Below are 231,379 nucleotides of genomic sequence, written 5' to 3' on the forward strand. Positions count from 1 at the left end.
ACGCTGTATAAAAAGCACAAATAATTATAAACTATCTATCTTGGTAATTTATATTACTTAGAATTTATATATTTTTCGGTCGTGTCAATAACTGAAATCCGCACGACAAAAGGATGAATATTCAGGGTTACAAAAGTCCAGGCCTCATGACCATAAAGCAATAAAATTCTCAGACAGTTTCTGTTCAAATCTCAGCTAATAGGGAGAACTATTTTCAGAAAAAAGTGACATTGTTATATCCACTTCCTCTTTAGTTATTTTCTGTCGTTTGTTTGTTTTCCGTCCGGTCGAGAATTTTTCACTTATATTGAGACGGCACCAGCTGCAGCTGAAGTACCACAAATTTAAACCTATGCTTAGAGCCCAGGGCTATAGCAGTGAGGATTCTTTAGCGTGCCAACGCCTGTCTCGACACGGGACCTCCTCGGCTGAGATTCGGCTTGGCTGAATATTGGGACTGACGCCTTCACCGAATCTCGGAGTAGTCCTTCATAATTTATGTCTGGAAATTTACTTTCAGCTTCGACCAGTTCTAGCAATTAATGTGCACTTAGGTGACACTGATGTTCGCTTCAAATAAGTTACTTGATTATTAAACCAAATCTGTATCACTATTAATGCTGCATTACTTATCATCAAAGTATGTAAATTCTATAAAATAAACTATTACTAAATTTTCCGTTCAAATGATGACTTCCATGGCACAATATTTTATCTCCCGAAATCGAAGAGTTCCAATAGTTTGTTTTTTTAAATTAGCAATATATAAGACGGTATGTAGAAATACAATGTATCAGTAACTAGATAATACAAACTATAGGAACTCTTCAAATTCAGGAGATAAAATATTGTGCCATGAAAGTCATCATTTGAACGGAATATTTAGTGACTCTTTTCATTTTAGGATTTTCATACCTAGACGATAAGCAATGCAAAATTAATAGTGACAGAGAGTTAGTTTAGCAGTCAAGTAACTTATTTGAAGCGAACATCAGTCAAATTTCCTACATCATATACATTATCATTGCATCCATATGGAAATGCAGCACCTAGAGTCCTGATACAGTAATCTTTTTGTTGTCTGACGAAAAGGGGTATTTAATGTTGGATTGTTTGTATGATGGAATTTTTCTCTCTCTAAAATTCTTACCCTCATTGACAAGATGGTGTGGTCTGGAGAATTAAGATGGTTACCACCATTATTTATTTGAAATCTGTGTCCCGATATTCTTTTATCAAGTGAGCCCTTAGATTCTCCCACATAAATTAAGCCACATAGGTTACACTGAATAGCATAGACAACGTTAAAAGATTTACAAGTCAAATTATCAAAATTTTGGTACAGAATCTACGTCCGGTGAGATTACTACTAAATGAATTTCTAGTGATCAGTATATCACAAGTTTTACAAGTTTTTACAGAACATTTTGAGATCGAGCACGTGAGATCTGAAAAGGAATCATCGAAAATATCTCTCAAAGGAACATGACAATCTTTAATTTGGGTATATGAATTTCCCTTTGATGCCTCTGTCACCTATTGCATGTATTATTATGAGGTCACAATCTAATCAAAGACAAATCTTCTCTAGCCTTCACAAGGAATAAAATTCTGACAACATTGTAATTGAAGTCATATTATTGGCCCCAGACAAGACATATTCGACCAATAACAATAGTCCGACAAAGAATCAAGGACGAATCAAACAGCTTCCGTTGGGATTTTCAGAGAGAACTCCTTCGGTCGTGTGAAAGCAAGCAAGTTTATTTAATACTAATTTGGGTGCAAAAAAATTAAACAGACAATTCTGAACAATAAGATTATGTTTCAACTATATTTTATTCACTATTTATGAAAATAACGATAAATATCTGACAACATTGAAATTGATGCTTTGTGGGGAGAACAATAGCAATGTCATATATAGTATTACACTCACGCAAGCATGTTACAACCAAGTATAATTGTATCGAATTAAGATCTGTTGAAATGGTAAACATTCATAGAAAACATGTTCAATGATATGTCAAAATACGAGTTTACACAATTGAAGAAAATAAGATGATGTACACGATACATGTAGAATGAAATTCATTATGATTCGTGATATACAAGGCCTCCTTGACTACTAATTTCTACATTGGCAGTGTTGTTCATATCTCACAATCCTACCCATAGGAGTTGTTAATGCCTCACAATTCTACCCATAGGAGTTGTTAATGCCTCACAATTCTACTCATAGGAGTTGTTAATGTCTCACAATTCTACCCATAGGAGTTGTTAATGCCTCACAATTCTACCCATACGAGTTGTTAATGCCTCACAATCCTACCCATAGAAGTTGTTAATGCCTCACAATTCTACCCATAGGAGTTGTTAATGCCTCACAATTCTACCCATAGGAGTTGTAAATATCTCACAATCCTATCCATAGGAGTTGTAAATATCTCACAATTCTACTCATAGGAGTTGTTAATGTCTCACAATTCTACCCATAGGAATTGTTAATGTTTCACAATTCTACCCATAGGAGTTGTTAATATCTCACAATTCTACCTATAGGAATTGTTAATACCTCACGATCCTACCTATAGGAGTTGTTAATGCCTCACAATTCTACCCATAGGAGTTGTTAATGCCTCACAATTCTACCCATAGGAGTTGTTAATGTTTCACAATTCTACCTGTAGGAGTTGTTAATACCTCACAATTCTACCTATAGGAGTTGTTAATGCCTCACAATTCTACCCATAGGAGTTGTTAATGCCTCACAATTCTACCCATAGGAGTTGTTAATGTTTCACAATTCTACGTATAGGAGTTGTTAATGCCTCACAATTCTACCCATAGGAGTTGTAAATATCTCACAATCCTACTCATAGAAGTTGTTAATACCTCATGATCCTACCTATAGGAGTTGTTAATGCCTCACAATTCTACCCATAGGAGTTGTAAATATCTCACAATCCTATCCATAGGAGTTGTAAATATCTCACAATTCTACTCATAGGAGTTGTTAATGTCTCACAATTCTACCCATAGAAGTTGTTAATGCCTCACAATCCTATCCATAGGAGTTGTAAATATCTCACAACTCTACCCATAGGAATTGTTAATGTCTCACAATTCTACCCATAGGAGTTGTTAATGCCTCACAATCCTATCCATAGGAGTTGTAAATATCTCACAATTCTACCCATAGGAGTTGTTAATGTTTCACAATTCTACCCATAGGAGTTGTTAATATCTCACAATTCTACCCATAGGAGTTGTTAATATCTCACAATTCTACCTATAGGAGTTGTTAATGCCTCACAATTCTACCCATAGAAGTTGTTAATATCTCACAATTCTACCCATAGGAGTTGTTAATGCCTCACAATTCTACCTGTAGGAGTTGTTAATACCTCACAATTCTACCTATAGGAGTTGTTAATGCCTCACAATTCTACCCATAGGAGTTGTTAATGCCTCACAATTCTACCCATAGGAGTTGTTAATGTTTCACAATTCTACCTATAGGAGTTGTTAATACCTCATGATCCTACCTATAGGAGTTGTTAATGCCTCACAATTCTACCCATAGGAGTTGTTAATGCCTCACAATTCTACCCATAGGAGTTGTTAATGTTTCATAATTCTACCTATAGGAGTTGTTAATGCCTCACAATTCTACCCATAGGAGTTGTAAATGTTTCATAATTCTACCTATAGGAGTTGTTAATATCTCACAATTCTACCCATAGGAGTTGTTAATGTTTCATAATTCTACCTATAGGAGTTGTTAATGTCTCACAATTCTACCCATAGGAGTTGTTAATGTTTCACAATTCTACCTATAGGAGTTGTTAATGCCTCACAATTCTACCCATAGAAGTTGTTAATATCTCACAATTCTACCCATAGGAGTTGTTAATGCCTCACAATTCTACCCATAGGAGTTGTTAATGCCTCACGATCCTACCTATAGGAGTTGTTAATGCCTCACAATTCTACTCATAGAAGTTGTTAATGCCTCACAATTCTACCCATAGGAGTTGTTAATGCCTCACAATTCTACCTATAGGAGTTGTTAATGCCTCACAATTCTACTCATAGGAGTTGTTAATGTTTCATAATTCTACCTATAGGAGTTGTTAATATCTCACAATTCTACCCATAGGAGTTGTTAATGTTTCATAATTCTACCTATAGGAGTTGTTAATGTTTCACAATTCTACCTATAGGAGTTGTTAATGCCTCACAATTCTACCCATAGAAGTTGTTAATATCTCACAATTCTACCCATAGGAGTTGTTAATGCCTCACAATTCTACCCATAGGAGTTGTTAATGCCTCACGATCCTACCTATAGGAATTGTTAATGCCTCACGATCCTACCTATAGGAGTTGTTAATACCTCACAATTCTACCTATAGGAGTTGTTAATACCTCATAATCTTGCCCAGAGGTGTTGATGATACAACTATACAAACAATGGACAACGTTACTTGGGAAAGATTTCTACAGCACTGTCAGGGGTGTGATTTCTACAACATTATCAGGGGTGTGATTTCTACAGCACTATCAGGGGTGTGATTTCTACAGCACTATCAGGGGTGTGATTTCTACAGCACTATCAGGGGTGTAATTTCTACAGCACTATCAGGGGTGTGATTCTACAGCACTATCAGGGGTGTGAATTTTCCTCTTTTTAAAGGAAATCCTCTGAACGGCTCAATTTTTAAAAAGATGAAACACTATTGGTTTGATCTAATGTGACAGAAAATTGTATTTTTTCAGGTACATGTACAGCGAGGTGTTTACCTCCCTTTTTGACCAATTTTCGTCTGATTTCTGAGGAATTCAGTCACATTCCTGACTATGAACAATCTACAGCTTGTAATTATTACCATGATCGTGACATGCTCTGGTGTACTATATAGTAAGCTATGGAATGTGTTTAACTTTATTTCAGTAGCTCAACAGTTCAAAGTGGGACAACATGCACACGTGTTAACTTTTGTAGGTTCATCTCCGAGATATTTCTGTATATTTTCTGTAGCTCAAATCACTAATGTGATCCTTCAAATGAAAACACACGCGTTGTCAAAAATATAGCTATGATATCATATCTAGCTCTAACCAGTACTTGGAAGTTTTCAGGCACGTGACACAAATTATATCCTAAATACTGATCATGTAAGGTTCTCGATTACTGCAATTACGAAATTCGTATAATATTCAACCAAGAAAATACAACCATATTGTTTACCTTCGATGCACACTTTCAGGGAAAACGATGTCGGACAATGCTTTTGCAAATGTATTTTTTCTATAGATTATGAAGGCCTGACAAGATATTTATCAAATGACGTTGTAATGTCACTCAGGAGATCTATTGCGATCTATCTTTATCCATTGTCGTACGTCGTGCATATACCTTTCACATTCTCAATTTCTTCAGAACTACTAGACCAATTTCAACCAAACTTGTCCCAATGCATCATTGGGAAAAGGGGATTCATGTTTGGTCAAATTAAGGGTAATTCCCCCTTCCAGACTTTATAGATGAAAGCCCCTTCATAAAATCGTCAGATTTGACACGGTAAATGATAAGGCAACAAGGCGAACTCCAGAATTCACTTTATATGCACTATGTTTAGAAAAGTAAATATAGCATGTCTACAAAATGGAGCCACGTTTATATAGCTATCAATTTTTGCACTTTCCACTAAACGCTTAATGGTTTCTGGCATGCTTTCGTAAAGTCTTATCCAAAAGATTCTCGACTCTCACTTTTAAATGCCGAACATCAGGCGAATGAGCAATCACTACCATTTAATAGGTCTTAAGTGCGACACATGTACACGTAAGACGTAATGAAATATATCTATAAAACGAATCCTATAAAACTGATCTTTATAGTATAAAGAATGAAAATTCAGTGTCATGTAATAAGATATATCTGTACAACTTGTCCTATCAAAATCATTATAAGAGTATAAAGTATGAGGATACAGCGACACATATGCAGATATCTCTGCGATTTATTATGAGATTGACCACTGTTCGTTATCCTCACCTCTCTGCGATTTATTATGAGATTGACCACTGTTCGTTATCTTCACCTTTCTGCAATTTATTATGATATTGATCAGTGTTCGTTATCTTCACCTTTCTGCAATTTATTATGTGATTGATCACTGTTCGTTATCTTCACCTTTCTGCGATTTATTATGATATTGATCAGTGTTCGTTATCTTCACCTTTCTGCAATTTATTTTGTGATTGATCACTGTTCGTTATCTTCACCTTTCTGCGATTTATTATGAGATTGATCACTGTTCGTTACCTTCACCTTTCATTGTATGGATGAAGGATTATCTCTACATCTTCACAATTTAGTATCCAGAGGAGATGCTATTCATTAGACAGCATATTAGAGTTTTCCACTTTGGTAATGATGCATCGGCTTTATATTTGGACATTTAATCGAGCATAGAGATTAACGACAAACTAACAACTCAAACTGTATGACAAACAGGGTTATCAGCTTCTCTATTTTTAAATTCCAATATTTTAATAGCAATATTCTATTACCATGATTATCATCTGCACATGGTGCTTTTCTCTCTCAAATGATTCGCGAAAGCATGTTCTGCTTACGATACATTTTTAAATCGAGGTAAGTTACTGACAAATACGTTGATTTTTCAGGGGGTTCCAATAGTGTTTTTAAGTCAATATTTCGCAAATTCTATGGTTGTTATAATGATCTAATTTGCAGATACAATAGAATGCTGTCTGACGTGTTTCATATTAATTGTTAGACCATCCTTTACATACTTATTTTGACAACGAAGTACTCTGTTTACATGATCAAGGCATAGGGCTCCGAAAATGTGTCAGATAATGTATCGCCTAATTTTTCATAATATTGGAAATAGCGCACCCTTTTCAATGTTCAAAATGTATCAAAACGCTATATTTTCGGAATGTGTCAAATAATGGGTCAAATAGCGTACCCTTTCAATGTTTATGGATTGCATTAATTGTCTTTATCGGATATTTTAGTAGTACCTGTCGATGAACCTTTTTGTCTTAGAGATGAACATGACATGATGAGTTCTTTGTACATTTTCCCTACTCTAGTGTTGCAGACATAGCTAATGAACAAGAAGAAACCTTGCAAACCATTCAAGACTGCCACTACGTAAGACAGGAAAGACAACTCCAAAAATGAATCTAATATCTGAAAAGCCCACGTCAGTCCTGTAAGGGTAGATAACTTGATATATACCACAAAGTGTACCTGTCCGTGGTTGACGCTATCCACTTTGGGAGTGAACTTGATCTTAAAAGCGGTAATAGCAAAGAATATAGAATTAGCAATGCATATAAATGACAATGGTACAATAAAGGTTACTAAGTACGCCAATTTGTTGTCAACCAAGATCTGTGTTTTACCATACCCACACTGATGTCCGGAAGTGATTATTAGGAAAACAACAATGTTACCCAAAACTATCAGAAGAGGCAAACCAAAAGAGTACAGTGCGTATCCCAAAGTGGTTTTCCATCTTCCCAGCTTAGAGGAAGATTTTGATCTTTCCGTAAATACGCGAAACATGTGGTACGAACAAATATTGAGCCAAAAGAAAACAGACAGTAAAAGATAATGGGTCATGGCCGACAGAAAGACTCTTAATGCGAAATGCGTCTCAAAGAAATATTTTCTCGTTAACATAAATAACTGCAAACAAAATAATGTTGCTGTCAAGCACATGCTGTTGATTCCAGGAATGGTTCGCAGACTTTCAAAAGCGGAGTAAGTCAGGAATGTAATGAAAAGACAGATCACAGAGACCACAGTGCAGGAACCAGTGAGAATCGACAAGGGACTTGAGATATCCGACAATAGTGAGTTCTCAACAGATCGTAGAACAATGTTTTCAACACATATCTGATAACTTCCATTGTCCGAGACGAGAAACTCTTGAAAAGACAGTGTCTTGTTAGATGCCAGTATTTTTATCCTTAAGGGGCTCTCAACAAAATATTCTTCAGACTTAAGAGTAATTAACTGACAAATCAATAATTGATTTATCAATACCGGTCTGTATAAGGCATACTCTGTTTGCCCTGACTCCTCAACAATCTTACAGATACTGTGCACAATGTTTGGATCTATGGCAAGGAATTCTGTGTCATGATTAAGACGTGTTCGTACCACAGCTTTGGTGTCACTGAGAAATATTCGAGTGTCGGACTCGACAAACTGCAGAAGTTTCCTTTCTACACTCATTCGGTCAGGTAATATGGGCATTATAAAGAATATAACATTGCTTGTAATTGTAAGCTTACTGGATAATGCGTTACATGAATTTTCAGAAACGAAAATGTGTCTTTCAAAAAAGATACCGATCGTGTGAAGTCCTGTTGCATTCACAATGCTTGTCTCTACCCATAGTTTAATAGCTTCCAGCACCTTGCCAACCAGCCTCTGTTCCCTTAATGTGACAATGATTTGAATGTTGATTGTAAATCTCAGGTTTCCTGTACTATGTATGACTGGAACACAGGAGGAGCCGCTGAAAATTTTTCCAGGAAAGCACTCACGTTCTCTACAAGATGTCTGAAATTCAAATTAAAACACATACATAAACTATTTTGATAAATTGTAGATACATCAATTATTTCATTTATTTGCGTTCCTTCAAGAATTCTCCACTCATATTGAGATTTCAGCAGCTGTAGATAACTGCCACAGTTTAGACCTATCTTTGATGTTCAGAGCCTTACTAGTGAATTTTCTTTAACCTGTCAGCGCCCACCGCGACATGGGACCTCCGTTTTCAGGTTTTATCCGAAAGACCTACAATTCTCAGTCTTAAATGTCAAGCGTTTGGTAAATGGGAAACAACTATTTGTCTTAGGTTTGAAGCGACCAAAATACAAGCAGAACTCAAATCTAAGACCTCCCTGTCCCATTGCGAACGCTTTAACCACTGACCTATCACGACCAGTCTGATAACAAGTAAAGTGATGGTGTGTAAATGTTCATCATTTATGCGTCCTTTCTGTTAGAAAGTAAACTGATAATGTATAAATGTTTCTATATTCCATTATCACCTGCATATAGTGTCTTTATCTCCCAAATGATTCGATATGCAAGAGCTTGTTCTGCTTATGGCCAGTTTTTAAATCAAAGCAGTCTACTGACAAACAAGTTGATGGTGCAGGGGTTCCAACAGTCTTGTTTAAAGTCAGCATTTCGCAAATCTTATGGTCGTTATAACGATCTAGTTTGCCAATACAACCTATCATTGGGTCAAATACTGTCTGACGTGTTTCACGCCGATTGTTAGGTTGTTCTTAACACACTGATTTTGACTACGGATAACTTCGTATACCTGATCAAGATATAGGGCTCACGGCGGGTGTGACCGGTCGACAGGGGATGCTTACTCCTCACGGCGGGTGTGACCGGTCGACAGGGAATGTTTACTCCTCCTAGGCACCTGATCCCACCTCTGGTATATCCAGGGGTGCGTGTTTGCCCGACACTCTATTTTGTATTGCTTATAGGAGTTATGAGATTGATCACCGTTCGTTATCTTCACCTTTCATGTTCATCATCCATGCGTATTTTCTACATTTAATATCACTATCGTAGTATACAATCAACACTAAATATGTTAATTGATGTGCTATTTATCTGATAAATGGTGAAAACCAACCTGATAAAGTATTTCCTGTTGTGAACATATATACTGGGATTGTTGTATGTAATCAAACGACGACAGCGTGAACATTGACCTGTAAGTATTCATTATCACGTGATCTTTATCTTCCATGTATCTCTGTATCGCTTTGAATTCGTTACCGTATTCCAAGTTGCAACTTTGCACACCATTACAAACTTCACAAGCTATGTTCTTGTAATTGGAACACACGTGTGTATCTGGTAGGTTCTTGCAAGCCTGATATAAACGAAAGTTCATTTTCAGTGAAATGCTGGGACAGGCGGATATCAGCGCCTGACTATTCGATATGTTGTAGGGATTACACAACTTACAAAACTTATTTTTATACGATATCCCTTGGACTTTGTCGATGACGGTAGGAAATCGGAAGTCTTCGGTGTTTTCACATGCTTTAGATACATCTGTATCAGAGAAAACCCATGTTCCAGTTTGGTTGCATTCTTTAATGTCTACTTCTTTTTTGTCACAGATAGTAGTGTCATCATGGGGACGGAGTGTGTGAGTACAGTTAACATCTAGCGAATATTGTAAAATCATCTCCGGTACAGTCAAGGGTCCGATCGATATTGGGAATGGACAAGCAATTACTACCTTCCAGGGTTTTGTTTGATGGACTATTATCCGATCCAGATTTAAATCTTCATATGACGATGTTATCATGTTTCCTAACATACAATAAACATTTCTGAATGAGGCAAAACTTCCTTGAGTACTTATCGTAACTGGAACTTGGAACGTGACGTCATCTGTTCTTGTAGTGGTGCAAAGACTATGGATCGTTTCGTCTGTCTGGGGACAATCATTCAGAACATAATACCCGCCGTCTTCCACTTCGGACGGTGGAAAAGCTGTATTGATACAGGAAAAGGGTTGCCGGAAGGCTAGATCATCACAACAAGTTTTGGTACAGCCAGGGTGACAGGAGCAATCCTTTAGGAATAGACCTAGTTTTGCAGAATCAAAGTGATTTGAGTTGCATGTCTTTCCTGCAAAAGCGGATACACTTTTTCCGATCAGATTAGTTAGATTAACGCTAGAACTGTGAAACTGACGATGTTTCCATATCGCCCTTTGTCCTTCTTGTCGTGCTTGATCGATTCTGCTTGAAATATGATTCTGCATGTAGGTATACATCACAGTGTACAAAAATGGCGTTGGAATGTTTTCGTTGAACGTTGACGAGAATGTTTGTAGCGTTCCGAAGATGAGGCCATGTTTAAACTGATGACATGTTCGACAATATATATTTTTATATGGATATGTGAGTAACGTTTCGGGCTGGCTAACACAAGCTGCAGTCATTTCATCGTTAAACGAGTTTGCACAAGACAACTGTTTAATCCTCGGAGATACAACTGGGGGGTTACATATTGCACAAAATATGTTTTTGAAATTATCGTATGTGGAATAATAATCGCTGAGACAAGCCAGTTCTACATCTTGGTCGTAGTTTTTCCAAGTACCAGACACATTACATTTCATGACGACATTTTTGTCGACTGCACACCTGGATGCATATAGTGTGGAGAATATCATAGAACAACCCGACGATTGCCCACTAGACAAGATTTCTTCATGAGTTGATAGATAGTTAAAGTCCGTTTGATTCATGCAGAAAAATTCCAAGTCCCAATCTTCTGTTTGATGAACCCCATTGCACTTAGCACAGTTCTTGTTGAGATAGGATTTCTTTGTGATAGGGTCCAATACCGGCGGATGTAGCATCTTGTCGATATTGTCCATGTCTCGAGTACAGCCAGCGACCACTTCCATGTCTGATTCCGATGGACACGTGTCTATGACGTAAAAAAACGAGTGAATGTTCATATGAGGCTTTTGAATTGAAAGGTTTCGACAGTGCACGTCTTCATTTTCAAAGAAAGCCTCATAGCAGCATGGTGGTGATTTGAAGACGCATTCGGGATCGCAAGAGCAGTCGAGGTTTGACAGAATGGGTGGTAATGCCATTAGGTCATTTGATGGATAACATAATTCTTTGGTCCCACGAATTGAGGAATACATCAAGTTCAACTTAGTTGTATTAAGACTGTGTTTTCGTATGCCTAAACTTTGTGACACTGTGTATAACATACATTGCAGAACGAAGTAAAATTGTTGATATTGTAACCGTTTTCTATCCATGGTAAAGAGTAGATCCTTGTTCACTGTTGAAAATGATATAAAAATTATCAATGCATAACATTGAACAGAATCAACGATTCCTGATTTACTATAACAGCGGACTGCACAACAGTAGCCTTTTGTTTGTTTGTAGCTTACTTTCAAATCTGAAACAAAACGAGCAGAAGAAAGCGCTACAAATGCCCAATACTACCGATTATTGTAGAATCATTTAAATTCGTGGGGGGCAATTTTCGTGGATTGCTGAATTTTTACGGGTTCGTGGGGACGTAATTTCGTGGATTTATTTATTTGTAAGAAAGATAACTCAAGCAAAGAATAGTTGTCTTTATTCGTTGACGTTGTAAATTCGTGTGTGAGGGGTATCCACGAATTCCACGAAAATTGCGCCACTACGAATTCTAATGATTCCACAGTAATACTACTTATCTAACAGCAGACGTGAGGACATTCAGAAGAATAGTAATGTTAGAGCGTCCTTTTAACATCAACCAAAATTAATGGTTTGAAAACAGCACTGAACAAAAGATATCAATGATACCAATTTTTTTTCAAAAGTAACCGAGTCTGATTAATTCTCATCAACATTTAAATATATCAGACACACGACCCTCAAAGTTCAACATCAATCTACAATTTGCTTTATTTCGTTAAAGGTGCCCAGTTCTGTTACTGTATTAATGCTTATTTCTAAAAATGTTGCCCGCTGATTTTGAAGTCTAACAATGATCGCTAAGTTTGAAGTCTAGCAATGTTTATTAAATTTGAAGGCTACCAATGTTAACTGATCTTGAATGCTAGTGCTGCTTCCTGATTTTGAAGTCTAGCAATGATTGCTGGTTTTGAAGGCTAGCAATGCTTTCTGATTTTGAAGGCTAGAAATATTTATTTTAATTTTGAAGGCTAGAACTTATTGCTGATTTGAAGGCTAACAATGTTTGTTGATTTTTAAGGATACCGTACATGTAGCAATGTTTGCTGATTTTGAAGGGTTTGAATATTTACTGATTTTGAAGGCTAGCACTGCTTGCTGATTTAAATGCTAGCAAGGCGTTTGCTGATTTGAATACTAGAATTATAAGTTACCTGATTCTACTTTTATGCCCGAGGAAATGCTAGCAATGCCAGAGGAACTAGAATTGAATACTACCGAAAATCAGCTAATCTACAAATGAATGCTACCGGAAGTATGTTGAATTGATCACCGCTGGTCTTTTGTGCTGTCAAAATAAGATTAGATTTACCATTGTTTTGTCAAACTTTAAAAACACGATTTTGCAAATACAAATGTATCTGACAAAATTCACATATATTCTAATCTGTGAAAGGTGAAGATCCCATCAGTAATCACTCTCATAACTCCTATAAGCCATACAAAATAGAGAGTTGCGCAAACACAAACTCTGGATAGACCAGAGGTGGGATCAGGTGCCTAGGAGGAGTAAACATCCCATGTCGACCGGTCACACGCACAGTGAGCCCTATATCTTGATAAGGTAAAGGAAATTATCCGTACTCAAAACCAGTGTGTCAAGAACGGTTGAACAATCGATATGAAACACATCAGACAGTATTTGACCCAATGGTAAGTTGTATTGACAAACTAGATCGTTATAACGATCATAGAATTTGCGAAATGCTGGCTTTAAACGAGACTGTTGAAACCCCTGCAACATTTGATATTCCTTGAATGCTAGGAAATTACGATCTTAAAACTGTTGAATGTTCATCAACGTTTATCGGAGCCATGTACGTCACGCGCAACGTAAGTTTCAGTATCAAGAATAATGTGACGTCATTATGAAAATTATATTCATTCAAAGCGGCATTAGCTGTCAATTGTTCTATAATATATATTTCAGTAATAACACTATTTCAAACTTTTTGACCTCAACATGAATATTTAATTTTGGGTATTAAATACTTATTGTCTTGCAAGACATCATTTTCTTCACACTAAAAGCGGTTATATCACATAGTTTTATTATGTTTAATTTCTCCTTTATATACAAAATAAATGTTTTCATTAGTCATTGATATACATTCCTATGCCATTGAGAGATCTTGAGAAGAAAAATGGTTTTCATCACTTTCACAGCTAATGAATCGACGTTTTAATTTGTTATACGATATAACCTGTTTGGGGTAGTGTTACGAGTAAAATCAAATTACCAACAACAAAATCAAGAAACATTGCCTAAGTACTTCGTTACTAGCTTGAAAATACGGATGTATATTTAATTGCTGTTATAAAATTTAGAAATTCCTTTCAAAATTAAGGATTATCTCCCTCACACATAACTCTTATCCTTAGACGAATTTGACTCCACTTTTTTTGGCACACTGTTTTTGCCTATAATAGCTCTAAAACTTCATTGTTATTTCGGATTTCAAACATTTCGGTTGAGCATCACTGAAGAGACATTATTTGTCGAAATGCGCATCTGGTGCATCAAAATTGGTACCGTATAAGTTTTACATCCGTATTTTCAAGCTAGTAACGAAGTACTTAGCTACTGGGCTGTAGATACCCTCGGGGACTAACAGTCCACCAGCAGAAGCCTCGACCCAGGGTTTTTTTCCGCGGGGTTATAAGTTTGGCTTATTTTAGCTGTTAGATAGCTTTCCTCCAAATATACACCCAATTGTGACTTCAGTATTTGAAAGAGAGACAACTCTTCCCTGTCCGCCTAAATTTATTCCGCTGAAATTATTAGCATACCGTTGAGCCAGCAAATCGCCAAATTTTAGACCCGTGTAATAAACCGCTATACAGTATAATATATTAGTAAATATTGACTTTTACAATATAATTCTATCATTGATAGAGATTTAATTTTCAAATATACGTACATGCATTATATTATTCGTATTATATTATTCGTCGCGTAACTGTTTCGTCATGTTGCGAATATAGTATTTACTTTATCGAGTAACAGAAGCGTACATTTTAGAACGTGACAAACGTAAGGGTACCACCTGGGGTCTCTCAGCCTATCAAGGATGGGGTCACTTTTCACTAGAATTATTAGATGTGAGATGATTGAATGTAGCTAAACTTATCAACACCTAGGGCTCTCAAGGTGGGGTCACTTTTCACTAGAATTATTAGATGTGATATGATCGAATGTAGCTAAACTTATCAACACCTGGGACCTCTCAGCCTATCAAGGATGGGGGTCACTTTTCACTAGAACTATTAGATGTGAGATGATCGAATGTAGCTAAACTTATCAACACCTAGGGCTCTCAAGGTGGGGTCACTTTTCAGATATATATGTATTTATGTACAATTATTATATATGAAGTGATTGAATGAAATTAATTTAGGAAAGATAAAAAACAATGCAAATGAAGTAACAGAATCCTCACAAAAGGTTCACGTCGGCGTTTAGGGGCAATTGTACTCACCAGAAAATTCCTAATTTTATTTTCTATATACCAGCTATTGGATGGATTAATTAGAGTGACCGTAACGAGCTACACTGGATCTTAAACTTCACAAAAACTCTTGCAAAGAAAGATACATTGCTTGATCGAGTAAATGTTCTATTAAGCCCCTATCTTTGCTCCTCAAGAAAATATTAATAGCTGTGAAGAAAAAACTTCCAACACACTGTGCCACAACATATGCCAGAAGTGGTGTAAATTAAATGCGGGTTCTAAAAATTCTAAAGAACTTTTAGTAAATTTGAAATCGCAAACCTTTTCTCAAATCAAAAACATCAAAATGTTTGACTTTTCAACACTTGAAGCGACCATTTCACTCGATAAATTAAAGACTAGACTTTTTAATATCATAGACAGTTGCTTCTTCAACAAAAAAGGTAAAAGGAAATATTCGTATTAAATGATTGATTATCCAAAATATTACTTTGATAAACACCACCCTGATTCCACGCAGAAGTACTCTGAAGTTGAAATAAAAAAAGATGCTGGGGTTCCTCATTGACAACATCCTCGTGGTCTTTGGTGATCAGATCTTCCAACAGTCTGTTAGAATTCCCATGGATACGAATTGTGCTCCTTTGTTAGCTGATCTATTTCATATTCTTATAAAGCAAAGTTTAATTCAAAGCTTCTACATGAGAAGAAAAATATCTTGCTGAAGCCTTCAACTCGACATTTAAATATATTGATGACGTTTTGTTTATTACCAATAATCATTTTTATTCACAAAAGACACCACAGACTCCTCAACACATCTTCTTCGTACTTCGAGCTTGTTCTGCGTATGATCTGTTTTCAAATCAAGGTAGGCTACTGACAAACAAGTTGATGGTACAGGAGTTTCAACAGTTTTGTTTAAAGTCAGCATTTCGCAAATTCTATGGTCGTTATAATGATCTAGTTTGCCAACACAACATATAATTGGGTCAAATGCTGTCTGACGTGTTTCATACTGATTGTTAGGCTGTTCTTCGCGCACTGATTTTGACTATATGGATCACTCCGTTTGCCTGGTCAAGATATAGGGCTCACGGTGGATTTGACCAGTCAGCAGCGGATGCTTACTCCTCCTAGGCAACTGATCCCACCTCTGGTATATCCAGGGGTCCATCTTTGCCCAACTCTCTCTTCTTTTTTTTTTTTTTTTTTTTTTTTGGTATTCCTTATAGGAGTTATGAGATTGATCATTGTTCGTTATCTTCATCTCTCATGGACATTATGTGGGTGAATACTTAATGTTTGAAGATTCCACAAAACGAGTATGGAGGGAGATAGGAGACCGCTTGGACTATCATTTTCAGCCTGTGGTCTGGGGTTTGATATGGCACCATCTACCATGGTATACCGAGGGAGGTATAATCTTTTTACCTCTATAATTACTAAATCCTATGAAACCCCGAGCAAGCGCGGGAAATCACAAATGATATTGCATAGAGGAAGGACTTTTTAAATGTGTGTTTGATTTGTTGTGCACATGAATTGAATGAACGATATCTTCTTTTAAAAGAACAATTTTTGAATAATTGCGTGCATTAGTTATGTTATATTTATTGATACATATACAATAATTAAAACTTGATTATTAAGAAGTCATTTGGAACTCCAAATTACATGTACATGCATTCGATAAACAACGAATATACTTCATATCATATTGTCTTAAGTTGTCATTCAAAAAATAGAAATCTGGCTTATATCCGCCAAAGCGTGTCCTGCCACTTCACTTTCATTTTATCTATTTCAGGATAGTTGATCAAAAACGAAAGTGGGGTTTTACGATATTTACCAATCAATTAAGATTCTATTATGAAAGGTGAATATAACGAATATTTATCAATCTCATAACTTCTATAAGCAATACAAAATAAAGAGTTGGGCAAACACGGGCACCTGGATATACCAGAGGTGGGATCAGGTGCCTAGGAGGAGTAAACATACCCTGTCTACCGGTCACGACCGGTGTATTGTTCTCTTTCTTTTGGTGAGTTCTGTCTTATTCAATATTCTATCTATATCTACATGTATATATTAATTTTGCAAATAAACTCCGAAACGCTAGCTCCAGAGTTACTGCTTGCACCTTTAAAATTGTTTTATATGTGAGGTGAAGTCCATTAGCTATAATTTGCCTATCATTTGGGTCAGATGCTGTCTGACGTGTTTCATACCGATTGTTAGACCGTTCTTGGAACACTGATTTTGACTACGGATAACTCCGTTTACCTGATCAAGATATAGGGGTCACGGTGGGTTTGACCGGTCGACAGGAGATGCTTACTCCTCCTAGGCACCTGATCCCACATCTATTGTGTCCAGGGGTCCGTTTTCGCCCAACTATTTATTTTGTATTGATATGAGAGTGATCACTGTTCGTTATCTTCACCTTTCATGTAATGACAAAGCCTTTTTCAGTTTCGTGAGCTTTGGTCATGATAACAACTCAAAGTTGATAAATATAAGCGATAAGCGCCGCTTGCACTGCATGAAAGCTAAAACAATGTATTCGAGCGAAGAAAAAAATCGTAGTCTGCACTAGGATTTTTTTCTTTTGCAAACAAAATTCCCATACCTCCCTACGATAATGGCTACCCCACTCATGTTCTCGCGAGAACTCTGCCGAAAATATATATGTAAACCCAATCCACTCCTCTGATTACACGCACACGTTTTATGAAGTTGATGTTAAAAACGTGATGGGAGTTCCTCATTGACAATATTTACGTAATCTTTGGTGATCAGGTCTTTCAACAAATCTGTTGGAATTCCCATCGGTATGAATTCGTTGGAATTGTTCTCCTTTAAAACTGGTCTGTTTTTTTCTATTCTTATGAGGCAGAATTTATTCAAAAGCAGACGAGAAAAAAATTCTTGCTGTGACCTTCAACTCCACTTTACGTTTTGTCTATCAGCAATACCTGTGTTCATTCATACAGGGCCGTAAATTACATGGAGGCGGAGGAGGCAGCTGCCTCCTCCAACTTTTGAGCCAAAAAAAATTTAAATTTAAAGTTCATTAGAATTTATGTTGTTTCCAATAACTAAGAACATGATACCTCCCTTAAAAAGCATTCCAAATCTTTCTTTTAGAATGAGTTAGTCAAGTAACATCTTAGAAGGCCCTAGAATCAAGGATTTTGCACGAAACGTGTTCAGTGTGCACAAAATGTGCAGACCCCCGCCTAATTTCCTGCCTCCTCCAAATTGAAGGTTAATTTACGGCCCTGTTCATGTGTCGATTCGATATATCCCTGATATATAGATTTCAACATTTCGCAAATTATAATGATCTAATTTGCGAATCACTGGGTCAAATGTTGTCTGACGTGTTTCATATCGATTGTTGGGCCGTTCTTGGCACACTGATTTTGACTACGTATTACTCTATTTTTCTGATAAAGATATAGGGCTCACGGTGGATTTGACCAGTCAGCAGGGGATGCTTACTCCTCCTAGGCACCTCATAAAACCTATAGTATGTCTTGGGGTCCGTGTTTGTCCTTTTCTTATATTTTTCTTATATTCTTTGTAGGATTCATCACTCTTCGCTATCTTCACTTTTTCATTGAATATCGAGATTAACGGCGAACAAACAAACTCAATTTTATAACAAACGGAATGTCCTCAGTTTCTCCATCGTCAACTTCCCATATTTATGTAGCAAAATTCCATTTTCACCTTCATATGATGTTTACGTCTCTCAGCTGATTCGATACCCAAGGACATATCTTTTACACGATGAATTTTTAGATCGAGGCGGGGTACTGACATACGGATTACCCAGTTTACCTGACCAAGGTAAGTCAACAGGGATGTTTACTTCTCCTAGGCACCTTAATCCTCTTTTGATGTTTTCAGGGGTTCGTATTTGATTTCTCTCTTTCTATATAGTATTTATTTCACTGATCACTGTTCTTTTTTCACTTTTTCATCTTCCTCAATCCATGTCTAGTTTTAGCAAATGAAAAGGGGTAGAAAATATAAATAACCGTGTTCGAACTTGGCCCCAATGCACTTTCAGTCAAGCAATGCTATGACGTTATCAACACTGAGGGCTCGAATAATATCAGACTTCCCAATACTCCAAAGTGGTTCTTGATACGTAATTAAGACAACTCTAATTGAAAAATATGATATGGGTTTTTTTTAAATTGGTGCCATTGATAAAATTTTGTATAATTGAAATTTTTTTTTTAAAATGCTGATTTTGTGCGAAGATTGGTCTTCTTCTGCCGCTAACGAATAGAACATCTTGCTATCGAGAAACAAATACACACGTAAACTGAAGACGAACAAAGTTTTATTGTGTTTAACGACCCTCTCGAGAATTTTTCACTCATATGGAAACGTCACCAAGACCGGAGAAGGGCTTCAAAGTTAGGCCTTTGCTCGGCACTCACGGCCATTGAGCAGTAAGGGTCTTTAGTGTGTCTTTAGTGTGTCACGCCTACTGTGACACGGGACATTCGTTTTAACTTAGGGATCTCCGAGGACCCGTTACATTCACACCTGATGCTGAGCGTTTGGCGATGGAACTGCCACTGACTGTTTTAACGACTTACGTCTGTCGCGGCCGGGATTCGAACCCCGACCGTCCGTATGCGGGGCGAATGTTCTACCGCGGCGGTACAATAAGAATATTATATAATAAAATTTAGATATGGAGTATGTAACATACCTGACATTTTCATGACAACCAACAAGTTTGGTGGAACTTACATGAACGTAAAGTGTCGCAGCAATTCTAAAAGTGGGAGGGGGGTTTCTGATAATTAAAAAAGCGTTTGGAATACATGTGACGGCAACTTTGATTATACGCTACCGCGAAGACATTTATTCCCGACTTTCTGTGAACCTTAAGATTATTACTATTCCGAACAAATATTACATAACGTTTATATCTGAATTTGAAGTATTCTTCTTCTGATGGTTTTATACTTTCTTTTCTTTTTTTAAAAGGCAGAAAATTCCTGGCTGATTATTTCATACATACGTGTACATTGTTTTAGCATCAAAAAAGTATTCAATTGAGGACAATACACAAATAGCTTTCACTACATTATTGTGCGACGCGCGTCGATTGCTTTCAGTGACGACGTTTTGTCTCTGATTTTAAAGAAAACCGCATGTCCCAATTTCATTTTATCGTAATATAAAAACTACCAAGAATTATGACACGAATAAGGGCCCATCAAAACGAAAATTTCCTCTAATTTTACAGGCTTTATTTACTTTCCCCTATTTCCATATATGAATATAAGTAAAACGCCGATCTGTTTAAACATTGAGAAATAAAATCGTAAGAAAACGTACATGTGCAAAAATTTGCTATTTTCTTATAAATTTGCCAGGCATTAAAAATAATTTTTACATGTACTGAAAGCAGGGAATACATGCTTTTCAAAAATATAAAAGATAGTGCATTCATACGGAAAAAAAAATTTAAAAATCGTATCGAGGGGGAAACATGGCCTTGCGACAAAGCGTTGCGTCATATTTAGACGAAGCCATCTTTCACTTCAAATGCTTTTATTAATTTAATAGATTTATTTACTTAACTGATTTTTACATTGTTAAAAAATAGAGAAAATTTCTAAAAATATGATATATAGATCATATATCTTATAACTATAGTTTCAAAGATTGACCGGTACGGTAGAGAAGGGGTTAAATGTACACTCATTGTTAATCCAAAATAGAAAGAAGAAAATATGAAGAATAAATTACAGCTTGAACGCGTCATTTTTTTTTTTTTTAAATATGATCTGTAAAACATATTAGATGACGTTTTGAAAACGTATGCCAAGTCAGAGTCATTAAAACGTTTCATAAAAATTCTTACCTTTTATTCTTTTTTCAGTTCACCCTCTGGATGGAATCCCTGGACTTGTGTATTCGCTATAAAGAAATTCTTTGATTTTATTTTTATACAAGCGTATTTATATAGCTTTACAACACGTGCCCGCGAAAACAATTTATATAAACTCATTAAAAATGGCTGTTATTCTAAACTTTTCATTACCGAAATCATATTAAAAGTTCACACTTGTGTTGTGTGATATCAAAAGAAGCTCCAAAATTTTACGCTATTTTTCAAAGAGAACAAAATGAATTACACGCCTTTCACTAGTCAAATCGGTTTGAAACATAGCATGGTGTGGGGTTCTAATGTTGCTGTAATCTTATCCATCTCATAAAATTCATCACAAAATCAACGACTAAAGCAAAATCGTACAAGTAGGTGATATATCTTACTTATTTGTTGTTAAAAATATGATGCTATACGAATCTCCAACCCAATTCATTATTTTTGCAAAAACTAAACCTGTCTGATATTTAGATGAGAGAAAAGACAGTCTGCAAGTTCAGAATGTGACTATATCATATTATTGAATGATATTGTTTGACAGAGAGCAATTACTATAGAAAAACAAATTCGATGAAAGCTGTGAAAGGATATCACTACAATCTCTAATTGCATTTTGTAGCCGTTGTCTCGGATTACACACGCGTGCATGGGGTCAGTTCAGAAAACTAGTAGCCACCCTTAGCATGAAGAAACAAAGTGTACAGGGAGGAGGAAAGTAGAGACCGGTGTTATATAGTAGCCCCCCCCCCCACCCACCGGACACCTGGCTATATCGCAGGATCGATTTACCGCACGGGAAGTTGGCTACACATTGAGATTTCCTCTCTATTAAATAGCTAACTCATTATTCACCATATACATGTAAATACGTAGCAAAAATAATTTCTCGATGAGACAAGCTAAATAACTTTATCCATATACATTGTATTTCTTTATCCCCCCCCCCCTTGAGGGAAAGAACTATTTATGACCTTTAGATCTCAGAATGACTAAGCGTCTAATTATAATTACTAGTATATAGAGCATGTCATTACCTTACTTTTCATTGTAAAAGCTTAAGACTATAATGTTTTTCATATAATGCATGGATCGGTAACAAGGACGTTGGACCTTTTCATCTCAAGATTGTTTATGCTTCAGATCATTAGCGGTCTTTCTATTAATTTCTCTCTGAGGTTTTGTAATGGAATTTAATACTTAATATGTAATATGATAATTATATTATATATTAGGTATCAAATTTCATTATAAAACCTCAAAGAGAAATAAAGATATATGATGGAATTTTCAACAATGTATTTTTTTTTTTTTTACCTTGGCCTTCAACTTATTAAAGGACATAGACATGATTTTTGATCGATTGAAATTGACAGGGTTTTTTTCTTATAAAAATAAGATCTTTATCATAGATAAGTGGATTAAGATATTTGTACACAGGATATCGTTTGTATTTACATGTACACTAAATCTGGCTCTCAAAATCGTGTTTGTCAACAGCACGTCATGGCTAGGAAACCACGAGCGGAATTGAGAACACCTGTTTTCTAAAAGTGAAGCCAAATGCACTCAACATTTCGATATCTGAACGTTAATGATAAATCAATGTAGGGAGCAAAAAAAAAAAAAAAAAAAAAAAAGAGTCCAGGGATTTTTCGGGCATACTATAAAACCTGGCCTGGCCCCATTGGCCTGGCCTCAATGTTGGCCTCGCCCCAATTTTGGCCTCTAATTTGGTTCCAACCCAAATTTTGGCCTGGTCGCAAATGTTGGTCTGGCCTCAAATTTGGCAGCTCTAAAAAATGTTTTGGCCTCAACCCAAACTAATTTTCTTTTATTCAAAATTTTAATTGATGTCGATTTATTATTGGTTTTAGTTTTTCAAAGTCATATATGATTTGTTTCTGTTGTTTTTTGAGTGTGCACTTTAAAATAATCATGAACTACCATCAATCTAATTAATTTCATTGACTATCTATTGATCAGTTTATTGATAAAATCATTTTCTCCCTAACTTATGTGCCAATACACACCAAACTAGTGTACACTACTAATGAAATGATTAGTGAAGTGATTCTTTCTGACTTATGATTTATTTCATTGATTTATTATTGGTTTTGATTTTTCCAAATTGTTGAAATAAATAATAAATTTCCGTTGTTTTGTAAATATGCACATTGAAAGCACTCATTTTACCGATGTTCCACTTCACTTATTGATAATCACCGTGTACAATGCCACATGCGGGGACCGTGATCGGTGTAGCGCGGGGATGTGATTTCGAAGCGAAGAAAGTAGGTCAATAAGTATTCAAAGACTGATTGTGTTTAATCAAAATAAATCTAGATAGCCAAAAGTATTGCACGGAAGACAGTGGTTATTGGCAAGCTAGCACTAGCAACTGGGGAGTTTAGAACTCTTTGAAAATACCCAAACACTTCGACAATATACAAGTAGGGTAGGCGCCGGGTATATTTTTCGGTGTATTTAATGAGAAATCTCCATTCCTACTGCATAAACTCCAAAGTTTTTTTGACCAGAAACATTACCTTTGAATGGGACTCAATATTCGACTGAAAAAACCAACACAAAAGCATGATATGCCGAGTATTTGACTGAAAACCCTGTGTGGCGTAGGGGGGTGAAAATCTTGTGGCGTAGGGGGACTGAGACTCGCAAAGTTTCTTACCAAAATTCTCATCTTGAACACAGTGAATATATAAATATCAAATTCAAACTTGTTCAAAGTTACTCTGATATTCGTACGATAAACCGATAATGATGTGTGTGACTTTCTATGCCATTACATTTTCATTAAAAACATTTTCTAAAATACCACAATACCAGATGATTAAGACAGTTTCATATTTTAATGAAATTGACATGAACTATTGATAATTTCAGATAATGCAATGATCAGAAAGAAAAACAATCTTTGGTTAAATAAACACAGACACCTGAGGTATGGATACTACTTAGCCCCCCCCCCCCCCCCCCCCCATTTTTTGCACCATAATATCTTTTAAATGTGTGGATTCCCTGTTTAATTCTGTCAAAGTTATGATACAATTACATGTAATACCAAGAATTTCACGAATATCCAGAAATAAAGCAAGATGAAAGCATATGATATAAATGTTTTCAGGCACGTAGGATTTTTTCCCCCCAAAAAAGTGGGGAGGGGGGGGGGGGGGGGGGAGACGTCCACTTCACAAGCGTCTGAAAATTCTTGAAAAGCAAAAACGAAACAAATATAACAAAACCCAGTTTAAATCCTAAATCGCGGGGGATGGAGGGCAAGAGATTGATCGGTTCCTTAAATTTTATAATTCAAATATTATTTTATTAATGGAGGTATTTTATAGATCAAACTTTGTTCGTAAAATTAACTAACTATGCATGTACAGTAAAAAACACTCCCTTCTATTGCTACGTGTTTGATAATTATTTTTGTGTACATTTGAGTAAGTTGATTTACACTAACATTGATTTTCAAAAGATCGAATTACACATGAGTAAACATATTTCAACAAAAATATTGCATTAGAGAAGCGTGTTCGATAAAATTAACATGTTGCGGTCATTGACTCCTGATGTACATGTATATTTTTGTCCACAGTGTGAAATGACTACAAGATAATACTTGCATGCTTTGTTTCTACATGTAATTTCTGAAAAGTAATAATGAAAACTTGATATTTTAATGACATCCTTACCCTGGTATATTTTTTTAGGACTGCGAAAAATCACACAAGGGACACATAAATATAATCAATGACTAAAAGTATTGTACAGCGTCAGCAATATCATTTCAAATTGTCAGTAATTACACTATTCCTTAACTGGCACTTATTTACATGTACAATCAGAAATAGTAAATCCTTATAATGCTGCAATGAATTGAGGACCGCAACCAAACTCAGCCAGAGTTTGTTTGAACATGGACCGCAAGCATTCTCTCGCCAAAGGGTGCGTTACGCAAGATTCTCTTACATCTCTGTCAACACTTGCAATCACGTGACAATACAATCAAATGATATACACAGCCATTCTCATTTCCTTTCCTTTTAAAAGTTCTGGCAACATGTGATACATCAGGCTCTTTCATAGCGCACTGGCACTTTGATAAGTACATTTTTACCATTAAGCTGTTTGTCTCTTATTTTACAAGTGTTATGGAATGTTTTACAGCCTTCCTTACTTTTGATTCCATGTTTACAGTGATCTCTACCACGTGAATGACCTACATTCATACGCATATTACGAAGTAGTTCCAAATTTAGTATCAGAAAACCGTGATTTTAAACATTTTACAGTAAGCACCCATCAAATTGCACCAAAAGCATTTCATAATATGACTAAATATATAGTCCAAAACATAAATGTTGAATTATTAGAAACTTTTACAAGATTTCTGTAAAAAGCCGTTGACAGAGGTCTAGTGCTCGTACAATCTAATTAGAATTAGATGTTAGATCCGCTCACATATTCCATACACAAATAGAGGGTCACGTCAGAGGTCAAATTTGCAACAGCCAATCAAATTTCCGCCTTCATATCGCAATTCCATATATTGTTTACGTAAGGAAGAGAAAAAATGGCGGCACCCACGATCGTGACTTATTTATCGCGTGTTTTGTTTAAATTTTAAACTATGGCGACATCGGGGGATCTTTTCATGTATACTTCAACAAAGATGACGTGTAGCGAGTATGTTAGCGGATCTAACATCTAATTTTAATTAGATTGGTGCTCGTAGCGCACGAACCTTTGAGTGGAGAATAGGACCGCAACGTGTTATGCGCCACCTGTATTCAGGGGGAAATATCTCGCGCTGCACTGTGAAAAATGCCTTAAGTTTGATTTTGACGCATATAATATTTCTCGCACAAATCGTATATATGTGCTGTTTGGTTGGGATTCCATCATTTCCTCTACATGCAATCAGTTTTACTCTGCAAAACACACATAAGTTTAAACATATAGATAACAGTCAATCATACACTGTGATTTTACTTGGGTTCCCTTTGAACAAAATGATTTGAGAATTTTCCATATAATTTTGAATAAAGACAATATTTGCTGTGCTGAAGATGTGTATTTTAGTGAGAAACTTTGCTTACGTTAAAAGGATTCTCGGCCCCCTTACGCCACAAGATTTTCACCCCCCTACGCCACACAGGGTTTTCAGTCAAATACTCGGCATATCATGATTTTGTGTTGGTTTTTTCAGTCGAATATTGAGTCCCATTCAAAGGTAATGTTTCTGGTCAAAAAAACTTTGGAGTTTATGCAGTAGGAGTGGAGAGTTCTCATTAAATACACCGAAAAATATACCCGGCGCCTACCCTACTTGTATATTGTCGAAGTGTTTGGGTATTTTCAAAGAGTTCTAAACTCCCCAGTTGCTAGTGCTAGCTTGCCAATAACCACTGTCTTCCGTGCAATACTTTTGGCCATCTAGATTTATTTTGATTAAACACAATCAGTCTTTGAATACTTATTGACCTACTTTCTTCGCTTCGAAATCACATCCCCGCGCTACACCGATCACGGTCCCCGCATGTGGCATTGTACACGGTGATAATGAATTAAAACAAATTCACACTAGCTTAATGATGAATCATCACACTTCACAAAATGCAATGTAGTGCACTGCCTTCACTCTCATCGGAGCTTAATAGCGCTCAGTGCCGCAGTAATAAGGGTTCTTTAACGTGCCTACGCCTTCCTCTGCGCCTTCCTCGACATGGGACCTCCGTTTTCTAAGGTCATATTTGAAAAGACTCGTGATTTTCACTTCTAAATGCTGAGAGTTTGGAGAAGGAGCAATCAGTACCTATATTTAAGTCTTAGGTTTGGCCGCCATGGTGCGAGCAGGATTCAAACTCACGACCTCCCAGTTACAAAGGGAACGCAACCACTGAGCTACTGCGACCGGTGTTACCAGCTAACAGGGAATGCTTACTCCTCCTAGATACCCGATCCCACCTCTGGCACGGGCAGATCCAGGAATTGCGATTAGGGGAGGGAGGGGGAAGCTTTTTGAGGCAGGGGGTCTGGAGGCCGCTTTGATACCCTCGGTGGATCCAGGGCGAAGCCCTGGTGGGGAACCAGAGGGCGAAGCCGCCGGAAGCTCCTGGATTTTACAGATTTTATAGGGCTAGAAATATGTTTCATATGCAGTATTTTTTTTATTTATTTTTTTTTTTACTATTTTCTGTCATGTTTTGATAAGGTTAAATGACGCAAATTTTAAGGGTTTTTGGAAAACATTTTAAGTTCTCCTATTAAAGTAATTCAATAAATAAAAGATTTTGTCATTTATTTATCCGAGAGTGGAAAAATTATTGGTTCTTCTAACGTTTACATTCTTCTAAACAAGAGACTACGATTTACCTTAAAACACCCCCCCCCCCCCCGTTTTAAATACATCACTGGCTGGTGTGTCCAGGGATCTGTGTTTGCCCTACTCTTAATATTGTATTCTTCATAGGAGTTATGAGATTTGACGTTTTCGTTGTAAATAGATCTAAATATTGAGTTGAAGGCCGCAAGATGTTTTTTCTTGTTATGTAGAAGTTTGAATAACTTCAGCCCCATAAGAATACAAAAAAAATGTCAGCTAATAATGGAGCACAAGTTATGTTCATTCGAATTCCAAGATTGTTGGAATGCCTGATCACCAAAGCCTACGCAAGTACATGTATTGTCAATGAGGAACTCCACGATCAACTTCAGACTATCTGTGCTTATAATCAGCGTGGTGCATGTTTAACAAAGTTTTTTGATTATTGATCACAAGATATGGATATTTTCGTATTCCATTTCTATTTTTAAAAATCAGCTGTCTATGGCGTTTAAATTCATTGTCCTGTTAAGTGCTGTGTACTTCTTTGTACTTTTCTCTGAGATTTTTTTGGTACTTTTCTCTTGGTACTTCTACTTTTTCTAGATACATTTTCTTTGGCTAATTTTTGTACTTTTCTCTGGGAAATTTTTCGTACTTTTCTTTAAACACTTTCGGTACCTTTACTGGGTACTTTTTTGTACTTTTCTCTGGGTATTTTTTGTACTTTTCTTTGGGTAATTTCTTAACTTTTCTCTGGATACTTTTTGTAATTTTCTCTGGGCATTTTTTGTACTTTTCTCAGGATACTTTTTTGTACTTTTCTCTGGATACCTTTTGTACTTCTCTCTGGATACCTTTTGTACTTTTCTCTGGGTAATTTTTCGTACTTTTCTCTGGGCATTTTTTGTACTTTTCTCGGGATACTTTTTTGTGCTTTTCTCTGGGTATCTTTTGTACTTTTGTCTGGATGCTTTCCTCTGGATACTTTTTCCTACTTTTCTCTGGATATTTTGTATTTTTCTCTGGATATTTTTGTATTTTTCTCTGGATACTTTTTTGTACTTTTCTCTGAATACTTTTTTGTATTTTTCTCTGAGTATTTTTTGTACTTTCTTCTGGGTATTTTATGTACTTTCCTCTGGGTATTTTTTGTACTTTCCTCCGAGTATTTTTGTACTTTCCTCTGGGTAATTTTTGTACTTTTCTCCCGGGTAAATATTCGTACTTTTCTTTAAACACTTTCTGTACCTTTACAGGATATTTTTTTGTTCTTTTCTCTGGATACTGTTTTTGTACTTTTCTCTGGATACTTTTTGTACTTTCTCTGAATACTTTTTCGTACTTTTCTCTGGGTAGTGTTTTATCTTTAGTAGTTAACACATATTTTGTACTTCACAGTTTAGTAACTTTTACTTTTCCTATAAGTACTATTTTTGTCCTTTTCTGTTTGATTTCGTCTTCACAAGCCATGTGTCCGATTCCCTTACTCTGATCTCAGAGATGAGAGTAAGCGAATCGGACACTTGACTTGCGAAGATGGTTTGATTTTGGAACAGACACCTTTTCTGTACTTCCCAAATCATACTTTTTATGCAATATGCACCACCGGGTTAGAATAGATCCTCAGTATCCCCTTGCTTGTCGTAAGAGGCGACTAAATGGGGCAGTCATTCAAATGAGACCGCAAAAACCGAGGTCCCGTGTCACAGCAGGTATGGCACGATAAAGATCCCTCCCTACTTAATGGCCCTAAGCACCGAGCATAGGCCTAAATTTTGCAGTCCTTCAGTGGTCTCCATATGAGTGAAATATTCTCAAGAGGGACGTTAAACAATATTCAACCAACCAACCAAATAAAAAAAATGTCAAAAGTACAAAAGTGTACTTTCGGTATCTTATTTTGTGACTGAGGACTAAGTTGTCTTACAGCACAAAAAAGTATACTTTTTCTTCTTAATTTGAAAAATTTAAATGCATCATTTCAAATTGAGTAAAAAATAGTTTTTATGTTTTTTGTAGATTTTTTCTACTTTTCTACTTTATTTATTTGGTATGGGGTACGTAAACAAGTTTGCAATCCATATTGAGATTGGAAACTAATTATGAAGTTTTACCATTAAAACTCTTCACTTCATAGGGACTTCCACTCAGACGTCCCAGGTTTCCTCAATCCATCTACATCATTCTGTGGAATATCTCTTCTCTTGGTGAAATTCAGGAGAACTGACTGGTGATGATGTGTGTATTTCAGACAGACAGACTGAATGTACAGTCCATACACACCCACCCACCATACCAGTTCACTGCAGGTATGTCCCGAATCCTCATAAAAAACTTTTCTGTGTACAATCTTACCAATCAAGCATTTTACCTCCTTATGAGAATAAATAAAAAAACAAAATACACAGATTTATTTCCGCAGTTTATTAATGCTGCAGTAACAAAAATTTTATAAAATGGAATGTACAAAAAGCATTATCTCAACTGGTGATGGATGACAAAAATATGCAGATGATTAAAGCAATATTAGCTGTCACTATGGTGTCGAAAACTTTTATTGTAAACTTGTGATTTACTATTTCAATGACAGGAAAAAAATTAAGGTTTATAAACTTTTATTATTAATATTTGTGTTAAAAAAATCTACCCAGAGGCTCTGAATAAAGCAATTTTACATTATTGTCTTCCCGTACAAATATTGATTTCTATATAATGCTATTTATTCAAGAGAACCAGAATCTTTATTTTTATAAAATCTTAAACTTAGTTTTCATTATGGTTACAGTTACATACAAAACTATTATAATAACACAATTTTACCCCCCCCCCCCCCCCCCCCCCCCCCCCGCCAAAAAAATTCAAATTTAGTGCTAATATTGCTTTAAATGCTTCTCATAAAAAGATATGAATTTAATTTCTCTACAGAAACACAGCCCAGCTTACCGACTGTCATTGTCAGTGATGATTTTGAATATGATTTGCAACACGATATTGACAATTGATTGAGCCATCTTGATAAATGACCTACAAAAACAGGAAAAGAAAATCTCTTTGTATAATTTTTTTTCCCCCATTCAATTATTTACACAAGTATCAAAGTAGAATAATGAAAATACTCAGATCAACATTTATTCTCTCCACGACAAATTACAGCATGTTACAAAATAACAAACATCCACATAGTCACTGAAAATAATGCTGTGTGTATATATAATATACAGATCAGAAAATATTGAGGTCAGACTAACTTTCAAAAGAAAAATAAATGCACATTTTAGATCATTTGATCTGACTTATTAAAAGAAAAAAGATTTTAAATGGAAACTTATAAAGGATTAAGAATATTCAATTTCTTTGCTTTAAGCAAAATATTATGTTTTCGAAAGCTTTAATCAAGAAGAAACACTTGCATATCAAATCAAAGCAGACAAACGGCTAGAGTTAATCTTTCTCAACACTCATAATAACAAATATCCAAATCAAACTCTGTTATACATAGAGAGGCAAAACATGATAGATTTAACAATCTAATGAGTGACAAAATTATCACAGCGAGACCTTAAACAGATATCCTTGTCCTAGAAAATGTTCTTGTCTCTCGTTGGAAGTTTGGTTTATGGGGTGTTGCATTGATTAACGGTTTGTCTACAAACTCTACAGTACATTTATCAGGACTTTCACATGGAGCACGCTCAAGTTCAAACAGGATGACGTAATTAATGACTGGAGAAGGCGAGAGGAATGGCTTGGGGACGAAGAGACGGACCTGTGGTCCAACATAGGGCCAGTATCGACCAACATTATTCATGGATGATGACATGATTAAATGTTGACCCTGAAATCAAAATAAAAAGTGTACATTAATTTTGTGTACAATGGCAGAGACAAGGCATTCAAATAGATAAGAACAAGAGGCCCACGGGCCATAAAGTTCACCTGACTATCACACCATGTAAAACATAAATCAGAAATGTTGTGTGCAGATCAGGTGCACTTAAATGAAAAGTTTTGCAGTTGAATGCAAGTATTGAGTTAAATAGAAATGTTTCATTTATTTAATTGCAAAAGCTGTTGCATCTAATCACAAACTTGTGTGTCAAGTATTCACCAAAATTAGTCATATATATTTTTTGCATTTGGATTTATTTGCAAACTTTTGCATGTTTTGCAGAATATTCATTGCACTTAATAAAGGGACTGGTTCACGTTTTTCGAAAAAAATGTTTTTAATTTTTGATGTTAAAAATTAAAAATATAGCTCATTTAATGTTGACAACCAAAATTTGGACCGTCTGAATGGAAGGATAAGAGCAATATTTTAGCTTTGATTGTGTGTTATGTGAACAAAGACTCGAGTCTTTTTATGTAAACAAACAAACCAGTGAAACGTTAATTTTGTGATTTATGGCATTTTCATTTTGTACATTCACAAATTTTAACTTTTAAATGACACATTTTATCTAAAGTATACTTCAGATGTGATATACAATGTATAAAATAAACTTGGATCAATATCCATTTATTTTGAAAACCTCGTAAACAATAACACACCTCAATCTTTGTTTTCAAAACAAATAATAAACTCTCTATAATGAGCTTCTGTCACGATGAATAACTTTTTTTTTTTTTGTGAAACCTTCTAAAGCATATTAGACTGTAGATTTTAATCATTTAAAGTGAAAAACAAAATTTGGAGAATATCGTGAATCAGTCCCTTTAGAGTTTGAATATAACAAATTTATTATAATGATTGTAAAAAATTAAGATTTTCTGTTTGTTTTTCAAATTCTGTATTTCTTTGTAGAGTTTATCTGTAATTATTCATTATGTATTTATGATTTAATATCAATACTTTGCATCCATTTGCAATAGAAAAATATCTCACTAAAAAATTTCATATTGATGTAAATGTAATTTCAATATGATTTTTTTAAATGATTGATTGTATATTATTTAACATCCCACTCGAGAATCTTTCATTCATATGGAGACGTCACCACTGCCGGTGAAGGGCTGCAAAATTTAGGCCAGTGCTCGACGCTTATGGCCATTGAGCAGAGAGAGATCTTTATCGTGCCACACCTGCTGTGTTATGGGGTAATTATAATCGGCCTCGTACAGTGAGTTATAATCGCCCTTGTACAGTGAGTTATAATCGCCCTTGTACAGTGAGTTATAATCGCCCTCATACAGTGAGATATAATCGCCCTCACACAGTGAGTTATAATTGCCCTTATACAGTGAGTTATAATCGCCCTAACAAATTGAATTTTAATTGCCCTCGTATAGTGAGTTATAATCGCCCTCATACAGTGAGATATAATCGCCCTCACACAGCGAGTTATAATTGCTCTTGTAAAGTGAGTTATAATCGCCCTAATACATTGAATTTAATCGCCCTCGTACAGTGAGTTATAATCGCCCTCGTACAGTGAGTTATAATCACCCCCATACAATGAGTTATAATCGCCCTCGTACAGTGAGTTATAATTGCCGTCGTACAGTGAAAAAAATCCTCACCTTGCCCCAGTTACTCATGTCCAGGTATGTGTCTGTGGGGGTCGTGGGAACATGAAGTTTGCCGACATAGAACGATGGCGTGGTCAGGTTTCCATTAGTGAAGGGTTTATCCCTAAAATTAAAATGGAAAATTCAAACCAAACTTTAACAAGCTATAACCATGTCATAAATGGGATTTTTTTTGCAGCGATCTAATGTTACTATTTTTGTAAAAATTATCAAAACAAAACAAATCTAAATGACCAATATACATTATTCAACATATTTCTCTAATGAAATATGGTGATTGGGTACAAACATGAAAACAAAATATAACGTCAAATATAACCACAAAGTCACAAAATTTGCGGTTCACAAACGGTGATCTCCGAATCCTTCTGATCTAATCTCAAGTAGAAATTGGAGAATCCTGATGTCGGACGACCTGATCCCATCAATTTATCCATAGATCCCAGACATATTTGAACATCCTACTGCTTAAATGATCTGTCTGGATGATCCCATCCCATCTGTTTTCTTATAGATCCCAGACTTGAATATCCCATAGTCTGATTGAGCTGATCCCACTGATTTACCTGTAGATCCCAGGCTTATCTATACATCAACACAGCCTGACTGAACTGATGCTATATTTCACAAACAGATCCCAGACTTTTACATCCCACAATCTGATTTCATCATTTGCCTACAGATCCCAGACAGATGTGTATACCCCATAGACTGGTCAATCTAATCCCGTAATTTACCTATAGATCCTGTAATTTACCTATAAATCTTGTAATTTACCCATAAATCCCATATTTACTATAGATCCTGTTATTTCCTATAGGTCCCGTGGGGACCTGGGTTAGAATAGGTCCTCAGTACCCCCTTGCTTATCGTAAGAGGCAACTAAATGGGGCAGTCCTTCGGATGAGACTGCAAAAACTGAGGTCCCGTGTCACAGCAGGTATGGCATGATAAAGATCCCTCCCTGCTCAATGGCCATAAGCGCCGAGCATAGGCCTGAATTTTGCAGCCCTTCACCGGCAGTGGTAATGTCTCCATATTCTCGAGAGGGACGTTAAACAATATTCAATCAATCATATTTCCTATAGATCCCGTCATTTACCTATGATAGATCCCATGATTTACCTATAGATCCTGTCATTTACCTATGATAGATCTCATCATTTACCTATCAATCCCTTAATTTACCTATAGATCCCATGATTTACCTATAGATCCCATGATTTACCTATAGATCCTGTAATTAACCTACAGATCCCGTAATTTACTTATAGATCCCATGATTTACTTATAAATCCTGTAATCTATAGATCCCATGATTTACTATAGATCCCATGATTTACCTATAGATCCCATGATTTACCTATAGATCCTGTAATTTACCTACAAATCCCGTAATTTACTTATAGATCCCATAATTTACCTATAAATCCTGTAATTTACCTATAGATCCCAAGATTTACCTATTGACCCTGTAATTTACCTATAGATCCCATAATTTACCTATAGATCCCATGTTTTACTAATAGATCCCATGATTTACCTATAGATCCTGTAATTTACCTACAAATCCCATAATTTACTTATAGATCCCATAATTTACTATAAATCCTGTAATTTACCTATAGATCCCATGATTTACCTATTGATCCTGTAATTTACCTATAGATCCCTGACAGACTCGTTGGTTTGAAGTTCTCCACAGTCAGTGGATAAATCTGCCACCCAGTTAACATGGAGCCGCCAAATGTCACATTTTTTATCAAACCCTGAAATAAATTTAATAAATTTCACATTTTTTATCAAACCCTGAAATAATTTAATAAATGTCACATTTTTTATCAGATCCTGAAATGATTTTAATAATTTCACTTTTTTTTTTTATCAAACTCTGAAATGAATTTAATAAATGTTACATTTTTTATCAGACCCTGAAATTAATTTAATAAATTACACATTTTTTATCAAACTCTGAAATGAATTTCATAAAAGTTATATTTTTTATCAGACCCTGAAATGAATTTAATAAATTTCACAATTTTTATCAAACCCTGAAATTAATTTAATAAATGTCACATCTTTTATCAGACCCTGTAATGAATTTAACAAGAGGCCCAGGGGCCTTATAGGTCACCTGAGTATCATGTAACAACCTTCCAATGTTTGAATTAGGTTTGTGTTTAAATATAAGAATTTTACTTTTGGATGGAAGAAACATTGAATAGCTATGTGGTCAGCCCCGCCTTTGCACCAGAACCCCTGACCCAGGGGCCATAAATTTCAGTTTTGAAAGAAGCATCCTTGATCATCATTATCATACTATTAGTTTGTCTACTTAATACCCAGCAGCAGAGGAGAAGACTTTCAAAGAAATAAAATGCATTTTCACTATATGATCAATAGGGCCCCACCCTAATACCAGAACCCCTGACCCAGGGGCCATAAATTTCACAATTTTGAAAGAGGCATCCTTGCTCATCATAATCATGCTATTGGTTTGTCTACTTAATACCCAAGGACAGAGAAGAAGATTTTCAAAGAAATAATGCATTTTCACTATATGACTTATAGAGCCCCACCCTAGCACCAGAACCCCTGATCCAGGGGCCATGAATTTCACAATTTTTAACAAGAGGTACTGTGAGCAATGCTCACTAAGAATACCCCCCGCTTACCCCAATCTCCCAAAGGGTGTTGGTAATAGGTATAAACTACCTCTTTTCTGAGTGTTGCTACTTCGATGTCCAGTGCGCATGACCTTTGACCTTTTGACCCCAAAGTCGATAGGTAACATCTTCATCCCATGGGTAGTCCATATGTATGATATGGTGACTGTAGGTGGAAAGGATAACGCTTTAGAGCCCGGAAACCATATTGCTACTTCAATGTCCAGTGCGCTTGACCTTTGACCTTTTGACCCCAAAATCAATAGGGAACATCTTCATCCCATGGGTAGTCCATATGTATGATATGGTGACTGTAGGTGGAAAGGATAACGCTTTAGAGCCCGGAAACCATATTGCTACTTCGATGTCCAGTGCGCATGACCTTTGACCTTTTGACCCCAAAATCGATAGGGAACATCTTCATCCCATGGGTAGTCCATATGTATGATATGGTGACTGTAGGTGGAAAGGATAACGCTTTAGAGCCCGGAAACCATATTGCTTCTTCGATGTCCAGTGCGCTTGACCTTTGACCTTTTGACCCCAAAATCGATAGGGAACATCTTCATCCCATGGGTAGTCCATATGTATGATATGGTGACGGTAGGTGGAAAGGATAATGCTTTAGAGTCCGGAAACCATTGCGTCTACAGACGGACGGACGGACGGACAACCCGATTCCAGTATACCCCCCCCCCACAACTTGTTGCGGGGGGTATAATTATGCCCACAGTTTGGCTTCTTGATGTCCAGGAGTAAAGAAGAAGATTTTTTAAAATTACACTCATTTTGATGGTTTTTGCCCCACCCCTCAGGCCCCAGGGGGGCAGGGACCACCAATTTCACAATTTTTGTTCCCCTTCACCCACAGATGCTATATGCCAAAATTGGTTGAAATTGGTTCAGGGGTTTCAGAGAAGAAGCTGAAAATGTTCAAATGTTAACGCACGACGAACGACGACGGACAAAAACAGCTAGCAATAGGTCACCTGAATGAATTCAGGTGACCTAATAAATGTCACATCTTTTATCAGACCCTGCAATGAATTTAAATTTCAAGTTAAGTTTAGCTTTTGTCACTGTATGCATCATACCTAAATATATCTACATTTCTAATGTGTTGCCATTGATACCATGTTAGCCTTATGATATGAACAATATGAATCTTGATAAATATAGTCAAACCTCAATATCTCAAACTCAATGGAACCCCAAAATAATTCCGAGATATCGAGAGTAAAATACTTAAATAAGAATAAGTGGTTGGGACTTCGGAATCACTTTGACATATACATGGTATTCGAGATATCAGTGTTCCAGATACTGAAGTTCAACTGTAGCTGTATGTACGTCTATTTCAGTGGCTGGGAATTCAGACGGAAATGAAAGTAGAATGTAAATATGAAAAATAAATTTCATTTTTTAAATAGAAATAAACAAGATGTGTTTGTGAAACACTGGCGCCTTCATATGGCTTACGCGCTTCATGAAGTATGCTGGTGTAAAGTGCGGCAGTTCCAATATGAAATTCATTTCTTAATCACCGACACTTGAAACACGATAATTTTTTTAAATTTCTTTTTATCAATGGATACTTTCATGCCAATTTTAGTTGAAATTGGTCTACTTGTTCTGGAGAAGACGGTAAAAAGTGAAGAAAAAACCACTCTAACAGCCTTTGGCTGTGTTTAATTTGCTTTACATATTATTCAGAAATGATTTTAGCCTGCCAAATATTATATAGTTGAAGTAAACTGAGACAGAGTTTGGTGGAATTCCCTAGATTTAGCCTTAATAAAAGAAAACCAAAATTCTGCAGACCTTCGTGTTGTTGTTAATTTCAGATCCGAATCCAATATGACCCATGTTCTCCACGAGGATGTCTATTGTCTCATTCACTTTCAGCGTAAGATTCATTGTCATCTGTCCATTGCGATCAAACACACCTTGAGGGACCTGTAAAGACACGGGGAGTCCATCAGGGAAAATTTACAAAACGTATAAAAGTGTTAGTATTGTGAAAGTATGAAAATACATTATGTAATGGCAGCATTGTGCATATCCTTCATAAAACAAATAAACTATACATATATTTCTTATATCCATCCTTTGTCATTCCACTTTTTGGTATAAGTAATCACTCCCTAAGTTGTTTCAAGGAATAATATTTTTTTTTTTTTTTTTTTTTTTTTTTTTTACATAAAAACACATTTCAACTTGAGGACACACACAGCATTTCTGACATTTTCTTGTGATGTTTAAGGACACACACAGCATTTCTGACATTTTCTCTAAAATTATTTAATTATTTTTTCATTTCCTCAGTATGAAGAGTTCTTGCAGGATTTTCTAAAATAATTGTGAATAAATCTGATCAATTGTTTAATTGCCTTTGTTAGTAAATTCTGCTGCTTTAAGGGTAATTCTGACCCATAACATTATCATGAGGTAGGACCATTAGACATACAAACTGACCTGGTTTATCATGAGGTAAGCCCGATCCCTGACACCGGACAGGTCAAGAGTTTTAGGTTCGGACGGTGTATCCCCCAAAAGAGTATGTCTGTACAGCACAAAGCCTTGATACTGAAACAAAAATAGTCACATAAAACCACATTCGGGTATTATCTCCATAATTCAATTCAGCATTGTTTTCTAATTCCTATGTTTGAATACGGGACTTTCTAGATACGGATCCACTCTGACTTTTATTGCGCGTTGAACATATTTGTAGGGCATGTCACTTCTGGATTACAATAACAACAAAGTAAACATGGAATATTTCAAGTGCTATCAATTTCCTGCATTTAAATGCTATCTTTGAAAGAAAGAATCACTACAACCATTTTATAGGAAAATAAAATTGATTAAATTATGCGAGTCGGCACGGGAAATAAATCTAGGGAATATCTTGAGGATATCGGTAAAACTTCACGCCTTGCATCCAATGGTACGCGTCTAAATGCGCCTTTTCCCTTCCATTAAATTTACACCCAGGTACTAAGCACCAATAATGACTTGGATCGTCGTCGTGAGACTGCGCATAGCTCTTTACAGACCGTCTGTTAGCGGAACACCATATGTATCGATATCAACTTTGCCCTACAATTGGTTATTATCACGTGACCGTGGTGTATAAACGTCAAATATAATCGGTCGTTCCGGCATATCCCGAAAGTTCCGTATTGAAATGTCATTTTAACAATGAATATTTACTCTCACCACTTTCATCATCATAGTGTTAAAGGCACATGATGTCGCAGTGTTCAACTTTGTTATCATGCATCATACCGTTACCCGAGACCGAGCCTGGATTTCTCAAGAAAAACGTAAGTCGAAACTTTGACTTCAGTCGGAGATTTTACTCAAATTTGGACAGCTCAAATAACAGAAATATCAAACTTAAGTTTGAGATTTTTTTGAGAAATCCAAGCCGGGACCCCATTTCACAAAAGCATTGTAAATTTTACATTGTTCATAATTGGGACTAGGTAGTACACATATGAATTTCGACATTTCTCAAAAAGGTCACAATTTACATTGCACCATACGTCACAACATATAAATCTCTGTCACCTCTGAAGTGGCATTTTATGTCTGTGCATAGTGTTGTAAAGATGGCAGCTATTATGCATGTTAACGAGGAAGTAAGGACACATTTGAGAACGCAGTGGGTTATTATGAATAGATAGGAAGAATCCCTTTGATGCTTGATATACTGAATCCCATTACTGTCAGGACAGAAGATCTATAATGGATTTAGCTGTAGCTGAGTGACTGGAGACACTATGGGAATATCCAGACCCTCGGTGTGTATTTCTGATCATCCTTACTGTGTTAGAAAGTATTTCTCATCAAAACTCATCTAGATATGCTTTTATATCATATAATGCCATTTTTGTTATCTTATAAAAAAAAAAAATCTAAACAAAATGTATAATATTAATGTATTTACACATGGTAATATACCATTTGTGCTACATATTTTTTTGTAGCGAAAAGGACCACCATCCCCCCCCCCCCCCCCACTCACACACATTTTGATGCTTGTAAGGCACTCCAGGCCATAGTAGCAAGAATTGTTTATGGTACCAGTGCCAAACATGACAAAAGACTTCTATGTTTTGAGATTATATCCAAAAGACTTGTGACTTTCACTTCTAGCTAGTATTGGGCGCTTGGTGAAGGCAAAGGTATTACCTATGTTAAACGTCTTAGGTTTGAAGTTGTGCCAGAGTTAAGAATCAAACCCCGGAACTCTCCATTATAAACAACCACTAGGCTGCCATGACTGGTCAAAGTTTTCAATATAAAACAATACAAATAAATATTTTTCAGTGACTATCGTAAACATTTTCAGACTTAAAAAATTTGAATCCTGATAAATCCCCTCAACACACACCTGACTAATGGCCTCCATGCTGAGTGGGTACTCCGATTTGATTGGTCCATTTGGACAGAGAGTTGTTAAAGCATCCTGAATAGTAGCCATCTGTAAAATCATCAGAGATTTCAAATCAAGTCCCTCCTATACATCAATACAGAACGAAGTAGGCAGGAGAGAGAGAGAGAGAGAGAGAGAGAGAGAGAGAGAGAGAGAGAGAGAGAGATGGAGAGAGAGAGAGAGAGAGTTAGGATTGTACATACAAAGCTCAAGTCCACTTTTCCATAAGCTGTTTTGGTAGTGTTAGGAGGGATTGCCATGTCTGGGAGCTGCTTATACTGAAAAAAAATCAAAAAAATCTGAAAGGCATGCAAAATGGCAACACATGTAGACACAGGTACCATATCAGACAAAATCTTCCTGGCCGAAATTTGTCAAAAGCAACGGCCTTTACTCAGGGCAATATAACATTGTTTACAGTTCAACGCTTTTTGTCAAATTGTCATTTAATTCCGATTCTTGGTCTTCCAAATAGATTTTGATGGCTAATTCACACAATTTTATGATAAATGGAACAGGCCAGGTACCTGCTAGGAAATTTATTTCACTGTACATCAGAAAATGTGCCTAACAACTGATGTAAACAAAGCGTACAACCTGAACCAGAAAATATCTTGTAAGTTCCTGGAATGAGGTTATTCTGTGATTGGAAGGCATCAATATCAGATTTACAATTTACACTGACTATAGAAATGACCTGTGTGTTTGGTAGGTATTCATCAGTTATGTCCCCTGCCTCTAACATTAACACTGACTTTAAAAATGACCTGTGTGTTTGTTAGGTTTGTATGAGTTATGTCCCCTGATTATGAAATTTACACTAACCTTAGAAATGACTTGTCTGATTGCTAAGTATTTATCCGTTATGTCCCCTGATTCCGACATCGGTGCGTCATAATCGTAACTGGTCGGCACGGCCTGGAACGGTTTGTAATTTGCTCCTGAAAAGTACCAAACATTCAAATTCTCTAAATGTCAAAATCAAACAAAGAAACTGTTAATTTTTGCAAATATTTTTCCTAAACTTTGGTTATTGATTAATCATTTATTTCCCTTATATACTACAGTCATGAAAATTTCAACAGTCTAGAAGATTTTCATTTTTGCAATGATGTGAGTTACAAGTATATATTAAAGGCCATGTTAGGAGGGAAGAGATAGGAAGAGGGGGGAGGTGTCAAAATTCAGACTCCACCAATGGAAATAAATGTACAATGCAATCATGCATGGGTGATTTATTTTGTTTCATTCTAGGTATCTGGATGTACATATCATATTCTAGATATCAATGATATACATGTTTATGTGAAGATGTAATTTTAAAAAATCAAACGTGTTTAAAAATAAGCAATTGAAAGCAACTGTAATTAGAATTTTTGATAGAAATTGGTTTGAATCAAGCTTTAAGTTCTCCACTCCTGAGAGTGATTTTACAAGAGAGGAATAGTGTATATGACACAGCAAGCTTATAATGGGACACAGAATCATTTATAACACATAAATATGCTCAATTTGTACACCTGACTGAGATTTACTGTGTGATGAAGAACTTGCATCATAATCAGCACCTACAAATTGGACAGACACTGAATACTCCCTCAAAATTGTATTCACATAATATCACTATAAATAGATAAAGACACTGAACACTCCCTCAAAATTGTATTCAAATAATATCATTATATAATTGTACAGACACTAAACACTCCCTCAAAATTGTATTCACATAATATCACTATATATAGATAAAGACACTGAACACTATATATAGATAAAGACACTGAATACTCCCTCAGATAAAGACACTGAATATTCCCTCAGATAAAGACACTGAATACTCCCTCAAAATTGTATTCACATAATATCACTATATATAGATAAAGACACTGAACAGTCCAGATAAAGACACTGAATACTCCCTCAAAATTGTATTCACATAATATCATTATATAATTGGAAATACACTGAACACTCCCTCAAAATTGTATTCACATAACATCACTATATATAGATAAAGACACTGAATACTCCCTCAAAATTGTATTCACATAATATCACTATATATAGATAAAGACACTGAACACTCCCTCAAAATTGTATTCAAATAATATCATTATATAATTGTACAGACACTAAACACTCCCTCAAAATTGTATTCACATAATATCACTATATATAGATAAAGACACTGAACACTATATATAGATAAAGACACTGAATACTCCCTCAGATAAAGACACTGAATATTCCCTCAGATAAAGACACTGAATACTCCCTCAAAATTGTATTCACATAATATCACTATATATAGATAAAGACACTGAACACTATATATAGATAAAGACACTGAATACTCCCTCAGATAAAGACACTGAATATTCCCTCAGATAAAGACACTGAATACTCCCTCAAAATTGTATTCACATAATATCACTATATATAGATAAAGACACTGAACAGTCCAGATAAAGACACTGAATACTCCCTCAAAATTGTATTCACATAATATCATTATATAATTGGAAATACACTGAACACTCCCTCAAAATTGTATTCACATAACATCACTATATATAGATAAAGACACTGAATACTCCCTCAAAATTGTATTCACATAATATCACTATATATAGATAACAAGTATCAAAGAGCACTGAACAGTTTTAAAGCATATTCACATCACATCACAGATATGTAACAAGTTTCACCGAAAGAACATGGTCCAATCGTGCCTATATTTACCCCTAAATAGAGCTCAAAGATTGGATGGATAAGATTATTTTTAGCATCATTAATATGAAAGTACAATGACTAAAATGTCAGCGTTCAATGACCACCCTGTTACAATGCATGCATTTTCTGTGTATGATGTCATAGTTCTGTGTTTAAAAAAAAAATGCAAGAAAATGATCAATTTTAGCTTAAAGTTTGCTTTAGAAAAGGAAGAGGACAATCATTGAACAAAATGCATACTGATCTATGATATAAGTTGTAATACAATGCTTAAATTAAAAATATCATTTTCTTTGACGATTGCACTGCATATTTTCTAAAAATTGTGATTTCATAAATCAATTTGTAAATCAGATTTTGCTGATTTTATCTCTTTGACATTTAAACTTTCGAAACTTCATTACGACATTCTACCACCACCTTTGTATTTTTGACCAAAAATACCTACCCCCTTATGGCCTGTGAGAGCATAAGAAAATAGAACTGTTTCCAAGATAGGAACCCAGTCCTAACCCATCAATTAACGTGTTGATCATTCCAGTATGACCTTGCATTTTGACCTACTGACCCTAAAATCCATCAGGACTGTCTGAACTCAAGTGTATGGCTTCATTACATGTAAAAAAATCACAAATCTTAAGCCTGAACTCACATTTTTCTACAGACAAAAAGACGGACAAACTGAACATTATGAAAGCAGTATATATTCCTTGCTGGGAAATAGAACAAGAAATCCTAAATTTAAGTGGCCTCTACAATTAAAAAACTAAAGAATTTTTAAAATTAAATGTGTGTTTTTGTCTTGTGGTGTTTATACATTTACCATTCCAAAATCCAAAGTTTGTTCCTCCTTCAAACATGTACCTGTGAAAAGGAAAAAAAGTAACTTCATATCTATTCATAGAGTCTCTCATGGCTGTAGGTAATCTTTGGCCATAACATGACTGAACATAACTTGTCCTACTCTCCTCACAAGTTTCAAGTCTTACGTCCATCATCTGACTTCTAGATAAAACTGCCATTTGAAACTCATACTTAGTATGGCTGCCAAACCAATGCATGGAATACATGTAAATATTAACCAAGATAATTTCTAAGAAATAAATTTTCCAACACTTGTTTTCGATCAAAATCAGTGATATGTTACATTGTCTTTGTTGTGTCAGAATCACATAACAAAGAGACTTACATACAAATTTGGCCTTGATGAATATGACCTTGACATTAGCAGTTGCATAGCATTGACTTAGACCTTTCTGTTTACAAAGTATGAGGCTCTATCTAAAGAGAGGATAATCACATGGGCTCACATGTCTGCAGCTTTAAAAGGCTAAGGAAACCTCAAAATCACCAAAATAATATTCCTAAATTTTAGTCCTCCTTTATACAAAATCATACAGGAAATATCAATCAAAATCGCAAAATTTATTGATCTACCATTAGCTCATAGATTTGCAATAATCTTATACCCCCCCCCCCCCCCCTCCACAATGATATATAGTTCTTAAACCCCTGCCCCCACTCACATGTTGACGTTGGCGCCGTAGTCCAGCAACTTGTCCAGGGCCCTGGAGAAGACGTCCAGATTGAGAGTCGAGTGTGGGTACCCCCAGTGGTCAAGCCAGCCAGGATAAAACTCGGAGTTTACCTAAAAACAAATTTTACCATCATGAAGTTTAGTGTAAAGACAGGACTAAACATTTCTAACAAAATCCAAAACAATCCAAATTGTATGGATAAAACTAAAAGGTTTGCAGCCCAACAAAACCAGAAACGGATATGATGTATTTTGGCTCTTCATCTATGAAAAATCTATATATATATGAATTTCCTGTGTATCACTATCTTGTGAGTTTGTAGGAATGCTCTACTTACCAAAGGTCCAAAGGGCTCATAGTCTCTCTGTGGCTGGAAAGACTTTTGAGGATTGACTGTGAAACAAAAACAAACACATTGTCACCATAGTTACAGTGCAGTATAACATGCTTATAACGAACGTGTATATAATGAATTCATGCTTTATATTACAGTGATATTTATTCCCCTATCAGACAAAAAGAGGCAACATTTTATTGGATATAAAGAAGTTGGGTTATAATGAACTTCTTGACCAGCACTGGGGTGTTACTACATGTATAACCTTGTTTTACTGTACAGCCAAGAGGCATCTTATATTCATGAAATAATTCAGCCATAATACATATCTATAACAAACTTGATAAAGAAACATTAAAGTTGATATGGATCTAAATAAATTCTATAAAGACGGTTATAACTAATAAATAAAACAACAGATCATAGAAATTGCTGTAAGCTTCAAAATTATTTTCCCTTTCAAATTTTACTCTCAATAAGTTTAGATTTTTTGTTCTTATTGCCAGTATACGAAAATCTACATGCTTACACATTCTACATTGTTGAAGTATGCGAACACATCGATTCAGAAGAATGTTTTTATTTAAATACTGTATACTGAGAAATTCCCCCATTTTATTTTTGATCATTTCATCCTTATGCTGAGTAGGCAATTACAAACTGGCAAAATTTGATGGTGGGGGAAATGGTTTTGGTTAAAATCAAAATGGGACGTCATCATTTTCAATGCATCTGGCAAGACAAATATCCAGTTTACAGTATTTTACTATAACAGTGGCAGTATCACAATTTCTATCTTGAAAAAGAAAGAAAATATTCAGCTAATCAAAACTCGCAGCACCATGGATCAGTAGAGTTACTGTTGGAAAACACAAACTGTAGCAAACATTTACAATGCAGGCTGTCTAAAGCTTACGCATACCAGTGGTCCCAAAATCAACAGTGGCATATGCCCCTTCAACTGCCCCACATTTCAAGAACCCGTCAGCACCACCATCAGTGGTGTATAGCACCGCTCGAGGCCCCAGGTGTGCCCGAGCCTTGTCTCTCAGGTGTGCCATGTATTGATGGTCACAAGCAAAGTAGCTGCCATACTCATTCTCAATCTGTAAGTACACAAAGGTCATTCTTAACCTGTAAGTACACAAAGGTCATTCTCAATCTGTAAGTACACAAAGGTCATTCTTAATCTGTAAGTACACAAAGGTCATTCTTAATCTGTAAGTACACAAAGGTCATTCTTAATCTGTAAGTACAAAAAGGTCATTCTCAATCTGTAAGTACAAAGGTCATTCTTAATCTGTAAGTACACAAAGGTTATTCTCAATCATATGTAAGTATACCAAGGTCATTCTCAATCTGTAAGTCCACAAAGGTCATCCTAAACCTGTTAGTATACCAAGGTCATTATCAATCTGTTAGTAGAGCAAGATATTTTTAATCTGTAAGTACATCAAGGTCATTCCTAATCTGTAAGCACACCAAGGTCACCATTCTTCCACTTAGTTCTAGGCCAACAAATTTAAAGTGTGACTTCCTAATTTACAAGGTTAACTAAGATTAATTTTAAACCAACACATCCCATAAAACATCCCATGAAATTCACTATTGATGGGAAAGGTGCTAGACGATAAACATAGCTACATAGGAAGTATATAAGCATATCAGTCAGTATAACAGCAAAACAATTACACAGGAAAACAGTGAGAAAATGACGTTTTGTGTCAATCAATATTAAGGCTAAATGATTGCACTTGTACACAGTAACGTCTCGTATTGGTCATTATAACGGCAAACTATTACAGTTGTACAGTCAGAAAATGACGTTTTCATTGGTCATTATAACGGCAAAATATTACACTTGTACAGTCAGAAAATGACGTTTTCATTGGTCATTATATCGGCAGAATATTACACTTGTACACAGTCAGAAAATGACATTTTCATTGATCATTATATTGGCAAAATATTACACTTGTACACAGTCAGAAAATGATGTTTTCATTGGTCATTATATTGGCAAAATATTGCACTTGTACACAGTAATAAAGTTGTTTTTCCACAAACCTCAGTTACCAATGAAAACTTACAGACCACGACCTTCACAACACAGTCATGTCAGTATATAAACATTCAACAACTCTTGTTTACAGAGATTTGTTCCGCTACATAGCATGGTTTGGGGTCACACTTGTTCTGTTACATAGAATGGTTTGGGATCACACTTGTTCCCAGGACTATGGTACATGACAATGGGCACAAGGAAAGATGTTCAGTGCTTTCTACATTCCTTAAACTTTGCTTGCACGGGGGTGGGGTCTAGCAACACCTGAGAGGCCTACAACTTTATCTAATTTGATGTTTTATCGTTTGTATGTCACATCGTAAACTCTACTGACCATGAATGCTGAGGTTTTATCTACAGATGTTTGCAGATGTCAGCAACACACCGTAGTGCAGATATTGCTATTTACAGAGTGAGAGAAGAATCGTTCATTATAAGCACATTTTCAATGTGCATAGACAGCTCAACAGTGCTACATCAAAACTGGCTAAAAAATTATCAGACTCTTTAGAAAACAAAGCATCACAAAAAATCCTCACAGAAAATTGTGACACGAAAATCTGTTGTAGCATAGGCCCCAGGAGTAGGACCGCATTCAAAGTTGGATTGCAAGTCACCATCAGTGGTGTAAATGACTGCCCTGGGCCCCAGGATCTGCCTGGCCTTGAGAAATAGGTGGGCCATGTAGTCATGGTCACAAGCATAGTAACTACCATACTCGTTCTCAATCTACAATGTTACCATGGTATCCAAAATAATGAATGCGTAACAGAGTTTCTCAATGGCAAAAGTAAAAGGGCAAATAATGATCGTGTAGGAGATATTGAACAGAAGGGACTCATATTTCAATGTCAATTTAACTTGATATGCTTTGATTTTGATTACCTCTGAAGGAAATACAAGCATACCAAAACAATGTTTATTCAACAATATCTCAAACAATTTGTAAGGCATGGGGTGTAATTTAGGGTTGATCAGGTTAGCAGAAACACAGCAATTTTAGGCTTCATTATTTCATTAGGAAAAACTGAAAACACACCTATACAAAACTCCATGATTTATGACAATGCCACTTCAAGGAGCACACAATGTTCAAGAAATGCTATAAAACAACTTTATTCACAAACTGACTAGGAACCTGTCTATCAACAACTTATGAAAAATATGGGCTGCGATCACGATCCTAGCGGCTAGCCTTGGGGCTAGATATGGTGGCTGATTTGTGTCATTTTACAATTTGTCGTCTTTTCGATATTTTGAGGTGAAAAGTAGCTAATATTATCAATTAGTCATCTTTTTGTTATTTCTGGACGAAAAGTCACTAAATATTATTTTGTTGTTTTTTCTCCTCGAAATAACAAAACGGCAATAAAATGTAAAATGGCACATATGAGCCACCACACCAAGCTCCTAGACTATCTGCTACCATCTTGAACGTAGCCCTGTTTGCATTGAGTTCCCAAGAGAAGCACACACCTAATACATAGACAACACTTTTTACATATCTGGGTACAGACAACAAATATTTGCAAGAAAGGGGCAATTGTAAACCTTCAGACTATTTCTTTGATGCAATCAAAAGTTGGTTTAGAGAATTCTGAATCTATATAGTCACCTGAACCATCAGCACCGGCCCCCCGTTCTCATACAGAAGTGGTGTGAGCATAGGAAGCAACTTATCCATCCAGATGTCCACGTATTTTATGTACGCTGAAAAAGAACAAATTCAAGTGACTGTCAAACTTCAAGATTTTCTGGGAATTATGAAAACTCAGTAATGATTCTTAAGGTGGATAATTACACAAAAATTATATTTAATGGCTCGTTAAAACACCTCGTATGAAGTATGATTTCACCATTGAAAGAGGGATACAAGCTCTCAATTATTTTAAGAAAAGTATGCTGGCATGAAGTGTTGCAGTTCATACCTTAATGTATTTTCAAAAATGAAATCTATTTCTTATATTTACATTCTACTTTCATTTCTGTCAGAATTCCCAATCATTAGAATAGACATACATGTACATTGCAATATATTAGTACACACATCGTTTACAACTGCAACACATTCTGACCAAGTATGTAAATATAAGGAAATAAACATATTTCAATGAAATGATAAATCAGTTTGATTGTGTAAATATAAGGAAATAAACATGAAATAATAAATCAATTTTGATTGTGTAAATGAAAGAGAGGACTCCATGGTCTTACTAGGGTCCATTGTTCTCAACACCATCTTTGGATTTTCTTTTAGCAACCAGGCTGGAAAACCCCCCTGCAAGAAACAAGTATACATACAAATGTTTGAAACTGATCCCCGGGCTAGAAATATTAGTTTTGAATTCTAATTTTACACTCATCATTTTCAGCAACATTAAGACCTCTGTATTTGGATTCATTACACAAAAATGTTTTTTAAAACACATTTATTCATATTGTAGACATTTATTCATATTGTAGACATTTATTCATATGGTAACAGCAGAAATTTCTTTCTGTGTCTTAATTTGCACTATACAAAAATATCTTACAAAATCCCATTCCCCACAAATGTACGGCCCAGCACGGATCAGGACCAGCAATCCAACCTCCTGTGCCAATTTGATAAACTGCACAAAATCCCGTTGTCCTTCAAAATCATACTGGCCCTTCTCAGGTTCATGGTAGTTCCAAGGAATGTAGCTGTCAATATATAAAACATACAACAGATAAAAAGGATCCAGATTACCTAGAAACTAAATCCAAGCATCCAGATTACCTAGAAACTAAATCCAAGCATCCAGAGTACCTAGAAACTAAATCCAAGCATCCAGAGTACCCAGAAACTAAATCCAAGCATCCAGAGTACCTAGAAACTAAATCCAAGCATCCAGAGTACCCAGAAACTAAATCCAAACATCCAGAATACACAGAAACTAAATCCAAGCATCCAGAATACCCAGAAACTACATCCAGATTACCCAGAAACTAAATCCAAGCATCCAGAGTACCCAGAAACTAAATCTAAGCATCCAGAGTAACCAGAAACTAAATCCAAGCATCCAGAATATACCCAGAAACTAAATCCAAACATCCAGAATACACAGAAACTAAATCCAAGCATCCAGAGTACCCAGAAACTACATCCAGATTACCCAGAAAATCCAAGCATCCAGAGTACCCAGAAACTAAATCCAAGCATCCAGAGTAACCAGAAACTAAATCCAAGCATCCAGAATATACACAGAAACTAAATCCAAGCATCCAGAGTAACCAGAAACTAAATCCAAGCATCCAGAATATACACAGAAACTAAATCCAAACATCCAGAATACCCAGAAACTAAATCCAAGTACCCAGAATATACAAAGAAACTAAATCCAAAGTCCAAATATCCAGAGTACCCAGAAACTAAATCCAAACATCCAGAGTACCCCAAAACTAAATCCATAATCCAGAGAACACAGAAACTAATCCAAGCATCCACAATACACAGAAACTAAATCCAAACATCCAGAGTACCCCAAAACTAAATCCATAATCCAGAGAACACAGAAATTAATCCAAGCATCCACAATACACAGAAACTAAATCCAAGCATCCGGCATACTATGAATGACAGGGGTCGACACTAACATTAGTCTGTTAGTCTCAGACTAATAAATTTTAATTCGGACTAATAAAATCTGTGCCTAGTCAGTCCAATCGGACTAATAAAAATTTCTGCTGAACAACTTGTATAAATTATCGATGTACGATTGTCAACAATTCACTGGAAAACCCAAATGTATTTTTAGTTATCTAGCATGGCCGGTAGTCACATAATTCCTATTCAAGTCAACGCTTACTTGGAGTAATTGGTTTTAGAAAAGCAAAACGTTTCAGTGATCATGATTAGTTTGACACACGCCGCAATGGAGAAACAGAAGAGGCTGTCAGACTTTTTCAAAGCAGATACCAAAAGGTAGACACAAGTATTGAGAAGAAAGAATGTGATCAGGATGAAAACAATAACTACAGTTCTGAGGAGGAAGTTTTAACACCATTTTATACTTCAGCCAAAAAAGTGGTTGACTAAATGCTACGAGTGTCACTGTGGGATTTATCAAAAACAATTTTGATGATCTGAAATATAAAATTCTAGTCTGATTATTTAAAACATCTGAAGATAAGTCTAATCTCTCAGTTTGAATTATTGTTCCTTTAATTAGTTAAAAAATGTTAAACCTTATGAATTGAGTTTGTAGTGTTTATCAAAAGCTTCATCTATAATAATATGTGTTCTGCATTTAAAAGAAAAGTATTACTATTATAAGTACACTGTACATTGTATTAATAATAAATTATAAATTGTTTTTGTTTTTAAATTACACATTTATTTCCCTATTTATGACGGACTAATAAAATTTCCTGCGGACTAGTAAAAGTAATCAGGCACTAGTCTGGCTGGACCAATGCCTAAAAAAGTTAGTGCCGAACCCTGAATGATAACTTAAATCCAAACATCACAAATTATTGCAAGAACGTTGAATTAAATATCTAAAATGATGAACTATTTCCAAGTATCCAGATTACCCAGAAACTTAATCCATTAATATAAGCATCCAGATTACCCAGAAACTTAATCCATTAATAAGCATCCAGAGTACCCAAAAACTAAATCCATTAATAAGCATCCAGATTACCCAGAAACTTAATCCAAGCACCCATAGTAACTTGTCCAGAAAAATCTAAATAATGAACTCCAAGCATCAAGAATACACAAAATAAACTAAATTCAAGCATTCAGAATGTCTAGAAAAAACTAATTCCTGATTATGAACAGGCATTATTTTCTTTTTGTATTTCCTTATACTCTAAAAAAAAATAAAAAAAAATATATATATATATATATATATATATATATATATATATATATATATATATATATACAGAATCAAAGATTCAATGATGAAAACAAATTATCACTAAGACTCTTGAATCGATAATCTCTTTGCATGAGTGAGAGTCTGGTATGATTCCTAGTCTATTTCTGTAATTTCAAGTCGAGGCTTAGTGAAAATTCACAAAGTGAATCATTAACTTGCAATATTTCTACTAGAAACAACATATATTCAACAGTCAATCCAAATGAAATCTACACTGGTAACGAAAAAATCCCATGACAAAAAGTTCATCTTTTGAATGGTGTAGATTTATTTCAGTGGGTCAGGTGAAAGCAAACAAATCAAATGTCTAATTATGGCCAAAGGTATTGTGATCATTTGACCCTTACAACTGAATGGTGTCCAGCCCTGCTGCATACATCTTTTCTAATCTATCCCGCCAGTATTCCTTTGGGACTCTCATGTAATGGATGCTCCCCGACACATAACGGAAACGCTTGCCATCTTTAACAAATGTGTTTCCTAAGTAGTCAATCTCAAAGGTTTTGTTTTGAGCCTGTAATGATAGGATGGTATGATTTATTCCAAATTTGGGTCCGGCATAACATTAAATATAACATAAATGACAAAATACAATACAGGACCAAGTTCTAGTACACAAATATAATGTTCCTATAAACAGTGGACAAACATGTATACTCATCAGGAATATAGTCAGTGGCGTGTATTATGTGCCATGGTGGTGCACTTAGTTTTCATTAAAGCTGCAAGGGGTACCTGAAATAACCAATAACGTGGGTCATGTTGTTTGGGTCGGGTTCGGTTCCATTTTTCTCTATTTCAGTTCGGTTCCGGTTTTTATGATAGAATCATTATTTGAAATCAGTTTAAACAAAATGGCGTCAAAATCCTCAAATGTGGCTGTATTTTGATCAATTGTTAAATGATGGCATTGTGGACAAAACAATGACAGTATGTAAGATATGTCAGATACATTCAAAATACGCCATAGGATCAACATCGCCAATGACAAAACATTGAAAGTATGGGAAGGAAACAAGTAGAAGTGACAGTGCTGTTACTACTACCATGGATGTCGAGTCTAAACCACAGTCCACGTTCCCAAGTAATTATTGTAACAAAATACAATAAAGGTTATTGATTTTAACTGTATATTGGATTTTTAAAATAGCTATATACACATGAACCAAAAATCCTGAACCCAAATGTAAAAATTTTGAACCGACCCAACCCGAAAATATTAGGAACCCTAAGTTTTCATTCATAGGAAAAGTCAACAAGATGGAGTTACTGTAAGGCATGTGAAAATTGGCAGGGGCTGGTAAAAAATTGTAGGTCTACATGCCTGAGTCTGAAACTGAAGGGAAAAAAATGTTCTGAAGACTGAATCTGATGTAGAAGATAACAAGAGACGTTGCACTACACCTATATGATAATTAATTCATGTGAAACACCCACTTCTACCCAAAGCAGTATACAGGTAACTCTCGAATTATCGCCACTCAATTCATCGCCATTTTCGTTATAACGCCGCATTTTTCTAGGAACATTTTTCCTGTTACTTAAAACTCTCCTTAAAACGCCAAATTCGCTATCGCCATTTGCCACAGTGTTTTCATTACAAAAGTTTATTTCAACGCGTTAATTATCTCGATAAACCGCCATGGGTGCACGTGGTCAGTGAAGCAGTAAATTGGTCATTATCAATCTCCGGCATACACCTGGACAGAAGGATCCCGGTTATTGTTGTATTGAATAAACAAGAAAAATACTCAAGATGAACTGTAGTCAAGTTGTTTATACATCAAAGAAACACATTTCAATTTAGCTATGGCTTCGCCACGAAAGAGGGTCCTGTTAAATTTCGATGAGAAAAAGCAAATCATTACGTACCAAGGACATCATCAAAAATGTACCCATCAGGATATTGCAAATCATGTTTCTGTTTTATGGGAAAAGGCTATATAAAAAGAAGGACAGTGGGCGACATCTTAGCAGCAAAGGATCGCTCACTTACATAAGTATTGTAAATAGAGGAAAGATAACTCTTACATATAAAAGAACGGTAACTCTATTTCTTCAAGATGGCAGTAATTCAATTCATCGCCAAATTCGTTATAATGCCATAATTTCATAAGAACAAAAGGTGGCGGTTTATCGAGAGTTGACTGTATATACAACTACATACACAGTCCATTTAACAAAATGAAGAATACATAAACACTTGACAAGAGAAGGCGCACAATGCTTTCGCGATTTCGCTGGGGAAGTTTCTAGTATACCGGTCCCCAATAGTACGCGACTGTACATGAGCATTATTCCCCTTGTCGTTTCTAAGCAGACTCTAAACACACCGCCATTTGTATTTTCGCCTCAGAAGCTGATCGAGACATATGACACTCGACAATGTTTCGTGAAATAAAATTGACTAGAAAGGCCAGCGGCAATTGAGCGTAATTAAGCGGGGACTTGGGGGCAGTAGCCCCCAATAAGTCAAGATGATCATGTGAGACTATTAATATATAGATTTTATAGAAATTAAGCAAGGATGTTGGGGGCAGCCCCAATTTCGGATGTATCCTTGGGCAGAATATTTTTTGTAAAATAGGAAGAATCAATATCCTTTCTCAATCCCAGAAGAAATTCAATTTGCTTTCATCAACACCAGTGACGATAATATTCAGGAGAATTATGCAAGATAACGCACAAGTCACAATATTCATAAACAACGGGTTCCATCGATTTTGGAAAATAAAATGTACGTCTTTTTGCATTTTGTTTTCATTTTGAATTTAAAAAACTGTGTTTAAAAACCAGGTTTGTTTTTTTTAATTTAAAATAATTTAAAAAACTGTGTTTAAAATCCAGTTTTCTATACTTCATTTTACACAAGGAATTTAATTTTGGGCTTAATTTTACGATTATAAATGCCTTCGTGTATATATATACTAAAACGCCTTCGACGGCACTTATTTTAGTGCCATATTTTGGGAACCGGTAATCTAGAAGTGTTCCTTTCGCTTTAATAGTTTACTTAGCGATATGATTGCGTTTGGGGTGAATTATCATTTATGCCCTGCATACTTTTGCGTAAATATTTAAAATGCTAGTTTAATCAAATAAGCAATTAATTGCAACATATTTACCTGTGTTAACTGAGAAATATACAATATATATAGAAAATATACAGTCAGGAAAATCCACTTCCACTTAACAGCAGCCATTTCCAGATCATGTGATGACGCCCATCATGTGACTAGGGTACTGGACAAGTTGTACCATAACAAAGTTGATCTGTAACCTAGTCGGCCAATCGCGGAGTCTTTACATGTTTTATGTTCTGTTATTATTCTTTCAATCATAAAAAAATATATATATATCATTAATTCTTCTGGTCCAAGAAGAAGGTTGTTTTAAAATTTCTTTGAATTTCTGCAAGACATGCTGGATATAGAAATTCAAAGTGTGACATTTGCATGCAGTGTATGGTAATGTAGAGATATTGGTTAATCCGGATTATTTTGAACAAATCAAAAGTTGTCACAGCTTACTAGTCCCTCTCCTACTAATATACTAAAGTGTCGTGCAAATTAGTTTGTATATGGAATTTGAATTAATAAATAGTAGGCCTACAGTGTGATAATACATATATTAAGTAGGGCCATATAAGTTGGAAAATTAAAATTTTCCCATTTCTATTGTGTAAGTTTTCATTTATATTGCATATTTCCCATGTGTATTGTATAATTTCCATGTTTTGTGTTGTAATTGTGGATTAAAATATGAGTGAATTCAAGAGATGAAACATCACATCATTTACAAAATGTGAAAAATTCAAAAGATGAAACAATAATATGATTTGCAAGAAATGGTAATCAAAATGATTTGCAGAATTTGATTAATTCAGTTGTTATGCCGTTTTATTCAAACTGATTTTGACTACGGATTACTTCGTTTACCTGAGAGAAAAAACAACAATCCTGATATAGGGCCCACAGAGGGTGTGACCGGTCGACTGGGGATGTTTACTCTTCCTAGACACCTGATCCCACCTCTGATATATTCAGGGGTTCATGCTTACATAAGAGGAATTCACATATTGGTGTGTTTTTACTTCTAACGTCATCGCTTAAATACTGATAGCAATATATCGGCCGTGTCGGTGATACACAGTGGAATTAGGGCTGTTTATCGTAGCCAAGCTATTATATATTTATAATTGAATTAGCGCGCTCGCTTAATTTACAACCGAGTCCGGGCACAGGCACTAGAAGTATGGATATTACTACCCCCTTCTTTTTAAAATATTTTTTTGGTGGCAATTTCTCTGAAATGTGTGAATTCCCGGTTTATCTCATCCCTCTTTCGATTCATGTAATCGTTTCACGCTTTTTGTAAGCTATAGAGATTTGCCATCCACCGGTATATAATAAAATACACGGTAGAAGGGTGTTGTATATAGTTTTGATATACACAGAACATGTCTCAGGGGTGTCTGCAGAGTTTCTGTGGTCATAGTGATTGAATAATGGATGTATTCCTAATGGTAGCTGACACACAGTCTACACCCACCTCCTCTTTCTCTCTCTTACTCTCAGTCATTGACTCAATGAACAATTTCTTTTATAAATATAGTGGTATCATGAATTGATAATATAAATTATCTCAATAAGTTGTAAAATGTGGAAATTAATGTGCGAATTATTGGTTGATTTCTGATTGTGTAATTTATAATACATGTATATAGAGGGGGGGGGGGATACAATTATATATATTAAAATTGCATTGTTCAGGGGTCTTTTTTTGAAATTTTGAATTATGAGAAAATGGCAGTTGTCAATGCTATCAAAGCTTCCTCAAGATCTAAAGAATGCCTGCAATTATAGGCTGCTATTGTTATCAAAACATCTCTCTGTGGTCTCTCCAGACCACAGTCTCTGCAGATGTCACTCCACCTGAAATCTACTGTTAAAAGTTTGACACACATTTGACCACATGATTTGTGGCAGTTTCCAAAAGGCTGGTGACGTCTCCGCATGAATGTCGAATAAATAAAACAACATGCATATACATAACAGAAATTTTCAATGATAAATTAATGATATCCGCGCATTCAACCCTGGTCACATGACCTTCGTATCCTTGACAATGGACAGTCTATAGGGAACTTGTACTGCCTCACGTGTAAGTTAGTCATGTGGTCACACAAAGGAAAACGGGCTGTTCGTTATCGGTCGACAGTTTTTCTTCATTCTCAAAATAGGTCGTTCTGTTTAAAATATTTGAAAGAATTAAAATGCAATTGGCTTAAACTTGAATTACCTTCCCTAAATTTTTGCTTCCCGGTTTGCTCCTATACTGTAAATTTTGAAAACGAACAGTAATCAATCTCATAAATTCTATAAGCAATACAAAATAGAGAGTTGGGCAAACACGGACCCCTGGACACACCAGAGGTGGGATCAGGTGCCTAGGAGGAGTAAGTATCCCCTGTCGACCGATCACACCCGCCGTGGGCCTATATCTTGATCAGGTAAAAGGAGTTATCCGTAGTCAAAATCAGTGTGCCAAGAACGATCTAACAATCGGTATGAAACACGTCAGACATTCTTTGACCCAATGATAGGTTGTATTGGCAAAATGCTGACTTTAAACGAGACTGTTGAAACCCTTGCACCATCAATTTATTTGTCAGTAGCTTGCCTCGATTTAAAAACTGACCATACACAGAACAAGCTCTTGGGTATTGGATCAGTTGAGATATATAAACACCATATGCAGGTGATAATGGAATATTGTTACATAAATATGGAAAGTTGACGACTGAGAAGCTAACTCATCCCGTTTGTCATAAAGGCGAGTTGTTAGATTGTCGTTAATATCTACTTTCAATAAAATATCTAAGTATGAAGCAGAAGTGGACGACTCTGTGGTGTCTTGTATTTCCAGTTCACTGCATGGGATATATCGAATCGACATATGCATGATAATGATTATTGTTAATATCGTCGTCGATATATCTAAATGTCGAATTGAAGGCCACAGCAAGAGTTGTTTTCTTCTCACGTAGAAGTTTTTGAATAAATCTGCTTCATAGGAATATAAAAACAGGTCAGCTAACAAAGGAGCATAATTCGTGCTCATGGGAATTCAAACAGACTGTTGGAAGACCTGATCACCAAAGACTACGAAAATATTGTCAATGGGGAACGCCAGCATATTTTTTATTTCAACTTCAGAGTACTTGTGCGTGGAATCAGAGTGGTGTTTAACATAGTATTTTTTTTTTTGGATGACTGATCATTAGATATGAGTATTTCCGTTTTCCATTTTTGGTGAAGAAGCAACTGTCTATGATGTCAAAAAGTCAAGTCTTTAATTTATCGTGAGGAATGGTCGTGTAAATTGCTGAACAGTCGGACGTTTTGATGTTGTTGATTTGAGAAAAGTTTTGCGATTTCAAATTTACTAAAAGTTCTTTATAAGTTTTTAGAATCCACTTTTGATTCACACCACTTGACATCATTTAAAAGTTGATAATATCATTCATCTTTTTTATGATATCAAAGAGGAATAAGATAATTTGGGGTGAAAATGTTTGTTGTTGATCTTTGAAGATTATTTCAAGAGTTTTTCTATGGGTCTTGGATTGAACTAACTCGAGTCTTCACTAATCATGTATACAATGCATATGATTGATTATAATTTCACTCACGGAGACGTCACGCCCGTTTTGGGTTCAAACTTCGTGATACCATATATATCAATACATATACATTTATGGTATCAGAGAGTTCGGGCCTTAAACGGGCTTAGCCCCCGTGACGTCATCATTGCCGGCGAAGGGCCGCAGAATTTAGGCCCTTCATCGGCGCTTATGACCTTTGAGCAGGGAGGGACCTACCATGACACAGGACCCCGGTTTTTGCGGTCGCGTCCGAAGGACCACCCATTTGGTGGCCTTTAATGACAAGCAAGGGGTACTAAGGACCTATACTAACCCGGGTCCACAAGGGAATAGAATGTATATGAAAACTTATCATATACAATGTACATGAACACTTTTATAGGGGTTGGATGATCTAGTACAATAGGTCTTGAGAAGTTTAACACATTAGAAGTGAACGAAAGTCGCCAGACAACAAACTTAGATCAAGAGCTTCATCTGACTGCAAATTTAAATTTTTTTTTCACACATTCACACGGACAGACATTCATACTAAACAAAGGCTAGAAGTAAAGAAAGTAGAAAAAATTGACAATGTACTCTGGCTGAGTTCATAAATATCATACTATAATAATTAACAATCAGATATATATGATGTAATACCAAGGTTGTTATTGAAAAAAATACTACTTTAAACACACTATTGATTTTACCTCACCTCTTACGAAGAAAAAGGAAAATTATAACAAATGTATATAATACTAAAAGGAAGCATTTTAGGATATTTTTGTTTTAACATAGTTTACATCATACTTGAGCTAATGTTTCAAATAATTTCCATTTCTTTTCAAACTGATCTGCACAATTATATTTACTTGCAATTTGTTTTTCCACTCTGTATACATTAGTCCAAGTGGCTTTAAATTTACTCAATGACGATCTCCTGTACATTTGGTTAAGTATATATATAATGTTTCAAATGGTAATTTACAAAGTTTACCATTTTAATTTTCAAACATCCAAGGATAAAAGTTTTATTATCAGTTATACTATTGAATGAAAAGGTTTCTGTAAACCATCATTGCACATTTCTTAAAAAAATACTGACTTTTTCACAATCATACATAATCAGGCCCGTACCCAGACTTTTTCAATGGGGGGTGCATACATTTACGGCGAGCGGTTTGGGGGCCGCTTAAGGGTCCAGGGCGAAGCCCGGTGGGGGGTCCTGGGGGGGCGAAGCCCCCCAGAAGCAGAAGCGAAATGGAGAAAAATAAGGGTAAAAATGCTCTATCCTGGATGCAATTTTTGCTTTTTATTTACTTATTTAATACTCATAAATATGAAAAGGGAAACATACTAAAATTGGTCATATGTAAGGAAATGCTGGTCAATAATGTGTTCTTGTCTAATGAAAGTTATTTATTAATTATATGAAGTTGGACTTTCAGTTTTGCTTTTATTTGCTTAATATCCCCTAGCAGGTACCAAGGATCACTTCTTCTTTAAATTCATTCACAGAGCCAAGATACAAAATATGAAGTAAAACATGTATACATGTTAACATTTTTATTCCCAGAATGTCTGCAAAACATACCACTGATCAAGACTCAATTCGTTTAAAAAAGAAACCGAAACCGGATACGATGTTAACCGTATTTCTTTACGCATAGGCAATATGTATTGAATTTATTTCGTGATATTCCTTACTGTGAAAGTAAAAGCTAGGGATTTTAGAAAATATTTGACTTTAATAGTGCTTGATGATTTACACAGCCGACTTTAATAGTGCTTAATGGTTTTCACAGGGGGGTTTTCTTTGCTAGAATTCAATATTTTGTAAATTTTTCTATTATTGGTTTTATTATCTAGTAAAGGTAAAATGTGTAAGGGAATAGTTGGTTCTTGTTCTTTAATCAGGTGATCAATATTAAAATCTTTCATCATTTTCTTTACTGCTTGTGTTACTCCAAAAAATTAGTTTTAATATCAAATATTGTTTTGAATTGAGCACATTTATATCCCCTTTCTCATCCAGTAACGAATTTATTAAGTAAATATTGTTTTTACTCCATTCCTTCAAAGACATTAGTTTTTAATCTACTTTAAAGTTTTTCATTGTACCAGAGAACAGTTTTACCAATTTTTCTGGTGTCAATTCATTTTCAAAATAATTCTCCATTTTTTTCCCAAAGAAGCCAAAATTTGTTTTTTGATTTTTCAATATTCTTTAATGCAAATGTTGGGCCATATCTAACGACTTGACTAATATTGGTATCTTCGCCTATGACAAATTGCCATTTTGCTGAAGTCGCAGCAATTTTTTAACCCAAGATATATTTTCGTACTTGCAATAAAATTTTCTATATTTATCATGTTTAAACCACCCTTTTCATATTCCTGGGCAACTATAGACTTTTTTCCTTTATGAACAGGGCTTTTCCACAGGAATTCAAAAAATAGACAGTTTAACTGGTCAATAGTATCTTTTGATGGACTGCAAATTTGACGATGATTGCATAATCCCTCACACTTAACTACTTCTGACTGTCCGCTAAGAAGTGCAGACGTAAGTGTCCGTTCAGGGGAACTAAGTGCAGACGTAAGTGTCCGCTCAGAAGAAGTGCAGACGTAACTGTCTGCTCAGAAGAAGTGCAGACGTAACTGTCTGCTCAGGAGAGCTCAGAAGTGCAGACGTAACTGTCTGCTCAGGAGAGCTCAGAAGTGCAGACGAAACTGTCTGCTCAGGAGAGCTCAGAGAAGTGTAGACGTAACTGTCTGCTCAGGAAAAGTGCAGATGTTGTCCGTTTTGGTTGCACTACAATATGAAAAGCTCTGTTCGTCCATTATAAAACACAGAACAAGAGCTAACTCATGACGAAGCCAAACTGTGCATTAGAGCCGACAGTGCCACAATTAACAGTAAACACATATACAAGTTTGTATCATTCTCACATCAATGTAAATTATCTGATGATTCTGATTAAATCCAGGCATTACTTATTAACACACACATCAAAGTCTGCTGGTCTTCAAAGACCACAAAAGACAAATCTATAAGTAAACTTCTCAACATTTTATTTTCATTTTCTTTCAGCACAACACATTTTTTTCTTGAGTAATAATCAACCCCCCTCCCCTTTATGTTTGTGACTCTCTATTTTCTTGCATAAGATACATATTTCTTAATACATGTATAAAATGAGATGAGAGTTAAACAGATTACTTTATACATGTATAAAATGACACAATGGTTGAACGATTCTCTCACACAATGAAATATCAGACACGTTACAACACTGTCCCCACTTCTCTAGTCTCGTCACTCCTGGCATGTACAGAGACAAATTTACAATTGTCATTCCAACACCAATCCACAAACACATAATGAGAATTAAATTTTTTTGGGAGGGAGGGGGTTAAACCAGTTGACGTTCATAACTTAAAAGACAATTAGATTAGAGGTCACTTTGAGAAATGAATGAAGACAATAGCATGTAGTCACACGTGACCGTCCATTGTATGTGACCCTGCAGTTTACACACGACCTTCTATTGTATGTGACCCTGCAGTTTACACACAACCTTCCATTGTATGTGACCCTGCAGTTTTTGGAGTACACCATTTTTCATTCTAATCACAATCATTCACAACAGTGATTTGTGAATTTTTTTAATTTACAAAGGTTTGCATAGTTTTATATATGTGCCTCCTACTCATTTCATGCAATACTACTTTGAACTTTTTCAGTAATATTCCCTCCATCCCAATCCATCATATCAGACAAACGTTCACTGCCCCACGAATACCCAAGTCTGTCAATGTATCCATTGTTTACATAGCTGCTCATCTAATAAAGGGGTTTTCTTTCTTTTCTTTTTTCCTTGTAGGGTACGAAGTTCAGCAACAGGTTGCAAATTGCCAAAATAAAATTTAGTAAACTTTCGCCCTTTTTACATACCCTGTTGTGGGTATTCATTCATTTACAGAATCTATTGACAAAACATGATCCCTTACATTCCTCAAATTTTACACCCACCAAATATAAACAGCACTCTGCTATGCATTAGTGGTTTTTACACCACAATACTTTGTATTACAAAACTACAATCATGTTTGATATAACACAAGAAATAGTTCACTTTCATTATGACTGTTGAAGTGTAGAACAACCAAAGTAATTATGTACAGAGTCGGGAGAAACGCACATGCACACACACAAACACATTCCGAAAACATACTGAGATCATATCTTATTTGATAAAAGTTGAACAATGGAATCAAAATTAGATATAACATTGAAATGCAATTCAAAATCAGTGTACTGAAAATTTTAAATTAAATCAAATTCAAATTTATCTAAAAGAGCACACATAGAATTTTATGTAGAATTTGAATATGAAAAGCATGTTTTTATCAAACTCAGCAGGTCATATCAGTCAATTGAGCCATTATATGAACCATCTACTTGTTCTACTATAGTAAATTATATCACAGCACTTGTCACATGTGAACATCACATCAGGCTCATCTCATCTAATCAAACAGTGGTTTACAAATGCATCATCCAATCAGAACTGTCTTAACAAGATCTGTTTGACAGTCTTGTTCCATTACAAAAATTAGCAATGAAAAAACTTTCACATCTTCACACATCCATCTCTCATCATGAAAATAGTGAAATGTCTATCTCCGTGAAACAAATTGAACAAAATTAATGAACCAGAACAAAATTAATGAACCAGAACAAAATTAAATAACAAATACATATCCCACAAAACTAAGAAATAAACATCATTGCCATTTATTTTTTTTTCAAAAAAGAAATTATCTTCTATACAACAAATTCAACATGAAACAAACATATTTCTCCTAAAACATCTTCTCTTATAGTAACAGAGGTAGACTGATTCAGGTAGAAAAACTTGAAACAAACCCTCAATGCCCAATGTATCTGCAGACACTTAACTACAGATTTACATACCAAATAATTGAGGAGAGGGACATATCTTTATTTCAATCTTCCATAAACTTCTGACATGTCAGACATTTTTGAAAAGCCAAATGGCGACTCGTGATTTAAAAAGAAAAAAAAATTGTCTGAAAAACTTTTTTTTTTTTTTTTTCATCTTTTCTCCTAAGTTGTCAATATCAATTCATGAATATAGCAATGTTTAAATGAGTATATATTTAATGATTTTTATACAAAGAGTTGCCATGACACCTGCTAATAAAATCACAGATAATTCTCTCCATCATTGTTAATCCTTCTGTCACAGAAGCCTTAGTAACGAAGGCCAAATTCAATTGGTTACAAATTGACTCTCCAGATCCACATAATTCCCCCTAAAATTAATATGCTACGCCTGATCACTTTCTCTGATGTTTAAACTTCAAAAGGGTATGTCACCGTGATGTTTCAATCTTCTTCAGGCATGGATCAAGCATTTCATTGAAGGTCCGATGGTCTCTAAATATAGGGCATGGATCCAGCTCTCGTCTGGTAACATTCCATAAATCCATTCCTTTTCTGAGGTTCTCGTTCTAATCAGGACTTAGCGCTGACATAATCACCTGCAAAATCATAACGTGTATTCATAAATATCTAATGGCAAATATTCAAATGAACATTTGAGTTGTCTCCCTTCTCAATTGATGGGTCACACAAACTGAGCAAAGCAGAATACAGAAATCGTTTGACGAAAATTTGAATATTCCTAAACACCAGAGACACCTGAAAAGGTGGACAAACAGTTGCATGCTTCAACATTTTTCTTGAAATGACATGATCGAAGCAAGACAAATGCTTTTTTGACTTCATGATTCGAGACATTGCAATAGCTTTCAGCCTGTTGTGGTGACATTAAACAATCGAAAGAAAATACCCCCTCCACACCTATAATCAATGTTTCTCAATATAAATTATGTCCTTGTTAGCAGACATGTTTTTTTTCTTCTTGCTTTGTTGTATATGTAGTCTGCAGGTTGCACAAAATTACATTAGATCCCTTAGTTTTTATACTCTACACTTCTACTGAATACGAAATGTGATGTCACAAGACATGCGATTATATATTTTTTTTGCAAAATATGTACCAAATAGAAACAAAATGTGGAGCCCAGAAAAATAACAGAAAACAGTATTGATTTTGATTCACCAAAATCATTTTCATTGTAAATACTCCAATGTCTGATCAAATTGTTGTACACACACACACACACGCACGCTTACCAAATGGCTTCAGCACGAGGAAATTCAGAATATCTGACAAGGACACCACTCCGTACATCTTCTGACCTTCATCCACCACAATCAACCGATGAACCTGAAGAGAATGTTGTAAGTATACATAGGGTCAAAACTTGAGCAATGAGAGTCCATTACCACCTTGTCTGCCATGTGTTAATGGCAAAATTGTAGCATCTCAATGATCATGAAAATTATCTTGAATCAAATCAATTAGATGCCCCATTGATAATCCATTAGACCCCTATTGATAATCCATTGGAACCCTATTAATAATCCATTGGAACCCTATTGATAATTCATTAGACCCCTATTGAAAACCCCTATTGATAATCCATTGGAACCCTATTGATAATTCACTGGAGTTTATGTGGTTTGTATTTATTATTATTATATTTACCTCTGCTTTGACAATCTTCTCGATCACCACTTCTAGAGTGTCATCTTTTGTACATGTAACGACTCCTTCAAACCAGCTCTCCTGGAATAGCAATAACAAAGGTAAGAAATTATGAAAAACATTGAAATTGATCACCATTAAATTTTTGTGCAAAACTACATGTGAAGGGCTAATAGGCCTTTATTCTCCGAGAAACAGCATGTTCGTGACCTCACAAAACGTCTATACTTGGTACATTGCACCAATATATACCCTTTATAACATCAGAAATTTAAAGCATTGAATTTGAATGCAGTATCAATTTACTGGATTCATGATTTTATGTAAATCGGTGCCTTAAAAAAAAAAGCATTTCCTATAAACTTCTTAAAGGGACTGATTCACGATTTTCCTCCAAATTTTATTTTTCATTTTAAATAATCGAAAATCTACAGTCTTAATAAGTTTAGAAGGTTTCACAAAAAAATTAAGTTATACAGTATGACAGAAGCTCATTATAGAGACTTTATTTTTTGTTTTGAAAACAAAGATTGAGGTGTGTTATTGTTTACGGGGTTTTCAAAATAAATGGATATTGGTCCAAGTTCATCATATATATCACATCAAGTATACTTTAGGTCAAATGTGTTATTTAAAAGTTAAAATTTGTGATTGTACAAAATGAAGAGGCTTTAAATTACACAAAATCAACGGTTCACTGGTTTGTTTGTTTACATAAAAAGACTTGAGTCTTTGTTTACATAACACAAAATCAAAGCTAAAATATTGCTCTTATCCTTGCATTGAGACGGTGTAAATTTTGGTTGTCAACATTAAATGAGCTATATTTTTAATTTTTGACATCAAAAATGAAAAACATTTCTTTCGAAAAACGTGAACCAGTCCCTTTTAAAAGATATAACCAGAGTATGACCAAATGTTTTTCAAAACATGATCCACATTCTGTTTTGAAGGTAATTGTCCAGAGGCAAAATCAAACAACATTTTCACATCATTGTTATCATTACTTTCCATGTTAAATCACTAAACAATGTCAAATAACACAAGCCGGTTTTTTTTTTTCAAGAGGGGTGGGGATAGGTGGAGGGTCGCAACCCAATACTTTTTCCACCTAAAACTCTCAGAACCCCAAATGACGTTTTTATGGTAATTTTTTCATTGTTTAGTAATGAGATCACACCTGTGTCTTGTGCTGCAGGGCCTGTTCCATAGTAATGTCAAGGTCATTGTACGTCTTCTCGGCGGCTAAGTTCTGAAAAACAAAAGAGGTGTGAATCACCACTTTACACACAGCAGGAACAGCATACCTTTACATAGCAAGTTCTGTTGTGTATTGTGCCATTTCTTACTGTGGCATCCATTTTCACAATTTAAAAAAAACAACCAAACAAACAAAAATCCTCGTGGAAAGTGAAAAATGTGACAAACTAAAGACTGCACATTCTGTGATGCACTGAGTGGACGTAATATTCCTTTTCTGCAGAGGAAAGGATACTTTTAATATCTGTATATACTTTATGATTGCACGGAGAAGAACCCGGTCTCATTCATGAAGTAAATTCCAAAGCACACAAAAGAACATTGAATATCCTCTACATAGCTTCAAAACTGTTCTTCTGAGGCATTGACTTCAGATTTTACATGCATCTATAAATATACATGCTAATCATAAGACCATGGGTATCATAAGTAGAGCTTCACACAAAGAACAAGGAAACATTAGGCTACCTTAACAATGTCCGTTTCCTCAGATCTCAAGTTTAAATTTTTTATCCTCCATTAAAAACTAACACAAAATTTGAATACCCTTGCACATCTGTTGAATTGCCGACTTTTGTGGAAGTCAAATATTCATTTTTTGAACATGCCCACAAATTAATATTCTCCAGCAAATACCATGGAAGACAACTCTCCGACAACCCCTAAATTTTTCTCATTGATCTATCAGAAATCAACTAAATTAACAAAAAGATTCTCCATTGCTGTAAATTACATTTTGTTTTCTCATAAATTCACAAGCTGACTTCATTAATAAACCTGATGAGAAAAGATCGCAAAAAATAAAGTCAAGTAAAAACGAACTGGACTACTAGTCAAGTAAAAACGAACTGGACTACTTACAATGACATCAAACTTGGCGTAAATATTAATGACCTTGCCCTCGTCATCACAGATTGGCAAGGCAGAGATATGATGCTCCACAAACAAGTTTAGGGCTTTGATGATAGGAGTCTTGGGAGTTGCCTACAAAAACATGAAAACTGCTAAAAAAGAACCATTTTAGAAAAATGAAAGTGATACTAAATATTCCTCGATGAAAGTTCAGCATTTCCCTTAGCTAAATTCAATAGCTTTACAACACACATTGATGATAAAGTTCTGAGGTTTTTAAATCCATGGCATAGTCAGAAGTTTTCATTATTTTCAAGCTATAAAAATCAAACCTAGTTTTAGTTGCATAGTCAATCAAGATCCACCCTCCTAACATAATCCTAACTTTTGATTATCAATGACAGGCCTTACCTTTACCAAGTTCTTGAAAGTTCCAATGGATAATTCCTCCAGGGTTTGTCTCATAAAGCTTGGCTTTGGTAACTCATTGATCTGGTAGGAAGACCGAATACAAATGTCATTTAATGAAATCACATCTTGTGTCGCATATAAAGCACCATATTGATTTACATGGATTAATTTCAAATTACTGAAATATTAGAAATAAGGACGGCATCCTCCCATGATTACTTACATAGATATATAGGAACCTGAGAATGCGTTTGTGTGTGAGGACATAAAGAGCGTTGCCAGTCGACCGGTCTACAACAGGAAGCCTGTGCACCTTACAGGAAATGAGCGTCTTAATGGCTTGGTACAGATTGGCGTCGGGCTCGATGCACACGAACGGCCGCTGTTTATCTTTGAGTTCCTCTCTCCAGGTCTGGATGCGGTGATTTTCCAACTCCTCCATTTTAATTAGCGGTGATTTGTAGTATTTATGTAGGATATTTATAAAGTCTGTAATGGTCAACATCCCCACATAATCTTGCTTGACACTATCCCATAATGGAGCCGCTCGCACACCATTGTACACTAATGCAAAGAAGGCTTTCTTCACCTACAAATAGTAAAAAAACAAAGATCTAGTAACATTAGAGTGCCAAGTCTTCAACTCAAAATACAAGAAACCTCATTTTCATAAAATGCAGCTGTTTGTGTAAATCATGCCAGATTTCAGTGATATCTCCCCTCCCTCCTAACAAATCCAAATTCTACGCTGCCCTAAACAATAAAATATCTAACCAATAAAGCTGCATTAATCTGTCGACTAAATGGGTTCCATAATGATTTTGTTTTGAGGAATTAATCGCAAATCTGAAAGAATTAGCCTGCCACAACCCAATGGAGAGTCTCCTAGCAACAGTTCATATACAAAGAAAATAAGGCATGGATGAAACATAGCACACAATACATGATGGTGATGCTAATTTACTAAATCTATACCACAACTAAACAGGACAATCTACCCCATTAAAATCTTTGTCGGATGGAATAGCAATTAAACAAGCTATCAATTCACAAACTAATTGGACAATGCAATTGAGAAAAATGGTCGAAAAACTGACATATCTATATTCAATATCTGCAGCGAGTGACATAAACAATTATAAGCTAGCTCTTAGATTCCATTTTTATCATCTAGCTGTGTCAATGTAAAGACTTGGCTCTGATCCAAGGACACAGCGAAAACAGCACAGCCATGTTCTATCATTTGAATATCTCATGAATAACTATCTTAAACTGAATGAAATTTGATTGGAATACATCAACTGCGAAAACAAATTTCATACATCATGCTATGAGGAAGAATAACTTAGAACAGCCTAGTAAAATAACTTTCAGAATGTATGTCAATATGTTCGATTTTGTAAAAAAAAAAAATGTTTTCACATCTTGTAATTCAGAAGCCCATACACACAGATAAAAAGTGAGATTCAATTGGTTCAAAATATCCCCTAATATTCTTTTGGACTGTTCAATTCACTACAAGTCTTAATGTATAACATATTGTTCACTATGAACAGGTAAAGAACGTTATTTATATCTGTATAACACAGCGAATTATGAATTTTGATAAGTACATTAACAGCACTTTTAACACCTGTACGATCATTCAGTTCTTAACCAACAGCCATTACTTAATTTCAGTGCAAAAGGCATTCTAATTAGCATCTTGACATTACTGACGACGCAGCATTTCAAATAGAGAAATCATTGTGAACAAAACATGTGTAATGCACTCCATATCACATCGCTGTCTGGGCAAAAGGGCTCATTTCCATGAATTAAAACTAAATTTGAATACTGTGGTTTAATTAACTTTTATATAACACTCCCATTCAAATCATAATCTACATAACTCATACACACCTTAACTGCAAGATGAGCTTTTTGTACATGTAGGTAATAAAAAAGACAGAAAGGTAATCTAAAAACCATTCCTCAAACAGGATTTGTGACCTTGACCTTCATTTCCCCTTAAACTGTCCATTAACTAGACTTAATGCTCTTGCATGGCTCATCCAAAGAGGAGCACAGTCAAAATACAGCACACCTGAATACCACATTTATACAAGATATCTGTTGATTATAAAGTCCATGTTTTAAAAATATGACCTACTACTGTTTTTCTTCATTTCAAATTCATAGCCTGAACAAATTTTTAAAAATAATTTCAACAAGTGACTTTACCCTGAGGACAACATCTGACCATAAGCAACATTTGTGCCAGGTATGAGTTTCTCATCTCAGCATTACATACTCCCCAACAAAGTAATGGACAGCAAGAGATGTGACGATTTCTATATATTCCCCAAACTTTGTTATATGAAATTTGACCATGTAAAGTTTCAATGATAAAAGCTCATCAAATGATTGAAATACTGTAAAGGAACAGGCGACCTCATACACTGTATCAGAAGAGCTATCCCCCAACACTGCTAGGAACGGGCGACCTCATACACTGTATCAGAAGAGCTATCCCCCAACACTGCTAGGAACGGGCGACCTCATACACTGTATCAGAAGAGCTATCCCCTAACACTGCTAGGAACGGGCGACCTCATACACTATCAGAAGAGCTATCCCCCAAACACTGCTAGGAACGGGCGACCTCATACACTGTATCAGAAGAGCTACCCCCTAACACTGCTAGACACTTGGCCTATAAATCGAATTCTAGGATACTGTAACTGTGCTCCTGGTGCTCCATGCTGTCTTTCTGTATAATCACTCCGACATTCATGGTCGGCAATCCTTGTATTTTTTATCTACTTTACATGACAGTGTAATGTTAATTTCATCCAATCCAGCTCTCCATCATTACAACTATGTACAGAGTAAACATACTGATCATAAATACCATTTTGCATTCATTATTCAAACAGAACTCTTTTGTTTTGAGATTCAATGTCGGAGCACTGAGTCCTCTTAAACTGTTGCCCACCAAGATCATGAAATGCCTGTATCTACACATCTTCATGCCTAAGCATACTTACATTTAACTGGGTGTCAAATATAACTAATTTGGCACTGGTTGGAATTAAGTCGTAACATTTATGCGCTCTCATAAATTTTGCAAATGCTTGGTCAATGTTCTCATCTACAAAAACAAAAATACACCACATAATGGTCAAAATATGTTAAGATTGCAAATTCCTTCATGAACAAGAAAACAAACAAAAATAAATTGATTTACATTGCCAAAATATAACAATAAATTAGAATGACAATACTTTGTAACATTCAATATTGCAAACGGTCCATGGGCTACATTGCTCACCTTGTCCCTGCTGTTATTCAGCTGTTGTGACTTTTCAAATATTATTCCCATGCAAATTTTGATTCCATATTGTGTCACAACACCACCATAATGCAAAGCAATCATGTGAGGTCTTGTCATAAGGAATCTATACACAAAATATGAAAGCCCTGCCTTCATACATTCAGAAGATAATGCCTAAGTTCACTTTTCTAAAGAGTAGGTCAAAATCCTAGGTCATGGTAAGGTCACAAGGTCAAAAACTTTGCTACCAAAAGAAAGGTCTTGTTACAAGGAATGCATACATGAAATATGTATTACTCAACATTCAAAAGTTATAAACAAGACTGAAGGTCACAAGGTCAAACATCAGGTCATCATATGCAATTTCTTGCAAAAGGAATATGAAAGCCTTACCTTATATAGTTCAGGAAATATTGCCTGGGTTAGGTTAGTTTTCTTAAAAGTATGTCAAACTAAAAGTTAGGTCACAAGGTCAAAAACTTCTGTACCAAAAGAAAGGTCTTGTCACAAAGAATGGAATGCACATATGAAATATGAAAGTCCTTAGGCCATTCAAAAGTTATGAGCAAGGTTAAAGTTTCCCACAGACAGACAGGACAAAAACAATATCCCCCACCCTTAATCATGAGGCATGAAAAAAAATTGAATCCACACAACTTAGGACTGTTTGCATTTTGAACAAACTTAAAATTTGCACTACCTGACATTGAAGTTTTATATGTGAAAATCTTTTTTTTGTGAAAATTCTTCTCAAGAATAACTGGACCATGATTGGTCATGTATATGTGCAAACATCTTCAGGTAGTGCAAATTTTAAGTTTGTTCAAAATGCAAACAGTTGTGTGGATTCAAGTTTTATTTAACTTTAATTATTTAAGGCCATATTAATTCTTCCCTGTATGTATATTATGGTTACCATTTTTGTCTCTTGTTGAACTTTTTAAAAAAAGAATAACCTCGACCGGTGCCAACAGTTTGTTCACACATCAGAATGTGTCAGCATAAATTGTGCATCAAGTCAACACCCATCAGAATCTACCACACAAAAGATCCCCCACACTGTGTCACCACTTTTAGCATTTTTTGGCCATCATTCTACTAGTAATAATCCGGTATCTATCTTCCTGCAGTAAATGCAGTGTGTGTTTCGCAGATTGCAATAATTTATCACACTACAGCTCTGTCTTAAGGAGAGGACACAATCAAATTTTATGGAGGCAAAATGAGAAATTGTTAGACATCACAAGACACATTACAGTGTATAAATGAAGACAAATCCTCGAATCCTTTTAGACTAAAACTTGTGATAAATTGAACCGATACACACGTCTATGAACCATGCTCTTTCAACTGAAGTAAACAAAAACTGATAAAAATTTATAGAGAATTTCTCCCGCACTGTTTGATGCTTTCCATTATATCACTTATTATACAAAAAACATTTCCTGAGGGCAAGGTCAAGTCTTATGGTGGCAAATTTTACTTTGACCTTGTCCATCACCTTGACCTGAATAAAACTCTTGACCCCTATTTCACCGCAAATGATGTCTTAACCTACCATGACCTTTATTCAGTTATTGATTAACAAATAGGTTAAAAAAGAATGTTCCTACTCCTAGCTCTACCAGGAATAACATCTGAATGGCTTAAGCAGTAATTAATTCTCACACTCACCTAAATCTTCTATCTCCATGTTCGACATCTCAGGAAGATCTCCCTCCAAATTGAACTGAAAGAAAAAAGAACTACACATCATGAGGATGTTCTGTGAAAAAATGGAAATGAAATTTGACACTGTGCAGCCTCCTGTAGAAGACAGGTGATCTTCCTCCAGTGTATTTAACAGACAACGGGTAAAAATAACACTGGTGTGTTACTTCTCAAAGCTTTCTAGATACAACAGAAATTCTACATGTAAACATTTGTAAATATTAACATTATCTGTCTTCTGCATTTTCTACATTTGTTCCTTGTTCTGTTATTATGTGACACAACACAGAAATGTCTGTAGTCACCACACAACACACAAATATCTGTAGTCACATGTCACCACACAACACAGAAATGTCTATAGTCACATGTCACCACACAACACACAAATGTCTGTAGTCACATGTCACCACACAACACAGAAATGTCTGTAGTCACCACACAACACAGAAATGTCTGTAGTCACCACACAACACAGAAATGTCTGTAGTCACCACACAACACAGAAATGTCTGTAGTCACATGTCACCACACAACACAGAAATGTCTGTAGTCACCACACAACACAGAAATGTCTGTAGTCACCACACAACATAGAAATGTCTGTAGTCACCACACAACACACAAATGTCTGTAGTCACCACACAACATAGAAATGTCTGTAGTCACCACACAACACACAAATGTCTGTAGTAACATGTCACCACACAACACAGAAATGTCTGTAGTCACCACACAACACAAATATCTGTAGTATCACGTCGTCACACAACACAGAAATGTCTGTAGCAACACGTCGCCATTTGATTTTTGTATTAGTGCAGGACTTACCCGTACAGGAGGGTCTGAGGATTTGTAGATGATGGCGTGTGTGTGATCATTGTTAAGAAAGGAGGGACCCTTCATGTTGGGCGGGGCTGATTTGGGTTCATTGGGATTGGATGTCTTCTTTGGAGATACTGAAAAATAAACAGCACAGCTCAACATACATGTATTCACCACAATAAAGCGTACAGTTCAACATACATGAATTCACCACATGAATGTATGACTTGTGATACTGTACATATGTACCAAATGAATACGACTTGATACTGTACATATTTACATGAATGCATGACTCATGGTATTGAACATATATACCACATGAATGCATGACTCACGATATTGAACATATATACCACATGAATTAATGCATGACTCGCGGTATTGAACATATAATCACATGAATCACAGTACAGATCTAAGTTTACTGTAGGACACTTGACAGTATGTGTTTAGGTACATGCTACATATATTTTAACAAGTACTTATTGAATTAGAAATACACATCACAAGTAATGAATTTATGAAAGTCTACAAGATATCAAGAGAAAGAGAGAAAACTTTCTCCATTAAATGTCAACACAAAGATCCTATCACAATCAGACCCATTACACATATGTTCAATATTCATAAATCAAACAATCTACCAATACAGCTCATTAATTTTATGACAAGATATAAATCTTCACACCACTGGGATCAATATATCATACAAGTGAATTATTTTAGGGTCGCTTTGACTTATATAGTTAAGTTTTTTAGTAGTTGGTACTGAGTCTCTTTTAGTACATTAATATGCCGTACATGCAACCCTTCACATCGGATCAAGTTAGTTACACAAATTCAGATTGATTTTCACCTTAGGCTATTAGTTTTTTTCCTTTATTTGACATTAGAAAATTTCCAAGTCATAAAAAGCTTCTTTAATTAAATATTGATTTTCTTGATAGCATTTGAAAAGTTTGAAACAACTAAGCAAATCATGAAAGACTTGCTTGCCAACTGTCAGTATGGGTCAACCCCCCTCCAGCTCTGTTTTAAATTCCTTTACACTTAAGATTGCTTGATAAACGACTCTTTCTATTCCTATTTCCTAGATATATAAAATTCAATATTTCCTTCTCAACATCATCTACTCTCACTCTAAAATAACAATGATCATAAATTAGTATATAATAAAAAAACAAACAAACAAAAAAACAAAAACCAAAACACGGACCACATTGACAGATCTATACTAATTGATCTACTGGAGCACCAACCACAACAGGTATATTTTGTTATAAATTGCTTACTAGCAAACATGTACCCAACAGTCTTCAGGCCACTCGGTTAAAAACCTTTAAAAGAAACATTATCTTACAAGCTCACAGCACTTTATTAAATAAAAGGTTTGTGATTTTACTTCTCAATATCACTGGACTACTAGAACAAAAAACCAAAACCAAAACTTGAATCCTTGCATGACCTTTTCAGAAATGACTTATTTGAGGGTCATTCTGCATCCTCTAGTCAAACGTAGCTGTATGGATGGTAGTGACCCCATTGGGAGGTAAGGGTGACCCCATTGGGAGGTAAGGATGGCCCCATTGGGAAGTAAGGGTGATCCCATTGGGGATAAGGGTGACCCCATTGAGAGGTAAGGGTGACCCCATTGGGAGGTAAGGATGACCCCATTGAGAGGTAAGGGTGAACCCACTGGGAGGTAAGGATGACCCCATTGGGAGGTAAGGATGGCCCCATTGGGAAGCAAGGGTGATCCCATTGGGGATAAGGGTGACCCCATTGAGAGGTAAGGGTGACCCCATTGGGAGGCAAGGATGACCCCATTGAGAGGTAAGGGTGACCCCATTGAGAGGTAAGGGTGACCCCATTGAGAGGTAAGGGTGACCCCATTGAGAGGTAAGGGTGACCCCATTGGGAAGTGGATAGGTGTTCGCTAGTTTGAATAATTATCTTTTCATTTAAATCCAAGTTCATGAAGATGTCATGCTACCCAGCATGTGTATTATTTATCTATAGCAGTATGGTGATTTCCCTCCAGCTGTGATGAATACTATAATGGGATTAGGATAAATACATAGTCTTGTAACAGCTGTTACTTGTACACTCAGCCCATCTTGAAAAATATGTGTTTCCCTTGCTTGATTCTATTATGACATTTGGGTGTTAGATATGTACAAGGCAAAATCTAGAGATTACTGAATATTTACATTCCATTGTTCCCCAAATGTACAAGGCAAAATCTAGAGATTACTGAATATTTACATTCAATTGTTCCCCAAATGTACAAGGCAAAATCTAGAGATTACTGAATATTTACATTCAATTGTTCCCCAAATGGTTATGTTGGCATGCTACCTTTTAATGGGAAAGCGTCACCTCCCTGGTGGACTCATTTTACCCTACTTAACACACTACTCATATTCTGTTCTAGTATTTTAAAAGTCAAGGACAGGGCAAAGCCCTTCAAACGGTGCTCTCTCTCTCTTTCTCTCTCTCTCAAAAAGCTGGCTGTTCAATGTGCAGGGCTGTTTTTTAAACTACTGACACTATTATCGACTTCCACTATATATATAATACAGTGATGCAGTTACTAATCTAACATCTCATCTTGCCAGTATGCAATTTCTCTTTTTTTACTACTTTTGTCAATTTGCAAGCATGAAAGGAGATAATTTTAATACATTAATGATTACATCTTTCCTTCTTCCAGAACTCCATCTTGTTGGGCTTGATGAATTGATCTCCTCCTCTCAGATTAAAATGTGTTGTTATTAATCAGATTTCTTCATGTTAACTTGGACTAGGCCCAGCAATCACATCAACATATTATGTGGTGATGCCTCCCAAGAGAGCATCCAGGAAAACTACACGATACCCACAAATACTGATCCAAACTACACAATATCCACAAATACTGATCCAAACTACACGATATCCACAAATACTGATCCACAAACTACATGATATCCACAAATACTGATCCAAACTACATGATACCCACAAATACTGATCCAAACTACACGATATCCACAAATACTGATCCACAAACTACACGATATCCACAAATACTGATCCAAACTACACAATATCCACAAATACTGATCCAAACTACACGATATCCACAAATTACACGATATCCACAAATACTGATCCAAACTACACGATATCCACAAATACTGATCCAAACTACACAATATCCACAAATACTGATCCAAACTACATGATATCCACAAATACTGATTCACAAACTGCGCAATATCCACAAATACTGATCCAAACTACACGATAACCTATACCAATCCACAAACTAGGAATAGCCCACATCGTAAATCAACCTAGCTCTTTAGAAAAAATACAAGTGACCATTCAGTAAAGAATGAGACTGTGCAAGTATACGACCCAAAATAAAAATTTTCCCCATTTCTCATGATATAAAGTCAAGAGGTCAATCATTGTGGGATATCCACAACACTGAGCTGTTCTACATATCCAGCATCCGTTACCAGATATAACCGGATATAACCACCATACACCTGTTCCTACTCCATCACAACACAACATCCAGCCTCAGAGAAGCACACAGACCACAGGTTATAAAGCATCCAGCCTCAGAGAAGCACACAGACCAAAGGTTATAAAGCATCCAGCCTCAGAGAAGCACACAGACCACAGGTTATAAAACATCCAGCCTCAGAGAAGCACACAGACCACAGGTTATAAAGCATCCAGCCTCAGAGAAGCACACAGACCACAGGTTATAAAGCATCCAGCCTCAAAGAAGCACACAGACCACAGGTTATAAAGCATCCAGCCTCAGAGAAGCACACAGACCACAGGTTATAAAGGACACTTCATGACCTACTTTCTGACAACATACCCTTTTATTACGCAATATTGACCTACATTCCGTCCTGCGCTGCTCTACATGTGGAGGTTCATCAGTGACCAACACTAACCATATAATGGAGGTTTAACCATCTTATTTCAGTGCTTGTTCTTGGTTATGATTTTAAACCGGTTTTATTGCTCTTAGTTTGCTGAGGACACCGGGGATGACTGGGTTGTGAATTATTAAAGACTTATTGATCATCCACACCAGTAATTTAATAGTCCCTCACCTCTGGAATCAGTTCAGGCATTGATCTGTAGGTGGGTAGTCTGACAAGCCTCTAACCTCCCATTTTGAAATTTTCACATATACAGATGTACATATTTACATTCATACACTAACGAATATCATTTGAAAACAGTATTGGATTTTTATGGAACATCTTTTTTTTAAATTCACAAAACAAATAGATCTACTGAGTGAGTTAGCAATTGTTATGAACATTCATGGTGGACTGACATTTGTTCGAGTTTGTCCGATGAGACAGGTAAATTTTCTATTATGTCATTTTGGAAAACTTACTTATCGAATCTTAAACACACTCTGGACATTCCTCTGTAGACATCAGATGTACGCGGTTAGTGTTGCAATATTGTCCATTGCATATTACCGGTAAGTTAAATCCCATTATTTTATTTGAATAACATTAACAAAATGTTTTATTATATCTGGAAAACTGGTAAATTTTTCTGCTGACAGGTTGAAATTAAACCCTATTAGTCCGCCTGGACTGGTGACATAAAAATTTAGTTTCACGCCCTGTACTTAAGTTTAATCTTCTATATAAATTAAGAAAGCTAAATCTTATGATGACTTGTTTTCTGTTGAATCATAGAGTGAAGTGTTCACTGAAAACTTCAGTCTGTATAAACTAGCATTTCTACATCACCATTTTAAAAAAATACATATAATGGCCACGTTTCAAAACAATAAAACTGTTTGTGAAATATGAAAGCCCAGTAGCACTAACCATTCAAAAGTTACGGCCAATATAAGTGGGGTTTTTTTAAAAATAAAAGTAGGCCCAACTCCAAGGTCAAAACTTTACGATGTATGAAATAAATAATTATACATATACAAACATGTACATGTAATAAAGCCTAAAGATGTGGCCTGGCCAAATGTATAAAATAATAATAAAATTCAATCAATGAATTTTGCTTCCCTTGAACATTTAAATTTAGTAATACGCAAATGCCAAATTTAAAATTCAACCTGAGAAGATTTTCCAGGTACAGAGGTTACCTGTGGAGAGGAAAACCTCCTCTATATCGTGCTTCACATCGACTTTTTATGTCTGACCTTTGACTTTTTTAATTGGATGCTTACTAGTGACACAGCATTAAATTGTAATTAATACAGTTTATCTGGTTTCTTAGTGTGACATTGGTATGCATCAACAACCTTAAAGACTATGTTGCAACAATACAACATTTTTTATCATCATATGGTCTGTAACTTTGATGAAATTCTAAATGGTGTTGCCTTCCTCTACATGAAAATACACACTTCAAAATAAATTCCCAGACTCACACAAAGATATTGCATCATCTGACAAAAATAGCAACTGCATGGTCTATATTCATAGTGATGCCAACAAAGCTCTCCCTACACTATTCAACCTCTGGTCAATATATATATATGTTATATGTATTGATCCCATCGTAAATCTCCAGGACTAATGATATATATATATGTTATATGTATTGATCCCGTCGTAAATCTCCAGGACTAATGATGCACTCCACAATACAGTTAGGAGACTCATAAATCAATGATAGGACCTGCAAGATTCAATCCTTCCATAATTATACTGCACATGTCATCTGGCTAGAAGTACAATTACAATTCACCAGATCTTAACCTTTATGTAATGACCTTTAATAAAGTTCACCTCTGCATTTTCTGTCCCAGCTGTTGAAATGTGCCATCACAAACCCTGGTACCCCATACAAAAAATTCTTCTAGTGTCAACTGACATGCAATGTTTTTACCCCTAAATTCCAATTCAAGACTTTAACCATAATTCCGACAAAGCAGCAAAATCACTTCTACATTGTTTATTTTCAGTTTGTCAAATTCTTAAAAGTTGCAAATCGATTATTTTAATGAATTTATTTCTAAATTCTATCCAAGAATATTAAAACATTTAAAGAAGCATCAATGCTTAACACAGTCATTATCTATTTCCAACACCATGCACTTTTATTTCATACAGGGAAACTGTTGTCAAATGTTCCTAACAAATCACGAACAAGCTTTCAGAAGTCACATGCCATTAAAAGATTCACGATCTCAATTTATCACCGACGTGTCCCTTAATCGTTATCAGGGTTAAAACTTTTTTCTTTTCTGTTTTTCCTCTCTCTCTTTCAGCCTTTTACTTCAAGGTTGTTAAGATAACGCTGTTGATCTGACCAAATTTGGGTGATAACAATGTAAAATGGGTCATGAAAATAAGCCAACATCTTTGACAAAAGTGGTTTATAATTTTGTTGAAAATGATTAATATTGCAATCTTGGTCATTAATTTTAATAAAACTAAATTGCGCAAGATTTTCTGACCATGCACTTTCAAATCATTTACATTATCACAAGATATGATGTTAACACTCGATAACAGTTACTAAGTCTTGCACAAGTGAAATAAAGTGTTCCAGTGAACCGGATCTTATCTCCCTAGCACCTACTCACTCAAACACTCACTGGTGACCTAAATTAAAAGTAAACACTGTTGTAATCATCAAATATTCTCCTTCAAACATATTTTTTTAAAACAGCCATTTAAAGCAATCAATTACTCAGGTTTAAACCCCCTCCTTCCCTCTCTCTCTTATGGATTAAATGAAGTATACTGCGGCTTGAAATATCCAAATTTAGCCCCATTAGGAATGAAATGCTAAGGAGACTAATATTGACATGCCCATTGTAATTGAATGTCTTGTCATATGTACCTTTATAGCTGCCCTCGTACTTTTAAATTGCCATACCTCGGTGACAATAAACTTGTCCGACTAAGCTGATTCAAAAAGACTTTTACTTTAGTTTCTGATAATTGTCCCTCTTCTTCAGAGGTCATACTCACTTATCTTGAGCCGCAGACTTAATTTCCTTTTCTTACTCATGTCGGGTTTTGCTTCTTGAGACAACGTGATTGCAGTTTACAGTGCCACACAATTCAAAACAACAACAAACTTTTCAGTCTGTCTCACGCCTCGATGAGCACCAGAGTCCAATCGCGTGCCTATAAAAAGTTCTGTGTATCAAATTGATAAAGGAGCCTGTTGGCTTGGAATCCCAAGGTTCACAGCCTGCAGCCAGAAAAGCCTTGCAGATAAAAATCATAAATCCAAAAAGTTCTGCTCAAGACACGTTCTTTCCTGGTGTGTTGAACTGGGAATCAGCTCCAACATTAAATGCAAACACTGTCAATGGCTGCAAATTGCTGTCAATTAACTAAATCAAGATTTTCCAATCCTGCACACAGGCACATGGCTTCTCCATGAAAAACTGTAAACATTAAACTCGGGCTGACCTTCACCTCTCTGTTTATTAGGTTATCCAATCAATGGCAAGATATTGTGTCACATGATCCACAAAAATAATGTCAATACACACCTCCCTGTTCAAGCATTTTTATTAGATATTTCCAGCTAGGATTCAACAGCAACAGGGGTTATCTCAAAAGCAGCTTCCCTTACTGATCAGCTGTTACATACAGTATTCAGATAATGTGATTCTCTAGCCATACCCAAAAATCTATTGTACAGGATAAGAATTTTAAGTGTATGATTAAGCATGTCCGCGAGATGTCTATACCTCTGTAAGAGTGCACTTTAGTGAACAAAGAGGGCAGGCACTTGTAAATCAGCAAAAACTAGTCGCGTGCAGTTAAAACGAATAGAAGCCAGCCTAAAATAACTTCAATAATTGCTATCCACTTCATAAAACAAAACCAAGTACCTATAGTTCATGTAAAACCATTATTAACTTGAGATAGATATGTTTCTAGTCTTAGATAGATATAATGTTTCTAGTCTTAGATAGATATAATGGTAAGAATCTGGTCATTAAAATTGCCATGTTTAATAATAAAGTCACATTCGCTTTCCTTTGAATAGTGTGATGCTGTTTAATGAAAACGGAACTCTGAATGACACATTGCAGATTACATCCACAATAAATCTTCTAAAAGTCCTCCATATTAAATGACTGCTGACTTAAATGTGATATAGCTCTGTTCTACACATACATTATCAAGCATATTCAACAATTCCCATGATTATCTCCCCTTGCCAGTTGATACATCTTGAGAGATCGAGATAAAAGAACATCCAGTACTGATGTATTAAATAATCCATTAACATGCATAGAATCATACACATCAACATGTAACCAGTTCCCTCTGCAAAATGAATATCATATCAAATTTCCTCCTTTCATCCATGCAAATTCATGCAGTGACACTAAAATTCCAGCATAACCTTTCTGATACATAAAGCACATTCTATGAGAGTTCACTGTCAAAAAGTCTCGAGGTAATTCACTGGTCTGCATGGCTACCCTAGGGCAAGAGACAGTCAAACGGACAACATAACCATGATACAAGGTCACACAGTAAAAAATCATTGCATGAAATGTAAGGTCTTGCCATAATTAAACCTTTTATTAGCAGTTCAAAAGTTATTGACTAGTTTCACTTTTCTTTTAAGTAGGTCAAAATCAAAGACACCAAAAGATGGGTCTGCATCCATGAAATATGAAAGATGTATCACTCACCATTCAAAACTTATGAGCAAGGTTCAAATTTCAGACAAGCAGGACAAAACCATATGTCAGTTTTAACTTTTCTGGGCCAGTGATTCTTGAGAAGGTTTTCAAATGACCCCACCCTATTTTTACTTTCTCTTGATGATCTCCCCTTTGGAGGGAGCATGGCCCTTCACTTGCACAAACTTTGATTGAAATTGGCTCGGTGGTTCTTGGGAGGATTTTTAAAAGATATGCCTCATAAAATTTAACTGAAATCAGACCTGTAGTTCTGAAGAAGTCGAAAATGTTAAATGTTTACGAACGGAGATTTCAGCTCGTGAGCAAAAAAGAAGAAAAGTAACATGAAAGTCTACACCGATTTCCCTTCAAATATCCTGTCTTTTCATTGGCTGTAGTCTATTTTAATAGCCATTGATCGTTGAAAAGCTATATATATATATATATATACTGTATATATGTGGTGCTGGCCTGTAGGCCAAAATTAACTTGTATCCAGCAAGCTTCCTGTCAACAACATGACTGTAGAAAAGTTTTGCACTATCTGTACCTGTGCACCACCTGTATAGAAGTACAGGTGTTTCACTTCACCAGTGATACAAGTAGACAATGAATTATATGCCTTCTGGCAACAGATTCTAAAAAAAAAAAAAAGAAGCTTTTGTCAGCATTCATGCCAGTGTCAGTTGAATAATTCTTAAAAGCAGATATTGCAAGTTTCTATTTATATGCGCTCCCTGAGCTTGAAGTCATTCACACAAAAGTTCAGGAAATTCCACTATAATTAATGCATTGTTTGATATCAAAAACAGAAAAAATATTATGCAACGTGCATAATTATGGAGTCTGAATGTTGAGCAGTAACATTATTTCAAATTATTAAGAGATGTAATGATTTTACAAACTTTGTTGCCATTTAGCTAGTAATCATTGCTGGCAAATACATTACAGGTTCAAACATAGTTCACTGAAAGTTCTCGCATCTCTAAAATCAGATCCTGACCCCTTTTCTCAAATTACTAGGGTATCATAATCCACAAAGCAGTAAAATCATAAGTAATCACCGATTTTCAGACTCTTGTAAAACCTTTTTAAAACCCATTCCAATTTTCAGACCCTTGAAAATTTCCATGGACCAAGAAGAGTCTCCTATAATAAAGTCACCATCAACACTGTATTTAATACCAACTCCAAACTTTCCAAATGTCATAATTAACACTGCATTACTGGCAAGGATACACATATGTAGGTGAGACGTCCTCAAGACTGGTGAGACAAACACTTAGTGTTCTTATGCTATTAAACAGGCATTCAAAGCATTACATGAATCATCATTACATGTGTATAAAATTGAGAAGAATTTCAAACTACCCTATTGCAATAAGAATGCAATGAATAAAAAATCCACACAACTAAATAGTAAATACTATAAAACCTTATATTTGAACATAACAAAAGGTCTACAATTTATTCATACTTTCACATTATGTATTGAGAACAAAGTTTCATAAGCCTGACAGAGTTGTCTGTCCTTGACACAACACTATGCCATCAGGCCATACAGAGTTACCTATCTTGAACGATTCAACATCACAAAAACGAACTAAAGACAAAAACATCAATTACTGTGACCTTTTGCCCTTACCTCCCATCTTAAGCCTCTGGTGCATTCGAACCATTAATTTGGAATACATTTCTTTACTGCTAGCTACTTCCTCAAAGAGTCGCTAAATCACGACAAAGCCACGCTTCACCAAGTATTCTCACCATGAACAACACTTCCTCGGGGTCATTACTTCGTCCCTAATATCATCACAGGAATATAAATAAACTACTACACAAACTTTTTCAGTGGTCTGTCACAGAATAAAGAATTCTTCCTTCAGTGTGTGTACTTTCACTTTTCTTTATCTCTTCACAAGGAACTATTTTTGCCCTTGCTTTGGATAGAAGGACACCATTAAGATCTTCAGAAATAGACTCCTCGACTCGACAAAGGTGTAGTGTCAGTTCATAAATAAACGACTGTACCGTAAAAACAAGAGGTCAGAACAATTAATCAGAGGACCGATTTGATCACCATAATTCAGTCACATGATCTACAGGGCTAGCTCTCCGACTGTTTGGAATCAAAACTACATCACCTGATAATTTTACTTGTTAATAACCTAAATTAACTTTAAAAGGTCACTTAGCAATATGAAATATTTCCAGAACATGGGGAAAGTTCTCAGGTAGAGCGATTAAAACATTGAATCAGGACTCTAAATGGATTTGTATTAAAGTGAAGGAAATGGTGGTGATGTTTTGTTTTCTGTGTTTGAGCTGCTGCATCTAATCGGACTTCTCCTATTGATTTTATGACTGGAATGTATGCTGTTCACAAGTCATTTGGACAAATCTGTATTCAGCAATTCTTATTGCACGCGAAACAATTCTCACTTTTATGTATGAGTGTTTGTATATAAATATATATATTATATAATAAAAATATCACAAAAGACGGAGTATACTCCACTAGTTTCCTAATTACTTCAGGAGTATATTCCTAAGGAAATGAAGAAACTAGTCATGTTTACTCAATCGGCTTTGTGATATGTTTGGTATACTACTACTTGTACAGGGCTCGAAATCAACACATGCCTGTGACTGGTTAAAAGTGTGGCGGACTGACTGACATTTGTTTTAGTCAGTCTGATGGGACTGGTTAATTTTCTAAAGCATCATTTTGGAAAATATACTTAATATGAAATTTTATACACACATCTGGCATGCTTCGATCTGTAGATATCAGACGAATCTGATTCGTAAATATAAATCCCACATTTAAGTGTTACAATATTGTCTGACTGAGGCATATTTATTTTAATTTCATTTTAATAACATTAATGAAATATGTTTAATATTTCTGGAAAACTGTTGGATTGGTAAAATTTTCTGCAGACTGGTTGAAATTATACCCCATCAGTCCAACTGGACTGGTGACATAAAGTTAGCTTCAAGCCCTGCCTGTACAGACGTTTACTTAGTTCTGTATTGATTTATGTATATGCAAGTATATATATAATATACAGCGATTTTTTCCCTTATATAACTGGTACCGACAAACAGTACCATTCCCAATGCCAAAAACTGTTGATTTTCCCCAAATTTGAGACTAAAAATTCCCAATTCACTTGCCGAAAAATAAACCACTGACATCGTAATTTACTTAGTCTGAAACGTTGTATGAGTTAACTAAAATGTTCACTTCCAGTATTAAATCGAAAGTGTAGAGCTATGGCAATTCTAAAACGAGCCTACGATAATTCCTTATGTCTCACAACAGCAAATATTACTGTATAAAAAGTTTGTAAAGTGATGAATACTTCTTGTTTTGTTTTTTCTTTTTTGTTTTGGTTGAAATCATTTGCCGATATGTTGGTAGAAAATTCCCAATTTGTTCGATTTTGACGCTATTTTTACCAATTGAATGGGTACCGGTACCAGTACCAATGGGTAGAAAAAAATCGCTGAATATATATCTATATACACATACATACACACATATTTATATGATCTATACAATGTCCTGAAGACTGTAAAATATATGAACACATTCACATATATACTATAGATACATTTTAAAATTGGAAATAAGCAATAATATTTTTGCTTTAATGAGTTATCCTAGGTAGACTGTAATATAAGTACATAATGCAGCTGTGATAATATATTGTATGTGATGACAATACTGTGATAAAGTGACTGTGATAACATCTGGTATGCCAAGTTTTAAACAATCAACATGTGTATTTATTTATATTTCGATGTTTTATACAAAAATGATTGTTCTGCCTGAAAAAACTACTACTACATCCTTTGCATGTAACTGCACCACACAAACATTATCCCAGAGCTATAAGGACATAAACAGTACAAAATTTCAGTCAGCCCGCACGTTCGGGACTTACCAAGTCAAAAGTGGACATACAATTACTTTGCTATGGCCCGCCTACCTAGAATCCTATTCAGTTTTAATTTCAATTCAATTTAATTTGGATATGATTATTATTATCTTAGTCATTAGCTTTTAGTGATCAGTCAAATCCATTAATTCATTAAGAGTGGTGAATATCATATTTAGCCTTGATCACACAAGTCATTTGACTTACTTTGCAGCACTCTAGTGGGGATTGAGGAGACAATTGATTTCTGATGTCTGTAGATGAAAGTCTAATTGTTCAAGATCATGCAGCCAAATTTAGGCCCAAAAGATGTGAATGAGTTTAACTCAGATTATGATTAAGATTTTTCAAATTTGGTTCATTATCCAGAAATTGAAAATGAACAATGAATAAAATTGGAATATTCGTACTTTATTTAAAATCTAGATTAACTATTACAATACATGTATCAATTCTGCACATTTTTAACAGGGCTGGCATTGAGAAGTCAGCCCGCTCCAGGACAGTTTGATTCTTTTATGAGGTTTGCACACTATTGTTTCTTGTTGTATTTGGGGGGTGGGGAGTGAGTTTAGGTGTGACTGGTTGAGTGGGTTATACTCCGGCTCATCTTGTACCCTTATGATTTTAATAAGGTCAATTTAGAAACTTCATCACAAGCATATGCATTGAAATCTTGAAATATCTGCCTAAAAAAATCAATGTATCAACAAGAATGTAGCCCTGCCTTTAAAATGGTAACATTTTCTTTAAAAACAATGAAAAATGGCATGATTGTCACACCAATATAATGGTGACTCACAGCATAATCAATGCAACCCTGTTTTCGCAGTCTTAGGAACAGTTTATTTATAGGTTACTTCTTTAATAGTTGTGAGAGCAGTTCATAATACACAGATTATTTCAGGAACAGTTCAATGATAGGCTACTTTTTGACTACTCCTTATAAGTCTTTATTTGTAGGCTATTTCTTAACACAGTCTTTGAGAACAGTTCATCTGTACACTCTTAAATTTATAGGGATATCCTGGAAACAACTTATTTATAGGTCATTGTTTGACCTTGACCTTCAGCCTTAAACAACTGTTCTGTAAAATAGTGAGTAAATCTCATCATAATTCAGGAGACCAAGATGTTGGACAATTTTTTATTTTATTTTTTTTTTACTCATTTAATATTGACAACAAAAATATTGACCTTCTGAATGCAAGAATAAAAGCTATATTCTAGACTTAAATCTGTGCTATGTAAACAAAGACTCGAGTCTTTTTATGTATACAAACAAACTGGTGAAATATTGAATTTGTAATATATAGCATCTTAATTCTGCAAAGTCACAAAATTTAACTTGAAGACGACACATTTTACACAAAGAATGCTTAAAATGTGAAAGATATAATAAACTTAGATCAATATCTATTTCTTTTGTAAATTTCGTAAACAATAACATACCGCAATCTCTGTTTACAAACAAATAATGAATTTTCTAAAATGAGCTTCTGTGATAATGTATAACCTTAATTTTTATGTAAAACCTTTTAAACATGTTAGACAGTAGATTTGGATCATAAAAAGTGAAAAATAAAATGTTGAGGAAAATCATGAATCAGTCCCTTTAAGCAGTAACCACACTTGTCCTATGTAGTACATTTTAACAATCATCATGCAGCATCTCAGTCACAAAAGTGTTTTGTAGAGTTGGTTATAGACTATATGATTATGTACCTGGGAGACAAATTTCCTGCGAAAGAGGGTTGATAAAAAAGAGGTCACAAGTTCTCATCTTTCATACTCACATTTATTAACATTCCACAATGTATGGGGAATTAAAAGAAAAAAAATCTCATCAAATTTAGTTAGGAATCATGTTTTCACAATATAATGCATACAGTTTCCAGTTTACTTTATTCACTCACTCCATATTATGGCACATGAGGTACAATATATACAATATTTACAAATAGAATATATTATATGCAAGATACACATGAAAAAAGCAGGGAGTTGTTTTAGATACATAAAATGAGTTAAGGAGGACAGAATTGGTCATATATTTTAGATATAAAACTACACAATTTGATAAGTACATTAGGGTCTGAAAATTTGAAAAAGTTAGGTTTGTGACAATATTTTTTACACAGATACATACAAAAACACATACTATCAGCATTTCACAATGATGTTTTCAGTGTGCGAAATTAACCATGGACCGATAGACAATGTCTATAGAAAATTGAGTCGGTCTATAACAATCAAAATAGCTATAGACCGACTTGTCTATAGGAATTCGAGTAAATAACTGGTTCTCTGCTGCTTATTTAACATATATGAGAAGCGAGACCAGTTTATATGTAGTACGCTGATGTTTCTGTTCACCCCTTAGCTGTAATAAAATGTTCCACAATGTAATTACAAATCATTCGAATCAGATTATTCCATTTTTAACAGGGGTGGGGGTGCGTGTCAATTTGATATTTACTTCAATGTACGCCATTTTCCTGCAAATTCGGAATGTCCTTTTTGAATGGTTTTAAAAAAATGCACTTGAATCAAATGGAAAGCGGTCAGTACAAGTTGCAGCAGGGCTAAAGTTGCAGAAAATCATGAGAAAACAAAACGTAGTAGAAGTGACTTAGATAAAGAATCAGACAGTGAAACTGAGCTCGAACAAAATGAAAAAAAAACAACAAAACCCGAAATTTTAATTGAAAAGCTTGACTATGAAAAAATTGCCAAAACGAATTTGTGTCAATTATTTATTTTTTGCTAACAATGAATATTGCATGTTAAATTTCGGTCTAGGAATTTGTTGTGGTCTATAGGAAATAAAATGACTATGGACTGAAAGTCTATAGGACTTTAAAGTTAGTTTCGCACACTGTGTTTTATTTCCATCACTCATTCAATGCAAGCAGATTTTCTCACATTTTGAGAAATGGCCGTCAACTTAATCCATCAATGTTGATTAAAAAATTAAAGCTAATTACTAAGAATAGTGATATTTTTACTATTCCACAATACTCCATCAAATTTTAGTTGTGCCTTAAAAAAAAAAAAAAAAAGAAGCCTTGTAGTGAAAATTCAAACATCTGCTAAAGCTTTCAATGAATCTATTTTTTGTTGTTGCATGATTAAGACAGATCATGGCTGGAAAATCACATTCCTCTCAATTTTTTTTATATAAATTTAGCAAAAATAGCTTTAATGAAATAAAAATTAAAGCAGTTTTATATGTAATATTTTGGGAAAATTACACTTTACTTGAGGAATATAAAACATCTTTTTATTAATGGCCGACTTCCTTTTGAAACTTGAATGAAAATTTTAAATACAAATATCAGCAATACATACATATATATATTTCTTTAAAATTTAATTGCTTAGCTGGGTAGGTCAGTAGGTTTACATGTCGACTGCTGATCTGTAGGTCATGGGTTCCAGTCTAGCAAGGGTTCAAATTCCTTTTTACTAAAACTGCACTATTTCACTAACAGAGGTAAACTTTACACTTTTCAATTTCAAAATATTATGCCTATTGCACATATCCTACACTTTTCATCAGATTTTTCTGGTCACTTGTGCATTGTTTAAAATACATATAGATATAATTGCATCATCTCTTGTATGAGCTCATCATACGCCTATAGTAAGCCTACATCAACATAAATATTGAAAAATGTATACAAGTTCTGCATAACTTGACAGTGCGACGGTAAATGATAGACTGAATAGGCAGAATCCATTTCACCCGGGAAAACTGTGTATTGCCTTGCATCATTACATAACGCATGTTTCGGTTGGGTGACTACAAGGACAAGATGTCAGTCACGTTCAGTTGAACATGCCTATCAATCATGAAAAACTAACAACGAGAAACATCTTGTTTTCAGACATCGCATGAAGAAATAAATCTCCGAAAGACCGTAATGTTTACAGACCTTCATTCACAGATCGATAGCCATTAACCAATATGGTGGCCCAATATAAAATACCTGACGACACGGGATAAACACCGCTCCCCGAGGATTGGCGCCGACTCGTTTTGGCTTCCATCCCCTCTCTCCTCCTAAAAGCCGAATTCTCCGCGCCCAGATTGCTTTTTGTTCTGACTTTACAACAAAATGACCAAAAATTTAGTCTATCATCTCCTTTTGCTGCTACTGGCCTACTAGTCCACTCTGCAGAATCGCAAAGCTCCACTGAAACTACACTTCCTATACCCAGAATGCATCAGCATCCGCTGATGGTTTAGAAGATTATATTTAGACTAAGGGGTTTCCCTACTTTCACTTTCAATGAATAAAATAAAACTTACTGAAAGGACTATTTGGTGGACTCATGCTTCTCTGAAAAGAAAATAGAATTATGAGTAACACCATCAAGGCTGTATTGTTCAACCAACAAAGGGCAATTTTTATTTACATCAACAGGGGTGTGCAATTAAAAAAATATATACTAGCAGTCTGAGACATGCGCATGTATCAATTTAACTCCTATGGCATGAATTTTACGGTCGAGGTCCCACCTATAAATTGGTTGGATAAATTGATGTTGATTTAAGTTTATCATGTTTATATCACTTCTATCATAAATTGGAATCGAACATAACAAGATTTGCAATTTGATCAACAAATATTACCATATATTACCAAAAATATAAGCAAAACGTAAACATGTCTAAAATTTTGCCGAGTTTGGGTCATGAGTCATCTTTTGAAACTTCGATCATATTTATTGCACTTAGAAGTGAAACATCTTCTAAAAATATTCAGGGCCGTAAATTAACCTTCAATTTGGAGGAGGCAGGAAATTAGGCGGGGGTCTGGGGGCCGCCCAGGCCCCTAGACGCTGAGCACATTTTGTGCACACTGAACACGTTTCGTGCAAAATCCTTGATTCTAGGGCCTTCTAAGATGTTACTTGACTAACTCATTCTAAAAGAAAGATTTGGAATGCTTTTTAAGGGAGGTATCATGTTCTTAGTTATTGGAAACAACATAAATTCTAATGAACTTTAAATTTTAATTTTTTTTGGCTCAAAAGTTGGAGGAGGCAGCTGCCTCCTCCGCCTCCATGTAATTTACGGCCCTGATATTGTATCCTGAATGTTTCAGTGATAGGATTTGAAACTTGATATCTTTCATTCATTGATCAATCTCATAAATCCTAATATTGAGAATACAAATTGAGGGCAGAGCATTTAGACAGACCCTCGGCAACCAATACGGCACTGAACTGATTGTTGTTATTAATGCACAATGCATATACGTTAAAATGGATTGAAGATCTTGATTTGGCAATAAAAGTAATTTGTATGTAAAGTTGGTGACATCATATTGACATTTTTTACTTTCATTTTAGATTTACTAGCTTGATGGGCTAACACAGCAATGATTTATGCTCATCCGACTTCTAAAATCGGTAGCCCTGGGCATCAAGCAATGGTAATTGCACATCCTTGATCAAGCAACTGTAGCATATAGAAAATAAACAAAAGTGTGCTATTAACTTTACAATTACCTGTTGGGTCAGTTTCCATTTTGGAGGTCTTGCCCGAGAGTCAGAATTTGATCTTGTCCTAAATCTGTCCATGAATTCAGCCTGTGCCGGAGAATGACGGTTTCTATTATTATCACCCAATTGTCCCCCTAACAACTGACCCATTGGGGACACGTGGTCTTGTCCTTTGTGGTTAGCTATCCCTGGGGGTAAGCCCCCACCAGGGGGACTAAACTGTTCCATTTTACCTGGTGATATAGAGTCTCGTAAATGACTCTCATCCATAGATTGGTCCATTTTGGCACTATGTCGTTTTCCAGGCTTTTTCACACCAGAGAGGTCCGATTTTGATCTTGGTCTGAATGTTTCAGCAAAGAAACTTTTCACTTTGGCTGATGTGGATGGTGACTGTTTCATGGTATCATCCCCTGATTGTTTGCGTGACTTTTTGTTGAACAGCCCCCTGAAGCCGGTAGACCCTGCCCGGGGACGGTACTCTCCATCAGGGAGATCATTGCAGTTGGTGGCATCATTTACACCTTGTTCCAGAAGAGGCATGGCAAAATTTCCCAAATCCTGCGAAAAGAAAAAAATACTGTATTTATCTCACACTATTTCACTTGTCCTTTAGTACTTCAACAATAGAGGTGTTTTCCTTGTAGTTGTGGAAATTTTAAAGATGTTCTATCAGGTGCTAAATGATTGCGTTATATAAATACTGAATATAGACATACTCCACCTTGTCTTAAGAATGTACATAATATAGCATGAACTTGTCTTAAAAATGTACATAATATAGTATGAACTTGTCTTAAGAATGTACATAATATAGTATGAACTTGTCTTATGAATGTACATGTACATAATATAGTATGAACTTGACACCCAAACTCAACACTGTATGAATAAGAACATTGTAATATTTTATTACAATTATCTTATAGAAGAAAAAGGCCAAGATATATAATTCCCATAAAAGTTCATTTAAACAATAAAATCTGTATTCCAGTGAAAAACTTGAAAAAATGGATGAAAACTTTCAAAAGGATTCATAAACTAGCTAGACTCTCTTTGTTTCTCATTGTGAGGTGTCATGTGCATAAGTGTGTCAGTCATTGACCATCCGGACATTGACAGCTAGTAAATCCCTTTCAATTTCGACATCCAACATGTGACTTAACCAATCGATATCTCTACATCAATGATACCTGTATTGGAATCAATTCTTTATAAGAATTTTTTCCTCAACACATAATATATGTCAATACTCTTTTTAAAAAAACTTCAATCATGATTTATAATCCTACAGCGTTAAATAATACCTGCAGTCTTAAAATCTTCATCCCAAATGAATATATAGTAATGTTTTAATATGAAGTAAAATTAAATCAATGCTTTTAAAAATGACTTTGTACTTTACAGATGCAGTTATCTACTGCACAATAAAATATTCATTACATTTTTGGGCACAGGTTGGCATGCCAGTTTTGACTACATGTAATTGAGGACAAATTTTTTCTGACTCAGTGTTGCTGTTGCCATATGGCAAAAAATTTCTGGGTCAACCAGTATATCAGTATGTATATATATATCATAAATCTAAAACAAGTTTACAATATCATAATAAATCTTATTTACTTCCAATCTGAAATGTTGAATGATTAAACCAAAGCGATTATTCTTCAGCCTTGTATTGAAATTTCAAAAACGAATACAGTAGTATAATTTTTGAACAGGAATAGGGAAGTGAAAATAATAGTTGATGAATAGACAGTTTGTCCTTAAAATGTTGAATTGACTGTGAGAAGACAAATGAATCGTGGTTACAATGTCATCTTTAAGAATATGCTAATTAAAAAAGTCTATTAAATGTCAGGCATAACCAAATAAAACACGAGGCGAATTTAAGCTTGTAGTCCCCAATGTAACAATACTTGTCTTTGAAAATGAAATAAACAATTTTCTTGTTGAAATTGCTCTTAGAAATTAACATATTTTATCACAATATAAAGGGTTTTTCTTCAACAGAAGCAGATGAACTAAGTGTTGCACTTCATATTCTGGTAAAGTACAATTTGCTAATTAGTGCTTTTAATCAGCAAGTGTATTTTCTGAGAGATCTTGAGAACTATTTTTTAGAAAATTAATTTGCATGTAATACTTTTATATCAGATACAAATTTGAAAATTTAGAGAACCTAGCTGGGTCATTCTGGAGCTTATAAAGCTGCAAACAAAGGAAAGTCATTAAAGCACGTAACTTTCGACATTCTGAAAATAATATTCCCATTTCATCACAAAATTGTCATCAATAGATTATATCAAAAGAAATCTAAATTTGGCTTAACTAGATGCATAATGTCGTTAATAAGAAAATCTTACTTTCCTCTCCGCACTAGACCCAGGTTGTCTGCGACCTTTATAATTCACTTTGGACTTTTTGTCCGTTTTTTCTGTCTTAGACTGACATTCTACACACTTTGTCAATAGCTGCCTTAACAACATGGTGGAAAGAAAAAAAAAAGGTCCTCAAATCCTTCCGTTGATCATATCAAATACGGTGACCAAACACACTCGAGGAAAAAAAGTTATCACTTTCTATTATATAGAAATGGTAATAAATGACCCAAAGTTTGTTGAGCACGAGGTCAACTTGCCAAGCATTGATTGGTTGATAAGCAGGTGAGGTCAACTGAGGTAACAAACCTGGAATGTTGCATCACAAAGCATGATTATCCTGGGCTGTCTAGATTTGTGTATTGATTACTGAGTAAATTGGAATAAATCCAAATGTTTTGTAGCATCTCTTGAGTAGGTCAATTACCTGAGATATAGTGGTCAACAACCTACTACATCAACAGTTTGTCAATCTTTCAGACAGCACTTCAAGAAAGCCTTCATGTGATGACTATGCCTTGGTTTACTTTAGTTTCAACACAGAATTTTAATATTAAATTTTTAATATATATATTTGCTTCATCAACAGTTTGTCAATCTCTGCACTTCAAGAAAGCCTTTGTGTAATGTATAATTACCTTGGTTTACTCATTTCATCAAAGAATTCTTCATATAAATTTCTAATTTCAACAGTTTTTGAAATTTGATTCTTAAAAGTTGAGACAGATAATTTATCAGTCCAACAAAATGAAATGTTCTGTATACTTTCAACAGGTCTGAAGAAATTTTTGTTGGACAAAATCTTGGATCAGAAAATTTCACATTTGCTTCAATTTTCCATTATCAAGTTTGCTTATATTGCTTCCGTGCTTAAATCTTTTCAACAAAATGTTGATTTTCAAAAATATGAAAATAAATAAAGATCGATACGCAAATAAAGAAATTAGAATCTAAAAGTTCACTATGTTCATCACAGAACAAATTGCAGGAAACAAAAAATCTACATTTGATTTTCAAAGAAATTCATAGGGGTACAATGTTTTTCTTATAGATCAAATCTGTCCACATATCATGAAAATAATGGAACTTTCAGTCCAAATGGTGTAATAAAAGAATACCTGTATTTTACAGGTCATTGTCCACAGTCAGGTCACCACCTCTGACTATGCTTTATTTCAAGTCAGTCGACATTATCTCTGACATTGCCTTTTCCAACATTCTGACATTATAGAGGATTTGTGTGTCTCACTGGTAGAAAACACAGCACTTTCTGTGCCTTGCTGACATTCCTCTAGGAAGCTGGCAACTAATCGAGGGAGAATGCACTGCCGAAATAATGGTTCTACAGACCACAATGTTTACACGTGTGTCAAAAGAAATTTGCGTATTTCTATTGCTCTCTGCAATATTTAATTACCAACAGATTTACAAACTGACAGTAGTTTGCATGTTGGTTAAAAATCTGCAATTTCAAAAGTTTGAGGTCCAATTTCTTATGGACATTATTACCGGTAGATTAAAGCAGCATTGGGGAAAGACTTCCTTCAACATCTGAACATGACCAGGTTCATACAACCTAATGTCAACATAGTAAATAGAACACCATGACAAATACACTTATTCAAAGAACCTCTTTAGACAACAAACGCATCGAAGAACCTGTCCGTATTAAATATTATATTACCTTCACATGTACCGTGTTGGGGCAGACATTTTGCCGGTGATTTTCCATTTCCTCCTTCCATGCTTTCTCAACACGAGACTTCAAACATTGGACGTACAGACTGGACATAACTGACAAATCCTACTAATGGTGAACGGTGTTGTCACTAAAGCTCAACCATTTTCAAGGAAATAATAATCTGCACACGAAGCTGAAGGCTTCAAAACTCCCACTACCTTCACATTAAAACATTAATTACTCCTGAACCTGATCTCTTTTCTACAGGTTAACTTAATATTACCGACTTATGCCAAGGTGAAAAAAGAGAGTTGTTTTGAATTATACGATACACCAGTATACTTGGAAACCTCAGGTCTTTTAGTTTTCAGCCAATTTCACAATTGCCCTAATCCACCTGAGTAATATCTATCCTTCAGACCTCACGATAACACTTTATAGACATGTTGTAAACACACCACAGCAACAATCCTATCGTTCACACTGTTTTCATTTTTGTGATAAGTCAAAGTTTTGTTTCTAATCTAATTCTTCATTATTCAAGGTCAGTGCTCTCGGGTTAAGATGACTCAGTCAATGTATTAGGGGTCAATATACCATAAAAAAAAACTTCTCTTCACTGGTAAACTCCTTAGAATTCTCTAGTGGACTCCTTTACAGGATGTTGGGGCTCTTTATTCCGGTTCATCAAAGTCACTTATATACAGATGCAATACGCTATTGATGGTTATTCTGTGTCGATTCCCATCACGCAAACCTTTGAATTCCCTCCTAAAAATAGCTCTTTCGTAATTTTACTTAGACATAAATAACTACTCCAGAACTCTGTCATCCAAGAACAAATAAAAGTCTTCCACAATGGAAACTTACCAACGGGTGAATGATTTTACAAAATTCTTAGAATAGGGCCATACTCGTCTATATTTAACACCAGTGCGATTGCCTCTTTCTGTTATAAGTTTACATCCGTTCTAGCATCTCCTATTTGGCCATCTGGATGTCTTCTGTGAGAATCATTAAAATTCTCTTTCTACTAATGAAACAATAATCAAACTCTTTTGGTGGTAATTCACAGTGTGAAGGAGGGGAAAAGGGGGAGGGATTCCAAGGTCTGTCTAAAGTCCAACAATATCTACACATGATACTAATCATTTATTGCATTAAATTCTCATTGGTTTGGTAGATCATTAGTTTGTCATCGATTCAGTAGATCATCAACTCCTCCTCAGTTTAGCAGAAAATCAACTCCTCCTTGGTTTAGCAGAAAATCAACTCCTCCTCGGTTTAGCAGAAAATCAACTCCTGAGTCGGTTCAGTAGATTATTAACTCCTCCTCAATTCAGTAGAAAATCAACTCCTCCTCGGTTCAGTAGATTTTTAATTCCTCGGTTCAGTAAAAAATCAACTCCTCGGTTCAGTAGAAAATTAACTTCTCGGTTCAATAGATCATCAACTCCTCCTCGGTTAAGTAGAAAATCATCTCCTCCTCAGTTCAGTAGAAAATCAACTCTTCGGTTCAGTAGAAAATCAACTCCTCGGTTCAGTAAATCATCCAATCTTCCTAGGTTCAGTAAATCATAAGTTCCTCATCAGCTCAGTCAGTATATTATGTTGTATAAATTCCTAAATTCTCTACAGACCATTTATATGATATCTCTAATGTCTCGAAAAGAAACCAAACTGCATTTAGATGAGTGAAGTGTATTGATTTCTTTAGGAACTGGTCATGTCTGTCAATCCACAGGTCATAAGTAACAATGAAAGCTTAGTGTTCCCACTGTGTGCACAGTGCGGCTGTGTTGCAGACTTATCATTGCTGGTTGACTCCCAGAATTCCAAACTCCCAGGTTCCTAGTATCGTTTTTCACCTCAATTTTCTTTCCAGGAACACACACAATAGAATTTCCTGAAATATTTATTGTTTTTCTTTGTTGGTGGTTTGTTGAATTTTCAAACAATTTCTCTCTCCTGCATGTATCTGCACATTCCATGTGAGTTGTGCCTGAGTGCAAACACCAGATCAGGATCTTATCCTGTCGCTTTGAAGAACATATGTTCTTCATATAATAACTCCCAATCTTCACCAAGCACCTGCCTTACAGATCACTGCCGATTAACAGCAAAATCTTAAGTGCAGGCAGGCAATGCCTTTATATATACAATGTATCATATTCAGCTGATCTAACAATCAATTAACACACTTAATGTTATATTACCAACCAATTAAAACTTCCTCAAGTATGAATAATCAAACTTTCCCCCAGATGAAAATGTACTACAAGAGTTGTCTTTCTTTCATTGTGTATAAAACATCGTGTTGTGGAAGTTACCGAGGAACAATTATTTATTTCGATAAATGGATATCAATTGCATGTAATTAACCAATATAAAAAAAAATAAAAATATGTTCCTTTCATGGTGTATAATAAATTAAATCATTAATGTAAATATTTAATTACTTATAACATTTGGGATATTTAATAGTCAACACAGAGAAAACCCTGTTTATGTAGCAAGATCTGGTAATTCTGAAGGGTAAGGAGTTGGTACCCACTGAACAAGTGCAAAATACATATATAATTATATGTGCAAAGAGAAAGCGATGAGACTTATAAATTCTGGTGCTTAAAAGAAACCCAATCAAGTGTCAAAACAGTGAGAGATGTTAAAACTCTGAGTGAGTCAGTGAGATGTTACATCTGGTGAACTCAAACTCTGAGTCAGTGAGATATTACATCTGGTGAACTCAAACTCTGAGAGAGTCAGTGAGATATTACATCTGGAGAACTCGGGTATGTTCTCACCTTGCAGCCACTAGTGTTTGTCGCAAAAATTCCCTTCTTAGAATCACTGGCAGACAACTGAAATGTTCCACAGAGCAAAATGTTTTGACATGAAGCAGAATACAGTAAGTCATGTGTACATCATGTAGTGAATCTTACTGATCACAAACAGTATCTAGAACAGTCAGTTAGCATCCGATTCTCAGTCCCCAAACACACACACTGGAGGGGAGTCGGGGTCTATCTTTGATATCGAGTATTGAGATAAATAACTTGCAGTCCTTTCCAATAAAAAAGACAATCACAAAACCTCCCTCACCTGTGTGAACAGCCTGATTTAATGTCTGGCCTGCAGAACTAACTGACCATTAGTTCGATATAAGCAGGTGGATTATGGAGTTACTTTAAACAGGACAGCCAAAAAAAGTGACCTTCACTGACCACTATAAATCATATTCCACAAGTTTGTCCAAAGGCTGTGTCCCTAGATCCAATAGCTAGATCAAACACAAGTTGACCCTCTCTCCTACCACAGAGCTGGCTGTACAAATTGTGGTGTCTCGACCCTTACCACAGGAATAAAATGTACATATTTATACTGCTGTTATTATAGGTCACTGTAGTCAGCCCTGAATGAGTGAAGTCCTGAAAGTCTACTGAGCAATAGACACATACATGTCTTAGGTCAGCTGTCCACAGAATGGACACATAAACACACTCTATATCCAGTGAAATCATCCCCCCAAGGCATTGAATGACCCATTGTAATTCTCTCAATCTGGAAATGACAATATTGTGTGTGCTGCCATTAGGGAAGTTGATACAGGGGTTCCTAACTAGTTTAATTGAATGCCCTACAGTCTTCTTGTTAATGGTAAAGGAACAATGAACTGATGGATTAATATACTAGTGTGTCAGTCCTTGTGGTTTTGGCAATGGATCAGACACTCCATTACGAACTTGTTTTCCATTAATAGTACAATGTCAGTTTCTGAGAGTCTTATTATATAAAAGAATAAGCACGAAACTTGATGAGGAAGAAATTCATACCCTTATGAATCTAAAATAAATCATTCATTTCTCCCTTGTGTATGGAATACTAGGGTTCTTAGTATCCTGGAATCTAAAATAAATCATTCAATTTCTCCCTTGTGTATGGGATACTAGGGTTCTTGGTATCCTGGAATCTAAAATAAATCATTCAATTTCTCCCTTGTGTATGGAATACTAGGGTTCTTAGTATCCTGGAATCTAAAATAAATCATTCAATTTCTCCCTTGTGTATGGGATACTAGGGTTCTTAGTATCCTGATGGTCTATATGTAAATTAAGATTATATAGCAAGGGGTAATTAACATTGTAATAATATTCCCCTCAATATTATATACAACCTAAGTCACTTTTATCCTAACATATTAACATTTTCAACTGTAATTTTACTGTGATAATTAACCCTTTGAAGCTCCAATGTGTTAATTTTCCCATAATTGTATATTTCGCAGTACATCATGCAAGATGAGAGGTCAGAGGGCGGGAACTAACATTAACATGGATTTAATTTAAGGAATCACCGCTGTTTACAGTTTGTGTGGTATATGTTAAGGGGTGACTGAACTATGAAAATGTGATAATTTATGCACAATTGAGCCATTATGCAAATTTATTTATCACATTTTCCATTGTAGTTAATCAGCCCATCCACCCTGAACAAATTAGACAGTGATTCCTGCTTATAAACAGATTTATCACATGTAATTTAACCTAATTAGGTTATATGTCAAACTGACCTTGTCAAATGTTAATGCTTTTGTCAATATGAACGAAATACAATAGCTCTTAAGAGTCCGGATTCAATTATCACCAAGTGTGAATTTTGACCAGGTGACTATAATGTCCCTGTGCTATATAATCTCCTGAAGTGCTACATTTCCATTGAATAAGAATTCCTGTTACAGTGTCTTGCTGATGTGTTATGTAGTGTGAAAGTTACCCCCCATAGAATCATCTACTGTAAATAAATGGAGCATTTAATATTTCGTGATGAGACAGAAAATTCAATATTCCGAGGCTGAATATCTATTTTTAGGACTCCTTCCATGCACTTGCTTGCAAGATAGAATATTTTTAGATATCAATACCAAATCATACTCTCACTGCACTCTTGACAATGTAAAATAACTATTATGCCCCACTTGGAAAGAAAATCAAAACCCCAATACAAAACTAGAGCTTTGGATGAGATCATAAAAACCGAGGTCCCGTGTCACAGCAGGTGTGGCATGATAAAGATCCCTCCCTACTCAATGGCCATAATCGCCGAGCATAGGCCTAAATTTTGCAGCCCTTCACCGGCAGTGGTGACGTCTCCATATGAGTGAAAGATTCTCGAGAGGGACGTTAAACAATATTTAATCAATCAATCAATACAAAACTAAAGAACTCTCCATGTCTGTTCAGTGTCTTTGTGACTGTATATAGCCTATCTGTATATCAAGGAAAGTAATGCAACTAAATATGACACTAGAAATGTAATGCATTTTTAAAACATTGGTTAATTGAACAATTAATTTACTGAAAATTTATCAAATTAAAACATGAATATTTCTCATGTCCATATTCAATACATTTCTCTTTCTGTCTGCTACCTTACATTCCTGCAGCTTTACCTATAGCACCAAATTCTGTACTTTTTAATAGTTTGGCCATTTTCTTCCTTTTAACAAGTTGTTTGTTGGATATTCATGCAATTCAAGTACAAGTTATTTTGACAGTTTATACAAGCAAAGTTATCGTCATGCATTCTATTCTTTTAACACTAATACTTTAGTGCTTTCATTTTGATTCTGATGGTAATTTTTCTCAACAACAAAAATATTTACATAAAATATTTAATTAATCTACAAGCTCATCAGATTTCTTGAATTTTAATTTTCAGTGACCTGACCTTTAAATTTACTAGCCTTGGTCTTTGGACCACTGCGTTTTTGGTGAAGATCGATCCACTGTTTTACAGTAAATATAATTTACTTTAAGGCCAATGACTGACACTCCCTCCTATCCCTATATGGTCAATGACTGACACTCCCTCCTATCCCTATATGGTCAATGACAAATTATCATGTTGACTTTCACACACTGTGTTACAACAAAGCTTGCAAATATGCTATGAGCTAACTAGCACAGAGTCAGTGTTCCTCAGCTTGCTATTCCTTAAACTTTTCTCTGATGCGTGTGATGGATATATATGGGTTTTACTTTTCAATCTGCATATGAGGCATATACATGTACTAATTCGAACGTTGTGAACCATTTAACAAAATGATACTCGACACTCACACAAATCAAAGAGAAAATGTTACCTTGGCTATGTCTTGTATGAAATAGAATAACTGAAATAGATAGTCCCTGTCACAAAGGATAAGCTTTAGAGATGAAAAAAAAAAAATTCCTAAATCCTGCTTTTTCAGTTTGTATCAATTATCTGGAGAAAAAAACCTTTCCCAAATGCTGTTTTTTCAGGTTGTATCAATTATCTGGGGAAAAGACCTCACTTAAAAAATCCTGCTTTTTCAGGTTGTATCAATTATCAGAGAGAAAAAACCTTTCCCAAATGCTGCTTTTTCAGGTTGTATCAATTATCCAAAGTGATAATCCAGAACAACAGAACAGAATCCAGGAACAGATCCAAAACAGAATGGAATCCACAGTGTGGATCCAGAATCCAGGGAACAGGAGTCCGCATTCTGCCACATTTAATGACCCGTGACTAATTGAGGCCACTAACATCCATACTGTCTTCCTTATTTAACACACACCTCACTGTTTTCCCTTGTAATTATCTCATTTTGACAGGTGTTGAAACTTACCTGAAAGGAAGAAAAAAAACAAAAGTCAGATGAAATATTAACTTTTATGATAAACAGTCTTTAAATTATGCATTACATTGTACAAGGATCTTGACCTGTGAATATACTCATGTGACCTCTAATCCTGCACAAACTTAAATTCAGACCTTGCTCTTGCCTCATCTGTGACAAATTAAAATACCACAAAATTTGGCATTAAACAATTTTGTGTCTATAGTAATCTTCAGTACCCCCTTGCTTGTCGTAAGAGGCAACTAAATGGGGTGGTCCAAATTGGATAAGACCGCAAAAACCGAGGTCCTGTGTCACAGCAGGTGTGGCACAATAAAGATCCCTCCCTGCTCAATGGCCATAAGCGCCGAGCATAGGCCTAAATTTTGTAGCCCTTCTAGCTTCATCGGCAGTGGTGACATCTTCATTGAGTGAAATATTCTCGAGAGGAATGTTAAACAATGTTATCAATCAATCAATATTAGCTCACTTGAGATATAAAGCTAGTTGAGCTTTTTCATCATCTGTTGTCTGTCTAAAAACTTATCCTTCTCCAGAACCAAATGGGGCTTATAAATTTCACTATAAAGCATTATTAGGTAACTGGGATTCAAAATTGTTCAAATGAAGAATTACACCCCTTTCAAAGAATTGATTGATTGTATCTTGTTTAATGTCTCTCTCGAGAATTTTTCACTCATATGGACACGTCACCAAGACCGATGAAGGGCTTAAAATTTAAGCATATGCTTGGTGCTTACGGCTATTGAGCAGTGAGGATTCTTTAGTGTGCAAAGGAGAGATCAAATTAAGAAATAAGTGAAAAATATGGTTTCAATTGATTAAAAAATCTTCTCAAGAATTTCCTGGATCAGATTAAAGACAAAACTAATATGAGAAAGCTTCCTTAGAAAATGGAAGGGGGGGGGGGGGGGGGGTGGGTGTTAAGGATGGTCGGCTACAATAGGGGATCAATTTAGTCTTAATAAAAATGGGGATGTGTGTGAATATATATATATATATTAAAAAAAAAAAGAAAGGTTAAAATTTTCATCTCAAGAACAAAAGGATCTTTGATATGTCATACCTACATATGCAAGAATCGATCTTCAAGTACCAGTATGCAAGTTTGCTGAAATCATGGCCGGGGGGTTTTGGGGGGTGGGGGGTGTTGGGGTGTTGAGGGGTGGTGTTTGTGAGTAGGGACACAATAGGGGAAGAAAGTTCTAGATTAGACATGTACATTTTTTACTTCTCCAGAACCACTGAGCCAAGTTCATCAAAAATTGCCATAAATCATCAGGGACATTAAATTTGTGTGTTGATCGATACTGTTACACAGAATGTTGTGATTGTGTATTACATCACAAGTCCTAAGGGACGTAATTTAAGTGTTCATACAGTAACAAAGATTCTTGTATGGTATATTGCATTACAAGTCCTAAGGGAGGTAATTTGTGTGTTGGTACTGGCCGGTACACAGAATGTTGTCACAGAATCAATTAGAATATAATGTATAGCTTATCAATCTACAAAAGGAGAAATTCAATAAAAAAAATTCTCTCTTCATTTCCAGCAAACCTGGAGGATATGTGAGCTGTGAACAGTAAGATAAACATCACAGCCAATTAACCAACAAAACCATCAGATCTACACAGAAATCATCACAGTATCAGTAGAATATCCTATCAAACAAATGAGAAAACAAAGATTTGAAGGAAATGAAGTGTGTTGCTAATGCTTTGATCAGGACAGGGTAATGCCAGTGTGCTGGGAGCTCTGAGAGTTTCCTGAAACTCTTTATCTTCATCAGTTGGATGGGGTTTGGTTATATTGCCATAACATAAGTTAACTTAAACCATGCACAACATAGAATTTTCTTGGTATTATTAAGACTGATTATATGCAGTTTAAACAATATTCTACATTTACATAATAAACATCAGAATAGATGCAGTAAGTTTTACACACAGTAGTCTGCAATTGTTTCAAAACTTAGTGTGCACCAGCTCAGTGCATCTCTAAGTTTAGTGATGGACACCCTAAGTTCATGGGGCCAGTAACATACAATTCTCTTGTTAAAACATTCTTCAATCACCCTTTCATATTACAATATCTACTTAATTATTTGTTCCTGCCTCATTCATTTAATTGTCCCTTCTCTTTTCTTTCTACTAAGATTAAGGCGTCCAGATAGTGAACATGTCATGTGATTTGTGTTAAATTTCTTTACGTCAACCTCTTAGATCTGTTCCTGTAATACCATGTGGTGATAACATGTCGCTACACATAGCAAAGATCTGATTTTAATCAGATAGAAAACAAAGTCAATCATTGTGTATCAACTCGAAAATAACACCTACCATATACACAGCTCTACAAAAAGTATTTCTTCACATGCATGAATATAAGAACTGCTTAAATCCCACCACACATACCACAGTCCTCCTAATTTCACTTCTCACCCTCGGATCATTTGGAAGACACTACTTCCTTGTTCGTGGGGGAACTTGTGAAGTAAATTATGAGTTGCGTGTACATTCACCAATAGAGTATTCTGCTTAAATATTTCATATTCTGCATTTTATAGTCAAATGTTAACGTGACATTGACTGTGTTCATTCAAGTGTGTCCAACGTTTGAAGTCAACTGAGTAACAATCCACTAGAGAGGAGCACAGTTTGAATTTCCCATTGACCTAGCTATAATAGCATACTGCAAAACTGGGGTCCAGTTGAAAGGGCAACTCAGAATTCCTTAATGAATATTATCATATATAAAATGGAGGATTGATTGCTGGTGAATTTGGAGGAAGTGGGTGATTTAGTCCTCAAGAACCAGTCAGGGTCATGTAGATAGCTAGACCACTAAAAAAGATTGCACATGCAACCTCATCAGCTCAAAATGTCCCTTAGTTGACAGGACCCCTCCAATTATTACCACAAATAAACACCAGCCTGTGATACATGCCCTTCTGATTTGATATGAGGAGATGTCCCTGAGCTTAAATTACTTAAATTAGGTTTAATGACAATAAATTATTTACATTTCCAATGTTTTAGCCTTTGATATCTTTAAAAATCATAATGATAGCCATTTCCTCATCTGAGTGTGAAGAATGCATGTTAAATCTTGATAAATATATAATACACATTCTATTTTAATGGCTGGTAATTCTGGAAGAAATGAAAGTAGAATGTAAAATATGAAATATGAATTTAATTTTTCAAAATACATGAGGGTATGAACTGCTATGCTTGACCTGCCGACATATTTCTTGTGAGTATCAGCTGGAAGGTTGCAGTTCATACCCTCAATGTATTTTCAATTTTCCAGAATACAATTATACAATTGTAGATCTGTCAAATCCAATCACCAGAGGCAGGACAAGCCATCTGATCATGGACTGAAGATTCACGACTTTGGAAGACCCACTGTATCATACTAGACAGGAGAGATCAAGAAAAATCCATCAAAGCAGGGCTATATTTCAGCATGTATTCATACTCTTTATAAACAGGTGCAGAGGATTATAAGTTTGTGAATGACAGCATGTGTCTGACAATTTAGGTGGGTCAGAGAAATAGCCAGTGAGGTGAAGTAATGGGGAAGAACTCGGAAGGGTGTGTGTGTGTGTGTGTGTGTGTGTGTGTGTGTGTGTGTGTGTCTGTCAACTGAATTTTAGATCAATTGGGTAAAAATATTAGGATGAAATCTTCAAAGTCAGTGAATACTAATTCAATATAATAATTAAGTGTACAACCCTACATTAATTAATACAGCAGGGTGCATGATTTTATAGTGCGCCTTAAAGCTTGATTGTTGAAATTGTGAATGTTTTTAGAAGAATTTTGGACTGCCAAATAATTAAAAATCCCCCCCTTCCTCTATTGTGTGCAATATTTCATTAAGGCTGACTAGGTTAGATTCTGTATCTAAATAAACAACTTATAACATAACTTGCACTCAATGGCTGACATTAGCAGCTGTGTGATGATGACTGATGTAACCCACTCCCAGTATCTTTCTCCTGTCTCATCCTTTCTCTCTATCTTAATTCCCATCTGTTTCCCCTTTATTTCTCTCTTTTCCCCATTTAATTCTCTATCTTTCTCTCTCTCTTCCCCTCCTATTCATCTTCCCCTCTCTTTTCCCACCCATTTTGCTCCCTTCCTATTTCTCTCTCTGATCTCTCTTTCCCCTCCTATTTCTCTCTCCCTATCTCTCTTTCCCCTCCTATTTCTCTCTCTAATCTCTCTTTCCCTCCTATTTCTCTCTCCCTATCTCTCTTTCCCCTCCTATTTCTCTCTCTAATCTCTCTTTCCCTCCTATTTCTCTCTTTCCCTTCCTATTTGTCTCTCTCTATCTCTCTTTCCCCTCCTATTTGTCTCTCTCTAATCTCTCTTCCCCCTCCTATTTCTCTCTCCTTATCTCTCTTTCCCCTCCTATTTCTCTCTCTAATCTCTCTTTCCCCTCCTATTTCTCTCTCTAATCTCTCTTTCCCTCCTATTTCTCTCTCCCTATCTCTCTTTCCCCTCCTATTTCTCTCTCTAATCTCTCTTTCCCTCCTATTTCTCTCTTTCCCTTCCTATTTGTCTCTCTCTATCTCTCTTTCCCCTCCTATTTCTCTCTCTAATCTCTCTTCCCCCTCCTATTTCTCTCTCTAATCTCTCTTCCCCCTCCTATTTCTCTCTTCTTATCTCTCTTTCCCCTCCTATTTCTCTCTCCCTATCTCTCTTTCCCAGCTCCTATTCCTCTCTCCTCTCAAATCCCTCTGACTCTCATCCATTTTAATAATGGTTGCTATAAACTGCTTTTGCCATAAACTTAGACTATTATGCAATGATGTACATAATTTCACTATTTTTTATTACTTCAAGACACAATGGAATAATGATTTTTAATTAACTTGCACCAGTTTTTGGTAATTGCTGTCAAAAGTCATTGTTGTAGTAATTAAGTTTGACAACGATATCAGTCTGTCATCTGTCAAATCGTAATTACTAAAATTTTAAGCTTTCTTCATTTTCAGAAATAGATAATCAAAGGTACTGATTGAAATTGTTTTCTTTCATTTTAAAGACAATTTCACATTAAGACCTATTCTACCCTTAACAGGACCTCATACAGGTATATCTATCATACAGGTATCTCTATAAGTAACGATTATAAACCCAGATATGTTATGCCAGCATACTTGGTGTAAGACCTAGTATATACTATGTCAGTGTAATTTACATCTATTTCTAATCTTTTGTTGGTTTTATTGAGCTTCATTTTTATTGCACGTGGCAAATTTAACTTCATATTGGGCTGCATGCATGTACTGTGACAGATGCAGGACTCCACTGAGTAAACAGATGCCTACTGTTTAAATTACAGTCAAGCACCTGGATTTTATAGAATCATTGATTTAGGTAAAGGATTTGAGTAAAGGACAAAGGTCAGTTGTAAGACTACTTTTAATTCCCCTATAATTTATGACTGTAAAAGTTTCTGAATAAATTGTAGAATTTCCCCTTTGCCTAGTGCCTACTTTGGGTTCCGAAGAAGAAACAAATATACTAAGGTATTCTCTTTATTACTTGTTAATCAAGGTTTGAAACTAATAAAAAAAAGATGAGATAAAAAAAAACCTCCTGAACATTTGTATAGAGTTTAGCAATAGCAAAATTCAACAATTACATCAAAGCCTGACCCCCCCTAATCCTCTCAAACAGCCACAAAAACCACCACCTGTAAAACTTCCATGTCAAGAGACATGTTTCTCCACAATTAATGACCCCTTTATAGATCTTATTGACAGTATCATATTCCAACAACACCACAGGTAGCTTCTAAAAATATGGCCTATCTAATACTACAACTTCATACATAGTTTCTATTCAGTGGTAACCCAGATCTTCACCCTATTAGACAATATAATGACACCTGGCTGTACAATATATCAAACTTACCTTGAAAAAATATTTTGAAATGTACAATTAAGATCCCTGAAAACTCACAGATGTACCACTGGTTTCACTACACACAGACAAAGACTGATATTTAAACTCTCCTTACTAATTCATTCCTGTACTCTCCACACTGGCGGCACATGTGGAAATGCTGCACTGACAAAGTGCCCTGATAATAAACGACCTTCACCTTCCCCCAAAACTACAGGGCAATTGATCAATAACTGTTTGGGGACTGTTTACACTTGTTAATGTCCATCTGGGGCTCCTAAAGGGGAATTAGTGCTTCTTAATACTCTGAAGACTGACCAGATTGAGAGGCTTCAGTATTGATTGACATTGTTTAAAGTGTACATCATGTAGAACACAAAATCTTAGAAAAGCATTTCACAATGTATGTTTAAAATCTTAATAATAATGAAAAATCCCCAAAATACCAGCAACAAATCATAGTTTAACTGAATTTGGCTGAAACAATGATCAAGATCAATTTACTATACATTTTCAAGGCACTTTATATCTATAAATATTTAAACATTTGCAACTCTAATGTGCAGCATCAATTTACACCAATGTTCACCAGATTTTAATATCAAAACAATGCTCTGTATAGGATGTTTGTAGTGAGAATATGCATCATCTATCTACACCCTGAACATTTGAATACAACTTGTGGATAAAATACCTTAATTTCTTACAAGAAAGGAGTGCATGACAAAATCAGAAGCAGGGTTCAGTGTGTGTGTGTGGAGAGAGAGAGAGATCAAAACATGTGTGAAGGGGGGGGGGGGGGGGGGGGCAGGACAAAAAGACAATCATTTTCCCCTGTATTTTCTACAATTATGCCAGCACAAAATAAATCACTGAGCTAGGAAAAAGAATGAGCAGAATTTAAGAGCATAATGCATTATAGTCCCTATAATTAGTATGTCATTCATTCCCTATAATCTATGTCATTGAAGTACCTATAATCTATGTTATTTAAGTTCCTATAATCTATGTCATTTAAGTACCTATAATCTATGTCATTTAGGTCCCTTAATGATCTATGTCATTTAAGTACCTATAATCTATGTCATTTAAGTTCCTATAATCTATGTCATTTAAGTACCTATAATCTATGTCATTTAGGTCCCTTAATGATCTATGTCATTTAAGTTCCTATAATCTATGTCATTTAAGTTCCTATAATCTATGTCATTTAAGTACCTATAATCTATGTCATTTAAGTTCCTATAATCAATGTCATTTAAGTACCTATAATCTATGTCAGTTAAGTTCCTATAATCTATGTCATTTAAGTACCTATAATCTATGTCATTTAAGTACCTATAATCTATGTCATTTAAGTACCTATAATCTATGTCATTTAAGTTCCTATAATCTATGTCATTTAAGTACCTATAATCTATGTCATTTAGGTCCCTTAATGATCTATGTCATTTAAGTACCTATAATCTATGTCATTTAAGTTCCTATAATCTGTGTCATTTAAGTACCTATAATCTGTGTCAATTTTAGGTCCCTTAATGATCTATGTCATTTAAGTTCCTATAATCTATGTCATTTAAGTTCCTATAATCTATGTCATTTAAGTACCTATAATCTATGTCATTTAAGTACCTATAATCTATGTCATTTAGGTCCCTTAATGATCTATGTCATTTAAGTTCCTATAATCTATGTCATTTAAGTTCCTATAATCTATGTCATTTAAGTACCTATAATCTATGTCATTTAAGTACCTATAATCTATGTCATTTAAGTACCTATAATCTATGTCATTTAAGTACCTATAATCTATGTCATTTAAGTTCCTATAATATATGTCATTTAAGTACCTATAATCTATGTCATTTAGGTCCCTTAATGATCTATGTCATTTAAGTACCTATAATCTATGTCATTTAAGTACCTATAATCTATGTCATTTAAGTACCTATAATCTATGTCATTTAAGTACCTATAATCTATGTCATTTAAGTTCCTATAATCTATGTCATTTAAGTACCTATAATCTATGTCATTTAAGTTCCTATGATCTATGATATTCAGTACCTACAATTTACTACTGTTTATATATTAGATACATGGTACAATATGTGACATTAGTATCCTATAATCTATGACATAAGTATATTGTACAATTTACATGACATAATTATTGTACAATTTATATGACATAATTATTATATACAATGGCATTAATATCGATTAACAATATATCTATGACATAAGTACTGTACAATCTATTTATGATATAAATATTGTATAATCTTTGACATTATCATTGGACAATAGAACATTTAGAATTGGACATAAATCTTAGGATGTATGAAATTTGTATTGTACAATATCTCACAACAGTTAAAAATGGGGTCATTATTTTTACAATTCTGGATACTTTGACACTTAAAAAAATATAGAGATGCTGTGTGGCTTATATACTGCAATGCTTAATATATTTGTATACGATCGTGTGAATAAACTGTCACCATCAATCTGAAACTGCATGTCATTAAGAAGAGGAAAACTCATCAGCAGGTAAGTTTCAAACGGCAGAGGGCACCTGATTAATGCAAAGGCAGTACATGGAGTTTAAAGTCTATCTGTAATTCAACTTGTCTAGAATGATTTAGTGAATACATCCTGTAGTTTTTTAGACTCTTGACAGCTGATAAAATCTACCTCAGCCTCTGTATTACTAAGTACTAGCTAGTATCACTGGGGTTTCGATATCCTAAAGTACAGAATTAAAGGCCTTGGTATCAATATCAATTACAGACATTCAAAACAAGGCTTCACCAACATACATACACTACATGGGTTTGGGCTTTGTCAGATTGGTTAGAACCATGTCAAATGCATAACTGCTGACAAAGGCAATAAATCCTTCAAATTACCCAGCATGCATTTCACACACTATCTTCTGCTTGTCCTACAGTCATCATTTTATTGGAGGTATTTAAAGAATGACCTTTTCTTGTCCTTTATAAGACCTATTGTCTCACTATAAACTAGCTTCTCCCTGTTGCAGAAGAAATAATGACTCTCCTCAGAAAAACAAGCAGCTATTGACCTATACACAGTAATAATAGCCAACATACTAGAATACATTACATAATTAGAGAAGAAAGTCCTACCCCTCATTAGTAGGAGATTTGATGACATAATGGATAATTAGCAGCAGGAAAGCTACAAGATGTTGGACTGTCCCTGTCTGATATGGTTTTCATTTTGACTGACATGTTTTGACTGCTTTAAATTAAATGTCATACATATACAATATCATGCATGACTGTATTTTATTTGGTATATTGTTTCATTTCAACTTTTTTCCCTACATTCGTTTTATTTTAGCTGTCACTCATTTCATTTTTTTGTTTTTACCCACTCTTTCATTTTGATTGTCCCCCTCCCCTAATGTTTCAATATGAATGTGTTGTATTTTGCAGTGTTTGGTAATTTTTACCGCTTCGATTGTTTTGATTTTTTTTAATATAGGGCTTCAATCAATTAGATTGTTTTTTGGGGGTATTAATTCAATAATTTGACAGTTTTTAAATTTTTTTAATACTAGCTGCCTCCATCGTTTAGAGTGTTTGGTGTTTTTTTTACAGATAATTACAGTTATAGTTTTTTTTACTGCTTTAAATCGTTTTTATTGTGTTTTTTTTTTTTTTACAGTGCTTCAATCTTTTTGAAATTTTTTATACTGCTTCCATTGTTTTGATTTTTTTCACTGCTTCAATCGTTTTGATTGTTCTTTTAATGATTTGATTGTTTTAACTTTATATTTACTGCTTTCATCGTTTTCATTGCCTTATTTTAACTTAAGCTGCTAGCTTTGATCATTTTGACTCAGGATTATGTGACTAACTGCAGTATTACTGGTATTTTTTCTTCTCGCTATCATTCAAACCTCTAATTGTGTATAGGCCACATTCACTTTACTGCATGAGATAATTATTGCTCAGAAATGACTCTAATTACTAGGGGTGTGTATTGCTCAAGATTTTCCGATACGATACGATACAATATAATCTGATGCGATATCCGATATATTGGATTTACAATGTAGTTAAGCATTTTTTGAAGTAAAATATCAAAATAAAAAAAGATGAAGTGGTTTAATATCTTTTATTTCATAACAAAACAAACAATGACAATTAAAGTCTGAGGAAACTCCAATGTCACAAAGTAAAATCGGGGATTAAAGTATGAGAAATCTCCGATGTGTCACAATGTAAAAGCGATGATTAAAGTCTAAGAAATCTCCGATGTGTCACAATGTAAAAGCGGGGATTAAAGTCTGAGCAATCTCCGATGTGTCACAATGTAAAAGCGGGTATTAATGAAAGTCTGAGGAATCTCCAATGTCACAATGTAAAAGCGGGTATTAAAGTCTGAGGAATCGTGTTCCTGTTAGAAGCCATTTTTAAATTATGAACTTCGATCCCGACTATTAAAAGGGCTGTTTTAAACCTGACATTATATCGTATCGTATCGTCGAAACACCATATCGTATATCGCTGGACAGACGTATACCGGTACATTTCGATATATCGATATATTGATTCACCCCTACTAATTACTGGTCAATAAAACTGAAGTCCTTTAGAGATTTCTGTTCTCATTCAATCTTATATGACATGCAATCACTGATGAGCTCAATTCTGAATTTAAGGTAGTCATCCCTTGCAGATAAAACTTCTTCAAAAATGATTTAAATACACCAAAATTCTAAAGAGGGGTGTTAAATAATCTAAAATTCTGCCATTGCAACACACAAGCATATATATATCTATATTCCGTGCATAGGGATCTGGGTTAGAATAGGTCCTCAGTACCCATTGCTTGTTGTAAGAGGTGACTAAAAATGGGACAGTCCTTCGAATTTTATTGAGACCGCAAAAACCGCAAGATCCTGTGTCACAGCAGGTGTGGTACAATAAAGATCCCTCCCTGTTCAAATGCTGTAAGCACCGAACATAGGACTAAATTTTGCAACCCTTCACCAGCTGTGGCGATGACTCCATATGAGTGAAAAATTCTCAAGCGGGACATTATAAACAATATACAATCAATCAATCTATTTATACATACCGTATCAAGCACCGATGTAATATCTATAGACAAAAAATAAACCCCAATTTTTTTTACCTGATATTTGATTAGCCATTGTGACCCTTAAAAATGAACCTCAAAAACTTTCAGGAAGCTAGCTGTTAAAGAACCATTGGGCGAGGCAATCCCTCAATTTCAAGTCGTGCATGATCATATAGTCTTTTGTACACATCTACCAGCATCATTATTGCTAATCAATCAGACATAGAGGGCAAGACAGCTGCCAAACTCACAATCAAATATTTAACAGAACACTGTAAACTGAGGAAATGTTAAAAGTATTGCACCTGAAGCCAAGATTTACAGAGAGAATACTTACGATCGATGAACAATTTCTACATTATTTTCTCTTCAAAATTGATAATTGATATGATGTTATGCAACCTTTCTTGATAAAAACATTATTAATTGCCTGTGTTTTTTTTTTTTTAGGATAGCAATGGAAGACGGTTGTGATACTAATTTTATAGACAGCCTTAGGCAGGAGGTGGGAGTGGGTGGTGCATCAATTCCTGTATTAATTTAAAAGGAAGGCCGGCAGATTTCTCTGTGATGTAATTCAGTATAGGTCAATTGATACACGAAATCACTTCTCATAAACACAACTATACTGCCAGGTATGACATCCTGAGGGGTTTACAAACAATTTAAACAGATAAACAACAGTGGATGTTCTCACTCAACAATACAAGGTCGATCACATTTACAAAATTAACAATTTAGTAAATATACCACGAAATGTCAAGGCCAATTTTATTCCATTATAACCACAGTAACATGTCGATTCTAACACTGCATGTCTTTCATTTATTTGGACCAGATATAATGGGTCTGTCAAAGAGTTAAAACTTTAATTATTTGTCAGGTGTCAATGTGAAGATGAATGGTAGAGTGTAAGAGAGAAAGAAAGTTTTTGAAGTGCAGGTGCAAGGCGCTGGCCGCCTATGCCTTGTTCCCAGGGGTGTCGTATGAGTTCGTTAGAGAGGAGAGCGAATGTTTATGGTTTGTAAGTTAATTGGTTCGAATGATTTCTGTTTATTTTGAGTGATTGGAGTTTGGGATATGAAAGAGAAAGTTAATGAATTTATGTCTTTGGTGACTGTGAGATTTAAGGAAGAGGTACCTCGTGAGAAAGGAGTCTGAGCCTGACTGTGAACAAGAGAGGACGTCTTTATATTGTGTCAATGTACATGTTGTAAATTTGTAAATAAACTTGTAAATAGTTATGATGCGTTATATAACGTCACGAGAGGCGTCCCTGTGACAGGTCAATGTGAATTTGGTATGGTTTACTCTGCCCAGGTTGGATTGATTCACTCTGAATTCTGACTTAGGTTCACAATGAATTCTGACTTAGGTTAACTTTGAATCTGACTGAATGGTTCACTATGAATTCTTACTGGTTAAATTAACTCTGAATTCCAACTGGTTCACTCTGCAAAGTGACTTAGTTCATTCTGATTGGTTCACAATGATTTCTGACTGGTTCACTCTGATTACTGTGAATTATGATGATTGCAGTTTGTTCTGATTTCAGTTGTTCACTCAATATTTGAACTGAGGTTCACTCTGTATTGAACTGGTTTGATACTTAATCGTGTCCTGTCTTGTTCATCATGTATTCCTGTCACAGACAGACTGGTCATGGCCTCTCCTTTGTGGAGGTAAATTAATTATAGAACAGCCCTGTGCAGGCTCCATAACTTGATAAGAACTTTATAAACATGTTTACACCACAATGTCCAGTAGATTTGTTGTCTTGCCTGGCAATTGGTCAATACTAGCCAGTGCCATCAGATCAGTCGGGAATACATGATAGGACAATGATTCTGACCAGCAGTATCATTTGGTGTTAATAAATAATTCCAAACCTGCCAATAATTCCTCACGAACTGAGTAGTAAATAAGGTTCCTCAGACACATGAAGCTTTACACTATCACTTACAAGCTTTCTGTATAATCATCCATTTTAAAGAATTGTCACCTTAATGAATGACCTTGACCTTTAGCAGTCGCACAACATTAACCTTGACATTTATTTATATTATTCATCAAGGATCAGAGGCAGTTATGTAAAATAAACTGAAGTTGCAGACAGAGAAAGAGAAAGATGAATAAGAGCTGAAATGAAAAACTAAAAATTGATATTCAAATATTCGAGAATACTATATGCTATTCATATTCGAATATTCGTTAATGTCACCTATAAAACATTTTTGAATAAAATTGTTACTTCCCATTCTATATCATTGGAGTTTTGTTACTAATATCGACATGTGTGAGTCCATCAATATCGATTTAGTTATATTACTTTAATTAACATTAAACTATTAATTGTTTTCAGTAGAAATATACATGTACTTATTTCATGCAAGCTTAAATGACTGGGAAATGTAAGATAAATAGATCATGCAACATTTACATACAGAAGATTTATTGATTTCATCCCCTTGTCATTCCAAGATGCATGACTCCATGCAAGCATTGTCATTTAATCTGGTCCTATTTTAGTAATGACAAAAAATTTAAGGCAATAATCAGGTCAGGATCATTTCTGTAAATGTTTCGTTACGTAAAAAGACCACCACCACCAAAAAAAATAAAATAATAAAAATAAATAAATAAATAAAATGATAATCATAAATTGTATCGGAATAAATTTTTAAAAATAATTTTCCCCTTTCATAATCCAGCATTTATATTCTGGATTCCTTGCAATTTATAATTACAATTATTATAGATTTATTTATTGGTATTATTAGTATTAATAACATAATTTCCCTTTTTTCATTTTTCACACCCAACAAAGAAAATTTTGATCATATCAACATTCAGTGTACTAGTATGTGAAATACCATGAGATGATCAGATTTGATGAGCCTATATGATACAAGGGAAGTGTGCATACTACCAAATGGACACGGATATGATAGCTCTCACACTTCCACAGCCAACTTCTCATTATGACATGATGTTGAACAGTTCTTATCAGGTATATTGGACACATACGAATGCTAAATTTCCATTGGAATATTTGCAATTTACTATTCATTAGTGAATCAGCTCTACAGACAAAAAAACAGACAAAGACATGCAAAATGACAGACAGACAGACGAAAAGACAGATGTGGACCAATTGACAGTTTATTGATCCAGCATAAAGTCTTGTCTGTACAGTTCACAGTCCTTCAGATACATTACCGAGAACACATAAGAAACAGATCTTAAATAATATTGCCCTCAACAATCTTTGACCTTGGGGGCTTAAAGGATTCCGGTTAACTGTCCAATTTCTTCAGATTGCATGTTTTCTGTATGAATCCAAATAATAACAAAAATAAGTACTACAACTACCGTTTCATTAAAAACGCAGTGCTCAAGTTATACCATTATTTATTTATTTAATATTTCACTGGCAATTAACATTCACACTTTTTTAGTGTCATAATTAAGTGTACAGAAGATCATTCCTCATTATTCATCTTCTACTTTCAAACTCTTAACTAATACACTAGAACCCCGGGGTCATTAACAAATAGGTCCACTTAAGGTTTGATAAATGGGACTACCTCAATTTTGTGGTTTTTTTCATAATAATAATCCAACAATATATCTTAATTGTTGTTTTTGTATTCTGTCAGTCAAAACAATTTGTCTAGAAAATTAAAAAAGATAATACTGTATATATATACACTTTCTACAGCCTTAAAATTAGCATAAAACAGAGCAATTTGGCTTAAATAGAGATTCTCAGAGACTCCCTGTGCCGGGCCCCAGTGGAAGATATCATAACATATTTGGAATGGATCATATTAAGGGGAAGTTGGTTGTTAAAATTAGTAAGTCCAGAGTCCTATATTCTTTCTAAATTCATAAATCCTTAAATATGCAACAAGCATAGTCATGGTGCTCTGAGGGAGTTTCATGAAAGCATGCATTTTCCTGATTTTCATACTCTTCAAACTTTAGGTTCTGCTCGATAGGCATGCACATGAGTCTAGGCATCAAAAGAAAGAAAAAACTCAATAGAAGGTGATGAAACAAAATGTGAAAGCAACTACTAACAGAAGTCGATCTTTAAAGCAATATATACTTCTTGTCATTATGAGTGACCCCTGCCACTGGGACTTTATAGGCACTTAACAGGACCGATCCCAATGCTCATTATGTAGAATATTTAAAACACATATACTTTTTCTTGATGCAGAGTGTATATATATATATATATATATATTGATACAAAGGTTCATATCCTTTACATGATATTGTTTTTCCTACCCCCCCCCCCCCCCCCCCCAACTCCCCATCAGAGAAACATTCTTCAAACTCTCTGACCTTCGAACGGATAGATAACCAAGTCATAATTGGCCTGATTCTCAAATTCGCCAACATGTGGACACAAAAATTATTATGTACATGTAACATAATTATATTTATCATTCTAAATGTCATATATGTAAAAGGTAAACTTTAGCATTATAGCTGCATCTTCATGGCAAAAATCAAAACATGTCAAAATGATACAAAGTATTCAGAAAATATTAATTTGTGCTCAATTTCTGATTCTACTCAACCATATTATGCATTATTAATGGCCATGTTTGTGAAAATATAGAATCATATTGGTCAAAAATGAGAAGTGGACATAACTGAGAAATGAAACAGCGAATCATATCACCATTAGTGTATATTCTAAGAATTGATTATTCTCAAATTTTACATTAACCCAAGCTTTTAGACATTTGCAACTTCTGTACTTAAAAACATGATAATTTCAATAAGGTTTAGAAATGCAACGCTTCGTGCCAGCTACTTATTCATGAAGAGCATTAGCTGTCAATGTGACGCATTGCAGTTCATACCCTCATGTATTTTTAAAACTGAACTTTATTTCATATATATATTTACGTTCATACTTTCAATTCTGTTGGAAGTACTGGCCATTAGAATATATGCACTGTATTTATCAAGTGAATTAAGTAGTTTGATCTGTATTCATACTATAGCTGCAGAACTGCAGCTCTCTGAAAAAATATACGAATTAATAATTCCAATGTTATTTAATACTTCAATTGTTTTGATTGGACAAAAATAAAGCTAAATAAGAATTTACACACCAATAAATCCAAAAACGCTATATGTACATGTATATACATACGCGCCTGGATTCTGCAGGATTCTGCTGTTCGGCATTATTTTTAATACAGGATTATGCTGTTCAAATTAACTTTTAATACAGGATTCTCATGCTGTTCGGATTAACTTTTAATACAGGATTCTTCTGTTCTCTGCTGTTCGGATTTACTTTTAATACAGGATTCTGCTGTTCGGATTTATTTTTCAGGATTCTGCTGTTCAGATTTATTTTTAATACAGGATTCTGCTGTTCAGATTTATTTTACAGGATTCTGCTCTTCGGATTAACTTTTTATACAGGATTCTGCAGTTCGGATTTATTTTTAATACAGGATTCTGCTCACTCAGTTTGGATTAACTTTTAATATGGGATTCTGCTGTTCTCTGCTGTTGGGATTAACTTTTAATATGGGATTCTGCTGTTGGGATTAACTTTTAATATGGGATTCTGCTGTTCTCTGCTGTTCGGATTTATTTTTAATACAGGATTCTGCTGTTGGGATAAACTTTTAATACATCAGGATTCTGCTGTTCGGAATTGGGATCCTCTCCGGTAATTACATCCAGACACATCAGATCATTCGGTTATCTCATGAACAATGGCATCATACAAAATCAGAGTATCTCTAAATAACCAGTAAGGGCTTAATCAACAGATTGGAGGAGTTTAACCTTAAGAAACTTACACAATACAACAAAGCCTCAAAAAATTGATTTCGTCTGTAAAGTTTCAAATGAATTCTGGCCTTGAACTACAGCAAAGTTCAATGCACTATAAATATATATATATATATATATGGATTAAACGAGTTTAAATCAAACCCTTCAATGTTTGCATTGTTTATTGCATAGACAAGAGGAATGTGGCTGATTCTTTTGGAGTATAGTTTTAGGAGAAGTAATGACTGATCATATTACCAGTAAATAAACAATTATTATCGCATCATTTCCTACATAACAGTCACATTGAAGGCCATCAAGTTTTTGTCCGTTCAGCATATCTGTTTTCTGTATGAAAAACATTTTCAGAGGAAGGGGTGGCGATTTTTGATGTTTATGAATACCACAATATCCTCAACTGATTGAGAAATGATCCCTAGATGACTTAGATCTCCTAGTTTCATCTCCCACAATAAATATTTACTCTGTTTGGATTGGAGGCTACTTATAGCTTCTGTTGCCTGTGGTAAATTTTTTCTTTGTTGAATCTTTTCAGATATATACAATATTCAGGTCAGCTTTTCCAGGAAGTTTAAACATGTAACTCTTCCATGTTACAAGAACCTCTAACAAATTCTTTACAATCAAATGCATGTCTTGAAATGTTTGCATGCGTGATGACATTATCCTTGACATGATGATAATTAAATGACAGTTATATAATGGACAGCCATGAGTTCATGCAGCTCAGTATTGAACAACAATTTCGTACTGAACAATCCAGACCATTAGGACTGTGATGCCTACAGACTGGACCGGTCTTCTTATGAAAGTCGACTAGTATCAAGCTGTATTTTAAATCTTTGTTTGAACAGGCTTGTAAAGTTTTCAGAAGTCGTTACTGTCAATTTGATTGAGGTCATTCCCCCTCACTAAGTCGACCTTTCTTACTATCCTAATGGTCAGTGGACTTCTTAAAACTGGACACAACCTTTGGTAATCTCTACCTGGGTTCATGTTTGTACAGCCTTTGTGAATACATGTTACGCCTCAGCATACATCAGCTTTTCTATACTGTGTACAATCTACCTAAACTTGAGACTATTACTAAGCATCTGTAAAATTGAATATATCACAACTTAACAATGACAATGAATTTAGTATTTTAAAAAAAAAAAATCATAAACTCCTGGCTTTGCAGTGAGATATGTAATTTGATTGTGTGTTTTTATGGCTGTTAGTTTATAGGCATATTGTGTGTTCGATGTATCATGTTAATTGTTAGCATATAGATAAGTTTGATCCCTAAAGATTCTGTTTCCCCAAAGCAAGTTATCATATTCCTGAAAAAATTCCTTTCTGCACGCAATGTTTTCACTTTTTAAACCTCAAGAGATCTCTCAAAAAGCCTCATTCCATCCTTGAGTTACTAAAGATAGTCAAAATCGTATTAAAAAGAGGGCAATTTATTAAAGTAGCAATATTATATATTGCTGCTATGATTTATAGCAGTGCCAGGTTAAGCTTGGAAACTAAGTCAATTGGACATTTAATACAGCCTCTGACAAAATAAAGAAATAAAAGCTAAAATTGGTAGCATGCTGAGACAGTAAATTGGGTGGTAAACCAACTGTTATTAGTGTTTGTCAGTATGCAGATTGATCCATGGGCTCAACATAATCTCTCTTCCAGCAGTGGGTTTTGTGTAAGTCAACAGCAACATTGCAAGACATATGCAAAGTTAACAGCAGCTTGTATTCCACAAGTCCAAAATCAAGGTATGTGCCAAATTAACTGTGAACAGAGAGTGCATGGTCCACACTGTGTCCAAAATCAAGACATGTCAAGTTAACTGCGAACAGAGAGTGGTCCACACTGAGTCCAATATCAAGGCCTGCATGATCATGAACTTGCCTTATGAAATGTATATACACTTCTGCCCTATTGAAACAGGGTGTTATATGTTTGACATCTAATTAGTTTCATGTAACACCAATCACTGTAATATTGGTTTCAGACACCAGAGTATATACCATGCAGTTTCATTTGATACCAACCAGTTACATGTAGGTGTTGAAATTGATTCATGGGCATCTAATTTATCATGGTAGAATTATTCCCTTAAAACTGCAGAATTTACTGAAAGTCCTTAAAATCTAACTCTACTGTTATAGACCACAACCTACACTGCAAGGAATCTTAGAAGGACCTCATTTTATGCATCATGTCATTAATTAAAGAAAGGATAATTGAAAACCTTGATTAATTTGTAATAAATCTGCACAATAAATGAATACAGAAAGTCAAATTTTTACTCACCTTAGCCATCATATTTCAACAATCCTCCAAAAAAGTTTGATAGATATTTTTCACTCACTGAATAAAATATAACTTTACTTAATCACCTAGCTGCAGCCAAGTTATCATGTTGAAACAATTTGCCAGGAGAAGTTTAATAATAAATTTTCTATCTGTAGACCATCCCCTCTACATTACCAATAAAATTGTCAAAAGTTCTCAGTGATCAATACAGAGTCTCCTGCTCCACAGTACACTATCAGCTGACAATCAAACAAACACAAGTGCAACTGATAGAATTTTGTATTGTCCAAGAGCCAATGGCATGAACAGAATGCAATGACTGCTGTCTTCTGTCGTTGCCTTCTGTCATTGTCTCCAGGGGGTTATGCAAATCTGACTTAGAACACATAAGTAAAAGTTCAATAATTTCCATTCCTTGGTTGATAATAAAAATAACGTTTTTGGCGACAGCTATTTGGTTTATCATTGACTCAGAAGAAACAAATTGTAGATAATGATGTTGCAGAAATTCGACCAAAAAATCAGGTGATCATATCTCTATAAATCCTGACAGTGTGCATCGTTACGACCAGTATGATATACATTAAAGTAAGGCAATAAAAATTATAGCACTTTGATAGTAGTCATTATAAATAAAAGGCTGTGAGGTCTTATGCTTACAATCTCAAATTTCAGCCACGGCCCTCAGGGACCACCAATATCTGAATATTTAGTCCAAGTCCACCATGCTCTCATTATGTATGAAACTTCTGGATCCACCCAGAGACTAGCATAGAATAACCATTACCCCATGGTTGTCAGATTTAATTTAAAATTCTGTGGGGATCCAGGTTAGAATAGGTCCTCAATACCCCCTGTTTGTTGTAAGAGGCAACTAAATAGGGCGGACCTTTGGATGAGAAAACAAAAGCCGAGGCCCCGTGTCACAGCAGGTGTGGCACAATAAAGATCTCTTAGACCTGCTCAAAGGCTGAAAGTGCCGAGCATAGGCCTGAATTTTGCAGCCCTTCACTGGCAAAGGTGACATCTCCATATGAGTGAAAAATTCTCGAGAGGGACGTTAAACAATATACAATAATTTGAAGGACTTATATATACTACATACAGACATGATAAACTTCCAGCTATGTAGACTGCATGACCACAGCATTTTCAGACACTTCTGTTTGGACAATGTTTCTGATATTGGACAGTGTTTCTGGATGTTTCCGTTAGGACGTTTCTGTTTGCCTGATTTTGCCCAGACTATCTATATTAGTGTTATAAGAGCTCTGATGAATTAATCCAGGCTCAGTCACCAGAAAAACAGATGTCGGTTAAAAAATAAATTTTGTATTTCATTCACCGCTGGCTTGTGAAAATAACACTCACTATGATGCTATGCATTATTGAGTTTTATAATATGACTTTATATTAGAATGAAATCTTATAGCATGATTTTTACTGACTTATGAATATTGATATCCTCTGGATTAGATCAGTCTGACTACATTGGTCTATATTTCCACTTTATGGCTATTATAAGAGTGTCTGCTCCCACTAAGCCTGCTAATTTAAGTGTAAAATGTTTCCCCCTCCAACACAGAGATACAGAATTCTATATAGGAGGGCGAAAAAAGTAAAATAAAATTCTATTTATGAAGACATATTTAAAAATCTTGCATAATTTAGTGTCACTCACATTGATGTCTGATAATAACTTTGATAGCAGTGTGTTTTCAAAAGACCCACAACCCATAGGGATTCGGGTACCCCATGTCAGCAGGTATGGCACAATAAAGATCCCTCCCTGCTCTGAAAGGCCGAAAGTGCCGAGCATAGGCCTAAATTTTGCAGTCCTTCACTGCCAATGGTGACATCTCCATATGAGTGAAAAATTCTTGAGGATATCAATATTCAGTAAAAATCATGCTATAAGATTTCATTCTAATAAGCCATATTATAAAACTCAATAATGCATAGCATCATAGTGAGTGTTATTTTCACAAGCCAGCAGTGAATGAAATACAAAATTTATTTTTTAACCGACATCTGTTTTTCTGGTGACTGAGCCTGGATTAATCATCAGAGCTCTTATAACACTAATATAGATAGTCTGGGCAAAATCAGGCAAACAGAAACATCTAGAAACATTGTCCTAACAGAAACATCCAGAAACACTGTCCAACATCAGAAACATGTTAAACAATATAAATCAATCAATCAAATCAAAATACCCACTCCCCCCAAAATGAAAAATGATATTCTGGCTTTGAGTTCTATCACAAACACTTCAAAAAGCATCAAAATATTCATCTATCATGGCATCCATGTAAATCCAAGACTGACTGCATGCTCTTATGATATATAGGCTAAATTTTGATTGACCCAATATAAAAAATTGTAACCAATTTAATTTTGCGAGTTTATAAGAACCCAGCTTCATGATCTCAATTTAGTGAGGCAATAAAAACATCTGTTTCATTGAAAAAAGCCTGTTTTACTGAGAGAAGTATCTTAATTGCACCTCGTTTGGTCTTCTATCAATACTGTACAAATTTTTTAATATTTTTTGTGCGATAACTGTTGAGAACACTCATTTTAACCTAGTTTCTGTACATTCTTGTGACACCTAGCTAACAGAAACTAAATTGATATTTATAGCCAAAATAAATCAAAACATTGACCTAAAACAAACAACAGCTTAAACCACTACTGGAGAGCAAATCAAGAACATCCTTTGCTCTGCAACAGTTTTTTGTATTAATTACTATAAATGAAAACTAATTCATTCTATCTAATTTCTTTGTCTATTTTTGCCTCTTAATTTTGTGCATAATTTGTTGCAGAAAGTTGTTCATTTGTTGAACAATAACATGCCGCAGTCTCTTTAATCATTATTTCTGCAACATTCAATAATGAAACATAACCATTGTCATCCTAGTAGTGAAGCAAGCATTATATATTGTCCCCTAGCTTCATCAAATATTCCCCATTTTTGGTTATAGAACATTAAGAAATGTTTTAATACCTTGTGGTATTGTTACAATTAATGTCTCCAAATAATTAAATCAGACAAAATCAATACAGGGAGGATAGCAGAGTAGTCACTCAAATAGGGCAATATGGTGCTTACACATACTGTATTATACTCAAATAGGGCAATATGGTGCTTACACATACTGTATATACTCAAATAGGGCAATACGGTGCTTACACATACTGTATATTAACTCGCCTATAAGTCGGTTTGTCTATAAGTCAGTTGTGTATTTCTTAGGTTATTCTGGATGGGTTTGCCAATTTCCCAATTATAATTCGGTACTTTTTGCCAGATTTGCCAAAATTGACAATTTTTAATCAATGCTCTACTATTATTATCTCTGTTTCAAATAATATTTTGAGAAATCATATAAATGCTGATATTTAATTGTTTTTTTTTCTCTCTCTCTCTCAACAAATTTATTTCATGCCAATCCTCTAATGTATTTTACAAGTGTGTTCAAATAATATCTTTGGGATATGCATCCATAATTTACCCTTTTATTCTCAACAAACCTAACAGCAACCATTTCATTTATTTTGTCCTTGTTTTTGTTTAAGAGCTATATCCTTTTGTCTTATACATTTAGAAAATCCGATCTTGATTTTTTTTTTAACCTTACATGTTCTTCGTAACTCTCCCAAGTACGATAAAAATATATGTTTTATAATTTTATTTAATAAATACCAAGCCATTATCTAAATAAAAGCATACAATACCAATATACACATTGTGACTTTCTAGTCCCTATAATGCGAGTGTTGGAATGGGAAAGGAATCTGTTGTCACTGTCAGCACAATTTTACTGGAGGAGATCGAGCCAATGCTCTGTTGTTTTCACGCTACACTTGATCTATTATTGGCGATTATCATGATTAATTGTCATTCATTGACCCTAACAATTATTCTCTTAATTACCTATATTCTTTACCTGGCACTGTGTTTATAGTGACACGCGCCCTGAGAAAACCGTGTCCATGGAATTCAATTTCATAAACAATCAAATTGTAATGGCGAGTCCAGAATTATATAATAAAACAATATCTAATCTTTTTATCAAAAATATTTTAGATGGTACAAATTCATTTCAATATTAAATCAGGATTGCAATTCAATTTTACCCAAACGATAGATTTACAGTAAGTCAAGTTAGTGAGAGATTTAGTTATGTAAATAATTTAGAAAATAAATAAATCACACTTAAGATAAAATAAAATTATTAAAATAATTATGTAAATACTTGCACTTTATGCATAATCTCAGAACACATAAAATAATGTCAAGACTTTTGTCAACATGCAATTATCGTGATCGATAATCGTCGGAGTTGTTAAAAAAATACTATTCATTACGTCCAGAAAAATACCAATCTTCTCCTGGGCTCGCCTATAAGTCAGACAGAGTTTTGGACCAAAATTTAACTCCCCCAAAATCCGACTCATAGGCGAGTTTAAAAGGTAAAGGGTAATATGGTGCTTCACACATCAAGGACATTATATATAGAGCTTTACACATATAGGGCTATTGATGCAGTGCTTTAAATTCATACATATAGGGCATTAATGTGGTGTATATCACTTAAGTCAAAGGATAACATTTATAACAATGCTTTATACACGTTTAGTATTCCCATGAGAATCTTCTTCAACTGCAACTTCTAAACATAAAATTCAGAAGTTGTAGAGGGTAACACTTTCATGATTTAAAGGAGGCTGATGCATTGTGACTTTTTAAAAGTAATCTTGGCTGTAATATATTTCAATTTCCAATCATTAATGCTAATAATAACACACAGCAAGTTTTAAAGATTATTTCATAACTTTTTAAACTGCCATAATATGGAAGCCGGTTGATGCCAAGTGAGAAAAATATTTTATCTGACAGCCACCAGACAATATTATGTACATGGAGACCACCCTAAATTTATTTGGCAGCCACCAGATAATTTTATGCAAGACCACCTGAAATTTATTTGGCAACCACCACAAAGTTATCTGGCAGCTATCTTTTTCACCTGGCTCCAACTGGCTTCCATACTTACATATAATATACACATTTGATCTGCAAAAAAAAACACCCTTTACCAGGGCTTTAAAAATTTCACAGGATTACTAATGGTCTATTCTTATAACATAATATATCCTTTATTGTTTTGTTTAGGATATTGAAAAGGCATATTTGGCATCCAGGAGAAATTACAGTTCAATAATAAAATTATTCTACTGACTGTCATTGCCTCTTACAGGATTGATTTACAAATTAATTAAATGGCAGTCAACTTCTGATTAGTGAATGATTAAATTGATGTGTAAATCATACCAGGCATGTAGAATTGAAGGAGATGGGAAGGGGGAGATGGCCTGCAGGCCCCACCCGACCACTTTTCCTCAATGCAAAAAAAGATATATTAGGTGACGCCCCCCCCCCCCTCTCTATTTTCTATAGTGGTATTGAATGAGAACATCAGCTCAAGCTCAATAACTATGAATTGAACCCATGTAGTGACGGAGGAGCTTACTACCAGACATGACTAATCGATCAGATCAGTAATCGATCAGTAATCGATCACTAATCGATAGTAATCGAACACTTGTCGATTGATTACATATACTAATCGATCAAACTCATAATGGTTACTAATATAGTTAATATATTTCTGTCCAGGAGCAATAACTCCTGCAATCTTAACTCCTGCAATCTTCCTAAAGAGAGACAAAAATACCTAAGGGAGGTCACTCCTATAGCTTTATATTCAACAGGACACAAAAATAAGTGCAAGCTGTCTGGAACAACATCAAGATTGAGTCAAATGCAGGAACTTTCATTATGTGTGCTATTAAGGCAGTGGTATCTGATTTCCAGTCTTTTACAAAGTCCTCCGAGTGTAACTAATAACACTGTATAGATCATAAACAAAATATTAAATATTCAGTGATTCAGTTCGGCATGCGCCCGGCGTAAATTACGCATTGAATTTGCTCAGGACGTATATGGTTTCAATAAATGCGTATCCCAATGGACGCATTAGATTGTGAAATAAATGTATAGTGTTTTCATTTTTGCCAGGAATTAGTGCAAAATCTGAGCTCCATGATGTACAAGACACCTGAGTACAAGACACCCGAGATATTCCAATGACAAAAATTGTCAGTTGTAATTTAATTGATCGACACCCACTGCATTAATCACTGAAACACAATAATATATGACATAATGTTGAGTAGAAAAAACTTGTCCTTAACTGTTGTTACAATAGCAACGAAAAATAATATAATTTTTTACATTATCAGGTAGAGTTAAGCATTTTTACAAAGTGACCCATGATAGCCATTTTAAAAATGAATCATTGCCGCTAAATGGAGCTTGATTTACACTGAGTTAGCACAACTTATCTATAATTAGGCAAATGCTAAATGGTTTACAACTATGCTTATTTCTGAATGTGCTGGAATAAACTTATAACACTCCATTAATTTAAAATATATATACTGATTACATTAGTGCAATAATGTGACTGCTTCGTGAGTCGTTCAATTCTGTATCAAATGACTTAGAGTTGGCAGACACTTCAAATAAAAGAACAGTTCTAATATTTCACCTTGAAGTTAAAAATTTAAAACTTCAAGAGAACTATATCCAATTACACAACTGTATATAGCAAGATTAAACAAGACCTACACAGATAACGTTATCTTGATCAGAGAACTCTGATAACACTGGAATTCTGGGAGCAAACAACAGTGTACGATATTTATTGTGTTCCCAGTCTGTCCTAACTCTGTGTTAAGGACACAATCGATCTCGGACATCCACAGAGCAGTTACAAATCTATATATAGCTTTTCCTTTTCTTTTATAATTATAGCTATTATTTTTGGATATTTCATCGATAATTCAAATTGGCTAGTTTAAAGTACAAGAATTGCATCACATCAAATATTTCTGAACAATGGATATGCTAAATACGAACAAATTAATAAGCTCCTATACAAAAATGATCTTCCAATTGATGGGCTTGAAGCTGTTGGTTACTAAACTAGGCTACTATAAATCAGCTTTTATTGGTACATCGTCCATGTTAAAACTGTTTCCAGTAACAACCTACAGTTAACATAAGATAAACTAGGCTACTATAAATCAGCTTTTATTGGTACATTGTCCATGTTAAAACTGTTTCCAGTAACAACCTACAGTTAACATAAGATACACTTTATGGATGATTTTCTCTCAGTCTGATGAATATTCATGAGAAAATGGTTCTAAATGTGAATTATCTGAATAATATTTTGATCTTGAAGGTGAATAACAGTTAGATTAAAGTTATTAACCTATAGATCCATCAAGTTTACCAAAAATAAAGCAGATATGTGTACTGTGTATGTCACTGGTGGTAAGTCATGTGACTGGTGGTAAATCATGTGACTGGTGGTGAGTCATGTCACTGGTAATGTGACTGGTGATAATTAAGTCATGTGACTGGTGGTGAGTCATGTGACTGGTAATGTGACTGTTGGAAAGTCATGTGACTGTTGGTAAGTCATGTCACTCATGGTGTTGTATTGTGACTGGTGGTAAGTATTGTGACTGGTTAAGACCCCTGGCTAGACCTACTCTATATCTTTTATCCACAGTCCTTCCCATGACATAGGTATTACCAACAAACAAGATAACACCTTCAGTATAGGAGATACGGTAATCACATATAATCTACCTCATATACATGTACAGCTGCCTAACCTGACAAATATCTACATTAACCAATGAAACAAAATTCCTGATGGTGATAAACCCGACACACTGATAGAGACGTTAAAAAGATGATAATTTAAAGTAGTAAAAGTAGATTTCTTTCTTTTCACCAGCTCAGTTGGCTTGATGACAAAGGAATATTTATGATATGATAGGAGGATTTAAGACTAATGTAAAAGTAGAGTTATATGTACAATAACCTGTTTAAAGCTGTGAAGTGACAGGGATTGAGGACAGATGTTTTAGAATTTCCAGCATCCAATAAATAAGTGCCCCACAAACCAGCATAAATGACCCTCAGAGGAAAAAACTGCTTTTGCGGATAATTTAGAGCCACAAACAAACTCTTCAGAAAGGTTAAAAGCTTGACAGCAAGTACCTTGGGAATTACAGTGGAGCCTCGTTAATCCGGACACTTTGGTTCCCAGCAAAATCGTCCGGATAAATGAAGCGTCCGGATAATTGAATCGTACATTTTTATCTTTACATAAGTAACCAATATATGCCTACTTTATTGATGCATAGTGAATTAAACACATTCTATCATTGGATTTGACAATTTGCATTAGTAAATAAATTATGATGATGTTAATATTTACATGTATTTCAAAGCACTAAAATTTAATGTACGTGTTCAGCGTATTTGCCTGTGCTTACATTGTACGTATATATGAACCCTACAAATAAATATACAAAACTGTGTACCGTATGCACTAAAACAAATAATGAAGCACTGTATGTAACTATAAGTAAATTAATCATTAGTAACTAACATAATCATTTACACTTCAAACATTTCATCATACTTTTACTTCTTAAAGAGGCCTGTAATTTCCATCTGTCACGATTCTCGGGTTCGGTGGTCTGTTAAAACAATCTTCATCGTCCAAAGTTGATATAAAAATTTTGTGATTATCATGTCAGTTGACAACATTCTTTAACCAATATTCAATCTGCCAGAGTTTATATTTCTTGTTCTATAATTATCCAAGACAATATCGGGAGAACAAAAATCATTTAAGCTCGTAATATCAAGACCTACTACTGGCTTTGATCTAGCCACGCGCATCTATTATTTTCATTATGCGATAATAACGGAACAAAACTCGGGTGAAACTAACATTACGGGTACATACAAAATTTAATTGTCATTTTCCTTAAAATGGTAATTTTCTCACTTCTACCCAGAGTTTAAAGATTCGAAAGCAATAAAGCGCTACAACATCTAAACAAGAATCAATCGTACACAGGTACATTCTACATGCGTGACATTCTAAACGTTAAAAACTTATACTACATGTGTATGAACATACATGTATATTTCACGCCAATCAACAGTATAAAATCCAGAATCTAGAAGTATAATCTACACTCTTTAGATTTGAATAAGCCGATATCAATTTACGAATCAGTACAACTGATATGTGTAGCAGTTAAAAAATTATCAGTACGGCATGATGTTTAATTTATTAATACGATTAGGGTATTGATCAAGACTATAAATTAATATGCTACAGATTTATTTACAAAATTCAACACTACACGCAATAAAGATCTTATGTACGAAAATTGGCAATACAATGTCTCGATCGGCACGTGCTATCTAACGGACTTATCATCACACACCATCTAATTGGAGGGAGGTGATGACAGGGTACAGGTAATCGCTTTAATTAGACAGTTTGGCTTGTTTTCTTTATAATTTACGCCTTGCTAAAATTGTCCGACACAGACCTTCCCTAAACAAAATTACCATTCGGATTAACGGTACAATTTTCAATGCATTATAACGTTTTGTAGTAAAAAGTGACCGTCCGGATCCGGAACGCGAATTTCAGGATTAATGATGCAAAATAACATATAAAAATTCCGTTCCCTAGAAAAATCGTCCGGAAGGTGAAGCGTCCGGATTAATGGCGTTCCGGATTACCGAGGCTCCACTGTATATAGATTTTTGTAGAATGTCTTAACTTCCCTTAAAATTTCATTTTGTTTTGTTATTTCTATTTGCATTTCATTATCAGTTTTAATTACCTTAGGTATTATCTTATGATTTAGAAAATAATTTGTTGGGTTTTTTGCCTTCATTGATCCATTTAGAACAAACCAGCATAAATGACCTTCATAGGAAAAAACTGCTTTTTGCAGATAATTTTGAGCCATGGTACAGACAAACTCTTCAGAAAGGTTAAAAGCTTAACAGCAAGAAAAACTAGGTCATGAGGCAGAATCTGATGAAATTTCATGGGTTTCTTTTTTATTCCAGTTCCAGAATAATGTTGGACAATGTCCATCTTTTGTCAGTGAATGTGAAATCCTGTATCCTCCAGTGCTAAAAGTGCCTTTATCACACAAAACAGGGTACATGGATGAGAAGAAGATGGGTGTGTATCAACTGAAGAAATCTAATAAATCTCAATTGAGCAGATACTTAATGACACATCACTGAAAGGCATCCCATTCCACTGGTATTGGTGTAGTCGAATTTCTGCAAGAACTCATTTACAGCATATGCCGTGCCTCAAGAGAACCTTATACTGACAAATTGTAGGGCTTGAAGAGCTGCCAGGATCGGGACCTATTAGGGCTGTCAACAGGCTTCATTACTTGTGAAGGACATGACTCCTACATGCAATATGGCTGAGAAGTTTAAACTACTGGAGAGTTCCTCCTGATGACAGATAACGTCTTCACATGATGATGTTTTCGTTGTTTTTCTCTTCATTGATTGAGGTAAAATTGTTCTTTCTGAACACATGAGGAAATTTTATCTCTGGTTTGGGGTTTACGAGTTTTAAGGGTATATTCTAATTTCATGCACTGCATGTACAGTAATCATGTTTCATATTCAATGTCTCCGACCACAATGTAGATCACAAAAACCTTAATGGAATTATTTTGAAAGATTTGACTGAATGTAATGTAAATGATTCACAGAAAAGTTTTAATTCATATTAAATTCCACCAATATTTCAGATATAGTAAGAGCCACACAAAACTTTGTAATTTTGTGATTTAAGTCAAATCACAAGAAATTCCTTAGTGCAAAGAGTTCATAAATATAACTCTTATTTTAGTATATTAATAGATTATTTTGCTAGAATTAATCTACTTCTGTACAACATTCCGATTGGTTTAAATATCCTGCAGTATACTTTTAACGTCATATTATTAATCAATCCTCATTTTATATGTACTTTTTCATACGTATACATGTACTACACATATTGCTAGTGTCAGGATAAAGTCACTAGTCTGTCACACAAATACTGACACACATACAGAATACGATCTTCTCTGACAGAAGAGCTACTGGTAGTCAGACACACATACAGAATACGATCTTCTCTGACAGAAGAGCTACTGATAGTCTGATACATACAGAACACGATCTTCTCTGACAGAAGAGCTACTGGTAGTTGGACACACATACAGAACACGATCTTCTCTGACAGAAGAGCTACTGGTAGTCGGACACATATACAGAATACGATCTTCTCTGACAGAAGAGTTACTGGTAGTCTGATACATACAGAATACGATCTTCTCTGACAGAAGAGCTACTGGTAGTCTGATACATACAGAATACGATCTTCTCTGACAGAAGAGTTACTGGTAGTCTGATACATACAGAATACGATCTTCTCTGACAGAAGAGCTACTGGTAGTCTGATACATACAGAATACGATCTTCTCTGACAGAAGAGCTACTGGTAGTCGGACACACATACAGAATATCTTCTCTTATTGAAGTCATGCAGTCAGTCCAACACACACATACAGATCGACATCCCTGACAGAACAGGATCTGAGTTCTGAATGAGAGAAAGTTTGCTGGCTTTGCATTGAACATGCACCTATTTAATAAATCACCCTATCAATTTTAGCTGATAGATCAGGAATAAAAATTCTTACCACTGTCATTGCTCTGAATGCATTCTGAATTATTTTCAATGTCAAATACCATCTAGGAACTTACCTACAAAAAAAAAACAAGTCATATTAATCAATATTGCTCATTTAACTAATTATACATTTGTCAGCATGTCACATATATGATGATACCAGCTTTGAAGGACATCATTTCATGGCATATTTCTGACATTTTCTCTAAGTAAATGTCATTTTTTCATCTCCTTCATATGAAAAGTTCTTGTATGGTTTCAAAATAGATTTCAATTTTATATTGTAGTACATTGCATATTGGTCTGCATATCTGATTGGTTAGATCACTAAACTAGTATTGTAAGGATCCGGGTGTTATTGTTAAATTCTAGACCCTCATTTGCTACATATATATACAAACTTCTGCCTAGGAGCTGATTTTACATATTACTTGGAGCTATCAAAATTATACACCAACTCTAAATCAGACATAGTAATATACCCTAGGATTTTTTTGTAGAAATGAGATAGAATGCAAGTGAATTGTACATGAAATGTCACGTCGAGATATGATATATTATTGAGAAACATTGCGTATGTCCTTAAAGGGCATCATGAGAAATTATATATTATTGAGAAACATTGCATATGTCATTAAAGGGCATCTGTGATTATTATACAATTATCAAATGTCCTTCACATAGATCAAATGACCTTCACATTTTTATCAAATGATTTTCACATATTCATAAAATATCGGAGTCCTTCGGATCTCTGTTTCAATGTTTGAGGGATCGACTGATGGACGCATGTAGACTTACAGATGATAAACATGCTGATCCCCGAGTGTCACAGGAGAGCTTCAAAACCAAAACAATCAACCTTAGTTACTATTATAGTATACTATTAAGCAAACTTAGTACAACAAGCAATATACTGATAATAATTGCCATGAGGTCCAAGCTAAGGCCATATAACACATGTGTACTTATTTGAAATCTGATGTTGTAATCATGACTAACCCTTGTTGGCAATCTTAATTCATATACATGTACTCATTTGTGCTCTTATGTTCCACCAACGGTATTAAAGGTGCTTAACTATCAATTATACTAAGTAAAAGGTCCACATACAGAATCTGCAGACCAAGAATCTAACTTATAGCATCCTCGTAATGTCAAGGTTTTGTGATTTCGCACCTCCTTGTGTGGAGATACATACCATCACTAACATAGACCTTCCGTGAGGACGAACTTCTGATGAAACCTATACACACCCAGTAAAGAGACAGTCACACAGAATTCTAGAACAAGGAAGTTTCATTTCTTAGGAGAATATTGAGCAGCTTTAACTCCTAACTTTAATATACATGTAATGGTGCAAAGGGCAACTAATATCATATTATGACCCGATCTAAACCCTCAATTTGCTCAAATCAATCAAAATAATTAATGTAATAAAACGTCTCTAATAAAATAATTAAACACAGTATAAAGAGCTATGATAAAACATGACTTGGTGTTGCCTTACCTTGGAGAGAGCTTAAATGTTCAAGCCTAATATGACCGAGAATATTTAATGGACCATTGGACCTCAAAAAAGGAATCTTTTATACACCAATCAAAATAAAAAAAATTCTAAATATAAAAACATGAACCTAGCTATAGAGTTTCTCCTAAAGATCTAATTCATGGTATTTTGCACACATAACAATCACCTTAGAGAATTTGTCCAAAAAAAGTCAATGGAAAAACGAGCATGTCTGCATGTTATTCAAGAGAATGTTCATTATAAAATATTCATAGAATATATGTCATAAAATATACACAGAGAGGGAGAAAACAATGTGATCTAAACAAAGGATCTAAGCTGCAAAATGTAGAATTGAATGGAGCTTGATTATTATTGTCTTATTGTAGTGACTCGATCCACTGATGAAAACTGATTCCACTTATCAAATTCCAACCAGGCCAATATGATGAAATGTCTCCAAGCTGATCAATATGATGAATATGACAGAACAGTTCTCTGTATACCCTCATAAGTTAAGTATATACAATATGTAAATCATCATAATTATATGAAAATTGCACAAAACAAGCAAACAAATTATGTCATGATATTATTTAAATATAATCATGAAAGAAAAGTGAAACAATGCTTACAGGGTTTCAAACTACGGGGGCTTTCTCACATCGATATCTATACTATCCAGCCAAATCACTGTTTTTGTCAGGTAGCGTGTTCTGTTTTCAATTTTTGAAGTAATCTCTCGATACTACTGTTGCCTTACCATTGAGGGAATTAAACAACATGACCTAAATAATAAATCTGCTCCCCCCCCCCCCCCCCCCCCCCATTCATTGATGTCATCAATTTAACAGTGTCTCGATCATGTCCTTGCACGTTACCACCATTTAAAAATATAGTCAAAATTAACAAAACATTGAGATATGTAATTCTTTATATTCAATTTTCCCAGTGCAACACTTTTTAAACAGAAATATGTTTTGAAAAGCCAAACATACGAGCATTGAGTTAGTGAAAGCAATAGCGTGCCTGCAGTTGGGGGATGGCAGATCGAATCAGAGGACAATTGGTAAAAGAAAAGACGGCAGATTGCCAGACAGAAGGTTCTGTCCACTACACATTGGCCTTCAGACCTCAGCCTAGGAGGAAGAATGAGACCTGGAGTAAGAATTGGTGACCACTGACCAGTACATAACATTACTCCAACACAGAAATCTAGTCAAATGTCCAGCATGCAAGGATATATAGATTTCAAGATTTAGTACGACTTAATTGTCATGCTATTATGATATCATCTTTTAATGTTCACTTATACATGATAAAACTTGATTGAGTATCTCATCGTATGTAACAGTTAACATGTAGACACAAACTGACAATAATAGGGCCCCGCCCCGTCTACAGCGGGGTGCCCTATCGTGAACCTGTGTAAGTGCCCCTCTGTAAATGCTTAATTTCTGTACTGGTTACCCGGGGCCCTGTACTAAAGTGATGATGTGAAAAATTTATACCTATTCTTATATCAATGGATTGAGTGATATGAAGTTTTTGACTTAGCTATTTTTAAAAGAATTGCATGGACCTTCAATTTAGCAAATTTCAGGGATTTAACAGTTTTCCAGACTTTTTTGGGCTATATCCCTGCAACTATTAAACTGAAAATTTATACATAAACTTTTATTAATGGGTATACGGATCACATTTGAACTTTGCTGACCTTTTCTGAAAGAGTTATGGACCTTGAACCTAGCAAATATGCCACCCTTTTAATTTAAATTAATGCCACCAAAGATTATATATATCTAGTTCATTCTAGTAATTGTTTTGTATATATTCACAATGTTTAATAGAACAAAAAAATTATCAATTTCTATTTACAGATATCAATACGGTATATCTTCTTTCTTTTTTTTTTTTCTTTTTTTTTTTTTTATACAGATATCAATACAGTATATCTTCTTTTTTTTCTTTTACAGATGTGTTTGTTCTCATTACTGGTGATTAATTACAGGTGCCCCTGTACCAGTTAAAAAGGTCTTCTTGCTAAGTGTAATGTTTCACTTTCTCAATACATGCATTTTGACACTATAATTAATGTTTCACTTTCTCAATACATGTATTTTGACACTATATAATGTTTCACTTTCTCAATACATGTATTTTGACACTATATAATTCCCAATTTTGTCTTCACCTTGTCTATAATGTGACACAAATGCCATGTCGGATTAAGCAGGTTTCAGTGTACAAAATACTGTGTTCACTGTAATCAATACTTCACTATATCTGGGTGTTTACTTTAAGCTGTTTATCATATAAGCTAGCTTTACTGTCAGAAAAGCTTATCCTGGAGACAGAGTGCCTCAGGTTCCGAAGTGAACCGAGAATCTGTAACAATCTGTGTACACCTACTGGCTTCAGAACAGAGGGGGGATGTGAGGATTCAAACAGATGCTTTCTTTCATTGTTTTATGCAACTGCTTTGAATAAAAATCTAAGAGGATGCGAAATTTTTCATTTTTTCAATCTAAGATGTCTGTTCACAATCTCAACACCTTCCGTGCAGCAAGATCATTATCTGCTAGCACACTAAAGCATTTTACGACTAATTCATATTATCAGCTGAGTGAGTCTTCTGAACAGTAAGACATAAACAGGGGAGGGGTGTGTATGCTAGCTATATCTACATTCATCATTACTTTGGAGGCAAGTTTTCTATTAATTAGCATAATATGCAGAGCACTTCTAGAGACACTGTATAATACTGACCAAGACATGGGTATTGAAAACATTTGGAAAAGTTTGAAGCTATGATACAGCCTCATTTTTAAAACTGAACTGCAATGGTAATCAATGTAACATTGTAATCAGTGTAACTCAAACTGTAATTCATGTAAAACAAATAGTAATTTATGTAACATGATTTTAAAAAACGAATTCAAAGATGAGCTCACAATTATTACCAACATTATCCTCAGACAATTAAGGTATATTTCTACTTCCTGTCTAGAGAATACATCTTACATTACGACTTTACCCCTCTGTCTGAGGTACGGAATATGAGAGGGGGGTGGACAGAACATCCAGTAACGATATGTATAGGCACAATGGCTTAATATGGTGTCGAATCTTTCCAAGTGTTATTTCCTTTATGATATATTTCAAAATTCTAAAACTTGCATAGACAACATGGAAAATAATCAGAACTGGTCGAGATAAACACAAATAAGGACTAGTTACTGTAACATTTTTACCTGTGGGTTAGGAAGGGAGACCCTTCTTTTGCTGTTTTGCTTCAGCATTTGAAGGAGGGCCATTTCAGCATTGTCTTCATCATAGAATTCTTGGACTTCCTTTTCATCAGGAATGGCCTGAAGTGACCTACGGCGTGGCCGATGGTCCGGAGGCTTAAGGAAATTCATTGCGAGTGACCGTGTGATAGCTTAGCAGAATAATTCCAACAAAAGCCACAGAATAAAAGCTCAGAAATCCACTCTTATGAAATTTCCTGTCACTAAATTACAAATCCTCCTGTTAAGAGCAAACACGACAGATCATGGGTGCACCACTAACGATTACAGAGTCATTGATTGGAAAATTCGCATCCTGGATGTTTATTACGTTGTCTAACCGAGGTAAAATGCTGTATGTCACAGCACTGAGGTCTAGCAATGGGGACAAAATTCAATTTGCAATATTGGATAATTCTATATTGTGAATCTCCAGTGCTGTCTATCACCTATATATACTTAATGCATTATTTCTCCGAATCTTCCCAGTTCTACACCTCAGAAACTTATGTCCATCAACATTTTCCTCCCAGAAAAAATACGATTTTGTTTATGGAATTGGTTCACACGCATCCTGCTACTTTCCAATATTTCGTTATCTTCAGGAAATCCTCAGTGAGTACTCTTACACATCCAGAATTTGTTTCAGCAAATTGTTTGAAAGTCAATCACTCATACTGCCTAAAATTGAGTAATACATTCAAAACACCCTGCTTAAATTGCCATAAAAAGATATCAAATACTTCATGTGCTGTATGTCAACTTTCAGAAGATTTTCATTGTCTCTACGTTGGTCTCCGAATTGTTAAACAAACACATAAAACAGCACGTGGAATATTTGATATACCTCTATTAAAACTTAAATTCTAGTCAGGGACATCCATAAACTTAAAAAGACTGCTGCAAAACTCAAAGGAAATGAATCAAGATTATAAATGGATATTCCCAAAAATTATTCCTGAACACATTATAAATGGTTCTTTTTGAAACGTATTCAAAACATGAAATTTATTGAAATTGTCCAAGCAACATTCCAAGTTATAAACTTTTTTTTTCAATTTCAGCCACCTTCTCCAACAAGAGGCAGTACCACAAACTCTCGTCTTGAAACTGAACAATGTAAAAACCTCCCAGAATCCTGATAAATTATCTTGAAGACCTCCACCTTAATAAATCAAACTTTGTATACACAAAATCAATAGTACATCTAGATCATTAAGCGATTTGTGCAGCTCCTTAATCTCCTCACAATCAGTACTAGTAGTGATGACTTAATACATATGACAATCTGATCCCTATGACCTACCTACAGCAGACTCTGAGCTGACAAATCATAAGATGTTTAATCCCGTAACGCACCACTTGATCTTAGCTAGATTTTTCCAAATTAGCCTTTACTGTATCAGAATCATATTAACATGGTGTAATGTATATCAGTATCAATTTCACAGATTTACAATGTCATCAATATTTAACGGGTTTTTTCCTTCGAAACATCAGACAGAACATTCTTTTTTTTGAAAATGATTTGAAGCTGATGATGCGAATAGTTAATTATATAATGCGTATCTGAGAAAGAAATGAAATTCTTAATTCGTCAGTGATCATGACTCCAGGGTATTGTCGAGGGTTTGTCAATCAGTTTACCATTAAGGACTGTCAACAGCGGAGAAAATCCATTACATTTACTTTCGTATTTTGCAAGTTCGCAAAATTGCTCAAGTCTATCATTCTCCGAGATTGATGATATAGTGAACATTAGTGTATATGATTATACATCTCAGACAAAAGCAGAGGTGCTACTTGTATTAATATCTTATCCAACGAAAATATATAGTGATAATTAAATTAGCCCCACGAGTATCGGGGTGAAGATTCCCAATAGTATAATCCCTGAAATAGATAAAGTATACACGCTCGATTAACCATCACACTTAAGAAGACAAAATTTACAGGGTAAGAATAAATACACTTAAACCCATAATTATGACATCTAGATTTTTATTCAACGTTGCAAATAAGAGGAGTCAAGTTACGATATAACCTTCAGAATCTATCTATCTTTATATATTAATATCGTAATCCAATATAATAATTGCCCTCTATCATAATCTCACTAAGTGTCTACTTTGGCTACTAATCCAAAAGAATAACGACATTAAATCCCACACGAAAAACAAGAAAAGTCACTAGAATCCATCACAGGGCATACTGGCCAATCAACTCTCCAGATGTATGAATCCTGAATTCAAAACACATCTCCACAGACTCAAAACCATTTAACCACCATTTGTGATAGCCCCATAAACAAAATATTCAATGTCAGATGAAATTCATAAACTATGAAAAGCATTCACAATTCCTGGGTGCTCCTCCATGTACAGGCAGCAGAAGAACTGGATCCTGATAATCCGTACAAGTGACAGAGAGGCCAGAATTCCCTTGTCGTTGTCAAGATATCTTACATACACTGTCAATTATCAATGTCTGCGAAATAACACAGCCTCTGATTCTAAACCTCTGTAGCATCAAGTCTTCTGATTTTCATCATATTGGTGTAAATATATATATATATATATATACAAAACCTATTTTCAAAGAAAACATAACTTCCTAAATCATATTCTATAAAACATGTATAGATATCAATGAATTTTGCTGACTAGCCGTGATAACCAATAACTGCCAACTTCAGAAAATCATTCAGCTCTCATTCCCAGAATTCCAACCCTCACCATGCTACCATAAAAGTGCAATTTACACCAAGTCTGCTGATTAATAAATAAAACACCATTAAATTGGTCACAGTATTCTTCTTCCTTATTCCCTTATAGAACAGTGAAAACACACTGCACATGTACCATTACAATTCTGAAATCTGCAACTGCAGAGGAAATGTAGAGAAGGTTTCTGAGTTCAAACTGACTGCATGCTGCATTGATTATCAACAAACGCTAATTGATCCGAAAAACCAGGGAAAAAACCATCATAAAAAAATACGATGATAGCAATCCCATGTAGCAATAAGATCACAGAGTATCCATTAAATAGTGGCGTCCTGTTCAAACGCCCAACAGACTTATTACTGTCACTAATAGATCAAGCTCATCATAAAGCTTGAGAGTTCCGAGGAACACTCCATTACTGATAGCACACATTTACTGCATTGCTTACACTTACACTCGAATCAATACTCCCAACACCCGAATCAATACTCACAGCACCTGAATAAATACTCAGAACACCTGAATCAATTCTCGCAACACCCGAATCAATACTCCCAACACCCGAATCAATACTCACAGCACCTGAATCAATACTCAGAATACCTGAATCAATTCTCACAACACCTGAATCAATTCTCGCAACACCCGAATCAATACTCCCAACACCCGAATCAATACTCACAGCACCCAAATCAATACTCAGAACACCTGAATCAATTCTCGCAACACCCGAATCAATACTCCCAACACCCAAATCAATACCCACAACACCTGAATCAATACTCACAGCACCCGAATCAATACTCACAGCACCCGAATCAATACTCACAACACCCAAATCAATACTCACAGCACCCGAATCAATACTCACAACACCCAAATCAATACTCACAGCACCCGAATCAATACTCACAACATCCAAATCAATACTCACAACACCTGGATCAATACTCACAACACCCAAATCAATACTCACAACACCTGGATCAATACTCACAACACCCGAATTAATACTGACAGCTCCTGATTCAATACTCCCAACACCCGAATCAATACTCCCAACACCCGAATCAATACTCGCAACACCCGAATCGATACTCACAACACCTGAATCAATACTCACAACACCCAAATCAATACCCGCAACACCCAAATTAATACTCGCAACACCCAAATTAATACTCTCTTTATCAAAAACTAACAAAGTGAAAAACGTCCACAATACAAGTACTCTTGACAGTATCACGTCCAATCGCAGCCAGTGATACACACAAATCAACGCATTGTTATAGACTTAGAACATGTTCAATTGTCACTAATCCGCCCGCTTAATCCAATCCAAAACCTATTGATACGGCTTTTATGTGGTTCAATATCCTCTGTCTACAACTGTCTATCCGTACACCAGCACACAAAAAGTTACACAATAATTTACAGACATGTAAACACTGGGAATTAATAGAAACCTTTTGTCCTGGGGTTGAACCTTTATTTAGTGTTATGAATTACAGAGCCCTCTGTTTTTCTTAGTCTAACTCCGTGATGAAATAACATACTCCAAAAAATCTAAAGATTGCTGAAGAAAAGTAATCAATTTCTGGCCAGTATAAATATATTGCTAATAGTTAGCCAAATCTAATAATCTTGGAATAATGTGAACTAAGTATATGTAGCTACAATACCTGCCTGATACTAATTAATTGACCACGGTGATCAAACAGACAACATAAGCTTTATCTATCGCTACTACAGACATACAAAACATACATGTACCACAATATGCTAAACCTTTAAATTATATGATAATTAGTATCTCCACAGTGTGCTTGATAATTCTATAGTGAGATATATATATATGTATATATGTATATATATATATATATATATATATATATATATATATATATATAGTATAAATCAGATTGCACTACATGAACTATCCGTTAAATGTTGCCTATAAGATAATATAAACCGATATTAACTTCTGAGGAGTACAACAACCAATTCCAGACTGATCTCTGACCTGTGCAGAGGGACCATATGTGTGACACAATATTCTCAGATTCCCCTAAAACAGCCACTCAGAGCTAGGACACACACTCCTCGTAAATTTATCACCTCAATACCCCCAAACATGTATGTCACTCCAAAATCCTGTCTCACTGACTAGATCGACTCTTGTTTGCACAATTCAGCCATCAATTTCTAGTGCACAACTGCGCATTATGGGAAAGGAATATTTTCAGTTCACAAGTCGCATAAAATGTCAGTACCCTTGGGTATATAGTGAACACATCCACACACAAAATCAGGTACTCAAGTGAACATCATTGGGACATTAATACAAAGTCATAAAGCAGCTAGCACACCTTAATTGATTCATGAAGTCAACAAATAATAGTTATTTTTATCAAATGGTGCATACACAAAATATCTCAGCATATCAGTTATCTTGTCAAATCACGACAGTAAACACTTCTAGACTTGGTTCGGCTCCAACACTGGGAGGATTCTCTGAGCCAGAAAACATGCATTGACTGGTAAAACAGTGGCTCTGCTGGCTTTTTTATGTCTCAGGTGTGTATCACGAACATTCATTTAAACACCCGGAAGTTATAATTGTACAGATACACAAAAAACTGTAACTGTTTAAATGTGGCTGAATCAGTCGGCTTGTTGAATGGATAAATAGCTACATATGACTTATTGTATTTGACTGGAGGAAGCTTATAATATCAATTGAATACTCCCAGACATAAAGAGTTTCAGAGACTAAGAGAATTATCTTGTCCCGAAGCAATAAATTCATTAATTATCAGCCCCTTATCTTCTCTCAGTGTTGTACCTCAGATTGTGCTTTGTAACTCTTGCATTCATTCCAAAGCCACGCTTCTTGACTCTGTGCCTTTGGTTTCTGTGCTTACGTCACACTAGAAACCCGTATTTAATCAATATGTGTAACATTAATGATTTCAAGATGTGGCTTTAAAAAAAAATCTTTTCTCTCCTCAGCATGTGCAATCATTTGCTACTAGGGGTTTCCCATTGATTTTGTTCACACACCTAAGAAGAGAAAGCTTTTTACCACAGCTTATAGGAGTAATATAAGCTACTCTATTCAGCAGTGTTTACCAACACTGACAAACTGATTTTACTTGCAAAGTTTTCAATACAGCTGAGTATTCACCTTTGTCTTCCTGGGCTTTTTGTTCAATGCTGCATGAAGAATGCAATGGAACTGTCAGTGTATACAATGGAGTGGATTGGGTGACTTTTAATGCACAATTATTTCAGTCATGCATAATATGACAGGCTCGTGGCACAGGTTACAGGATTTACATTTTTGTTTACAATAATCAAATTCTTCAGAATTCATTACCATGACAACATTATTGCATCCAAGACCGATTCAGTTGAATTGGGAAGTCTCTCCTGTTCCGATTCAATATTTCATACAGATTTCAATTCTCAAATCCTGCTCTCAAAGTGAATGCAGACAGCTGCCTTTAGGGAGCTCTCTATTCTTAGAACATCTGAAGAACCCGGAATAGGAGCTATGATAAACTCATTATAAAGAAATGAGGTCAAAGCAGGTCTAACTCGCAGCAATATAGTCACCAAATTTTGACACATTGACCTTAAAAGATGCATTACATTTCTAATCAAACTGTAAACAATTAAATATGCACTTTTCAAGTTGCACCCCAAAAGAATATTCTAAAAATACAAATTTTGAATGTAAATTTTAGTATGAATGACATCAATACTTTCCTTAAGATTTATCAATCTGTATAATTATAATCACACAAATTAATTCAGGGTTATAACAATATCGTCAGAGCTCTCGAAATTTATAGAAGAATGGATTTTACTTGGGAATACAATACATTGCTGACATTTTTGGTCTTCATAAGCGACATATTACCTTCGTTATCTAATATTGCTGAGGAGAACCATCATACAAGGTTCTACATCCATTAATTCATCTTCATAAACTGACAGTGTTCAATCGATTTTATAGGGACCTCTGACCATGCTAGTCTGTTCAATAGTCATGCCATCATTTTGACCAATCTTTTCTAAAACCTCATGCAGCTTTTTATTGACCTTCAAATCTCAGAGGCAGTTTTCTCCTCTCTCTCTCTCTCTTGTTAATTACTGTGGTTTTCTTAATATTCAAGGGCATCAATTTTTGTGGTCTTCATTAAATGCACAGTTTTGTGGATATTTATTTACATTCATGGCCAGATTGCAGTTTAAGTATACAATATGATGATGGCAAAACATTTTGATGAAATATATTATTTCATTTCATGGATCATCTTAACAAAAAAATGGCATATTGAAAGAATTATTGCTTATTACACATATGTGCCACAGTAACAATAAAGTCTCTCCTTTTATTAATTTATTCTATTTTTTGCTTCACTAAGTCTGTACATTATTACTATGAAATCTCAGAGAAACAATTATTAAATAATATGTATTTTTGTCTTCTTTCTGATGTGCAATTATTCTATATCTGAATTTCACACTATCATTAATCTTCCCATACACTGGAGTGAATAAGGCATCTATACAACCAATTTCTCTATATGATTCCCTCACTATTTTAATCACTTATTGATAGAGTTGCTCTGATGGTGGTCCATCATCTCTTTCTTACAAACACTTGTACATGAAATAGAATTGAAAAAATCACATCTTTGAAAGGTTTCCAAACCAATGTCAGATTTCCTGGAGTCATACCAAATCTGAGGACTTTTGAACTTTTCTGTATCTCTTTATAGTCTGAATTACTTCCCTTGTACAACCGAGCATCACTACATTAACTAATGAGGTACTTATCTGTGCTCTCTTCCCGAGCATTCAGGTGTACGTATGAATTGAATATTTAAGTTTTATACCATTGAATTTTGGTAACTCGAACATCAATATCTCAAATACCATGGATATGTCGAAGTGAGTCCCAACTACATTTTCTTTGTGTATTTATAGAATTCAATATCTCGAACCCTGTTACCATGGGATAGCTCAAAGATTTTTCTCGGCCCCTGATTGAGTTTGAGAAACGAGGTTTAACTGTACTTGTTTTACGAACTCTACTGAATATAACAGGTTTCAACTCAGTCAGTCATCCATTTAATTTACCTCAAGGTCAGTCGGTCTGCAGTCAATTTACCTCAAGGTCAGTCAGTCTCCAGTTAATTTACCTCAAGGTCAGTCAGTCTCCAGTTAATTTACCTCAATTTGTCGGGTCTCCAGTTAATTCACCTCAATTTGTCGGGTCCGATTAATTTACCTCAAGGTGCCGGGTCTACAGTTAATTTACCTCAAGGTGCTGGGCAGGTCTCCAGATAATTTACCTCAAGGTCAGTCGGTCTGCATTTAAATTACCTCAATTTGTCAGGTCTCCAGTTAATTTACCTCAAGATGTCGGGTCTCCGGTTAATTTACCTCAAGGTCAGTCGGTCTCCAGTTAATTTACCTCAAGGTCAGTCAGTCTGCAGTTAATTTACCTCAAGGTCAGTCAGTTTGCAGTTAATTTACCTCAACGTGTCGGGTTTCCAGTTAATTTACCTCATAGTGCCGGGTCTCCAGTTCATAGGAAGAGGGCTGAAATAGGCTATGCCTGCTGCCCAATCCAATTCACAAGTTATCAGTGAATAAAATATTGTTTAAAATTGATAAAAATAAAATAAAATAAAATCTCAAGGTCAGTTGGTCTCCCGCAGAAGGTCAGTTGGTCTCCAGTTGATTTAGCTCAAGATGTTGGTCTCCTGTTTTTTTATCATTATTTCTCCTCCTTACATTAAGTATCATTAAATCAGTCTTTTTGTGTGGTAACTTTGACCCCAGTAAATCCTATTAGCATGCATGCATTTGTGTCTTACAAATCAATCATACTTAAACAAATTCTGTTCTTAAATGATTCAGCCAGTGCATCTACAACACAAAGTCAAGAAGCCAATCAGAGACCTCCAAATGAAGAGATCAGACAAAAAATGTTCCACTTCAGTTCTATCAATAGCCCACACACACAGTGATTGGCAAATCAAATTCCAATGTTGAATTGTCATCATTTTCAGCAATCATATGTGCTATAGTCCTGAACTAAGACCTATTATAGTTGTACAAACATTAGTTACGGTGCATGAATTCATTTGGCAGTTAACTTCCAATTGATATCATAAAAAGGTCCAATTTTTATTTAGATAGATAGCTAATTATAACTCAGCCAAAGAACAAGGTACAATTGTATACATAAAAAGGCCCAAACAATTTCTCTCTGTAAAATGTGTCTGGAATTAACCTTAATCAGTGTTTTAAGAAAGTAAAATAAATGCCAGGTATACTATGTCAACAAAATCAGAATGATAGTCCTAAATGGATAGCATTATGACATCATGAATAAGACATTTCCCGCCTTTTTCTCAAAATAAGCCTGAAAACTGTCAAATGTCATACAAATTATTGCTCAGGAAAAGATGTGCGCATTTGTCGAGCAAAATGAAAATGATATATATTGTGTATTATTTTGAGATGAAAAACATGCTTCAATATGAATTTGCTCGACGCATGCGCTGTATGTTTTCTAAAAGGAAAACCACCTGAATTTGTGGATATTTTCATTGAAAATGGCATTTTTATGCCAACTTCAAGCTCTCGTCATATGACACAAATCATTTTGCTGATCAAACTGAGTGAATTTTGGGTTTGCTAAACTATTCCTTAATTGAATGGCAGGATTTGAGCTCCAAGTGAAATCAATATTTTGGGCCAGATGACTGTAGAAATTGTACCTACTTCTTTCACCAAATTTTGGGCAACACACAACAACTGTGTAAACCTCACAATCTTATAGGTGAATCAATCAACCGTGTAAATTAACCTCACAATCTTATACTGTGAATCAATCAACTATGTAAACCTCACAATCTTTTACAATGAATCAATCAACAGCCTCATATTTCTTAAATTGATGAAAACTACAACACTGTGGGATATTCTTTTTAAATTTTAATTAATTTCCTTTATCTCTCCACTGTCTAGGTTAAAGTAAAACAACCAGTTTGGGCAAATAACCATGATTTATATACATAACAAAGTCAAAGCGTAAGACAAAATAATGTACATAGAGCAAAACATAAAGCGAAATCATGGTTAACCTAATCTACTTCTACGGTTTAAGTTATATAATAACTAATATATAATAAAAAAAAAAAAAATAAAAAAAATTAGTATTATAAACACATTGCAATAATTCCTAATGTTTGGAAAATTTATGGTATAAAAACGGCCTAGACTGCGTGGCCTTGCTGCTAAAGGTTGCGTGGCCTCTGCCCTTCGTGAAATTTTCTAAAGTGATGCTTAACTAGAATTTGAAATGTCGAAGTAGGAAAATTTATGAACGTTGATTGGATGATTAAATTGTTATGATTTGAAATAAGATAATTAATAAGTATGATTGGTACAAAGGGGGGTTCCCCTAGAGGGTGCAATCAATTGTCCCTATAGGGGGGGTGTCCTAGATAGATCGAAATAGTAACAAATGATACTAATAAAAGACAACATTTGATTGGTTGATAAATTTAGATGATAGGCATAGTTACCAAAAAGCGAATGGGGCAGAGAAGTGTAAATTAATAATCATTAAATTAATTTAATAGTATAAAAGCTATGAATTTGGAAAGCTTCTAAGAATGGACCACTTTTGAGGAAAATTCAGAAATTGATATTATAGTAACCATGCACTCTCACACTATCTAATGCAATTAATACCGAAATTTCTATGTACAGTGTACCATACCTAAATTTCTATGTATAGTGTGCAATACCTAAATTTTTATGTACAGTATACAATACTTAAATTTCTATGTACAGTGTACAATACTTAGATTTCTAATTGTAATGTACAAAACCTGAAACTCTATGTACATGCAGTGTACAAGACCTAAATTTCTATGTACCACACAAAATGATTTTCTTTTGCATTACAATTTTGGACTTTGATTTCAAATTTGAGTGTCTTGACATTTGATTGCAAACTGCAAGATTTACTTCTTCTGGTGCTTATTCTGAGTGTGCAGGGATATCAATAAGATATATAGGAGTTATGGGACGGGTGTTTTGTCCCAAGTAGCAAATCATGTGTCCTTGACTTAATGGTTGAATGTCTAAAACAGCTGATCACAAATTATGTAGCTACTGAGAGAAAGATGGCTTCCACTTTAAAAGTTTTGCCACCATGCAATCAGATTTATTTGTATGGTCATGTGAAGGTTTGCCACTATGCAATCAGATTTATTTGTATGATCATATGAAGGTTTGCCACCATGCAATCAGATTTATTTGTATGGTTATATGAAGGTTTGAATGACACCAATAACATTTATTTGTATGGTCATATAAAGGTTAATGCCACCAATCAGATTTATTTGTATGGTCATATGAAGGTTTGCCACCATGGAATCAGATTTATTTGTATGGTCATATGAAGGTTTGCCACCATGCAATCAGATTTATTTGTATGGTCAAGATATTGTCTGACAATTTAGACATATTTAATTAAAATACAAAGCAATCTATAAAATGGGAGGCAGATCTTATAGTAAATCAGACTGAGCTGTACCATCCCTCAGATCCTGAAACTCCAAGGTGCAATTTGGTAAATTAAAGCAGAAGTGTGAGTTTTAGTTACATCTTAGAATGCTGGCTTATTTTCATACCAGAGAGCATACACAAGAAGAATGAAACGGTGATTGTTTTTCCTTACAGAGGTCACAGCATCAATAACTCTTCACTATCACCATTACACTGAAGGAGAAAACTGTATGTCTTTAATGGGACTATATAATCATATCGAATAGCCTGGTGTTTCTAGTTTCTATACAACTTCACAACCATGCATTCATCTTCTATTGAAGTCCCAGGAAGCTATAGTGCATGCATATATATATATATAGAGAGAGAGAGAGAGAGAGAGAGAGAGAGAGAGAGAGAGAGAGAGAAGAAAAGTTTGGAGAATATAAAAGTCAGAACCCGAATTCCTGGAGAAGAGTAAGCATCATGTTAAAGTGATTATCCAAACATCGAGGAAACGAAATTCTCAAGTTGTTCAAGCCATTTAACATTTGTATTATTGGAGGCCAAGGAAGCACTATTTGTGTACTGGTAACGTGTTAATCAGCATCATTCTGAGACCTTAAATCAAGTGCATGGTTTCAGCAAATATCTTACCGGTAATTAATTTCTAATGCAGAAGCAATTATACATGCACTAAATTCCTTGAAATAAGGCATAGTTTGACCAACACTGAATATATTAGTTTCATATATTTGCTTTCCATTGAGTATCAAATGGAAAAGTTCAACTGATTTACAGATCTAGAATTACAGAAACTATTTAATGTGTACTTGTAACATGTAATCATGCATGCAGTATCAATACTTTAGCGACTTTGAAATCAACAAATCATCAACGCCACAAGGACCCAATGAAATATGTCTTACTCTTCTTTAGTAAGTCGGGTCATTGACACGATCTCAGTAGAACAGGACATTCAGAAGTGCTATCAATTAGGGGTGAAACGATACGTTTCCGTTACAATATGATTATTGTAGAATTTAGGCTCAATTCAGTTACCGAGTATTTTCGATACGATAGATTTTCAATTAACATGGTAAGCGGAACAGATGATGTGGGGATGTGGTTTTCTAAATTTTTATTTCACATATTTTATTCCAACTAAATTACAACATAAACTCAGTAAAATTAATAATAATTTTTTGTAATCATAAATGGAAATTAATATGATTGACTTATAGAAGATATTGAAAACAAATTGACTAGACTGAATGGAATAATATGTGAATCGATTCTTTTTTTAACCCATTGACATTTTAAGAACAAATTTCAAGAAAAAATCATCTGGAATAACGACATTGGACTCTAAGAATATGATCAAGAATGTCAACATTTTCTATTTCTGGAGACAGCTTTCACTATGTCTCCTGCGGTGGAGAACACACGCTCAGATACAGATATAACTAATAGATACCCAGATAACATTTTACAATCTTGAAGAGTATTGGTCTTTCAACTGCACATACGCATTATTGTACGAGTCGGCCATTTTGATTTACATGTGTTTGTTCCCAATCCTGATTTTATACTAACTATTACTTGATTATCAATCTCGATATAAAAAGATGAACCGAATGGAAAATAAAACTTTCGTACCATGCATTGAACGGAAAAAATACACAGAAATGAATCGATATCATCATTTTTAATAACAAAACATAGTTTGGGTAGCCTTAACATTGCTGGATGGATGCTCACGGGTTCCTACATTGTGAGTACTTAGGATTAATTAGGAGACGGTCCCGTGGGGTGGGGGTGGTGGTTCTGTGAGAGCAGAGATGATTGCTGGGTACCTACATTGAGATCTGAATTAGGGGACAGTCCCAGGGGGTCTGAGAGCATAGAGATGAGGTAACTGACCTTGTGAGTATGGATTAGGGGGTGGTCCCCTGGGATCTGTAAAAGCATCAATAGATGATGCTGGGTACCCACATTGTGAGCTGGGTTAAGGGAGCATCCTAAGAGATGGTGTTGCATGTGGATACCCGAATTGTGAGTAAGATTAGGGGATGTTCCCGGGGGTCTGTGAGAGCATAAGATGGTATTGGGTACCTACCTTTTGAGCGGCATTCGGGGGCGGTCCAGGGATGGAACCCCTCCTCCGCCTCTGTTTGTGAATCATCTTCATCACGGCATTATCATCCAGTTCATCATCCTTAAACTGGATGACTTCGTGGTTGTCTGGAATAACCTGCAGGGACATTCGACGTCCCGGTCGGGTTTTGTTATCAATCCCAAAAAATTTCTTCATGTTTGTAATCCGTGAATGACTACAAACATCTATTGATCCCCCCCAAACTGATATCACACCCCAAAAACTGATATCACACCCCCCAAACTGATATCACACGTATGTAATATACATCCTGTATCTGCAAGTGTACCTGTCCGATTCCTCAAGGAAATAAATTGTATTCAATTTACAACGGGAATATACTCCTGAAAATGTGAGGGCGAAAATATCCTCAGGATTCCCTGATGACAGTGTTGTTATAACAGCACTCACTACTGCTCTGCTGGCCCATATATCTCTTTGATCTCGTAGTATGTAGTACTGCACTTAAATAAAGGGCTGTCTTGACCTACATTTCAGATCAATTCTTTTTGAAGATGCATTCTCTCAATATTTACAGCACAAAATGTCAAACTTTCTAGTTTTAAATCACCACGTTCAACACTGTTGAGTATACGTTTTCCAGTTCATCTACCAGAGCAGCACATTTAAACAGCAGATTACACACAGTTATATTCAGACCAATCTACAATTAACTGATTATAGGAAGGACAAGTTAATGCTTTAATGCCCAACTAATTAAATCTGGTGTTTAAAAGTTTATGGACAGGACCAAACTAGACAATGAAAATAGGGCATGTTTACCCAGCACATGGGCCAAGATCATCTGATCTAGAATTATCAAATTTGTACAGCCGGAGTACAGCTCCTTATTCAACAATTGACAATCGCTGATAAATTTCTACCTCTTCGTGTAGTCTATTTAATCTAATAGGTCCTTTGCACCTTGTGGTAAATACAACATGTCCTACTTCGTATGAAGAACAATGCAAGATATCCTCTCCACTTGAAAAATTTGTCACAAATCAATTTCACGATGACAACTGGTAATCATCGGCTTTCCGTGACAGTATGCTCCTTTACAAAATTTCAATACCTTTCATTTCATTCATTCCAAAGAGAAAAATATAGCATCCAGTTCTCGCTGAGTAATTAAATTCCTACTGTTTATACCGGCAGTTTTCAGGGGTTATGTAACTGTTAGTTTGTAAACACTAAAATTGTTCAATTATGCGCTGCTGTACTAGATGAGAATTTACTTCCGTCCTCTCGTAGGAAAATTGCCCAATAAGAAGTGTACCTCCTTGGTGATGCAGAATATACACAAGTTGCTTTCAATGCATTCCACTATAGAAATGACAGAGAGTCACCATTCTAGTTATATAAGCCATTCAATGCATTATTCACAAATGCAATCGAAACAATAATTACAGGTTGCACATGATGTCACTCAAGTATTAAACGAATTCGAAGCACGTGCTCAGAATGCAACTTATTAGAGTACATTTCCTTGCAGGATATCATGGGTTTCAAGGTGACCATGCAGCAAAACATGCAACTTATTAATCCATGTTTATTTATAGTATATTTATAATCACTGGATTCAAGGTCACTTGCTAATCAATATCGAAATCAGATCAAAAACAATGCTGAAAAAAGGCCAAGCAGAGTATATCCTCTCAGAGTTATGAACATTAAGTGCTCTCTGGGTCTTTGTGCAGCTGGTATTGGAGAGTAAAAATCGCAATCATCTTCCAATAACTTTAAATATCACAGCTCTTCTCCGCACTCCCCATTGACAAATTAAAAGCTAACAAGTGGTTCCTCTTCAATATACTGCCTGCAGCTGAATGCATGAAATCTACTTCAATATCATAAACCGGTCAGTTAAGAAACAATTTTGTTTAAAAAATTACAATTTTTGTTTCTCTTGCACTGGAGAATTTGCGCTCTCTGTTCGTGTTCTGCGTGGGTCTGTTGAATGTTTTATATGCCTGGCATTGAGATTTTTTTCTCTCTCCGTATATCGGCGCTTGTCAATACACAGTATAGGTTTTTTTTCAGTACTGAATTGCGTTGCAGTTCAGTGATCATCGACCTATAATTTTGCAGGAATGAAGACCTAGGTTCCAATCTTTAAATTTCTTGAACATTAAACATTCACCACAGAAATGATTGTCCCAATGTAAATCCAAAAATATAACCCAGGAGGGCAAAATTGAAAAGAGGGAACTGAAAAACCATATTGAATTTCGTCAAATTACCACTTGAGTAAATACATGTACAACAGATTTTGGTCTTTTCATTACAGAACCGCCTTTTTTCCATTTTGTATTTATTCTGAGCTGATCAATATTTAAAACATTTTTCTTCATATCTTTCTATCCATCACTATTATGTGTGTTCTATCACTCAAATATAAAAAAAATGTCCCTCACACACATACTAACAAAATGCTTGGTCATCAATATTCAGGGAAAACTTTAAAATGTACATACAATTGAAAAAAATGTTTGATAGATATGTTTTAATTACAGAGTATTTAGAATTAGCACAATAGATAGATTCAAAGTAGAAATTTGAAATTAGCATGGCAGCCAGGCATGACATTATCATCTCCACCTAAGTGTAAACAATGCATAATCACAGAACAAAGTTGCAAAGAAATTAATTCATTATAGAAGAGCTACAACACAATTTCCATTGGTCAGAGTAAAAATATTCCTATTTAGCAGCTGAGGTATCAGGGGATTAAGTGAAAATTTGATTTAGTTAAGCTAAGCTTTTCTAGATTACCACGATATTCAATTGCAAGCATTTAGTGGTCACAGTACTTGATTTAGCAGTGTTCTTAATTTAGCTCTGTTCATTTTTTAATTAGTTCATATGATTTAGTAGTTCACAAAATTTAGTGGTTCACATTATTTCATTCCTCATATGATTTCATAGTTCACACAATTTCATAATTCACATGATTTCATAGTTTACACGATTTCATAGTTCATTTGATTCATAGTTCACATGATTTAGTAGTTCACATGATTTCATAGTTCATAAAGGCACTACAAAATTGTACTTCAAATTGCAGCACCTAGACTGGTGTATCAGTGAAATGCGCATTGAGGATGAGAACAGTCAAACCTCATTATTTTGAGCTCAATGCCCCCCCCCCCCCCCCCCCCCCCCCCCCCCCCCCCCCCCAAGAACAAACTTCAAGATATCTAAAGTATCAAGATATTGAGGTTAAAGTACATCAAGTTATTGGGATTTCCAACTCGCTTTGACATATCAATTAGGCACGAAAGATATCAATATCTGAGATACTGAAGTTCAACTGTACATGTACACTGATTTCAGCACTGTCAGGTTACGCAGTAGAGGAGTGTGTGTACCTTTGTCATGTGTCACCTGTAGAGGAGGTGTGTACCTTTGTTTTTGTCACCTGTAGAGGAGTGTGTGTACCTTAGTCATGTGTCACCTGTAGAGGAGTGTGTGTACCTTTGGCATGTGTCACCTGTAGAGGAGTGTGTGTACCTTTGTCATGTGTCACCTGTAGAGGAGTGTGTGTACCTTTGTCATGTGTCACCTTTGTCATGTGTCACCTGTAGAGGAGTGTGTGTACCTTTGTCATGTGTTACCTGTAGAGGAGTGTGTACCTTTGTTATGTGCCACCTGTAGAGGAGTGTGTGTACCTTTGTCATGTGTCACCTTTGTCATGTGTCACCTGTAGAGGTGTGTGTACCTTTGTCATGTGTCACCTGTAGTCATGTGTCACCTGTAGAGGAGTGTGTGTACCTTTGTCATGTCTCACCTGTAGAGGAGTGTGTACCTTTGTTATGTGTCACCTGTAGAGGAGTGTGTACCTTTGTTATGTGTCACCTGTAGAGGAGTGGGTGTACCTTTGTCATGTGTCACCTGTAGAAGAGTGTGTGTACCTTTGTCATGTGTCACCTGTAGAGGACTGTGTACATTTGTCATGTGTCACCTGTAGAGGAGTGTGTGTATCTTTGTGTCACCTGTAGAGGACTGTGTGTACCTTTGTCATGTGTCACCTGTAGAAGACTGTGTGTACCTTTGTCATGTGTCACCTGTAGATGAGTGGGTGTACCTTTGTCATGTGTCACCTGTAGAGGAGTGTGTGTACCTTTGTCATGTGTCACCTGTAGAGGAGTGTGTGTACCTTTGTCATGTGTCACCTCTAGAGGAGTGTGTGTACCTTTGTCATGTGTCACCTGTAGAGGAGTGTGTGTACCTTTGTCATGTGTCACCTGTAGAGGAGCAATATATTACATTTCTGCCAAATCCTGTAAAATTTCATTAAGGAGCAATAACATGTGTTTAGTTATTTGAACATCCTCTATTGCACATTTCATTATTCACACATTTTATTAAATTAATAGAAAAGCAATATGAAATTCCATTTCACTCACCCTGGCATATTAGAACATGTAGCTGTACAGAGCTTTTAATATCTACTGCCATTGAATGTTTTGAAAGCTTGAGCTTCAAATTCTTTTCCACATCAAAATTTGCATCACAAACCAGTTTGATTCTCTCTCTCTGTTTCTCTCTCTCTCTCTTAATCAATCTCAATCAATCGATCAATCTCGCTCTCTTTCTCCTCCATTTCTCTCAATTGAAATTCTCATTTCTATTTATATCTGTATCTAGCTAATTAAGCCACTCCTTCATCCCTTTGTGAATACAATTCAATATATTTAATAGAATGATACAACATTCAAGATATTTTATCATCACTGTGTTTAATTAAAAACAATACTGATTACTAATTTTGATTGGTTTGTCGGACATAATATGGGATGTTGAACTCGTCATCAATGACTGCAAACTGATATCCCCTTTGTTCAGGAGTAAATTCGACAATGCATTACTTTCATTATATAGAAATAGGCACATCCACAATCTAGACACATTTACTAGTGTTTTGTTATTGATAAACCTAATGTAGTCAAGCGACAGGACAAAAACAAGGAATAAATATCTATATAACTTGTAGGGTTAATTAATTTAACATTGAGTATACTGATGTATATTTTTCTCTTTAAAAAGTAGTTTTAAAATCTCAGCACTTTTTACATGAATAGAAATTTTGGAGTGCTTTATCTGTAGTGAAAATCCCCCCCCCCTCCCAAACGTAAAAAAAAATCATCCATCCAAAATACCTACATATCTTTTGACTAATGACATAACTACTGTAATCCTCAGATAAAAAACACATAACCTCTAATCCACAGATAGAAAAACACATAACCTCTAATCCACAGATAGAAAAACACATAACCTCTAATCCACAGACAGAAAAAAAACACATAACCTCTAATCCACAGATAGAAAAAAACACATAACCTCTAATCCACAGATAGAAAAACACATAACCTCTAATCCACAGACAGAAAAAAACACATAACCTCTAATCCACAGATAGAAAAAACACATAACCTCTAATCCACAGATAGAAAAAAACACATAACCTCTAATCCACAGACAGAAAAAAACACATAACCTCTAATCCACAGATAGAAAAATACAAAACCTCTAATCCACAGATAGAAAAACACATAACCTCTAATCCACAGATAGAAAAACACATAACCTCTAATCCACAGACAGAAAAAAAACACATAACCTCTAATCCACAGATAGAAAAAAACACATAACCTCTAATCCACAGATAGAAAAACACATAACCTCTAATCCACAGACAGAAAAAAACACATAACCTCTAATCCACAGATAGAAAAAACACATAACCTCTAATCCACAGACAGAAAAAAACACATAACCTCTAATCCACAGATAGAAAAATACAAAACCTCTAATCCACAATCAGAAAAACACATAACCTCTAATCCACAGACAGAAAAACACATAACCTCTAATCCACAGATAGAAAAAAAAACATAACTACTAGTCCACAGACAGAAAAAACACATAACCACTGAGCCACAGACAGAAAAACACATAACCACTGAGCCACAGACAGAAAAAACACATAACTACTGAGCCACAGACAGAAAAAACACATAACTACTGAGCCACAAATAGAAAAAACCATAACCACTGAGCCACAAACAGAAAAAACACATAACTACTGAGCCACAGATAGAAAAACACTTAACCGCTAATCCACAATCAGAAAACCACAGATACAAAAAATATATAACCTCTAATCCACAGACAGAAAAAAACACATAACCTAATCCACAGACATGCAGTCAAGATACACTCTTGAGTATTTACAACTTCCAAAAAAAAAAAAAACCCACATTCTGCTTTGGATTAATTAGAAATAATAAAATTTGCTTTACCAAAAATAAAAATTATTTCCATTGGAACACTTAATACGCATGCAAAAAAACAGGATGTTTTACAATGGCAACCACACAAATAAGAAAAGAATCTGAGCTTAGGCTCCAATAAAATCTATTCAAACCACATCCTATTTTGAGCAAAATCGATACAAGCAATATGGCTTTGCCATAACCATTTGATGAAATTGTTTGCAGAAACAGGGAGTTTATCAAGACTATACAATGGCTGGATGATAATCTATGTTGATCCTTCTACCAATAAATGTGTAGTCACTGGTCATTAATGTAAAGTGGTCAAGTATGCAAATTACCAGTCAATTTGACCTGGACATTTTGCTCAATGAGAAATTAAGTCACCATTTAGTTCAAATCTCTGTCAACAGTCCACATTTACTGACTACAATGGCCTCATTCTCTACTAATGAGAGAGGACTAGCTTTTGTCAATACACTTCATTGGCTTCATGAATCTGTTTACCCTTTAAGAAACAATTCTGAAAAAATAATAATTCTGAAACTAATTGGACCATTCAATGTTAAATCTGTTAGGCCTATAACCAACACAATGTAGATGTTTATCTGTGGTTATTATATAATGAAATGTTTCTGGTTAACTTCAGACTGAAATTGTTCTGTTCTAAATAAAGACTAAGAACAACACCTGACCACTATATATAACCCTGTCATTGTTTTGACTCTGTGTATTCACATTAGTGACTGTGAATTCGTCTGTAAGAAATACTGACAGATGAACACCCTTTGTGTGTACCAGGCATTTAAAACTTTGGCTCCCTGTCATTTCTGGCAGTGATCCCAACCTAACAAGCCTGGTTCCTGACTGCATGGTAATCCCACTACTGAGTCCATATTGCACTCTTGATTAATAAGAACAAATAGTTAACAGTCATGGTCATACAGAAGCTTGCATCATGCAATGCTTTCATAGAAATCCCTCCATTTCAATAAATTTCTAGAAGAAACAAGTTCCCCCCTAAAATGCTGATTCTATGACAGCGACATCTGTTTAATCTGACCTGCACCATCTTTTTTAATGAGAATTTTGATCAATTCCTAATTACCTTTTTTTCCATGTTCTTCACTCGGAGTATATTCCGACATCCTGTCTAACTCAAAACAAAGTTTATCTCTCAGTGCATGTCTGGCTAGACAGGTTTCACTGTATCTGTCTTTTCAGATAATTTTATTTACATCAGACTTTATCCCAAGTAGTATTGATACCAAACAGGAATTAAGCCTAAAATTGAAATGCGATAAAGGAGAACTCCGATTTAATGAGTACCCCAGTCCTGAAATTAAACGCTTCTCAAGATGTTTGTTATCAAGTAATGGACTTTACCAGAAATGCCTTACAAAGTGAACTTAAGCAAAGTTTGTAGAAATGTTAATACTTTTTTCAGTGTCAATTTAGGGATCTATAAGCAGCTCTAGATTTACATATGTGAGCAGTGAAATAATTCTCTTTCAGGGGACATGTAGATTTTTAAAATTTGCCAAAATTTTATTAAATTATAAGCAAATGAAATGGTTGCATGATTTCTGAAACAGCCTGTAAAACTTAGACAGTTCACTTTCTGTGGTGAAGATGAAAGAGAGATAACTCTCATAAACACCTCGGACATGCACTCCGCTGTCATTAATTTTAAATCTGCTATCCAACAGGTTGGTTTTCCTACAAACACAGGTAAAAACTTTTTTTTGAGTATGTGTTAATTTTTTTTTTTTTTACAGATAATGAAAATTGTCTTCATTTGTATACAAAGATGGATCAGATCCTGTTCAGCAGGAACAAAAACAGTGAATGTCTGATCAATTATATGTCCAAAAGCTCTTCAAATATAAAATGGTGGAACTGCATTCCTTAAATCCCTCCAATGTATATATACAATATATACATGTAAATGGTAATGAGATATATAAGTAACAATGCATAAGCTCTGCCTCTCCTCCCGATTCGATTCAGTTTAAAATACATTATGCGCAAAAAAAATACATACTTGATTTATTACAATCTCAATATGTACATTAATTCATGAAGACACTAAAATATGTATTTTTAAAAAAAATAATAAATAGAATTTATGATTATTCTAGGGTATTTAATTGATAGTGACCCCTCATCTTCAATCCATTATAGCAGGGACCCCTGAATATTATCGAATGAAAATACCCTGTTATAAGTTGGGGCAGTTGCAAGCCCATCTATTGATTTAGTTTAATGCAAATTGTCTACAAGATTCAATGCAGAGTTATCCCTCTTGGTTGGTGGCTTTCCTTGAAGGAGACGAATGACCTCAGAGCAGGTAAACATTCTAATTGTGAGTCACACGTGGGGTCATTCTCACTAGGTTGACAGGGTCATTTTAGTAGGATGTCGTAAATTGTCATTACATAATCACTTAATTACCTTATGATTTGGCATGGAATGATATAATCTCTATTCTTTTTTTCCAGAAGCAATTAATTCTGGATTAAGTGATACAAGGTAATATGCTATGAATTTGGAAGTTTTCATTTAAAACAAAAGATACGAAAAATTAAAGAATGCAATCTCAGTGTTAAATGAATTGTATGACTGAACCTCACCAATGTAAATTACCTCAATAAATATTTACATTTCCAATGTTTTTGCCTTAATTGATATCTCATAAATGGTAATGCCCGGTAGCCATTTCCTCAATCATGAATGTTTTGCAGCTGTGAACAATGCATGTATGAATCTTAATATTACTGTACACAGGGAAATATTCACCATCTTATTTTCGCCCTCGTTGTCACTGGGTGAATTAATGAGTGGGCGAACCTGTTTTCTCTCATATCTCATTTTTAACACCACTATGTCTGCATGGGCGAATTCAAAATGGGGAAAAACTGTTTGCAAGTGTACTGTAGAATGGCAAATGTAACACGAAGCGAAAATAACACAGGGCAAAAATAACACGACACAAAAATAACACGGGGCAAAAATAACACAGGGCAAAAATAACCCTGTATACAGTACTTCATCTTAAATGTATATGCTACATCGTATACTATACATAGCCAGTTAAATGTCTTGGGCTCGGTGTCGGGAGTGAGAACAGTCACAGTCAGACATGTTAGATGTCTAGGCTCGGTGTCAGGATTGAGAACAGTCACAGGCAGACATGTTAGATGTCTAGGCTCGGTGTCAGGAGTGAGAACAGTCACAGTCAGACATGTTAGATGTCTATGGCTCGGTGTTGGGATTGAGAACAGTCACAGGCGGACATGTTAGATGTCTAGGCTCGGTGTCAGGAGTGAGAACAGTCACAGGCAGACATGTTAGATGTCTAGGCTCGGTGTCAGGAGTGAGAACAGTCACAGTCAGACATGTTAGATGTCTAGGCTCGGTGTCAGGAGTGAGAACAGTCACAGTCAGACATGTTAGATGTCTAGGCTCGGTGTCAGGAGTGAAAACAGTCACAGTCAGACATGTTAGATGTCTAGGCTCGGTGTCAGGAGTGAAAACAGTCACAGGCAGACATGTTAGATGTCTAGGCTCGGTGTCAGGAGTGAAAACAGTCACAGGCAGACATGTTAGATGTCTAGGCTCGGTGTTGGGATTGAGAACAGTCACAGGCAGACATGTTAGATGTCTAGGCTCGGTGTCAGGATTGAGAACAGTCACAGTCAGACATGTTAGATGTCTATGGCTCGGTGTTGGGATTGAGAACAGTCACAGGCAGACATGTTAGATGTCTAGGCTCGGTGTTGGGATTGAGAACAGTCACAGGCAGACATGTTAGATGTCTAGGCTCGGTGTTGGGATTGAGAACAGTCACAGGCAGACATGTTAGATGTCTAGGCTCGGTGTCAGGATTGAGAACAGTCACAGGCAGACATGTTAGATGTCTAGGCTCGGTGTCAGGAGTGAGAACAGTCACAGGCAGACATGTTAGATGTCTAGGCTCGGTGTCGGGATTGAGAACAGTCACAGGCGGACATGTTAGATGTCTAGGCTCGGTGTTGGGATTGAGAACAGTCACAGGCAGACATGTTAGATGTCTAGGCTCGGTGTCAGGATTGAGAACAGTCACAGGCAGACATGTTAGATGTCTAGGCTCGGTGTCGGGATTGAGAACAGTCACAGGTGGACATGTTAGATGTCTAGGCTCGGTGTCGGGATTTAGAATCAAACCTGGCCACCCACGGTTGCAAAGCGACCTCCCGGCCTAACCATTATAGCTAGACTACGACAACCACTGAAAGTGGAAAGAGACCGAAAATATATCGACACTGCATGTAATTACAAGGTATATTTATACATAATATGCTATGCAGGTTGATTTGATTATGTATAGTATGCAATATAGCCAAGAGTGAAAATCATAAGCTTCAAATGTGACCTTGAAAATGGAGGTCAAGTGATGTCCCGGCAAGTGTTGGTGCATTTAAAAGAACCCTCACTGTTACCGCCTGAGTGCTACACAGAAAATTTTGACACTCCACCTAAAACTGTCGATGTCCCTACACAAGTGAAAAATTCTCCAATGCACGTACAACAACAAACAAACAAAATTTCATTGATTTAATTACCCATTGATTTCATTTTGTGACCCAAATAAACAGGGTTGAGTGTCTATAAATAAGCAGTACAGAACTGACAATGCCCCAAGCTTTATCTTTACCAGAACTTAAATCATTTTTTTCTCAAACTGAAGTGTCTAAAAATCATTTCAAATTAGCATCACTTTGATATTTTTCTCTCCGTTCGATAAATCACCATCTATGAACCTGATTTACTTGCAATATGAATGCACGGCACTGTTGACAATGAAGCTGGAGTTCTCATAAATCACTGTGGGCAATTAACATGATAATAATACATAATTACGTGTGAAACACCCAAAATACCAGGCTTTCCTTGTACGAACAAGACATTCCTGTATCAAATGCAAAAACAATTTAACAACAAAAAAATTTGGTCATTGTTAAATGACAACTGAGTCCTTTTCCACACATCTATACAAGAGTGCTCTACCTTTGTACTAAGTTTGAATGAAATCCATTCAACTTTTGAAAGAGGAAAGTTGTAATGAGAAGAATTTGATAGAAAAACGTTATGTCATGGGCAGTAACTCCTACCATCATCCATTTATTGACAAGGTTAGTGTAACTGATCGAGATGAAGATGGAAAAACTAGATGTGTCCGAGCAACAGAAATGCCTCTGCCAAAGGTCACAAGTCTGCCAAACATTAATCCGACTGGACCCAAATAAGTATTTGACCTAGATATAATGCTCATGATATATATTATTTTAATATCCAAAATTTCAGTTGAATACGTGCATTTGTAGCAGAGACATTGAATAGAAACTGAATTCAAGTAGCTTCACTTTAAAGTCATAGTTTTTTGTAAAATCTTTATTTAAGGAGGAATATACTACAACAGAGATATTTGATATGGGTGAAAAGTGGAGGATAGGCATAACACTATAATCTTCCAAATTTATTTTATTTAGTCAAAAAATGCATTCCAAGAAAGTAATCCCAAAAAAATTGAAAACCCCTGCTGGACTCAAACTCGCAATTAATTAACACCAAAGATTTGCCGTGAACACATTTAAACCTACTGAGCTTAAAGAGACCCTAAGCTAGGCAGTTAAATCGAAAAGGAATAGACAAATATTGTTAATATTTAGATTGTTATTCATGTTTTAAAAGGAAGTCAGCCTTTATGAAAGATAGTGTATCTCCTTAATAAAATTTGAAGCATGATAGAAATAATATCTTTTTGGGGAATTTTGAAATATATATCTTTTGAGGGAATTTTGAAATATATATCTTTTGAGGGAATTTTGAAATATATATATATTGGGGGAATTTTATTCACTGGGTATTATAAAATATCAAAAGAATATTTGATACTGAAAAAGTTTACATTTTTTAAAACTAATCAATTATCTTTTGTATAATAAAAAAAAAAAGAAAAAGTTGTTAATCAAGGGTAATAACTCCTTTCTCTGTAAATGTCTATTATATAATGATTTCCCTGATATCCACAATTAGATTTCATTTATAGATTTTAAATTTTGTTAATTCAAAATTAAAATATTGTCATTTTCAATCAATCTTTATTAATTTTTTTTATGCTGTAGTGAAATGATTTTAAATGTGCAATTTTTCTGATGTTGACATGTATATTTCTGTTTATGTATGTCGATCTGGACGGCAACAAATAGATTTTCTTTGCATGGTTATTGATTAAATTAAACTATATTAGTTTTTCTACTTTGAACCATTAATAAGTCACAAGAGGATGGAAGGAACAGGGAAAGGGTAAGACTACATGTCCTTGCATGATATTCCATGAGAGTCTATTAAAAAAAAAGAGTATCTACACAATTAAAATGTCTTTTAAAATGTTGAGTGAGTGTCAGAGGTGTTTGCATGATTATTTTAAAACAGAAAACATGAAAAATGGGAAAGAAACTTAAATTATATCAAATTCAAATGACTATATACAGGATTCAACCAATCATGTGGCCTATTCTGTAATTGGAGCAGGTGATTTTTAATTAATCAACCTTTTCAAACATCATAAAACAGATGTATTAATAAATAAATTAAAGAGGTCCACCATTGTTCTGCTAATGTCCCACACAATATAAGAACGCATTACATTAGGTCCTACACTGACTAACCAGTATCCAGCGAACGGAATTAACCTTTCTCATTCTGTTGAATGAAACCTTTTCAAGGACAATTAATGACAACAAACTGAGGGATAACAATTTGATGTTAACGGTCACACTGACGATGGCAGTGACTGATCACTTAACTCTCCATTACAATCATTTCCAGATATAGCTGCTGTTTTGCAGAGACTTGAGGGTCTTTTATAGATAAGCACAGAACTAATAAACAAAATGATCTGAATTAAGCACCTGAATAGCTCACATGGAGCAAACGTTTACTTAAAAGAAGTCTTCGCATGTAACCATTCTACAGTAACAATTTTGTCTTGGCTGCAATCAGAAGTCATGGTGGCAATATTGAAATTTATAATATATCGTAGTATAGGAGAGAGGAGAAAATCTTTGGCTGGACTGGAAATCGAACCCGGGACCCCTGCATTACTAGTCAGGTACTCTAACCACTGAGCTATCCAGGCCGATATCCATGATCCATATAGCCCCAATTACTACAATATTAAAGAAAAGTAACAACATTTCCTTGGGAGTATACTAGAACAACATTAATTAATTGAAGTCTGTGGTGACTGAGTGTGAAATGTAATCACTCGCAGACGCTGTCATCATCACAAATGACAGACGCTCTGTGATATGCACGTCAGATGAGCTAAACACAATCTTTTTTGTGAGTAGATATTTATATGGTAAGGATTTTACAATTCCTACATTCCAACCAACATGTATCCATGGGAATACAAGGCATTTTATTAAAGTACAATCTATATAAATCTGAAATCCTAAATACTCATCCGGCAAGAACACATAAAATCTGACTGAACTCGATCGGTCTCTTCTTAGGGAACAACAGGAGAGCACACAACCAGGTGAGCTAAATATATATGTATAAGTAATATTTGACTGAACTCAGTCCCTTCTTAATCAATTAGAAACATTTTAAGGCTGAGCATTATTTTTTGGCAAAATCTTGTTTCTCACAGATCTGTTTAAATATCAAAGGGAATTCAATATTTAACAGACTCATGCTACAATATAGTATTGTTGTATAATGTAAATGATTAAATGGTAAAAGGATTATAAAGTTATTAGGCTCTATATTGCAATTGGCAATCAAAGACTTTTTCCAGTCAGACTGACCAGAGTATAATGTAACGAACATGTCCAACAGAATTTTGTTCATGAATGATAATACATTAACGTATTCATTCTAGCAATTATAGAAAGAACAATAGATTGTAATCTCAAACACAGGAAGAGATCATTATTCCATAGTGAAATGACACTTGTACAGAATCCACTGGGAAATTCCATTTAAAATGATTTTACATTACAACATATTCGACAATAAAAACTAATATTACACAAATCAATTAATGTGCACATTCTGTTGTATGAACCAGTAGAGACTTGTGTCTTATTGCCTCACCATCACTGAACTCTAATGCTCGCTGATTAGTTTAATCACAGGCTTAGGACATACGCGATGTTTCTGATATTTTCTCTAAATCAATTTTTTCATCTCCTCAATATGAAGAGTTCTTGCATGGTTTCTGAAATAGGTTTAAATTTTTTATTGTAGTTAAATGTTACAATTAATACGTTGTATATCGGCCTGGGTATAGCTCAGTGGTTAGATACTCTAACTAGTAATCCAAAGGTCCCAGGTTCGATAAAGGATTTTTCTCTCCTTATTTGTTATACAGTTACTGTGATGTCTATATTTATACAACTTACTTAAAAACACATAGAGCTGATTTTATGTTTTTACTTGCAACAACCAGGAACTATCAAGATAAGCTAACTATAAAACAGAGTGGTAATTAATATATACCCCAGATTTTCTGTAGAAACGAGATTGAATGCAAGTGAATTATACATGATTGAAATGTAATGAAAAATTTACCAGTATATCATTATCGAAAAATGTCAAATATGTCCTTCAACGAAATTTTAGGGAAAGTTCTTAAACCAAAGTAGGAAAGCTCGGCTTATGATTCAAATTTTTTATCCGATTTACCCGTTTTTTGCAAACTCTTCTTGACTCTGCACATCACAACAACTTAATAAAGGAACGTCTTAATGAACAACAGAATCTTCTGAGCGCAGGATATCAACACGTTCTCCCATTCCATTTGTCACTCCTTAGGAGATCAATATACAGTGACAGACAGGCCATCGTCGTGTTGGTAAACATGAATGGAGGATCCTCTGTGTCAGACAACAAACAGACCAATCCCCACCACAAGACCAGTCAGTGTTACTTAGATGTTTGTTGTTTAGATGTCTACATTTACTCTCAATTATTGTCATTTATTTACAAGCTGACAACATGACAATATTCAGCTGACAGCAGAGGTGTAATCTTAACATAAATTGGAGGAATAGTAGAGGAATATGCTCACTTCTTTTACACCCTATGAGATATCAATTCTCCTAGAACGCCACTAACTTCAATGATTGTCTGGATTTAAGTCTCGCTGACAGTGAAAAGTAATTAAAACTCGCTGACAGTGAAAAGTAATTAAAACTATATAGACAAACAATACAAATATTCACATCATAGGAAATGAAAGATAATTGTCAGGTTTACCCTCAGCAACAGAGAAAAATGATTTATCAGGATTATCCTCAAGGACAGACGAAGATAATCAACCTTAAGGACAACAGATTAACCTCAAGGACAGCAGATTAAACTCAAGGACAGCTAAAAATTAACCTCAAGGACAGCAGATTATCCTCAAGGACAGCTAAAAATTAACCCCAAGGACAGCAGATTAATCTCAAGGACAGCCAAAAATTAACCTCAAGGACAGCCAAAAATTAACCTCAAGGACAGCAGGTTAACCTCAAGGACAGCCGATTAACCTCAAGGACAGCTGATTAATCTAAAGGACAGCTGATTAACCTCAATGACAGCAGGTTAATCTCAAGGACAGCCAAAAATTAACCTCAAGGACAGTTAATCTCCAGGACAGCAGATCAGATTAACCTCACTCAGGTAGTGAAAAATTTTCTGGATTAACTTCACAGTGGCAGATTTAGAGCCCCCCCCCCCCCCCCCCCCCCCCCCCCCCCCACAAAGTTACAATGCATTACTTGCATATGTAAACATTCAAACCCTGCACAGAACATATTTTGATTTTCACATTTTTGGAAATCCTGGATCCGCCATCATGATGTCACAGAAAATTTTTTAAAATGCTATAAGGCACCACAAAATTCATTTTCCTTTTGTGGCAGCATATCAGGAAGCAGTATTAATTTCCAACCAATATAGAGACTGTAAGGAAATCACTTCCCTCAGGCATTAAACTGATAGCTCAATGGAACAAATAACTCAAGTACAAACAGACTGTTCATATCAATACATGTAATACAGCCATTTTGTATGAAATTATTAAGTGAAGACCTGTTAATTTTACAATATTAAGAGGTCCTTAGGCTATATTGTTAACCTGGCATATCAGTAACTGGGATCACATGAGGGACAGTTGTGTATCAAGTTAAAATGGTAAACAAGGCATGCAATTATAAAAATGCAATTTGATTTAGCCACAGACTTGCTGTGGATTGTTTGCAAGTTGATTTTGAAAGCTAGTTGTCCTCCTATAGGTTGATTTTAAGGTTACTCTCCACCCTCATGTGACTTATCAAAATTAATTATTTTCAGTAAAAAATCTGTACTGATTTCCACTTAACATTGGTTAATTTAATCGATAATCAAGGAAAATATATATGTTACCAACTTTTTAAAGATGTTAGACATAAAAAACAACAACAGTTTTTTGGTTTTATATATGTGTGTGTGTGTGTATATATATATATATATATATATATATATATATAATCAACATAAAAAAAATGTCCGCATTTTCATTAAACAGCATGATAAAAATACAAGAAAACTGGTAAAAGTGACAAAATTTTAGTTTTAAAAAACTGTTACTTTAATCATAAATATATATAAATTAATTTTAGATATCGAGGAAATCATTGTATTTAATAGACATACAATAGAAAAATACTAGCTTAGGAATTATTGCCCTTGAAAACATTTTTGTAGCAAAGATAAATAAACCTTTCCAGTATCAAATAATTTACCAGTTTGTTGGGTTTTTTTTTTTTTTTTATAATACCCCAGACCTGTTTACCCCGTCCAACTGATGTCAGTATTCCAGAACCAAGTTGTCAGTATTCTGAGCACTTTGTCAGTATAAAAGTTGAATATAGCAAAAAATGCTATGCGGGTTGTTAAACCCTTTTTTATATGAACAACTCCTTGTTGTCATATAGATAGGATGTTGCTGCATGTTTACTGTTGCTTTTGTATTTTGCAATGTGTAATTATCATGGTTTTCCATCATTCTTTAAATTTGTTATATTTTATAAAATACCACAGCATTTTGATAAAATAATTTTTTATAGAGTCCACGAGGTTATCTCCTTGTAGAAGGTTGCCGGTTGTAATAATTTTGACCTTGCTCTTTGTTCAATAATTAAATTTCGTTTAGATTATATTCCCTACATCCATACCATTTATCCCTTAATTTCAAAACAATTTGAACTTGATAAAATATGGAACGAAAATAAATACTCCATATTGAATTAATGTTAGAAATATCCATGAATCTTGTCTTTGACTTATTAGACACTTTCAGCTTCGATAGGTCTTTAAGTTGTTTACTCTGAACGTGTCTGTAGCAGTCATTTATGCTTCTGTGTCACCGCAGCTGAAGTCCATGTTGCACACACTACAAAACATGTGTTCTTTCTTCGATTGTTGGAGGCATGGACAAAGCACTCTGTATGAATCCTTAAAATTAGGGCATATATTTTTTTTCTTGTTTTGAACCTCTGAATGGGTTTGGATGTTTCGTTTGCATTGTCGTCAATCTGACATTTGCCATCCATGCTTTTTTAAAAGTTTGACATAAATCAGTATCAATGGTGCGCTTTACATAATGGCAACTTTAATTGACTAAACTGGTTCCCTATTGACCTCGCTTCTCTCCTCGGACTAATCAGCGGGGAACCATGCAGTTAATTCAATTGACAAGGTGTTTTTTATCATACCATTCGGAAACTGATTTTTTCCCCAGATTCGTGGAAAATCGTACATTCTTAACGTAAATCCGTAGAGCGTATTTTGACTTTAAAACCCGTGGAAAATACGGACAATCCGTACAAGTAAACAGCTCTGATACCCTGTAAATAAAATTCCTCCAAGAGGTATCTTTCTATCATGCACAAATTTTATATAAAATAAAGATTTTGCAAAAACCTATGACATAAGACGAGGATGCAGAGTTACCTTAAAATTCTGATCACCATCTCTTACAGTCAGTGGAGATTTCATAGGCGTTTTAATTGTTTATTTCACATCCCTTCCAGATTTTTTCACTCATATTGAAACGTCATCATTGCAGCTAAAGCTGATGTACCACAAATTTAGTCCTATGCTTAGTGCTATTTAGGAAAGTTTTAGGGAGTTTCACAGTTAATCACCTCATACAGCTGGCTCATGGCAGGTATGACCAGTCAATAGGTCATGCTTACTCCTCCTAGGCACCTAGCTGATCCCTGCTCTGGTGTGTCCACTGCATGGGTCCATGTTTGCCCTTCTCTTATTTTTTTATTTTTCAAAGGATTTATGAGATTGATCAAGTTAAATGTTCATTTTTTTCACTTGTTCACCATAGAATTTAATTTAATTGTACAAATATGGGCAAAATTCAAGAATATGGATGCATTCAAGGGGAAAATCACCATAGATATATACATTTTAGCATCAATAAAACCTGTAAAAATGATGCCACAAATTTCTTTAACACCATTTTAAAGTATTTACTGACCTTGAGGCTGGCATACTGTAACAGAATAGACTACAGGCATAAAACACAAACTGATATTAATCGTTGTCCTGAGTTAACGTAACATTATAAAGCTTAGCAGTAAGGATGGACAGGGATATTGGATTGTGTGTTTGTAAAATGACGAGGAATGGTGTTATATAATCCCTTGATGGTGTCTTTCTCACATTTTTCAAACCATATAAATGTAGAAAGAGGAAAAAATAAGGTTTATATATAGAACATGGGCTGCTTCAATTTTCACCCGATTGGTAAAATATTTAAAAAAATTTAATCAGAAACCTCCCAACTCATTATAGTCTAAGAGTGGATGTCTAATATTGAAACGGCTCGCGTACTCAGCAGGCTCAGCTCAAGAGAATCTCGTACTGTTGCATATATTTCCATTTTTTGCGATGTTTTTATACCAAAGTTAACAGTTATATACTAAATTGTATTCATTATCCACAGAGAAACGGATTAACCAATCCTCCATTCATCAACCATAAATGAGAACATTATTCTAAGATTTTTGATTTTGTTTCTCGAATCTGCATATTTTGGATCAGGAAAAACACAATGGGAATGCAATCCATTTGTAACACACTTTATGAATTGTATATATACATGTATCCCATCACCACCGGCAAAACTAGTCACCACCGGAAAGATATCAAGAAGATTGTATTCATTTCAAATGCAAATCACAGGAAATTATCTCACAAATTTCTGTACTAAATCACTATGTAACCAAAATCACCATGCCAATCATATCTTTACTAATTTCATAAAACGTATCTAACTTTTCCTTTGTTGCCTCTGATTCACAAATTCGATCAATTTAATTATCTCTTTTATGTGTGCCTTTTGAACTGTTGAACTTTTTTTCCAAATGCTTTGTGTAATTATTATCCCGGAGGACTTTTTGAAAGCAGCTAATGAAATTAATCAGCTGAAATTATAGGCTTCATCTTTTAACGACAAAGCATAATTAAGAGTAATTTTAAAGTTCATAGCTGAACAACTAGCATTCCGTCACCACATGTTGCATGCTTCGTAGTGAATGTGTATCCCTGTACACTATATAGCTCAGTTTCCGTTAGTTTTTAAGAAGATACAAAAACCAAAAAGATTTAGAAATCTTGACAAGGTTAACATCAGATGAATAATTACCCTACACAGTATAAACAAAACCCCATTTTCTGTATTTCAAGTAAAATTATTATTTTTCATGCATATTTTCTTCCTTTTTAAAAGCATATTAGAGCACAAATTTGGAAATTAAAGTATTATTTGGACATTAGAGTATTATTCTATATTCATTTTTCTAGTACACACATGAAAGAAAAATTGTATCTGCATGTCTTATATACATACTTATAAGACATACTTAGGGGCCTCCATGGCTGAGTGGTTAGAGCATTGCGCTCAAAATCACACGGCCTCTCACCTCTGTCGATGCCGGTTCGAATCGCGCTCGTGCCGGTAAGTGAGAAAGATTCCCAGTTTACTTTTGGAAGGTCGGTGGTCTCTTACCAGGTACATTGTATCTGGGTTCTCTCTTCCACCAATAAAAACTGGGCGCCACCAGATAACTGAAAAATTGTGGAGTGTGGCGGAAAACATCAATCAATCCTATATACATACTTTATGGTTTCTGAAATAAAAGTGCTTCGATTTTTACTCATTTTGAAAAAAATCGAGAAATTGCATCACCTTTGATGTCAACTGTTCTCCACTGACCGTGAGCATCTGTATTCCGAAATACAAAAAATTTCGAATCTCTCTTTAAAATTTTGAATGAATAAAACAACACACTGATCAACGGAATTTTACAGCAATGAGCACTCACCGGTGAAACCTGTTCATATATCCGCACGTCCTTCATTTACAGCAATGGACGCTCACCGGTGAAACCTGTTCATATATCGGCACTTCCTTCATCGAGGACACAACACTGGATATTGATAACGGAAGAATTTCACGTTTTTACGGCAATGTAGAAAACGCACACGTAATCGGAAACTGTATTTCAGGTATTCAATAAACTGATAAAAAATATAGTCTTTTAGTTTTTTTTAATGAAAATCTTATTAAGTAGATATGTGATATTTAGATTCAGTAAGAAATGTTTTCCTTTGGCACTGTCGGGGTAAACGTGATACTGGTAGTGTTTTGCCGTATACAGTAAAATATAGTTCAATGTTAGATTGATCAGCCCGATACTCCCTTAATATTCATCTGCACTGCATATAACCTGGACGATATGCATCAAATATCCGTTCAAAGCGTTTTATTCATCTGCACCTGGTGTCACCTGTAAATTACATGCATCGTGAGACTGAATCTATTGAAGTTTTATCATCTCTATCAGTAACACTGGTTTCATGTACACATCACAGCAATTGGAACGTACGTCAAATTTAAATGTTTCTCATCATCGATTTTTGTACTGTATAACTTTAATTTAAATCCCTGACACTGAGATTTTGTCATTAGAACAGGTCTACACAACCTCCGTACCGAGATACCGTCAATTAAGCACTGTTCAGTTAATTACCCAGTATTTTGCTATCATCCTCTTCTCTGTACACAAAATATAAGTATAATCTTGATGTATTTTCTTGAGATTTCTAAACTGATTCCCACGAGTTTATAATATTGCAGGATTATACTCTCATAGATATGACCACTAAAGACTTCATAACCTGTCAATCAGTCTGAAATTTGGCACAAATTATACAAATGAGTTCCTTGACTAAAAGGAATGTACATGGCCAAACAATATTGGCCAGTGAAAGTTTCTTATCTTGTTATTAATTTTGACTTGAATTTAGCTAAAGTAAATAAAAAGAATGAAATTTTCATGTGATGTAAATTCTAAATTAAAAAGGAAGTGCACTTGATTTTGTACCATAAACAATTATAGATTACGAGTTCATAAGCGCTCAGCGATCATCGATACGATTGTCTGTAACTACCGATTGTCTGTTTAACTACCGGGTATTTCATCCATTATGATCATGATACCCGTCAGTCTTCACTGTTGTTCTGAGCGAATAGAACTTCCATTGTTTCTCCAACATCTGACTCACTTATTATCACGCTTAATTTCTCTTTATGTTAGCATGAAAATATCATCTACTCCAATCTGAATACTGATAGTCCCTTCAGAAAGAATTAACCATCAAGCACGTTAAACTTTAAAGAGATTAGGCCATTTACAGTGAATGCATGTTATTCCAGACCGTTAAATTAAAAAATACAAGCCTATTTCTGAAATCTGTACCATCCAATTCTCAGTAGGCCTAATTTGAGCCATGCTCCAGTTGAAATTTTATTCTGGTTGATGTAAGGCTGGAAAATGGAAGTTCTTGCTAGATTATGTCATTGTTTCTGGTTGAATTACCACCAGATTTCACAGTTTTGTACAAGATAACATGCAGAGGGGGTTAGGTGGGTGGGGGGAGGTGTAGAGAGAAAGGCCTAGGGTACAGCACGTACCAGAGAAAAGGCAAGGCATGCTTAATTGTTTCCTGACAACTTAAATGTTGGTTTTGTGTAGGAGAAGCAGCCAGAGACTCCACTTTTCTACAAAACCAATGGTTGCAACAAACTCACAGCCAGTGTGTTTGTGTGTGTCAAGCATTTCTACATTATATACCCGGTACTTAGACTGTCTATTAAGTACATGTACATCTTAAATTCATTATGTATCCATCCTGAAATCATAGCAAGACCTAAACTTATTATCATCAGACTCACTCATACTGATCTCCACTACCAATCACCATGGGGATATCAAGCAAGCACAATTCAATGTTTCGTACCATGAGAATATCAAGTGAGCACAATTCAAAGTTTCGTACCACGGGGATATCAAGCAAGCACAATTCAATGTTTGGTACCATGAGGGTATTCAGTGAGCACAATTCAATATTTTGTACCACGGGGATATCAAGTGAGCACAATTCAACAAAATTTGATGTCAATGAAAAGTGGAGGATACAATGTATGTACAACAATATTTTGAAATTGAAAACTTTAAAATTCATTTTATTTACTCAAAAAACGCAGTTTTAGTAGAAAGTAATCTGGAAAAAAATTAAAACTCCTGCTGGACTCAAACCTGCAATCTACAGTTTAGCAAACCTACTGAGCTACTCAGCTAGGCAATTAAATCTAAATGGAATAGACAAATAATGCTGATATTAATATTTTCATTCATGTTTTAAAAGGAAGTCAGCCATTATGACAATGTAGTATCATACATCCTTAAAATTTCTAAGCATCAATAAATATTCTTATAACTTCTTTCCCATGAAACTTTAAAACAGAGGTATCATTGTCATAATCCTCACTGTTTGTTCATTTTACGTCCCTACAAGAATTTTTCACTCATATTGAGATGTTCCTCGCTGTTAAATGTCTCCCAAATGCCTTAAGTAAGTCTAAATCTGTAGCACTTCATCTAAAGCTGAATACATTCTCTACATGACTGAAAAATTCTGGAAGAGACACATCTTAAAAGAAACTTTAGCTCTCTCACTCTGTAACCTTGGAATTTCCAAGTATGAATGAAAAAAAACCTACACGTGTCAAAGTAGATTACTATCTTTTGAAACATGAATGAAAATATCAGCAATATTTGTTTTCAATCTAATTGCCTAGCTGTGGGTAGCTCAGTAAGGTAAACGGGTTGACTCACTGATCTACAGATCGAGGGTTCAATACTAGCAGGGATTATAATTTTTTTCAGATAACTTTCTTCTAAAACTGCATTTTTCAACCACAGAATGTAAATTTGAAAGTTTTCAATTTCAAAATATTATTATACATATCTTCCACTTTTCATCCATGATATCCGATTTCCCTGTAACAGTTGTATTCTTCGTCTATCTACGCCTAGCAGGAACTTTAACTTTCGATACTAATCAATTGATCAGGATTCCAGAGCAGATTGGTGGAGCTTTAATTCCACTGAGGGGGAGGAGTGTGATGCTTACCTGATTAGAGGGGACTTCCATGGGTTTGTCCGGAGCACTGTAATCTGTCACAGTGAAGGTGAACACAGGGGGCGTGGCAGGGACATGCAGGTTCATCGGTTGTAACCCCACCGCCAGCTGTTGCAGTGTGTGGTTACAGTTCTGGTGGTTTCTTTTGTGGCTCGACATGATGACAAGGGTAACTCCACCGAACACACAAATAAATTCACCAAACTCTCAACACCAGAAAATAATCTCCAAGACAGATAAGGCGTTAATCCTTTGTCACACAGTCATGAAGAGACAGCAGTCAGCTGTTTGTTAACTCAGCTTCTAAAGCTCTGGTGTAAACACAGCATTATATTGTATTCCCATATTTTTTTTTTTTTTAAATTTATCCAAAACAAGGATCAGTGACTTAGGTCCTTTGTGTTATGATTTCCTGAATTAGAGTAAAAAATCAAAGGCCCTTAATGACACTGTATAAATACTACTGCACAAAAGTAGACAGTCCTTATGGAGCTGACAAGTGATATTCTATCTTAGACAACACTTAAATTAGCCTAATTCAGCCTCTGTATTGCACTGAAAACAACTCACTGGTAATCACACAGCTAGCTAATAACAATTTCACTTTAAAATCAGAAACAGACCACCAAAATCACTCAGGCTATCTTCTTTCCTAGTCCATGCTTCACTGAATTCTTCAAGAGCTGGCCACCGCAGGGATTTTTCATTCAGTGGTAGATTCTGACAGTACAAATCATGTAACTTCTTCCAAAGATCTGACAGCAGTACAAATTATATATCTCACCAAATCAAAGTGTACAAGTCCTAATTAATACTGCAAAGTTTAAATGTCACTTAGTAGTATACCGGCAGTACCAGGTGATTGAGCAACGGAGCATGCCGGCCACGTAATATGGTCCAAGTGGGGGAAAATTGTAAGGTCCAGCAAATTTAATCCATGTTTTTTAAATTACCTGTTCAAAATCACTTATCATTAATCGGATAAAATTCCCCACTAATCTGATAATCCTGATTCCTCCATAGAGCACAAGGTCGGGCACAGTCACACGCGTGTTGAATGCACTGTCCTCCAGACACGTGTTTACCACTTAATTGTCAATCAAGCTCATGATATATCAATCAAAAGAAATTGAAATATTGGAAAGTCTTCAGAAGGAACTTATCCACCTCCACAATCAAAGGAAATTTTACATACATCAATTTTTGGTTGCAACAATGTGTAAATCCCACAAGAATAATTTCATAAACACAGAAATGCAAAAACAGATAGTAACTCTTTCACAAAATGAAAATCAATGACTTTGTATCACTCAATAGGACCTAGTTCATTGCTTGCCAAGATCTAGTTCCTCATATAAACTATTTCCATCATGAAATATATCATATCCCTCGGGCTAATGCATATTATTATTTATGCAAAAGGCATCTAAATGGCAAACATAAAGGGACAAGGAGAAGGTGAAAAAAAAATTATGGTCATAAATGGGAGTTTGCTTTGAATTCTGAATTCATTTTTTTTTCTCCACGCTACAAAAAGAATGTGATTTTGCTTGATCTCTGTAGCTGGGACCGTGTCAGTTTAAATGGACAAGACATTGAGAAAGTCGAACAGTATCCTCCCGGAGTAAGTGCCCCCAAAGCACAAATAAAGCATTTTTATATGTCATGCTATTCATAAACCTTTTTGAGTTATTACATCAAAAAGCATCAAGCATTACCGGTACATTCATGGTTCTAAAACAGTCACAGACAGTACATACACATAGTGAACAGTATTATACTATTACTGATTAGATCAATCCAAAGCTTTGTAAGGAGGAATAATACATTAGGAAAATCTGATTGGATGGAATGTGGGGGATATGTACAATAACAACTTTTATTTACCTTATTTAATTAAAAACTGCAGTTTTGATAGAAAGTGATCTGGGGGGAAAAAATTAAAATCTCTGCTAGATTCGAACCTACGCTCTACAGATCAGTAATCAACACATTATTTACCTTCTGAGTTTACCCAGCTTAAGGCAATTAAATTTAAAAGGAACACACAAGTATTGCTGATATTTTCATACCCATGTATACATGGGAGGCCCAAGGAATACAATGCTCACCTGAGTAATTATTTTCAACTATTCTCAGATAAATTTCCAAAAAAATTCTGAAAAGGGCAAGACCAAACATGTCCCGATTTCCCCTTTTGCTACATACCTGTCACAAGAAATACGAAAATGCATGGTCTAGGAGTGGTAATCTCAATGGTTTACAAGATCTTTGATCACTTCTGAAAGGGTGGGCTGGAGATCATCTGCTTCACCCCCCCCCCCCCCCCCCCCAACAAAGATTTCTGCTTTAATATCAAACTTGCCTAATAATTGTAACAATGAACAAGGAAATATATGCTTTAAGGACATACTATATACTTTTTGTAACATTCAATGTATTATAATTTACTTGCATTCTATCTCATTTCTACAAAAAATCATTTCTTGGGTATAGCTTAAAGAAGACATGGCCCAAATCTTTTGAACATATATAAACTTGAATACCCTTCAATCACCCATGGATATTTTGTGTAAACTTTGGTTAAAATAGGCCTAGTGGTTTTGAAAACATATTTCACAGATAGAAGTCAGGGGTCTGAATCTTTGAGTGTTAAATGTGACAATTGTTCAGTGGGTTACTGTTTTCTCACATAACAGAATTTTCCAGGAATTGAAAGTAATCAGTTTTTCTGGCAGAGCATTATGAACAATGTTGAATGTACATAATATTATATATCATTGTGACCAATGTCCTTGTCAACATTTTTCTTCTGTCTGTTAGTTCTACAGGAACACAGGGCTATAATAACATGTCTGATGGTAACATTAAACATCCAGAGAAATGTCACTGAATCTCCTCATAAATCGCCTTGACAATCTCCCTGCCTACCCATCAAGACCTTCACAAATCAGACCTAATTATGACAGCTGTGACGCAGGCTCCGGATATTAGGTGTAGATGTTACTAGTAAAGGTGACAAGAAATTCTAATCATGCTGTCAGTGACAAAGCATCACTTCTGCTGGCTTCTGAGAGTCGAGAATAATTCTATATAGAAATACTGCAGGACATTTCAAAAACATGGCAAAAAACCACTGTATGTAGATCAGAGGTGAAGGTTGTCTGGTGTCTAGTGAGAACACCAACGACAGTATCAATATAATACCTACATGATAACACACTGGTGCTGAAGGTTGTCTGGTGTCTAGTGAGAACACCAACGACAGTATCAATATAATACCTACATGATAACACACTGGTGCTGAAGGTTGTCTGGTGTCTAGATAATACCTACATGATAACACACTGGTGCTGAAGGTTGTCTGGTGTCTAGATAATACCTACATGATAACACACTGGTGCTGAAGGTTGTCTGGTGTCTAGTGAGAACACCCACGACAGTATCAATATAATACCTACATGATAACACACTGGTGCCCCGCTCTGAGAATTAGGATACAACTTCAAAAACGAATCGTAATTCATACACTTACAGGATCCTGACACTTCAAATATCATTTAAATTAGCATTGCTATAATACAATTATTTTCAAATTAATTATTATACATTCAATACAGTTGTTTGGGAGTGAAGATTGCAATGGATATCCCTTCATTCGTGTAAATAATTAACACTGAAATAGATACATAAGGGAATTATATAATACACACACAGTGTTGAAGTGGAGCTAATTTGAGTATCAATGAAACGTGTAGTTTAATTTTATCAAGGTTCATTGAAAAGATGCTGAATATTTCTTAGAAATCTTAAGATATATTTCTACAAATCCTTAGAAATATTCAGGCTGCATGCATTTCAAACTATATACATGTGTAAATACAATTTCTCAGTGTGATTTGTTAAGCTCATTTGCATCATTTACAAATCATCTTCAAATCCCTGATTTGTTGGTGATTTCTTACAGATTTTATTTTACTTGGGTCAGTAAGGGCTGTAACTTCATGTTGAAAGTCCTTCTTATGCAAAGATAGGAAAGTTGCATGGGGCTTAGGGTAAAAAGCTGAGTGGAATGAAGTGGCATATTATATCTGGAATAAGCTATACAATCAAAAGTATGATTAAATACTCATATCCTGGGTCATATGTAAAGAAGATTCAAACTGATGTCACTCAGTGATCTTAACAGATTAAATCTGTTTACACTCAGTTGATGGCAGTGGATGAATTTTAAGATTAAATCTGTTTACACTGAGTTGATGGCAGTGGATGAATTTTAAGATTAAATCTGTTTACACTCAGTTGATGGCAGTGGATGAATTTTAAGATTAAATCTGTTTACACTCAGTTGATGGCAGTGGGTGAATTTTAAGATTAAATTTGTTTACACTGAGTTGATGGCAGTGGATGAATTTTAAGATTAAATCTGTTTACACTGAGTTGATGGCAGTGGATGAATTTTAAGATTAAATTTGTTTACACTGAGTTGATGGCAGTGGATGAATTTTAAGATTAAATCTGTTTACACTGAATTGATGGCAGTGGATGAATTTTAAGATTAAATCTGTTTACACTGAGTTGATGGCAGTGGATGAATTTTAAGATTAAATCTGTTTACACTGAATTGATGGCAGTGGATGAATTTTAAGATTAAATCTGTTTACACTGAGTTGATGGCAGTGGATGAATTTTAAGATTAAATCTGTTTACACTGAATTGATGGCAGTGGATGAATTTTAAGATTAAATCTGTTTACACTGAGTTGATGGCAGTGGATGAATTCTAAGATTAAATCTGTTTACACTGAGTTGATGGCAGTGGATGAATTTCAAGATTAAATCTGTTTACACTGAGTTGATGGCAGTGGATGAATTTTAAGATTAAATGATTTCCTGTCATCCTGCAATGCTTTGTCAATTTTAAATGTTCATCAGTTTGGTATAGTATGTACGTGTTAGATTGGGAAAATAAACACCCTGTTACAAGCTGGTCAGAAGTTAAATGTATACTATCTGATTCATTGAGAAATCATGGAGAAAGGCCAATTTTTTCTGTCACATATTGAGATTAGACAAGTGCAAAAAGGCAATGCTGTCCGTGACTGGGTTAGCATTTTATATATGTTTTCATAAGTAATTGAACAGAGGCAAGTTGATATCAACTCTGCATTTGCACACAGGAAATGAAGAAGAGAGAATGACCTTAATATGTCAACATGGTGATCAGCTATCGTATCCACGACACATGCACAGACTAGCTTTTGACTTTCACTTCACTCCACTCAGCTTTTTACCATAAGCCCATAAAACGGCTGAGTCAGGCGTAGAGTGAAATTTGTATCTATTGGTCAGTTTTGAATATTAGTTTAAGAAAAAAACCACCTATACAGTTAATGTCAGTCCAAAGCTAGATGTATGACTGTCTATACAGTTAATGTCAGTCCAAAGCTAGATGTATGACTGTCTATACAGTTAATGTCAGTCCAAAGCTAGATGTATGACTGTCTATATACAGTTAATGTCAGTCCAAAGTTAGATGTATGACTGTCTATATACAGTTAATGTCAGTCCAAAGCTAGATGTATGACTGTCTATATACAGTTAATGTCAGTCCAAAGCTAGATGTATGACTGTCTATACAGTTAATGTCAGTCCAAAGCTAGATGTATGACTGTCTATACACAGTTAATGTCAATCCAAAGCTAGATGTATGACTGTCTATATACAGTTAATGTCAGTCCAAAGCTAGATGTATGACTGTCTATTTTCAGTTAATGTCAGTCCAAAGCTAGATGTATGACTGTCTATATACAGTTAATGTCAGTCCAAAGCTAGATGTATAGACTGTCTATATACAGTTAATGTCAGTCCAAAGCTAGATGTATGACTGTCTATACAGTTAATGTCAGTCCAAAGCTAGATGTATGACTGTCTATACACAGTTAATGTCAATCCAAAGCTAGATGTATGACTGTCTATATACAGTTAATGTCAGTCCAAAGCTAGATGTATGACTGTCTATTTTCAGTTAATGTCAGTCCAAAGCTAGATGTATGACTGTCTATATACAGTTAATGTCAGTCCAAAGCTAGATGTATGACTGTCTATATACAGTTAATGTCAGTCCAAAGCTAGATGTATGACTGTCTATACAGTTAATGTCAGTCCAAAGCTAGATGTATGACTGTCTATACACAGTTAATGTCAATCCAAAGCTAGATGTATGACTGTCTATATACAGTTAATGTCAGTCCAAAGCTAGATGTATGACTGTCTATTTTCAGTTAATGTCAGTCCAAAGCTAGATGTATGACTGTCTATATACAGTTAATGTCAGTCCAAAGCTAGATGTATAGACTGTCTATATACAGTTAATGTCAGTCCAAAGCTAGATGTATGACTGTCTATACAGTTAATGTCAGTCCAAAGCTAGATGTATGACTGTCTATACACAGTTAATGTCAATCCAAAGCTAGATGTATGACTGTCTATATACAGTTAATGTCAGTCCAAAGCTAGATGTATGACTGTCTATTTTCAGTTAATGTCAGTCCAAAGCTAGATGTATGACTGTCTATATACAGTTAATGTCAGTCCAAAGCTAGATGTATAGACTGTCTATATACAGTTAATGTCAGTCCAAAGCTAGATGTATGACTGTCTATACAGTTAATGTCAGTCCAAAGTTAGATGTATGACTGTCTATATACAGTTAATGTCAGTCACCCGAGTGACCAGATAACTCAGTTAATGGTGTACCTGGCTAGAGATTCAGGGGGCTCAAGTTTGAATCCCGGACTCATCTGAGAACAGTAAGCGAGCCTCCTATCGCTTTAATAAACATCACACATCCTGGATATTGATTGTATAGTGTATATTAATTAGAACTTTTCACTCATATGGAGACGTCACCATTGCCAGTGAAGGGATACAAAATTTTGGCCCATGCTCGGCGCTTATGGCCATAGAGCAGGGAGGGATCTTTATCATGACACACCTGCTGTGACACGGGACCTCGGTTTTTGCAGCCCCATTTAGTCGCCTCTTATGACAAGCTAGGGGTACTGAGGACCTGTTCTAACCTGGATCCCCACAGGATTCCTAGGTATTAAACCAACTTTCATACATCAAGTTCATCAGAGTACATGTATTGCCACTAAAAATTACAATATTTCACTTTATACATTAGGTTTGTTAACAGACGCATGATTTAATTGGCGTTGATCTTAGATTTGATTATCATGCCTTCTAACAACTTTTAACAACTTGATAAAATTTTCTCTACACAGTAACAACCTAATAAATGTTTTGTTTTGTCAAGGAACAATATATCTAATGTGTAAATATGTATAAAGAAAGAAATACTATTAAAAAGACATTCCCGATGCTATATTGCGATCTAAATTTTGCTATTCACCGTCTAAACAAAATGTAGATAGTGGTCACATGACACATTTTATCCAATGACAGAGTGGCATTCTAATATGAGGCAAAGCAAATAAATATGCATATGCCTCTTCCAATTTAGGTTTTGAAATTTACATACAGAAAAAAAATTCTTAACACCCTTTATACAAATTTTTTTTTACATGAAAATATCTGTATGATTGTCTGTAGAGTGTTTGGTTAAATGTTTCATGGCAAACAGGACAGAGGAATTCATCACAAATCAAGCAGTGAAATTATCCCATGAAATAATGCATACATATTAAACATGCTCTTTAGCTGTCCGCGAATGTCACTCATAATAAGCCTGTCTATAAATGTCACCAAACAACTAAAAAAAAACCACACCTGTTCCCACCAATTTGCTCTTGCGTAAAGACTTATTAAAGGTTGGAGAAGTGTCCTATCTGACTCCTATTTTGAGCAGTGGTAAAAGATGGTACATAGGCAAATGTGTGCTCTTATGTCGTCCGCGAGTTTCACACATCAGACATCTAAAAATGTTCCACCATCTTTGTCTAATCCATTAAGCAACATGTTTGTAAAATTTCTAAAACTATTGCTATTTTCTTCTGCACCCCTACATTTGATCTTGAAATAAGATTTTACTAGGTTTTATGGTTTTAAATCCATTATATTTACATTCACTGAATCTTTTCTCCTACATTTTTTTTAAAATTGACATTGCTTTCGTTATAGACAATGAATACAAGTTTGTTGCAAACTAGATTGATCCGGTTTTTTAGTACCACCTGTCCACATAATCATTATCAAATATGGAGCATCATCAAGGTCAAAGGGTGGACTGGCTGTTCCGTTTAAAGTAATGAAATGGTCAACAATATATTTCAGTATTTAAATCTAGTTTATATTTTTTGATAATACATGTACATAAAACTAGAGATATATACAATAAAATGTCTTTCTTTGTTGTCTTATTGGGTGATGAAGGTAGCAATCTTTGCAGAATTTTTTTCATGTGACCCAAATAAGTTTAATTGAAATTAAGTGAAAATGTGGGCCACATGGGGCCCTTACTCCACCTAGTCCTTTCACTAATAGACAATGTAGAACACATTTCAGAAAATATCAAGATCACAAGCAACGCTATTGAAACCCCAGAATAATTACAGACCTATATATCATACAAACCGGAAAAAAAATCCCTGATCAATGTTTTCTAAATGCTTTACAAAGTAAATAATCCCCGCTGAGACCTCATCGTAGACACACAACCATTAGACTGTTACAGTCCACCTGCCTAGAAAAGACAGAACATCAGTTCCTTAACAAAATGTCAATTAACAATAATCATTATACTCTCCTCATCAAACCACTTGCACTTTAATTATCAATTGCTATTCATTACATGATTTTAATGTGTTATAACCACAGAAAGTATTTAAAACATTATACATCAAATTTTCTTTTAATGTTAAGGAACAGCACATCCTTTTTCTGTGGATTAATTACACTACGTCTGTTCAGGGGGAACAACACAGTCGAGGAAACTGACGACCTGTGGAGGATAGATGTACTGTTACAGTAATATCTCTGAAATTCACCTATCAAATCAATAAAAAAAACGCATCATTAGTCGAAAGTTATCACAACTGATTTCATAGAATACCCTGCTAGATTTAAATCTACGGTTGCACAACCTTACACATTAACAAGTCAGCGATCTAGTTAAGAAATAAAGGAAGAACATCAAGTACAGTACACTGTACCTCTGCAGATATTACACTCCTCTGTACATAAAGAACATTACACTCCTCTGTATAAAGAACATTACACTCCTCTGCACATAAAGAACATTACACTCCTCTGTATATAAAGAACATTACACTCCTCCTCTGTATATAAAGAACATTACACTCCTCTGTATATAAAGAACATTACACTCCTCCTCTGTAGATAAAGGACATTACACTCCTCCTCTGTATATAAAGAACATTACACTCCTCCTCTGTATATAATTACACTCCTCTGTATATAAAGAACATTGCACTCCTCTGTACATAAAGAACATTACACTCCTCCTCTGTACATAAAGAACATTACACTCCTCCTCTGTACATAAAGGACATTACACTCCTCTGTACATAAAGAACATTACACTCCTCCTCTGTACATAAAGAACATTACACTCCTCCTCTGTACATAAAGGACATTACACTCCTCTGTATAAAGAACATTACACTCCTCTGTATATAAAGAACATTACACTCCTCTGTACATAAAGAACATTACACTCCTCTGTATATAAAGAACATTACACTCTTCTGTATATAAAGAACATTACACCCCTCTGTATATAAAGAACATTACACTCCTCTGTATATAAAGAACATTACACTCCTCTGTATATAAAAAACATTACACCCCTCTGTATATAAAGAACATTACACTCCTCCTCTGTATATAAAGAACATTACACCCCTCTGTATATAAAGAACATTACACTCCTCCTCTGTATATAAAGAACATTACACTCCTCCTCTGTAGATAAAGAACATTACACCCCTCTGTACATAAAGAACATTACACTCCTCTGTATATAAAGAACATTACACCCCTCTGTACATAAAGAACATTACACTCCTCTGTACATAAAGAACATTACACTCCTCTGTATATAAAGAACATTACACTCCTCTGTATATAAAGAACATTACACTCCTCTGTATATAAAGAACATTACACCCCTCTGTATATAAAGAACATTACACTCCTCCTCTGTATATAAAGAACATTACACTCCTCCTCTGTATATAAAGAACATTACACCCCTCTGTACATAAAGAACATTACACTCCTCTGTATATAAAGAACATTACACCCCTCTGGACATAAAGAACATTACACTCCTCTGTATATAAAGAACATTACACTCCTCTGTACATAAAGAACATTACACTCCTCTGTATATAAAGAACACTACACTACTCTGTATATAAAGAACATTACACTCCTCCTCTGTATATAAAGAACATTACACACCTCTGTACATAAAGAACATTACACTCCTCTGTACATAAAGAACATTACACCCCTCTGTATATAAAGAACATTACACTCCTCTGTACATAAAGAACATTACACCCCTCTGTACATAAAGAACATTACACTCCTCCTCTGTACATAAAGAACATTACACTCCTCTGTATATAAAGAACATTACACTCCTCTGTATATAAAGAACATTACACTCCTCTGTACATAAAGAACATTACACTCCTCTGTACATAAAGAACATTACAGCCCTCCTCTGTACATAAAGAACATTACAGCCCTCCTCTGTACATAAAGAACATTACACTCCTCTGTATATAAAGAACATTACACTACTCTGTATATAAAGAACATTACACTCCTCCTCTGTATATAAAGAACATTACACTCCTCTGTATATAAAGAACATTACACTCCTCCTCTGTATATAAAGAACATTACACTCCTCCTCTGTACATAAAGAACATTACACTCCTCCTCTGTACATAAAGAACATTACACTCCTCCTCTGTACATAAAGGACAATACACTCCTCTGTATAAAGAACATTACACTCCTCTGCACATAAAGAACATTACACTCCTCTGTATATAAAGAACATTCCACTCCTCTGTACATAAAGAACATTACACTCCTCTGTATATAAAGAACATTACACTCCTCCTCTGTAGATAAAGGACATTACACTCCTCCTCTGTACATAAAGGACATTACACTCCTCCTCTGTACATAAAGAACATTACACTCCTCCTCTGTACATAAAGGACAATACACTCCTCTGTATAAAGAACATTACACTCCTCTGCACATAAAGAACATTACACTCCTCTGTACATAAAGAACATTACACCCCTGTGTATATAAAGAACATTACACTCCTCTGTACATAAAGAACATTACACCCCTCTGTATATAAAGAACATTACACTCCTCCTCTGTACATAAAGAACATTACACTCCTCTGTATATAAAGAACATTACACTCCTCTGTATATAAAGAACATTACACTCCTCTGTATATAAAGAACATTACACCCCTCTGTATATAAAGAACATTACACTCCTCCTCTGTATATAAAGAACATTACACTCCTCCTCTGTATATAAAGAACATTACACCCCTCTGTACATAAAGAACATTACACTCCTCTGTATATAAAGAACATTACACCCCTCTGTACATAAAGAACATTACACTCCTCTGTATATAAAGAACATTACACTCCTCTGTACATAAAGAACATTACACTCCTCTGTATATAAAGAACATTACACTACTCTGTATATAAAGAACATTACACTCCTCCTCTGTATATAAAGAACATTACACACCTCTGTACATAAAGAACATTACACTCCTCTGTACATAAAGAACATTACACCCCTCTGTATATAAAGAACATTACACTCCTCTGTACATAAAGAACATTACACCCCTCTGTACATAAAGAACATTACACTCCTCCTCTGTACATAAAGAACATTACACCCCTCTGTATATAAAGAACATTACACTCCTCTGTATATAAAGAACATTACACTCCTCTGTATATAAAGAACATTACACTCCTCTGTACATAAAGAACATTACACTCCTCTGTACATAAAGAACATTACAGCCCTCCTCTGTACATAAAGAACATTACACTCCTCTGTATATAAAGAACATTACACTCCTCTGTATATAAAGAACATTACACTCCTCCTCTGTATATAAAGAACATTACACTCCTCTGTATATAAAGAACATTACACTCCTCCTCTGTATATAAAGAACATTACACTCCTCCTCTGTACATAAAGAACATTACACTCCTCCTCTGTACATAAAGAACATTACACTCCTCCTCTGTACATAAAGAACATTACACTCCTCCTCTGTACATAAAGGACATTACACTCCTCTGTATAAAGAACATTACACTCCTCTGCACATAAAGAACATTACACTCCTCTGTATATAAAGAACATTCCACTCCTCTGTACATAAAGAACATTACACTCCTCTGTATATAAAGAACATTACACTCCTCCTCTGTAGATAAAGGACATTACACTCCTCCTCTGTACATAAAGGACATTACACTCCTCCTCTGTACATAAAGAACATTACACTCCTCTGTACATAAAGAACATTACACTCCTCTGTACATAAAGAACATTACACCCCTCTGTATATAAAGAACATTACACTCCTCTGTACATAAAGAACATTACACCCCTCTGTATATAAAGAACATTACACTCCTCCTCTGTACATAAAGAACATTACACTCCTCTGTATATAAAGAACATTACACTCCTCTGTATATAAAGAACATTACACTCCTTTGTATATAAAGAACATTACACTCCTCCTCTGTATATAAAGAACATTACACTCCTCCTCTGTACATAAAGAACATTACACTCCTCTGTACATAAAGAACATTACACTCCTCTGTATATAAAGAACATTACACTCCTCTGTACATAAAGAACATTACACTCCTCTGTATATAAAGAACATTACACTCCTCTGTATATAAAGAACATTACACTCCTCCTCTGTATATAAAGAACATTACACTCCTCCTCTGTATATAAAGAACATTACACTCCTCCTCTGTATATAAAGAACATTACACTCCTCTGTACATAAAGAACATTACACTCCTCTGTATATAAAGAACATTACACTCCTCTGTACATAAAGAACATTACACTCCTCTGTACATAAAGAACATTACACTCCTCCTCTGTACATAAAGAACATTACACTCCTCTGTACATAAAGAACATTACACTCCTCTGTACATAAAGAACATTACACTCCTCCTCTGTACATAAAGAACATTACACTCCTCCTCTGTACATAAAGAACATTACACTCCTCTGTACATAAAGAACATTACACTCCTCCTCTGTACATAAAGAACATTACACTCCTCTGTACATAAAGAACATTACACCCCTCTGTATATAAAGAACATTATACTCCTCTGTATATAAAGAACATTACACTCCTCTGTACATAAAGAGCATTACACTACTCTGTATATAAAGAACATTACACTCCTCTGTATATAAAGAACATTACACTCCTCTGTATATAAAGAACATTACACTCCTCTGTATATAAAGAACATTACACTCCTCACAAGCTCGGTCCGTCTACGCGCCAAAAACTCGGTCGTCATATTTTCCCATACAAAGTCTATAACCTTTTTATTATATACTTTCAATTTCATTTAGAAACTAACAATAATTTTATTTTAACAATTTATTTATTGGTTTAACTGAGTAAAAGATGAAAAACACGAAAAATTTGAAAATTAACGGCGTAGAAATTTGATTGTGACGTAACGTTTGCGGGCCGGAATGTTTCCGGGCATATATCGTGTGATATATGCCCGCAATCTTTTAAAGAAAAAAGAAGAGATGAAATTGAAAGTATATAATAAAGAACATTACACCCCTCTGTACATAAAGTTCATTACTCGCCCTCTGTTGATAAGGAAGATTTCAATACTACATATGAAATTCAAAGCAGTTCAGAAAATCTGTTATCTGCATCAAATTTTCTTTATAACCCAGTTTCATATTTTGCTATCAAATTCATTCCTCACAATTTCTTATTCATCACTTTATACATATGTTCACTTTTATTTGTGAATTCTAAACAAAATGTCCATTTTTGATTTGTTTGTTTGTTGTATAGATGTCGTCAGCTCTAGGTAATGTACAACACATTTAGAAGTATGCATGGTGCTTGCGGGGGCATAGCAGTGAAGGTTCTTTATGGTGTCAATGCCTCTGTAACACTAGACCTCTGTTTTCAAGGTCATATTAAACTAAAAGACCCATGACTGTCACAAACAATCTAGTAATGAAACTTCTCCTTCATCTGTAACCTTATGGGGATCCAGGTTAGAATAGGTCCTCAGTCCCCTACAAACTCACGACTGTTACTTCTAATGCCAGATACTAAATGAAGAAACAGTTACAATAACTATATGTTAAACGCCTTAAGGTCATACATGACATTTCTGACCTTTTCTCTAAAATTATTTTTTCATCTCCCCAATGTGAAGAGTTCTTGTATAATTTCTGATATAGGCTTAATTTTTTTTATTTGAGCAATATTACCAAATTTTGTATATTGGTGTGGTTGCGTGGCTATGTGATTAGATCATCTAACTAGTAATGCAAGGGTCCCATGTTTAATGTCCACGATTATTCATTCTTCATAGTACAGTAATGTCCGTCTATACAACTTACTGTAATATGTGCACGCTGACTTTACATTTGCAACAACCAGGAACAATCAAAATATGCTAACCCTAAAACATGGTAACCTACCCTAAGATGTTTGTAGAAACTAGATAGAATGCAAGTGAACTGCGTATGTGAAACATCACAACAAATTATGTATCATTGAGAAACACCATGCATGTCCTTAAGGTTTGATGCAGTGACAGGATTCAGAATCGAATCTAGGCCTCCTGGTTGTAAGGCATCAATGAGTGTCTGTATAGATATTAATTAGAATTTCAAATTTTCTTCGATTTTTATAAATAAATTGTGTTTTAGCCTCAAAATAACAGCTTTATCTTTTAAAGTATTTTTTTTTCTAAACTTGTCACATTTGTTAAAGGATACATTAATCTATTCAAATATGATACAAAGCAAAGAAAAAAATAAAAAAGGTCTTTGGAACAATCGGGAATCAAACCCTGGACCCCTTGTGTTACAAATCAAAGAGCTTCAACAGATAGATTTTAATTGGATTTTCCAATTTTCAACAATTTTGTCATCATAAGAGGTGTTTTAGCATCAAAATAATAACTTTTTCCCATCAACTTATTTTTTTCTAAACTTGTCATATGTGTCCATATGAACCACCCTGTTACCATTCCGTTTTCGGTAAGAAGCGTTCCATTCCCACATCAAACCATTCCATTCAAACTTTTCAACGTTCCGTTCCCAGACCAAAGTGTCCCATTCTCATCTAAAACTGTTCATTCTCTCAAAGCCAGACATGATTCTACACAAAGGTACAAAAAGCGGAAGGGGGGCTGGGGGTCCTCCCCCAACGGAGTATATAGGGGCAGTGCCCCTAGATTAGGAGATCCAGGGACCCAGCCAAAAACGGATATTTTGACTTTAAGAAGCTTTTCAGAAAATTAATTCTGTGAACCAATTTTGAGGTTTCATGCTTTATAAAAATGCTAATAACAGTAATTTTGTTAGTATTGGTTCCCTAACCTACTCTTAGGCAAAGGTCTTACGCAATCTACCAACACTTGACTAAAAGGTTCTTCAAAAGTTGGACCTTTTCAATGGCTGTAAACATTACTGTCAACGCTTTGTACTGTTTTTACAGACATTTTTGTAAGGCACACTGTATATTCTGCTGATTGAGTGATATCGTAATGATTCAACCAATGAACAAGAAGAATACAATGAGGAAATACTGACCGCTATGTAAAATTCAAAGTCAAAACCAGATATTCCAGAAAATAAGATTTGTAAAAAGTAAAATTTATTGAACAACCTAGAAATTTCCGGAAGCAGAATCGTTATATAGATAACAGATTTTTACAGTCCGGAAAGCGGAATTCCTCTTTAAAGTGGAGAAAAAGCAATGTCTGCAACGCGTTCGTTCTCTCAAAGCATTCATTCCCACATAGTCATTCAGAACTCACTCATCAGTCCATAATTGTAAGTCAACATGGCTCTTGGTCGAGGTGGAAGAAGACTATCGCTTTTGTAAGTCAACATGGCTCTTGGTCGAGGTGGAAGAAGACTATCGCTTTTGTAAGTCAACATGGCTCTTGGTCGAGGTGGAAGAAGACTATCGCTTTTGATTCGACACATTTTTAAAGTGTACAAATACACTTAATTAAGGGTCTGTATTCTATAAGAGGATTTATAATGACTTAAGACCACTGAAATACAAACACGTCTTCAACCAGGTTCCCTATGAAGCTCCTTCTCTGTGTCTACAACCATTCCTATCCACAGATTGCTCACAAAACTTCATCATCTCCAGTCATCAAACCAAGCTTTTGTAGTGAAAAAAAGCAATCTGGTCCACAGAAAAATAAACACATCAAAAATTTACATTTCTAATGTTTTTGCCTTTGAATTTACAAATTGTAACAATAGCCATTTCCCATTTATTATGAATGTGATGCAGTTGTAAACAATGTGCATATGAATCTTAATCAATATAGTAAACGTACATCTATCTTAATGACAGGGAATTCTGACAGAAATGAAAGCAGAATGTAAATACATGTGTCTATAACACTGTAGATTCCTTATTTTACACGAGTACTTAATATGGCGAAATGAAACGTACGTACGTCAAATCGCATGAACATGAATTTGCGAATGGTCTGTTGATCAAGAGTCTTTACATGTATTTTAGCAGTATAAAGATAAAAGCGAGTGATTCTAATTCGTGAGTGATGCTTCTCGCGAAATCACGCGATGATATATTCCTTGCGTATATTTAGGAATTTACAGTAGTATAAGAAATTAATTTCATTTTTGAAAATGAAGGACATGCATATCCAGAATCAGGTGCAGCGCTTCACACTGTCAGACTTCATTTATCAAACGTACATAAAACATTGATATCAACTTATACATCTATAGAATGGAGGCAATAATCATGAAAACTGAGAAGAAATAGCCCCCCGTCATTCAAACCCCATGTTGATTAAAAGAAAGCAATCCTTTTGTAATTACAGCACAGAACACAGAGTGCTTGATGTCAGTTATGAGAATTATATATCCTGTTCTATCAACTGTACTGCACATTGTATTTCAATTATTATACTCTATACACACACCAGAAAAAAAACCCTCGTCTTCCATTACACTCCCCAGTAATGTCCTTAATTCCCCCCACAGCACTTAAATACAATCCACCTCTTGATTCTTGACTTGTTATTTTACACTTTCAAGCTATCTGAATCCTCTAATCCAATGATCTTAACATACTATCTCTACACAGTGACGAATAGAACTGCAGACTGGGAATATCACACAGCTACAGTATACATGTATGTATTGACTGGGAATATCACACAGCTACAGTATACATGTATGTATTGACTGGGAATGTCACACAGCTACAGTATACATGTATGTATTGACTGGGAATATCACACAGCTACAGTATACATGTATGTATTGACTGGGAATATCACACAGCTACAGTATACATGTATGTATTGACTGGGAATACCACACAGCTACAGTATACATGTATGTATTGACTGGGAATACCACACAGCTACAGTATACATGTATGTATTGACTGGGAATACCACACAGCTACAGTATACATGTATGTATTGACTGGGAATACCACACAGCTACAGTATACATGTATGTATTGCCTGGGAATACCACACAGCTACAGTATACATGTATGTATTGACTGGGAATACCACACAGCTACAGTATACATGTATGTATTGACTGGGAATACCACACAGCTACAGTATACATGTATGTATTGCCTGGGAATACCACACAGCTACAGTATACATGTATGTATTGACTGGGAATATCACACAGCTACAGTATACATGTATGTATTGCCTTTTCAGAAGGGAGACATCACCAATTGTTGGGTCTGAGTGTTTCATCCCCAGAGCATTAACTTTCCTGGGATACAACACAATAATGTTAAACTCTCTTACAATGGAAATACAGTAAAACACTGCTACAGCAAACACACTTATAATGAATTCACACTTACAGCGAGAAATTATGTTTATGATGAATCAGAAATTACTTTGTGATAAGCATGTTTTACTGTAATTGTTCATTCCCAGCACTTCACTATAAGCATGTTTTACTGTAATTCTTTGTTCCCAGCACTTCACTATAAGCATGTTTTACTGTAATTCTTTGTCCCCAGCACTTCGCTATAAGCATGTTTTACTGTAATTCTTTGTCCCCAGCACTTCGCTATAAGCATGTTTTACTGTAATTGATCGTTCCCAACACTTTGTGATAAGCATGTTTTACTGTAATTGTTCGTCCCCAGCACTTCGCTATAAGCATGTTTTACTGTAATTGATCGTTCCCAGCACTTCACTATAAGCATGTTTTACTGTAATTGTTCGTCTCCAGCACTTCGCTATAAGCATGTTTTGCTGTAATTGTTTGTTCCCAGCTCTTTGTGATAAGCATGTTTTACTGTAATTGTTTGTCCCCAGCACTTCGCTATAAGCATGTTTTACTGTAATTGTTTGTTCCCAGCACTTCGCTATAAGCATGTTTTACTGTAATTGTTCGTTCCCAGCTCTTTGTGATAAGCATGTTTTACTGCACTCACAAAAGTGTATTATTATTCACTGATGAAAACTAGAAAACAGAAAAGGCCCCGCCATCAATCTGAAAATTGACGAGGTCTTCCTGACAGCATAATCCAAGTATTATCTATAAAATCTATGAAAATCTTCTCCAGGAAACCTAAGTTGTTGTGTGCCATAGAAAGTGCTGTCATGGACGGAGAGATGGGTGGACAGAGAAACAGATGGACAGAGAGATGGGTGGACAGAGAGATGGATGGACAGAGACAGATGGATGGAGAGATGGATGGATGGACAGAGTGATTACTATAGGGCAACCATCATATGGTGGGGCCCTACAGCTGGTGAGATCAGTTATTTCTGTCCACATAATCTCACAAGTCTGTTACTATCCACTAACAAAAATTGCAGTGGGTGATATAAGAGTTTTCTTACTGCATACCATCCGATGGGACTGATCAGAATTAAGGCCTAGTACCATCCAGTAGAACTGACCAGAAGGCCTAGTACCATCCAGTAGAACTGACCAGAAGGCCTAGTACCATCCGGTCGAACTGACCAGAAGGCCTAGTGGATGGAGCAATTGCTTTACAATTGGAAGGCCTGGGTTCGATTTTTTCAATTACAGTGCCACATCAAACCTGAAAAATTATCATAGAAAGTACCTGTTCCAAATTAACACTGTAACTTATCAATAGAAGTCAACTTAACACTGTAACTTATCAACAGAAGTCAACTGAATTCTGTAACTTATCAAAGAGAAAAATCAAGTATTGTAGGATACTTTCTTGATTAAATCTCACTTTTTCTCATTAGGACAACTTAAAACACCATGTGGTTGAAACACAGTCAAAGGGAGACAACTCCATGTTATCACTTTACAGTCTGAAAAAAAATATCGTAGTGCCTTGAAAGAGAGAGAGAGGTTTAATTTACATGTAATGATGTCTCTTGCTAGCTATCTGTTAAATTGTTTTATACATCTGCGTTTTATACTTGAATGAAATAATCTGAAGCTCTATTGTGTAATCAACTACCACAGCAAATCAGAAAACATCAATAAAATTGTTTGATGACTGCATGGTTAAGGAATCCTACAAGCACTAGTCCTTCATTGTGGGTTAAGAGATATTTTGAAAAATCATGGATCTTCTTTTTTTTTCCCAACAGTTTCTTTTTAAAAAATTTATGAGTGTGTGCCAAAAATCAAAAATATTTGCATGAAAAGATGTGAAGTTCACACTGATTCAATCTGTAGTATTCAAAGGAGAGAGGAGAAAATCTTTGGCAGGACCGGGAATCGAACCCGGGACCCCTGCATTACTAGTCAGGTGCTCTAATCACTGAGCTATCCAGGCCGATATCCACGGTCCGTGCAGCCCTAATTACTACATTCCTCCCTCCTTAAGATCAATTATAATTTTATAATTGTCTTTCAAACTCAACCCAGGTTCATTTCGCCCCTGGCAGGCCAACCTGCACCACCAGGAGTGGTCAACGGCACCAAATGTAACAGGAAGGGAGAAAATCTTTGGTTGGACCGGGAATCAAACCCGGGACCCCTGCATTACTAGTCAGGTGCTCTAACCACTGAGCTATCCAAGCCGATATCCACGGTCCGTATAGCCCTAATTACTACAAATCATTGCATCAAGGTTTCATTCTTAATTCTTATTCATTGATAATTTGGGTGGAGGTGGGTAAAAAAAAAAAAGGCTTTTCATTGATAAAAAGCATTTTGCACCTATTAAGAATACATCTACAGTTGGTTCTCATGGGTGAACAATTTGTAAATGTTATGCAAACACGCCAGTGATTTCAAGCGAGTCTCCAGGTGCAAATATCATTTTAAAAATTTCTTCTTCAAATTATGTGTGTAAAATTATCAGCAGAATTTTCATTGAGAATTTATAAATATTCTTTTGAAAAAAAAATATTTGAAAATGAAATTAACACTCTGCACATAATCATTACGAGTGCAAACTAATTCATAAATGGCATTTCACCATTGGTACAGTTGGACTAAAATAATGATCTGGAATTTTTGAATCGATGTTACAGCATCACATGACATATATATACACGAAACTTAAATGTTAATCAGTAACTTCTCCTCCATTCATCTATAGGACTGACAGTCCTCAACCCAATAACGTATTCAATTTTTAGAATCTAAAAACATTAAATTCCAGCAGAGGCGTTGGATTATACAGTGTAGTACTTACTGATCTTTCATATAACTCGCACTGTCAACATCCAGTTAAACATATGAGATCCAGAATAAACTAGGAAGAATTTTTTAGCACACTAAAATTTATGTCCCCCCTACCATTTTCCATAGTTTTTTAAAAACCTTCTTTAGGAATCATCTTTAAAGAGGAAAATTAAGAATAACGGTATACATAACAATCACCTAGAAATTCTATTATTTGACCTTTAAATAAAAGGCCAAGGTCAAAGGTCATCAAAAATGGCATGTGACACATTATCCTATATAGTTTACCCACATACCAAATATCAAAGGCCTATGTCAAAAGACAAAAAAGTGATGACATATACTCAGAAGTTAAATGTTAACCAGTAACCCCTACTCCATTGATCTATGATGCCCACAAATTTCTATTATTAGACCTTTACATAAAAGGTCATGGTCAAAGGCCTTCAAAAAAATGGTACGCGACACAGTTTTGTCATGATATACCCACATACCAAATATAAAAATATCAAAGGCCTATGTCAAAAGACAAAAAAGTTATGGCCTGGACAAACTTTGTATGAGAAGCAGAAGAAGAAATATGTTTTTTTTAAAGTTCTCCAATGACCTTGAGTTTTGAAATGAACAACACTCTTGAAATTGGACACCAAATACAATACACACCTTTTAACATTGAAACCATATGAGACCCAGATTTATAGCAGGAATAACTGGAGGCTTAATGTGTATTCCTATCCTAAATGTTTGGTGAGGGATAACAAGGCCTTCAGTGGAAAGTTTCTTTAATATTCGCAAAACCAACCTTGATTTAAAAAATACAAAGTATATTGAAATCTTTATAACATCTTAGTTCAAAAAGTTCACACAGTGCATTATACCATTTGCCTTGCTATCATTCACAAATTGTAAAAAAGGAACAAATGATAATTATAGGCATTGATCAGGCAGGCATGTATGAAGTCTGCATAATGCAGTCCTTCACGTCCAGATTTGGGGGGTCATTGCCCTTTTATTTTGCAAAATTGTGAACCACAATTGTCTCTTATTTACATTGTACAGTTTTTTCTCTCTCTCATTCCAATTGGCCTTGAGCTGTCAGAGTAAATTAATGTCATCTAAATTACATACTGGGAGACCCATTTCATTGATAAATTTCAAGAGAGCCAAAAAACCCAACACTTCAGTCAGCTTAAAAAACATTTTGAGCAGATTCTAATCGATGAGAAATTTCAACCCCAGGTTAAAACAAACAACTCAACATCAGGCATTATAGGTAACAAAACAGAGAATGTCTCAGACTCTGTAAGCATTAAAGACAGACAAGATTTTATGCAACCTCTCTCTTTCTTCATCCCCTCTAACCTGAATTAGCAATCTCAGGATATAAATTGCGCTAGCTTTTATGGTAGCAGCATCAATATATTATTAAATTTTAGCATAGAACTTTGCCAGAAGAGTTCCCATGCAATCAAAATGTTTCAAGCCTTTTAAGTTGGGGCATACATTCATTGAATTTACATGTTCACAATAATATTAAATTTTAATATATATTATTAACTTCCATTTATTGAGCTATCTAGACCATTGTAGATTCATCTAATCATTGCACATTTTACCTGTTATAGGGACTGTTAACATTTTTTTTAAAAATACTTTTTTAAAATTGATGTTAAAAATCAAAAATATAACTCATTTAATGTTGACAATAAAAATTTGGACCTCCTGAATGCAAGGATAGAGCAATATTTTAGATTTGATTCTGTGTTATGTACTGTACACAGATCTAGACTCGAGTCTTTTTATGTACGGTAAGTAACAAATAACCAGTGGAATGTTAATTTTGTAATTTAAAACATCTTAATTTTGTACAGTCACAAATTTTAACTTAAACAAGAGGTACTGTGAGCAATGCTCACTAAGAACACCCCCCGCTTACCCCAATCTCCCAAAGGGTGTTGGTAATAGGTATAAACTACCTCTTTTCTGAGTGTAAAAAAAAATGGCATGACAAACCGAACCATATTGCTACTTCGATGTCCAGTGCGCTTGACCTTTGACCTTTTGACCCCAAAATTGATAGGGAACATTTTCATCCCATGGGTAGTCCAAATGTATGATATGGTGACTGTAGGTGGAAAGGATAACGCTTTAGAGCCCGGAAACCATATTGCTACTTCGATGTCCAGTGCGCTTGACCTTTGACCTTTTGACCCCAAAATCGATAGGGAACATCTTCATCCCATGGGTAGTCCATATGTATGATATGGTGACTGTAGGTGGAAAGGATAACACTTTAGAGCCCGGAAACCATATTGCTACTTTGATGTCCAGTGTGCTTGACCTTTGACCTTTTGACCCCAAAATCGATAGGGAACATCTTCATCCCATGGGTAGTCCATATATATGATATGGTGACGGTAGGTGGAAAGGATAATGCTTTAGAGTCCGGAAACCATTGCGTCTACAGACGGACGGACGGACGGACAGACGGACAACCCGATTCCAGTATACCCCCCCCCCCCCACAACTTGTTGCGGGGGGTATAATTAAATGACTTAAAGTATGCTTTTTTAGCCAAAGTATACTTGAAATGTAACATATACAATGTATATATAATATATAATAAACTTATAATCAATATCCATTTATTTTGAAAACTTCATAAATAATAACATACCTCAATTTTTGTTTTCAAAACAGAAAATATACTCTCTATAATGAACTTCTGTCATGATATATAACCTCATTTTTTATTTTTTGGTGAAATCTTCTAAACATACATGTACTAGACTGTTGATTTTGATCATTTAAAGTAAAAAACAAAAACAAAATTTAGGGGGAGATCGTGAATCAGTCCCTTTAATCATTATCTCGTATGGCATTGAAATATTGTAATATTTTTAGGAGAGAGAGTCACAAGGTGTTAGCGTTTGATTAGATCAATTAAATATGTTCAAAACAATTTTTCTCAGTTTCATGACCCCCAAGCCTGGGATTTCAACTTGATGGCCATGATTATGAACTCATGGCCTTGATCAAGTTCAACTTCAACATATCTTACCAGTTCTCAAATCTAAAAAAAAAAAATAAAACAAAACTTATTTACATTCACTTAATCTTTTCGCTTATATTTCTTTTGATTGATTGAATATTGTTTTAAGGGGGTACTGATGACCTATTCTAACCCGGACCCCCACGGGATAAATGGCATTGCTTTCATCATACATTGCATCCATGTTTGTTGCAAACTAGTTTGATCTGGTTTTCTAGTACCACCTGTCTGCATAATCATTATCATGCAAATATGGAGTGTCATCAAGGTTAAAGGGTGCATTGGCTGTTCCATTTAATTTAACAAATGGGTCAACCATATATTTTAGAAATTAATTCTAGTTTATATTTTTAGACAATATATAAAAATATAAATAAAAACAATCAAATGTCTTCCTTTGTTATTTTATCAGGTGATGAAGGTAGCAATCATTGCAAAAAAAAATTTGCATGACTCACTTCCGTGGGTTATACATAGTTTCTGCAATGCTACATGTAGCTACCCGAAGAAACAGCAAAGAAAGGATTTTATTGTTTAAAGAACATAAAAACAAAACATCTTCAATACATAGGAAAAAATCTGCAAGACATATGTACATAAATCACAGAACAGTTTGAATAATAATTGAATGACTGGGGTGCAGTACTAGATTATACAAACAATGCACCCAATATCTTTGGGATATGGGCAGTCCATTCAGCTCTTCTAAGACCCAGTGATGCTGAAGAAAAGCTAGTGAGTAAACTGACTCAGAAATTCTTTATTTTGGCACTCGGGGAATATTATCCAAGAACGACCAGGAAGTATAGGCAATCAAGGAATGTTTCAGCATGTCAAACGAACCCCATGCCAATTACGAAAATAGAAAATCTTAGATCAGGGTACAGAGCATGTGGTGCATTTAATGCAAACTGTAGAGAAAAAAATAATTACAAGAAGATCACTTAAAAATTACAGTTTTCCACAATTCTCAAAAGACCTGGTCAGCAATCAATGTTTTCAACTGAAAAACTTAAATTATACTGAGTCACAATATTACTAACCCAAATGTTAGAAATACTGGACCAGATATTTAAGTGCTTTGACCTTCAGATTAAGTATTGTGACCTTGAGGAAGTGTTAATGCCCCACATCCTACGTCAGATCACCAGGACAGAAATTCTCCTAATAACGTAGTCTCCTTACAAGACAAACACACAACACCTAGTTGTTCTGATGTCATGCCCAAACACATTTACATGGTGTCCAAAACACCTATTTTACTTGTACAGACTCTTTCAGCATACAAAATATTTTTCCAGTGTTTACTGATCCTTGCTTGGATTCACGTGAAACACGACAAGAATGACACAATGAAGGGAGACCCTGCATTGTCAGACCCAATCCACCGTGTTCATCCTACTCTAAATTCACTAAACCACTACCAGCAGAGCATACGATACCATTGTATTAATTGCTCATTATAAAAACTGAAATGTGACCCTGATATACTGCCTGAGACCATCAGCTGTTGAGATATCATCTGAAGGTTGGTGTGAAGGTCAGCAGACACACAACGAATCTGGTCAACACAACAGATATGTATCCTAGAGACCTGTTTCCATTATGTAAATCAATCTATAACTATTGATTTAGGAAAATTTACATTGGCAGTTTTCAATTTTAAAATCCTATTGCATCGACTTTAAATAAATTTGGAGATCAAGCTTTCACCATAATGTAAGAATAAGTGGAGTCAAGGAAAAATTCTCGACAGAAATATAGGCCCTTTAGCAATAAATTCTATAAAGCCTGCACAAACTGTCTTACAGATCTCGATACCATATTTTTCTATGTATCCAGCCATCCTTAAATAAGCAAAAGATAATTGTCCCTGTGGTCCTGCACTGCTCATAACGCACTCAGCAGGATATTAACGCCAAGAGATCAAGTCTTGTATTGGCATTGGACAACGATCTCGTGCAACTGTACTGTTAAGTGATCATGATCACTGTGGGAAACACTGATTCCTATCATCAGCACATTACACAATTTCTGATTCATATGTACTGAGCTTCAACTCTACAACCTCACCTTGAGACAAGGTCATGGTACATCACATGATTTTAATGTAAGCAACTCACATCATCTCAAAGACAGTTACAACAGAAATCTTATGAATTACTAGACATTGTGTTTATCATTGCAACTTGAATACTTGTTTCAGTTTCTTTAAAACTTGGTGCAATTACAGATGATAACCTATTAGATGTTTACATCACGTATTCCTTATATGATCACGGGTAAATATGGACATTATATCAACACTCTAGCTTCATTGTCAAAGACGCTAAAATAGGACTCCCACTAAAATAAGTACACATATAGCAGAATATCCAGACACTTAATCTCCCCAACAGACTTGTGTTCAGTGAGTTTATTGGTCAATCTCTCCAACAGAGACTTGTGTTCAGTTAGTTTATTGGTCAGTCATATTATAAATGTTTTTAGCAAGTCTGCAACATGACTGCAGAGACATTTTGCAATTGCCTGCAATTGGAATAAATTCAATACACTGGAATAAAATCCACCTGTCCAGACATTAAATTCACCTGTCCAGACATTCGATTTACCTGTCGGGACATTGGAATAAATTTACCTGTCTGGACATTCGAATAGATTTACCTGTTCGGACATTGGATTAAATTTACCTATCTGGACATTGCAATAAATTTACCTGTCTGGACATTGGAATAAATTCACCTGTCTGGACATTGGAATAAATTTACCTGTTCGGACATTCGATTTACCTGTCCAGACATTGTAATAGATTTACCTGTCCAGACATTGCAATAAATTTACCTGTCCGGACACTGGAATAGATTTACCTGTCCGGACATTGGGATAAATTTACTTGTCCAGACATTGGAATAGATTTACCTGTCCGAACATCATGGACATTGGAATAGATTAGGCATGAAATCATTCCGTGATAAACTACATGTACCATGGTGGGTAGTAAAAATTCACTGCTGTGACCACAGAAAATGACCACCTACCCAAGCACATTGTAATAGGATAAACAATTGATTATCAATATAATAAAAAGTAAATAGTAGTCCATGCATGAACAAAGTAAATAATACTCAATCTAGGAATTAAGGATTATAGACACGGCATGGATATCATCAACAGTGTCCATTTATAATGCCGTCTATTTCATTGCACTGATAGAATCATCAATACTATTATACAATTATTGACATGGCCTTTCATTCTTCTCATACAATGTAGTTCTGACATTCTGCTCTCAGTATGTGAAATGTAACTATGTCAGACTGACCAACACTGTAATAATTAGTCCTACACTATTTTTTTTATGAATTAAACATAATTACATGACATACCTATATCACATACCTGACTATAACTATATACTTAACTATATGAAATAGTCTTCACCATATATAAGTTTATTCCAGTTTTGGGCCCAGCTGAGGACTGCATACTTGGCTACATGACACACCTGACTATGCGGAGTACCTCAACATATGACATACTTAACTCTAGGACTATACCTTAACTCACCTCATCTACTCGGAAGCGTTGTTTGGATTTGATGATCTCGTGCGGAGACAGGGGGCAGTCATCCCAGGATTTGGAGTGTTCGGAACTGGCCATGACGAGAATTCACTGGCAAGAAGATGCGGAAATTTCTTATTAATCCAGAGCTTATCATAAAAAACAAACTTTTCACTGACAAGGAACTATAGGAAATTCACTTAATGAACAAATCCACCGTGTAAATATTATTACGAGAATGTGTTGTTACACCGGTAATTCCAAACAGAGAAAATTGATTAAAAATCAGATAACGGACCGAGAAAAAAATGTCTTAGTGACTCCTAAGATCCATGCACTTGTATTTGTAAATTATTTCCAGTAGAATTAATCTTCACAAACATGAAAGAGTGTCATTCCCTCCAGATTTAGACACCGTGCTCCACGGTTTCTGTGACAAGACAATATCGAGTCAATCACATGACAGTAGGGGATTAAAACATTCTAGGAAAGCTCCTTCAGTCAGTTTTTGTTAAACACCATTTGTCAAAGTAAATATCCGTCTAAATACACTCTCCTATAACATGACATCTTTGATATTTAATTGACAAAAAAATGTGTCAAAGTCTCTATACCAAATTTCCCCGACACGACTTCAATATGAAGTGTGCTCTTGCATGGGACGTTCACTTCCCTACAGCAAATGATAGAGTACTATGATATATTCAGCTCAATAAATTTGATCAAGGAAACAAAGCCTTGGTATAATTAGGTCAGACTTCAGACGAACCTGTTTAATTTTCACTCACAGGTCTTTGTTAATTACCGACTGTGAATCTGTCAATAAGTACATATGACATCTGCACTTAATAGTTGGGCCAGGAGTGTGTTTATATTTGACAACTTATCATCGCATCTTGTCTGTTGAGAAGAGTCCAACACAGATCTTTATAACCACATCATCTGAAAAATACACAGACATAATTAGCAAATGTTGATAGGAAAGATTCTCATTAATTACCCAAGGGAAACAAAACTCAAACCAAATTGAATTTAAACTCCAATAGCGATCTTTTGCTTCTGACATTCAACATGAGGAGTCTGTCCATGTAATCAGGCTCGAATTACAGGACATCAAGAAATCTTTATCAGAGCAAATGCAAAATATATAAACTTTCAATTATTGATGTTGGGTAGTGAAATCAATACTATACAAATAAGGACTGATGGAACAATAATTTTTTATCCATTAAAGCATACAGTTGGGGAGTGTTTTACAAACTGTCTTACATTAATATGTACATCATTAAGACACATAATCTAAAAACTAGTCAAAAATGTTTCCATTGATGTATAAACTTCTGAAAATGTAGCCATGCATATTTCTTTTGATTTGTCATCAATTCTAATTTAAAAACATAAAAAGTAGTTTTGGTCTTGAGTTGTGACACTGTCAATGGGCCCCATATCAAAATTCTTCCCGTCTGTCTGTTTGTCTAAAGCTTCTGTTTAATTAAGACAAAAAATCCATTTCATGACACACCTACACACTATAGGAGCACTGACAAATCCATGTGTTACTTTTGTTAAACGGGCACTTCATCATCACCGTACAATTAAAGATCATACCCTATAGAAATTGTGTTCTTTTAATTGATTGATAGGAAATTTGCAACAGACAAGAACATCATTTACCACGGAAAACATCCACAACATACAACTGTATCAAAAATACCATTCAAACACTCTTTTATACACCAGCTAGGAAGAATTGCTTTAGCACACCAACACCAACACATAGTTTTTTAAAAAACATTTTCATTTTTAGGGATCATCTTTAAAGGGACTAATTCACGATTTTCCCCAAAATTTTGTTTTTCACTTTTAATGATTAAAATCTACTGTCTAATGTATTTAAAAGATTTCACATAAAAAATTAAGGTTATACATCATCACAGAAGCTCATTTTAGAGAGTTTATTATTTGTACATGCTAATGAATGCCTTGTAAACATGTGGCGAAGGGGGGGGGGGGGGGCCTAGGCCTTGTAAATTTGAGGCAAAAAAAAAATGGGGGAAGCCCCTTTTGCCCCCCCCCCCTCCCCCCGCTTAAATCCACCACTGCGTACTGCTACATCTGTAAGCACCATGTCTACAGATATAAAGCTAACTGCTACATCTCTAAGCACAATCAATGTCTACAGATATAAAGCTAACTGCTACATCAATAAGCACCATGTCTACAAATATAGGACTAACTGCTACATCTGTAAGCACCATGTCTACAGATATAAAACTAACTGCTACATCTGTAAGCACCATGTCTACAGATATAAAACTAACTGCTACATCTGTAAGCACCATGTCTACAAATATAGGACTAACTGCTACATCTGTAAGCACCATGTCTACAGATATAGAGCTGAATTTGTGGCACTTCACCTAAAGCTGGTGTGAGTGAGGATGTGAAATCAACAAACAAAACACATATAAATGTAGAACACCTCGATCATATGAGGACAAAAAATCAAGACTCTCTCTCTCTCTCTGTGTTTCTTAATTTTTTATTTTTAATACCAACAACTTTGCAATTTGATTGCATTTTAACTCGGATTACAACTCACATTTCATTATGAATGAGAAATTTTCATTAGTTTTAAGTGTTACTCTTTACTCAGTCAAGATGTCACTTACAAAATGATTAATCCATTTAAATTTCAAACCAAAGATCGTCCTGCAATTTGGATTCCTCTTTGCATTAATGGATTTGAAAACAGACAAATCAATACTGTAAAATAAGGCTTTTAATGCTGAGAAAACAACCATGTTGAAGAGAATCCTATCATACCACAGAATCTAGAATGATGACAGTTAATATTCCTACCTATCAACATTCTATTTCTCTGGATAAATAGGCTCAGCTAATTAAAACCCAGGGCCCAATTCATCCTAGCAGGTTTTATCAAGTACTAATAACATCAGGTTAAATGCTCCCTCTTTTCTACTTATGAATCTTAATACATGTACTCTCTCTCTTCTCTCCTTCCCCCTCTCTTCTCTCTTTCCTTCCCCTCTTTCTCCCTCTCCTCTCTCTCTCTTCCTATCCCCTGGCCTCCCTCTTCCCTCTCTCTCTCTTCCTATCCCCTGGCCTCCCTCTTCCCCCTCTCTCTTCCTATCCCCTGGCCTCCCTCTTCCCTCTCTCTCTTCCTATCCCCTGGCCTCCCTCTTCCCTCTCTCTCTTCCTATCCTCTGGCCTCCCTCTCTTCTCTCTCTCTTCCTATCCCCTGGCCTCCCTCTCTCTCTCTCTCTCTCTCTTCCTATCCTGGCCTCTTTCTCTCTCTCTTCCTATCCCCTGGCCTCCCCCTCCCACCCCTCTCCGAGTCTCCATTCATCAATGAGTCCGTATCGCTATATATCATCAATATCACTACTGCATCAATTTTATTATCACATAGTATCATTTAAAAAATACAAACCACTACAACATAATCTGTGCTGCTATTAAACCTAGCAACATAATCTGTGCTGCTATTAAACCTAGCAACATAATCTGTGCTGCTATTAACCCTTAGGCAACATAATATGTGCTGCTATTAAACCTAGCAACAACTGAATTAATATGAAAATGACACTTTTTAAAAAAAATAATCTTAGTATTCAGCTACAAGTCTATGAATTTTTACCTTTTAAGTGAAGTCCCCTTTGACACAGAATGATTATGTTGACACAATTCTTTTTATCTATTACGTGACAAACCTGCCTTCTAAAGAGAGAATTTGTGCATACATCCCACCTGTGTACAGGTAAACTGGAAAGATAAACCAGTACCTAGCTTTCATTGCATTGTCCACACACTAGAAAATCTGGACTGTCGACTGACCATAACCATGTCTTCTACCTGTTAAATCATTAATCTATGTCAGACTCCTAGTGTCCGAGGTCTCTCGATATTACCCACAAATGAAGTTAAATGGTTTTTATCAGAACAGTCAGATCAGGTCCAGTGATCTAAGACATTCATTAATGTTTGCCACAATGACAAATTTCATTCAGAAAAAAACCCAGCTGAAGCATGGGAGGCTACTATTTTACTACACTAAAGAGAATTTATGCACATCTTCTATACTTTTTTAAAAATGCATGCACACAATAATTCAGTTAGGGAAATCTAAAATGATTTGTGATTTACAGAGGTGGATCCAGAAAATTTTCAAGGGAGGGGGGATGTGTGTGTGACCCAGGATACCGTAGTACCTTTTCTGTTAGAAATGGTGGATTTCAAACTACAAAGTGACAATTTTTGTTAAAAATGTTTAGCCCAAAGGAGGGGGGTGGGGGGAGGAGGAGGGGGCAGATGGATTAAATTGTTCAGTTCAATGGAAGGTACTGAACTACCTATCAATGATTTATGCTATGTACAAGTTCATGATAATATGACACAGCCCTACATTGTGAACTTTTGAACTTCACATTTTGTAACAGACAGATACCTATAAAGACGTGGCTATAAAGAATAATCTTACACGGATATACTGAATAATGCCCATTGAAAAAATTTCAAGGCCCAATATATGTAATTTTAAAAAAGTCAAGTAAACCAATCATTTAATTCTTAAATTTACATTTTCTCAATATGAAATGCTTGAATATTTTGCCATTTACCACTCACTCAATACAGGTATGATATGTCTGTGAAATGGAGAGAACAGCAACTGTGAGCTACATGTAGCTCTACAAGCATTGCAGTCTGCTTGGTACTGGTTTTGACCAGTTCTATGAAAGGAGCTCTGCTTTGTGCTGATCCTGTACAGTGCTCTCTTGTTTTCTCAAAACAGTCAGAACTGAGTGAGTTTCAATTTTAATTATTTTGCCTTGTACTAGAACGACATTATGTCATTGGATAAAATGTGTCATGTGACTGCTGTCTCGATTGAAGTCAACATTTCGCAAATTCTATGGTCGTTATAACGATCTAGTTTGTCAATACAACCTATCATTGGGTCAAATGCTGTCCGACGTGTTCCATACCGATTGTTAGGCCGTTCTTGGCACACATATTTTGACTACGGATAACTCCGTTTACCTGATCAGGATATAGGCCTCACGTGTTCATTACAAAAATGGTGACCTAAAGGTGTTCATTACAACAATGGTGATGTAAAGGTGTTCATTACAACAATGGTGACCTAAAGGTGTTCATTACAACAAAGGTCACCTAAAGGTGTTCATTACAAGAATAGTGACTTAAAGGTGTTCATTACAACAATGGTGACCTAAAGGTGTTCATTACAACATTGGTGACCTAAAGGTGTTCATTACAACAATGGTGATGTAAAGGTGTTCATTACAACAATGGTGATGTAAAGATGTTCATTACAACAATCGTGATCTAAAGGTGTTCATTACAACAAAGGTCACCTAAAGGTGTTCATTACAAGAATAGTGACCTAAAGGTGTTCATTACAACAATGGTGACCTAAAGGTGTTCATTACAACAATGGTGACCTAAAGGTGTTCATTACAACATTGGTGACCTAAAGGTGTTCATTACTACAATGGTGATGTAAAGGTGTTCATTACAACAATGGTGATGTAAAGGTGTTCATTACAAGAATGGTGATGTAAAGGTGTTCATTACAAGAATGGTGACCTAAAGGTGTTCATTACAACAATGGTGATGTAAAGGTGTTCATTACAACAATAGAAATGTAAAGGTGTTCATTACAACAATAGTGATGTAAAGGTGTTCATTACAACAAAGGTGACCTAAAGGTGTTCATTACAACAATGGTGACCTAAAGGTGTTCATTACAACAATGGTGACCTAAAGGTGTTCATTACAACAATGGTGACCTAAAGGTGTTCATTACAACAATGGTGACCTAAAGGTGTTCATTACAACAATAGTGATGTAAAGGTGTTCATTACAACAATGGTGACCTAAAGGTGTTCATTACAACAATGGTGACCTAAAGGTGTTCATTACAACAATGGTGACCTAAAGGTGTTCATTACAACAATAGTGACCTAAAGGTGTTCATTACAACAATAGTGATGTAAAGGTGTTCATTACAACAATGGTGACCTAAAGGTGTTCATTACAACAATGGTGACCTAAAGGTGTTCATTACAAGAATGGTGACCTAAAGGTGTTCACTACAACAATAGTGATGTAAAGGTGTTCATTACAAGAATGGTGACCTAAAGGTGTTCATTACAACAATGGTAACCTAAAGGTGTTCATTACAACAAAGGTATGTAAAGGTGTTCATTACAACAATGGTGACCTAAAGGTGTTCATTACAACAATGGTGACCTAAAGGTGTTGACATTACAACAATGGTGATGTAACAGTGTTCATTACAACAATGGTGACCTAAAGGTGTTCATTACAACAATGGTGACCTAAAGGTGTTCATTACAAAAATGGTGACCTAAAGGTGTTCATTACAACAATGGTGATGTAAAGATGTTCATTACAACAATAGAAATGTAAAGGTGTTCATTACAACAAAGGTCACCTAAAGGTGTTCATTACAAGAACAGTGACCTAAAGGTGTTCATTACAACAATCGTGACCTATAAGTGTTCATTACAACAATGGTGACCTAAAGGTGTTCATTACAACAATGGTGATGTAAAGATGTTCATTACAACAATGGTGACCTATAAGTGTTCATTACAACAATGGTGACCTAAAGGTGTTCATTACAAAAACGGTGACCTAAAGGTGTTCATTACAACAATGGTGATGTAAAGGTGTTCATTACAACAAAGGTCACCTAAAGGTGTTCATTACAAAAACGGTGACCTAAAGGTGTTCATTACAACAATGGTGATGTAAAGGTGTTCATTACAACAATGGTGACCTAAAGGTGTTCATTACAACAATGGTAATGTAAAGGTGTTCATTACAACAAAGGTCACCTAAAGGTGTTCATTACAAGAATAGTGACCTAAAGGTGTTCATTACAACAAAGGTCACCTAAAGGTGTTCATTACAAGAATGGTGACCTAAAGGTGTTCATTACAACATTGATGACCTAAAGGTGTTCATTACAACAATGGTGACCTAAAGGTATTCATACAACAATGGCGGTGTAAAGATGTTCATTACAACAATCGTGATCTAAAGGTGTTCATTACAACAAAGGTCACCTAAAGGTGTTCATTACAAGAATAGTGACCTAAAGGTGTTCATTACAACAATGGTGACCTAAAGGTGTTCATTACAACAATGGTGACCTAAAGGTGTTCATTACAACATTGGTGACCTAAAGGTGTTCATTACTACAATGGTGATGTAAAGGTGTTCATTACAACAATGGTGATGTAAAGGTGTTCATTACAACAATGGTGATGTAAAGGTGTTCATTACAAGAATGGTGACCTAAAGGTGTTCATTACAACAATGGTGATGTAAAGGTGTTCATTACAACAATAGAAATGTAAAGGTGTTCATTACAACAATAGTGATGTAAAGGTGTTCATTACAACAAAGGTGACCTAAAGGTGTTCATTACAACAATGGTGACCTAAAGGTGTTCATTACAACAATGGTGACCTAAAGGTGTTCATTACAACAATGGTGACCTAAAGGTGTTCATTACAACAATCGTGATGTAAAGGTGTTCATTACAACAATGGTGACCTAAAGGTGTTCATTACAACAATGGTGATGTAAAGGTGTTCATTACAACAATGGTGACCTAAAGGTGTTCATTACAACAATGGTGACCTAAAGGTGTTCATTACAACAATAGTGATGTAACGGTGTTCATTACAACAAAGGTGATGTAAAGGTGTTCATTACAACAATGGTGACCTAAAGGTGTTCATTACAACAATGGTAATGTAAAAGTGTTCATTACAACAATGGTGACCTAAAGGTGTTCATTACAACAATGATGACCTAAAGGTGTTCATTACAACAATGGTGACCTAAAGGTGTTCATTACAACAATGGTGACCTAAAGGTGTTCATTACAACAATGGTGAGGCCACATTTAAAAATATGTTTGTTTCCCCTCTCCCGACCCTAAATTTCAGAGGAAGGTCGGTAGGTAGGTAAAAAGTTTTTTTTTTTTTAGCTAGCAGAATTTTATTTATTATGAAATTCCCATAACCATAAACAATGCCCGATACCAAACGTCGTGAAGCACATCATCCATGTTTCCTCATCAAACTCGTATAGTCAGTTCTCGCGTAAATTCTGCTTTGATTGCCACGTTTTGCAATTAGGAAAGGTGTCGATATTTCGGACAGTACTTCATGTATTTTGGAAATGCTCATTATCTAACCACTAAACTTAGGCATTGGACTACATGTATACATATTGGTTGATTCGACGAACATTGGGTTTCATCAGAATTTTCTCTGCTATTTATACCACATACTAACACTTAAATAAAGTTAGGGAGAATGTTGCAACTATGGACAATGGTGTTAGTTTTGGACACATGGTGTTATAAAATTGGTAAACTCGGTTGCTGTCTTTTATTTATGGTTCACTGACATTTTATGCTTTTGTTTTTTGCACATTATCTTAATTTGTATATGATAGTGATTTTCATTATATTTTTAAATGATATCGGTAGATCTAGTTTACCAGAAAACGTTTCAACGGGACTTGATTTTGCCGATCAAACAAAATGGATGCTGACATCAACCAATCAGAGCTGAGTTACACATGTGCATATAATTAGGTGTTTTCCAGTTTGTAAATATAGCATTAGTTCAGAAATAAGTTAAATTGAGAATGCTTCTGATTGACTGTCAAAAATATCGCATCCGTCCGAAATATCAACACTTTCCCCTACTGAAGAACACAACTTGCAAACTGGATGCCCCGAATTCTCTTGTTTCCTCGCTCCTCGTATAGACAACATTTCTCCATCTCGATCTTGCAGATCACTAGTCCGAATTGCGAGCCGAATTCAATGTTAAACTCACTTGTAACTAATCATAAAACAATCATGATTCTTGTACTTATTAATATCGATTAAAAGAAAATATCAATCCAAAATTCGATATTAAACAGAAGCCAACAATTGTAGTCAACCGAATTTTCACTGGCATTTGAGCAAACGAGTCTCGTGACTCAAAACAAAGCTTGACAGTTTGATAAAATGTTTTCAAGAGACTGTTTATGTGATGAAAGAACCCATAATATCGATATTAGTTAGTACAAGAAGAATCGTTTTATTGATTAGTTATGAGCTTAAAATTAAATTCGGCTTGTAGGTATTTGAAATCAGCCAGAGAATGCCGCCTCCAGCTGGAGGCAGCGAAATTTCTAGATTTCGGACCAGAACACCTCCTGTATTCGTATTATCATTATTTTTTAATTTTGGATTGAAACCAAAGAAGATATAGAAAATTTTTGTCATTATAAAATACTGATCTGCACCAGAAACGACCTTGAATTTTTCTTAAAATTAAAAAAAAAACTTCACCAGAATGGCGTAATAAAAACTTATGGGTCGGTGTGAATTTTCAGACTCGGTCGGGCGAGGGGAAACAAACAATATTTTTATTTTGGCCTGACCTAAAGGTGTTCATTACAACAATGGTGATCAAATTGCAGTAATTTGTATCATATTCTTGAAAGAACTCACATAAAATAATTGGAAGATTGTATCACTCTTTCGATGGTAAAATCATACATAAGAGGGTTTTTAACGAGCCATTAAATAAAACTTTGGTGTAATTAGCCACCTCTAAAACACACACACCCCATTTGATCCCCCCCAAAATGTACCCGAACCCCCTTCAATCTGAAAACAATTTTTTTGTAAAATTAGACATATTTACGGAAGCCGACAGGTGCCAGGGTATAGAATTAATATTCATTTAACTGGTGGCCACCACTTATTTTATCTGGCAGCCACCACTTAATTTATGTGGCAGCCGCCATTTAATTTAACTGGCAGTCGCCATCTAATTCATCTGGTGGCCGCCACTTAATTTATACATGACGGCTGCAAATTTAAAAAACAATTAACTCATATTGCTGAGTGATTATTTTGGAAAGATTTAGAATAGTACACAAACACGTAGGATCGTTTTTCAATGTGTATAGGGACAGTCATCGGAGAAATTGTCTTCTACAATGTTGACAAGCAGAAAGGGAACCTAAAAATTTCTCTTTTGCCCAAACTTCACACTCCTAAATTGGAGGGAGGGAGGGGGCTACGTTCCGTCCTTCAATTCATCAGTTCATTCATTATTACATTTTTACCATTCATTACTACCACCAAAAGGGTGGGATGGGGGTCAATCCACTAATTAATCTTACTTCACATGCGAAAATAATTTAGTTTACATATGAAAATTTAACGTTGTTCAAAAAGTGAAGGGTCAGCACCCTGGTTCTACGTGCCTGATATGTTGGAATATTAAGTTCAGTTTATTAGCACAAAACCATAAGGTTTACAAGCATCTACAAATGAAGATTTGCTCTTGCGCGAATCTGTCGACATTTGATATTGTGAACATTTTTTTTTAAAATAAGGTACAGGTTCTGAGTGACCAGTGCACAACAAACAACGAAGGTTACAGACCAGGCAATAGCAAATTATTCTGTAGTTTGCCAGGACTACCAGGAAAACTCATCATTTAGCTGGTGTAGTTTGCCAGCACTACCAGGAAAACTCATCATTTAGCTGGTGTAGTTTGCCAGCACTACCAGGAAAACTTATCATTTAGCTGGTGTAGTTTGCCAGGACTACCAGGAAAACTCATCATTTAGCTGGTGTAGTTTGCCAGGACTACCAGGAAAACTCATCATTTAGCTGGTGTAGTTTGCCAGGACTACCAGGAAAATTCATCATTTAGCTGGTGTAGTTTGCCAGGACTACCAGGAAAATTCATCATTTAGCTGGTGTAGTTTGCCAGGACTACCAGGAAAACTCATCATTTAGCTGGTGTAGTTTGCCAGGACTACCAGGAAAATTCATCATTTAGCTGGTGTAGTTTGCCAGGACTACCAGGAAAATTCATCATTTAGCTGGTGTAGTTTGCCAGGACTACCAGGAAAACTCATCATTTAGCTGGTGTAGTTTGCCAGCACTACCAGGAAAACTTATCATTTAGCTGGTGTAGTTTGCCAGGACTACCAGGAAAATTCATCATTTAGCTGGTGTAGTTTGCCAGGACTACCAGGAAAATTCATCATTTAGCTGGTGTAGTTTGCCAGGACTACCAGGAAAACTCATCATTTAGCTGGTGTAGTTTGCCAGCACTACCAGGAAAACTTATCATTTAGCTGGTGTAGTTTGCCAGGACTACCAGGAAAACTCATCATTTAGCTGGTGTAGTTTGCCAGGACTACCAGGAAAACTCATCATTTAGCTGGTGTAGTTTGCCAGGACTACCAGGAAAATTCATCATTTAGCTGGTGTAGTTTGCCAGGACTACCAGGAAAATTCATCATTTAGCTGGTGTAGTTTGCCAGGACTACCAGGAAAACTCATCATTTAGCTGGTGTAGTTTGCCAGGACTACCAGGAAAACTCATCATTTAGCTGGTGTAGTTTGCCAGGACTACCAGGAAAACTCATCATTTAGCTGGTGTAGTTTGCCAGGACTACCAGGAAAACTCATCATTTAGCTGGTGTAGTTTGCCAGGACTACCAGGAAAACTCATCATTTAGCTGGTGTAGTTTGCCAGGACTACCAGGAAAACTCATCATTTAGCTGGTGTAGTTTGCCAGGACTACCAGGAAAACTCATCATTTAGCTGGTGTAGTTTGCCAGGACTACCAGGAAAACTCATCATTTAGCTGGTGTAGTTTGCCAGGACTACCAGGAAAACTCATCATTTAGCTGGTGGTCACAAGTTGGAAATATATCACCAGCAAATTCAGGGCCCAACCAGAATTCGGTCAACCACTAGTCCTTAAAAATTAGTACTTGAGACGAACAAGCAGACCATTATATCATATTATATGTACTAATATTCCATAGTTTTTCACTTAAGAAATGAATTTCAATTTTAAAAATGCACAAAAGCATGAACTGCAATGCTTCAATCTGGCACGCTTCATGAAATGTATACCAAAATGCACCTCATGAAAAGTATATTAAAATGTGCTTCATGAAAAGTATGCCGGGATGAAGCATTGCAGTTCATACCTTAATGTGTTTTCAAGATCATATTTACATTCTACTTTCATTTCTTTCGGAATTCCCAGCTATTAGAATAAATGTACTATTAATATTTATGAAGATTCATACATGCATTGTTCACATTACTGCAGTGCATTCATGAAAAAATGGCAATCTTTACAATTTGTAAAAATATCAAATGCAAAAAATTCACTAAATATTATAGTGTAATGAAAATTCCTTTGATTATGTAAATGAGGCAATCAGGGTCAATCAAAGTCTTGTCAATGATTAGCTATTCCTTGTGTGTTGTACATTGTCTCAAACGTTATGGAGACTAGTATATGAGTCAGCAGAATTGAGCGGAGGTATAAATAGAAGGCGCTTCTGCGCATCTAAGTTAGTTTGCTGATAGACGGAGAAGAGAGAAGATCGTATCTCACATCCAGAATTTAGGTAAGGTTTATTGTCTCATATGCGGGACCTCAAATTACTGCGGGTGGACCATTTGAGACATTATTCCTTCAGAAGATAGCCCGGGAGCAAATGCTCAAATAAATAAAGGGTTGAAACTTGTAGTTTGAAACAGCGTCTGAAACAGTGGTTTCAGACCAGAGGCTGAAACACGAGTGATTAAACTAGGCAAGGAATAGTTAGAGGAAAATCATATAATAAATCAATAAGGAAATAATCACAGTGTTTGATTCAAATTGATTTATTATCATTGTTTAGAACTATAGTTTAATGCAATCATTTAGAAACGTAGGAAACGTTTAAGAAAAATTATTATCCGTGGTTTGAACCCACATTACACGTTACAATAGCATATACTACAACATAAGCTGTTAAATATCATGGATTATTTTTTTGACGGTCTTCACCAGCAATGGTGATGTCTCCATAAGTGAAAAATTCCCAAGCGGGATGTTAAACAATACACAACCAACCATTAAACACTACAGTGAATTCAGAAGTAATCCGGCCAAATCTGAGATGTTGGCACGAGATTTCAAATTATCCTCTCATATTTTTCCCAAAAGCAAGGAACAGAACTCATTTAAAAAATAAGACAATAAAGTATTTGAGATAGGTTAATTTACATTGAATTTTTTCTTGATTGCAGAAACTTGTTAATTTTGAACTGAGAATTTTCCTTACCTTCTATCAGCATGCTTCTGTGATATTCTCGTCACTTAATAAAACAACTGCACAATGAAGCCACCAGGACGAGTATTTAGTGCAGTGAACTGTAATTTAAAAATCACAATGAAAAATTTAGAGAAGAATACCTTTTCCCCTTAAACTCTAAACCAAACAAATACAGTTCAACTTTCGCTGTTAGAAACTTTAAACTCGCAGAGACACATGAACGGGTTCATTTTTAGTACCTGATAATTTTGAATATCTTTTTGTCCTTTAGGCAACACTGAACGTAACAAATAACTGTGTAAATATTGACGCTAAGTGACTCTGACCACTACCACATTTACATTTGTTTATCACTATTTCAAAACTGAAAACAGCTCTGTATGCTGCAATCACAATCTCTTCTTTTACTTTGTGTTTTGCTTGATAGATAATTTTGTACATATCATTACACTTTATGTGTGTGACTTCTTTAGCAGTAAATAACAAACATCAGAATAAAGCCTAATAGAACTAGTGATAATATTATGAATTCACTGGCACCCACTACTGCATTGTTGTGATAGTGTAGAGGTATATATACAGCTAGTTCATGTATTTATCCTCCTCTGCCTAATCCATTAAGTACTTACTAATATAAAATCTATGAAAATGAAGTTACCATGTGCCATATAGAAAATGTCGACAGATGGACGACTGACAAAATGATACTATAGGAATCTAAGCATTTAACCTTTAAATCCTATGTAAAGAATTCTCAAGGACTCTCACGTTACTGCATGCTAAGGAAAGTGATATCTTTTGACAATATCAAAAAATTCTAAGGTCCATAACGCTGTAAAAACACACCTGATAAATCTGAAAATCGACAGGGGTCTTCCTTTGCCTAATCCAAGCATTATGCATAAAATTTATAAAAATCTTCCTACGAAAACTTAAGTGATCACATCCCATAAAAAGTCCTGACACAGGAATGGACCGACAGACAGATTACTATAGGGCACCTGCCATACAGAGGGACCCCTATATGATGTGGACATTATGAATGCATCATGTGGAGCGTCGAAGAAAATTGTAGGCATTGCAAGTGTCACGTTATTGTCATTAACTAAAATACTTAATTGACAATCAATTTACAACATTTAAACATTTATTATACATCAACTGATTTTTCACAATATAAAAGTAAATTGATATATTTTGCTGAGTCCCTGAAAATCATGAAGTTTGAAGCTTTCATGTTTATTTATAATTGTAGCCCAGGTCTGGCCCTTAAGTAGGTTATCAAAACTAAAAACTTCCTGATGTCATATTAAAACTGACACCAAAATAAATATAAGCCAGGTCTGTGCTCTATATGAAATTTGAGCATTTTATCACTAAAATGTGGTAATTTTATGAAATTTTCTTGTATCTGATGATATTTGCGGCAGAAGATCTTAGGTACACTGTTGCAAGTTTTTTTTTTAACACCCTGATAATGTACACTTAACTTTCATGAAGAAGATGATTTGATGAAGCTTTAGTTAAATTTTGGCCGTTTCACTGGACTGAATTTTACACTTTGTGGGCCTACTTCTTTATCTGCTTACATCAAATTAAATGGATTTCCTTCCAAGTTATCAGCACTCAAAGTTTTATAATTTTCTGAACTGAGGTTAAAATGGCATTATTCTCATGAACTGACACTGAATAGCGATTTTGTCAACTTAAATACTCACATAAGGCTATCATAGTATCTAAGTGTATAGAAAGTTAGAGACAGTAGGAAAAGAGAGATAAAAACTGTCTCTGCGAATCAGAAAATAATATAATCTACCATGTCCATCTTGGGAGTCCTTCAGAGCAGTTTCCACATTTATTGATTTAACTTTTGCAAAAACAGTCTGCATACTTAGCATAATTTTAAATCATTCATTATCTCGGACAATTGTGAATTAAGTACACACTTATCACACTGATTATTAAACATGTGATACAGTCTTATCCGATATTACACCTGTGTTAATTAAAATATAAATACTGATAATAAAGCACATAATTCTATAGTCTACTAATATATTGATACTGTACACTGAGGAAGTCCCTGCCTATCATATATTTAGGTCACCTTCAAGGTTTCACTGACTTACCTCCTCCTGATGTAGTACAGCTGGACACTGTTACTGATAATGACTTTTTTCTTACTACTAACGAAGCAGTAATGTACTACAGTAATCTTGTACTAGCCTAACAGAGAACGTACAATTAAAACAACACCAAAATCCTCCACCCCTGGACTGTTAACACTGAGATCCTCCACCCCTGGATTGTTAACACCGAGACCCTCCACCTCTGGACTGTTGACACCGAGATCCTCCACCTCTAGACTGTTAACACCGAGATCCTCCACCTCTAAACTGTTAACATTGAGATCCTTCACCTCTAGACTGTTAACACCGAGATCCTCCAACTCTAGACAGTTAACATTGAGATCCTCCACCTCTAGACTGTTAACATTGAGATCCTCCACCTCTAGACTGTTAACACCGAGATCCTCCACCTCTAGACTGTTAACACTGAGATCCTCCACCTCTGGACAGTTAACATTGAGATCCTCCACCTCTAGACTGTTAACACTGAGACCCTCCACCTCTGGACTGTTAACACATATAATACTATATTTAATCAAAACTTATCACTTGGGAGATTTCTTTTTTTTTTTCTTTACAAATTTAAGTCAACGATTTCAAGGTGAACAACCCAGGTGAGGTAATCTGATAACTTTGTTTTTTTCAAATTTTGTCAGAAGTTACACTACCTGTGTAACTAGCCTATAACGTTCCTTTCTCTGAAGTGTTAAAACGTGATCCAATTAGATATACATAAAACGGTGATTCTGCAGGGATAGAGAAGTTCATTTCTTTGTAAGTAACCAAGCACTGCCAAAAATTTCCCTGACATCTTTCTCCATTATAAACAAAAAATGAAACCATTTTAAAATACTTACACTCTGTGATCATTTTGATATTGACACAGCACTTCATAGCTAAATCATTTATGAGCCGTACACTTCAATACAAGTTAAATGCATGCAGAGCAAGCAATGATGCAGCAAAATTGTGACGAGTTTGCTATTCATACAGTTGTGGTGAGCAGAAATTTATCCAGTCCATTTCCTATATGCATTAAAAGGGTTGGGTTGTATATTGTTTAACATTCCACTTGAGAATCTTTCACTCACATGGAAAGTCACCATTGCCAGTGAAGGGCTGCAAAATTTAGGCCTATAGTATTATACTCGGCGTTTACTCAAATTACTGCCTTTGAGCTGGGAGGGACACTTGCTGTGACACCGGACTTCAGTTTTTGCGGTTTCATTCAAAGGACCATCCCCATTTAGTCCCCTAGCTCTTACAACATGCAAGGGGTACACTATACTGAGGACCTATTCTAACCCAGATCCCCATGCCGGGGTATTCATCAAAATTCACAAATAAGAGGGCAACAGGCCACATCACTCACCTGTCTGTGACTGAACATTATCTGATCACACAGGGCTGTCACTACAGAACATTATCTGATCAGACAGGGCTGTCACTACAGATTCTGAGAACATTATCTGATCACACAGGGCTGTCACTACAGATTCTGAGAACATTATCTGATCACACAGGGCTGTCACTACAGATTCTGAGAACAGATTCTGAGAACACAGGGCTGTCACTACAGATTCTGAGAACAGATTCTGAGAACACAGGGCTGTCACTACAGATTCTGAGAACAGATTCTGAGAACACAGGGCTGTCACTACAGATTCTGAGAACATTATCTGATCAGACAGATTCTGAGAATATTATCTGATCAGACAGGGCTGTCACTACAGATTCTGAGAACATTATCTGATCAGACAGATTCTGAGAACATTATCTGATCAGACAGGGCTGTCACTACAGATTCTGAGAACATTATCTGATCAGACAGATTCTGAGAATATTATCTGATCAGACAGGGCTGTCACTACAGATTCTGAGAACATTATCTGATCAGACAGATTCTGAGAACATTATCTGATCAGACAGGGCTGTCACTACAGATTCTGAGAACATTATCTGATCAGACAGATTCTGAGAACATTATCTGATCAGACAGGGCTGTCACTACAGATTCTGAGAACATCATCTGATCAGACAGATTCTGGGAACATTATCTGATCAGACAGGGCTGTCACTACAGGTTCTGAGAACATTATCTGATTAGACAGATTCTGAGAACATTATCTGATCACACAGGGCTGTCACTACAGATTCTGAGAACATTATCTGATCAGACAGATTCTGAGAACATTATCTGATCAGACAGATTCTGAGAACATTATCTGATCAGACTGGGCTGTCACTACAGATTCTGAGACAAGGTCTCAATCCTTTTTAAGTATGGGAAATTTAATGAATTTTTTGGTTCAGATTGGGAAGTTTTTAATTAACACAAAATCACTCTCAAGTTTTTGTTTAAATTACGAAGTTTTTTTTTTATTTAAAAAAAAAGACCAAGATAGACTCTCACTCAGTTCCCTTCATTTGTTTATACCTTCATTCAAGGATGCTTTGTGGCAAGTTTGGACAAAATTGGGCTAGTGGTTCTTGAGAAGAAGTCATAGGCAGTGTTCATGCAACCTAAATGTCTGTCCAGATCGACAGACAAATAATCAAGAGGGTCGATAAATTTAAACCATAGTCTGCCTGTTATTGTGCCGGTAATTAAAAACTTCACCTATAATAGACCTCTAGATATGCAGCAAATATTCCATGGGGACACAATATGCTATAGACCGAAGATAATAAGTTATAATGTAGCAAATTCCTAGAAAGGTAAATTTATGATAAAAACATATTTCTCTTACCCTTATGCGCATCATATTATAAAGTTGTTGTCTGTGCTCGATCTATATTTTCTAATCAAAAACTTTCAAGCAAAGACCTGTTGTTCATCAGCTGTAAGCTTTGATCAAATTAGTGAATGGTGTCCTTGACGTACAGCTGACGTAATCAAATGGTGGACATTACAGACATTACAGACAATACACCAATTTCAACTCAAGGTATTCTTAACATTTACACATTTAAAATGTAAGTATATAAGCTTCCCACTTCCTGAAGAGAGCTGATTTCAATATCTTTAAATGTGACTGACAGTATTTGAAAAAAACAACACTTGCTACAAACTTTCTTTTTTTTAAATGACAAAAATGAAAACTGTCATGTTTTTAAATAAATAAAATGAATTAAATTCACTTCATGGAATGTAACCTAATTCTCATGATTTTGCGTAAAAGTAGGAAAAATTGGAATAGATAGGGGTAATTTATTTCAACTTTTGAACATGATGAAAGTCTCTTATTTTCGGAAATTTTTTGTAAATTTGTATTTATCATGTTTATTACACGACCAAACTAAGCTAGGAAATAATCATATGAAACCTGCAATTGTATCCATTTTGTTCTATTAAATGTCCTTAAATATTTCCTAATTGATCAACCATATAATTTGGTACTTCTTCAGGCTAAAGAATGGTATCAATTCTCCTGTACGGCTGTAACACATGACAAATTGAAGCGTTTTTTGTATGAATGTCATGTACCTGGATAGGCTTCCTACATAACCTGACTGAGGAAATACAGAAGGTTTTAGCAGCTTCTGAACAGTGGTCTACTCCAGGTTTTCATAGTGTTTGTTTTTAGCTCACTGGGACAAACGTACAGAGAGCTGTAGCGGTCAGCCGGGTTCGATCACCGGTGGCCAGATAGCTCAGTTGGTAGAGCACCTGACTAGAGATTCAGGGGGCCCGGGTTCGAATCCCGGTCTGGTCCGTTGCATTTTCTCCCTTCCTGTTACAGAGCTATTGTCATGACCTCAGTGTCAGCATCGTCACACTTTATGGAAAAATCTTTAATCTAAATTGGCTATATCTTTTGATCCAAGGGGATAGAGCTTTGAAATTTCACACATAGATTTCTTTCATTTGGCACCAAGGCTCTTGACCTAGTGACCTTTACCTTGGACTTTGACCATCTTATCATAAACTTTAACCTTGACTTTATATCTTTTGAACCAGAGGTGAAAGGATAAGTAGAGTCAGACACTTCCCTGCTCGTCTTTTGACAACTCTTGTTTAAATGCATACTATAAAATTTTACCAACCTTCCTATTGAAGACTTTCACACTTCTTTTATCTGATCTGAATTTTCAGAGATTTTTTTTCTCCAAAACCAACATGGGGACCTTATCTTTATTTGGTTTGCATCATTTCATTCTTGGTTGACATATATCAGGCATAGTTTTACTGCCTTAGACAAACATTTTCAGCTAGTGTATTCTAATTTTCTTAAACTCTCATAATTTCAGCAGGTAAAATCTGCGGAACTGCATGTGAATGATTTTTGCAGTATCCTTGGGAGTACTGTGGATTATTTTTTCAATATCTGTGGGTTGTTTTTGTATAGTTTAACGTCCAGCTCGAGAATTTTCACTTATAGAGATGTCATCATTGCCGGTGAAGGGCTGCAAAATTTAGGCCTATGCTCGGCCATTGAGCAGGGAGGGATCTTTATCATGCCACACCTGCTGTGACACAGGGCCTTGTTTTTTGCTGTCTCATCCGAAGGACTGCCCCCATTTAGTTAACACCTACGAAAAGCAAGGGGTACTCAGAGGACACTAACCCTGATCCCCACGGGAGCAATATCTGCAGGACTGTGGATGATTTTTTTCAGTTACTGTAGGTAATTTTTTTTCTTCTATTGAAAAGTTAAATATATTCAATACTAATCAAGACTTATAATTATCCAACATTTGAGACGTCATATGGGGAAAAAACCTAAGTTTTGAATCAATTTTCCTTGTGACCAATACATTTTTTTCTTACTTCAAAGTCCTTTCTTCAAAAATTGTTGTGTAGTGTTTACTTTGACTTGCCTCAGACATTTCCCACAGGAGCAATGTTCTTAAGGATGTAATCATTTTCAAAATATCCATGGGCTAAATGATAATTATCCATCACGCTGTTCTTTAATGCAATATCAGTGTCTTCTACCACATTGTCTGTCATCCATATTTCCATCAGTTACAAGTTCTTTAACCGGTATAATTACATGAATACAATCAGCTATTGCATAGCACAGCTTATCTAACTCCCACTTAAACTTTCAGTAGTATGCAATCAGTTTCTGAGTTCAAAGTTCAAAACAGACATATATTGTAATAGTGCCACCCCCTGGCAATCTACGAATGGTTACAGAACGTGTCCTATTCAGTTTGTTGTTTGCCATTTGAGAATTTTTCACAAGTGTGAAGAAGTTACCAGCTTAAGAAGTAGGTACAGTTTCTACAGTCATCTGGCCCAAAATATTGATGATTTCACTTGGAGCTCAAATCCAGTAAATGGCATTCAATTAAGGAATAGTTTAGCAAACCCAAAATTCACTCAGTTTGATCAGCAAAATGATTTGTGTCATATATATGACGAGAGCTTGAAGTTGGCATAAAATTGCAAAAATGCCATTTTCAATGAAAATATCCACAAATTCAGGTAGTTTCCTTTTAGAAAACATACAGCGCATGCGTCGAGCAAATTTATATTGAAGCATGTTTTTCATCTCAAAATAATACACAATATATATCATTTTCATTTTGCTCGACAAATGCGCACATCTTTTCCTGAGCAATAATTTGTATGACATTTGACAGTTTTCAGGCTTATTTTGAGAAAAAGGCGGGAAATGTCTTATTCATGATGTCATAATGCTATCCATTTAGGACTATCATTCTGATTTTGTTGACATAGTATACCTGGCATTTATTTTACTTTCTTAAAACGCTGATTAAGGTTAATTCCAGACACATTTTATAGAGAGAAATTTTTTGGGCCTTTTTATGTATACAACCGTACCTTTTTCTTTAGGTGACACAAAATTTGTCCAATGCATTGCATCATGCATGGCACTAAAGAACCATAGCTGCAGTTGTTTTTATTGTGTCACCACCTACTGTGACCTTGGTTTTCAAGGACTCATCTGAAAGGCTCATGACTTCTAATGCCTGCAGACTCTTAGTAAGGGAACAGTCACTACTTATTTTAAACATCTTTTAAAAGTTTGATGCTGCTCCAGAAAAACTGACTTCCGCAGCAAGACTGCAGTATTTTCTTTTGAAATTAAATAAAGGATGAATCAATCATTAGAGTGCAAAAAGGTGGAGGAATTATGATATCCACCATGATAGCTTGTGTAAATCAAATTCCTAAATGTAAGCAAACAACACTAAATCGCTGATCATCTGTTATTCTTGTAAATAACAAGTGTAATTTTCATATTTGACACCTGGCTAAACTATCTAAAAAGTGTGATATACCATAATTCCTTGCACATAGTAGGCAGAGATTAGCACGACAAAAGTCATTCCAAATAAAAATTACATGACTACACTCATCGTGCATCACCAACAGTTCAGATTCGTTGCAGTGCAAATCTCATCGCACCCAATCAAAATAAATGCAGTAGTTATTCATAAATTATTTTTCAAATACATATATATATAATGTCAAAAAATATAAATGTAAGGAACGATTATCTATATAATAAAAATGTAAGGAACGAATATCTATATGATAGTTGTTTTTTTTTTTATGGTACAGTGTAGATATGTCCGCATAATCGGCTTCACTAAAGAGAAAAACTTAATTTAATCCTGAAATCAATACCGCCACGTTTCCAGTGGTGTTGAATTTTTTATGTGACTAATTGATTAATTCTGTATATTATTGGAATACTGCATTTATACATACTAATGTTGAAGGACAAGCAGATGTTAACTATAGGGCTTGCCAAATCACCTTCAATGTGAAGCTTTAATCAAACAACTGTTACAGTAGTTAGGGCTATACAGACCATGGATATTGGCCTGGGTAGCTCAGTGGTTAGAACACCTGACTAGTGATGCAGGGGTCCGGATTCGATTCCCGGTCCAGCCAAAGATTTTCTCCTCTCTCCTATATAATACTATATTTGGTGCTGTTGACCACCCCTGTACTGCAGGTTGTCCTGCCAGGAGCGAAATGAACCTAGGAATTGTGTGTGTCTTCGAGGGTGAAGAGAAGTTACGGAGGGAGGAATGTAGTAGTTAGGGCTATACAGACCGTGGATATCGGCCTGGATAGCTCAGTGGTTAGAGCACCTGACTAGTAATGCAGGAGTCCCAGGTTCGATTTCCGCTCCAGCCAAATATTTTCTCCTCTCTCCTATATATACTACACAGCATACAGTACGTACTAAACCAGAAAATAATTTCATCAAATATTATGTAAATTCTGGGATGAAAATTAATTAATAAATTTAAATTTCAAAAAAATAAATAAATGTTTATTGGGTATATATACATACATACAAACATACATACTTCAATACCAAGGATAACCCATGAAAGCTCGAATGATTATTTCCAATGGGGTCCTGTTAATGACGCACAGATGTTAGCACTACGGGGTCATTCATGTGGGAGGAAACCATAGTACCCAGTGGAAACCCACGTGTCCGAGCAGGTGATCGACATTCCCTCTCATATACAACCACTGCCGATCACAAGGATCAAACTCGGGCTGCAGCGGTGAGAAGCAAGAGCGCTACCTCTGTGCTACCTGGACACCAATTACTTGATAACTGTGAGTGATAACCTCGGTCTATATCATCCTCTGATGAAATCTGGCCTCAACAAAATCTGTGATGTTGTTACAAGATACATGTATTCATAATAATAATATTATATATTTACATTTCCAATGTTTTGGCCTTTAATATATGTTTACAAATTGTACCTATAGCCATTTCCTCATGAATGTGCTGCAATTTTGAATATTTCGCTTTTGAATTTTGATGAATATAGTACGTCAATTTTCACAGCTGGGAATTCCAACAAAAATTAAAGTAGAATTTAAAAATTAAAAATAGATTTTATTTTTGAAAATAAATGAATAAGTCACTTGTTAAGACATTTAAGAAATAAATTTGATTTTTGAAAATATGTGAAAGTTACGAACTGCAAGGCTTCATGCTGGCCTAATTTTCACAAAGTCCTAACACACTTCATTAAGTATACAAGTGTGAGGCATTGCAGTTCATACCCTCATGTATTTTCAAAAATTAAAATTATTTCTTAAATATACATGACAAGGAAAAAATGTGACTAATTCATTTATATGTTTTCACAACCTTGTCAAGTTCACTATACATTAATATGTATTTTTAAAAACTACAACTTCCCTGTAAATTAGTATACTATAGTATATAGACAAAAAATTTTATCAACACACTGTATTTGATATTAATATACACATCTGTAAACATCTATAGAGACATATACATGTAGAAATTTATTTTTCATCAGCTTAACCAATTTATACCCTAGCTGGCTTTGTCAAATGTATCCCAGGTAAATATAGTGTATTAGGTTAATTATCATGGGTAAATTACAACTAGAGTCCACACAAATAAATGAGAAATTGAAAACCATCCCTAATCAGTTTCAATCTTGTGTATATAAATTGTAGTCTAGTTTTATACACAATGACAACACATAATACGTACCGTTAACTGTCTGTTTCAGATTCTGACTGATAAATACAATCCTCGTGCCTTTCTCCTCCCTGAAAGCTTAACAAGCTTACATATAACGATGACTACATAATATGCTGGGATAATTTAGGAAGCTTTTTCTCCCAAATCTGTCAATAATCCATCTTCTCCAATATAAAAACAGAAAGTGTTTCAGTTCTGACCTACAACAGGAAGATTTATCATGCTAGATATTCCTTCCAAAAGATGTTAAAGCTTTCCAGAGATGTTAAAGGAGATAAATTGTTTTTTGTACTAACGCGAAGGACAACTCATGGTAACTAAAGAGATGATAGTTTGATCACGTTTTTGGTTTTTTTATATAATGGATGGAATAACATGTGACTAATCACAGCTCATGCCTTTGTGTGTGATGTAATATTCAGCATCATATTGGCATACAGTGACTTGAATTCATCGATTTCAATCATAACATAATTTTGAGAATCTATATACACATCATTTTGCTACTATTTTCAAAACTTTGCAAATTTCCAGACCTGTTAACATTTATATATTGAAATATACTGAAAGATAGGGAGGTGCTGGTGGAGTATGTAACATTTGTTTACTTTGTAGTTTTGACAAGGACTATGGAAATTGCAAAGTGTTGTGGAATAATTACTTTACTCTTACATTTCTTGAAATATAGAATTGTACGCTTTGATCTAAAGATAAAATGAAACCATATCGAATGAACACAATTGTTTGCTAACATAATTAAATCTGACACATAACGTAACCCCGTAGATTAGACCTTAAATACCAACTCTTGATAATGCAATGTGTAGAAAGGATTGACAATCATTTGGATATGAAGTATACAAAGTACCTGATTACCCCCACAACTCAACCTTCCCCACCCCTTACCCCTACCTCCTTTTCCGTGTGTTGAACTGATGCAGTCCGAATTTTCTGGAATGTTGTCAAACTAATTAAGCAACATTTGATGATGATTGAATGCCACTTGACATCATTGTGTGAAACTGACAAGTACAAGAAACAAAGCCTTCTGTTAGGTCCACAGAGAATTATGTAACGCTAGCAGAGCTCATTTCCTCTGTATCTGTGCAGGCAGTACTTTTTCTTATAATCAGTAATACGATAACAGAGTATAGCGTCATTATTGTCTGTCATTCATACAAATGTTACACGCGATATAGCTTTCTATTAGTTCATTGTGTTAATCATACACAAAATGTATGATTCAATAGTATAAAAAATTATACAAAGTGAATATCATGAATATGTATTACAGTTCTTGCTTACGAGACATTTTGTATGTTTAACATACACAAGAGGCCCACAGGCCTTATCAGTCACCTGGATATTTAAGTTATAAGTATCACTAGACCCACAGGTCTCATCAGTCACCTGGGTATTTAAGTTATAAGTATCAATAGTCCACAGGCCTCATCAGTCTCCTGGATATTTAAGTTATAAGTATCACTAGACCCACAGGTCTTATCAGTCACCTGGATATTTAAGTTATAAGTATCACTAGTCCACAGGCCTCATCAGTCACCTGGGTATTTAAGTTATAAGTATCAATAGTCCACAGGTCTTATCAGTCACCTGGGTATTTAAGTTATAAGTATCACTAGTCCTAAAGAGCTGTGAAATCTAGAAAAGAATTTCCTGTTCTGTATGATAACCTAAGCTAAATTCTAATATTTAGCAACTGTATTATAGAAACTATAAGAAGAATTGGTTTTAGCACACACTAAATTTAACTGTATACCATTTTCCATAGTTTTTTAAAAACAATTTTAAGGGATCATCTTTAAAGAGGAAAACTACAAGTTACAGTACATAAATTAACAGTCACCTATATGTATATGTGCTTCAACCAAGGAACAATGTTGTGAATATATGCTAGTAAATTAAACTCACCAACATACCAAATATCAAAGGCCTATGTCAAAAGATAAAACAGTTGTGGTCAGGACAAAAAAATGCTCTAAAAATTCAATTATTTGACCTTTACATGTGTATAAAAGGTCAAGGTCAAAGGTTATCCAAAAAAAAAAAAAGGTACACAATGGTACAAAAAAATGTGACACACTTTCTTATCATGGTATACCCACATGTATACCAAATATCAAAGGCCTATATGTCAAAAGACAAAATAGTTATGGCCCAGACAAACTTTGTATGAAAAGTGGAAGAATTCACACTGAAACAAATTAGGCCCCCCTTCTGGGAAGGGGAGACATAACAAGATATGTTCTTAAATCTTAAATGCCCCTGAAAGTGCCCCATACAGTTCAATTCAATTTATTGGATCTCATCACCATTATGCAATGGTATACAGAGATATAAAGACAAAAAGCTGTTATATATACATTTAGTAAATAATACATGCGTGTAATAAAGTATTTATCAAGTTAGAAAAAAACGTGTTATTATTAATGTGAAGTATGGACATTTTAGGTAGGGGAGCATACATTTTATTTATTTTCTTAATGAAAGTACAGATCAGTTTTCTAAAAAAAAACAAAAAAACAAAAAAAACCAGTATTTATTGTTACAGACATGATTTGTTTAAAAGTAAAGATATCTTTCATTTTTATTTGTTTAGGTGATAAAAATTTCATTCTTTGTTCTTGTATTGCATCACAGTTGAGTACATAATGAAATTCATTTCCAATCTCATGAATTACAGTATGTACATACTCTATCCTCTCTTGGTATGTTAATCCAACGCCCACTTTCAATGGATAGATGGTGATCGATTGCATGTTCGAAATCTACAAATTGTAATCGCATCATTTTTTGATAATAAATTAAGATAATTTTCAAATTTCAGTTCTTCTTTATAAATCCTGTGGTTTAATGCTTTTGGTGAAATTTGAAGAGTAGTGTGCCAATTTTGTTTGAAATGATCAATTAATGTTAGTTTCACTTTAGCCTTTAACCACCTTGCATTACACGGGGTGTGAACATAATCTATATCCACACTTGCAATACTATGTGCACCTTTTGCATCCACAGTAATAACAATAAATTGTATATAAATATTGAAAGATATGTTAGAAAGTCCACAAGAGTTCAAAATAGTTTTAATATTTTCAATCCCATACTGATAAAAGGCTTTACATAATATCACTAACACGATATGACTAATTTCGACCCGTCCTAGAGTCAAAACCCGGTTTTCGAAATTCACAATTTTTGTACACCCTTTTCTGCTTTTCCTAAATATGCATTTAGATCTATACTATATCAGCAAACTTAAAGAATTCCTTTAAATGTTAGCGTTTATAATTAATATAATTTTGGTCCCACTCTTGAACCAAAACCCTTACCCCTGGAATCATGAAATTCATAATTTTGGTAAAGAGATAACCTGCTCATTGTAAATATCCATTCAGCTTAAATTTAGTATCAATAGCCTGAAAGAAGATGTTCATAAATGTTTTACTCATATTAACTATATAATACTAAGTTTGGTAATTCTCTTTACAATAAGATTTTTTAAAGTTCTACTCTTTAAAAAAAAAAACTTCAGTCACCCATCCAATTACTGTTCAAGGTATTAAATGCTGCTTAACTTGCATCATTACAGTAGAATCTCTACCACAACACCCGACCAACTATTGAGGATCCACCATTCCGTACCTTCCAGGACCACTATTTAAATAAATGTGAATCTGGCTAATTAGTAATAATTAGTAACCTTTCATTTAAAGCTTATTTCCCCAAACTTTTGTTGATATTGGAAGACAATGGGGTGTACAATTGATCTAATATCACATAGCCTTAATTGACAATGTAATAAACAATAGCCATTAAAAATCTTGGATGACATTAATGGCTGGTGATCTTGGTTCCAAACCTCTCTCAGAATCAGGCATATTAGCGGTGACAATTATCACTGTTCATGTCGACACAGAAATCCTAAGAACGATAACTTCATTGTTACAATCTTTAGTAATAGAATGTGTATGATAGGTGAAGATAATGAACAGTGAAAGGTGAAGACCATTTTGCAATGTGATTACAAGCAATTAAAAAGTGGAAATGACATAAGATATTTTGACTATATGTAAAACATATCGAATGAAACTGTGAATGCATTGCCTTCGAAATGAAAATACTTCAAATAACATTAGATTCCTTTCAATACTTTTAGGTACTATGATTTTTAAGTTTTAAACTTTATTTATTTTACGACGATTAACAAAGAAGTTCTACAATTTATATCAATGCCTCTCGTCGGCTCAGATTTTGGTGTGAAGGAGTCATTGGTGTGGGAGGAAACCGGAGAACTCAGAGGAAACCTACGTGTCCGAATGAGCGACCACACTAACCTCTCACATACAACCACTGCCGATCCTTAGGACCAAACTTGGGTTGCAGCAGTGATAATTTTCCCATTCTGTTCGCTCTACAAGGTTGGCGTTAATTAGACAGTAGGCAAGTAAATATGTTTCAGTGATTTTTTAATGCCCATTTTGGATCCGAATTTCAGCCCTTTCCCCTCCTAAAAATTGCCAATTTTTTCACAATTTCAGAGCTTGCATTTTTCCCAATAATAAAATTATGAAGGCTAGGAAAACGTATTTGAAAAAAATAAACATTCAATGTGAATTATATACACAAGACTTTACAAA

The 231,379-nt window shown here is 35.2% G+C and overlaps 3 protein-coding genes, 1 long non-coding RNA gene and 1 other non-coding gene across 28 annotated transcripts; 2 read left to right on the forward strand and 3 right to left on the reverse strand.

The window, feature by feature from the left end:
• Positions 1-7,030: 7,030 nt before the first annotated feature.
• LOC125665368 (uncharacterized) lies at positions 7,031-11,717 on the reverse strand. Its single transcript, XM_056150930.1, has 2 exons — positions 9,723-11,717; positions 7,031-8,617 (listed from the first exon to the last, which is right to left on the reverse strand). The coding sequence occupies exons 1-2, from the start codon at positions 11,715-11,717 to the stop codon at positions 7,031-7,033; spliced, it is 3,582 nt and encodes a 1,193-aa protein (XP_056006905.1).
• Positions 11,718-30,671: 18,954 nt separating this feature from the next.
• On the reverse strand, positions 30,672-55,023 carry LOC125665843 (beta-galactosidase-like). Of its 2 annotated transcripts, none has more exons than XM_048898741.2 (17): positions 54,904-55,023; positions 52,126-52,292; positions 49,403-49,553; positions 49,083-49,146; positions 48,484-48,578; positions 47,408-47,597; positions 44,804-44,859; positions 44,455-44,576; positions 43,752-43,792; positions 41,021-41,136; positions 40,399-40,473; positions 40,154-40,243; positions 38,227-38,337; positions 37,573-37,707; positions 34,748-34,854; positions 33,077-33,188; positions 30,672-31,391 (listed from the first exon to the last, which is right to left on the reverse strand). In XM_048898741.2, the coding sequence occupies exons 1-17, from the start codon at positions 54,979-54,981 to the stop codon at positions 31,116-31,118; spliced, it is 1,986 nt and encodes a 661-aa protein (XP_048754698.2). In that variant the 5' UTR covers positions 54,982-55,023; the 3' UTR covers positions 30,672-31,115. The 2 variants fall into 2 exon arrangements, with proteins under 2 accessions (XP_048754698.2, XP_048754699.2); XM_048898742.2 differs by lacking the exon at positions 47,408-47,597 and adding an exon at positions 45,726-45,909 and having other exon boundaries at positions 54,904-55,021.
• A 6,462-nt stretch (positions 55,024-61,485) lies between these two features.
• On the reverse strand, positions 61,486-229,272 carry LOC125665844 (5'-AMP-activated protein kinase subunit gamma-1-like). Of its 23 annotated transcripts, none has more exons than XR_008798982.1 (15): positions 151,379-153,402; positions 102,232-102,282; positions 91,578-92,132; positions 90,373-90,403; positions 73,452-73,579; positions 72,585-72,639; positions 70,624-70,727; positions 67,818-68,183; positions 67,595-67,675; positions 67,193-67,315; positions 66,252-66,323; positions 65,072-65,152; positions 64,657-64,750; positions 62,009-63,998; positions 61,486-61,972 (listed from the first exon to the last, which is right to left on the reverse strand). XR_008798982.1 is itself a non-coding variant. In XM_056151053.1 (15 exons), the coding sequence occupies exons 3-15, from the start codon at positions 202,987-202,989 to the stop codon at positions 63,973-63,975; spliced, it is 1,809 nt and encodes a 602-aa protein (XP_056007028.1). In that variant the 5' UTR covers positions 202,990-203,832; positions 216,134-216,222; positions 226,737-229,272; the 3' UTR covers positions 61,486-63,972. The 23 variants fall into 23 exon arrangements, 22 of the variants coding, with proteins under 22 accessions (XP_056007028.1, XP_056007029.1, XP_048754701.2 ...); XM_056151053.1 differs by lacking the exons at positions 102,232-102,282; positions 151,379-153,402 and adding exons at positions 202,897-203,832; positions 216,134-216,222; positions 226,737-229,272 and having other exon boundaries at positions 61,486-63,998; XM_056151054.1 differs by lacking the exons at positions 102,232-102,282; positions 151,379-153,402 and adding exons at positions 202,897-203,001; positions 203,660-203,832; positions 216,134-216,228 and having other exon boundaries at positions 61,486-63,998.
• LOC130050737 (uncharacterized) lies at positions 135,499-137,034 on the forward strand. The gene is made up of 2 exons (XR_008798983.1): positions 135,499-135,823; positions 136,637-137,034. It is a non-coding gene; the product is annotated as an uncharacterized LOC130050737 (long non-coding RNA).
• Trnas-aga (transfer RNA serine (anticodon AGA)) lies at positions 221,897-221,969 on the forward strand. The gene has a single exon. It is a non-coding gene; the product is annotated as a tRNA-Ser (tRNA).
• Positions 229,273-231,379: the final 2,107 nt, after the last annotated feature.

Source organism: Ostrea edulis, chromosome 10, assembly GCF_947568905.1.
Source record: "Ostrea edulis chromosome 10, xbOstEdul1.1, whole genome shotgun sequence".
NCBI classification, from domain to species: Eukaryota; Metazoa; Mollusca; class Bivalvia; order Ostreida; family Ostreidae; genus Ostrea; species Ostrea edulis.

What these genes read in the sequence shown, in the direction of transcription:
- LOC125665368 (XM_056150930.1), bottom strand. Translation starts at nt 11,717, where the DNA reads ATGGCATTACCACCCATTCTGTCAAACCTCGACTGCTCTTGCGATCCC. An exon ending in AACAGGAAATACTTTATCAG is followed by an intron (nt 8,618 to 9,722) that starts GTTGGTTTTCAC and finishes TTTGAATTTCAG; the next exon opens with ACATCTTGTAGAGAACGTGA.
- LOC125665843 (XM_048898741.2), bottom strand. Translation starts at nt 54,981, where the DNA reads ATGGCTGCTGTTAAGTGGAAGTGGATTTTCCTGACTGTATATTTTCTA. An exon ending in TTTGTGGGGAATGGGATTTT is followed by an intron (nt 49,147 to 49,402) that starts GTAAGATATTTT and finishes TGTTTCTTGCAG; the next exon opens with GGGGGTTTTCCAGCCTGGTT. An exon ending in ACATGAGTAACTGGGGCAAG is followed by an intron (nt 31,392 to 33,076) that starts GTGAGGATTTTT and finishes TTTTGATTTCAG; the next exon opens with GGTCAACATTTAATCATGTC.
- LOC125665844 (XM_048898743.2), bottom strand. Translation starts at nt 151,573, where the DNA reads ATGAAGAAATTTTTTGGGATTGATAACAAAACCCGACCGGGACGTCGA. An exon ending in CCTCAGACCCTCCTGTACGG is followed by an intron (nt 72,640 to 73,451) that starts GTAAGTCCTGCA and finishes TTTTTCTTTCAG; the next exon opens with TTCAATTTGGAGGGAGATCT. An exon ending in CTTTCAAGAACTTGGTAAAG is followed by an intron (nt 67,316 to 67,594) that starts GTAAGGCCTGTC and finishes ATGTTTTTGTAG; the next exon opens with GCAACTCCCAAGACTCCTAT.